Source organism: Tympanuchus pallidicinctus, unplaced genomic scaffold (assembly GCF_026119805.1).
Source record: "Tympanuchus pallidicinctus isolate F22 unplaced genomic scaffold, pur_lepc_1.0 scaffold17, whole genome shotgun sequence".
NCBI classification, from domain to species: domain Eukaryota; kingdom Metazoa; phylum Chordata; class Aves; order Galliformes; family Phasianidae; genus Tympanuchus; species Tympanuchus pallidicinctus.
Window position 1 is genome coordinate 8,686,323 of NW_026294690.1, and position 225,752 is coordinate 8,912,074.

Genomic DNA, 225,752 nt, shown 5'->3' on the forward strand with positions numbered 1-225,752 from the left:
CACTGTGTGACGTCAGCAGGTTTTCAGGGCCAGGAAGAACAATGATCTTCATTTAGTGTTATCTGCTCTGTCACACGGACCATTGTGACTCTGGCATTCCTTGGCAGCATTTGGGTGGCTAATTACCTTCCCTCTTAATTAAGTGGGTAATTGTGCCTTACTGAGGGGTGGAGGCAGCAGGAAAAAGAGGTTGGGTGTGGAGCCCTTGTCCATGAACCCTCTGATTTGTATTTGTCAGTACTTGGCATGGTTTAGTGGGCATAGTGCTGACGGGTTGCTGATTGGACTTGATGATCTTAGTGGTCTTTTCTAACCTTAATGATTCTATGATAATGGATTCAAAGTCAGCTCTGAGATGCTGGCAAAGAGGAGCCCATCACTCAGGGATGAGCCAGCTGCACTCACCCCATGGCAGCCCCAGCTCCTGCTGAGCAGCACAGAGCTCATCCCCACGCGATGACGGCAGTACTGGATAATGACAACGATAACCATAACAATAATAATCCTTCCCAGCTATCAGCAGAGAAGCTCCACGTGCTCCACAGCCAGGCAGGAGCTAAGCCTCGTGGCTCCCTGCAGTGTGATGCCAACCCGCCTGAGAGGAGGGAACTGGCTGGGAGGGCTTCACAGGCTTCTTCATTAACCTTGGCCCAGATAGTTGGCTTCACTAATCCCTGCATAGCTTGTCCAGATCAGGGCAGCATTTGCCTCATCTCTGAGATGAGAAAATCATCAGGAATATTTTTTCCAATGCCCTCCCCAGTGCCATGGCCCTATTGGGACTGAGGAGAGGACAGCAGCACTTGGTCTGTGCCAGGCAGAGCTGTCACATTCCTCACTTGCTATGCTTGCAAGCCTGCCCTGCTCCAGATCAGCCCGCAACTTCTTTTATTTTGAGGTCAGCAGCAGCTGCTGGCAGCCTGGCCTCACTCCCTGTTTACTTTTTAAGCAGCTCAATGCAAATACAAAATTATCTGCTTCCTCAGATTGCTTTAACCATTTCATTGCTCCTGCTGGGGAAATGAGGACAAATAAACGTGGGGCTGGTGGTCTGCATGCAGCAGATGAAGCTTTTGTTCTTCTGCTTAATCCCAGTTTTGGTTAGCAAGCCCAGATAATCACTTGTCTCACATACAGTCTGCAGAGTAATTCTGCCACCATTTCACCCCTGGAGAGTAGAGGGGAAAGGGAGAGGGGATCTGTGCAGCTCTGTGGTGATAGCTGCACCTTCTGCCCCAGGGATGTGGGGGCTCTGGTGGGTGTTTCCCTCAGTGGGGACAGCAGCCAGGAGCTGTGGGCAGCCAGCAAGACGTCATACTTGTGCTGGGAGCACACACTGTTCCCTCTCTGAAAATGACTCGGGAGGAAGGAATTTAACACAGAATTTCCTCTTTATGCTGCTCCGGCCCTTGTTCTGGACATAATCTCCCAGAAGAGAGATTTTGGGATGCAGGAGGCTGGGGGTATGTGCTGGATGCTGCTGGGGCCATGCAGGGATCCCCTTTTCCCTGCTTTCTGATGAAGAGCTTTCTGCAGCAGGCTGAACACTTGGGCAGTGGGGAGGAGGGCAGTGAGCTTCCCTGGGAAGCGCAATGATGGTGACAGTGCCAGGCAGACCGAGGGCTCACTGCCCTGTGCACAACAAGCCTCCTCTCTCTGTGCAGCCGCGTGGCTGGACGGCACGTGAACTGCTCTCACCCAAAAGCATGAGCTTCTGCCAGCTGGAAATCATGAGCTCTTCACAGGAGCAGATCTGTTATGTGCACCATGGCTGCAATGTTAGGCGTTTGCAACAGCAGAAGGGGTGATAGGAATAGGCGGCAGCAGCTTTCGGTGCCACCCGCTTGTCACAGGGGCTGGAGGCCTTTGCAAATTTCCCCTAAAGAAGTGGGTCAGCATTCAATCTCTCTTTGGAAAGAGGAGAAAGACACAGGATTAATTGTTTGGTATCACACGGCCAGGCAATGGCAGCGCTGCTGGGAAGCATCCCCAGGGCTGGGGCAGTGGGGCTTTTATGGTGTGTCCCTCCAAGCCAGCTCATGTCTGCAGCCCAGCCACCTCCCTGCCACTGTCACTGCAGGAAAACAGTTTGCTGCAGCTGCTGCCTGGCTGTTCACAGCCAACGCCTGTTTCAAAGCTGTGCAATAGTTGGTGATGTAACTCAACACTAAAAATAGCCCAGGAAGAGTCCCTGGAGCAGCAGGAGGAACTGCAGGGAAGGGCTGTATCAGCAGCGTGACGTTCCTTCCCAACTGACGCCGCCTCGCTCTGTCCCCTTGGCATTGCCAGCTCTGCCTGCTCACTGATGGCTGCATTCGTGTTGGGTTGATAGGTGGCTCCTGGCAGGAGGTGTGGGATGAGGGAGCAAGGGAAAGGAGCAGGAGGAAACCTGCATCCAGGCTCCTCCATGGGAGATCATTGGTAAGAGTGGCAATTGATGTATTGTTTCAAAATCTTGCAAGCATTACATGAGCTGTATGGGGATGAGAAGTTCTCTGCAACTAGTTCTTCACCAGTGTGACTCAGGGGGACATCTGATCTCTCACCTTGGCAAAATGCCTCATGTGGGGTCTGTTGGGACCATCCCTTATTCCACAGAGATGCAAAGGGTCCAGAATCTGAGTGAAACCCAGCTGCACAGAGTGGTCACAAAAGTGAGGATGGAAATCAGAAGGTGATGGTGGTGGGAGGCTCAGAGCAGCTGACGAAAGAACTGGCTTGTTTTTGATTGATATTTATATCTGAAGTGGCTTTTCCCTGCCCTAAATAGCCTGCATGGCTGAGCTCTGAGCAGCAGTGCAGACATCCGCACAGCGCTGTGCAGAGCGGGGATTTATTCACTGAGAAACATCTGAGGGAGGCTCAGAAAAAAAGCAGAATTGGAAAGCAAAGCTGCAGGAGGGTGTGCAGTGAGGGATACAGCTGCATGAACAGAGAAGTGAGAGGAGGAAACCAAAATGGCTGGTGCTTTCCTGCTCCCATGTGCTGGGGATGCAAGCCCAAATGCAGGACTGCCTTGCCATGCAGGAAAATGCAGAAAACTGGTACCATAAATAATCCTCTGGCCTGCCCTAACCTTTGGGTTATCTCCATATTGTTCTATTCATGTGTTTTTTGGTGAAGAATGTTTTTATCTTGCAATAGCACAGAGGAATTCTGCTGTGCCAGCAGCTCACAAGGGAAGGGAGAGTCATGCTAGAGGTCTGCCGGCACAGCAGACACAACTGATAAAGACAGGGAAAGAAGGGGACAGAGCAGTAGCTGGAGTTTTGTTATCAGGAGCACAAGTTGAATCTATTGTGGTAGCAGTCTGGCAAGAGTCCCTGATCTCCACAGGGGAAAGAGGCAGAGAATACTTTGCCCGCACTGCTGGCTTGGAGGCAGCCTTTGCTGCTGCCTCTTTGCCTGCAACACAGCCAACAAACCAAACCCATAAACCATAAGCTACAGATGTTTTTGTTTGTGGTTCCTGGGTCAGATCAAATCAGTTAATAGAAACTTAGAGAGAAGAAAACATATCCCGTTAATCACAGCCTTCTGCAGGGAAGCACTGTTCCAACACCTGTGATCTCTCTTGTCCTGGCAGCTCTTGAGAAATCCCAGAGCTGAGCTCCCACCCTGGCCAACAGAGCCTGGCTGTGTTATGCCGTGTTTATCCCCATCCCTCAGCCTTCAGCTTGAAACTGCTTGTGGCTGACAGAAGGTGCCTGGCCAGAGCTCTGGCATCTTCTCTGCTGCCTCGCACAGAAAGCCCTCCCATCGCTCTTCACCTTCCAGCTTCCTTCTCACATTATTATTATTTTTGGCCCCATCAGGATTGAGTGTAGAGCCTGGAATCTATTTCCGTGCAAGGCATCTTTAAAGCATGACATTTCCCATCTTCCTTATTAAATTAGGCGCTGGCCTCTTCAGTGGCCTGCCTTGTGTACTGAATCAGACACAACATCTCATGAGATGTTTTGCAAGTAAATAGTAATGAGAACCATGTGCATTCATTTGAACTAATGTAGGCACCACAAAAATGGCACAGACCGCACTGTGCAGACAGACCACAGGCTGTGTCTGGCTGCTCATGAGGACTACATGGTGAGAAGAAAGCTTGTGTTGGAACTGGGCTGATTTGGTAAGAAGTGACTGCATTATTATTTTTTTTTTTGCTTACATCTTTTGATTCAGGGTCTCAGTTTTCATATAAATGAAATTTTGCATCCCTCATCATGACAAGAACAATATTGAACTTTACAGCATTCCTCTGCTCCCTGTAACAGGAACAGCTCCTAGGCAGGGACAAAAAAACAATGTACACGCACTTAATGATCAAGTGTGCTTCTGCCAGGTCATGGACTTGACACAACTCAGCAAAGAGGAGTTTTCTCTGCTGCTTCCTATGTTGTATGAGTTCTGTTCATAAAAGCAAGTGCTTGTTCCTTAAAACTGTCAGCCTGGCACTTTTCAACAGCTCGTTTAAAAGTGTATGTACATGTATACATTCACACAGAGCACACAAGGGAGAGAAAGGTGCCTGGGGAAGCAGGATGTTTAGTGCCTGCTTTTAGAGTGCCCACCTGAGCAGGTGCTGAGGGGCTGTGGTGCCAAATCTCCTTCTACTCAGCAAGAGGAGTGCTGCTATTGCAACTCCCAGGGTCTGCAGAGCTCAGCATCTCGGGCTGCACTGCTCAGGGGTGATGCTCTCAGGTTGTGCTATGGGTCACCTGGCAGACAGGGGAGCAGTGCTATAGCCATGCCTGCAGGCCCATGGCAGGGAGGTGACCGCTAGCCACATGTAGTCAAGGGCAGCAGGACAGAGGTGGGGCAGTGAGAGCTGAGCAGCAGTACGCCACTGCCAAGCCACGCTCCATGTCAACATCTTCTTGTTACAGGCATGACCCGGCTCAGGAAAACTGATCGCAGAGATGCAGGAGATGTCAGAATGACTTGTAGCCTGGAATCGCTCCCTGTCTAATTAAGAGGGACAGGAAGAAGAGCAAGGCCCAAGGAAACTTAACGCTGCTGTAATCCCATGGGAACACCCCAGCACTGGCAGCAGCAGTGCCATGCACAGCACCAGGAGCCACAGCCTGGGGTGTCACAGCAACCGCAGATTAAAACCGGCAGCACGAGCTGATAATCTGCCACAGCTGCCATTGCCTTGGTAAACTACACAGGTGTTTGCTCACGGCTAGCTTCAATCCAAAGAGACCTGGACTTCAAAAGTGCCTTGCAGCAATGCCCCACACCAAGGGTCCTTCAGCTGCACGCACTGCAAAGAACAGCTGTGCTGCACGGCTGCTGCTGCTGGCGCTCTGACCTTTGTTTAAATGCAGCGCGGAGCAATTTGTGTCTGAGAGGACTCGCTCTGTCTCATTAACGTAATTCAAGCGGCGTCGCTGAGTTCACTGTCAGCGCCTGCTGCGCGCTAATTTAAACCACAACAGTCGTTATCTGGCCCGAGGCCGCGGGACCGCGCACTACGCACAGACCAGGCTGTTGCGGCAGCACCACAAGCCTCAGGCCTCAGGCCCCGAGGAGCCACCGCTCGTTAGTGAGGGCCCAGGAGTGGGGTGGACCGGCCGGCGGAGGAGGCCGCGATGAGCTCGGGGGACCGAGGCCTCTCCGTCCCGCAGCGCCCCAAACCCCGGCTCCCCTAGCAACAGTGCCGCCGGCGGCCGTCCAATCAGCGCGCGGCAGGGCAGGCCGTGCCAATAGCGTGAGGCGGGCGCGATGGGGGGGCGGGGCTTGGGGCCGAGGTGGGGGAGGGCCGGCCGCGCTCCGCGCCGCCATTTTCACGTCTGACAAACAAAAGAGGCGCAGCCGCCGCCGGCGCCGACCAGACCTCAGGTAACGGCCAGGGCTCGGGCGGTCCGCCAGGGTGTGCGGGGCTCCGAGGGGCCCGCTGCCGGGAGTGAAGGAGGTGGGGAGGGGGGCGGTCTCCGTCGGGGCCTTGCGGTGATGGGGGGGGAACTCTGGAACGCGGGGGGTGGGGACCGGGGCTCTGCGGAAGCTCGGGGCCGCGGGAGGGGCGGGCGGCTCGGCCGTGCCCGTCTGTGCCGAGCGAGAGGTGGCGGCGTTCCGCGGGCCGGGCGGCGCTGCGGGCGGCACGGGAGGATGCGTTGCGTAACGCTGTGCCGCCACTGCCCCCGGTGTGGGGAATCGGAAGTGCGCGGGGCGGGTGGCGCGGCTGTAGCGCGGCCGCGGCGCAGGAAGGTTCGTTCGGCGTAGCAGCGTTATCGCTGTTGGTGGTAACGGCCCGGTGGGACTCGCGCCCCGATGTGTCCTTGGCCTCGTTTCCACTGTGTGAAGTACACGTGCATAGCGCGGATATCGCTCCTGCCACGAGCTGGGATTTAATTGCCCTTTGCTTCTGGTCTGTCAGCTTTTATTTCTTGATGCGGGGGTTCTGGATGTCCCCGTGTGGTTTTGTGCTGCGTGCATCTCTGGGCGCTTCGGGATTAGGTCTTGGAATAAGGGCTTAGCATCTAGTTGTGTGGTTTTGAACTGCCTTGAAACATTGGTATCTTTGCTCATCCTGTCTCGTGGCTTCATATACAAAAGCACACACACACGTACTTCAGAATTGAATCATTAGGTAACATTTATTTGTTGTTTACTATGCTGCTGTTATAATTTGTAAGTGGGAAACAGCAACAATTTAACTGCCAGAATCCAGAAAGCGTTGTTTCTTCTTCATAAACATCTGAAGTGATCAGAGGTGTCTGCTGGTAAGGGTGGTGGGAAGGATTTTGGGAGGAGGGCTCACAAGATGCTTGGCGAGGATTACAGCCATCCAAATGGACTTGTTTCTAATAAAAGTAAGACCTTACACTTGGCCAAGTATTTTTCCATAAATTGAGATTCATTACCTTAATTGAAAAGCTCTCTTCCTAGCTCTTCCCTTCATAGCTTTCTGGAATAATAAATTGTCTGCAGTACTCTGCTAATACAAATGAAGCAGTTTTATGTTGCTATTTATTCTTGAGGCAAAGTAGATCAGAATCAGGGTGGGCATGTGGTACAGCAATTTGGGATGGAGCTGGACAGCTGGGTAGTGATGAGATGTGAGTGCTGGGCTTTGTGCTCTCAAACATTCCTGCCCTACCAGTTGCTTGCAGAGAATACTTTGCATTTGTCAGGCATGCTGCTTTGAAAAAGCAGGGTGAGGAAAGATGTTAAAGAAAGAAGCACTTAGCTGCCCTCCGTGGTTGGGCTTTCTGCCATGTCGGTACTGTGGTAGTGCCTCATCATTGTTCTCTGATAGCAGGGGAGGAGGCAGGGGGTTTTAAGGATGTTCTTGTTTTCTGAAGAGGTTGGGGGAAAGTAGGGAAGCCTTGTTGTAACGGTGCCCTGCTGTGGTCACAGGTCATAGCGTCATAGAATGGCCTGGGTTGAAAAGGACCACAGTGATCATCTAATTCCAGCCCCCTGCTATGTGCAGGTCACCAACCAGCAGACCAGGCTGCCCAGAGCCACATCCAGCCTGGCCTTGAATGCCTCCAGGGATGGGGCATCCACAGCCTCCTTGGGCAACCTGTTCCAGTGCCTCACCACCCTCTGTGTGAAAAACTTCCTCCTAATATCTAACCTAAACCTCCTCCATCTTAGCTTAAAACCATTCCCCGTTGTCCTCTCAGATGTCTGCCTTCTGGCTTTGGGAATAGGTTACTCTCAAGCTGGCGGTGAAAAACCTACTGGTGACTGTCCACAAGGAAGTCCCACCCAAAATGATAAGCTAAACATTAGTTGCTCTTAATCATTAAATCTTTATTGTCTGAATAAACTCAATTAGATAAGGTTTCGATTTGGAATAAACTCTCAGTGGTTTTGGTGTGAGGCGTGTGCCTCTCGGAGCAGAGCAGTGTCCCTGTGGGGACAGTGGGGGTTGGGAGTGAGCAGTGGTTTGATGTGGCTTTCAGTGCTAGGCTGAGGTGCAGCTTCTGTTCTGAAGACATTCATTGGTTTCCTTACCATTTCTGCACCAGTGCTCGAGTACAGAACTTGTTTGGCAGGTAGAATATGAGATGCTCTCTCCTCAATGAGATGCTGCAGCAAAAGGTTGAAAGGATGGAAACTGAGTTGCAGATAAACAAAAAATCAGCTTGATTGCACTTTCTGCTCTAGGTATACCTATAAATGTGGAGATAAGAACTAAGTATGGTAGAGTGTATTCTGTTATGCTGATATCTCTGTATTTGTAACAGTTCTGGAGTACCTAGTGAGCGGGGGTAGTGCCATGGTGTGGAGGAAGTCAGGTTTTTGACACCAGTGTGCGCAAAAACTCGCTGTCTCTTCCAGTTCATCCACTTATCAGCTGTTGGTTTGCTGATGCGCAGCTTGTCCCTGTTGGCAGGAGGCAGCACTTGGTGTCTAGGCAACGCCGGCCCGGCTCAGCATCTCTGTGGCTTGCTTGAAGAGATGAAAATTTTCCATTGCAGGGAGAGGATTTTTCCTCTATCACTGGTTCTTGAACCTGGCTTTCAGTCTTGCCCAAGGTTAATGCATCCAGAATAGGGATGGCTTTCAGATACGAAGAGCTACGTTGTGTAGTTTTAAGGTATAATTGTAGGTAACCGTTTCTGTGTCTCTTCTTAGAAATATCTCATGATGATGTTATTTTGGGCCCTTCATAATAACTATTTTTGTTATGATGTCATTCTTTTCTTCAATTTTGAAGAAAAAAAAAAAAGTTAAGAAAAAAAAGGTGACCCAGTGTAATGAGCTGTGAGTAGCCACACATTTCTGCTGCAGAGTCTGACATACTGTAGATATAAGGGAGGTAAAACTGTTCAAATGCAGATTTGTTGGTGGTGATGTCCAGTAAAGTGTTTATGAACTTTGAATCATCAATGATGGTTTTGGGCACTTCTTGATTTGCATGGCAGTACAGAATCAGAATCACAGAACGGCCAGGGTTGGAAGGGACCTCAAGGATCATGAATCTCCAACCCCCTGCCACATGCAGGGCCACCAACCTCCACGTTTAATGCTAAACCAGGCTGCCCAGGGCTCCATCCAACCTGGCTTTGAACACCTCCAAGGATGGGGCATCTACAACCTCTCTGGGCAGCCTGTTCCAGTACCTCACCACTCTCTGGGTAAAGAATTTCCCCCCCGATATCTGACCTAAATCTCGCCTCCCTCAACTTAAAACCATTTCCCCTCATCCTAGATGTATCAACCCTTTCAAAGAGTTGATTCCCCTCCCCTCTGTGGGCTCCCTTTAGGTATTGAACCTTGAGGTTCTGAGCGTGCCTCTGCTGGGTTGTGTTGGACTAACAATAACCTTTATAATAGGTACAGAAGGTACTCTTCTGTTGTACTGGTTGTCAGATACTTACTACTGAAGATAGCTGGAACCACGCAGTGTCCAGTTTTGCATTGCTGTACTGGGGAAAAAAAAAGTTTGCTTTTACAGCTCTTTTGATCTCTGAGAATCTTGCTCAATGAGGACGAACTCATTGCGTCTGCGAGTGGTTGGGAAGCAGTGGGTGCACAAGTCGTGGCTGGTTTGGAGCTGGGTAAGTGCTGTCCAGCCAGTTAATAGGGCAGACAGGAAGGCCAATTACTGATTTCACACAGCAGCCTATCAGTGGAACTGTATGTCTTGGTCACTATATCCTGTTCCAGCTGTGCTGAAGTTCAAAGAAATGGAAGGAACTAACAGAATTGGGCTGACTAGCTGGAACTGGCTGGTGATGCTCCAGTTGATATCTAGAGCTCGGGGAGCTCTGTACCAGGACAAAATACTCATTTTCACAGGCACTGTTGAATCTGTTAAGAATGAGCACTGGGAACTGCTGGGTTTATTTTCTTGAGGCACAGATGGCTTTGACGACAGTGCCCAAATAGCAGCGCGGTGCTGTGGTGCAGAAGGCTTCAGTAGTGCCTGAAACCTTACAGGAGTTGTAGGCACTGCCTAATTTTGTGCTTACTGATGCTGACAGTTTCCTTCTAGCAATTACTCTTCATTTATTTTTGCCAAAGAACAGCACTTGTACTTTGGATATATGATTAAGAACATGACGGCCAATTATTTATCATTCTTTGGCTGAGGTTAGCTGGCACACCTTGTTACAAAGAGGAACTGCTGACTTGATGGGCATCATCTTGATGTCTGTGGGGTATTGGCTCTTTCACAAGGTTGGTTCAGTGGAAGTAAAGGCATGGGGTTGAAGTGGATGGATGTGATGTGTTCATACTGGAGTTTTCAGAGTTGATGGAAGTGAGCAGCCTCTCAAGGATGAGGTGTAGGTGGAATAAAGGTGCAGTAGCTACACTGAACCGAGTGGTAATGGGAGGGAGTGTCTTGCACTTGTTCTATTGAGACAAAAAGCAAATTTTGAACAGTTATTTCTTGTCTGGGTGAATAATGACTTAACATCACTGTACACAGTTTGATTTCAAAGAATGTAGTCTTCCATGACCTTCCATAAGCTTGATTTCTCCCTGACGTGTTTTGTTTTCTGACAGTGTTGTTCTTCAGAAACACACAATTGGAATATGAGCACAGCATGAATGATGGTGCTGTACCGCAGAGTTTTGAGGAGAAAAGAGGCTTTTGGCAGTCATCCTGTCCAAGTCCTTCTTTGGCTAGTGGATACACTTGTGGCAGCCTTGCTCCCTTGTGTCAGGGAGTTGCTGGCTGGTACCAAATGTTGCTGTAACTTGGTTCCAGGGTATCTTTAAGAAGCGTGGAGGGGACAGGAGGTGCATGTAAAAATCACACAGTAATATATGATTCCTCAAGGATGGAAGTTCAGGCTGTGTGGTTTGGTTAGAGATGTGTTTGTGGGTGGTTCAGTGCATTCTGAAACGAACGCAGTTGGAAGGATATGGTGAATGACTCTCAGGAACCTTCACTGATGGGCAGCAAAAGCTCAGGGACTGATCCGAGGTTGAGTCTCAAACCCAGTATTTGAGGAAGCACAGAATGAAATGTGGCTGTCACGTCTTACTGCTGTCTGTCTTGTTTTGCTGTGAGACTGCTTTCAGCTGGAAGGAACTAGGCTTCATTTGACGTATGCTGATGGTATGAGTGAATATACATGTAAACAGGAGACGTGCGCTATGTGGCTGTGGATTGTTGGCATCATTCTTCTGCTGGTTCACTTACAGAAGGTCTTTGGTGCTCCTCCGGGACCTTTTTCTCAGGGAGTTAAGAGTAGATCTTAGGATTTGGGCAGTTTAACAGGCTTGTCCATGTAAGCATCAGGGATTGGGATTTCTGAAGGGAATGCAGACAGAAAAAACTTCCTGCGATACAGCAAATGCAACCCTTGTGAAAGACTTGACAGGTTCCCTTCTGAGCAGCTTCACATACAGAGCAGCTTAGTCACAGCTCCAAGGGCTGCTCAGAAAGGTGCCCAGTTCTTTATTGAGGGGTTAGGAGTGCCAGGCTGCTAAATTTGTGGCAGTGAGAAAGGTGTACGCATGGGTTTATTTCAGCCTTGATGCTTGAATTTCTGGGTGGCTTTTTGTGTCTCGAATAGCACTTCTGCTTGTGTAATCCACGTAATTTAGCTTTTGCTGTCTTATTTTCAGAAGATTAAAGGCTGAATGCTATTCTGGTTTCTCCATGACAAAGGGCAGCGTTGTCTTTTTATAGCAACCGGTGTTTTTGGCCAGCGGTGTCAGAGTGCTGTCCTAGGATGGATCAGTTTCTAAATAGGAAGTTCAAGTAGCTTAGTTCTGGCGGTTCGGGTTTCTGAGTTTCCATGGCATTTTACGTGGCACAGAGGTGAGCTCTTAAATTACACAGTCCCTGGAAATACCACATGGGTTAGAATTGCACGCTCTTTTCTGGCAGGGTATGCTTAGTAACCCCTAACTTGGCTTTATTTTTGTTTCAGGGAGATTAAATAGCTTTGAGACAGAAAGCTGGCATTTTGCTGGAGCTTTGTTTATGTAATTGTTAAACGTGCAGATTACAAAGGGCGGACAGAGAGCTGAAAGCTGTTGCTTTTTGGTATTTCTAAAGCTTGTTCAGAGCCCCTGACCTCCTTGCTGAGGTTTAAGGGCTTCCCTCCCTCAGCTCAGTGGCTTCATCAGCTAAGAAAAGGCTGTATAAGCTCTCGAATTGCCTTGGTTACTCTCTTGTGTTCCGAGACAAAGCGAGAGGGCTGTGTGTTTCTCCTAGTCATTCTGAGCTGGCTTAGGCACGGTAAGGGGCAGCAGCTGTGTGTGAGGAGCAGTGATGGAACGTGATACAGCAGATTTCTTTGACGTGTTTGTGCTGTCAGTGTGTTATCCACAGATATGTGTGCTGTGTAATTCTTAGTTTCATCTGTTTGGGCTGTGTTCAGAAGTCCTGCCGATACTTGCAAGAGCAGCTCTGCAGCTGTTCCAGACTTACAGCTGTCAATGCACGTCTCAACTTGAGCAGCAGTGTTTTTCTCATAGTAAATACTGCTGCTTATATTTGAAGGAAAACAACTCCATGGTTAAAAGGAGCTAGCAAAAATGCTGCTTTTTGTTTGTTCCTTATGCTAAGTGCCCATCTTTATGCGTGTATAGGCACTGCAGTGCCTGATGTTCTGTTTGTAGGTTGCAGGCAGCGTTAGCGTTGGGTGGAAGGGCCCAGTGCTCCTTGCAAGGGCTGCCTGCAGCAGGTGCTGCTGTGCACTGCTGGCTCCTGCAGGCTGAGCTGCGCTGCTTCTCTGCTCTCGGTGGAGTTGGGCCTGTGGGTGCAGCATGCCTGGCATGAGGAACCTGGGGTATTTCCAGGTGTTTTCAACAATCCTGACCTTTCTTTTGAAGTTTATTGCTAATTTTGAAGATTTGTAAAGCTAGCAGAGATTTACAAAGAGGCTGGAACGATTTTTTTTAGAGCTAAATACTTCAGCTATGTTTTGCTTGTCACGTGCCAGTGATGGATGAGCTCTGGCACAAAGCACAGACCTTTTTTGAAAAGCTAATGCCAGTGGATTTGCTTCGGGTTTTATTGCTGCATTTCTCCAGTAATACAACAGGAAAATGTTTACAGCTTGAAATAGGAGTTCCTGTAACTGGAGGAGGGCAAGTGCTGCTGCTTTAATTTCTAGATGAACAGATACTTTCCATCTGATAATAAATATGCATTCTTCCATCTGTTAGTGATCTGATGTCAAAAATAAGATTAGATTTCTACCTTGATAGAAGCAAAACTGCTGTCTACTTAGCTCTGCTGCTTTCCCAAAAGGGTTTTGCAAACATGTTTTGTATAACTCTGTTCCTGAATTATGCGTAATTCTGCGTTTTAGGTTCAGTCTAATTACGTGTGATTAAGGGAAGAACTTGAAAGAATTTTCTTTCTTTTGTCTGGTGAAGCCTTTCTGTTGTTCCAACCTACATGGTTGTGTTGCTGCAGTTGCCAGCGGTTTCATAAGAACAGATCAGAAGAAAAAAACTGGTATCAGTATTTCTGAGAAGCAGGTGGGACAGACCAGTAGAAGAGACCAAGCACTGTATGTTCAGCAGGAGAAGTGGCTGCAGGTGAGCTGGTGGTGCTGAGCACATCTTATGGTGCCGGACTCCTGTTGCTCTCATCCTGACCTGTGAAGCCTGGAGCCAAAGTCTTGCTGCTTGGAAAGTGAATGCACATGTTGTCTCTATGTGTAGGTATGGAGGAATTGATATTTAACTCCTGTAACTGTTCCTGCTGGGTGTTTTTACAACACCTTGTAACTGAGAGATGAGCACGAACATGTCTCTGAATGACCACTTAAAGATCATTATATTGATTGATTTGCTGCAGAAGAACACAAAAATAAGTTCATTTACATAGGAACTTACAGCTCAGCATTTTTTTCCTTACCAGTACTTATAAGTAACGAAGTAGTGTGAGTAGTCACAGACCCATGGTTTAAGTTACACCTTTCCCCCACTCCTTTAAAGCAGATTTGATAGAGCAGCCTTCTGAGATGCAGACCAAAGTGTTGCGGACACTGGGAAGATTTGTTAGCAGATGCTGCAGATCTACAGCATGCCACTGCCCTGTGTCTTTTTCTTGCATCTAGGGAAACCAGGGAGCATTTATCCAAACAGGTTTGACATCCTGATGTTGCATCCCTCTGCTTTGTAGCTTCTATTCAAGGAGTGTACCTTGCTATTTGCAATAGGTTGACAGAGCTGGTAACGGAAGACGAAGCTTGCCTGTTGTGTGCTCATGTAAGGGTTTGGAATGTGCTGGTAAAATCCCACTCAAATAGGTGCATTGCAGGTTCTTGGTGTGCTTATGCTGGTCCCGCTGTGAAGGCTGTTCTCTTTGCACATGGCAGTGACTTGCAACTGAGCCCTCAGTACGGTTCCAATGTGCACAAAGCAGGTGGTGGGGTGTCTCACAAACTTCCCTTGGTGCTTTCCATGTTGATGGCTGCATGTTTGTCTGTCCCTTCTCAGTTGGTTTTCATTTCTTCAGATTGGACCACTTTTCTCTTTGTCATTTCCACTGGGTCACTGGTTTTCTGCTTGCTCACATTTGCCCATCTGTGTGGTTTGGCTTCCTTGGAATCTGTAGGAGGGACTCATCTTTGGTTCTGTGGGGTTAGGGCATTTTGTAGCAGCTCAGCTCTGCAGGCAGCTTCCCTTTTGCATTGTGCAGTGAGCTGTGGGAAGGAGGGCAGAAAGCTTTGCTGCCTCGTTTGTGCCACCTGAGTGAGTGGGGGCTGTTGGAGGCTGCAGGTTGGCCCCGGTGTGTGCAAGTCTGAGCTCAGGGAAACCCAGCTTTAATAGGGGGTCAGAAAGGTGGTTTGGAGCCAGCAGTTTAGCTGTTGGGTGTTGGGGAAAAGGGTTATTCAGTGAGATTGTTAGGAAGGGGGGAGTTGGTGCTTAGTTGGGATCTCTCCAGGGGATGTATTCATTAATGCAGTCACATATTGGACTGAGTTAAGAATCAGTGAGGGCATAAAATACCTGCTAAAGAGTGGAGTCACCCAAGATGCATTTTAAAATGCTGAAAATGTGAGTTATTGGTGCTGTTCTTTTATAGTCACTGTCATGTGTGGATGAAAATAAGAGCATGTGGGGAAGGGCAGAGCACGCTGAGTTTGGCATAAAGATACTGGAAGATGGCTGCTGTGTGCTCTGTCCTGCCTAAAGAGCATTGGTAACAAGCTGGGCATGGAATGGGGAAAAAGCAGTGTAAACTTGTGCTCATCCTGGCTGAGATCTCTGCTGTCAGAAGCAGTCAGACGTATGTTAGAGCTTTCCTTTTGAAGGAAGTAAAACCTATCTGATGTTTGCAAGGCTGTTTTGTGCAAGCATGGTGTTTGTAAAAGGGATGGTACAGGGGTTTCTGGTGGGCCTTACAGTTGTGATTCAGGTTCTGTGAAGCTGAGTGGTGAATTTCCCGATATTAGGTGAAGTTAAAATAGCAAACACATTGTAGTAAAAATCCTGGGGTTTTAGCATTCCAGAGCAAAATCTTAAGGGTATTTTTGCTGTGACATGCTAATGAGAATACCTCTGAAGGCCACTTTGTGGCATGGAAGCAACTTGAACTCAGATATCTTTCAAACTTTGAATGGGTAAAATACAGTAATTGTTCCCAGGGCCAACTTAAGCTGCTTGATTCACTGAGATACGAATCGCTGGCGGGGCGTGCAGGCGTATCGCCTTTTGGGCACTGCTGCCCTGTTCAGACCTTACACGCATTACAGGCTGGTGCGAGTTCCCTCTGTCTCTCCAGCCTTCACATCATCCCCACTGAGCACATGGTGTTTGGCTTTTGGAGTTGTTTCTAATGTGCCTCTCCCCCCCTCCTTTAAATATTGCATAACTGCTATTTTTATAATACCAGAGCTATAAAAAAGCTTGCTTTGTTAGCCTTTGAATGGGAAGCTGTGCTGTATGATGTGCTGCCAGACCTGTGTTTTTCAGGAAGCAGCGAAGGAGTGTGAGCAGCCCTGCTGGGGGCTGTGCTTGGGAGCACTGCTGCCAAGTAACGTGCTGCACCATGGGCAGGAGTGTTGTCTGCACCGCTTGGGCCTGTGTGAAGCAAACAAGCTGAGCTGCTGCTGACAAGTTCCCTGAAGGTGCGTTGGGTAAGCAAGGTGTTGAGTGCTGGCTGTGTTGCAGGCACTTTCTGCTACACGGCCCTGTGTTGGAGCAGTGTCTGTAAGACCGAGCTCCTGGTGCAGCTTCTGCAGCAGTAGGACTGGTGCTAACCAGGAGCCAGAATCACTGCTGCCAGTCGGTGTCTCTATGTCAAGGATAATCAGGAAGGTGCTCACAGAGCTGTACTGCTGTCTTGGAAAGAGCCCCTCTTGCAGTGCCCATGTTCAGTGCCAGCACGGAGCTGTGCTCCCCCATGGCCTTGTGCATGCTGAGCTCTGCCCGCAGTGAGTGCCAGCAAACCTCTGCCTAACACTGGAGGCACCAGAAGCCTTGCTGGTGCAAGGAAAGCCCAATTGCAACTCTGGAGAGATGTGGAACTGCTGCAGTTGGGAAATGGCTGGGGTGACACTGAGAGGTCCCGACCTGCCTGTCTACAAGCTGTGTGTCGTGCTGTGGGCGTCTCTGGGGACGCAGTCAGAGCACAGTGACGGAATGTGCTGGAAGGGAAGCTTGCTAATTTGGTAATGCTGTTACGCTTCTTGAAAGCAAGGGAGAAAAAACAGCGAAGTGCTGTGTAGTGAGTAGAATATCGATCTGTTAGCTGTGGTGCAGGTAAACATTCCCGGAGCTGGAACCGAACGATCGATCCGTGTCCTGAAGTGGTGCTTTCACTCCAGTAATGCCCCCACGGCCGGGGCGTGCCGTGCGCGGTGTGCTGCAGCCCGCGGCGCTGCTTCTCGGTTAATGGAAAGCCGCCGGGTAACAAAGGAGGGCAAATAAAAATAGAGCCGTGACCTGGAACGCTTTGTGATCCCTTTGAACTAAGTGCGTTGTTGTTTGAGTAATGATCTTCAGACGAAATAAGAGGAGCCTGTTTTCGCTGCAGAAAGTTAATGATTAAAGCTCCTGTCTAAAATTAGAGCGATTTGACTAAAATTTTACATGCAGGCAGGCCGGGCTGAGCCGCGCTCCGTGACCCCGCGCCCGGCGGTGCAGGGGCGAAGGGGGCGGTGCTGGTGCGCTGCGTGCCGGGACGGCCCGCCCATCGCCGGCATCGCGCAGGCGCGGGAGGACGGGAGCTGTTGGCCCCGCCCATCGCCGGCTGCCATTGGTCGAGGCGCGGTGGGCGGGCCGAGGCGCGGCGATCTGTCTGGTCGCGTCCCGAGCGCGCCCGCAGTCCGGCGCCGGCCGAGCGGCGCGCGGGGCCGAGTGGGGTGCTCAGTTCGGTGCTCCTCTGCTTGCCTTACAGACCGCTGGGCTGGAGCTCCGCCTGCGCGCCTCCGGGACCTCCACCTCGGAACCGCCCTCACGCCGTCGCCTCCCTCTGTCTAATGCGCTACAAGGATGAGCCCAGCATTTGGAGCTATGGAAGTGGAGCACTATTCCAAGGGAGTCCTGCTCGAGCCCTTTGTCCACCAGGTCGGGGGACACTCCTGTGTCCTCCGGTTTAATGACAAGACTATCTGTAAGCCCCTTATCCAGCGGGAGCACCAGTTCTATGAGACTCTCCCAACAGAAATGCGTAAATTCACTCCGCAATATGAGGGTAAGTTACAGAACCATAGGATGGGGTCAGGCTGCTGCTTTCTGCAATACCAGCGTGCTGTGTGCTCTGCTGTCTCTGAAATCTCTTCTGCGTGGAAGAGGTTTTGGGGGTTTTCTTTTCATGTATTTTGATGTTGTCTGAGGCAGGCTGTGGAGATGCAGGGTGGAAATGCTTGCCCAGCTGGTGTTTGGGCTGCCTAACAGCATTAGAGTAGAGCAGCTCTGCTGGTGATAGCCCATGTATCTCCCTTAGGCATAGGTAAGTCACTAACAGCTTGCGGATGTTTTCAGTAATTATCTGCTGCTTTTTTGTGGATTTGTAATTAATTTTCACCACTTGTTTGATGTCTGTTTACAGGAATTTGATAAGTTGGGTGTTGTGTGTAAGCTTAATTGTGATCTCATTTATTTGGGGGTTTGTCCTTTCACTCTCATTTTGATCACAATAAATACACGTTGGTGAAGTGTCTTGTTAAATACTTGCAGCGTTGTTTTGTCATTAAGGAAACGAAAATCCATGGCGTTTAGGTAGGCAAAGATCAAATAGCCGTGATGAGGCTGAGTCAGATCTTATGTAGGAGTGGAAATTCCAGTTCTCCTAAACATTGCACTAGTTAACAGAAGTTCTTTTCTTTGTTATTCCATCGATGGCTGGTTGGTGATTAATAAATAATGACCAAAGCATTTTTTAACTGGAGTTGCTTTTTATGGCACGCTGACTTTAACAGCTGTAGGGTGACCGTTTGCACTGTTTGTGAAACTGGCAGAAGACTTCAGAGATGTTTCCCAGTAGTGCTGCCTGCGTGCTGGCAGAGACTGACACCTCTTACATGAGTTCTTTGGGACTGGAAGAAAATGTGGTCTTTGAGTGATCCTTTTCAGAATGTAATAGAATGATTGTACCGGTCTGCATGGCTCTGGGGAGTGTGGGAGGGATTTAGGGGATAAGGGGCCTCACTTGGGCCTTCTGTTATTATTTTTCCAGGATAAAGGCCATTTGCTAGCTGGTTCCACCCCCCTTTTTCCTGTTGTCCTTTCCTTTGTGGCAGCAGGAGTGTCAGAGCCTCTGCACCCCCTCCCATGGGCACTGTAGGTGTCAGAGCTGCCTGCCATCTCTCGCCGAGACCTCTCCCTCTGGCCCAAAGATGAGCTGCAAGAACTTGATTTGAGGATAAGGAGAGGGGACTGGAAAATAAAAACCTAAAAACCAATTCAGACATTGTCATGGCTTAAGCACGCCCAGAAACATGCTAACGTTAGCGTGGGGGGCTCTGTGTCAGAGCACTGTGCTGGGACTGCATGCAGCGCGGTGCTCCAGAGCCTCTGCAGAGGGAGGGTCAGAGAAAAGTGTTCTCAAGGTTCGCCGTCTCCATGTACCACAGATGTGTTCTGTACTGCATTGTGTGATTTCACAGCACTACTGCATTGCTGCTATCAATAAAATATATACCAAAAAGAAGAGAATGTGTAATTCAATGTAGTGATTTAAGAGGGATGCACTCGGACTAGTTTCACTGTCGTGTGACATCATTTTGTTTTGCTCTGCTTGCAAGTCTTTCCCCTGGGGTTCTGCTGACCAAATCCTGTTTGCACAAGTGGGTTTTGCTTTGCTGTCATGCAAAAACGTAAAGCTTTCACTGTTTGGATTTTTTTTTTTTGGTGCAGATTTTCACTGCAAGTTGTTAACATGTTTGACATCTCGTTTAGGGTCAGACCAGTCAGGTTTTTTAATAAACATTTTTATTAATTGAAATTGTCTCCTGTTATTATTTGATTCTTACTTGATTCTGAATTGGAGAGAACAGATTTTTTTTTTTTTTTAATATTCTGTCATTATGATAAATTGTCTTTTTTAAGGTATCATCTTTGTCTAGGTCTTTTGATATTTGTTAGGTTGGCAAATGAGGTTTGGCCTGTGGCAAGATAGAAACTAAGGACCAGGGTAAGAGAAAAAAACAAAAGTTGCTGTATTTTTAATGTTGTGTGCTGTTAAAAGGCTTGCTTATTGCTTCAGCAATTCACAGCTGCTTATGTCCTTTCTCTCTTCAGGCGTGGTGTCAGTGAGCTTTGAAGAGGATGAAGATGGAAACTTATGTCTAATAGCATATCCATTAAATGGGGACCACGATAACTTGGAAAACTTAGATAATTCTGACTGTGAACCCAAAAGTAAGCTGTTGCGATGGACTAACAAAAAGACAGTGTTGTTAGAAAATGAGAAGCTATCTAAGGAGTGGGTCCGACAGCACAGGAAAGAGGAAAAGATGAAAAGGTAGGTTTAAGAGGGAGAGCTGGGATGCAGAGTGTTGAAGCATAGCATTTTTTGCTGTCAAACTGGGATAAGGTCTCCAGAATTCCAGAGAACTCTCCAGATCTCTGCTTTCAGTTTCTGTTCTCATTTCTTTCATCTTTTTCCTGACCTTTTCACTGCAGTCAGGCTCAGCTGTGAAACTGCCCTGTCCTGAGCCTGTTAGCATGGTGACTGCTTTTTGCTGCGATTACCTAAGAAGGGTTTTCCAGTGCTGTACAAAAGATGTGTTACAACCAAGCCATCACATTCCAATTGTGCTGTTGTAGGAAGACAGCTTTATCTCTGTTCATCATGTTCTCCCTCCCGTTTTCTCATAATTATGCCTTCTGTGAGCTCTCTGAGCTGTGAAGTACTGAGCTAGAACACTAACCTTAGCAAGGGTAAGGATACATTAAAGTATCCCTTACATATTGGAAGTAATTCAGACAGGTAAAGAATGCATACATTGAATTACTGCATGTTTTGTGACTAATTTACCTGTATGCTAATTGTCTGAATGTACAGAAAGGGGGAAAAAAACTAGTGCTAGCTGTTAGAGAATGCAAGTAAAACAGACCTCACTGGGTTTAACTTTATAAACTAAGTGTTCATTGTTGATTCACTTCTAATCTAATCTAATGCTTTATTCTGTTTTCTAGTCATAAGCTAGAGGAAGAGTTTGAGTGGCTGAAGAAATCTGAAGTTTTGTATTATACTGTAGAGAAAAAAGGAAATATTAGTTCACAGCTTAAGCAGCATAATCCTTGGAGCATGAAATGTCACCAGCAGCAGTTACAGCGGATGAAGGAAAATGCAAAACACCGAAATCAGTACAGTATCCTTTCCTGAAGATGGAATGGGTAGGGCTCTGCTTTTTATTTCTTGAACATGACAGATAAAAGTTTAGCCAGGCTTAACTCCAACCCAGGGATCTTTGTGAAGCAGTCACTTACATGGTGACTTGGAAGGGATTGCCAGCACTTTCCAGGATGCAGGCTTTTCCAGCATGCTGTGAAGTAGTGAGGGCAGGAAATCCAAGTAACTTCTGCAGATTGGGACTTAGTTAATGGAAAGGCTTTAGAGCGTTTGGGATCTTCCACAAAACAGACTTACTAAGGTAAGCTTTTGGAGGAGGGGAGAGTTAAGTGACTCTTTTTTCCCTTGGTGAGAGCCATTACTGTGATCAGTACTGAGGATCTCAAAAACTAGTTGCTGCTTTCCCTTCTCAGCAACTTCTCAATGTTGTCTGAAATATAGGGTGGGATGGTCTGATAGAGTGGTCTGCTTTGATAGTCTCCTTACAGTGAGCCTTTCTGATAAAGACAAGCTGAATATAAACTGTCAGGATGGCAGCATGAGAAAAAAGCAGCGACTACATGAAAGCTGAGGCACGCTTCTGTGCTCTGCAGCTTCAGGCAGAGCAACGTGTCCAGAAAAGGACAGTGAAGCTGTGAGGGGCCTGGAACGCAGGTTTCATGAGGGGCAGCTGAAGGAGCTGGGGTTGTTCAGTTGAGCAGAAGGAGCTGGGGTTGTTCAGTCTGCAGAAGAGGCTCGTCTCTCTGCAGCTGCTTGAACGAAGGCTGTGGCAAGTTGGGGTCTGGCTCTGCTCCCACATAAGTTTCCATATGTTCCATAGCCATAGGACAAGAAGTGGTGGCCTTGAGTTGGAAGGCATTCCAACTTGTTCGCTGTAGGAAACCTTTATTCTCTGAAAGAGTGATGGTGGGTGAGCAGTTGGACTGGATGATCTTGGAGGTCTTTTCCAACCTAGGTGCTGTTTGTGTGGCTGGGGGAGGTCCTGCTATATGCAGGGTTGCATGCAGCCAGTAAATCCTGCCAAGATATTAATACCTGTATGCTTTGGTAAGCAAATCCCTGTGTGTGAGGAGTTCTGGTGAATGAATTACCCGAACATCTCAGTGACTAATAAACTGTTCAGAGTGAGAGAAAGTACTTTGTGGCTGCGCAGAGTTGTCACTGCTTCACTGCAGGTGACTGATAAATTACCTGGCAAGTGTGTGATATTTCAGAAGCAGACCTTGTGTTCTGAGGTATTTGTGGGCTGTACTTTGTCTGAATCTGTGGCTTGTCTGCCAGATTTTGTGACCTCAATTACATTTTTCCCACTTACTGCAAATGAACAAAGAAATCACCTGACTCATTTATCTTCTCTAGAGACCAGTATAACTAGGAGTAGGTAAGTACTTTAATACCAGGTGTTTGCAACTGAGTTTTGATAGGCTGCTGTTTAGTGGGCATAACTATGATTGGAATTATGGCACTAACATGCCTGTGGTAGCGGTTTTAAAGTCCTGTGACTGTACTGTGAGGACGGTTCCTTAACTAGCACTTCAGAATTCATTTTGCTGGAAAACCTGACATCTCGCTATGAAGTACCGTGTGTGCTGGACCTCAAAATGGGAACCCGACAGCATGGAGATGATGCTTCAGAAGAGAAGAAGGCGAACCAAATCCGTAAATGTCAGCAGAGCACATCAGCTGTTATTGGAGTCAGAGTTTGTGGCATGCAGGTGAGAGGAAAGTGAGTTGTGTGCAAGGCAACTGACGAGTACCTGCTTCATCCTTTGTGTTGTTGTCCTTGAGATGCTGTGCTTCATTTCGAGCAGTGAGGGGAATGAGGCTTTTGTGAATGACTTCCCAGTGGAAGGTAGCAGCTCCTGCATCACAGGGAAAGTGTTCTCTGAGCAAGAAAGTTCTTACGGTGCAGGCTCCTGCACCATAAGAGTAATTGAAAATTGTGTAGTAAAATTGCTGATTTGATTAACATCTCCAGATAAGCAAGATAACTGTAGGAAGCAGTTGCATTGTGAATAAAACATGAAAATTAGCCAACATTTTAACTAGCATCAGTTCTGTCTTGCAGACTATGAGAAGCTGTAGATCTTTCTGTTTAAAGTAGGCTTGTTGTGAAGTGGGTTAGAAAGTGTGGTAAGAGTAGGGGCTGAATGAGATCCGTGCATGGACTTTCACCCAAGTTTTTTGTTTACTTGTTTCTGTATTTCCTAGAGTGACAAGTGGGAAAGAGCTTGTTTGTTTCTGAGGCTTTCCCGAAGCCTCTCCTCCCATCCAGCAGATTCTGGGAATGCCAGCAGTGTTTGCTGGGACTTGTTCCACAGCACGACTCCTGGCATGATTGGTGTTCAGCGCACTGTTGAAATTCTGAGAAAAGCACGAGGCAGCTCCCACACTTTTGTTTCTGCCTTTTAACCACACTGCAGGGATTTGAGCTGGCTGGCTTGCTGGTTTGCCTTCCAGTACAGACCTGTGGTGGAAAACAAGGAGGAGCTTTAGAAGCACCTCTCGTGTTTACTTTATGGAGTTGTTTTGGCATTTTTTCTGTGCGCTGTGTTGAGTGCTTTCCCGTAGGAAGAATCTTCCTGCACGAGAACCTCCAACTTCTTGGAAATATGGAGATGTATGGTGGCACACCTTGCTTTTCTGAAACAGCGTTTGCTGTCCTGTTCTGAGCTCAGCATCCTGGGAATGAACTGGTGTGCCTGTGAGCAGAGGCAGGTGGTGTCCGAGTGGCTGCAGTACAAGTTGTATCTTGCACAGAGATCTTGGCCGCAGCTTTCCTAATCTCGCTTGAACTCCCCAGTCATACCTTCCAAGTGGAAAAGCTCAAATGTAAACTGAAAGACTTTTCCACTTCCTCTGAGCCTCGAAGTTCCGTAGCCACTGCTGGCTGTTGTTGCAAACAGTTTCTGCAAGAGCAGTGTTGAGAGCGGCGTGTCATCGTGTAAGAGCTTTCCATAGCAGCCTTCTCAGCAGTGCCAGCAACTCTAACTCCTCTTTTCTCTTGTGTGTGCTTGAATACACAGGTGTACCAGGCAGGCACTGGCCAGCTGATGTTCATGAATAAGTACCATGGGAGAAAGCTCTCAGTCCAAGGATTTAAAGAAGCACTTTACCAGTTCTTTCATAACGGCAAATACCTGCGCAGGGAACTCTTTGAATCTGTTATTAAAAAACTGACTGAACTCAAGTCTGTCCTGGAGAAGCAGGAGTCCTACCGCTTCTATTCGAGCTCCCTGCTGATCATCTACGACGGGAAGGAAAGGCAGGAAGTTGCTGTCGACTCGGACCCGGAGGACTTGGAGGACCTTTCAGAGGAGTCTTCGGATGAGTCGGCAGGAGCGTATGCCTACAAACCCACTGCTAGTACTGTTGATGTCCGTATGATAGACTTTGCCCACACCACCTGCAAGTACTATGGGGAAGATAGCGTGGTGCATGAGGGCCAAGACACGGGTTACGTTTTTGGACTTCAGAATTTAATAGATATTATTAAAGAAATAAGAGACGAAAATAGCGAATAAACAGTGTGAATGCACATCAGTAGGAAGCGCACTGTCGTGACTCTGTATTCCAAAATTATTGGCCACTTTCTGGTGGTAGGAATCCTTACAGGCTCTGCAGGGATGCTCCTGTCAGAGTCAGACTTGTTCAGAGGGCATTTACTTATATTGGTGCTGGACCTAGCACTGGCAAAACTTAGTATCCTTATTTATTTTAACTTTCTTAAACATTCCATATTTGATTACTCAGATACCTCTGTTATCCCTGTGTGTATACGTTCCAATAAAATTCTTTTTGTTCATTGTAAGTGATGCTTGTGTCATTGCTGCTGACTGAGAAGGGGGTAAAGTTTTGAGATCTTTCTGGTGGTGTTACGCAAAAGCAGCATTAGAACAGCAAAGCTTTCATTAGCTTTTGTTAGACCACGTGGAATAATGCATTGCTTCTGGGCCTCCTGTCCAGAACAGCGAGTGAGAACCATGGCAGCAGAGAGCTGGGGCCTGGCCAGCAGCTGGAGCACCTGCCTCTGGGGAGCAGGGCCTGTGTGGGTCTGGAAGAAGGTGCCTCTGAGGGAGCAGAGGGATGAAGGCTGTTGTAAGCCAACAGTCAGCCTCTAACAGCCAAACAAACTGTTTCCTGTTTTGGGATCTTGTAAACTGACTCCTGCTGTGTAACCTGTTTCTATATAAATTTTCCTAATCTAAGATGAGCCAAACCATACGTAAGAAACTCCTACAGGATTAGCTGTAATAGCAGCTGGTAGGGCAGAGCTGCAGAGCTTGCAAGTTATCTTAAGCAGCTTAAAATCTTACTTGGGACGAATAGGTGGGAAAGGAATGTCAGAATGTCAGAAGATGGGTGAATAATTGCAGTAAAGATAACCGAGCAGCCCTACTCGTTCCTCTTTGGAAAGAGGGATGTTTATTCATCGAGACACTTTTAGTTGGCTGAGTTTTCCTCTTAGGAAGCTTGTAAATCAGCATGACAGTGCAAGAGCAAAATGGTGTGGAAGTTGAGGAGCACTGTTTCTTACTCGATTTGCTCAGGATAAAACGAGGGCATGTTGAAGTGGGGGGTGCTGCTGGGGGCCCTGGCCCTGGCCTGTCTTTTGTTCAGGCTGTGGAAGTGAGAGAGTCCTTCTGATCCCCTGGGTACCAGCACAAGGGGCTGGAGCAGGAATGCAATGGGCAGGGAGGCAGCCTGCCTGCTGCTGTCGGGTTCTGTTCGAAGTCTGCAGTGGCCGTCCTGTGCTCCTTTGTGCTTTTTATAGAGGTTTTTTAACCTTTACTCTTGTTAGTTTGTGGTTGCTTTTCTTGTTTGTTCCACAGTACTAAGATGCAAACCAACAGCAGTGTCAAAGAGCTACGTTTACGTTTTGCACTCCATCTGCTGTTTTGCAGCTGCACGTGGAGATGGAGGGTTGCTGCAAGGAGGCAGCAGTGTGATGGTGCTTCATGCATCCCTGTGCCTAGCACAGCCCGCAGAGAGCCCTGCTGAACTGCCGCCGGGAACGTGAGCCGGGCGTGCTCAGGGGCTGTTTGCTGTTGGCACTGCGGGTTGCAAAATTCCTTGGGCAGCGATCAGTGAAACTTCCTGCTGTCCTCTGCGATGTGCCCTAGGTGTGAGTCAGAATACCGGGAACGAGGAGCGGGATCGCCTGCAGCAACGTGACGTTTCCTTTTCAGTTCTGCTTAAATGCGATGCCCTCTGCTAATGAGCTAATGACAGTCTCCTGGCAGGCTGCGGTCACCCGCCGCTGCTGCAGCATATAAATAAGCCTGCCTGTGCAGATTCATCTGATACACGGTTTGACTTTGTAGTCTGAAATTAGCAGGGATAAAGTCCTCTAATGGACTTCCGTTACGTACAAACTCTGGAGGGAGCTCATAAAATCCGATGAGAACAATCGCATTTGCTCTGATGCAAGCTGCCTCCAGAACAAGTCCTCTTTGTTTCTGCTGCGAGGGTTGGGAGCTGCTGGGAGCAGCGTGAGCCCTGGGTGCTCCCAGAGCCCCTTGGTGCCACAGCTGTGTCTGTGCAAGGACAACGCTCAGGTGCAGCTGCTGTGTGCTGGGCAGCAGCCCTTCCTTCTGCTCCTCCTGCCCATGGTGGGGGAGCAGGCTGGGAGAGCAGGGACAGTGCACAGTGCTGCCTTTTTTTTTCAGCTGCTTCACAGGACTGAGGTCAGGCTGTTGGAAGGCGACTCCTGTGCCCGCGTGTTGATTTAAGCCCCTGGGTGTCCTCAAGGGTTAAAGTGGGGGCAGCTGGGACAGCGCGTCCCTCCAAATGCAATGTTACCCCGCAAAGTTCAAGAGCGGGGCTGGTTTCCTTCCATGGTGCTCTGTGCAGATTCCTCGCAGCAGTTCCTCGTGTTCGCAGAAAAGCAGTTACGTGAAGTGGGGGCCCTGTGGGACTCTGGGTACAGGGTTGTAAACGGGTTGTGGAACTCCCTGGAGCAAAGCAATGCTGGGTGCGCATCCCTGCTGCTTGGGTGCTCCTTGCTGCCCCGCTCTGCTTCCCCCCACTGCTTCCTGATGCTCACACTTTTCCTTCTGGCCTCGCCAGGCTCCGTAATTCCTGACCCACACAGCAGCTCTGTGGGGCCTCGCAGGCAGCAGCACTCAGAGCAGGGCTCCTGCTGTGCTCTGCACAATATGGGGAGCGCTCCTCATGGAAATGGGTCGCTTTGAGCCCAGATCTGGGACAGGCTGCAGGGAATTCCCATGGGCTGCCTGGATGGAGAAGGAACGTGCTCCTCCAGTGGTGGGCACAGGGCCTCGAGCTGCTCTGGGGGAGCTGCAGCCCCCAGGTGTGGTTTCTAACAGAGCTGGGGTGGAGTTTATATAATCCGGCGATGACAAAGCGAGGGGACAGGGAGCAGCGCTCGGGGATGGAGCTGCCTTCCCTGAATTGTATGGAAATGAGGGTGTGCCTGCGGCCTTCCCAGCTCGTGGCATGCAGAGCCAGCGTCATGCAGAGCCCGCAGCACGCCAAGCACCCAGCCGTTGCCTGCCCCCAGCCGTGCCCCCACCAGATCCCACTTGGGCTGTGTCCCACAGCCACTTCCCCTCCTTGGGCACAGCTCTGCAGGGCTGTTGTTGTTCCTCCTCACAGAGCTGGCTGTGAGGCTCTGCCACCCGCCCTTCTGTCTCGGCCATTTCTAGGAACTGCAGCTGTTGACAGCAGCTGGATGTTCCTTCCCTGTGCTGAAGGAGGGGCCCTGGGCCTGGGCCAAGCCGTCCATAGGCACCTCGCACGCCTTGCGCTAGGCTGAGCCCGGGCTGCAGCTCAGCTCTGCACTGCTGCCTCTCCTCACTGCTGAGGGAGCTTGGAGGCCGTATGTCCCTGAATCAGGGCGCACGGTGCTGCTGGGGTATCAGGAGAGCAGAGGCACCACTGCTGCATCCCTGCACCCGGCCATGCTGTGGCCTTGCCCACTGCTCAGTTCTGGAGCCCCTGTGACTTTTCACCCAGATAGAGCTCTCTGCTGCACAATAATATTTGCACGCCTAAAAGTAGCAGGATCGATCACAGCGCTGTTTTGCAACCTGTTGACGAGCGGGCAGTGCAGGATTATATAAGTGTACACAGTGCTGGCACCGCTGCCCCTCAATCATATGAGCACTGTTGTGTAACGCTTCCTATCGCTGGCACCGCACCGAGCGGCTTCACCGGCCACCACTGTGAATGTGCCCCACACCATGCGGGCCCTGGAGTTGGTGATGGCCACCAGGAGGGCTGGGGGTGCAGGGACCTGGCAAACCCAGCAGAGAAATGAGCTTGCTGCCTTCCGACCCTGCAGCAGGGGGCTGCGGTGTTGGGTTTTGAGGGCAATGGATGCAGGTGCCGTTATCTGAGGTCTGAAGTTCGCCTTCAAATGTCACCCACGCATGACGCAGTTTCCCCACCCAGGCCAAGTTAAATTACCTGCAGCTTGCAATTAAGAGCCGTTTCCTAATGAGCAGCTGCTTGTGGTGAGTTCTGAGCACTCATTGCCCCCACACAACACAGGCACAGGGGCTCATCCTCACCCTCTGCATTGCGGTTTGGCCACCATCACCCAACTCCTGCTCCAGCTGCACTTGCCATGTGGACATTTCCTCATTCCTCCTACCTTGGGCAGAGGTAGACCTGGCCACCCCAACACGCTCCCCACAGCCCCTTGGCTTGGTGGCACAGAGTCTGTATGCTGACAGATCCATTCTGTGCCCAACACACAGGGCGCCGTGCTCTGCACGGTGATGGCAGTGCCACATGGGACACAGCCTTCCTGGACACACTCAGAAAACACATCTGACATTGTGCAGAGCAAGGAAACCTCATCCTGGGACACAAGCTAATCTGTGTGGAAACACAAACCCGTTTCTGTTCCAAGCACCGATCCCCCCCCCATTTCTTTCTGTTCCCTGCACTGGCACCAGCCCATTCCCGCCACCCCTGCCCCTGGCACAAGCACCTGCATGCCCCATGGGGAGAGGGACATACGTACTTTGCAAGCCAGAGCCTTGCCCCGTCGGCGTGGTGCTGCTTCCCTGCTGTCCTTAATACCCCCCCCCCCACCTCTGAGCAGGAGGAGCAGAGCATCGCCCCGCAGACGGACACTTGCAGGTGCCAGAAGGCAGGAGCAGAGCGCGGCACGGCGGCACCGAGAACTGCAGCTCAGCCGCGGCCATTCGCGGGGCATTGCTGCCCTCTGCTGAGCAGGAGCCCGGCGGGGAGCTCTGCACCCTGCGCTCTGCTCCCAGCACTCATCGCCCTACACACGGAATCTTGCAACACGCTTCTTTCGTTCTGCAGCCTCGCACCTAGCGCCCCGCATCCTGCACGCTGAACTCTGCAAACTGCAGCCCTGCATCCCACACCCTGTGTCCCCACATCCCTGCTACTTCTTAACTCTGCATCCCGCATTCCTGCACCCCCACACCCCTGTACGCGGCATACTCCGTTTGCACCCCTCCCTCTCTGCAGCCCCGCATCCCTGCACCCGTGAATCCTGCATCTTCTTTTCTCCGCAGCTTTCTCACATCCCTGCAGCCCCCACCGGGGCACCACTGTACCCCCGTACCTGCAGCCTCACCCTCCCCCCTCCCCCCGTGTTATACATCCCCTGCACGCGCCTGCAGCCCCGCATCTTGCAGCCTCGCACCCCTCCCTCCCCCCGCTCACGTATTTGCGCGCCCCGCAGCGCCGCACCCAGCACTTCCCCGCCACGCCGCCAGGGGGCGCTGCGAAGGGACGCGGCGATGGGCGCGGTCTAGGCGGGGGCGCGGTCTCACCGGCGGGGCACGGGGAGGAGGCGTGGCGGCGCGGTGACGCACGGGGGCGCGTTCGGCGGGGCGGCACGGGCCGGCGGCGCGGAGCGGTACCGCAGCCATGTACCGGGCCCTGTACAGCTTCCGCTCGGCCGAGCCCAACTCGCTGCCGTTCGCCGCCGGGGAGACGTTCCTGCTGCTGGAGCGCAGCAACCAGCACTGGTGGCTCGTCACGCGGGCCGGCTCCGGAGAGACGGGCTACGCGCCGGCCTCCTACCTCCAGCGGCTGCAGGTGGGCCGGGGGCGGCGGGCCCCGGGGGAGCAGCGGAGGGCGGGGAGCCGCGCGCCGGGGCGGCAGGAGTGGGTGTCGCACCGCGGTGGCTGCGGTAGCGGAGCGCTCCGGGTCTCGCGCCCGAGGTGCCGGCCGTGCGGTGATGCCGTGCAGTGCGGCTGTGCTCCGTGCGGGCGGCCGGCCGGGCGCGGGGACGCCGGGGTACGGGGACACGGGGCTGACAGCAGCCTGGCGGCTGCTCGTCCTGCCGCCGGGGCGCTGGCGTCTCTGTAAGCCCTTAAGCAGTTTACGGGCGCTATTCATTTACAGGGCGAAGGCCTTATTTAAAGCCCCGTGGTAGCGCTGCTCCGGGCTGCTGCTCCTGCGGCCCCTTCTCTGCTGCCCGTCGGGCACGATGTGATGTGTGCTCGTCACGGTGGGCAGCCGCCTTCTGCCCTGCGGCCTTCTGGAGCGGCCCTCCTGCGCTGTCCTGCTGTTGTCGTTCTGGTTTCAAAATCTTCCAGGGAAAAGCATTTTGCTTTTGAATTTATGTTTGTTATTCACGTTATGTTTTGCTGTAGCCCCAAAGCCCTCAGAGGTCGCTCGCCATCTGCTGTGGGTGACCCCAACAGTCTGTTGGTCGCCCACTGACACTGAAGTAGAGCTGCTCACGACCCTGTGATGCTCAGTTCAGCTGCGGCTTCCCCGGTGCTCGTGGAGCTCAGCAGGAAACAGACAAGCTTTTCCTGCAGCCTCTCATCTTCATTTGGTGATGAAGTTTCTGGAGCCAGAACTCTCCTAGTGGTGCAGGAGGCAGCAGGACCCAAACTGCTGTCCTGCAGCTGTGGTAGTGCCCCATCTGCGTTATTCTGATGAGCTGAAGTCAACCTGCATGGCAGTGAGGCCCTGTGTGGGAAAGCATCCTCTGGCTGAGCTGGGCTGTGGCCATTTGCTGAGCGTGAGCCTCCTGACCAACCTCAGCTTTAAAAAGGCACTGATACCAATTAGTAACAGTCCTTTGCAAGGCAAATTAATTCCGCCCCAATCGCAACAGGGAAAATGCAGCTCCTGATTAGCAAGGAGAGCGACTGGCCAACAGGAGTCACCATTGTAAAGCAAGGCATGGCTGTCAGCAGTGCGTCAGGTTCCAGGTGAGTGCCAGCAGCAGCTCTGAGCCCTTGCAGCAATGCTGGGGGGAGCACGGGGCTGCTTTCCTAGTGCCACCCACTGCTGGGAGCATCAGCTTCCTTCTGATTCGCAGGTTTGCCCTGTCTCCAGGCCCTGCTGGCTCAGGCTGTGTTCCCCATGTTGGGCAGAGGTGTTAACATTGCCTGGTGAGGAGGGGAGTGGTAGCTCTGAGCCGTTCTGGTGAGAACATGGACACAGCTGAGAGCACAGTGAGCAATTTAAGGATGCCTCAGGTTGCTCTATCTTTTTCTGCAGGAACAAACAGGCATGTGATAAAAATAAGACTGCTTCACGCAGCCTAGCAACAACTTAGAATTCTCATGCAGCATAAGCAAATGCACAGAGGCACAGCACAGGTGATCCTGGTTGGATAGGCACGGGGATGGTGTTTCATTACCTCAGCTGAAGAGAGGGGAGGGTTTTGGAAAGGAGTGAAGTGTGAGCTCCCTTTGCTTGCAGGAAACTCCTTCGTCCTGATGCATTTTGTAGTATTGACGCATGCCCTGGGCTTACGTGGCTGCTTTTCTACAAGGACAGCAAACAGGTCAGTTCAGCAGCACCTCCTGGAGCTGGTATTGATGTGATTTGGGTCAGAAGGTGAGCAGAGGGCAGTGGCACTGACCATCTCCTGCACTGCCGTGGAGCCCGAATCGCCATGTGTCATCAGTTCCAGATCTGCCACAGCTTGTAATGGGCGTGAGAGCTTAATCAGAGTGCTCGCACAGATCCTGAATAAGCACTTAGACTAAAAATAAAGTTTTATTTTGGAGAATAAGCAGCTGGTAGTGCTGTGCAGCTGAGGCTGTGTTTCTCAATACATGTAAGGAGTTGAAAAATGAGGCATTTTTTTCTGGGCTGTCGCAATAAGAGATGCTATCCTAGCAGAGCTGCTGATGCTTCAAAATGAAGTTTCATTCTTGAGATTAAATGACAGTCAGGGGAATTAACCATTTCTAATTACTGCAGCTAAAGATTGAACATCTTGGCCAGAAGTTGTGCAGTCTTTCACAGTTCTGAATGATTAAAGTAGAAATGCACTAATGGTCTTTGGTTTTTGTTTTTGCTCGGTCACGTATCTTCTGGGGGTCATGGGGATGTGTTCTTCTCACTCAAAATACTTTGATTAAAAACAGTTAAGTGCTGTTGTATCAGATCTAAAAACTTGGGACCTGAGCTCCCACACCTGAACAGCTCTGTGCCTGTTGGTCCCACTGCTTGTGGTGGCACTGCCAGGCTCTGGGGCTGCTGCCCCTGTGGCTCTCCTTTAGGCTGCTGACTTTAAGGCTGTTGTAGGGTCTGTTCAAAATGGCTGAGCCTCATAGACAGCAAATGTAGATATCCTTCCTGCCGCCCCATTTGCAGGAAAAACATCAACTCTGAAATTTAGTAGAGGCTGACTGGAGGTGACTGAACTCACTGTTTGCTCACAGGGAAAGAAAGAGTGCTGACCAGCAGGAAAACAGAGTTTGGATTGCTTTTCCGTGGGGGAAAATGTGCTGGTATTAATGACTGTGGAAAAACAACATACAGAAGGGTGAAGGCTTCTCCTTGCTGGAGAAGAGTAACATCCATGCTCAGTGCAGGCTGCGTGCCAGGAAAGGCTTTGATGGGAGCAGGCAGTATCATGGTCGTTGGCTGACCTAAGAAGATTCCCTGCAAGGTCTGGGGCATATTAATTCCTGAGGGGAAAGTCAAATCCCATATAAACGGGTATTTGTCTCTCAGTAGCTGAAACATTGAAAACAGCTGAATCTCTCTGTTAAGGTCATTAAGAGATCTCTGTGCAACAGAAACAACCTCCTCCTTTTCTTCCTTTACTTATATAGCTCAGATGTATGTAAAAATAAGCATTTTTCAGGGCACCCCAGTCACGCTCCCTCATGAAGGATTTAAACTTTGTCGTTCCCTTTTGAGATCATGCATGCATCACATGGCCTGCCAGTCCAGGCCTTGGAAGGATGATAAATTCCAGCAGGGAGAGAATTTCATGAGGAGAGAAGAGCCAGCAGCCTTCATGTGCAACTGTAGCATTAGATAGTCTGTAAGAAAATTAGACTTATCAGATGCTGATGCCCTTTGCGGTCGAAGCTACAGCCAGAATGTTATAAGCCATGGCTTCTGACAGAGCTCGGTGTGCAGGTGGGTTAGGAGATAGGCTGCGGCTACAGCTTGCTGCTCTGCTGCTGAGCCTGTGTGTGCAGATTGCTTTGTTGCATCTGTAGCTAACTTGTGCTCACATAAGAAGGGAAGGAGCTGCTTTCAAGTCCCTGCCATGTGCTGAGGATCAAACAGCTGTGCCACAAAGCCTGGTAGAAGTGATATTTAATGTGCAAGGAGCAGGTTGGTCCCTGCCCTGCAGCAGAGAGGTGCCAGCGCGTCGCCTGGTTTCACACAGAAGACTTTTCTGTGCTACAGAGCGACTGCCACTGAGGGAAGTGTGAAGGATATGGGGCCCATGGCCTCACTGGGGAGAGGAGTGTGGGGGAGCGTGGCCTCCAGGGCAGCAATCAGCCACGAGTGCATCGCGGCCTCTCCAGGCTGTGGGTTGTTGCCTTTTGCTGTACTAGACGGGGTGCTGCGTGCCGTGCCTTCCTTCTGCACAGACTGCTCAGCTGAAGCTCGTGTGCGTGCAGGCCGTCTGTGAGACGCCGGCTTCTGTGCCCGTGACCTGGAAACGCCAACGTGTGCTGGTCCTGGGCTCTGCTCAGCTGCGCACCGGGTTTAATTTGGAAAAAGAGAAAGCTGTCAGAGTGCGTGCTAGATAATTCCAGGCTGTGGGTCACGTCTTGCTAAATCACCAGTTCCACATTCAGGCAAAAGCTGTTAGTTATTTCTTGGTTTGTTTATTTTTTGCCACTGCGAGTGAGGTAGAGCTTTGCAAGGCAGAAATCTGAGGGCAGGCCCCAGCTCACAGGCTTGCCTTGTGTTAGCTAAAAGCAAAAGGATGAAGGTGTGGCAAGGTCCCCAAAATAGTGACCCTCCTTGAGGGAGGTGGGGCTCATCGGGGGCAAAGGGTCCTGAGTGCTGTTCCTGCCTGGTTTTTGCTCCTTGCTCTGCCTGTCCTGCCCTGCAGGCTCAGCCCCATGCCACAAACAGGAGATCCAAATTGCTGTCGACGGGTTTTCAAGGTTGGGAGCTCTGTGTCAGCTGGGCTCAGTGCAGTGTCTGTGTGCCACAGCGGGTGTGTTCTGGGACCAAACAGATGGCTGCCTGAAGAGATCAAGCTGAAGCTCCCCACCAAGCAGACAAATGCAAACCTCGGTGGCCGTGCAGCCTCGTGTGGTGACAGCCCCATTTTGGGTGAGCTCAGTGAGCTCTGCTCACAGATGGCCTTTTTCCATCCCTTCCTGAGAAAAAAACGTATATTAGAAGAAGAAAGAAGGGGTAGCGTGATGTGACCATCCAAGATCAAGTGTGTTGTGTCCTGTTGGTGAGTCTCACTGCAGTACCCTCCTTTTGGCCTTGTTCCTGAGGAGCATCCTGCAGGAATGGGTTGCCACTGTCCTTGGGTGGAGTTCTGGCTCACCATATGCTATCAGGGCTCGTGTGTCAGGGAAGCCAATCCTTTTTTTTTTTTTTTTTGCATGTGTAAGGAATAATTGCATTAAAACCCAGTACATGAAGTAGGAACAATGAGTAGAAAAGTTCTTCACCTACTTAATGTATAAGCTTAGGGATTTTCTTGAGCCTTGCAGAGTCAGTGTTTGTAGCTGGAGGCTCTTCCACCTGACACTGTGCCCCTGAATTGCTATTCTTTTAAGGAACAAAGTTTTGTCTGCCTTAAAATCACCTTTGTGATTTAGACTAAAAAATGCATCCCATGTAATGGTTTTTGGACTTGATTTAGAGCATGTCTTTGGATGCTTGATGACAAGAGGGGACTGCATCATTGAAATAATTGTGAAGTTATTAAAAAGGCTGTACAATATAGTTCTTTACATCAGGGATGGGAACAAGCCCCTCCAGCATCCCTTTTTGGGAAGCATGATTTTGTCTGTGGTCTTTGGCTCCTAGAAGCCTCCCCCTTGTGATATGGGACAGCATCTGAGACTTCTGTGTGCATGAACCACGTTTGGAATGGCTGTATGCTTGAGCTGCTTATTCTTGAGATCTGATTTAGAAGTTTAAGATCTCAAGGTAACATTGAGCTCTGATCACTTCAAAAGCTTTTAAACACAGTGATACAGTATTGATATCTGAGCAACACATTCTCCCAACAGAAGCACTGTTGACAATGGTTGGTCTTGTGCTGAGTTGTAGATGAACACAACCATCTACCAGCTGGGCCATGTGGTGCATAGAGTCATCTAGGTTGGAAGAGACGTTCGAGATCATCAGGTGCAACCATCAGCCTGATCTACAGGATCCCATCACTAGGCCCTGTGTGAGCGTGGAAGGGCAGCCAGCTCCACCTGGAGCATTCAGAGGGTAAAAAAAGGGAGAGACAGCCACCATGGGCTGTCCCAGCCATGCGCCCTGAGGGTGCTGTAGCCCCATGCTGGCTCTGAGACAGCTTCCAGCCCTTCTCTGCCCCATGGTGGTCTTGTGCACCGGAGGGTTCTGTGGGCCCCACTTGTTCTGCTGGGGCTGAGCTGAGCCCTGGCTGTCTCCTGTCCAGTGGGATCTGTCTCGCTTTGAATGGACATGAAAGTCTCTTTGGAATATGTTCATTTTAATTTGTCCTTGTGCTGCTGAGCAAGATGGAGACTGATGAGGGTGAATGGGGCATGCGAAAAGGTGGATGTGAGAAATCAATGCTGTAATAAGGCAAATGAGCTGGGGTGAAAGTTTTGTACGTGAGAAGCAAGCAGTCCAACAAATCTAGGTTTCTCCTCTTCACTGCCTTGGGCAGTGAGGAAAACACGATTATGGCTGTTCTGCTGCCTTTAGCACAATGTCCTAAGAGGACATTCTCTTCCCGTTCCAATTTCTTCGTGTTTTCTGAGCCTCTGTCATTTTAAGCTGCAAAAGGAGTTGGGATTATAACTTGCAGCTCAAGCAGCAGGCTGTTTTTTCCCCTCAGATAGTGTGGACACTAATGAATTGCTTTTCTTCCGTGACCCACCTCTTGCTTTGCTGTGGGTGAAGTGTCAGCAAATCTCGTTGAACTCTTTAATCTCTAAGAGGGGGAGGAAAAAAAAAAACAACTTAAAGCAACCCCCGTATCTGTTCTTGAGCTGAATTTGGTGATAACAGCAAGTTAGCCTCCTTCCACTGATAAACACAGCTCGACTTGCAATTCTCAAGATACTTTTGTAGGTCAGCGCGGAAACTGTCGCTGTGTCTTCAGTTTTGAAGCCCAGAAAAATCGTGCATTGTCCACCCCCACCATCTGCCAGTCAAAAAGCAGCTCACAAGGCCTCAGGTCTTAAGTTTGCACTTCTGGTGGGGTTTGTGGTGTTCTTTTTTGGTTTGTGCTCTGCCTTCATGGTCACGCACGCAGCAGCTCTAGTTGTGAGATGCAGCTACAGATCTCTGTAGTGTCTTCATTCTCTCTTAGCAAGAGTTAACATTGGCTTTATCATTGTCCCAGGATAGCTCAATTGTGTTGACTCCCTGAATTTGCTGTGTGTCTCAGCAGAAGCATCCACTTTACCAGGAATAAATATGCTTGCAGCAGCAGCTCTTAATAAATAAGAACATCGGCAGGCCTGGGGTTTTTTTCTATGGCCAATTAGCATGCTTTACCTCTTGACAACAACGCAGCCTGTGTTGTGTATTCCAGCCCTTCTGGTGCCTTTTCCCTTGCTGTCCTGCACCTGCACCCTCCACAGTCTTTTTATGGTTCTGGGCACCAGAAGAAGCATCATACAGAAATGATTTATTTTTTTTTTCAGTTGTCTACTTTGGAGAGACTTTGTAAGCATGCTTTCTGAATGCCATTAGCAGGAGCTCCTTTTCCCTTCGCTCCATCCCTGCTGGCGCCACAATTGAATGCCAGCGACTTTCATGGCTTCCCAGGCTTGTTTCTTCTTGACTCCATCTTTCCCCCCCTTTGAAGCAACAGCCAGCAAACATGATCACCTGCAAAGGGTGTTTCTGTGGCTGTGTTTTCGGCTTGCAACCGTGTTTTTGCTGATTCTGTCAGAGCACATATGGGCTGAGACTTGCAGTCTGGCCCAGGCATCTCCAGCACTCTTGGAAGTTAGAAATTAAGCATGACCAAAAGTGCAACAAATGTAGGGTTTTTTATCTCCATGTGCTTAGGATAACTGCATGTGAGTCACCTGGGAGCTGTACTGAGTCTCACTGAGAAGTGAGGGGCATCTGGAGTGTTGGCTTGAGGCTACTTATACATCACATGTCCTCGAATAGTTTCTTGCACTTTACTCCAGTGACTTTCCTTCCACTTTTATATATCCTATTCTTAACCCTGAGCCTTCTACAGTACAGAGACTATCTGCAATTTCCTTTTCAGTATAAGCATTAGCTCTAAAATATGTGCATGTACTTTCTTTTCTTTCCCCTGCACAGATGCAGTGACCATTACTTGATCGTGCTTCGTGCTGACTCATCTCACAAACCGTGCGCCAAAAGGATGCTGAGCAGCCAAACCTTAAAGCCAGGACGCTCTGTCTGCCAGCTATTTACCTGGGACAGACAGCGAGACATCCCCTGGAGAGCTGATAACAGGAAGAGCTCTGCTCAGCCAGCGCAGGCTGCAGCCCCGTTGCAGTTTGGTGCTGTGCCCCTGTGCTGCCCATTGACTTGGTGTATTCTGAGAGCCGCTCGTGCCTGCGCTGCCTGGTTAGCACATCTCCTGCCGGGAGCTCTGCCTCCTGCTTTAGCGGGATTTGCACAACAGAAGCCCTTTCCCCTTCTCTCCCTTCTCTTCATTTCCCATTTGCTCACGCTGTCTGCTCCAGCAGCTGCTGTCAGCGGGAGCACACGGGCTGTCTGCGGGGCCGGCTCTTTGTCAGCAGGGCTCAGCCACGTCTTTGTTTGCTCGCTGCTCGGCAGAGATGCTGCAGGTTGGTTAGGGGCATTGCTCATCCTGTTTGCTCAGCAGCCAGAGCGGTTGCCCGTTGTTCCTGATGCATTTTTATGGTGCGTGTTTAAGTGCTGCCAGGCACTCCTTCTGAGAGGAGTAAGTGAATGCCTGTCTCTTGGCTGACAACCTGGGGACTGAAGTGTTCTGATTGGGGCTGCAAAAAGGGGAAGGGAAAGCATCTGAATTTCCTAAAGCAAACCAAAAGGGCTGAGTTCTGTTATTTCTGTATGAACTGCGTGGTTCGGAAGGGGGAAGTCTTATCTGTACATCGCTGTGCCATGGAGCTGTAGAACAAAGGCCAGCTGGCTTTTTGTAAATCACTGCAGCCATCATTTAAATCTGGAAGGATTACAGCGTGCAGACGGCCGGGCGGTGACTGGGGACGGGCTGCATGTGACCTCAGAGGTGGTGCTGGTCTCTGGTGTGAGCAACAAAGAGCCAGTCTGTGCCTGCGTGCGCCAGCAGGATCGCACCCCAGTCCCAGCAGTGCCGGTGCAGCTGCGTGAAAACAGAGCTGTCACCAGAGACAAAACTTTGTCTGTCCTCTGCCGTGGTGTTGTGAGAGCATGGCATGGTGGTGCTGCCGTGTGTCCCTGGCTCAGCCTGCTCTGCGTTCATGGGCTGCTCTCATGGATGTGGGGTCTTGCACACGTGGGGCAGCTCAGCCTGTCCGCGCTGATGCAGCTGTCAACCTGCTTGTCTGGAAAATGCCTTTCGGAAAGGTGTGATTATTCTGGGCTACTGGGCAAGCTCTTCTGTGTGACTGCATTTAAACAACACGGGGTGGTAGCTGAGGAGAAATCCAGGCAGTGAGGGAGGTGCCACGTGGGACAGAAGGAAATCGGCAGGTGGCCCCGAGGAGGTCCTCTATTTGCTCATGTTATTAGCAAGGAGAGAGGAAATAATGATTTATTGATGCTTCTGTAATTCTCTTCTGCTGGGCTACGAAGGGAGAAATTTGGTTTTCTTTCTGATATTCTGGGGTCTAATTGAGATGTAAGGGCTGCCTGGAGGGCAGCTCTTCTGCAGGGCTGTGGATGCCCCGTGTCTCAGCTGTGACCGAGCTGAGGATCTGCCATCTGCACAGCTCAGTGAGCAGCAAGTTAATGCTGCGCTTTGATTCGAGCCCTTCTGCCAGGGCTGCGTTAATAGAGGGTTGGGTGGGAAAACAGGGAAGAGCGCGGCAGCAAAAAGCTGGTTGTCACAGTGCTGTTCTGTCAGTGTAAGAATGCCGTGCTGTGTAGAAAGGCAGCAGTGCCTGTGGGTGCAGTGGGACGGCAGAGCTATGGCGTGGCAAGCACTGCCAGCAGGCAGGGATGGGAGCAGGGCTCCCATGGACTGTGGGCACAGCAGTGTGAAAGGTGGATTAACATCCTTGCCAGAGAGCTGTGGTGCCCCATCCCTGGCTGCGCTTGAGGCCAGGTTGGGTGGAGCCCGGGAGGCCTGAGCTGGTGGGGAGCAGCCAGTCCACAGCATGGGCTTGGAGCTGGTGGGTTTTAAGGTCCTTTCCAACCCAAGCTGTTCTGCGGTTGTAGGAACATGGCCTTCCTTTCCAACGATGTCATACAGCTACATTCTGAGTGTTGGGTTTGGCCTTGATCTGATACCTTTGTGAATTTGGTAGGTGTATTTTAACAGACTTGCTTTTATTTTCTGAAGTTTTCCCCTGTTGCTTTCTCTTTTTTTGATCTTTCTTAGGGAAACAAAGCAACCAAAATACTTCCTGTATTTTTCATGCTCAAAGATGAGGATTGCAGAGGGCTCCCATCCTCACCTTGTGTGCATATCTTTCTCACCGTCTGCAGTTGTTGTTAATTCACATTTGGGTTAGTAATTAATTAGGGAATAAATAATACATGGCAGGTTATCAGAATGCTGCACTCTGGTGCTGGGGGGGCAGCTCTCCTGACAGGTAGGGGCTGCATTCTACTGCTCTACGGTCCCTGAGAGGCTGATTCAGGTGTACCCTTGATGAGATCGCAGGGGTCCCAGGTGTGGAAACCTCCTTCTTCCCGTGCCCCTTCACCACAGCTCTTCCCAGCTTCCTGCTGTGTGTTGGGTATGTCTTGTTTCAAGGCTGGCGTGTATCTCAGCCGAGCTGGCTGGCAGGAGGATTAAGTGTTGCTATGACAGTTTGGGTGTGGGGATTTGGAAAAGCCACCAAGTTGCAAAACAAGCAGCAGGAAGAAAGCGAGCAAAAATGCAAACATGGAGCGAAGTGACTCTGAAGGGCACCAGACTTTAGGGCTGTCACATTTGTGGCTCTGTGCCTGCAGGGTGGCGAGAGCAGCAGGAGCAGCAGGAGCTGGGTTGCACTGCCATCCGTCCTGCTGTAAGCTCCAGCAGTACATAAGTTCAAGTCACAGCTGAAGCAATGGGCTGACATGTGGGATGTTGCATTTCTCAGGTGCTGGAGCAGGATGTGGTCCTCCAATCCATCGACCGTGCCATCGAGGCTGTGCACAATGCTGCCATGAAGAACGGAGGGAAATACAACCTGGAGCAGAGGGATGTCCTGCAGTGAGTGGGACGGTGCTGGTGGGGGTGGGCGGTGTGACAGGAGGGTGGGGGCTGTGCCTGGGGATAGAGATGGCTGCCACCAATCTGAGTCCCCCTGCTGCAAAGTGCCTGCCCAGAGAGCTCTCCAGTGCTTTTGCTGACAGCTGCTGGGGCTCCGGTCCAGCACATCAAGTAAAGCGGTGCTCCGCTCCTCACACCCTTGGTGTACATAAAGGAAGAAGAAGCTGTAGGCTTAGAGGAGAAATCCAGAACCTCTCTGGCTCTTTTCTCCTCTCTGCCGGCCAGGAGTTGTAGCGGTGGTTGGCTGTGTGGCACAGGGCCCTGAAAGCGTTCTCAAATAATTGCTTGTGAGGAGAATTTTATTTTTTTCCTCCTCTGACACCTCGCCCTCTGCACTGAGGCACGCTGGTTTAATCTCAGCTGAACAGTGATTCTAAAGTGCAGGCAATTTCTGGAGCTTGCAATGCAATATGTGACTCTCCCTTGAGGAAGAGCCATTTTTCTCCCATGAAGCGATGAATAAATCATGGACTTCTTGCAAAGCTTCTTCCTTCCTCCCCTAGAAGTGCTTCCTTAGTTGTTAATGAAACTGGCATCGGCGTTCGCAGTAATATAACCCATTCCAGTACACGTCACCCCAAAGCAATATATCATGTCAGCCCCTTCCTTAAGCTGTGCTCTTCCTGATGTCACCGTTCCTTTTCAGAAAGCTGATCCATCACCGGAAGGAGACCGTGTCCCGCAAAAGCCACTCTCCCACCCCTCAGGGGATGGTGATGACTCAGTCCTCCAGCGACCACCACCTGGACGCGGCGCGGCAGCCCAACGGCGTGTGCCGGACCGGGTACGAGCGGCACCACAGCCTGCCAAACACTGAGTTCGAGGAGGAGGACGAGGGCCCCTATCAGGTAATGGCAGCTGGGCGCCTCTGCGTTCCTCCTTCAGTGGGATAATGCTGCTTGGCTTGTTCAATAAGGTGCCTTTATGGCTGAAGTCCCAGAGCAAGTGTTGTGTGGCTTGCTATGGCGCTGCATCCCTGGGTGCGGTAAGCTGATCCTGTGCTGTGTCCATGAAGCCTGGAACTGACCCTCTGTTGTTCACTCTCTTGATGACTTTTGGGACCTTTGAGGGTCCAAGGCCTTACAGTGCAGGCTCTGCTCTAGACTGAGTGTTTCCTGAGGACTTTCTCAAAGAGTTGCGAGCTCCCCAAAGAACTCTTAGTGAAACAAGGGGAATAAGGGGGGATGGTTTAAAAATGAAACGATGGGAGGTTTAGGGTGATTATTAGGAGGAAGTTTTTCACACAGAGGGTGGTGAGGCACTGGAACAGGTTGCCCAAGGAGGCTGTGGATGCCCCATCCCTGGAGGGATTCAAGGCCAGGCTGGATGTGGCTCTGGGCTCCTGGTCTGGTGGTTGGTGACCTGCGCATAGCAGGAGGTTGAAACTAAATAATCATTGTGGTCCTTTTCAACCGAAGCCATTCTATGATTCTGTGGTTCAAAACAGCACTGGTGTGAGCTGCAGAGCTTCCTCCACATACTCAGCACTGCTTTGTTTCCCTCTTCTTGAATCTGCACAGTGATATCTTTGGTTCTGAAGTGTTTATCTGCTGTGGGTGCCAATGTTTACTGCTTAAATCATGAAGAAACAAAGACCCTGCTTTGTCTGAATGCTTCTTGTCATGATAAATTGAAGGTAGGATGCAGGGAATATGATTTGTATGTAAAAAAGCAAACTGCCATAAGTATTACACAATTCCAAGGTTGCTGCGTGGCGTCGGCGAGGCTTCAGCGAAGTGGCCAAGGACAAGGACAGATGCAGCAGTTGTTCAGGGAGAGTGATGTGGCCGATTATGCCGTGTGGATACAGCTGTGTTTTAGGGCTAAAGGCTAAGCAGGGCTGAGCACAGTGATTTTTTTCTCCTATAGATGAGCACGTACGCTGTAGTTTGTCTTCATCTCCACACGATTATCTGAGGTAGGCAGTGCTTATAAGGCACTGATAGACCGTCACTGCAGCACATGAAGCTGCTTTTGCACGTAAAGAATTGCAAGTTCCCAGAGTGCAAAGGTAGCTCCAGCTTGTGTGGAATGCAGCAATCCCTACAAACTCCGTTTTTCTTAGCCTTAGTTTTCCTCTCTGGGCAGCCAAACCAGCTCCATTCTCAAGGCTTCACACTATAAGCTTAGGAAATGGAGCACCTGAAGGTCCATTCACCACGCTGATTTCCCATCTCTGTCTGGTCTGTGCTTTGGTTGCTTGCCAAAAAGGAGCAGAATGGATCCATTGGCTAACAGAGCTGTTTCTGTCTGATGGCGCCAAGGATGCAGCCAAAAAGATTCCAGCTTAGCCCTGTGCTGAAAGGGCTTGTTGAGGTTATAGCTGCTCAGCGGAGGGGTTTCCTGTATGCTTTAGAAATAGGAAATGGAGGAAACATCACTGCTTTCTTTCACTATATCTGGTTATGCAGCTGTCTGAGAGTCCTGCTGAAAATTAATTTTTCTCAGCAACTCCAGAAAAGCAGAAGTCAGGGCGTGTTTTTCACTGGGCGCATTTTATGTTTGCATATAAAATCATGAACAGAATTTGAAGTGCAAATTTCCTCTCGGTAGCTTTGTTCCCTGGAGGCTGAACTGGCTGAAATGCATGGAGATGGCACCATGCTGAGTCTCTGCTCCTTCCCCACAGCAGCACAAGATGGGAGATGCTTCCTCCGTTCTCTCCTCCTTCCCTTGGGGTTTTGATGCCTCCCCCCCTCTGCTCAAACTCACTCCGGAGCACGGGGCCAGAGAGGGGATGGTCATCTCTCACCCCCATGTCTGGTGGTGAAATGCATTTGATGCTTCACATTCCACCCACAGCCTCAGGGGCTGAACTCACAGCGCTGGAGAGCCGCCTGCGTGAAGCTATGTGGGGCTCTGCACTAACATTAGTTCTGCATCTATTAATTTAGACACGAATCTGCAATGGTTGTGTTAAACTCGTGTGGTAAATTTGGAAAGGAGAATGAAGTCCTGGAAATACTCCAGAATGTCCCAGCCCTAGCAGCCTCCAAATAATGTCGCGCTGCTGCTCTGAACTCCACGCCTGCCTGCTAAATCCACCGCTCCTGTAATTGTGGCTGTGCCATGCCAAGCAGCCCCAGCTCGGGTTGTTATCTGCTGCTTTGCCTTTAGCACAGCTGAGCGTGCCGCGTGTTGGAGCAGCCCTCCAGCCTTGCATTGTTCAGTCCCTCCTCATCTGCTTTGGTGCTCGCAGCTGTGCGCGCTCCTTTTGGACCAGTGTGGGTCATTTTTAAAGGGCAGGCACCTACTTTGTGGATTCCAGCCAGTTCTGGATGCACGTATCACGTAGCATTTCATGCAGATAAGGATGGGAGATGGATTGACAATAACAGCAGGGCTCAGCCTGGGGGTTTGCAGCAGTACCTCATTGTACTCAATGGGCTGAAGGCTCGTGGAAAGGAGTGACCTGCTGTGTGACACTAAGTACGCTTTTTCTCCTTGTTGTACTGGAGCCATTCGAAGTAGAGACTTCTCAGGACTCGGTCTCTATTTGCTGTGGGTTGGGTAGCACTGCCCTGTGTGCCTGGGCTGTGCCACACTACTCTCTGCCCAGCTCACAGGTAAACTTTTCTTCCAGGGCTGGAGAAACCTAGAAAATCAACAGCGTGGTGGTCCAAGTGCCTCTGTAGCAGATTCCAGGTGATCTCAGCCTGAGCTGTCAGAGATGTTCAGCCATCACCTCCTTCCTCTTCCCATTCAGAGCCGAATGGTTTTGTTGCAGGCAGCAACTGTAGTACCCCAAACACAGAGGCACATTGCAGGCAGCCAGCTGCTGAAACGCAGCAGTCCCATGGGACCCCAGAACCGTGTCTCCTGACCCAGCGCGTTGGGATATTGATGCATTGTGCTCCTTAGTCCTCTTATGGATTTTGCTATAGGTCATGTAGAATTGCACAGGGTCTACCCTATTTTTTCCCTCCTGCATGAGCAGGAATAGCGATGAGAGTGTGGAAAAGGCATTTACACATTGGCTTTGTCTTTCTGCTAGGGTATTCGTGGCTGATGTAATGGATCTCTCCAGAAGAGTGCCTAAATACACGCTCTGTTTGCAGCCTCTGTGGAGCTATTGAGAGTAATGTAAAGCCATAGTGAGTGTGTGGGATTGCGCTGGGAAGAAAGGAGGAGTAAATGCTTGACAGGTCTACACGACATGTGCTGCGTGCTGCTGAACGCAGCAATTAAACCAGGGCTGCTCCTCCTGTCACAGGGAGGGGATGGAGCGGGTGTGAGTCCTGCTTTGTTCTTCTAGGAAGCTGCCTATTAATAATCTGTCCTCCTGAGAAAACTTCCCAGAGCGGTGAGAGAGATGTAAGGGCAGATTTACGCACGCAAGGAAGAAGGTTTCATAACAGAATGTCTTTATTGCCTGCCTCCTTTGATTGCTGTGAAATGTCTCCTTGCAGATCCCGCCGCAGCCCCGACGTGCAGCTCCCATCACTCCCCCACCTCCAGAGAAACGCAAGAACGCACAGATGGCCGCACCCCTGAAAAGTAAGGGTGACTTTTGGGGTGAGAAACCTTTGTGGTCCTGACACTGCAAGGGCCCTGGCACAGCCATCCAGGTATGGCTGGCATCCTCCTGCCTGGAAATGCAGCGCAAGGCTTTGCTGCCTGCTGGCCCGGCTCGCTTGGCCAACACAGGAGCAATGGGGCTGCGTCCCTCCCACGGCGCCTTAGAGCTCTCTCAGAATGGCAGAGGGACTTCATCAGGGCTGTGCTAAATGCACTGCTTCACCAGGGGAAGCTCACTGGCAGTGCTCCTAGCACAGGCCCAGGTCTCCTTTTGGCTCCCAGTCCATCGTGCACTTTCTTGTACAGTGGTCAGATGAGATTTCCACCAAATCAGTTGGTTTCTATATGAAGAAGAAATAATGCCAAGGGCACAGCTGTGTGTGCCCTGCCTACAGGGCATCTGAGCAGAGCAGGACCACAGGGCCAGTGCAGGAGCTTTTCCACCTTCAGCACAAAGGGACTGGAGGGGAAACAAGCAGTCATGCTGCTGACTTACTGCCAACCTGCCCACCTGCTCTCCTGTGCTCTGATGGATACGTGGTTGATGACACATGGTCCATGTCAAGCTCACCCATGTTCCCCTGTGAAAATCAGGGAGGATCTGTTGAGCTGTGCATAGTTGATGGAAACCTGGGGCTGGCACTGGCTCTCTGAATGATACTGAGCCATTTTCACTGTGGAAGTGGAAATTCACAAAGGTCAGTTCCCTTGAACTCATTATCTTGATTTAATGAAACATGGGTGAAGAGGAAGGAAAAAGAGGGATGCTGAACCCCCATGGGAGCGAGGAGGCCTCTCTGCACAGTTTGTGCTTGCTTTGAGAAGGAGCCTTCCTCCCAGTGGCCTCCAGAAACAAAGGGCAGGGGCTGGGGGCAGCAGGGAATTGGGGCTGGCTGTAGGATGGATTGCTCAGTGGGACACACATGGCAGGTGCTCTGCGTGGCTGTCCTGCCAATCACTCACTTGGTGCTGGGGAAGGATGTGTAGCTCAAAGGCAAGGGGAGCTTCCTGGGGACAAGCAGTTGTATCAAAAACAAACAAAAAACCTACCAACAAATCCCAACCGGACCCTGCAAGGCTGCAGAAATACTTGTGCAGAGTGAAGCTGCCTTCATTGAGAGTTGAGCTCCCTGTCATGTGTGCTCCAGCATCAGCTCTTCTCTCCAACCTCTAGATGAAGACATCCCGATGTCTGCCCAAGTAAATGTCAATTTTCACAGTCAGGGAAGGGCTCAGTTACGTTTCTGCCCCTAGAAGATACTGGGCATAGTTTGGTACAAGTATGTATTAGAGCAGAAAATGCGGTGATAGGCTTGTGATAGGAGCATGTGCCAGTGGGGCTGTGGGGTTGTGAGCTAATTCTCAGGAGTGCTGAGAAGGAGGAACTACAGATGTGTGTCAGCCAAATATTTCTCTGGTGTCGGTGCTGGCTGCGGTTTAGTCAGTGCCACGGGGAGAGGTCTGGGCAGGAGGGAGATGCTGACAGCTGCCTGTGCCAGCACGCATCCTGCAGGCACCGGTATTCAAAGTGATGGCTCATATCCTGAGTGCGGGAAAAAGGCCCTTGCTGTGCCATGGGGAAAAGGCTTCTTCTGTCCCTTAGTCCTGTTTCTTCCTCCTTCCCATCCCCGGTGTAAAACACTAAGCCCTTTGAAGGATATTCATCTCAATAGAGCAGTTTTCCCCCTTCTAAAGAGGTGATTGTGTGGGAATGCTCCGGAGGGAACTCGGTACAATTTTGCTTTGAGATAAGTGAGGCAGGAAGAGGAGTTAAGCTGCTCTGGTGCATGCACAATGAGCCTTTTAATGGACTGCGCTGTAGCAATTTGTTTGTTCTTTTTCCCTTTGATGCTGTCGCTAAGGCTTTTTAATTGTTCCCTTTCAGATGCCGTTGAAATTATCCCTGGGTCAGCTTCCAGTGCCTCCTCCGTGAGCACCACGTCCCTGGACACCCTGTACACCCCTTCCTCCGCCTCAGACGCCGCTCTGCCCACGGCGGCCTCCAGCCCTGCCACCACACCTCCTCCCGTCCCCAGCCGCAGTGTGCACACCACCATCACACGGAACCTGGACACCGGCCCCGCGGCCCACTCCCGCTATACGTCTTCCCCAAAGAATGGGGCCAGCAAATCTCCTCAGGCCAAACGGGCTGCCCCAGCACCGCCATCCGAAGTGGGGGCCTCAAGGTCCCACGCTGCAGATGGGGAGAAGACTCTGCAGGGCAAGAAAGCTGCCCCGGCGGCCCCCGCAAACCTGGAAGCGTTCAGCTCTCTCTGTCTCGAAGATAAGAAGGCTGCCATGGCGGAGCCAGTGCCACCGGAACCCAGCGGGCTGGTGGCATCTGTTCCCAAGACCATAGGTGCCGAACTGATCGAGTTGGTGCGCAGGAACACGCACCTCAGCTATGAGCTGTCACGCGTGGCCATCGGTGTGGTCATCGGCCACATCCAGACCTTGGTCCCGGCAACCAGCGGCATCATGGAACAGATCCTCATCTCTGTAGTGGAGAGTAAGGTAAAGCAAGCAGGGCTCTATAGGCTGGCTGGTGCCAAGGGCTGGGGTAGCGTAGGGAGCACAACACAAGTTCTCTCCTGACGTTTGGAATGGGAAGTGCAGGAAGATGCCAAAGGGAAGGTGCTGGCTGGGTGTAAACAGCTAGCTGGGGAGATCGAGGGCTGTTGTTAATCCATAAAAGGTTGAATCGTAGAATCGTTACTGTTGGAAAGACCACTGAGCATCTAGTGCAGCCATCAACCCATCACCACCATACGCACAGTCATTAAGGCTGGAAGGAGCACTAAGATCATCTGGTGAGGAATGCAAAGAGGTATTAAAGAACTCAAGAGAGATTTTTAAAAATAAATAACTAAAAGGGCGAGGAGCTTGCGTTCAAAGAATGGGGAAAAACCTAGAGAGGATGTTGAGTGCGTAGAATGAGTTAGCACTACCTGAGCAGAAGCACAAAGGGGAAGAAGAACTGCTCCAGCTCATGGCTGAGGCGAAAAGATGGATTGGGACTCCAACAAATCAGCAGGCTTACTCTCCTTGCTGCTTTTTTCCCTGATGGCATTGACCACGGGTTGTGAAAGCTCACGGAGAGCCATTGTGGTGGTGTAAAATCAGACAGAAATCAATAGTGACTTTTTCAAGAGGTGTTTTCTATTTCAAGTGCTGCAAATAGAAGCTACAGAAAATGGAGCCTTAGCAATACGTGGCATTTAATAAAAGCACCGTGTAAAGTAAGGCATTGTATAAACTTATTTTTCTAATACTATGCTACATATACTCTGCGTAAATGCCAATGCAGACTGTACACCTGCAGGTGTTTCTTCTCTCCTGACTGTGGAGCACCCAAAGCCTCCATTGCTTGGCTTGGTCCTTCCTCAAAACAAAGAGAACTGCTTTTCCACGGGGGTGTTCTGTCATTCTACAACACACTCCTCAGCTGCTGCTTCTTTACAACCACCAAAGAGTAGAGCGTTGTTTTCATCCACGGGAGGAGGAGGATTATCGTGACCTTGTTCTAAACCTTGTACCAAATGATCACATGCTCCTCCTTCCTCTGTTACAGGCACACAAGGGGGGGAAATAAAGAAATGCTTCGTGCAGCAGTTGTTAAAATAGCAAAGTGCGTCTGGGTGGCCCTGTGCCTTGGTTGGAGAGAGAACAAATTTCAGCTCCCACTTGTTAAGCACAGCCCCAAGGTGTGCATTTCATATCGACATCTGAGATTGAGTTCCATCGCTAGTGGCACAATTATAACAAACCATTCCGAGGCATTTGAATATGAAAACTACGGCACTCAAATTTTAGATGGAATCATAATCTACTTGAATAGTGTCCTGTGAGCAATCATGAATTCTCAGTTTGTGGCCGTGACCCAACGGTTAATTGCTTCCCTCTTCAGTAACAATGCACTGTCAGTGTGCGATTCAGCACAAATTTTGAGCTCTTTTAAGCAAACGCTCCGGCTCTGACTCATTTCAGAGAGGTTCTGTTTGCTGTTATCAGGATCTTGACAAGGGTGGGATATTATTTTTATCTTTAACACCTGTTCTCAGGATACAGTAAGCATAATTCCACAGGAGTCATTTTGTCATGCTGCCGATAGCGCCTCGCCTGGCACCAGGCTCTGGTGTTCCTACTGGTGTTGGAGACCAGCTCTGCCAGTTCCAGGGGCTGCTGTGTGTCATTGCAGGTGCTTGGCTTCACGAGCATCATGTGATGGTTACAGGTTATTATTGCAGACTTTGTGTTGTTCGTTGTACCAAATGATTGCATCGTCTCAGGGGTTCCCATGCAGGATTGTTGCTGAGTTGTCTGTTCTAGATCAAGGGCATTTTGTCTTTAATTTGTAACTTTTGAAATCCCCCTGCACTCCAATCCATGCAAATATGTGGTTGTTGCCTCTTCTGCACATTTTTTCAAGGTTGTTATTTTCTTTTTTCTTTTTTCTTTCTTTTCCATAAGTGAGATATCGCCCCTGATTGAAACTTTGCTCTGGTTGTAGCAGCTATTACTCCTGTTTCAGCCTCTTGTGCTGCAGTCTTTAATTAGTTACGTCCTTCCTGCTCCCGTTCCAGTCTTAATTTGAAGTCAGATCACTGGTTTACTGAATCAATCCCAGAATCCATTAACTTGCTCTTATTCCCAGTGCGCTGCGAAGGTGGAAGTGCCGCGCCGTTTCCTTTTTATTCACGCTGCTCCTTATCTGCCAGGTGCCTGCCTAAAAGTGGGCTGTTAGGAGGGAGAGAAGGGCCTTCAGCTGGGACAGCATCACACCCTCTCTTCCACTTTGTTCTTGAGTTTGGCTGTGCTTAAAGGAGGAATGGCTTTAACAAGCCACGGGTGCTTCTCTGGGGTTTGTCTTTCCTCCAAGGGAGCTTTTGTCCCTCTGCTTGCCCGGGATAATGGCAGTCAGCAGGGTGAGCACTCTCAGAGCCGACTCATTTGGCTGTACCCCTTAGTGAGATACTGGAAGAAATGTGAGTGCAGAAGGAGGAGGAATGCATTAGTGCTTTGACGGATCCTCTGTGTGCTAATTGCTGGAGGAACAGCTCTCGTGCTGTCTGAGCCCCAGCCTTGCAGCTCCCTGCTTGGCCATCCACAGCTTCCCATGGCATCACGCAGGCAGGGTCTGCTGTTGAAGCTGAACTGCTCCTTCCTTCCTTATCTGCTCGGCAAACCTTATGTAATGAGCAGCCCCGATAAGAACACTTCTTTAATTATATAATTGAACCACTGAATCAAGGTCTTAATTAGTTCACACCCCAAATACCACAAAGCAAATTACTAGCAATCCTGGCTCTAATAAAGCAGATTAAACGTTACAGTTAATAAACTCGGAGCCGTTCCCCCCTTCTGGCCGTGGGGTTCCCAGCATGCAGAAGGTGCACAGCCCTTTGCTTGGCACAGGGTGCCTGTGCCACTGGTGCCCTGGTTGTGCTGCCCTGTGTCAGTGCTACAGTTCTGTGATCCAGAAAAGACTTGGGTATAAGTCTTATTCCCATGGCTTTGGGAGCGCTGGCATGACTGGCTTGGCTTTAGGTAGTGGCAGGCTGTAAGCAAAAAGAGGTGCAGCTTGTTTGAGTGAGGCTTCCTGGGTTCCTTAGCATTCTCAGAAGCCCGCCAGAGCTCCAGCAGGGTGGTGACAGCTTGGATTTAAAGACTTTGACTATGCACCAGTCCTGGCACCTATTTTTGAGGGCAGGAGTCCAATTTGATTCATTCACTGCACTAGCTGTGCAAGGAAAGGAGGGGGAGTAGAGGCCCAGCAAGTATGAAAGCTGAAATAATGGCTGTGTCTTTGCTGCCAGCTCTTGACTGAATGAGGTCAGCTGCACTCCTCAGTCAAAGACCACATGGAGCAACAGCCAGCTGCCAGGACCCCAGTAACCACTGTTGTGCTGTCCTGCAGGACCTGAGCTCGGGGCTGCCCTCGGGACAGATCTGTCACGACGAGCAGCGGTTGGAGGTGATCTTTGCAGACCTGGCCCGGCACAAGGATGATGCTCAGCAGCGCAGCTGGGCGCTCTACGAGGATGAGAATGTTATCTGCTGCTACCTGGAGGAGCTGCTTCGCATCCTGGTGAGCCAACTCCTCTGCTGTAGGCACGGCACAGCACTCCAGCGCTGGTGAAGCTCCTTTTATTTGGCTGCCTGTGTCCTTGTGTTGCCATCAGACTTGCTGTTTCAGAGAGTGGAGGTTTCCTGTGTATCCCTTACTGTTTGTGGAAAGTCTGTGATCCTTCTGCTCCGCCTTGCAAAGCTCTTAAGGAATTACAGAACAGTTTTTTACAGTGGCTGTTATTTCCCTGTTACAGGAGAATAGAAAACCTCACTTCTGAACAGGTATAAAACATCTCAGCATATTTGTACATATGAGAGGTACGTTGTGGCAGTGAGAAATACTGTCCCAGCATTCTCAAGCATGTACAAGTCTGTCTGTACAGGGAACACAATGGCACAGGAGCTGTCATCCGGTGCAGTGACGTGCTCTTTGCTACAGGTGCCATCACCATCTTTGTTATGTTACCTGTTTGGTACTCTTCATCAGTTCTAACATGAGCAGAACTGATTTATTTTTTATGGAGTAGATGCCATTGTCTCTTTAACTCAACACATGACCTCCCTTCTTGCTGTGAGGCCCGCAAGGCAAGAAAGGAGTGGATTGGTGCATTTCCTCCTGATTTAGTGAGGTTCTGAGTGGGAGGTACAATACTTCTCACTGTGGGAAAACTGGAGCTGTTGTATGTAAGATGCTCGCACTGAGATACTGCTCAGGTCATGGCTTTTGAGATGCTTTCAGCCTAAGACGTGCTGTATGGCAGAGCTTTGGTGCAGAAGTCTCCATGTGGCAGTTCTTGAGCTGCTTCTGTTCTGCATTCAGTTTCCTTGAGAGATGGTTAGGCTGTGGCTGCTGAAGCCAACAAGCAGCTGGCCTCCCTGGAGCCCTGTGCAGCAGCCACCTTACTGCTATCATGCAACACTGGGCTGACCTGTCTATTCCTGCTTCCAGACAGATGCAGACCCAGAAGTTTGCAAGAAAATGTGCAAGAAGAATGAATTTGAATCCATCCTGTCCCTGGTGGCATATTATCAGATGGTAAGGTGGCAGCATGAGTTGCATTTCTCTTCTTTTTGAGATTTCCCTGAAGGTGCAAAAGAGCAAGTTTATGTGATAATGTATGTTGCATGTTCCCCCTGGGTAAGGCAGTTCTGTGAATGCAATGGAGTTGTAGCATACCTCTTGTGAGTGCTGGGAAATGCCACGTTATTCATACAAGCTGTATGGAAGAGCAGAGAATGCTACAGACTCTGAAGCAGTAGCTAGCAGTGTGAGGGGTAAAGCTTGCTGCTTTTGATGGCTCCATTGAGGAACAGGATCAGCATCTATAATATATAGGGGAAGAATTTCTGAGGATGCCTAGGGTAAGCTGACAGGCTGGGACTGCTCCTCTTTTAATTGATGCACTCCTGTGCATTAGTAAATAGCTTTGCTTGGGAAAGTAGGTTGTGAATAGAAGCCTTGGGAGCGAGGAAGAAAATGAGTATTCAGAGGAAGAAGTGGAAGTTTTGTCTTCAGTGCCTATGCAGTGTTGCTTTGTTCTGCTTCTTCCTGGGCCTGGCTGTAGTAGGATGCTGTTGGGGTTGGAGGCTTTCCCCCATCCTGTCCTTCAGGGCCCAGCTACAGCACAAGAAGCCTCGCTGCATTCAGCTTTCATTTCTATGTCTGAACCCAGAGCTCAGTGCTGGGCACTGTCTGTATCTGAGGGCAGTGGGCAGCAGGCCACAACCTGCACCAGCCCAATTGTGAATGGCACCTGGAAAATGGCATCCTATGACACTGTTGGAAAGGCAGCAGAGCTGCTGGGGTTACTGTTACTCTAGGAGGGTCTGCAGCTGTCCCTGCAGCAGGAGCTTCTCCCAGCTATGTCTCTCACCTTAGAGCGAGCCCTCATGCAGCACGTCATTTGATCTACTACACTGTTGTTGCAGGAGCACAGGGTGCCGCTGAGGCTGCTGCTGCTGAAGTGCTTTGGAGCCATGTGCAACCTGGATGCTGCCATCATCTCCACGCTTGTGAACTCCGTGCTGCCGATGGAGCTGGCGCGGGACATGCAGACTCACACGCAGGGTGAGCTGGGGCTGCTGTCCTGGGGTCACTGGGGACATCTTCCCATGAGATGGATTACAGCCGTAGTGGGCTGTCGCTGCTTGACTGCTCTGTGTGCTCTGGGGACGTGGATGCCTGTTTTTACAGTTACTCAGGTTATTGCAGCTATAAATGGAGAATGCGCGGGAGGAGATGCTTCAGTCCAGTGGTGCAAGGCCCTCCAGTTCTTGAACGTGCCACTAGTGATCTGTGTCATTGCTTGGAGAGGTCTTAAAGCACGTTCTGAGCTGCTCCAGTCGGCTTCGTGATGCTGACAGGAGGCACCTACAGATCTCTGCAGCCCTTTATTGGAAGTTTTTATGTGTGTTCTATCCCAGGTCTTGGAGGTGTTTCTTGGTGACAGATGAGGTGTGTGTTGCATCAGAGGAAATTGCCTCCTCTCTGTCTGTGTATGAGGAGGGGTGGTCGTGCTGTTAATGAAATCGCAGAGCTGCCACAGCCCTGCTTTCCTTAGCTCTTTGCCTTCCGTATCCAGGCTTTGCCATCATGTTCCTCCTACTTTGTGCTCCTTTGTTAGGATGACCTGTCCCTGTTGTTAGCAGGAACGTCCTTCCTGCCTTTGGGCTTGATGTGTTCAATATCTTCTTCCCAAGCAGATATTGGAAGTGCATTGTTTTGTTATAAACACAGCTCACAGTTGCAGTAGCTGTTGAGTGACCATTTGGATGAAGTCAGAATATTAGTGTTTGTGGTCTTGCTACCTGTCCCCTGACACAGTCTGTATAATGCTGGTTTGCTGTGGGTGCTCCACACTCTTGGAGAAGTGTAATTTGGTGATGGGACTGCAGGATATTTCTGCTCAGAATGGGGACTGTCACATCCGTTGCTTGCGAGCCAAGTAAATGGCCAAGAAGACCACCATGGATGTGCATAATAGATGTCCCTGTCCCCAGCATGCTGCTGCAGCCTGTGTTGAACATCTGTGCTGTGGACAGGAGCAATGGGGCTGATCTGGTGCCTGGATAGGAATGTGGGTTGGGAGCCAAGCCTGCTCCGGAAGGCTTTGTGGTCACATTTGCTTTGCAGTGTGGGCATTTCATAGGTGGGGGATGACTGAAAAGCACTGAGGGCAGCACAATGCACGTTAGGTTAGTGTGGAAAGGGACTGAGATCATTATGCCTATGTCGGCTTAGCTTTCTCTTTGTGTTACTGCAGCATATCAATTATGTGCAGTGAGCCTGTCACACTGTTGGTGTTTTTTCCTGGGTATGCGTGAGAAGCCTCTTCTCTAGGAAGAGGCCTTTCTGCCTGAGAAGCAAATAATACTTGGTTATGGAACTATGACTGTGCATCTCTGACATTATTCCTGATTTTTGTGCAGTCAAAAATAAACTTTATTATGCATCTGTCACTAATTCATAAAGATTGTCTCCAGGTAAAGGTTTTCTGTGCTACGCTGAAACTTATTTCAGTCGTGTGCTCTGTTCTGCAAGCTGCCCTCATGCAGGCGGGGTGGGCTGACCCGGGTTCTCAGAGCTGCTTGCCATGCCCCACCTGGTCGCTGCATTGCTGTCCTGGGTGCTTTCCAGGGACTGCGTCATTCCAGACAGCACAGCTAATTCTGCCTGCAGAGCATCAAGCTTTGACACAGGGGACTTCTGCACATCTTGCTGATGTCCACATGGCACTTCTGCTGAATTGGATCATCTCCCAACAAGTGTTAGACTCTGCTTCGGGCACCCAACAGCATCCCACCTGAAATGGGTGGAAAGTGGCTCTGCTGCGTTCCCTGGATTTCCAACCTGCAGCTGTGATGTCTCTTCTTTCCTTACATTTTTCTCAAGTGAGATGCTTTTTGCCCTCTGTGAGGTAGCACTTAAGCAGTACAGTTAAAGGGTTAAGAGCTGCTCTTCTTTTTGCTTACAGGAGCCTTCCAAAGTCATGATGCAGTGCTGCCTTCCTCACAGTAAGCTTGTAGCAGGCACTTGCAAGCATTCCATCTGTGCAGTGCAGTCCTCCTGGCCTTCACAGCAGGGCTACAGAGAGGTAACCATCCTTGATCCAGACATGTCTGTCCTTCAGAGGTGGCTTAGGGCATCAGTAGTTCCCTCCTGCCATCCTGGTGCTTACTGCTTCATGTCCCACTGCCAAATGGCAAGCAGTGCCTTGCATGAAAACACGACCTTCAGCACTGGAACGACTTGAGCTTATTTTGGTACTAGGAACTGGGGAATAGCAGCTGATCCATGACATGCCATGCACTAGCTAATCCCTTCAGTGGATGGCGGGGGCCAGAGCAATTGGTGCCAGCACAAAGCCACCGGGGACCACTGCACAGCTCTGCAGGATCCCTCCTGGCTTGTTACTGAGGAACAGCCGGGGCTGAAGCTCTGTGCCTGGATGCTGGGTGCCTTTGATGAGAAGGAGCTTTACCCTGGGGCTGAGGCAGGCGTGTTGGCTGCTGGCCAGTTCTGCTGCCAGATGCTTGGGTCTTATTGCTTCTGGATGGCCACTTCTCTCTGATGCGGCTGGCCCGCGCATCTATCAGCATTAGAAGAGCTTATAATAAGGCACAGCGAGGCAGAATTAGCCAGAACAATTCCAAAGAAAACAGACGGGGATAATCCACCCTGTAATTGTGACTTTCTCCCCTGTTGCAGCTCAGTGTACGTGCAAGTCAGCTGCCAGGCTCTCTTTACTTGAGTTGCAGACAGTTGTGTCTGCTCCCTGTGCCCTGGCTTTGCCCTGCTGTGTTTGGAGGTGAAAAGCAAGGTCTTTGGTGGCCGCTGAGAAATCCCTGTCAGACAGAATAGCAGCCCTCCTACCAGCGCTCAGGGAACACGGGCTGGTGAGCAAACAGCCACATCTCTTCTGTCTTTCATGGCCACTTGAGTGACACATACCAGTCTGATGTCACTGAAGTCCCTCTGCTTCAGGAGAGCTTTCTGGATGCTATTTAATCACTTGCTGCCACTGGTGCTGCTCTGGAAGAAAAAAAAATGCCATGCTTTGGCTGCAATGACTCTGTTTTTCAGGATGATGCAAACTTGTCAAGGAATGCAGCCTTGGCTGAGCCTCATCGCAGTGGGAGTGCTTCAAACACTTGCAGAGTGTGTGCTGAATGAGTGCACCAAGTTAATCCAGATCTGCTCCTTGTTCAGCTTTCAAGATCTTTTCAGCAACTTCCCATCCAGCATCCGTAGCAGTGGAGCCTGCAGTCAGCTGCCACGAATGGACACCAGTTCACAGCAGATGGGGCAGGGACATGTGTAACCACCCTCCCCCCCATCCCATGTCTAATTAATCTCTTCCTCTATGTTTGCTACAACTGCATGTTCAGTGCTGGCTTCTGGTTCTCAGATCATTGTTGTGTGAGGAGCATTGAAACGAGAGAAAAGTTCTGTTTGTGAAACATCGTGAAGAACACAGGAGCAGGAGCTCCCCATACCTACCTTCTGCCTCACCTTGCCTCTGATAATCAGCTCCAGGCGCCTAGGATGGAGAAGTGAAGAGGTCTTGTAATGAATAGTTGGGAAAACAGCACAGCCAGATGTGGGACGTGCCTACAGTGGCTGAGTGGTGGTGCCTGGAAGCACCTCTGCCTGTCAGTTCTGGCTGTGCAGGTGCCTGTTGCTGCTGTCAGATCCTTTTTCTATTACAGCGAGCTTTGGTATCACTGACACCTTATAGCTGGGAGCTTCTTAGATAAGAATGAATTAGATTTAAGTTACTCAGTGTCCTCCCTCTCTGTTTAACAGGAGCTCTCTTTGCTGCCGCGTTGTCTAGGCTGCTCTCATACAAACTCGTGATCTTGTTAGTGTGTAGTATCTCTAGCTGGGCCCCAGATGATGTACGTTTTCACTGAAGTGTTTGCTATTTCAAAGCTCAGGCCTCTTGTGGAGCTTTGGCAAAGTCTGCATGCTCTTTGTTTATAGAGCCTCTGCTGATGGAGGTGGATTCTCAGGGTTATTGGGCTGAAATGATTCTCTAGCATTTCTTCTCTTGTGCTAAGAGTAAATCTGCAAGCTGCCAACTGCTGCAAGTCCTTTAGCCAACTCCAGGAGCATTAGGAATGATGACGGCACCAGCCTGAGTGGTCAAAATCAAATTGAGCTGGCTAGCACTTAAAAATGGATTGATTTGTGCACAGAGAAGTCTTTCTGGGTTGGAGGGGGAGCCGGAACCAGGGAAGCATCATACATGGAAGGGAGCTTTTCCTTCAGCCTCACCGCTCTGGACGAAGGCTGCATTTTGTTATCACACAGCTCATATCCTGCGACTTTTGTTTCTCTGTAAAAATCTACTGAGGTGTATCCGTTAATTAACGTTCAGGGAAGGCACCAGCTGTGGAATATTCACTTGGAGCTGCTGCCAGCACGACTGGCGTTGGACCGGCGGGCTGCGGGGTGTGTTGGTGTGTGCGGCCTGGGCAGTGGGCAGAGGCACGGCCCCAGCCGTGAGCAGGGACCTGGTGGTCTCCCCAGAGACTTTCCATCCCTCCAGGCAGAGCTGAGGTAGCAGAAGTGGAGCAGAGCTGAGGTGGTAATGAGCAGTGCAGCGCTCCGGGGGCGGCGGTGGTTGGAACAGGAGGCATTTCAGGGTGGCCAGATGGATGCTTTTTCTGGGTGCAGTAATTGCATAACTATGGGCTGCGTCCTGGGACTGTGCAGGGGAGGTTCTTCATCATTCACGTGGAGTTTGCCCACGTCCTCTTAAGTGGAAGGGAAAGAAAAAAAAAAGAGAATTCTGTTGTGATTATTTTTAAATTAATTTAGCAATGCATGGTGCAGAAGGCGTGTGCTTAAACAGGAAAACACCCTGGTAGTTCAGTAAATACGAGAACAAAGAGCAGTGCAATCAGCGTGCAATGTCTGTATTAAATATGTGGCTTAGCAGCTGAGGGTGCTGCACCAAACCCTCAGAACAATCAGTGGCAGAAGCTCTGGGTTTCTCTTGCAGATCATCAGAAGATGTGCTACTCTGCCCTGGTGCTGGCAATGATATTCTCCATGGGGGAGCCCCTTCCATACCATCATTATGGTAAGAGCAGCCTGTGCGTGTGTCAGAGCTGGTCATGGGGCACCTGGGGATGGAGCTTTTGTGGGACAGCTTGGGGCACGCTCAATGGCAGCAAGGTGAGATTAGGGTCTCCTTTTCACCACTGGAGTCTCTCTGGTGGAAACACAGAGCAGAGAGGCCCGGTTTTCATAAAGAGCAGCACAAATCTGGCTTGGAGCAGAAGCATTCTGCCACGCTGCAGAAGGAGCAGTTTGCCCAGCACTGTGGCTCAGCAGCATATTCGTCCAAATGTTTTGTTGTACTGGTGCCCTGCACTACAGCACTCACCTCTTATTTGCCGCAGACACATTCTTTCTGATGCTAACTCAGATCGCTCCATGAATGTCCACTAAATCCATCAGCTGCATGTGGCCTCTCCCTGCTCTCCCTGGTAAGAAAGTGGCACAACCCTGTGAACTTCAAGTTCTTCATGCGAGTGGAGATGATTAAGAGTATTGCAGTCAAGAGGGAAGTGCAGGCATTGCTCCAGCTCTGCCTGTCGTACCCTTTCTTTTATGTCAACCTTCAGCTAGAAAGTGCTCTCTGCACGCTTCTTCCCTGCTGTGTTGTGTTCCCAATACTTGGGAAGCTCTGGATTCAGCTTTCCTAGAAATGCAATGAAGATTTTTATAATTATCTCCTCAGCAGCTTCACCTCAACACTCCAATAACCACGTACAAGGTATAAGCTGGTGCAGTGGGGACTGAGGAGCGAGTCTTCACATCTCCTGCTTTTCTCTCCTCATGTAACCCTGGCAATTATTTCCAGCAGGTGGACTTATTTGCATGAGCTCCTGAGCTTTCCTAATAGCTAAATTGAAGAATGGGTTATTACTAATCATCTGGATGATTACCCTTTTTTTTTTTTAAATAGATGGATTAGACCAGTGGTCAAGAATACAAATCTCTGCCTACCTGAAGCCTTCATTGGTGACAGTGGTGCTGGAACAGCAGCTGGAGCGGAATTTGGCATTCTGTTTACTCAAACAATAAATTGTAAAAAAGCCAGTGGGAAATGAGCATTCAGCATTTGTGTGAACTGTGGGTAATTCTGAGGCATTTGTCTCTTGCACAAAGCCATTTGTTAACTTCCTGGTGGCTAACACTGGCACTCCAGTAGTGGCTTTAAGCCTAAAGGCACAGAGAAGTAGCTCACGTGGTCCCTCATTGCTTGGTGTACCTTCCTGGTGATGTAAGTGCTGTCTTTATCCTTCTGCAGAACATCTCAACTCTCAGTTCGTGCAATTCTTGCTGGATGTGATTGAAGATGGGCTGCCCTCAGACACCACCGACCAACTCCCTGACCTGTTCATCAACGTCCTTCTGGCCTTCAATCTCCATATTCCAGGTCGGTTTGGTGCTAGTCTGCCCTGGCAGGATACCAGAGGTCAGGACCAGTGAGGGGATGAAGAGTGGGGATGCAGAATCTCACTGGGACTTGATGGTGTTGTGATAACCTGTGCAGCTCTCTCAGCCTCCAGCAGCACACTGTTTCTACTTTTGTGTGTTCAAATACTGTACAAAACTCTAGAGGGAAAATCAGGCTGAGAGCCCATGTCCAACCAGCTGACCCTCTACAGCACAGCAGCCATGAAGTGCAGTGGATTTCTGTCTATACATGCAAGCTGGCTGGATCAAAGCAACTGCTGGGCTATAGGACACGTGTATGGCTAACTTATAGGCACAGCTAATTTGGAAGGGAGCATGCTTCAATGGGCATTTCTTGGTATCTGTCCAGAAAAAAAAGTTTTTGCTTTATGAAGGTCTTCACAAACCTTCTGCTTACCCAGCTGCACTTCTTGAACCCTACTCGATGCTCACACGTTGGTGTTGAGATTATTATCCTTAGCCTGAGCTGCACTCTCTCCTACTTTCCCTCATTGTCAATCCTCCCTCCTCTGCTGAGCTCCTTAATAGACAAAGCCTGTGATCCCCAGAGAAGGGCGTTTGCCCATTCCCTGCAGGGCTGACTGGGAGCTTCAAAGCTCGTTGTTGGAAAACTGGGAAGTAGTGCAAGGTCCTGCCACTTATTAACCCTGAGTGAGTTTGGACAATGAGTGAGTTTGCAAAATCTCCTGTTGCTCCAATTGTATTTAATTATTTACTGCTTTTCTGCTTCATGACCTTATCCGTGGCTTTGTGGAGAAAGGGGAGGATGAAACAGCAGGATGTGTCTAGTAATTTACTTATTATGAGTTGTACTTCATTAAAATTTGTGTGAAAGTTTCTAATTTCACGTGAAAGTTGATTGCACAGAGGCTGATTAAGTATAGGCTGTGCTGCTTTCATTCATTGCACTTTTGCACAGTTACCCATAGAGTTCCTGGATGCAGTAGTTGGGCAATAATGTGTGACAGGCAGCGTGTTTCTGAGGGACCATTGCACACCTGGGGTGTAGCTGAGAGCAGTGACTTGTTCTCTGATGTTAAGAACCTGTTAAATGATGCTCAGGTTGCTTATCAGTGGATTGACTTGTTATTTCTCTGCCTGCTCATTTGTCTTGCATTGCAGCTGTGCAGTCGATTCAAAAACTCTGCTAAAACATGTCGTGTTCATCGACTCATAGCGAGGCTTAGATTGGAGGCTACCTTAAAGACCTCCCAGTTCCAACCCCTGCCACAGACAGGGTTGCCAACCACAAGACCCATTGCTTCAGGCCCCATCCAGCCTGGCCTTGAGTGCCCTCAGGGTTGAAACCCTGAAAACTGTGGTAGCCCTGATGGGTTGGTTCCCTGCAGTTCCCCAGAGCGATGCTGTGAAGTGGGAGCCCTGTACTGCTTTCCTTTTTTGTTTTGTTACTGTTGTCTTCAGCAAACAAAGGGATGTGCTGAGCAGGTTTCTTCCCTAGTTCCAGAGCACAGCGTGATCATGATGACAATAAGCAAGCACTCCAATGTCAAGACTTTCACGGAGAAGCTGCTGTTGCTGCTGAACAGGGGAGGTGAGTGCAGCACTGTCACCCGCCTGGCAGGGGGTGCAGCTCCTGGGAACGGTGCTTGGTAAGAGCTGGGGGTGCTGGGGCTGCAGGCAGCTGAGAAGCTGTCAGCTCAGGCTGATGTGCTGCTTAGGGTGAAGCTTCCCATTTCAGACTGGCCAGCAGAGGGTTAGCTTTCTGCCTGCTCCGGGCAGAGTGAAATCCGCTGTACGCACAGAGCTTGTGCACAGCAGATTGTTAGAAAGCTGGAGATCACTGCAGGCAGAGCAGTGCCAGGTATTTCTGCCTGCGCTGCATGCCACCATTGTGCTTTCTAATACCTTCTGGAGCACAGGGGCTTTGCAGCTTGAGATTTGTTGATATGCTGGTAAATAAATCACCCTGTGATGCTTGCAGCTCGTCTTACTCAGGCTTCAGTTCTCTTTGGGATCGCAAATCAGTTTCCACGCTATACCAGCTTGACGGCAGCCTGCATTTCTATGTGCTTCTATGTCTGGCCCTGTCCAAAAGCCTTTGTTTAGCTTTTTTCATATTTAGATTCCCCAAAAGGATTTCCTTACTTTGAGGAGTAGCAGGACCACAACCAATGGAAGATGCTTCTCTTGTGCCCACCTCCTGCACTATCCATAGCCCCTTCTGTGGTCTGCAGGGACATGTTTTGTTAGAAAACAGGGTACAAAATGGGTAATTTAAACTTGGAGGTGTTTCTTTTATTGCTTCCAGAACAGTCCTAGCCTGGTCTCCATGGTGAAAGCTTATTTCTGATGCAGGCTCTGGTGGGCTTTTCAGAGGGGTCATTGGACCAGACTTAATAAACCAGGGAGAAAATGAGTGGTGGCTGTTGAGCAAGGAAGGGAGGCACTGAGAGGTAATGTGCTAATGAGCTTTCACCTAGGATGTTAGGTGAAACATAAACAATGATTAATGCTAATACTAATGACTTTGGTCTCAGCTTGGTGCCCTGCAGAGCTGCCATCCTGATTACACGACTTTGTGCAAAGCACTCGGGACTGCTGGCACAACAGCTAGCCATGGGCAGGGAGCAACTGGCTGAGGTGGGGGCAGGCACCTCCCCAAAACCTGTGGGGAACAATGGAGGGGTTGGCACTGAAGGAGGTGGGCAGCAGGGAGTGTGTGGCTTAATGCGATCTCTCTGCCACCCCCAGATGATCCAGTTTGTATCTTCAAGCATCAGCCTCAGCCGCCGCACTCGGTGCTGAAGTTCCTGCAGGACGTGTTTGCCAGCAAGGATACAGCCAGCATCTTCTATCACACAGACATGATGGTCCTGATAGACATCCTGGTGCGGCAGATTGCTGATCTCTCCCCTGGAGACAAGGTGCTCACACAAAGCCATGGGCACTGAGAAGGGGAGCATGGTCCCAAAGCAGTGGTGTTTCTCCTCACCTGTGGGGCTTGATGGTGCAGACAGGGGTGGAGTGCTGGGGCAGGCAGAACATTTCTGAGTGTTGAAATCTGTCTGAGGGGCTGAGGAGGAAGGGAGGATTTATCCTGCCTGGCACATGGCAGTGGGAAGGTGTTTGAAGGAAGGTCTGCCAGGCTCTGGTGGTCTGTACCCTTCTGTTCAGCAACCTTTGGGAAAAGAGCCCCTCTGTGAGTAGCAGAAGGAGGGATCTCCTGTGTTTTATTAGTGCTAGAGGCAGGGAATGTGCTTATGCTTGGGAGTGATCAAAGCATTATTGAGGTGGTGTGGGAAAAGCACAGTTCTCCATAGCTAATGATGAGTCCTCCAGAAAAGCAGTGCCTTTGGAGTTCTCTCTGGCTGGTCATGCAGCAGCAGCTGCTCCTGTGCTCATGCTATAATGGAGGCTGGCACTCTTGTTTATCTCATTTGGAGTTTTTCATTGTGCCCTGTTTTTTCTCCCCTCCCACTTGGCAGCTGAGGATGGAGTATCTGTCTCTGATGCACGCCATCATCCGCTCCACGCCGTATCTGCAGCACCAGCACCGCCTCTCTGACCTGCAGGGCATCCTGCAGCGCATCCTGGGGGAGGAGGAGGAGGAGCAGCAGTGCCAGATGGACAAACTGATCATCCTGGAGATCTATAAGGAGTTCCCAGAAATCTCCCCTGGTACCAGCTAACCGCCCCTCGGACTCGAGTTTGAACCACTTGGATCAAAGACGTCTCTTGTTGACACTTTCTCCCTGTTCCCTTCCAGTACAGCTCATACCTTATCCTCCTTTGCGCGAGGCCTAAGGTTTGGACAGTGTTCACCGGCCCTGTAGGAGTGTCAGCAGGGTGCCCTGGGGCCTGGTGCTCCAGGGAGGGCAGCGCTGGGCAGAGCAGGCTGGGTGCTGGTGCTTGGTTTGCTCCCAGTGCTTGAGCAGGAGGCACTTTTAGCCAGCAGGAAGGGCAGAGCCCAGAGGGACTCAGCAGCCAGGTGGGGTGTGTTTAGCTACGCTGGTGTCCCACCGTCCTGAAGTGAAAGGCCTTTGCCTTAGAGCATCACTTTATTTTCCATGTGCATCTCTCCCTGCAGTGACCAAGTGGAGTCTGTTGGTGCTTGGAAGAAGCTTTTGTAACATCTGTTTTGTTTCTGCTGCTCGTGCCAATGTGCTGCAGCGCTGCCCCGGGAGGCAGTGGCTCACTGCCCAGCGCCTCGCCTGCGAGCCTGACCCTCCCTGCTGGCCTGCAGCTAACGCTTGGGGCAGCACTGCGCCCGGGGTCCTGCTCTTAGTGCAGCAGCTGCTTTGTTCAACCCGCTTTCTGTAGTGACATTTAGATCTGAGTATCTTGTACACTGCAGCAGCCTAGAACTGCGACCCTTTGGTGCTGCTGTTAGGAGCCTTTGGTGTGGCTGTGGCACAAACAGTGCCCTGTGCAGCCACAGCTGCTGCTTGCTGCCTCCACAGCAGCACTGCCCCAGGCAAAGGGGCTGCATGTGGGCAGTGCTCTGTTCATAACGCCTGTGGGTTTTTTGCCTTGAGCTTCGCAGTAGCTCTGCTCGCTGCCCTCCTGTCCGTGAGGCAGCGTGCGCCTGGTGTCCAGTGGCTGTTTGTGACCATGCACGAGAGTGGGGAACCCTTATTTATATCCCCTTTAGGTTTCTAGCCAACAGGACTAACCTGTATCCCTGTTACAGATAGTCACACACTAACGTGGGTCCCTTAGGTATCCGTGTGCGCAGTCTGGTCGCTCCTGTCCCCAGCTCTTCCTCTGCAGTACCCTGTGTAGAAGCTATGGGCGTTTGGAACTGGAAGCACTGGGCACAGATGTACGGGTTTAGGAGACAACAGCTGAGCTCTGCTCACAGGCCTGGGCTCTGAGCACCGTCATGCTCAGGAATGGAAAGGTTTGGCCTGGGAATGCCTGAAGCTTAATAACCGCCCTCGTAGAGAAACCTATTTTTCCTGTGTAAAAATGTATGAATGTCAAAAGGGATGCTGTATTTTCTTAAACACTGAGTGTAACATGCAGAGGAATAAAGATGTCTTAAACTGGAGTTGTGTGAGCGCAGCTCTGTCTGGCCGCGATGAGCCCTGCAGTGTGGTTGGAGGGGGCCTTAAAGATCGTCTCGTTGCAACCCCCTGCCGTGGGCTGGTTGCCCCCCACCAGCTCAGGCTGCCCAGGGCCCCAGCTATGGCTATGAGCACCTCCAGGGATGGGGCATCGCAGCTCTGGGCAGCCTTGCCAGTGCCTCGCTGCCGTGAGCACAGAATTTCTTCGTAACATCTAACCTACATCTCCCCTCTTGTAGCTTAAAGCCATTCCCCCTCTGCTATCCAGCCCTGTCACAAGCCGGTCTCACTGCTGCTTCTACTCGTGCTCCCTTCAAGTGTTGGAAGGCTGCACTGGGGTCTCCCCGGACCCTTCTCTTCTCCCAGCTGAACAAGCCAAGCTCCCTCAGCCTGTCCCCACGTAAGAGGTGCTCCAGCGCTCCGCGCATCCCGGCACTGCTCCTCATCCTCCCCGAGCTGTCAGCTGGGTAATTAGCACAAGTCACCTGGCAAGCCGTCAGCACTTTTTAAAAGCATGGGCCCTGCTGCTGGGGCTCCGTGACGGCAGACGCTGCGGTGCGGCAGCCCGGGATGCCGAGCGCCCGCGAGGACGCGAGCCCGCCCGCCCTCGGACCGTTACACGTACGAGGCCGCGATCTTTGTTAGCCGGGCCGTAAGAAAGCCCACGCGGAGCCTCCCTGGGAAGATGGCACCGCGCGTCCGCCCCGCTCCGCCGGCCCGCAGCGGCGCCCCGTCCCCGGCCGGCGGCGGGCAGCCCCGCACCGCCGCTCCTCCCTCCCCAAGATGGCGGCGGGGCGGGGCGGCCATGTTGGGATGCGGGAGGAGCCGCCACTCCCGGCGGCGGCGGCGGCGGCGCGGCGCGGCGCGGGGCGGGGGGCGGTGCCGAGAGCAGCGCCGTGCGGCCGGGCCGGGCCGGGCGGCGGCCGCCGAGCAGCATGGCGGCGGAGGAGCGGCCGCCGAGCCGCCGCCGAGCCCGGCGGGGGCCGCCGCTTTTACCGCTGCTGCCGCTGCTGCTGCTCCCTTTGTTTCCCCCCGGGCTGGGGGCCGCCGCTCCGCCGGGCCGGGGGCCGCCGTGTCTCGGGGGCTGCCGTCCCGCCGCCGCGCCGCGCTGGGGGGCGGCCGCCCTTCCCCCGGGGCCGCCCGCGGCTCCGCGCCGCCGCTCCCCGCCGCGCTGCCCGCCCCGCGCCGCCCAGCCGAGACCGCGGAGGGGGCGTCGGGCGGCCCCCAACCGGCACCCGCTGTTCCCGCAGTACAACTACCAGGCAGAGGTGGCCGAGAACCAGCCCGCGGGCACGGCCGTGGTAGCGGTGGCGGCGCAGGATCCCGACGGGGGCGAGGCGGGGCGGCTGGTGTACTCCATGGACGCGCTGATGAACAGCCGCTCGCTGGAGCTCTTCAGCATCGACCCTCACGCCGGGCTCATTACCACCACCCAAGCCCTCGACCGCGAGAGCATGGAGCTGCACTACTTCCGAGTGACGGCCGCTGACCACGGGGCGCCCCGGCTGTCTGCCACCACCATGGTGGCCATCGCCGTGGCCGACCGCAACGACCACGACCCGGTGTTCGAGCAGGGCGAGTACCGGGAGACCATCCGAGAGAATGTGGAGGAGGGTTACCCCATCTTGCAGCTGCGTGCCACCGATGTCGACTCACCACCCAACGCCAACATCCGCTACCGCTTCGTCAATGAGAGGGCGGCCCACGCCGTCTTCGAGATCGACCCGCGCTCCGGGCTCATCACCACCAGCGGGCCGGTGGACAGGGAGAAGATGGAGAGGTACTCCTTGGTGGTGGAAGCCAACGATCAGGGCAGGGAACCGGGACCTCGCTCTGCCACCGTCAAGGTGTACATCACGGTGCTCGATGAGAACGATAACACGCCGCAGTTCAGTGAGAAGCGCTACATCGTCCAGGTGAGGGAGGACATACGGCCACACACCGAAATCTTGCGCGTCACCGCCACCGATTTGGACAAGGACAACAACGCACTCGTCCACTACAACATCATCAGCGGGAACAGCCGGGGCCAGTTCTCTATCGACAGCGTCACTGGGGAGATCCAGGTGGTTGCCCCGCTGGATTTTGAGGTGGAGCGCGAGTATGCCCTGAGGATCCGGGCGCAGGATGCGGGGCGCCCGCCGCTCTCCAACAACACCGGCATGGCCAGCATCCAGGTGGTGGACATCAACGACCATGCCCCCATCTTTGTCAGCACCCCTTTCCAAATCTCCGTCCTGGAGAACGCGCCTCTCGGCCATTCCGTCATCCACATCCAGGCTGTGGACGCAGACTATGGCGAGAATGCACGTCTGGAGTACAAGCTGACCGGGGTCTCGGCCGACACACCCTTTGTGGTGAACAGTGCCACGGGATGGATCACGGTCAGCGGGCCTTTGGACCGGGAGTTGGTAGAGCACTATTTTTTTGGGGTGGAGGCTCGTGATCACGGCTCTCCATCGTTATCTGCCTCTGCCAGCGTCACCATCACAGTCATGGATGTCAACGACAATCGCCCCGAGTTCACCCAGAAGGAGTACTTTATTCGCCTGAATGAGGATGCGGCTGTGGGGACCAGCGTCCTTAGTGTCACGGCAATCGATCGGGACGTGAACAGTGCCATCACCTACCAGATCACAGGAGGCAACACGCGGAACCGCTTTGCTATCAGCACGCAGGGCGGAGTGGGGATCATCACTCTGTCCCTGCCGCTGGACTACAAGCAGGAGCGGCGCTACGTGCTCACTGTGACGGCCTCCGACCGCACGCTGCGGGACAACTGTCATGTGCACATCAACATCACTGATGCCAACACGCACAGGCCGGTATTCCAGAGTGCGCACTACTCTGTGAGCATCAATGAGGACCGGCCCGTGGGCAGCACTGTGGTGGTGATCAGTGCCACAGACGATGACGTGGGGGAAAACGCTCGCATCACGTACTACCTAGAAGACAACGTCCCTCAGTTTCGCATCGATCCAGACTCTGGGGCCATCACTCTCCAGGCAGAGCTGGATTATGAGGACCAGGTCACTTACACGTTGGCTATCACAGCCAAAGACAACGGGATCCCCCAGAAAGCAGACACTACCTATGTTGAAATCATGGTGAATGATGTTAATGATAATGCGCCCCAGTTTGTCAGCACTCATTACCAGGGCGTGATCTCTGAGGACGCACCTCCTTTCACCAGCGTGCTCCAGATCTCTGCCACCGACCGGGATGCCCACACCAATGGGAGAGTACAGTACACCTTCCAGAACGGGGAGGATGGGGATGGAGACTTCACCATAGAACCCACCTCAGGGATCATTCGCACTGTCCGCAGGCTGGACCGGGAGAATGTCCCGGTCTATGAGTTGACTGCATATGCTGTGGACAGGGGCATCCCTGCTCAGAGAACTCCTGTCCATATCCAAGTGACCATTCAGGATGTGAACGACAATGCCCCTGTCTTTCCAGCTGAGGAGTTTGAGGTCTTGGTAAAAGAGAACAGCATTGTAGGCTCTGTTGTAGCTCAAATCACAGCCATTGACCCGGATGAGGGACCCAACGCCCAGATAATGTATCAAATTGTGGAAGGCAACATCCCTGAAATATTCCAGATGGACATCTTCTCTGGAGAGCTCACGGCTTTGATAGACCTGGATTATGAGACAAAACCAGAGTATGTGATTGTAGTGCAGGCCACCTCTGCCCCTTTGGTCAGCAGAGCCACGGTGCACATCAAACTCATTGACCAGAACGACAACAGCCCTGTTCTCAAGAACTTCCAGATCCTGTTCAATAACTATGTGTCCAATAAATCCAATACCTTTCCCTCCGGAGTCATAGGGAAGGTTCCAGCGTATGATCCAGATGTGTCTGACCGTCTCTTCTACACCTTTGAACGGGGAAATGAACTGCACTTGTTGATTGTAAATCAGTCGAGTGGGGAGCTGAGGCTGAGCCGTAAGCTGGACAACAACCGTCCACTCGTGGCTTCCATGCTGGTGACTGTGACAGGTAGGTGTGCAAACCTTTAAGTGCATGATTTGGGGTGTTATCCCCTGGGGGGCTTTGCACGATCCCTCTTTGCATGGCAGCCCATTGTGAATCTGTGTGGGCTGGGACTGGCAACAAGGTTTGGATGGGGAGTTACGTCAAATCGGGAAATGCTGAAGGGTCTGGGAATCTTGGAAAGGGTTGCATGCTGTAGGAGAGCATTTTGCAAAGGGGCTGAGATCACTGGTGGTGTGAAAGAACAAAGCATCGTTACTCAGCTGTGAGGATCTCATCTAGCTGCCAGCAAGACACCTTTGGAGATGCTGTCACCAGTGAATCAGTGATGTATGCCCTGGGGTGCTGGCCAAGCAAACAGTGCGTTCCTGGGGTGGCCAAGGTGGCCACGCTACTCCGAGCCCCAAGCGAGTTCTCCTCGCCAGGAAAGGATGCATTTCCTAGCTGCACTGGAGAGGGATGGGCTGGACTGCTGGAGGGTACCATTAAGCAAACAATTCAGGTCTGGGTTCTGGCCATGACATCTATTGATGCTTGTGGCTTCTAAATTTTGGGGTCTGTGTTCTGAAGTCAACTTCGCATTGCATATAATGACTGTAATGGACTTCGGAGAGAGGTGTTTAAAACTCCCATTGTGTTGCTGGAGTATCCAAATGCAGATGCTGGTGGTGGCTCCCTGGAGTGGTTAGGGGAAGCATAACGGTCACCTCTCGCTAGGAGGGGATGGGGCACAGATCAACCCAGGGCTTGTCTGAATGTGAGGCAGTGTCTCTGTGTGGAGGTGCCTGAGCTTTGCTGGCACTGCAAGCCTTTCTTTGCTTGTGGATGCATCATCTGAAATGGAGGCATCCATCCATCCAGTGCTTTGGATGATGCTCAAGGAGCAGCTCTGGGGAAGGGAGGGCAGGAGCCCTCTTTGAAGGGCCCAAACAGTGAATCACAAAGCACGCCTGAGAACTGTGCTTTAAATTGCAATTCTCCCCTGACTACCAGCTGACACCCTTCCCACCCCCTTTCTATCCAGCTTATTCAGCAAGAGGAAAAATTATTTCAAAAGATGGAGTGATGGCTCTAGCAGACCTGTTCAGGGCATGGCCAGCTCTAGCCATCGGTGGAATTAGTCTCTTTGGGGACTAATTGTAGCTGCAGGGCTGGTTGGCCCCCCACACACACGCATGCTGGTTGCTGGAGGTGGGGGCTGGTTTTGACCTTTTCAGCTTCTTTCCCAGTGTGTTTCTGCAAGCCCAGCCTCCTTGCACACTTAACCCCTCACAAAGGCAGGAGAAAATCACATTGCAAAGTCCTGCGCTGAGCTGCCTGGCAGCGAGAGGGCCCCTGCAATTAGTGTGTCGTCATCTTCTAGCAGGATGGGAGAATAGGAGAGGTGCACTAGCAGAGGGGAGAATGGAGGGGGAAGAGCCGTGCAGTGGGGGGGGGGAGAGGGGGGGAACACAGCGAGGCAGTGGGAAGCAGGTCTTTGTTGGCTCTGACAGAGCTGCGGAGAGCTGGCTTGTTGCTCCCTTCTTCATTGTTCAGGCTTCCAGCGACAGCCCCGTCCGCCCCCGGCGCCGTAGCCGTGCAGCTCCAGGGCTGCATTGTCTGCCCCAGCCCAGCTCGTTCCTCTTGAGGGAAGGCAACGAGCTCGTAGCTGGGTGCCGCTGCGCTTGGGGACTCACGGGGACAGGCCGGCCACCGCAAACCAGCGCCTTTCTGGGGGACCCACCGGGCTCAGCACCACGGACAGCTCCTCGCAGCCACGTGGGCGCCGTGCTGGAAATGGCTGCTGGCCCCGAGCCGCCCTCATTCCTGGGGCTGAGCGGCTCGGCGTCCTTCTCAAGTCAGGCACGAGTCCCAGGGCTGCCTCTCCCTTTTGCAACTTGTATCGCTTCTCTCCTCAGGAGCCCTGTCTCAGGAACCTCCTCCCTGTTAGGTCGCCTATAGCCGGAGGAGCTGACCGTGACTTGTGATGAGAAATGTGGGTTTCTGTTCCTGGTTAGGGAGTGGGTCTGGTGTCTTCTTGGTTATGATACTTCAGTCCCTGTCTTTATTGATGCTGGGAGAACGACATTCATAGCGCTGTCTCGGGAATTATGATTTACTTCTGAGAGAGAGTTCTGCAGAAGCCCTGCAGGGCTTTACTGAGGCTTGGCCATGCCATGCTGATGGCAACCAGACGTGGCAATGGGGTTCAACACAATGGCCTCCAGTGGCCTCCTGGCCTGTAGGATGGAGGAGTGGTCGAAAGTCTGAGTGCTCCCTGTTGGTGACAGGACACCAAAGTCCCTCGGGTGGGTGCTGCACAGGAGGCTTGGGAGCAGTGAGGAGGACAGGGGCGATGGGGTCTGGCCCTGGCTGTGCTGCTTTTGAAGCTGGTAGATGTCACTCTGGGAATTGCAGCTGTGCTGACCTGGCACTGCCCAGCACTGGGATCAGAGCCTCAGTCCTTTCTCCTTGTCCTGCAGGCATGTTTTGGGGTACCTCTTACTGCTGCATGAATATTCACCAGGCACCAGCTCTCCAGCCACAGGATTTAATCAGGAAGGCTGAGCATCCGTGATTAAAATACTTCCCATGGGGGTCAGTGCCTCCAGCCAGCTTTGAGTTTTCTTTTGGTAGCTTTTTTTTTTTCTTCTTTTTATCCCCCTTTCATTTACAGAGGGTCATTCTTCCAACCATCTGCTTCCTCTTGCATGGAGCTGACAAGGAGGTGGCCTTGGCTGAGAGGTGAACCTTATAGAAGGTGTTCCTGCTGAGAAATGCTAGTTCAAATTGTGTCTCGGAGTGGTGATGATGATGGAGAGCAGAGTTTCCAAAGAAACACTGGGTTTGGGGCTTGGTGAATGTAGAGTGGGAGCTGGAGTCATGGTTGATCACCCTGCGCTGCTGATGTGTGGGGCTGATGGTGTTGGAATGATGTGAAAAAACCCAGGGAGATGGGTTGCTGTCTTTTGCCAGGTTAGTGGGGTTCCTGGTGGGCCTCAGTAGATGTTTCTGGGGCCACAAAGGCGGGCGCATTGTGCTGCCTTGGAGGTGGTTCACGTGGTGTGAGGCCCTGAGGGGTGGGGAGATGGTTTCCAAGGAAAATATAGATGAAAGAGAATTAAACAAACCGGAGGTGGGCCTGGAGAAGAAGGGATGTGGAGCAGATGCTGAGACAGGGGAAGCAGGGAGACCAGCACAAAAGCCTTGGAGGCCCTGGAGGAGAGAGGAAAGAGATGGCAGGAAGAGAGTGTGGGTAAGGGCAGCACAGAGGGGGGGCCGTGGGTGAGTAAAGCACCCCGGGTGCTGGCACTGGCTCCAGTGTTTGTCCAACCTCCTGCTGGGGCTGCCTTCTGCCTGCTGCTCAGCAGCATCCTTGTTATGAGAGCTCAGTCGGCTGCCCAGATCCAGAATGAGGAAGGAACCTGGCAGTTATCTCAGAGGAGAGCCTGGTGCAGGTAGCAACCAGATTACTCCTTGGGCTACAACTTCAAGGTTTCTTAGCCAAGAATGCAGCACACTGTATTCATACACTGAGCCAGGAGGGAGGAGTCCTGCAGCACATCTCTGTTCTGTCCCGCAGATGGCATCCACAGCGTGACAGCCCAGTGTGTTCTGCGGGTGATCATCATCACAGAGGACATGCTGGCCAACAGCATCACAGTGCGCCTGGAGAACATGTGGCAGGAGCGCTTCCTCTCCCCGCTGCTGGCCACCTTCCTGGAAGGGGTGGCCACTGTGCTTGCGACGCCCAAGGAGGATGTCTTCATCTTCAACATCCAGAATGACACGGACGTGGGTGGCACAGTGCTCAACGTCAGCTTCTCGGCCCTGGCACCGCGGGGTGGGCACTACTTCAGCTCAGAGGAGCTGCAGGAGCAGCTGTACATGAAGCGCATGGCGCTGACGGGAGCCTCCATGCTGGAGGTGCTGCCCTTTGATGATAACGTCTGCCTGCGGGAGCCCTGCCAGAACTACATGAAGTGTATCTCTGTCCTCAAGTTTGACAGCTCTGCGCCCTTCATCACCTCCCCGTCCACTCTGTTCCGCCCCATCCACCCCATTACTGGCCTGAGGTGCCGCTGCCCGCAGGGCTTCACTGGCGACTACTGCGAAACGGAGATCAATCTGTGCTATTCCAACCCCTGCCTGCACGGAGGGACCTGCACGCGCAAGGAGGGCGGCTACACCTGTGTGTGCCGCCAGCACTTCAGTGGTGAGTGCCAGCCAGGGGCTCCCCAGCTGTCCCCCTCCCATGGGCTCCAGGACCATCCAAAGCAGTTTTAAGCCGGTGCCACACTAACACGATGGGAAGCTTCAGCCTTCCCCCTGAGCTTGGACAGGGAGGCCCCGCTGTCTCACTGCGCAGGATCCATCCTGGCCCCTGGGACTCTCCCCCAGTGCCTCGCAGCCACACTAGGCCCCACCAGGCCATGGAGACCTATGCCCAGCCACTGTCAGCATGGGGTGAGAGAAGGTGGCCTGTGGCTACAAGGGAGGCAGGGGAGTGCGGCAGCAGATGGTTGCCTCAGTGCTGCTCCGCTCCTGGTGAGATAAGCGGAGTCAGTGGTAATTAACCCCTGGCATTTGAAGCGTGAACAGCCATTAGCAGAAGGGTTAATGAGCTCATTTCACTGTCACTTCATGCTGTCTCCGCATCCTCCTCCTTGTGTGTGAGCAAGCAATGGGAACCAGGCCTGGGGCGTAGGGCTGAGCAATTGGTTACTGCGCTGCTGTGAGCCTCGCCAGGGCCTTTGGGTGAGCAGAGCCAGCTGAAGAGAGGCCAGGTAAACCTGGTGGGCTGGCCCTGAGGTCAGCTGTGGGCACTGAGGAAGCGGGGAGGAGTTCCCAGCCCTCCACTGGAGGTGAGCAAGGTTCAAGGTGGTCAGTGTCCTCACCCGACTGGGTTCCTCTCTACTTGGCCCAAGTGCCAGCGCCCACCTGCAGGGCTAGGGAGCTCCTGGTGCCGTGGGTGAGGAGCACACGTCCCACACTCCCCATTCTGTCTCTCACAGGTGAGAACTGCGAGGTGGACAGCCGCTCGGGGCGCTGCCAGCCCGGCGTGTGCCGCAACGGGGGCACCTGCACCAATGGCGCCGACGGGGGCTTCCGCTGCCAGTGCCCAGCGGGCGGCTTTGAGACCCCCTTCTGCGAGCTGTCCACGCGCTCCTTCCCACCACGCTCCTTTGTCATGTTCCGGGGCCTACGCCAGCGTTTCCACCTCACCCTCTCCCTCTCGTGAGTTCTCTCTCTCCTCTGCTGGTGGCCCTCTGGACCTCCTGTCCTCTCTTCCCATCCCCATGCTGGGTGCTGCCGCATGCTCCCTGCACGCACCCAGTGTTCCCACTGATTCCCTGCCCAGGTTCAGCACGGTGGAGCCTGGGGGCCTCCTGCTGTACAATGGGCGCCTGAACGAGCGGCACGACTTCTTGGCGGTGGAGATCATCCAGGGGCAGGTCCAGCTGAAGTACTCCACAGGTAGGCTTGGCCCTACCTACTGTGGGATTTGGGCCATGGGAGTTGCAAAGAGGGGGGTTCCTGCAGCTGCTGGTCACCTTGAGTTCACCTCCTGCCTGGCCACGGGTTGATTTGGAGTTGAGGACCCTCTTGGATGGGTGTTGATTGTCCAGATCACATCGGCTCTGCATGTTCAGCTTCCTGCAGCATTTATCTCTGTCCCTGCAGGGGAGTCCAGCACAGTGGTGAGCCCGTACCTGCCTGGGGGTGTGAGCGATGGGCAGTGGCACACGCTGCAGCTCCGTTACTACAACAAGGTATCGTGCCCAACTGTGCACCAGCTCTTTGTCCCCTGAGGCCATCTGTACCCACCTCAAACGGCTTGCTGTGCTCAGTGAGTGCAGTGGTGCCAGGCTCCCTGTCCTTTTCTTGCTGTAAGGTGAGCTGTGGGGTGTTTGGATCTGGGGGGACATGTGCTGCTGACACTGTGTCTTTGCTTTCAGCCCAAGCTCAGCGCCCTGGGAGTGGTTCAGGGCCCTTCCAAGGACAAGGTGGCCATCCTGACAGTGGATGAATGCGACGCCTCTGTGGCTCTGCAGTTTGGCAGTGAGATTGGGAACTACTCGTGTGCTGCAGAAGGAGTGCAGACTAGCTCCAAGAAGTGAGTTCCTCACTGGGGTGACCTGTGGTGGGGAGAGGAGCACCTGGGATGTCTTCACTCCAGGTGTCACCTCTGGATGTCAACTTCCCAACCTGGCCAGCTAGAGTTCACAGGGCTTCTCTCCTCACAGGTCCTTGGACCTCACAGGTCCCTTGCTCCTCGGAGGAGTCCCTAACCTGCCAGAAAACTTCCCTGTCTCCCACCGGGACTTTGTAGGATGCATGAGAGATCTGTACATCGACAACAAACGCATCGACCTGGCCTCCTACATTGCCAACAACGGAACCACTGCAGGTACCCGTGCCTCTGCCCGCCCTGGGAGCAGCACCAGATCTCCCTGCACCAGCAGCAGTGCCTGCCCTGTGGGCTGGAGGGAGGTGACAGGTGGGTTGAAGCTGATGTGGGTGATTTGGGTACCTTCAGGCTGCCACGCCAAGCACAGCTTCTGTGACTCCAGCCCCTGTAAGAACGGCGGCACCTGCTCGGTCAGCTGGGGGACCTATTCCTGCCTCTGTCCTGTGGGCTTCGGGGGCAAGGACTGCCGCCATGGTGAGTGAGCTGCTGGGCGTGCACAGGGGGATGCACGCAGCACAGCAGGGTGGGGTACAGGTGAGATGAGCTGGCTCTGTCATCACTGCATCTGCTGCTCTAGAATCACCAGTGCCTGGAAAATGGAGTTGCACGAGGAAAGGCCTCAGGGCAGATGGGTGGTCCCCATCCCTTCTCCTCATCTCCGCTTTCCTTTCCAGCCATGCACCATGCCCACTATTTCCAGGGCAACAGTGTCCTGAGCTGGGACTTCAAGGCAGACATGAAGATCTCAGTGCCATGGTACTTGGGGCTGGCGTTTCGGACCCGCCAGATGGACGGCGTGCTTCTGCAGGCCCATGCTGGCCAGTACACCACCCTGCTGTGCCAGGTAGGGCCACGCAGAGGACTGGGTTTCCCTCCCTGTGCTCAGAGCTCTCGGGGAGGATTGGTTGGAGGCAGCCAAAGTGGATCAGGATCTTGCTCAGTGCTGCCATTGCTGTTCTCTCTCTGCAGCTGTCTGGAGGCCTGCTCTCCTTCATGGTGAGCCGGGGCTCAGGGCGCAGCACCAGCCTTGTGCTGGACCAGCTGCAGCTGAGCGACGGGCGATGGCACGACCTCCAGCTGGAGCTGCGGGATGTCCGCAGCGGGCGGGACTCGCGCTACGTCATCACCATCATGCTGGATTTTGGGCTCTACCAGGTGAATGCTGCATGAGACCCTGGCTCTGGGATAGGAACTGTGGGGGAAGCTTTGCCTACACCCTCAGGTGTGATGGCAGTTGCACCATGTTACCCCTCTGTACATTCTGCAGGACACAGTGGTTGTTGGAAATGAACTGCATGGCCTGAAGGTGAAACACCTGCACGTGGGTGGAGTCCTCAGCTCTGGCGAGGTGCAGAATGGGCTGCGGGGCTGCATACAGGTGAGTCCACTGCTTTGAGCCTTCCTTGTCCAGGGATCTGTTGTGGTGACTGATGGGAAATGTGGGCTAGTAGCTGTTGCCAGTGTCTGTCCTGCTGGAGATGTGCTCCCTCTGAGCATTTGGGAGTTGGAGGTGCTGCGGGGGCAGCCTTTAGTCAGTGTGGCAGGGACGATGGGAAGGGTGCCTGCCTTGGGGTTTGTAGGGGCTGGGCAGACTGAAGTGTTCTGTGTTTTTCCTGGCTCTTCAACATTTTTCCTGTGTTTCAGGGGGTGCGACTGGGTGACAGCATCACTGGGACCGTGCTGCCCAAGCCCAGCCATGCCCTGCGGGTGGAGGCTGGCTGCAGTGTGCCCAGCCCTTGCGACTCCAGCCCCTGCCCAGCCAACAGCATCTGCAAGGATGAGTGGCAGAGCTACTCCTGTGTCTGCCAGCCAGGTAGGGCATGCAGCACTCTGCCACCCCATTGCTCTTCTCACTTAGAGTGAGAAGACTTCTCTGCCCTGTGACTCCCACAGCCTGCCCTTCCCTTGGGCTAGCTGTGTGCCTAGAAATCCCTGCCAGACATGTATTAGCTTTGGTGGAGGGCAGAATCCCTCCTGAGATCCACTGCGGGGTGCTCTGGCCCCTCCTGAGAAAAGGTGCTTTCTTCATGTTCTGCTCTCTGTCAACACCTTAGGGTACTATGGGGGAGAATGTGTGGATGCATGTCACCTCAACCCCTGCAAGAACAAGTCGGTGTGTCGCCGCAGGCCGGGCTCACCTCTGGGCTACGTGTGTGAGTGCGGAGGGAACTTTTTCGGGCAGTACTGTGAGCACAGGTGAGATGTGTGGCACACGGCAGGGCCTCCAGTGCCTGGCTCTGTGCTGTTCTCCCATCCCAGCTGTGTGACACCTTGCTGCTACCCTGCTCCTTGAAGCTGCTGGGCAGGCGGGCTGTGGCAGAAGGCCCAGGAAATTGGGTTGGTGTAACACTGGAGGTGTTTCTCTCCTAGGATGGACCAGCAGTGTCCGAAGGGCTGGTGGGGGAACCCCTCCTGTGGACCATGCAACTGCGATGTGAGCAAGGGCTTTGACCCTGACTGCAATAAAACCAACGGGCAGTGCCACTGCAAGGTGAGGGGCCGTGACTCACCTGCATCCCCGGAGCCCTCTTTGTCCTTCTTCTTGTCCGCTCCTCAGGGCTGGCAGCTGCTGAGGTGCTGCTTTCTGTGCCTGTTCCATGCTCACCTCCTGTCTGCAGCCCTTCTGGCCCAGCAAGTTGACAGTAGGGACAGTAGGATGCTTGCAAACAAGGATCTCTGTGATGAGTCCCTGATGAGCACCCAGAGAGGAGAGCAAGACCCTTTTCAGCTCCCACTCACATGGCTCCCAGGCTCCTGCTCTCCCCATGGGCTGTCTGATGGCCGTCCCCATCTCCCTGCAGGACTTCCACTACCGCCCCAAAGGCAGCGACACCTGCCTGCCTTGTGACTGCTACCCAGTGGGCTCCTCCTCACGCTCCTGTGACAAGGAGACCGGCAGGTGCCACTGCAGGCCTGGAGTCATCGGCCGCCAGTGCAACAGCTGTGACAGCCCCTTTGCTGAGGTGACACCCAGTGGCTGCAAGGGTGAGTGGGGAGGTGGCATGGCACCGGCACCGTGGGGCTTGGTGTGAGCTGCCCACTGTGACTGGTCCTTGGGGTGTTTGTCTCTGCAGTGCTCTATGATGGATGTCCCAAAAGCCTGAAAGCAGGCGTGTGGTGGCCTCAGACCAAGTTTGGCTTCTCGGCTGTGGTGCTGTGTCCCAAAGGCTCCTTGGGTGAGTGAGGGGTGCCATGAGGTTGGGAGAATCTCACTGCTGTGCAGGAGCTGTTGCAGCCCCAGCAAGGTCACCCCAAGCTGTCTCAGTCCCATCTAGCTGGTCTGGAGGGCTGGGAGATAGAAAATGGAGAAGGAAGCACCAAGCTGAGGGCAAGCAGAGGGGGCTGGTGCAGGACTGGGAGCCCCTGTAGGGTTGGTGCTGTCACCCAGCCTCCATCCCCAGGTCTCTCTGTCACCTCTCAGTTTCAGCCAGGCTGGGGTCAGGCCTGACACTACAGCTGGGCACACGTAGCACCTGGTGCTGCACAGCTGGGCCCCTTCTGAGCGCTGTGCGGGGAGCAGGGCATGGCGTGCCACTCGGTGAGTTCCTTGGGTGGAAGTCACAGCCCCGCTTGGAGAAGGCCGTCCTGGTTGATGGCAGAGGTGTGAGCAGGGTGTGTGGGACTGCAGGGCAGCGCGAGCCCCAGGGGACAATACAAACCCTGTCCTTCTCCAGCCGTTCGCCCTGGGAAGAGGCAGGTTCGGCTCCTAACTGTTGTCGCTTCTCTCCCTGGTTCTCTCGCCATCCGTGCTCAGGTTTGAGGGGTGCAGGTAAGGTTGTTCCCACCTCCTTCCTTCCCTGCTGTAAGGGCTGCACCACATGGTTTTCCTTCCCTGCTCCCTGCCTGGCACCCTGCACACCCCTGCACTTTTCCCGCTGCTTCTGGAACCACCGAGTATCTCCTCAATGCTTTGCCTGGCCTCACCGCTCCTACGCACCGCTTCCCTGCTCCCAGCACACTAACAGCACTGAGCTGGCTGTAGCTGCATGCAGTCCCTGCTACCCACTGTCCTGCAGCATGGGCTCTGGGTGGCACGGAAGGCTACTGTGCTCTGCCCCGTGGCTGGGACATGTGCTGGCTGTCCTGGTGGGCATCTGCTTGCTTAGGCTGGGAGGGGAAGGAGCTCTGTGGGCTGGAAGGAGGGAGATGCTTGGTGTGAGAGAGCAAGGACAGAGCTGATGCACAAAGCTCAGCACAAGGTCCTGCTGTCTGGCTGGCAGGCCAAGTGCAGGCATCCCAGGGTCAGATCCTGCCCAGATCTACAGCTGAGCCAGGCTACAGATACCGGCACGGTCCTGTTCTGTGCTGGAAGAAAGGCCAGCAGCACAGGTGTTGCTTTGTTCTCTTTGCTCCTACCTGCAGTGGCATTGGTCTCTGTGCTGATGCTGCTGGGGAGAGGGTATTTGAGATGGACAGCTGGGAACTGAGGATAGTGATGGGCACTGGGCCTTGGGATCTTCTGCAGGCTCCCTCACCCCTCCCTGGGCGTGCTGCTGCCTTCTTCACACCATGGGCTTGGGTGAGCTCCCCTGCCCTAGCGCTTTCCTCAGGAGGGTCTTGGGTACTGGGATCACCCCACTTCGTGTGTCTAATAGCATGCATGGTGATGATCCTGGTGTGAGTGGTACTTAACAGCCGGTCCCTTGTCATTTCTGGTATCTCTGCTGCTGTCCAACAGTGCTGGGGCACCAACCAGGGATTGGTACCCAGTGCTGGCTGCTGTACCCTCTAGGAGTGCACCACCATCTCCAGGGCAAGTTCACCTGCTGTTGCACTCCTGGAGCAGCTTTCCCACACATAGAAGGGCCTCAGCAGATGTTGCAGTCTGCCAGTCAGGGAGAGCCTGGAGTTGCCTGGGCTTCTGTAGACTGGGATCATATGTGCCCTAAGGACACAGGCACAGCTCACCAGGGATTTCTCCAGCCAGAGCCTTACCAGGTCACTCCCCCTTGCATTGCTGTGTAATGGTGTCTGGTGCTATGCAGGCTGTGTGCTCAGAGCCCAACTCATGGCAGCAGCTCACAGAGGAGGTGCAGACCAAGGGTGGAACAGCTGCAGTTCTGCACAGCAGGAAGATGGCTCTGGGGTGCACCAGGCTCTTCCTGTTGCTTACCACTGCTGCTCTTTGGGGTTAACTGGTGCAGAGTTCTGCTGGGGGTTGCAGCTGGGGAGCTACATGTCCTGCACCCTCCGATTTGCTCTTCCTCCTGGTTTCAGGTTCAGCTGTCAGACACTGTGATGAGGAGAAGGGCTGGCTGGAGCCAGATCTCTTCAACTGTACTTCACCTGCCTTCAAGGAACTCTCCATGCTGGTAATCCCCCCCTTACTTCTGCAGCCCTGATGAGGCAGGAGCTGTAGGAACCAGAGCTCACAGCTAGGAGCTCAGCTCTCCATGGCTCTTAGCGTAGGAAAGGGCCTTGCAGTGGGACTTGCAGCACCCCATACCCCAAACTCTTGGAACTGTAATGCCCTCCAGGGAGGAACCTGCTGATGAGTTAATCCTCTCCTTTCTTCTCACTGGCAGCTGGAGGGCTTGGAGAGGAATGAGACTGAGCTCAACACGATTGAAGCCAAGAAGTTGGCCCACCGCCTCCGGGCGGTGACAGACCACATGGACCACTATTTTGGCAATGATGTGCACATCACCTACCGCCTGCTGTCCCGCCTGATGGCCTTTGAAAGCCGGCAGCATGGCTTTGGCCTGACAGCCACGCAGGATGCCCACTTCAATGAGGTGAGAGCTTCCCTTAAATTAGAGTGCCTTCTGATGCTGCTCTGCTCTGTCAGCCACCTGGGTCTGTGTAGGGACTGAGGATATCACAAGACTGCTTTAGGAGCTCTGGGCTCCTCAGTACTGCATAGGCATTGACCCATAGAGGTGAGACTGCTGGAGGCCACCTTCATGGCCAAGGCTGGAGCACGAGAGGGATGAGGAAAGGCAGAGAGCACCAGGTTTGCTCAGTGTGGGGGAGGGAAAGCGAAAGAGGGGTCTTAATCCCTAATGGAGGGGTGCAGAGAAGACGTCTTTGCATGACACTTGCTGATGGGTGGGTGTCCATCGTAAGGGAAACTACCATGTTTGTGCAGCAAACTTGGTAGAGGGCACAGTGCCAGCAGCCCGTGAGCGGTCAGGCTGTGTCCCAAGGGCTCACCGCATGCTCTGCTGTCTCTCCCATGCAGAACCTGTTGCGTGCAGGCAGCTCTGTGCTGGCGCCTGAGAACCGGGAGCACTGGGCCATGCTGCCGCACAGCGAGCACGGCAGTGCCAGCCTGATGGAGCAGCTGCGGGACTACTCGGGCACGCTGGCCAGCAACATGAAACTCACCTACCTCAACCCTGTTGGTGTCATCACCCCCAACATCAGTGAGTAGGAGCCAGCTGGTGGTGGGGCCTGGCTGGGGTTGTGCAGAGCACGCCTCCATCACCCTGTACTGGGGGGCTGAACCCCTACAACAGGGCAGGGATCTGGACTGGGAAGGAGCGCTGTGGATGTGTGAATCTCACATCACGCCCAAACATAGAACTTTCCCTGTGGCTCCTGCAGTCCCTTTGCCTGCATCACCCACCTGGAGTGTGTGCTCTCCAGATGGCTGCCTTAGAGATGCCTCTCACTCCCTCACTCTTCTGCAGTGCTGAGCATCGACCGCATGGAGAACCACTCACACATCCGTCGGCGCTACCCTCGCTACCACAGCAGCCTCTTCCGTGGCCAGCCTGCCTGGGACCCCCACACCCACGTTGTGCTGCCACTGTCAGTGCTGAGCCCCCCAAAAGCTGAAGGTGAGCGTCGTTTGGGGAATGCCGCGTGCTGGCCTTGCCTGTTCTTACCATCCCCTTCTGTGCCTCAGCTGTCCCCACATCAGTGCCCACGGTGCCTGGGGGTGAAGGAAACTACACTGTGGAGAGCTCCTCCCCAAGGCAGGCACTGCCAGAGCCTGAGCCTGCTCTCACCGTCATCATCCTCATCATGTACCGCACGCTGGGGGGGCTGCTACCTGCACGCTACCAGGTGGATCGTCGCAGTGTCAGGTACGTCCTCCTCTTCACCCTCCGTGAGCAGTGGTAGAAAGAGGCTGGCTGGACTGGCAGCCACAGAGTCTGTTCAGTAGCCACAGTTTGGTTCGCAGCCTGTCCCTGCCATGGAATTACTATGCTCCATGTTTCCTGACCCCTTAGTGTGGGTTCAGTAGAACTGTTCCTTCCGAGATGTCAGCACAGGGCCTTGGGATGCCCCAGGGAGGGCTGCAGCCCCCAGGTATGGTGATGGTAGAGCTCTGTTGCTCCTTGCAGGCTCCCCAAGAATCCTGTGATGAATTCCCCCATTGTGAGTGTGTCTGTGTTCAGCAATCACACCTTCCTGCGGGGGCCCCTGGACACCCCACTCGTGCTGGAATTTCGCCTGCTGGAGACGGCCAACAGGAGCAAACCTCTCTGTGTCCAGTGGAACCACTCCAGCCCGTGAGTTGAACATGGCTGGGCACAGTTCTGTGCCACAAGCTGCTTGCTCTGAGCTGCTTTCCATGGGCAGCTCCTAGTTCCCAGAGCCTCCTGGGCTCTGAATGGAGAGCATTGAGGTACAGGGGCTTCCACCCTCTTGCAGGGGATTAATTCCTTCTGGGAGGGCACAGTGGAGTCCCAGCAGTGCTCTGACTCTGGTATTTCAGCTGTGAGAGTGCTGGTAGAAAAGCCTCGCCAGTGGGCTGTTTGCAATTCCCTTCACATATACCACAATGTCTTCTCCCCTGAATATTATCTGCTTTTTGGTGGCCACAGGACAAACCCATTGGGCTTCTGGACAGCCAGGGACTGTGATCTTGTGTACCGAAACACCACGCACGTCCACTGCCAGTGTTCCCAGTTTGGCACCTTTGGGGTTCTGATGGACAGCTCGCATCGAGAGGTAAACTGAGCCTGCAGGGCTGTGGGCAGCAGTGGGGGTTTGTTAGCCACCAAGATATGCAGCAACAGGCTGTGTGGGGCACAAACAGAGTTTGAGAGCTTCCTGAGTCTCCCTGTAACACTGCCTTTGGCCTTTGTTTCTCTGCTGCTGCAGCAACTAGAAGGTGACCTGGAGACGTTGGCAATTGTCACCTACTCCTTGGTGTCTCTCTCCCTTGTGGCCCTGCTGCTGACCTTCTCCTTCCTGACCTGCCTCAAAGGCCTCAAGTCCAACACACGTGGCATTCACTCCAACATATCAGTCACTCTCTTCTTCTCTGAGCTGCTCTTCCTCTTGGGCATCAACCACACTGAAAATCAGGTCTGTGGGCTGCACACTATGGGGCTGGGAGGGAGGTGTGGCTGGTGCAGTTAGTGGTGGGGCTGTCTCTGAATGGTTTTTGTTTCCCCAGTTTCTTTGCACAGTGATTGCCATCCTCCTCCACTGCTTCTTCCTTTCCACCTTCGCCTGGCTCTTCGTCCAGGGCCTCCACATCTATCGCATGCAGACCGAAGCTCGCAATGTCAACTTTGGGGCCATGCGTTTCTACTATGCCATCGGCTGGGGAGTGCCTGCCATCATCACCGGTAGGAGCTGCTTGTCCCGTGGCCATGCCAAAAGCACCAGTTCTCAGCAGCCTCCTGAGCCCCTGGTGTCACCTTGGTGGGGTGTGAGGCCACAGCCAGCCATTTGGGTTGTTTGTGTGGTCCTAAAAGAGGGTGTGCAGGTGGGGAGGGGAGGGGGGCTGTGCTGTGCAGCTGAAAACATGTATCACAGGCTGTTGTCTTGACTTCTGAGGACAACTGATCCCTCATTGTGTTTCTGAATGGCTCCCTCAGTAGGCATGGAGCACCTGCTAGGTCTGGAGCTGTCCTCTCCCTTCTTTCCCTAGGGCTGGCTGTTGGCCTGGATCCTGAGGGCTATGGGAACCCTGACTTCTGCTGGATTTCCGTTCATGATAAGCTGGTCTGGAGTTTTGCAGGCCCCATTACTGTCGTCATTGTGGTAAAACCCTGTCCTGTTTCACCCAAAGCCCTCTCCTGCCTCCCTTCTCTGCACCACAGACACTTGCCCCTTCCCTGGCTGCCCACTGCCTGCTCCCTTCTCTGTACTCCCTCTGTTAGAGCCCCTTTCTGTCCCTCCTGGCACCAGCCAAACCTGGGGGAGGCCAGAGCTCGGGTGTGAAGGGGCAAGGAGGGGAGCTTCACATGGGCCTGGTGGACCTGGAATCTGCTCATGCTCTGCCCTGGGGGTATCAGGTCAGAGCCAGCCTTTGGCACGGCTTCTAATCAGTGCCAACGCTTTCAGATGAATGGGGTGATGTTCCTGCTTGTGGCCAAGATGTCCTGTTCCCCAGGCCAAAAGGAGACCAAGAAGAAATCGGTTCTGTGAGTATTAGTGGCCAAATTCCCAGCAGAGCTCCTGCAGCTCTTAGTTTTCAGCATTTTCAGTGATCATTCCTCCCTCTTCCACCATTGTGGAGTGCCGCTCAGTGCATCTTTCAGTCTTGCAGCCACTCTCTTCTCCCACCTGGTGGCTGTGTTAACTGTTCCTAAAATTCCCTATCTCCGTGCTGCCCTGCCAGCCTGTCCCTCTCCCCTGCTTGCCCTGACAGCCATCCCTCACATCTACTCACACTGGCTCTCAGCACCTGCTGCTTCTTCTCCTCAATGCTCCTTCTGAAACCATTCCCCACTCACCCTCCTCTGGGAGCTTGGCTCAGCTGCTCTCTGTGGCTCCAAACGATCCGTGTCATTTGGGCCCTGCGTTTGCCATGTGTGCTTCAGAAGGGAAGGGCCTGCAGTCAGGAGTGAGCAGCACTGCTGTGCTGAGCGGTGCCTGCAGTGGGGCAGAATGGAGGGCTGGGCAGGAGGAGACCTTCCCCTCTGAATCTCTGTCTGCAAGCACTAAACTGTAGATTAACAACATGCGCTAACCTCTGTGTGTGTGTGTGCCTGTCTGTCTCTCTCTCCCTCCAGCATGACGTTACGGAGCTCCTTTGTTCTGCTTCTAGTTATTAGCGCTACCTGGCTCTTTGGCCTCTTGGCTGTCAACAACAGTGTCCTGGCTTTCCACTACCTCTACACTGTCCTCTGCAGCCTCCAGGTAATTGCCCAGCCTCCACCAGGGCAGGCTCACAGGGCAAAAGTAATTTCTGTGCCCCCATAATCAGCCTGAGAATTGTGGGGGGGCTTTGCAGAGACCGTGAGCACCTTCAACAGGGGTGCAAGGGATGTGCAGCACCCAGGTACTGACCTGCTGGCTGCTCCAGGCCCTGTGTACTGCTGCTGGGGAGGAGGTTGGCACCTGGCTTCCCCAAGGCTCCTTGCTGAGGATACCTACGTGGGGCTGATGGTGCTGCAGGGGACCCTGACAGCCACTCCTCAAGCACTGCCTGCCTCACAGACACCTTGGCCCTTCCTTCCTCTCCCGTGACCACTGGCCCGGGGGCTTGTGTTTATAGCCCTCAACTGCCAACCCCTCCTGTCCCTGCTGCAGAGTGCCAACCTCCTGTGAGGGGCTCTCCCTGCAGCCGTCGTGCTCATGGCTTTTCTCCCTGCAGGGCCTGGCTGTGCTGGTCCTCTTCTGTGTGCTGAATGAGGAGGTGCAAGAAGCCTGGAAGCTGGCCTGCCTTGGCAAGAAGGGGCAGAGTGAGGAGACTGCTCGGAGCACGCAGGTAGGTGGGCACCTGGAGAGCTGGGGACTAGCTGCTTGTTGGGAGATGAAGGGATGTCCCTTCTTTACTGAGGGGTGGGACAGGAAGGTCGTTTTCTGTGCTGCACCTCGTTAAAAGTCCATGCCTCTCTCTCTGCTTCACCAGGGCCCCAATACCTACAACAACACGGCGCTGTTTGAGGAGAGCGGGCTCATCCGTATCACCCTGGGGGCTTCCACCATCTCATCGGTGAGCAGCGTGCGCTCTGCCCGCACCCACTCCAGCCAGCGGGGATACCTCAGGTAGGCACGGCGCAGGATGCCAGGAGCACCCAGGCAGAGCCGAGGGCTCGTGCTGGTGTCACTGCTTGGACCCTGTGTCTTTCAGAGACAACATGACAGCACGTCAGGGCTCAGCTCTGGATCACAGCCTGCTGGGTCACGCTGGCCCCACAGACATTGATGTGGCTATGTTCCACCGTGATGCTGGGGGAGGTAAGCACCTGGGTTAGGGTCTAACCCGAGGTATCCCAAATTAGCTCTGGCTTAAATTATTCCCTGTGTAGGCTGTGACTGCGTGGTTATGTCCTCCCACTGGTGTTTGGCTGTGACTCCCAACTAGGCTGCTAATAAGAATCAGCAGCTTTGTCACTTAGCACAGCCTCCTCCTGGACAGATAGGAAAGGGCATAACTAGTTTCCAGAGAGCTAAAAACGAAGGAGGCAAGAATTGTCCTTCCAATTTGCACTGATGATAAGTCTCACCCACTCTCTTTCCAAATGTCACCCCAACACACACCGTGTCCATACAGACCAGGACTCGGACTCAGACAGTGACCTGTCTCTGGATGAGGAACGCAGCCTCTCCATCCCGTCATCAGAAAGTGAGGAGAATGTGCGCCTGCGGGGCCGCTTCCCGCGCCAGTTCAAGCGTGCAGCACACAGTGAGCGCCTCCTCACCAACCCCACAAACACTGCTCCCAAAGGCAAGTTCCTTTCCCCCCCTAGACTTTGGCAGGGGTCTGCTGTACCTTGGGGTGGCATGGGGGAAGGGCTGTGCCTTGCCACGGCTTCATTACCCCTCACAGAAGAATTCTCTCCTTCTCTGGCGGTGTGTCCTTCTCCAGATGTGGATGGCAACGACCTCATGTCGTACTGGCCGGCTTTGGGCGAGTGTGAAGTTCACCCCTGCTCCCTACAGAAGTGGGGCTCTGAGCGGAAACTGGGGTTTGACATCAACAAGGATGCGGCCAACAACAATCAGCCAGACCTGGCCTTGACCAGTGGAGATGAGAACTCCCTCACCCAGACACAACGGCAGAGAAAAGGTAACAGCCTGAGGGCAGCCTGGCCTGTCCCTGGTGGATGTGGCCCCAAAGGCTCAGCATTGCATCTGTTTTTTCATGTCCTTGGGGAGGTTTATCTCCCATAGCTCTCATGCTTTTTTCACTGCTCTGCAAAGACGTGACTTCTCTTTCTGTCTGATTAGGGATTTTGAAGAACCGCCTCCAGTACCCTCCAGCTCTGCAGGGCTTGCCGTCTGTCGGCAGGATGACCAATGAGCTGTCCTGGTACAAGACCTCCACGCTGGGTCACAGGGCTGTCCCCGCTGCCTCCTATGGCAGGATCTACTCTGGGGCTGGCAGCCTGTCGCAGCCAGCCAGTCGGTACTCATCTCGGGAACAGCTTGACATGCTGATGAGGAGACAGATGTCCCGGGAGCAGCTGAGCAGGAACAACTCAGGAGAGTGTTTGGAAACGGTGCCCAGCCGGCACGCGTCCAGGGAGGAGCTGGACACTATCCCCAGCAGGCACGGGTCTACTGAACACCTAGAAAATCTCCCCAGCAGACATGGGTCAAGGGAAAACTTGGATCTACTTGCTCCTAGGGCCAGTCAAAGAGATCATGGGAACACACTGCCCCGGAGGCAGGGCTCCAGAGACCACCTTGAAACTTTACCCTGCAGATTTGGGTCAAGAGATCAGCTAGACTGTGGGCTGGTAAGAGAAGTCTCAAAAGAGTGGCTAAATACATTGCCAAGTAGGCAAGGGTCCAGAGACCGCATAGACAGATTGCCAAGTCGAGATACTTCTCGAGAACAATTGGATTTGCTTTCTAGAAGACAACCTTCAAGGGACCAACTAGCATCATCTAGACAAACTTCAAGAGAGCAGCTGGACTTTCTCTCCAGAAAATCAAATTCCAGAGAGCCTCTGGGTACAGTGCCTAGCAGGCAGCCCTCACAGGAGAATCTGGGGAGTCTCTCTAGGAGACAGCTCTCTAGGGAAAGCCTGGAACCGCTCTCTAGGAGGCAGCCTTCTAGAGAGAACCTGGAGGCCATCCCCAGCAGACATCCTTCCACTGAACAGTTAGATATCCTATCTTCCATCCTTGCTTCTTTTAACACCTCTGTCCTGTCCTCGGTGCAATCTTCCAGCACGCCTTCAGGCCCCCAGATCACTGCCAACCCTTCTGCCATGCAGACCTTGACGCCCTCTGGAATGTGCCCCTCAACGCCTCACTCCAGCACCTCTCACAGCATTTCAGAGTTGTCGCCAGACTCAGAGTAAGTGTATCCTTCCTCAGCCATGTCTTGGGCACTGTCTGTCTGCCTGGCTTCTTCCCTCAGGGGTTCAGCTTGGAGGGGAGGGCCACGTATCTCACTGTCACTGCTGCTATCCATCCCTGTTCCGTTCCCTCTTTCCTCTTCCCTGAAGTCAGGGATTTGGACACAGTAGCATGGGTTTCTGTTCCCATATGGTGAGGCAGCAGGGAGTGCAGCTGGAGCCCAGGGGAGTGCTGTGTCTTAATGCTGCTTTTCTTTTCTCCGAGAAGAATAATGAGAAACGAAGGCCATTCCTGAGGGGCTGAAGACATCCAGAAGAGAGATAGAAGAGGCAGGGCCATTTGCCTAGCCAGACACTACCAGCCAAGGTTTGGCATCCCCAGGGGCAGGGGCAGGGGCAGAACTGATGGCGGTCAGAGGCCCAAAAACCAGCTCTGCCTTCCCTGCCCTCCGGGCTGAGGGGCTGGCACCCAACCACCCACCTCCGGAGCCTCCAGGCTCTCTGCCGCTCTGCTCCCTTTGCCTGCCTGATGTGAGAGGTATAGCAGGAGCCTGCTCAGGGGAGAGTTGTGTTGAGACCCCTGGGGCTGAACTCTTCCTTTGCAACCCATTTCTACATGGGATGCGCACGTGTGTATGGGTGTATGTGTGTGTGTGTGTGTGTGTGCATGCATGGAGCAGGGGCAGGGGGACAGAAATGGAGCCCAGGACATGAGGGTGGAGGAGGGTTTTTCTACCTTTTTGTATCTTTGTAATCAGAGAGAAGAGAAATTTCTATGGTTATTTTTGCGGGTGGTCTGTTTCCAGGACCTGGGGCGTCTGTCTGCTAGCAGCCCTTCTCTGGCTTCCGTCGGGTGCTAGGGACTAGAGGACTGTAGGGACAGTGCTAAGCAGACCTCATGGCTTTGCCAGCTTCACTCAGTCCCCTCCCTGAAGCAGGCAGTGAGTGCCCTCTGTTCCTTGCCCCACATTTCCCCAGGTGTCTCAGCAGGGTCCTCCTGCTGTTCTGCATCCCTCAGTGCCCTACAGCTGTGCTGGCCCTGCAGCCCAGCCTCCCTCAGCCCTCTCTGGTGTGGGGCTGCCCCTGTCCATGATCTGGGGCAAGAACAAGGGTTTCAGGCACAAAGCTGGGTGGCCCTGGCACTGCTTGGGCAGCTCAAAAGTAGGCTGGGCTGTTTTGGTGCCAGGCAGCCAATGAACATCTGTAGGAATTCTCTGGTCTTTTGGACAGGCATCGCCTGCAGAAGCTGTTTCTAGCTGGTTCCTTGCAGACTCTGTGCATGCAGGCCCTGCTGGCAGAGAACCCCTGCACCGGGCAGCCTGGATGGAGACAGAGACAAATGGCATTTTGCCCTTTGGAAATTCTGGAAAGGCTGCTCTGCATGCTTCTTTGTTAAGCCAGGGCCCCCACCATCCCCACCAGCTGGCTCTCCTCTGTGCCTACACTCGGAGCGGGGCCCCTGGCTTGGGGGGCTGACACACTCCCCTTGGCCCACCCAGAGAGGCCATGCCCCTGCTCAGCTGTCCCCGGGTGCCACCAGGGCCGTGGTGCTCACTGCCTTACTGCCACCCCACTGCCATGCCTCGCAGCCTGGGATGTTTACACGGGAGGATTTGTGCTGCTGTCCTCCAGGGCTCTTCCCGGGCAGGCCAAGGTCTCGGGTCGGGGAAGGCCTTGGGCCTGCTCCTGGCACGGAGCTTAGCAGCTCCACAGGCCCGTCTCCCCGCTGACATGTTTACACACCCTATGGGACCGCTCGTTTACATGTTTCTCTCCAGCTTGGGCAAGGGGACCGCAGCCCGCTAGTGCCAAATGGAGAGCAAGAGACAAGTGCCAAAAAGTAATTAAGACATGGTGGAGCTGATGGCATCGGGGCGGCTGTGCCTGTAGTACAGGGCCAGGCAGGGAGCAGGGCAGCCTGCATGGCTGTGGCTCAACCCCAGTGTGATGCTGTTACCTGGGCTCTGGGAGCACCCTCCTTGGGTTTGGATTTGTTCCTTTGGGGATTTGGTTTTGGTTGTTGTTTTGGGTCTTTTTGTTCTGTCTCCATATCCCAATCCTCTGGGCAGGGAGATGCCCATGCTCCCTCCCTGGCTGTGTAAAAGTGTATCATGGAAGCGCCAGATTTGGAAATAAAAGTCTATAAAATGGCACCCGGCTCTGTTTTCTCTCCTTGCACCCATGGGAACTTACCGCCATCCCTTGGGCTGGAAGAGGTCTCCAGTCCTGGGTGAGGGGCTTCCCGGAGTGGAGTCAGCTGCTGCAGTGCCCTTGGCTCTGGGCTGTAGGGGAATGGCAGTGGCCAGCACTCGTGTCCAGCAGCCTGGTGAGGCCACAGGGAAGTAGAGCAGGCACCAAGCATGATCATGTTTCTTCCGTTCCTCCCTTGCTTACTGACGGAGGGAAAAGAGCATGTGAGCAAAGGGCAGTATTGACCCACAGCACTCAGAGCAAGGGTTGCTGTCAACCAGTATTCTCCCTCCCCTGCTCTCTTTATTGGGGGCTGAGCCTGATGGAGGCTGGGGCCGAGCCTGAGCCCCAGGCGCTGCCACTGTTCCCATTCCATGGGTGGTGCACGCTGGCAGCCCCTAGGTCCTGCCGTGCTAATGGGCCTGGGGACCTGGCTGGCAAGGGAGGGCTGCTGGGAACACTTGGGAGGCAGGGCTATGGTCAGGTGGCCCAGTGGCCGTGGGCTGGGTGTGCCAGTGTCAGACAGGGGCCAGCAACTGGAGTGATAAGGAGGCAGTAAATGGTATCTGGTGCTATCAGTTGCTATTAGATGAGGCCTGTGACAGCCTCCTATTTAGTGCCAGGTGAGCAAATAATCAGTGTGAGCAAGTGAGCAGGCACCGAGAGATGTCGGGATGCTGCAGAGACCAAAGGGTGTGTATTTGGTGCTGTTGTTGCTGAAAGCTGGATGAGCAGTCTGCGTGCAATGGCCATGGTGATGGGTCATGCCGAATGTGTGATTGCCATGGGCAGATTCCTTGCCTGTGGAATGGGATGGGAACAGGCTGCTTTGACCCTGGAGATTGTGGTCCTGTCCCACCACGAAGAGCCACTGGGACTCCCCAACTCCTGCTGTGCCCTGCCCGCTGACTTCACACTACATGGGGTCGGGGCCAGTTAGCCCAGTCCATGGCTGGCTGTGTTTCTACTGTGCATCTGGGCCAGGCATAGTTTGGAAGCACTCCAGAAATAACGGCAATAGAAGGAACGCAGGAAGGTGTGAAAGAGTTCGATGGTACCCGACGGGGAACTTTGGAACAAGATAATGGCCAGGTCTGTGCATGCTGGGGAAAAGTGGGGCAGTCCACAGGGCACAGCACACCCATTTCCAGCAGGTAAGCAGGGGCTGCAGTGCAACGAAAGTACCCCAGGTGACCTGGTCAGTGGCTGCAGGCATTGCTGTGCCAGGCCATAGATCTTGCTCTGGGACGTGGTGAGGCTACAGGGGTGCCCCTAGGAGTCCCAGTGATAAGGTGCTGGCTTCCCAGGAATCTTGGCAGGGTGGGAGGGAGGGCAGATGGGAGGGAGCGGTGTCTCAAAGATCACGGGCAGGTATTAATAGGAGGGAGCAGAGAGTGCACCCAACTGGCGGCACCAACCGGTGCGGGTGCAGCAGGTAAGGGGGCTGGGGGAGATGCAGGGGCTTAAGCTTCTTGGGGCATCCCATGAGCAACTCACATATCTGGCTGCAATTGGGCAAGCAACATAGAAATGGAGGCACCTTGGCACAAGCAGGGCAGGGCTCCTGGGCTGTAGAGACATCTCTGTCCAGCTGTGTAGATGAACCCATCCCTACCCCATACCTCTGTGCCCCTGGCTCAGTCCTTGCTCTGCAGTGCAGGGGGCTGGGGCACTGGTGAGCCAGTGACACTCACGAAGGGTTGAAATTCCTGCTCCCCTCATGTGTAAAGGGACAAAGTCTGCAGGAAAGTCTACGGGGCTGGCCGGGGCTTTGCTCTGCAGCAGTGCTGGCCTGCTGCCCTGCATGTGCTGTGGTACGTATAGGGTGCTGGACTGGGCTGGATGGAGCAGAAAGGTGGTCAGCACCAAGGCTGTTCTACAGAGGTGGATGGACTGGACTCAGTGCAATCCAGTGCCGCGTTCAAGGCACCTCTTGTTGTGACCTTGGCACCCTCCCTGCCGCTTGCCCGGATCCCTGGGTGCGACTGAGCCATCTCTCATCTGCCAGCAGTGCAGCAGAGCCAGGGGCCATGGCGGCAGAGATGGTGCTGAGCCGCCGGCCCGGGCAGCCCCGCGGTGAAGTTCTGAGTGAGGCTGACCTGGAGGAGCTGGCACAGAGGAAGCCTCCCAGCAAGACTTCAACACGCGACTGTCTCCCGAAGGCAAGGTAGGGCTGGGGGAATAGAGCTGGGTGATCCCTGCAGGGCTGCATCTCTGGGTTCCTCTGCTGCCCAGCAGTGCTGGTGCCCCTACGTTCAGCCCTGGCTCCCACTCCTTCCCCTGCAGATGCTCAGCCTCCACCGCCAAGTCCCTGCTCTTCCGCTTCTTACCTGTCCTGCGCTGGCTGCCCCGCTACCCTGTGAAGGACTGGCTGCTTGGGGACATTGCCTCAGGCTTCAGTGTGGGCATCATGCACCTGCCCCAGGGTGAGTGGTGTCCCCATGCCGTGCCCTGTGTGAGGTTCTCAAGGGGTGAGCGCCAGGATTCATCCATCCATAACGTTTCTCCCTGCTCTGTTGTGCCCAGGGCTTGCCTATGCACTGCTTGCTGGGCTGCCACCTGTCACCGGCCTCTACTCCTCCTTCTACCCCGTCTTCCTCTACTTCTTCTTCGGGACATCCAGACACAACTCCGTGGGTGAGCCAAGGGACTGTGTGCGGCCATGGGAACGGAGGGGAGGGAGAGAGAATGAGAGGGATGAGATTTTATTTATGGCACAACGTTTGCCATGCCAATGAGCAAGAGGGTGGAGGGGCCTTTCTTCTGCCTTCACTTTACCTCACCAAGAAGGCAGTTGGCCAAAACAGCCAAAGCACCATGGGCACACTGAACAAGTGGTCATGTGCCTACTTTCTCAGAGAGGCCCCAACTGGTTGCCAAGCTCTGAACTTGGACTCCTTTCCTGCACATCCCCAGGTCCCTTCGCTGTCATATCCGTCATGATTGGCAGCGTGACAGACTCCTTGGTGCCCAGTGAGGACTTTATGGAGTTTGACAATGTCACCAATGTTACAGTAGTCAATGAGGCACAGCGGGATGCTGCCAGGGTAGAGCTGGTAGCCACCATCACAGTCCTGTCAGGAATCTTCCAGGTAAGGACAAGCATGGACTTGTGGCTGTGGTGTCCCCATGCCCACAAGCTGTGAGACCTCCTACTGTCACCTTTCCTTCCAGGTGGCCCTGGGCCTCCTGCAGTTTGGCTTTGTGGTGACCTACCTCTCAGACCCACTAGTGCGTGGCTACACTACTGCTGCCTCTGTGCACGTCCTCATCTCCCAGCTCAAGAATGTCTTTGGTGTCTCCCTAGGAGAGCACTCAGGGCCACTCTCATTGTTTGTGGTGAGTGAGGGGCTCATTGACACTCTGGAATCCCCAGATGTGGTAAAGCATCACCTACAGGATACGTAGAGTCTCCCCAAAAGAGCTAACAGCAAGCTATCTATCTGCTTTCTCTCATTCCCTCCTGCATCCTCCAGACCTTCATTGAGATCTGCAAGAAGCTGCCAGAGACCAATGTGGGCACCTTGGTTACAGCCATCATTGCCATGGTGGCCATCTTCATTGTGAAGGAGCTCAACCACAAGTTCTCTGCCAAGCTCCCCATGCCCATCCCCATCGAGCTCATCACGGTACTCAGAGCTGTCCCAGCTCTCCAAGGGGACACAGCCATGGCCTGGGGCAGGTGACATCACCCATAGATGTCTCTGTGCCCTGCAGGGTGATGGGGGGTGGGACAGGGTGCCTCTGCAAAGGTGACTCCAGGGCACACATCCCCTTGTCCTCCTGCATGAGTGTGCTTCTGCAGAGAGGCCCTGCCTCACCCAGTTACCCCCACAGATCATCATCTCCACTGGCATATCCTATGGTGTCAACCTGAACTCCAAGTATGGCATCTCTGTGGTGGGTGACATCCCCAGTGGGTGAGTGGGGCTGGATGGCAAGGGCAGCTGTGCTGGGGCACCACACTGCCCACAAGGTCCCCTCCTGAGCCCCATCTTCCTGCCTTGGACATAGGTTGAAGCCGCCTGTGGTCCCTAACGTCAGCTACTTTGGGCAGGTGGTGGGCAATGCCTTCGCCATCGCTGTGGTGGGTTATGCTATCTGCATCTCCCTGGGTAAGATTTTTGCCCTGAAGCATGGCTACAAAGTGGACAGCAACCAGGTGATGATCTGACACATATGCAGCCCCTTCCTTTGTAGTGTTTCACAGCTCTCAGCCCAAGGGTGCATGGTGCTTCTCTGTCCTTGCAGGAGCTGATTGCTCTGGGCCTCTCCAACTTCCTGGGGGGCTTCTTCCAGTGTTTCGCCATCAGCTGTTCTATGTCACGGAGCCTGGTGCAGGAGAGCACAGGGGGAAACAGCCAGGTGGGTGCGGGTGATTCTGCCTGCCTTTGCTCTCTAAAATTCCTCCCAACATCCCCACACTGAGGTGTCAACATAGGGAGGCATGAACCAGGGCAAGGAGAACATCCAGGTTCACCCTGGCCTCCATCTCTCCCCTCAGGTGGCTGGTGTCATCTCATCCCTGGTGATCCTGGTAACCATCCTGAAAATCGGAGAGCTCTTCCATGACCTGCCCAAGGTGCAGCCAGTCCCACAGCCTCTACATCACTTCCCAGTCCTGCACATCCAGTATCACGGCAGCGTGGGGGGGGGGGAAGTGACTGGAGGTAGCCTTGGATGTGGGGCACAGCCAAGTGCCCCCCAGATGTGCCCTTGGCACCTTCATGGATGCAGGCTTCTCTCGTAGGCCATCTTGTCTGCCATCATCATCATCAATCTCAAAGGCATGTTCAAGCAGTTCACAGACCTCCGCACACTCTGGAAGTCCAACCGTGTGGACCTGGTAGGGCACTGATTGGCCCTGAGAGAGTTCCTCAACCCTCCCCGGGGCTTATGATGCCATGGGATTAGGCCATGGCACAACTGATTGTGCCCTCTCTAGATGGTCTGGGTAGTGACGTTCATAGCCACCCTCTTGCTGAACCTGGACATTGGCCTGGGAGCCTCAGTGGCCTTTGCATTGCTCACTGTCATCTTCCGGACACAGCTGTGAGTACCCTCAGGCTGGGCTGGGCAGAAGGGAGATGTGGTTCCTTGGACATTTGTACTAACTCCCAAGGCTAGCACTAGGATGTCCCTGGTGCGGGGCTGTTGAGGAGTTAAGTGCTGGGGACCTGGTACAGTTTCCCAAGGGCAGAGGAAGCCCACAGGAACAGCCTGTTGCTCTGCTCCCCACAGCCCCCACTATTCCATCCTGGGGCGTGTCACCGATACCGATGTCTACAAGGATGTGGCTGAATATAAGAAGGTAAAAGCATTAAGGTGCTGGCATGGTGAGGGAAGAAGCACCCCCTAGAGGTGGGAGCAATTAGGAGCACCCCCAGGGCATTTTAAGGGAGGGCAAGAAGGGGCTCATCTCTGTCCACAGGATAGCAAACCCACTCCATCCATCCCCAGGCACAGGAGGTCCCTGGAATAAAGATCTTCCGCTCCTCCTCCACCATCTATTTTGCCAACGTGGAGATGTACTCCGATGCACTGAAGAAGAAGGTAGGAAAATCTGCCCTGAGCACAGCAGGCAGGGTACAACACCCAGGTCCCTGTGGCCAGGGGAGATGTGGTCCTGGACATCAAGGCTGGCTTAGCAGCAGCATGGCATCCCTCACATACTTCCACGGCATTACTGAGCCCCCTAGGCTCTGCCCCTCTTCCTGACACCGTGGCCACGGGGCTGTATGGGTTTGCAGAGCGGCATCGATGTGGATCGCCTAATCGAGAAGAAGAAGAAGGCACTCAAGAAACTGAAGAAACAGCAAAAGAAAGCAGAGAAGGCAAAGAGAAAAAAGGTGCTTCCCAACACCCCCCTCTCGTACTGTCCCACACCACTTCCCTGCCTGGCCCTAGCCTTCTGCCCATGCTAGGCAGCCCAGGGAGCTTTCAGTTTGGCCCACGGCCACCAAACAGGGAGAGGCACTGGCACGCATCTGGGTTATCAGCATCACCTTTAACGTCAGTGGAAGAGGTTGCAGTCATTAATGATTAGATGGGGGAGCTGGTGAGTCATTCACAGTCTGTGGCAAGTTAATCATCAAAATGAAGAGTGAGAGCAAAGGCTAACTGGGGAGAGGAGTCTAATGAGGCCAGTTCCAGTTATTGGGGTGAGCCCACAAGGTGACCAGGAAAGAACCTAGAAGTGGGACTTGAGTGTGAGCAAAGTGCCTGCTTCTGGCACATCCACCACCATAACACAACTAGAGCTCCTCCAAACCCCAAAGCGCAATAGGGCAGGACAAATCCAGGGTCCTGGGGGGACGCTGCCCTGCAGAGTGCCCCCAGCACCCACGTGGCGAAGGGGTCTTCCCACAGGACACAGAGGCTGAGTGCAATGGGCCAGGCGTTGCGGTGATTGAGCTGAGTGGGGAGGAGGGCAGCACACCTGCTGAACCCACCCTGCGCTCCCTGGGACTGCCCCAGCCTGACTTCCATGCTGTCATCCTGGACTTCAGCCCCGTCAACTTTGTGGACACAGTCTCCATCAAAATCCTGAAGAACGTAAGGAATCAGGGGTGGTGCAGGTGAAGGACAGCCAGATGGCAGCTGCTCATCCCTTTTCTCTGACATGATTTTTACCATTTGCAGATCTTCAGGGATTTCCATGAAATAGAAGTGGATGTCTTTGTTGCCAGCTGCCCAGGTGAGGAGAAACCACAGGGCTATCAGCCTCTGCAGGGAACAGCCACCCCTGTGGGACACAGCTGCTGGCCACGGGGCTGCTGTGCCCTCTATGGTATCCCCTACCCCAGGTTTCCCCCAGAGGAGAGTAGCTGCAGAGCCACACCATGGGGGTGCCAGGTTGTCCCCACTGGCTGCACATTGCTCTGGGGTCCCAGTGTGAGCTCTGCGATACCGGCTGTCCAGTCATGTCCTGAGCATCCTTTGGAGCACAGGGGGCTGGGAAGCTCATTTGGTGCCAGGTGCCAGAGGTTCACTGCTTCTCCCTCTGTGCAGCGTCTGTTCTTGCCCAGCTGGAGCGAGGCAACTTCTTCAGCTCGACCATCACCAAGCACTGCTTCTTCCCCTCGGTGAACGACGCCGTGCTCCACATCGACGGGCGGATGCGCCCAGCCCCAGTAAGCGTCCAGGCCCGCCTTCCCCACTGCCACCGCTCTGCGGGACGGCAGAGCCGACTTTCTTCTCTGCCCCCTTAGGCGAACCTCAGCACCAAAATGTAGCCCTGCAGAAGAGACAACGGAGGAGCAGGGCCATGCTGCCGGGAGGGCTTCGCCGCCTCCCTGCCCGGGGCCTGGAGCCTCTGTGGGACAGCGTGGGGCGCTTGGAGCCGGCCTGCTCCGTGCTTGGGGCTGTCAGCACGGCTCCACCACAGCACGGGTTCCTCAATAAAGGCGTCCTCAGCCCGCTAGGCCTCATCTGTGCAAACGGCGCTGCTGGGCCAGCCGTGACCCGCCGCTCCCTGCGGGCGGCCCCAGGCTCACCGCAACCACCATGTCTCCCTTTCCGTCGTCTAGACCTACACCGGGCGCGGGCACAAGCCGGGAGTCCCGTCCCTGTGCCGGTGATCGCGTACCGGTGATCGCGTACCGGTGATCGCGTACCGGTGATCGCGTACCGGTGATCGCGTACCGGTGATCGCGTACCGGTGATCGCGTACCGGTGACCGGGCCCTGCCCCAAACCCTTTCTGTCATCGCGCCCTCCCACCACAAGGCGGCGCAGCACCGAGGACCAGCTCTCTGTCCCCGCACGCATGCGCATTTCCGCCTGCGAGATACTCTGAGCATTTTGCGCATGCGCCTCCCCGCCCCTCAGCTCCTTCCTTCCGCCTCCTGTTTGGCGCAGGCGCACTACAGCCCGCTCGGTCGCTGTAGGGACAAGATGGCGGCGTCCTCCGTGTGCCGGGCGGCCGGGCGGGTTTTACTGCGGGGCCCACACCCCTGCGTGAGTCGCTGTGGGGACATTGGGGCAGCGATGGGGCGGCTGTGGGCTGGGAAGGATGGATTGGGGGGTGGGCGGGCAGGCGAGCAGGCAGCTCGGCTGCGCTGTGCGGCGGAATGGCGGAATCCAGTCCGTGTCTCGGCCCGGAAGGTCATGGGGACGGTGGGCAGCGAGGGGCGGATGGGAGCTGCGAATGCGAGAAGGCCGCTCTCACCGGCCTGGCCCGACAGTGTGCCCAGCTGTCTGCGTGCTGGAGGCCTGTGAGGCAGAGGAGAGGTGCTGGTTGGTGCTGAGAGCTTTCATTTCAGGCGGCCCTGCTGCCTCTGACAAGGAAGCGCGGTACCGCCACCTACGCGCAGACACTCCAGAACATCCCTGAGACAAACATCACCACGCTGGACAACGGGCTGCGGGTGGCCTCGGAGGAGTCCAGCCAGCCAACGTGCACGGTGAGCCTCAGGCAGATTGAGGACTCGACGTAGTCAGCTTTGCCCAGACTGTCACCGATTTCCCATAGTGACAAACCTGGCTTTGAACTGAAGTTTGGTGAAGACTTCAGTCAAGCTGTAGTAGTAGAAGGCCTAGCCTGGCTTTGTACAAGTCTGGCCGAGCTTTTGTACTGTACTGGTTTCCTGAGCTCTGTAGTTTTTGATGTAGTCCCACATGTAAGCTGTAACTGACCAAAAGTAGTTTTATCTTTGGCAAACCTGTCAAAGGTTTTTGTGAAACTGCTATGTTAAATGCTTGAATATGTACTGGAAATAGTTCACAGAATCACGAAGGTTGGAAAAGATGTTCAAGATCATTCAGTCTAACCATCCATGTATCACCAATAGTACTCACTAAACCATGTCCCTCAACATGAAACACAAAATCCAAACGTCCTCAACACAAAATCCAGTTGCTTGTTACTATTGTGGAGCTACTGTTGAAGCAGACTTCTTTTCCTTGCTGTTACACTTATGGCATGAGTCTTGAACATACTGCCTGCTTGTTTGTTTTCTAATACGTGTGTTTGATATCTTTGCTGTTAGGTGGGTGTGTGGATTGGGGCAGGGAGCCGCTATGAGAATGAGAAGAACAGTGGGGCTGGGTATTTCGTGGAACATCTGGCATTTAAGGTAAGACTGGGTCTGGCATAAGACAATGGAGACAGTGTTGCAGAAGTTCACTGACACGTTAGTTCTTGCTTTGGAGGCTGTAGGTATTAAAAGAGGTGTAGGTGTGAATCAAAGTTAGTTCATCTGAATGTTAGAGGCTTTGCGTATAGCATAACAATAAACTTTAAAAAGCATCCAGTCTGAATGGTGTTCTTTGTTTGAATGTGGGGCAACTTGCATATGTGAACAAAGGCTGTCATTTATTAGTTGGTATTTTTCCTCTTAAAGGAGGAAAGTGATAGGTTGGACTGATTCTCAGATGCTGTGATTCCTTACTATAACACACTCATAAAACTGTGATGAAACACGTTTTCTCAAGGTAGCAGGCAGAGCTGAATGCAGCATTTCCTTATAACCGTTTGTTTATCTTTGGATTTGTTGGTGGGTCAATGAAATTGGAGACTGCATCTCATGCTTTGCTCTAACTGTATCTGCTAACAGGTCTAGGACAAAAAGCATCTAAGCCTGGGGCTTGTTGATATAAGTCCAGCCCATGTCACTGCAGACAACTGTAGTATCTGTTTTGCTCCCTAAGGATGAGCTCTATTTCAGAAGCCATGTTCTGCTCCTATTCTGGTATCTTCTGAATATTGCTAGTTAAATGGCTAGAAACCTGCTTCCTGTTTTTAGTGGTGACTTGCCCTTGTTTACTTACACTGATGTGATTTTCAGCCACCGTTGTACTTTAGCTTAGATCTTCTCCTTCCCTTTGGGTTTCATTTGGCATTTCAAAATACACTTCAGCCATTTTTTAGCTACAGTAAATAAGCCAAGTGCCAAATATTTTGCTTTCTGTACTAGCTCTTGTTTTTGTAAATCAAGTGACAGGTTTTATTGTATCAGGTTTTTACTGTTCTTTTTACTGCTTTATTTCAGCTACATGGGAAAGCTATTCACTATCTCTGTTATTTCTGCATACTTCTAGGGCACAAAGAAGCGTCCTTGTGCTGCCTTTGAGAAGGAAGTGGAGAGTATGGGAGCTCACTTTAATGGGTACACCTCACGTGAGCAGACTGCCTATTACATAAAAGCCTTGTCCAAGGACATGCCGAAAGGTAGGATGGCCAGTGTGAAGAAAAGCAGGTGCTGCTCCCCCACCAGTATAATTTCTAGCAGTTGACCAGGGAATGAGGCTGTTGCTGAGCAGTGAGTTGAAGATGGTATTTGGCAATTGGAGGGAGCACTGCCAAGAAATGGTGCTTTAAGGCTGCAAGCTCACTTGTGCCTAAAAGCAGCTTTGCAAACCTCTTTTTTTTAGGTTGTGCTGTATTGCTGGAAGGCAGGGGCTAGGGTTCAGTAGTGTGTAGCTGCTTTATGGAGCTAAGAAGATGAGGTCAGCAACAGCTACTGTGTCAGAAGTGCTCAGTGCCACTCTTGTGGATGTCGCGTATGCTCTGTGCTACCTGCGGTGTGCAGGCTCCTGTTTGGGTCAGTTTTGTCCAGAGGAGGTGGTTTGAGTCAGAGCTGTTGTTATGACTCAGTCCTACTTTTGATGTGGACTATGCTATAGGTATTGCAGGCTCTCCACAGGAATTCAGCTCGTTTCTGCAACGGTACCTTGTTTCTGGCATGCATCACCTTCTGTGTTTGTTACCTTCTGCCAGCTTTCTGCTGGCAATGGTGAGCTATCACCGATGCTTGGCAAGCTGATTTAGAGATTTCTTCATGCTAAAACTGTGTTATCTGTCCTTCTCCGATGCTGTGGGAAAGGATATGTTGTGTTGTGCCACCATCCCAGCACAGTTTATTTCCCCTCTTGCTGTATCCTTGCTGCTTTGTCTGTCTTTTCTCCTTTCAGCAGTGCTGGGTAGCAGTCAGGCAGCAAGACTGCTAATGTAGCAAATATGTTGCAGTTGTTGAGCTTCTGGCTGACGTTGTGCAGAACTGTGCACTGGAGGAATCTCAGATCGAGAAGGAGCGTGGTGTCATCCTTCAGGAGCTCGAAGAAATGGACAATGACTTGACAAACGTCACCTTTGATTACCTTCATGCCACTGCTTTCCAAGGCACTGCACTGGCCCACACCGTCGAGGGGACCACAGAGAACATCAAGTGAGCTGCAGACTGGTTGCACTATGTAGCTTGTGGGTTCAGTCCTTGGGGTGTGTAACTCCTGCAAGGAAATCAGTCGGAATGTATGCAGGGAATAAGTGAGGCTGTATGTGGAGGTGATATGTGCCCATAGGGTTCTCGTGTCTTGACTGTGTTTTCCATCTTGATGCTGGTACATGTGTAACGCTGCACGTGTTCTTCTCTAGAATCAGTCTTCGTGCAAGATCTGATGCTGGTAGGGCTTGGCTGAACCTTTGCCCATACTTGTTGGCTTACACCTTTAAGGCATTAAGAGCTAGTGGTGCTCATTAAAGCGGTGGCCTCAAGCATACACACCTGTTAGAGCCTTGGTTTCCCTGTACCAAGGGTTGATACTGTAGTCTGCATGTGAACACTGTCTTTAACTCTTCCTCTTGAACACCTGTTTCCATTGTCTGTGTTCCAGAATTAGAGTGCAGGCAAAAAAGGCAGTACAGTTGTACTTCAGGGAGTATTATTACCCTATAACTAACTGAATCAGCAGCATCACTTTTTTCCTCTACACAGTGAATTCAGTCTCTTATCCCTTCAATTCTGAGAAGCTGATCTATTAGGTATTTCTTTGTGCTTTCTAGGCATCTGACTCGAGCAGACCTAGCTTCATATATTGATACTCACTTCAAGGCACCTCGTATGGTCCTGGCAGCTGCTGGAGGTAAGCCCTAGAGACTCTGGTGGTCACCCCCCTTGGCATGCATCTCTAATGTGAAATAACATGATTTTATTAAATGGAGCTCTATGAACTTCTATTGCTAGGTATTTCTCACAAGGAACTGGTAGATGCAGCTAGGCAGCACTTCAGTGGGTTGTCTTCTACGTACAAAGAAGATACTGTGCCTATTCTGCCACGCTGTCGTTTCACAGGGAGTGAGGTAAAGTTGTTTTTGTTCCAGTCAAAACAAGGAGCTGTTGCCAAACTGTTGAATGGATACAAGACTAGCTGTAGTCGCTCCTGTTCATGCATCTCAGAAGCTGATAGCACAGCGTGTTGGTAGTGTTCCCATGTTCTGTTCTTTAGGCTTATTGCCACAATATGTTGGGTTTTAGATAGAAACAAAGTCCAGTAAGAATGTGAGGCTGTTGCTCACAACATCTAATGGAAATACTTCATCAGAGCGAGTGATTTGTCCTCAGTTGAGCCTGAGGCAATTTTGTTTCGCTGGGGTAACATTAAGTTCTCTGGTTTGTCAACTTGGGATTGCAGCAGACTGCAGACAAAGTCACCATGCTCAGTCAGCTCTTCTCTGTTCCTTGGTGACTTCCTAGATCCGTGCCAGAGACGATGCTCTGCCCGTTGCCCATGTTGCTCTTGCTGTGGAGGGGCCAGGATGGGCTGATCCCGACAACGTTGTCCTGCATGTGGCAAATGCTATCATGGGACGCTACGACCGCACGTTTGGAGGTGGCAAGGTAGGAGACCTGGGAATGTGACAGGGAGAGCCTGGAGCCTTTTCTGTAGAATGTTGTGGAGCCACCAGATGAAAGGGATTTATGGGAGGCTGTTCTGTTTAGTTTCCAGCTTTGGTCAGAGATGTGGAAAATGGAAGTTTAATGGAGGCTAACCCAGAACAGTTTTTAAGATGTGATGCTAGGAAATGAGTTGAGCCTTTTCTGCTGTTTGGAAGAAATTCAAGTGATGAATTCTCAGCAGCTTTTCCTGCCTTCTTAACCTGACTGCTCAGTCAGGAGGGCGATGGTGGAAACAGAACAGAGTAATCCATAGTCTTATGATGCAGGCCTGCCTTGCAGATGTAAAGCAGTTGGAGCATACATAAAGCCCCAGTACTACATCCTTTCTTGTCTATAATTTGTCTTGACTGCTAACCCCTGCTACTGGGAAACCTTGTACTTGCCATTTTCTCCACTCCTATAGTGGTATATGTACCAGTTCCTCATCTGCTGCTGGGAAGAGAAAAGATTTTGCTGTATAGACTTCTAGGCCATTGTGTGTGGCTTTTCCAACTGTGACTCTCATCTGTTGCCCACATGAAGAGCCTAAATTAAGCTCTCCTTTGAAAAGCGTTACACTCTGTCTTGTCTGCGGTCCTTGTGAAAACAGCTCAGGGGGAAGGAATTTGAGCTCTGAGGAGGCTGTCTGGTTGAAATGGCTGATGGTATCTCCTTCCTTACAGCACCAGTCCAGCAGACTAGCTGCGCTTGCTGTGGAGCATAAACTCTGCCACAGTTTCCAGACGTTCAACACTTCCTACTCTGATACTGGCCTCTTTGGTTTTCATTTTGTTGCTGATCCTCTGTCTGTAGATGATATGATGTTTTGTGCTCAGGGCGAGTGGTAAGTACAAGTTTGGCAAAAGATCTGACCTTGTGGGAGAGTAAGCTGGTGGAGGTCATGTCTGGCCTCCAGAGTGCCGCATCTCTGCATGAATGCCTCAGTAACTTGCATTCTGGTTGTGTGATCCTGTCAGTGGTTTCTGTAATTGTGTCAGGATTGCTTTTGAGGATTTTAATCCCTTTGGGTTCTTCAGGTCTTTGGCGCATAGCTTCCCCACATTAGCACTGAGGCTTTGGCTCTTTCTGTACAAGTAAGACCTTTCCTTAAAGACAGGGCTCTCCAGGGTACGAAAGTACAAAAGACATGTGCCTGCTGTCTCGTTAGGTTTGGGCAAAGCGGGCAGAGTTCGTGTCTTCCGAACGGTTGTGTTGTGACTGACACATGCCCTGCTGCTGGAGCCATGCCAGCATTTGTGGCCTTCTGTTGGTCCTACTCTGTATACATACGTGCCATTAATGGTTCAAGGTTGCATCTGAGCTTCAGAGCCATGCTGTGCTGTGAATGGAGCAGATGGAGTTAGCCCTTGCCCCAGAGACGTTGCGGTTGGCAGGGGAGGAAGGGATTTAGCAGCTGGAGTCCAAACAGACTCTATATAACTGTCTTATTCTTTCAGCATCAGTTTCCATAGCAGCTTGGCATGTGTGGGAATAGCTGACACGCCTGCCTTCTCTTGTGATAGCATACCACAGACCGCTTGCTGCTGTGCCTGATAGGCAAGCTAGAGTCGACACCAGAGCTGCTTAGACCTTTGTGAGTGCAACTCAGCATGGAAACTGTTGGCTGATATTCCCTGCCTATCAGCTTCAGCTCTTTCACTTGCCTCCTGCTGTTTGTTGCTCTCTATTTCTTAGCTACGCTGTGGTGGTCAGGACTGAATCTCAGGCCTGCGAGACAAGTGATGCTAATAGCATATTTCTGCAGACTTGGGAAAGGGAAGAATGCTTTCTGCCTGAACGGACAAACGCCTCTAAGAGCTTTGGTGGTCCTGTGTCTGTTGCAGGATGCGTCTGTGCACTAGCACCACAGAGTCAGAAGTGAAGAGAGCCAAGAACTACCTGCGGAGTGCCATGGTGGCTCAGCTGGATGGTATGTTCTGGCTTATAAAATAAAAGCTGTTCAGAGATTTTGGATCTCTAGTGGGAGTGGGAGCTCTGCTAGATATATTACAGTACTATTGGCAGGTGCTGGGCAAAACTCCCTTTCTCCTTCTCCTTCTATGGTTTCAGAGCAGCTGATTACAGTCTGTTGTGCTACAGGCTTACTCTGACTCTGTCAGAGTCTGTAAACTTGTTGTTGTTTTCCTGCTGCAAGTGAATAATACATATGTACTGTTTGGTGAACTTGGAATTTAGATGTTCAAGCAGGTCTGCCTTGGCAGTAGTGCTTTGGAGATCAGGAGGAGTGTTTGCATTGCTTAATTCCTGCTGAAGCTGCTGAGTGTGATTACTGTGACTTCATTAGAACCTGGTTAATGGCTAGAGTTGTCTGCCTTGGCTGATGATCAGGCTGTGAAATTTGGGAAACCGTTCAACTTTGCTGACAGTATCTTCAACACCTAGGTACTACTCCAGTGTGTGAAACAATTGGAAGCCATCTCTTAAATTACGGACGCCGTATCTCTCTGGAGGAATGGGATTCCAGGATTTCTGTAGGTACCTGTTTGTTTTCTTTGGGAGTCCTGAGCACACTTGGCACTGCCATTTTTCTGGCCTTAGTTTGTCTCAGTAATGCAAGGCTTACTTCTCCCTTAGGTATGCAGCCTGGAGCCCAGGCACTCAGGTCACTAGTAGGAGTACAGTAGAGTACTGGCAAAGACTTGATGTATCCTGTGACCTTGAGTCTAAATCCACTCCATCCCAGCTTTGTTAAACAACCCAACTTGAAATTCCTTTAATAGTTGTCCTGGAGGTGGCCACCATCTAATTTGTATAGTTGTGTAGCTGTTGTATCCCCTTGGAACCTTCAGATTTTGGACTGCCATGTCTTCAGTACCCTCAGAGGAGTGCACTGTGTAGAACATTAGCTGTCTTTGCAGACCAGGGCTGGACAGTTGGTGTGGATGGCCCCTGTGGATCCAACAGCACGTTTTTAATTATCTTGATATGTAATAACAATAGTAACTTCAAGCTTTGAGAAATCTAAGTCTGCCAGAAGGGTAATTAATTGCTTGTTTATTACTCATTAGGCTGTTGATGCAAAAATGGTGAGGGATGTATGCAGTAAATACATCTATGACAAATGCCCGGCGCTTGCAGCAGTCGGTGAGTGACCAGTCAGTTCTTCCGGGGTAGCTCAATAAATGGAGTGGTCAAGAGCTGAGCAGAAGCAAAGTGCAAGCACTTTGTATTCGTCTGTTTTGGCCTCTTAAGTGCTTTGGCTCTGTTATTACCCTCCTGCCTCCTGAATGTTAGGTGTGCCAAAGCACGTTTGCCAGGAGATCAAACCTGGAGGTGATGGAGACGCAGTGACAGTGAGCTGCTGGCCGTCCTCCCACCTCTGCTGGATGTGGAGCTGTGACTAAGAATGGGAGTCCCATAGCTGGGTGTGGGTCCAGTGGCATCTGCCAGGTGTCCTTACCCTGGGGTCATGGTGGTTTATGTAAGTGAAGTGAAGGGGCCCAGTCCTGTTGTGCTGCTCTGGCATGTCTGTCTGGCCAAGGATAAATTCCTCTCAGAAAACCTGCCTGAGCAGCTCAGCTCTGCTGCCTCCTCCTTCCTGCATCGTGAATTCCCCTCCTCCTTGCAGTTGCTTACTCTGGGCCTGCAAAGTAGAGCAGTGCAGAAGGGAGAGGATTTTCAAGCAGGAAGTTGGAAAGAATTAGCCAGGATTTCCATTATTTGGTTGCTCCCTGTATTTTGTATTTGTATGTGAAGCTGTACTGGGTGTTGTGGAAGAACATGAGCAAAGAACCTGTTCTGAGGGGAAGAAAAATAAAAAGCGATGGCTTCTCTGTCAGGAGATGGCATTTGCCAGTTTTCCTGATTCAGGTTTGAGCTGCAGTTTTACCAGCTTACCTGGTTTTGCATGTAGCTGTTCTGGATTATGAGCACGGTATACTCTGCCACCATCTGCTTTACAGCTATGGGAAACCACACAGTGATTTTAATTACAGCTCCAGTGACTAACTCTTGTTCTGTTCACTCAGGTCCCATTGAACAGCTGTTGGATTACAACCGTATCCGCAGCAGCATGTACTGGATCCGTCTGTAGGATGTGTCCCTGCTGGATGGAGCAGTGAAGCTCTGTACTGTGACAGGGCTCCCAGAATTGTCTGGCTCTGAACGTCTTGTGGGACAAGGGGGAGTCCTATCCAAATGGCTGTCTTGGTGTTAAATGTACAATAAAAAAAAGATAAATATATCTTCTGTGAAGTTGGTTCTGCTAGGTGCTGACTGTGTCTTGCTGGGCTGCAGGTGCTGGCGTTGTTGATCTGACCAACCTGGCAAGGTATGGGAGCAGTAAGTCTTGGTTTGTCAGAGCTCGTGCTAGAAACTTGTCTGTCTGCAGCTCCTCACTCTCTGTCCTGCCGTGCCAGCAGTCTTGTCTTTAGGCTGGCTGCAGGATCTCTTCCCTGGTATGAAACTGCTGAGGAAGCTCTGGCTGTGCTGTGGAGTGGCAGCGTGGTCAAATAGGGGTTATAGCATTCCTGCTTTGTAGAAATGAGAATGAAGGTCCCTTGCCCAAGAAGGCTTCTGTGCTGTCGTTACTGCTTGTCAAGGAGGTCAGAATGTGTCTTCAGAAAGGCTGCCTCTTCCTGGCCCTGAGGTGTGATGGTAATATTTCTGTCCTTGCTATTTGTTGCCCATTTGTTGGGTTGGCTGCCTCCCTGGGAAAAGCTGTGTAATGTCTCTCTCCTTGATTAGTTTCATGCAAAGCTGATCAGCTGAGTCCCTACCACCTGCTTTAATTGGTGAAGGTGATCAACCTGGCCTTGCCTGATGCTGCCTCAGTGCAGCTGAGCAGAATCAGGAGTTCTGAGGAGCTGGAACTGTTGCTAGACAGTCATTTTTCAAGAGCCCTTACTGGGATGTGGTGCCTGTCATCTGTAGGAATTTGGTTGCTGTAAGCCAGCTCAGTGAGCACTTACCTACATGTTCCTCATACAGATGAGCCACCATCCATCCAGACAGTCCCACCCATCTGTACTGAAGTATAGAATGACCTGTCCTGCACCTGGAAGATATCTCAAAGTCTGACTAGCTAGAAGAGTTACCTGGATGCTCCTGTATTTTGCCCTCAGGAAGTTGGAACGCAGAACTGAAAGCAGAAAGGATGAAACCAAGCAGAGGGTTTGAAGGGCAGCTTCCCACCAGGTGGCACTAGCTTACACTGGGAAGCTGCAAGGTTCTCTCGTTTTTGTCTCTGGAATTGGTCTCCCGGGGATTCTCGTTTAATTTCTAGGTGCTGCCCTGACAAGTGGGATTTAAAAATAGTGTAAAAGTTTCTAAGAGTTAGTCATTACACTTGAGACTAATCCAGTGTACTAAATCATTTGTGCTGAATCTGGATTCTTGAGGAGAGAGTCAGTGTGTCTGAACTCATTGCGTATAGTAGGCAAGTTTGAAACTGTTAAATGTTCTCTGCAATTTGGGTTTAACTACCATCGCAAGCTCTGGCTCGTTGGAAGTGCACTGAGGGCTGCAAAACCAAACAAGCTCACTTACGCCTTGTGGAACCACTAAATTGCTCTGCCTTGGGTTTGTGATTGCAATTAGCCTGTAATCCTCCTGTCTTCCATTGCTTGATATATTTTTTTTTTCCCCCTTGGTGATCTTTCTTTCCTTGTGTTTCTCACCAACTGCAAAGCGCTCTGGCAGAAGTACATTGTTGCTTCAGCATTTCCTACACCTTTTCTTTGTTGGAGGGTTCTTGGAAAGGCTTTTCCTTGCGTAAATCTGCAGCCCCTCCTGCACTACTTTGTCCTGAGGAACAGATTCAACCCCCTTTGCAACTGTTGCTTCATAGACTTTGTTTCTGTGTAGAAGAGGCAGGTGGTGCAGAGCAGCGTGCAGCTGCAGCTCTGCAAGGCTGCCTGAGCTATGCAGTGCTGGAAGGGTGGTGGTGGTTTTTTTTCCCCACGTGCTTTTATCCATGCGAAATGTATCTGATCTAGAGTGGGATCTGTGCTCTGGTGGGCAGCGTTGTGTGCAGAGCCTTAGTGATGAGGGGCTTGGGAAGCACAACCTGGAACTCGGGCAGACTCATCAGATACTTGGCAGCTGAGTCCCTCTGTGCTGGAGGACGTGAAGCCCTGATCCAGTTGGCAGGTCGCCACTGTTTGAGCCACAGGCATGTGTTTCTGTTCCACCATTAGAGCAGCCTTAGTCCAAGAGAATCCAACCTGGAAAATATCTGGCACGACAGAAGCATCTGCTCGAAGTTCTTTTCCTGAACCTTGAAAAAGCGAGGTGTTTTCCTGGACCTCTCTCCTCCCCTTCCTGTGGTTCCCACTGTCTGGTGAAGGACAGCAGCAGTGCCAAAGGAGGAGTTGGAACCATCCCTAGAACAGGACAATTCGCTGAAACTGGAGATGGCCTGGGTGACCCAATAAATCTGTTTCCTGGCTGCCTGGACAATGCAGGATTGTTTGTCAGGGCTCTTTGACCGGTCTAGTTCTCAATGGCTGAAGTGTTTTATTTTGCTACTTCACTTGAAAGGTTAGTTGGGATCCCATTAGAACGTGCTGATAAACTTCATTTGATGTAGGAGTTGGCCTTGGCTACCTCCTCTTTTGCGCAGTTAAATGTCTCATCCTCCACATAGTTCCCTCTTTGAAGCTTACACCTTCCACTACCTCCAGGCAATCATCTTCCCTCTGACACCTTGAGAGGAGGGGTTGGGAAGGAGGATGCTTTGTGCACGTATACCCAAGGCTCTGTGAAGCCATCTGCACAATACCTCAATGATTTTTTTTTTCCACCATGCTGCAGCCTTGCACTGGGCTACGTAGCAAGGAAAGCTCTCAGTAGCCCCTGCATGTGGGGCAGGGGCAGCTGTGCAGGGTGGGTCTGCCTGTGCAGCAGGCAGCCCCTTTGATATGTGAGCTGCTTGTTGGGGATGTGGGCGCTTGCCAAGAGACATGGACTGCAGCAGCCAATTGTCGGTAGTTGCCTCACCTGAACTAATTACCCCCACCCCCCGGAAAGTACAGTTGATACTAATCATAGGTGCTGAGCCAAGCCTGTCCTCAGGGAACCAGGGAGGTTTGGAGCCGTGCCTTTGCTCGGTGCCAGTGAGCTGCTGGGAGGAGAGAGCCCTCAGCCCTCCGGGCCAGTTCTCCACCAGCTCTCCTGCTGAGGCTCACAAGAAGGAAGACTGAATGTTCCTTATGATGCAGCATCGCCACAGCAAAGGTGGGGGTTGCTGGGGTGAGGTGGTGCCAGCGTGTGGCAGACCTCCACCTCACTGTGCCTTCTGTGCCACGTGCAGACATGGCACATCAGGAGAGCAGCGCTGCCTGCGTGCACATCCTGAAATCCCCTATGGGAAAGGCTCATCTAAAGCTGTGGTGCATTCTTTGCTCGGGAAAGAAGCGGACAAAGGGCCCATCCAGGCCTGACTGCCAGCTCCAGCCATCCCTGGCGGTGTGAGATTGAGTGGGGCACGGTGCAGGACTTGTCAGCATTGTCTCTGCTCTTTCTTCAGCAGCCTGGGTGGAAGGGGATGAGCCTGAGCTGGATATCCTCATTAAAGCTACCTTACCCCCACACGCCACTCAATGAGGATCAGTGGTTCTCACTTTTCATCTCTCCAGCTCCATTCCATCATGTGTTTTCTGGATGCCCTGTATCGCCTGCTGGAGCTGCTTGCTGAACTTCCTGCGCACTGGAATGATTTAAGGCTCTGTATGAGAATCATGCAGCAAAGGACAGCAGATGGATTGAATGCTATGTGACCTGATTGGGGCAAGGCTAATTATGTAATTAAGATATTGAAACAGGAGCTTGAATACTCGAGTGCTATACCAGGAAGTTCCAGCATCAGGATGCTGAGCCTTCAGCTTGCTGTGCACCCAACTGTCTGTGGGGAGCTGGCACTCGGAACGGTCCTCAGGCACAGTGTTTGTAACAAACTGCATTAGTGCTGTGTGTGATTTCCTGCATGTGTGCACCTTGGGTGAAGGGTGAGCACTTGGATAAAGCTGCAAAGGAAATGTGCTGCCTATCCCTTGTGTGTTACGTTTAGGTTAGGGGTTGACACTTTTTGGAATGGAGGACGGAAGGGGTGGTTCATTATTTTAATGCTTTACCAAGGGTGCTACCATTGTGTTGCTTCAAGATTTAGGATTTAGGATTTGATACACATTCAGCTTTAGACAACTGGCGTTCTGACCTCAGCATCCAACTCAGCAGTGCGCCGATTCACAGCAGGTGCTGCCCTGGCTCCTTGGGTACAAAGTGATGCCAGCGCACCCAGCTCTGCGTGCCCTGCACCCAGGCTCCACGTGGCAGCTCTGCACTCCCATTCCTTCCCCCCCGCTGCGAGGCTGAAGGCCTCCTGTAGCCCAAACCACATGTGGCCGTGGCTGTCCCGCTTCCCCACTTTGTTTATAGTTGTTCCAGATGTGCTGCACTTGGCCGCAGCCCCAGCGACGTGGGGGCACAGCCATCTCCTGCTGCCTTGCACGCAGCTGTGACTCACAGGTGAGTGTGGCACCACTGTGAGAGCCCCCATTTGTTCCTATATCTGTCCCCGTGGGTGCAGAACTCCTGCCCTCTGCCTTCCCAGTGCTGTTCCTTGCCTGTGGGGCTTAGGGTCCTCGCGTGCGCCGTGTGGCCGCCGGCCCCGTGCCAAGGTGGTGACGCAGCCCTCCTGCTCACGGAGATATGAAGTCATCCCGGATGGGTCCACGCAGGGGATGAGTTCCCATGGTGACAGACAGCGATGCACCCTGGCGGGGCAGGGCGGATGTTTGGTCCTTTTTATTCTTTTCTTCTGGAGATGGGCGCCCAGCCAAAGAGCTGAAGGAGCAATGGCACAGCCTCTCAGGGGAGAGCGCCGAGGACAAGTCTGGTCTCGTGTGCTGCGCAAATCCTTCTGCAACACAGATCCCTGTGTCCACAACAGGGCTGCTCCCATCCCTCTGCAGCCTCTATTCCTCAGCCATGGGATGTCCCAGCAGAGCGCTGCCCAGAATTTTATCCTTCCCATACACCATGCATGCTGCAGGCAGCTTTAAACAAAGGTGCTGCTGGGAACCCGGTGTTGCTAACTGGTGTAAGAAGTATGGATGCACAGTGTCATCCTGCAGGTAAACCAGCAGGTGCCATTATTCATGTGCCTTGACCCGAGGTGTGCATAGGGATGTCTTCTCACACACCCCTGTGCAGCACTGTGTGATGGGGACTCTGTGAGCGCTGCCAGAACTCCCCTGGAGCCACAGGCCCCTTCTAGAGGGGTGTGGGTGTGGGTTGTGAAACACTCTAATAGAGGCAGGGAGGAAGCATTGAGCAATCACCCCAACCTCCTGCCACTGAGATTTGCAGCCCAGGCTGGAAATAAGGGAGATTGGTACAGGGCTATACAAAGGGGGGGGGGGGGTGCAGGGGTATAGGGCTGTGACAGCTGAGCTGAGCATCCTCTCTTACATATCTGCAGAGCTGGGCCCAAGCAGTGGTCACCTCTGCTGTTGTCTGAAGGAAGAACAAACCCTCAGAGCCCTATAAAGCTGTGCACCAGATCACCCCGGTGTGTGCCTGCGGAGCCCACGGGCAGGGCAGGGCAGGGAGCTCAGTGATCGCAGCTGTACCGACGTGCCCCCAGGGCGGGTGCTTTGCTCCTGCAAAGCAGCAGCAGATAGAGACTTGTGCCACGATCCATGGGGTGAGCACAGGGAAAGGCAGCACCAACCCCATGTAGAATGCAGGGGTAGCTTTGCTGCTCCCCATCCCTTGTGCTTCCGTCCATCCCCATGAGCAAGCTGGGTTCCCTCTGCACAGCCGTATCCTGCTGTGGGTGGGGGCAGCGGGGCTGGGAGCAGAGGGACACAGCCCGTGCTCAGGACCGTGGAGCTGAATTTCTGCAGGATGAACCGGGCTGTGTGGGCAGTCCCCTGCAGCTGGGGCACTGCAGCCCCTCCCTACTGTCCCCCTCTGCTGTCCCAGAGCCTGACTGAGGCTTCTCGATTCTGTCATGCTGGGATGGCCATGAACCAGCAGCGAGAGCATCCCTCTGAGCAGAGAAGGGCTTTCATCTTGAGGTTTTGCCCTGCTGCGCCGTGGCTTCGTGACATGGGGTGCCATGAGGTGCCTCCCCCAGCACACAGAAGCCATGCCAAGCTTTGCCGGGACAGCCGGCAGCGGCTGCTGATGGGAGACATTCCTGGAGCTTGTCCCAACCGGCCCCGCTGCGGGCGGCCCCCCCAGTCCCTCCTCCCCGCGTAGCACCAGCCCCCAGCTGTCCCAGCCCCATGCGCTCAGCGCAGTGGCAGAGCTGAACCCTCACCAGCTCACGATGGAGTGGAAGCCGCCCCCTCCCTCTCTGCCTGTCCTTGCTGGAGATGCCAGGCAGGGATCTCTGCAGCCTGCGCATCCCTACAGCCTTGCTGTGGGGAAGGAGCGAGAGCCGCCACACCGCATGCATGCGCACATACACAGGCTTTGCTGCCAGACTGCAAAGGAATCCCATCCTGAATCCCACCCAGGCTTCGCTGCTCCCCGCTCATAGCACAGCGGAGCTGATGGCAGCGCTCTGGAGCAAAGCAGTGCAGATCTGCAGCCCAAAGCCCCGCTCCAGCTGTGCCGCGTGACTCACTGCTCGGCATGATGCGGGGTTGGAAATGCACCCCAGGCTGCAGAAAGCAGCTTTTCCCTCCCTTCCCATTAAGCCGGCGGTGAGGGCGTCTGCCAGGCACGCGCAAGGCAGGGAGAGGCTCAGCCCTGGTGCTTTGCGTGTGCCTGTGCTCGGCAGAGAGAGGGGCTGCAGGGCGAGGGGCTGGGGCTAAGAGAAGAGTTAGAGTTAGGGTTAGGATCAGGTTTGCACGCTTTGATCAATGCCATCAGGAGGACCACATGCTCCCTTGGGGCCAGTCCAGCCAGGAGATGGGGAACCCCAGCCTTAGACTGCAGGAACCAGCACTGGCTGCAGGCCCTGGAGGGTTGGGAAAGGACAGACAGCAGCTCTGAGGATGTTCCAGTGGGATTGGGGACACTGTCGTTGCAGGGCACGGGCCTGGGGCTGCAGGGACAAAGGGTGGATGGAAGAGTAGAAGGAGTGTTTAGGAATTAAAGCTGGGGGTTGAGGGAATGCCTGCAGTGGGTTCTCTGGTGGGAATAGGGCTGCTGCTCCCCCCACAGTGTGACTCACACACACCTGGTGCTTCCCCTCCGCAGGCGCAGATTCCTTCCCCAGTCGAGGTATGCGGGGGAGCCTGGAAGCACCAGCAGTCCCTCATGCTGCAGAGGAGGGCTTGCAGCTTTTAGGGTTCTCTGCATACCCTGCATAGGGATGCTACTGCAGGGCTCTCCCCTTGGCCACTGCCCCTTGCCAGGTTTGGCTATGCTGCCGGGCTCAGGGCGGTTGCAGAGCATCACTGTGTGCCCAGTTCTGCCCGTGCACCAGTGACCCTGAGCTGCTCCGCCAGCGCCAGGCCCGGGGCCAGCGGCAGAACCCTTGGCAGACCCCTCCACTCTCTGATTAATGAAGCCCCTGTCTAATTGGGACAGGCCATCTTGTCTTCATTAAGCAAACTGTGGTAGGAGGAGGGCTTATGGATGGCCCTGACCTGGGGTCAGGCCCACGGTTGTGGGGCAGTTGGAAGACACCTGTGGCCATGGTGACCTCTGAAGCAGATTTAGGGGCCTCACTAGGGTTGGCTGCAGAGAGGATGGGGGTGATCTGCTCATGTTGCCTGTAAGAGAAGAGGGGCACCTCCACTCCTTCCCTGCTCAGAACAGTTTGCTCCTGGGAAAGCTGCCTGCAGCTGCCCCGAGCATCCCTGCTTGGTGGCAGGTATCCCTGCCGGGACCCCTAGATGTGAGGTGACCCCTCACCATCTCCCTGGTGCCCACGGAAAGATGCCCCTGGAACCATGCTGGCACTCAGAGGGGAGACTCCAGGCTGTTGTCCTCACATGAGGCCACAAGGGTACAGATACACAGGGCGCTGGGAAACAGGGAGGTGGCATGGGACATACTGGTGCCCATCAGCATGGGTCAACCCAATGGGAACAAGCAGGCTGGAGGATGGAGCACCCTGATGACCACACACAGCCCTGCCATAGATGGGAGGCACCCGGGTGTCCCCCAGCTTACCGCCTTACTGAGCATCACAGAATCACAGAACCACAGAATCACAGAATCACCCGGGTTGGAAGGGACCTCAAGGATCATGTAGTTCCAACACCCCTGCCTAGCAGGGCCACCAAACGTACGCATCCTCTCCTGCAGTCACCCCAGCTGCAGTTCTCTGTCTTTCGGACAGTTCTCAGTCACTGCTTCCTCCACACTTGGCACCAAGAGGTGATGCCCAGGACAAGAGGGATCCCACAGCCTCTGCCCCCTGCCGCATGGGGGCACAGGAACCACCCTGGCACCAGCTGGGATGGAGACGCTGGAAGGAAAAGGCTCTATGGCTCAAGGGGACCCTTTTGGCTCGGCACTGAGGCCTCTTTTGGAACTCGCAGAGAAAACCCCCCAGGGGTCTGACGCGGTCCCTGTCCCGATCCCGGCGTAGAGGGCTCTTCTCTCTCCTTCACGGACATTTTGGGGTGAAAAGCGGGAAAAAACGCATCTTCCTGCCCTGATCCCGCCCTCCCATGGGAGCGGGTGGGAAAAGCCCTTTGGGGTGGGGAATGGGGGGGGAGGCGGGACAGGGCGGGAGCCGCGGCACTACCCCCCCGGCGGCGGCACCGCCGAGCTCCGGGCCGCCCTGATTAAAGGGGCGGGAGCGCCGGGGGCCGCCTGGGCACGGCACGGCTCGGCACGGCTCGGCACGGCTCGGCTCGGGGCGGCCCCACGCGGGACGAGGTGGGTGGCGAAGCCGCGCGCTCCGGGAGCGGCCCCCCCGTGCTCTCAGCCCGGGTGGGAGACAGCGGAGGGAGGCGGGGGGGTTCCCACTCCGCCGCGCACGGGCATCCGTGGGTCACCGCCTTCGCTTTGGACTCGGCCGGGCCGTGCTGGGGCTGGCACACGGGGCGGGCGGGGTGCTGTGCCCGGGCACGGGGCCGGATCCTCCCCGCAGCTCCGCGCCCGAGTGCGGGAAGCGGCGCCGGGCGGGTGTGCTCGTGGGAAGCTGCTGCCCTTCCCGTCCCCACGGGATTGTGCCCTTCCTGGAGCCCTCACTCGTGCCACCCCTCTGCATGTAGGGCAGGAGCGCTGGGGTGAGCGTGGGACGGGCAGGAGGAGGCAGCAGTACGGTGGGGGGGCACGGCTGGCATGCAGGCTGGCAGCCTCCTGTACTGCCCTTCTGTCCTGAGCATTGGGCATCAGTGGGGTCACAGCTGGGCTGGGTGCGATGGGGAGGGACGGAGTGGTATTGGGTGCTGGGCACGTGGCTCTCTGTGCTGGGACTTTCCACCTAGCTCTGCTTTCTCAGACCCAGTGCAGTACTCTGGACACAGCAGGGAACCCAAATGCACGAGTACCACTGCGGTGCAGCCCAGCCATGCCCACATCCTGCAGTGGGCAGCTCTGCGGGTTATCCGTCTTTACTTTTTTGTTTTGGTGTTACGGCGTTTCACTCCTTTTAATTGCTTCTACCCAGTGCATCCATCACCACCGTGCCCAGAGGCGTGGGGTTGGCACAGGGTGGTGGCTGCAGCATCCTCTCCTGCTGTCCTGCAGGGCCCCACAATGAGTGGGAGGCTCTTACTCCTCTCCCTGCTCCTGGCCCCCCAGGCTGCTGCTGCACAGAAGAGGAGCCAAGGTGGGTGCTGAGTGCTGGGTACCATTATAGGGCCTACAGCAGGGTGAGAGGGGCTCTGCTGCTCCTTCCCACTGCAGCACCCCAAACTTGAGCTTGAGCACGGGGAGCCCTATGGGAGCCGCCACCAATGTGACGTGAGCTCAAGGAGAAGGGACAGGTCTGGGGGTCCTGTGCCACAGGGCACCGGGGGCTCTTGTGGGTGCCAACCAATGCTGTCCCATAGCGGTGTGCGAGAACGTGCTGGAGGCCGACATCGTCTTCCTGGTGGACGGCTCGTCCAGCATTGGCCGGAACAACTTCCGTGCCATCCGCACCTTCGTGGAGGACCTGGTGTCACCCTTTGTGCATGTGGTGGGCCAGAAGGCGGTGCGCTTCGCCGTGGTGCAGTACAGCGACGATCCACGGTGAGCCCGGGGATGGGCATGCGGGGCTATGGGACCGTGGGGCTGGAAAATTACGTGTCCCCATGTGTCCCGATGTCCCCAGGGTGGAGTTTGGCTTCTCCCAGCACACCAATGGTACAGGCATCCAGAGGGCCATCCAGCAGCTGAGCTACAAGGGCGGCAACACACGGACCGGCGCTGGGCTGCGCTACGTCTCTGACAACTTCTTTGGTCCCACACAGCTCCGGCCTGGGGTCCCAAAGGTATGGGCTGGGGAGTGGCATTTGGGACATCCCAGAGGGATGCAGTGGGTCCATGGGGCTGAGGCTCATGGCTCTGCAGATCTGCATCCTCATCACGGATGGCAAGTCCCAGGATGATGCTGAGCAGCCGGCGCTGAGGCTGAAGAGCTTGGGCATCAAGGTCTTTGCTGTAGGTGAGCAGATCTGTGGTGTGCACATTGGTATCCACACCCCTGAGTAATGGGCTTCCCCTGGGGCTGGGCACTGCCATCACCCACCATTCCTGTCCCCTTCAGGGATCAAGAATGCCGACCGCCAGGAGCTGATCCGCGTGGCCTCACTGCCTACTGATTCCTTCTTCTTCTATGTGGGTGACTTCAAGCTGCTGGGGACACTGGTGCCACTGATGACACGCAGGGTGTGCACAAGCTCAGGGGGCACGCTACGCACCCTTGGTAGGAGACCTTTAAAAGAGGGCGTGGGAGCTGCCTTAATGCCTTCTCTTCACACACCCCAGAGCTGACAGCTCCACGTCCCCCCACAGATGGATCAGGCCACTCTGGTCCCTCCAACCTGGAGGTCCTGGAGCACGGCTCCGATGTGCTGCGCATCCGCTGGAGCCCGGCCAGCGGCCCCGTCACCGGCTATAGGGTGCAGCGTGTCCCACTGACGGGGCTGGGGCAGCCGCTGGCAGCTGAGCGGCAGGAGGTGAGCGCTGCCCTGCGCCCACTTGCAGTGCCTGGTGCCCGCCGGCATCGGGATGACACTGCTCCCACCCAGGTGAGCGTGGGTCCGCGGGAGACAAGCACCGTGCTGCGGGGGCTGCGCGCAGGGACGGAGTACCTGGTGACTGTCATCGCTCAGTATGCCAACAGCGTCAGCGAGTCGGTGTCTGTGCGGGCGCGCACTCGTGAGTACCCGTGGGGGGTGCGGGTAGGTGCTGGCAGCACGTAGCTCACACTTGTCCCCGTGCTGTCCCCAGAGAGCCGTGGCGGCGTGCAGCATTTCCACGTGGCTGAGGCTGGGCCGACCTTCCTGAGGCTGTCCTGGCAGCCCGGCCCTGAGCCGCCCCAGGGCTACATCCTCAGCTACGCCGTGCCAGGTGAGGGGACATGCCGTGCCCCACAGGCACCTCTTTGGGGTAGCTGCGTGTGCTACAGCACCTGGCGGCCCCTCCCTGTCCCTGGGCGCTGCCCTGGCCCCCGTCCCAGCCTCACCCCGCGCTCCCCACCCCTGGCACCGCTTGGCATCCCCGGGGCAGGGAGCTGCGCACACCCCTTCCCTGCCACACACCTGCCCTCGCCCCTCTGGGTCCCCCCCAGGAATGCCCCAGAGTGAAGAGAGGAGCCTGGGGGCTGGCGCGCTGTCGGCCACGCTCAGCAACCTGCGTCCCAACACCGAGTATGTGGTGACGCTGCGGGCACGCTATGCACAGCAGCCTGCAGCCACCGCCAGCCTCACCGCGCGGACACGTAAGCACCACGCAGCTGTCCCCATGCAGGGGCATCACCTGTGGGGGGACAAGGAGATGGGATGGCACAACCTATGGGTCCCTTTTGCAGAGGCAGGCACAGAGCAGACGCTGCGGACCAACATCCTGAGCCCCACGTCCATTCAGGTGCTCTGGACTGCCATCCGTGAGGCCCGTGGTTACCGCCTGGAGTGGAAAAGAGCCACAGGTGGGCTCACAGCACCTGGTCCCTGACGTGGCATGGGGCCAGCAGCAACTCCTTTTGACATTGCCATTCCCACAGGGCTGGAGACCCCCAGGACAGTGTCGCTGCCCAGCAGTGCCAGCACCTACCAGCTGACAGGGCTGCAGCCAGGCACTGAGTACCGCATCACTCTGTACACGCTGTATGAAGGTGGGGAGGTGGCCACCCCCGTCACCACCTTCCAGACAGGTGAGCCCAGATCAAGACATGATGCATGGCATCACTGCAACAGAGCCATGGGACCTCCGGCTCGCTGGTCCTAGCTTTGGAGAAAGTTACAGCAGTGCCCCCCTGCAGGTGTGGAGGTACCAGTGGGCGCAGTGTCAGATCTCCGTCTCATCGAGGATTTGGGCAGGAGGGTGCGGCTGGGCTGGACCGGCGTCCCCGGTGCCACCGAGTACAAAGTGACAGTGCGCAACACCCAGGGTGAGCCAGCGGGATGGGGCCACGGTGCCATCGCTTGGCATCCCCCGTGGCACTGAGGGCCCTGTGGCACCCTGCTCCCTGCAGATGGCACCGAGAGGACGAGGCGCATCCCAGGCACGCAGACAGCGCTGGAGCTGGGTGACCTGCGGGAAGGTGTCACCTACCTGGTGCGTGTCTCAGCCCTCGTGGGCAGCAGGGAGGGCAGTGCTGCTGCACTCAGCATCCACGTCAGTAAGTGCGCATGGTTAGCCCCAGCCCTGGCTTGTGATGGCCACTCGGGGTGTCCCCATGCTGACGTCCTGGTGCCATTGGGCGTGCAGAGTTCCCAGCTGTGGGCAGTGTCTCGGAGCTGCGGGTGACAGAGGCCGGCCCCAACCAGCTGCGGGTCACGTGGAGGGGGCTGTCGGGTGCCGGGGGGTACCGGCTGACGTGGAGGGCCGGCGATGGTGAGTGCAGGACTTGGAGGTGATGTGGTGGTGCCATGGGAGCTCTTCCCATCTCAACTGTCTCTCCCAGGTCAGGAGCAGTCCCGCTTCCTCCCTGCCAACCCCACTGTCTACACCATTGAGGGGCTGCGAGCCGGCACTGTTTATGCCATCGGTGTCACAGCCATCATTGATGGCCGCGAGGGTCCCCCTGTCACCACCATGGGGAGGACAGGTGAGGTGTGACCTTGCCTGCTGCTGCCAGCTGGTGCCAGGTGCCCTGACTGCAGGTGATGGTGGTTCTCCCTGTGTCACAGCAGCTGAGCAGGTGGGGACAGTATCCCGGCTGGAGGTGCAGTCATCCAGGAGCAATGTTGCCCGTGTCACATGGGTCGGTGTGCCAGGAGCCACAGCGTACCGTGTGGTGTGGAGCCGTCGGGACGGTAGCATGGGATGGGGACAAGGGTGGGGACAGCAATGATGGAGGTACCAGGGCTGATGTGTGGCCCTCGGCAGGGGGCTCGGAGAAGAGCCAGCATGTTCCCGGCCACATCAGCTCCTTTGACATCCCTGACCTGGAAGGAGGTGTCTCCTACACTGTGAAGGTCACAGCGCTCATAGGCAACCATGAGGGCAACCCTGTGTCCATCATCGTTACCACCCGTGAGCATGGGGCTAGGGGACAGCACACGGGGGGAGTGGGCACCTCTCCTCTAATCCCTGCCCATATCCCCCACAGCGGAGGCGGCCCCGGTGCCCCCTGTTAGCAACTTGCAGGTGATGGAGGCTTCGGAGCATCGCCTGCGCCTCACATGGGCGCCGGTGTCCGGCAGCAGCGGGTACCGCCTGGTCTGGCGCCCAGCTGAGGGTGAGTGTGCCCAAGCCCTATGTTCCAGTGGCAGCCCTCGGCCCCTCACCTCTCTGTCCCCACCAGGTGGTCCCCAGCGCAGCCAGCAGCTTCCAGCCACCGCCAGCTCCTATGACCTGGGAGGGCTGGAGCCGGGCCGGCGCTACCACATCAGCATCACCAGCATGGTGGGCAGCCGGGAGAGCGCACCGGTTGCCGTCACCACTGCCACCGGTAAGGAATGTGTGGTGTTGTGGGGAGGTTGGGATGGAGGAGAGTGATGAGTGTGGGAGTGGGCTGGGGGCTGCCCCGTGGGCTGGAGCACCCTATTTCCCTTCAGCAGCGTCTCCAAGCCATGCCACCAGCCTGCGAGTGACAGAGGTGCAGAGAGACTCTGTGACGCTCTCCTGGACCCCTGTCCCTGGTGCTTCTGAATACGTCCTGTCCTGGACCCCCCCTGCAGGTGAGGCAGACACATGTCCGTGGGCGGAGGGCAGCTATCCCCAGGGATTTCACTGTCCCTGTCCCCCTGACTATGGGTACAGCGGGCGGCGAGGCACGGCGCGTGGTGCCGGGCACTGCCAGCTCCCTACAGATCCCTGGGCTGCGCCTGGGCCAGCGCTACACCTTCACCATCCGCCCGCTTCTGGGGAGCACACCTGGTGCTGAGAGCTCCGTCAGTGAGCGGCCAGGTATGCAGGTTGGGATGGGTGTCGGAAGGGCTGGGGTGCTCATGTTTCTGCTCCACCTTGCCCCTTCCCTCAGTCTGCAGGGACGCCCGAGGGGACATCGTGTTCCTGGTGCATGGCACACGTGACAGCTCTTCTGGTGCTGACGCTGTCCGCACGCTCCTCTCTAACACTGTCACCTCCATGGGCCGCCTGGGCCCCGATGGCACCCAGGTATGAGGCTTACGTGGTGTCAGGGGGCATGTGAGGAGGATGACAGTGTCAACCTCTGTCCCTTGCCCTCGCAGGTGGGTCTGGCCACGTACAGTTACCGCAGCCTGCCCTGGCTGCTTCTCAACCGCTCCAGCGAGCTGCCCGCCGTGCTGGAGCAAATCCGCACCATGCGCTACGAGGAGCCCAGCGGCAATGCCATTGGTGAGGGGATGTGCTAGGGCTGGGCCAGTGGCCAGTGGGACCTTGCTGACCCCCCATCCTTTTATCCTCCCTCCAGGGGCAGCCATCACCTTTGCTAGGACCTATCTGCTGAGCCCTGGTGCAGGACGGCGGCCCAGTGTGCCAGCGGTGCTGGTGGTGGTGGCCGACGGCCCCTCCGGGGACGATGCCATCACTGCTGCCAGGGATGCCAAGGCAGCGGGTGAGGTTGGATAGGGTCCCTGTGGGATGGGGTCCTCATGGGACGAGGTCCCCTTGGGTGCTCCAGCCAGGTACTGAAGGTGCTGTTGGTGCAGGGGTCCGAGTGCTGGCTGTGGGCTTGGAGGGGGCAGACCAGGAGCAGCTCCGGCGCATGGTCAGTGGTGAGGACCCACGCTTCGTCTTCCGCAACCGTGGTGCCCTGTCAGAGCTGGAGGGAGAGCTCACCGATGACCTCTGTACCATCATCTCCACCAGGGTGAGAGACTGGGGGATGCCCAGGGCTGGGGAGCAGACCCCATGGAGCCAAAGTCTTCCTCTCTCACAATTACATGTCTTCCTCTTGTCTCACCAGCCAGAGCCAGAGCCAAAGCCCTGCACTGTGCAGTGCCCCAGGGTGAGTGAGTATTCCTGTGGCATGGGGTCTCAGTGTGAGTTCCCCACCTTACCCACGGAGTGGGGCTGAGCTGGGGGCAGCTGTTGCAGGGGTGTGCAGCCTCTCAGCTCTTCTCTCTGTCCCCTTGCAGGGAGAGAAGGGAGACCCTGGCGTGGCAGTAAGTGTTTGAGACCCCCTACAGCTGCGGGTTATGGCAGGGCTGCCATACTTGCAGCAGTTCTCAGTGAATGCTGATGGCTGGCTTTGTCTCTGCAGGGGCCACAGGGGCGTGTGGGGCAGCCGGGCCCCCCTGGAGAACCGGTAAAGTCCTGATGGGTAGTGTGGGGGGAAATGGGGAGCATTGCTGCAGTCCCTGTGTCCCTTTGTCCTCCTGCTGAGTGGGTGTCGGGAAGGGATCCATACAGCCTTTACCACAGTGGTGGATGGAGGAAACATCCTTTGGCTCCTGCCTGCCACCAAGTCTGTGCTCTTTGCTGTCTCAGGGCCGCCATGGACTGCCTGGCCCTCCAGGACCTGTGGGACCACGAGGGCCACCAGGAGAGAGCGTTGAGCAGCTGGGCAAGAAGGGGGATAGGGTGAGTGCCCCCTGTATCTGCACATCTTGGAGTCCCAGGCACAGGGACCTCCCGGCCACGGCGGAAGAGGGGGGACCTGGGAGGAGTATGGCCCTGACGTGATGCTCCTCTCTCCTGCAGGGCTTCCCTGGAGCTGATGGGCGGCCAGGGCTTCCTGGCCCCCCCGGGAACCCTGGGACCCCTGGCCAGCCGGTGAGTGTGCATGTACCCATGGTTGGCTGGTGCTGATCAAACCTCGACCAATGGGCTCTATACATCCATCAGCCTACTCTGCCTGCTCCCTAAGCTCTCTTCCTATCCATTCCCTGTGCTAGGGTGGTCTCCCTTGTTGGTGGGATCATTGCTGTCTCCATCCCATCCCATCCTATCCCATCCCATCCCAACCCATGCTATCCCATCTCATCCATGTCATGCCATCCCTGCTTCCCTGGCTGGCAGGGACAATGCTTTCACCTTTTGTTCTTCTGTTTTCTAGGGCAACCAGGGCATTCCTGGCCCCCGAGGGGATCCTGTGAGTATGACCCCCCTCCTCCCAAGCCCCATGCCTCCAAGGGCCCCCTTCTCACTGTTATTCATTTCCAGGGGCCACGAGGAACAGCGGGGCATCCTGGCCCGAAGGGGGAAAAAGGCGAGCCGGTAGGTGCTGAGCAGAGGGCTACAGGTGGACATCTTATTCCTACTGCCTGCTAAGCTTGGCACTGGGGAGAGTCATGGTAAGGAACATGGTGGCACTGATTTTCTTTTTGTTTTTTTTTTTAAATTACTTTTCCCCTCATTCAGGGAGAGCCCAGAGTGATCGTGGATGGAGGACAGGGGTTGCCAGGACGGAAAGGGGAGCCAGGCACACCGGTATAGACGGGGCTGTGCATGCTGGGGGTGTCCACCAGTACTCTCTGCCCATGCAGCATCCCATACTCATAGAGCATCTCTTTCTTCCAGGGTAGCACCGGCCCCCCTGGCAACCCTGGCCCACGAGGTCCCTTTGGTGACCCAGGTCCTCCGGGTCCCCTTGGGCCAATGGGGCTACCAGGACCTCCAGGAGACTCTGTGAAGGTACGTTTCAGCTGGTGCTGTGTGGGGATGGAGGGACAGCTGGCACCTTGAAGCTGCTTCCCATGCAGAGCTCCTGGTCCTGCATGGCTGTATTCATTGTCTATGACTCCCACATCATCCATCCTTATAATGAGCATGGCACATGCCATGACCCTACTGCTGATGTGCTCTGCCCGTCATTGCCCCCATCATTTGAGGGGGGAGAGGGTGGAGGCATGAACAGAGCCCAGCCCCACCCTTACCTGCTCTCTTTACCTTGCAGGGGGAGAAGGGTGATCGAGGGGAGAGGGTAAGTGACCGTGTTTGCCTGGTACCTCTGCCTCCTGGGGCACTAGAAAGGGCTGAGTTATGGGGCTGCCATGCAGAAGCTCAGCCCTCTTTCCACAGGGTCCCCCTGGACTGATCGATGGGGCAGTGCCTCGAGGGGAGCCGGGCCCCCCGGTGAGTGCTGGGCTCAGGGTGGGAGAGCAGGGCTGTGAGTCCCCCCAGAGGCTGAGCTGTGCCCTTGCCAATCTCTTCCAGGGTCCACCTGGGGAGCCCGGCCCACGGGGACTTGCTGGTACTCCCGGCCCCAAGGGTGAGAAGGTAAGAGGGAGGCAGGACCCCCCTTGTTCTGTGATGGGGACAGATAGCCCCAATTCATGGACATACTGCTGGCTTCTTCACTTCACAGGGTGACGGTGAGGAGGGATTCCCAGGGCCACCTGGACGTCCAGGGGACCCTGGAGACCGGGTGAGTGTCGTGGACAAGGCAGGGTGGGCAGAGCATTAACCCTGCTTGGGAGGTGACGTCTCTCTGCCTTCCTCTCCAGGGTCCACGGGGACCTCCAGGAGAACAAGGCAGGAAGGTGAGTGGTGAGAGGATGCTCTCATGATGCACCCCAATCCCCCAACTCCTCTGTGGAGAGAAAAGGGATGTGGGTGCTGTGCACCCCCTGTACCAGCCACTAACACCATCTATCTTCCTCCTGCACCAGGGAGAGCGTGGGGCACCAGGCGAGCTGGGGGAGACAGGCCAGAAGGTGAGATGGTAGTGGTGTGTGGTTGGGCATTTTGATGGCTTCTGGTGGTCCTGGGGTCCAACGTGGCATTGTGCCCGTGGGAGGCTGTTGGGGGTCTTGAGTAGGACCATGGGCTCACCATGGAGTCCTGGGGGTGGGAGGATGGCTGCCTGAGATTCTGCTCTGCTTCCCTCTGCAGGGAGACCGCGGTGCGCCTGGCCCTGAGGGTGAAAAGGTAGGTGGACACCCATGGCCATGGTCATGCCCTTCCTAGGAGCACCTTCCTCTTCCTCTTCCTCTCCTCCTCCAGGGTGAGACAGGAGCTCCAGGACGGCCAGGGCCATCAGGCAGAGAGGTGAGCATGGGCACCCAGAGCACTGTGGGGTGGCTGTGACACAGACATACATCCCCAGGCACTGCCAACCTCTGAGTATCCTCTCTCTGCACCAGGGAGTACCGGGACCAGCTGGGCCACGGGGCGAGAAGGTGAGGGAGAAGCAGAGCCTGGGGCTGGGGTTGTGGGGAGGGAATGGCACTGACCCCATGTGTCCACAGGGTGATGTGGGAGCACCTGGTGAACCTGGCCAGCCGGTAAGTGCTGCCGCCTGGCATCCCACCCCATTCCTGGCGTGAGGAGTAGTGGCTGCACCCAGCACTGTCCCTCCTGCTTTGTCCCCAGGCTCCCAGCGTGGCCAGTGTCAGAGGAGAGAAGGTAGCCTTGTCCCTGACCTTTGGTGTTGTCCCCATGGCACAGCTGGGATGGGGCCATAGCACAGTGGTGCTGGATGCTGGCACCGCGGGGATGCCCATGATGATCCTCAGTTGCAACATGATGAAGGGGAAGTCTGGGGGGACTAATGGTGTCATTTCATCTGCTCCAGGGTGACAGAGGATTTCCAGGACCAGAGGGGCCTCCTGGCCCCAAGGGTGATGTAGGGGAGAGGGGTGCCCGTGTGAGTACCTTGAGCTGGGCAGGTGCTGGGGCATGCAGCCCATCTGGGCTCTTCTTGCTGTGCATTTTTGCTGGTCCCGCTGTTCCAAGCTGCTTTCCTTTGTCTTTAGGGTGTCCCTGGCCTGAGCATCCCAGGACCAACTGGCCCCAAAGGCGAGCAGGGCGAGCGGGTGAGTGCACATAAATGCATGGAGCTGGGCTCTGATCTCATGCCCAAGTACCCATTAACAGCACTGTCCTTCTGCACCTCCCAGGGCATCACTGGCCTCACTGGCAGGAGCGGTCCCAAGGTAATGGCATTGCAGGAGGCTTCACTCCTTTGTGCATCTGTCCATCCATCATGTGTTACTGAGCCCTAGTTCCCCTGGTCTTCCTCTTTCCCCCTCAGGGTGACGCAGGGGAGCCGGGTGAGAAGGGTGAGCCAGGCAGAGTGGGTGCACCAGGACAACCAGGGCAGCGTGGCAAGGAGGTAGCGTGGGGCCAGGAACAGTAGGAGATGCTATGGGGATGCTGAGGCCCCAAGGAATGGGGAGCAGCACAGAGGGACACTGGTGACTTGTTCTCTTGTCCCCTCACCTGTGCTTTAGGGTGAGCGTGGAGAGAAGGGTGATGAAGGCACCCCGGTAAGTGGGAAACTCATGGACCACTGCCTCCCTGTTGCTCCCTAGCCCACTCACCCCATCTATCCCTCAGGGTGAAGCAGGGGTGCCTGGCAAACCTGGAGACAGGGGTCCACGGGTAAGTACTGGGCTGGTGAGAGCCCTGGGCCAGGGGAGACCTTGGTGGCCTTGAGTGGCCCCGGGGTAACATACATCTCCCCATACCCCCAACCAGGGGCTGCCTGGGTACCGTGGCCCCCCTGGAGAGAAGGGCGACCTCGGAGACCCAGGTCCTGAAGGCAGAAACGTGAGTGCCACCACATGAGTGCCCATGGGTACCCCCTGACCCGATGGGTAACCCCATCTCCTGGGTACCCCATCCCCCTTCTCACTCATCCCTCTCCACAGGGCATTCCTGGAGCACCTGGCACCAAGGGTGACCGCGGGGAGCCGGTGAGTGACACCCACCCAGGTGCCAGATCTGCACCCCCTCCCCAATACACACCAGAGCTCATTAATAAATTTGCTCTCTTTTCTTTCAGGGCCCTCCTGGACCCCCAGGACGAGCTGTAAGCTGTACCCTCCCCCTTTCCTGCCAGCAGGTCTGTGCCCGCTCTGATGTCCCCTCTCTGCTCCACAGGTGGATGTGGGGCTTGGAGGAGTAGGAGAGAAGGGTGAGAAGGTAACAGCCAAGAGGTGATGATGTGATGCTTTGCTGTGGGACTGCAGCATTGCACTGCTTCTGACCACTGTGTCATCCCTGCCAGGGGGATGCTGGGGACCCGGGCGAGGATGGAGCAAAGGGGGCCAAGGGTGAGAGTGGCCCCCCCGGACTGCCGGGGTTGAGTGTAAGTGTGGGGTGAGTGATGACCTGGAGAGCCACGGTGGGCCCTGGGGTTGTGCCCACCATTGTCATGTATCACTTGCAGGGCATTGAAGGCCCCCGCGGCCCCCCCGGCGCACGGGTGAGTGCCCCTTTTCCCCTTCCCGTGCTCAGCCCCACTTGGGGATGGAACAGTGCTTACTCCGTCCTCTTCCCATAGGGTGACCCTGGGGACCGAGGCTTGCCTGGAGAGAAGGTGAGGGGGATGGGGGCTGCCCACCACCCCCTGTCCCTCTGTGCAGCACAGTCCTCATGCAGTGCTCTGTTCCAGGGGGAGCGTGGCCCACCAGGGCTGGATGGCCGCAACGGACTGGAGGGGAAACCTGGCCCCCCGGGACCCACCGGGCTGAGGGTGAGCGTGGTCTGGGGTGGCACTGGAAATGGGAACAGGGGATGAGGGTGGTGGTGGGGCAGAGGCATCCCACTGCACGTCCGCTGGAGGTGCTCATGGGATGCTCACGTCCTCTTCATCTATAGGGGGACCCAGGGAAGCAGGGGGACCCTGGCCGAGATGTAAGTATCTCCTGGGAGTGTGGGTGTGCATTCTTCTCCTGCTGGGGACATGACGCTTCTGTTTCGTGCCCCTTGGTCACTGTCCCCCATCCCATGCCATGCCACCATGCCGGGCTGTGCTCTTACCTCCCATAGCAGAGGCTGTGTCCTGTTGCTGCCCTGTGCCTCCCCTTTTCTCCTGTCCCTGCAGGGGCTGCCTGGGCTGCGGGGGGAGCAGGGACCGCCTGGCACAATAGGACCGTTGGGACCACCTGGTATCCCTGTGAGTAACAGCCCCGTGTGCCATGGGGACACGTTCTGCTGCAGGGACACGTTCTGCACTGTGCCTCTGCACTTGGTCCCAGCTCTCCTAGGGGACATCAGTAGGAGCTGGGACCCCATGACTGCCCATGCTGGGGGTTCCTCTTACTGCCTCTCCTTCCTCCCAGGGAAAACCCGGTGATGATGGCAAACCTGGCCTAAATGGCAAGAATGTGAGTAGAGCATGGGGTTTGGCTTTGGGGTGCTCATGAGAACCTTGAGGGATGGCAGCCCCAAACTGGCACAGAGCCGAGGGAGGCGTGTGGCACAGCACCCCATCCCGTGCCCTTGGGACTGCCCCTGTCCTGCCCACTGCTTGTGCTGTGGGTGCCAATTCATAACCTCCATCCCAAGGGAGAAGATGGGACACCAGGAGAAGATGGGAGAAAGGTGAGGAGCAGTGCCCTATATGATCCCCATTGGTGTCACTTCTGGACTGAGTCTTTTTTTTTCCTCCTCCTGGTTAGGGAGACAAAGGTGATGCCGGAGCCCCTGGCAGAGATGTGAGTAGCCCTGTGCTGTGGGTTGTCCCTACTGGGGACAAGCTGGGACAGCACCCAGTCACTGGGGGTGACGCAACTCTCTTTGCAGGGCCACAACGGTGCTAAGGGCGAGCAGGGGGACAGAGGCATGCCTGGCCTCCCTGGCCCCCCTGGTGTCCCTGGTGTCCCAGGGCAGGTTGGCCCCCCAGGCCAGGTTTGTTATCCTCAAGCTCTAGCTGCCCCATGGTTTACTTGAGGCCCCATGTCCATGGGTGCCATTGTGTCCCATCTGTACTTCCAGGGCTCGCCCGGCCTTCGTGGGATCACTGGACCAAAGGTAGGTGTCCTCTAGCGCTCTGTGACAAAAGTCTGGGGGGTATCCGTGCTAGAGGGGGTGAGTCCTTCAGGGACCCTGTGGCTGGGCAGCCTGGCCCTTCTACCCCTGACTGCTTTGCTGTATTTCAGGGGGACCCAGGGGAGCCAGGACCACGAGGGGAGCCAGTGAGTATCCAGCACTGAGCACTGTGGGAGAACCACAGCCTCCCCCAGGCAGCGCCCTGTGGCGTTCGCTTTAAAACCTATTAGTGTAGCAGCAGTGCTGCTCAGCTCACCCATGGCACATCCCATTCCCTCTTGCTCTGCAAACTTAGGGGCGGCCTGGTGTCAGTGGAGACCCTGGGACTGCAGTGGTGAGTTCCCCACTGGGGTGGGACATCAGCCTTGGAGGTCCCCAGAGCCCCAGTGGTAGAAGCAGCACAATAGGCTTCCTTTCTCATGTCCTTTTATTGTAGAACATTGAACGTAGCCTGGAAGCCCTCGGCATCAAGGTATGGGGTGGGCATGGGTATGGGGCCAGCTGGTGGTGAGAGACCAGAGGGGCGTGGGATGGGGCACTGGGACTGGAGTGCATGACTGCTGATCACTGCCTCTTTCCTCCCTTCCAGATCTCATCTCTGAAGGAGCTGACGGGTGCCTATGATGGCAGCTCAGACTCCTTTCTGCCCGTGTCTGAACGGCTGCGGGGGCAGAAGGGCAGCCGGGGGGAGCCAGGGGAGAGGGGTCCCCCAGGCCGGGAGGTGAGCACTGTGGTGCTCCAGGGGGTCACTTCTTGGCTCAGACTCATTGCCACCTTCCCCCTGCCCACCTGGCTCTGAGACCTGAGCCCTGCTGAATCCCTCCAGCCCTAGGATGCTCTATGGGGGCTCGCAGCTCCCTGCATTTTGAGGTGCCCACCCCACAGTCTGGTATGCTTTTTTGCAGGGTTCTTTAGGCTTCCCTGGTGAGCGAGGACCCAAAGGTGACAAAGGGGACCAAGGTGCCCCTGGTCCTCAGGGCCCCGCAGGCCGGGCTGTGGGCGAGCGGGGCCCAGAGGGGCCACCGGGGCAGCCAGGGGAGCCAGGCAAGCCAGGCATTCCAGGGGTGCCAGGCCGGGCTGGCGAGCTGGGGGAGGCCGGGCGACCTGGTGAGAAGGTGAGTGTGGGGGTGTAGGCAGGGGGACATGGCTTCCGGGCTTGGGGACAGCTTCATGAGCCCCCCACCTCTTTTTTGCAGGGTGACCGGGGTGAGAAGGGCGACCGGGGTGAGCAGGTGAGCTGTAATGCGAATGCAGTCCCCTCTGTCCCTCTGCTTTTCGTAAGACTTGGATATGCCCCATGGACTGAACATTCTGGGGATTCTCCATCTGTTTTCCTTCTCACCAGGGCAGAGATGGCTTGCCAGGCCTCCCAGGGCCCCCAGGGCCCAAGGTAGGTGATAAATGCTGCTGGGGACTGTCCCCAGGAGGTGCCAGTAGATGCCTCCAGGGATGAATTTTCATGTCTGGTCCCCTGGCACAGGGGCTCAGGAGGGGTTGTGCCACTGGGGGACCTGCCTGGAGTCCCCTGGATGCCAGCCCTGACCACGCTGTGCCTGCAGGCAGACGCAATGGAGGGCAGCCTGATGGGCTTCCCAGGCGAGCGAGGTCCCCCTGGACTTAAGGGAGTGAAGGTGCGTGTCCAGGAGAAAGGAGCAGGGCAGCGATGGAGCCAGAATCTGAGTTCTTTGAGGAGGGATGATGTGATAATTGCCAGCTGTGATGGGCTGGGAGAGTGGGCATCCCCAACTGCAGCATGTGGGTCTGATGGTATCTCCTTCCTCCTTCCTGCAGGGTGAGCCTGGTGCCGAGGGCGAGCGAGGACCCAAAGGAGATAAGGTCTGAGTGTAGTAAGTCTCCTGTGGCTCCTCTGCTTCTCTGTTCCTCACTCCCTTTCTGGGCTCAGCATCGGTCTCTGCTCTCCTCTCTTCATGTGCTGCCAACAGGGTGACCCCACAGAACGAAGCCCTGGGCAGGGGCACAACTGGGGACATCCCTCTCTGGGTGCAAGTGGGATGTGAGGGCATGTGGGGGACAGGGACATCCGTGCCTGTAGCACAGGTCCTACAACTCTGTACTTCTCCCCACATCAGGGTGAAGGTGGATCACGGGGCGAGCGAGGAGAGCCTGGCGAGAAGGGCAGGGATGGCTCTCCAGTGAGTATGGCACCAAACCTCCATTCTCATTCCCCCCTCCATCGTCCTTGTCATCTCCATCCCTGTCACATCCTGCATCACCCCTGTGGTTTCCACCTCCGTCTCTATCATGTTCTCCATCACCCCCATGGACTCATCTCCATTCCCGTTACATTCTCCACTCCCATGGACTCCATCTCCATCCTCATCACAATCTCCATCAACCACCCCCACTGTCTCCATCTCAGTCACTGTCCCTATCATCCCCATCTCCATTCTCATCACCACTATTGTCTTCACCATCTCCATCTCTTGCTCCAGGGCCTCCCAGGAGAGAGGGGTCTGGCTGGCCCCGAGGGGAAGCCGGTGAGTGTGGCTGCAGGACGCTGAGGTCTGGGAGGTGTGGGCAGATCCCATGGTCGCACAGCAGTCACCACCAACCCAAAGGGAGCATTCACATGTTGTTTGCATCCTTCCCTCCTACACAGGGCCCGCAGGGCTTTAGAGGGCCCCCTGGCCCCTCAGTAAGTACCCTTGGGTGGGTACTGCATGGTGACACTGCATTCATCCCCCAGGGAGCTTTATGGGCAGGCGGGGCTGCTTGGAGGTGGTGTGGTCCCGCTCCCCTGCTGGCTATAATGTGCTTCTTTGCAGGGCTTGCCAGGTTTCCCCGGTGTGCTGGGCCGCCCGGTAGGTGTCTGTCCCCAGCATGTCACTGTCCCCCTGGCTCCTGCTCGGTGTGTGCTAGGCATGGCGCATCCTGCTGGGAGCTGGCCAGGCTCGTCCCTGCATGGCATGGGTGCTTCCCAGAGCCCCTGTGCACCAGGGACATCCTGACCACATCTCTCCCTCCCTCTCAGGGCAATCAGGGAGAGCCAGGGCCACCAGGACCTCCGGTAAGGAGACCCCTGTGTCACGTGCAGGGCACAGCAAAGGGGACTTGGGGCAGATGTCCCACAATGAGTGGGGTTGATAGCCCTGGGATGGCACTGTCCTGGTACCTCTTCCCACCCCATAGAGCTGTGCCACCAGTGGGCATTGTCCTGAATGTAATGTCCTCCGCAGGGTGCTGCTGGCCCACCAGGGAGCCAGGGTCCATCTGGGATGAAGGTATGCCATTGCCATTGTCATCATCACCTTCATCATCTCCATGTTTGGTCTGGTGCAGGAAAGAGATGCCACGCCAGCATTGTGGGCTGCAGGGAGAACTTGGAGTCTGGCCCCTTCTAGAGGCACTCAGTGCTCAGGGGACATAGGGATAAAGCTGTGATGACTGTGGCAGGGAAAGGGATCAGCAAGACTGACATGGGTTCTGTCCCCACAGGGTGATCCAGGGGAACCTGGTGCCGGCATCCGGGTGAGCCTCCCCAAACCCAACCCCTTCCTGGGGACAGCTGAGCTCCCGCTGTCCCAGAAAGACATGCCAGCGTGGCATCTCCTCTCTGACTCCACTGTTCTCCTTGCAGGGATTGCCTGGTCCGCAGGGCAGCATGGGGCTGCCTGGCCCTCCAGGACCACCTGGTCTGGTGGTAGGTACCCCCAACCCAGTCCACAGGAACAGCCCTTCCCATTGCCTCAGCTGTGGGTTGATTTCTGGTCATTTGTCCATCACAGGGCCCTCCGGGTGCTCCTGGGCTGCCAGGACAAGTGGTGAGCATGTGCCCTACTGAGCTGGCCTCAGCCTTGGGGCATGCCAACCCCATAGCTGCCTGGCTGTGGGATGTGCGTAGCCTCAGCTCCGCTCTCACACTCTGCAGGGGGAGAGTGGCAAGCCAGGTGTGCCTGGGCGAGATGGTGTGCCAGGGAAGGACGGCCAACCAGGGATGCCTGGGAAGTTGGTATGACAGCCAGTGCCATTGCGCTGGGGCTGGGGGCTCAGCACCAGCTGCAGTTCTGGTGCTCAGGGCTGTGTGCTTTGTGCCAGGGTGTGCCAGGACCGTCAGGCCCTACTGGCCCCAAAGGGGAGCCAGGGGATGCGGGAGCGCCGGGGCAGGTGAGTGCTTCCTTGCAGCTTCCCCTGCTCACCAGGGCTAGCAGATGACCACAGCCCTGCTGACTGCTGCCTCTCTCCCCTCTGCCCCAGGGCATTGCTGGCCCTCCTGGTGCCAAGGGCGAGAAGGTAAGGAATGGGGTGTGCATGTGAGGGAGACCCTCCCCATAGCCGGCAAAGGTCTGTGCCTGACCCTGTGTTGCTGCAGGGTGAGCCGGCGCTGCTGGAGGGCGTGCTGCTGGGTGAACCTGTGAGTTGGTGCCTATAACCCCATCCCTGTGTCTCCCTGGGCTGAGCCAGGCCCCGGCAATTCTCTCCCATCCCCAACACTGCTCTTTCTCCCTAGGGTTCCAAAGGTGCCCGAGGTTTGCCTGGCCCCAAGGGTGAGAAGGTGAGGAGGTGTCGTGAGAGTATCAGGCTCTCTTGGGTTGCAGCCATCCCTACTCCCCCCACCTGTCACCCACCCCTGCTCTTTGCTTCTGTCCTCCTGCCAGGGGGAGCCTGGAGGAGCTGGGGAGCCTGGAGACCCCGGCGAAGATGTGAGTAGAGGATGTGAAGGGGAGCTGATGGGTTCACATCCTTACCCTGTACCCTGAATAGCTCTGTATCTTTGCAGGGAGCCAAGGGATCATCTGGAGTCAAGGGGGAAAAGGTGAGAATCCCCATCCCAAGTGCTCTGCCACCCCTGTGCTCCCAGGGGTGACTGTCCCCAAACTCTCTGACACCACACAGGGCACTCCAGGTGTCGGTGTGCGGGGACCACCAGGACAGGATGGACCTCCAGGTTTGAAGGTAAGCCCTGCCTTATCCCTGGTTCTATGTCCGCTCCCTGTCTGCCTCTGAGGAGGCTGTTTCCCTGGCCATGTCTCCTTCCTCCTTGCTGCAGGGTGACATCGGTTTGCCAGGACCTCCTGGACCACCGGGATTAGTGGGCATCGCTGGGGCACCGGGACAGCCAGGCCTGAGAGGGGACAGCGGGCAGCCTGGCCCACCAGGAGCCCCTGGAGAACGGGTAATGGCAGTGGGCTCAGGCAGCACCAGTGAGGGCTCAGCAGCTCCGTTCCCTGCCTTGAGCCCTGACACCGCTGTGTCCCCCCCAGGGTGCAATTGGCTTCCCTGGGAGGGATGGTGCCGCAGGGCCACCTGGACCCCAAGGGCCCCCAGGGCCAGCGGTGAGTATGGGGCTGCAGCATCCCAGGGTGGGTGCAGGATCCCTCCCTGGTCCCTTGCTGGCTCAGTGGGGGCTGATGGGGTCACCAGCCAGAGCACCTGGCACAGCTCTGTTTACTCACCCCTCTCCTTTCCTTTAGGGCATACAAGGGGCCTCAGGGCTGAAGGGTGACAAGGTAGGACTGGGGACAGTGCTATGGCACAGAGGTGCGGGGCTACTCCTCTTGGGGGGTGCTACTGCTCCCTCTTGGCTGATGCTGAGCCCACTCTGGGTGATGGCACCTGGCAGCCTGCTCTGTGCACTTGGGGCAGTGCATGGGGCATGGCATGGTGGGGAGACACAGCTGGGGCCACAGGACCTGCTTCTTGCTGAAGTGAGCTGCACAGGGGAACAAACTCTTGTGTTTCCCCCACAGGGTGACCCAGGGGCTGGGCTGCCAGGAGCCAGAGGTGAACGTGGAGACCCAGGACCACGGGTAGCTAGCACCATAAAATCCCCCTGCCCATACCACCATGGCACTCCCATGTCCCCACCATGAGGGGTGCCTCCCTGACCCACTCCTCACACCTCCCCTCCTGCTTGCAGGGTGAAGATGGGCGCCCAGGGCTGGCAGGCGACCGTGGGCCAATGGTACGTACCAATCAGCTCACCATTCCCCCAGGTAGGCTCCCCCAAACCAGCATTCTCCTCTTTCCCAACAGGGCTTGCCTGGGAACCGAGGGGAGCGTGGGGACAAGGTAAGGGACCTCTTTTGGGGCTGGGGAGCCAGAGAAGGGAGCGCTCCTACTCTTGAGACATCTCACTGTGCCCTCCTTGCAGGGAGACGTCGGGGCCGTGGGGCCCAAAGGAGACAAGGTGAGACTCCCAGGGCTGGGGCAGGGGGTGGCAGTGCTGTCCCCCCCCCCCCAGCTCACACCCACCTCTCTCCTGCATGCAGGGCGATACCGTTGTGGTGGAGGGGCCTGCTGGGGCGAGAGGCAGCAAGGGGGAGCCGGTAAGAGCTGGAGGTCTGCTGAGGGACCCTGCCTCAGGAAGCATGTCCACCCCATAGACCCTTATGTCCCTGCCCAGGCAGCTCTTTCCTCCCCACCCCAACGACCCCTGATCCCATCCTTCTGTTTTCCCCTTTGCAGGGAGACCGTGGCCTAAAGGGCTCCGAAGGGGACAAAGGGGACAAGGGGGAGCAGGGAATGCCCGGCGAGAAGGTATGAGGCAGGGGGGCAGGGCTGGGAAGTGGTTGGCAATGGCTAGAGGGACCTAAGAGCATGACGGCATTCTTGTGCCCCATGTGCATCCGGGCCTCTGGCACAGTGCTGGGCGTCCTGTCAGTGTGTGGCCCTGCATTTGCCAGAGCTCTTCCTCCTGCCCAGTGCTGATTTGGGGCTGTGCTTGCAGGGTGCAAGGGGTGAACCAGGTGAGAAGGGCTCTGCAGGCTTTCCTGGGGCACGCGGCCCTGGCGGGCAGAAGGTAAGTAGCTGGGCACCCTGCACCACAGTGGGGTCCTCTCGCTGCCCACTAGCCCTCACCCACATCTTTGCCTTTGCCTTTACCAGGGAGAAGTTGGCGTGCCGGGGGAGCCTGGTGAGCCGGTGAGGAGCTGTGTCTCAGTACCAATGCCACCCCACTGCAGGGCACAAGTAGTCCTCATCATGCTGTGTGCTTCTTGCAGGGTTTGCCTGGTCGGGATGGCATTGCTGGAGCACGAGGAGAGAAGGGGGACATGGGGCCACTGGGCTTGCGTGGTCCCAAGGTGGGTGAGCCCCTGTGCTCCGTGGCCAGGACACATGCTGGCTTTGCGGGGCTCTGACTCCCTTTGTCCCTGCAGGGTGAGCGGGGCATGAAAGGCGCCTGTGGCCTCGATGGGGACAAGGGTGAGAAGGTGAGGGGATGACCATCCTGTAGCCAGGACCTCAGCCCTGCAATAGGTTCACAGGGTCCCCCCTCGTGCCTGAGGGAGGTGCGGGGCTGAGGACTGACACCTGCTTTGCTCCTGCAGGGAGAGCCAGGGCTGCCGGGGCGCTCGGGGCTGCCAGGAAGGAAGGGTGAGCCGGTAAGCACCGTGCCAGCACCGTGCTGCGAGGGGGATGTGCATCCAGGGGCTCATAGATGTCTGTTTCATCCCCTAGGGAGAACTGGGGTTGTCTGGAGCACCCGGCATCCCTGGGAAGGAGGGGCTCATGGGACCCAAGGTAGGGCAGTGGGAGGATGTGCTGAGACCTCAGGAATGGCCCCTCAGGGCTACTCCTCCTGAACTCTTGCTGCCTGCACCTTCCTCTACACAGGGTGACCGTGGCTTCGATGGGCAGCAGGGAGCCAAAGGAGACCAGGGGGAGAAAGGAGATCGGGTGAGCTGTGCGATGGGACTGCATAAGTCACACTGCATTGCTCGTACTGGGATCAAGCCTTGTCCAAAGGGCACTAAAGCTCCCAAAGGTGCCTACTCTGGGCTGTACGTATGTGGATGTCCCCATACTGACCATCTGCTCCATCATAGGGTGCACCAGGCATGATCGGTACCCCTGGTCCCCGGGGCAGTGATGGTGCTCCCGGCCCCCCTGGCCCCCCAGGCAGCGTTGGGCCACGAGGTCCTGAGGGCATGCAGGGCCAGAAGGTGAGTCTTTGTCCCCCAAGAGGCCAAGGATTGGTGGCATCAGGAGCTGTGTCCCAGCTCCATACCTCCCCCACCAACTCAGTGGCTTTGGGGACCTCCCTGTGTCCCCCTGCTCAAGGGAGGGTTAGGAGCAGTGGTTTGGGACCCCTATCCTGAGGCTGGGCTGGAGCCAGATGGGATGTGCCCATGTTCTTTACAGGGGGAAAGAGGCCCCCCTGGGCAGGCAGTGATGGGGGCCCGCGGTGTGCCTGGTATCCCTGGTGAGCGAGGAGAGCAGGTGGGTGAGCCCAGCCCTGCCCAGAGCAGACCCAGTGATACAGCTCTCAGCCCCACTCTGTTTGTCCCTAGGGCAGTCCTGGTGCTGAGGGACTCCGTGGGGAGAAGGGGGATCCGGGCATGACGGTAAGGGGCTGTCAGCACGGGGCCAGCAGGTGGGAAGGGGCACTGCATCCATCCCACTGCTGCTTATGGAACATACCCAACTCCAGACTCGGCTCTGAACCTGGGGAAAGCTTTTTCCTGTCTCTAATTGTGCATTCTTTGCTCCACCACTGGGCAGGAGGAAGAGATCCGCGCCTTCGTCAGGCAGGAGATGAGCCAGCACTGTGGTGAGCACCTCACAGCCGCCCTGGGTTTGGGGATGCCCCACAGAGCCCCTTGCTCACCTCCACTCCATCTCTCCTGCAGCATGTGGAGGGCAGCTCCCGCGGCGCTTGGATTCCCGTGAGCACTCAGGTTGTGTTTCTGTTCCTCTCCCCATGCCCTTGCCTGTCTCTCAGCACTCAGTGGGGCTGTAGGGTCATAAAATATCCCGAGTTGGAAGGGACCCAAAAGGATCATTGAGTCCAACTCCTGCTGGGATGTGGAGCGCAGCAGTGGGTGGGATGGGGTGCAGGGTTCCAGCACAACTGGATGCTTTTTCTCCAAGGAGGATGGGGGACTCGGCCCAGGAGCATCCTTCAGTCTGCCCATGGAGGAGGGAGAAGTGTCCGCCAAGAGAAGGAGCACAGCCAAACAGGTGATGGAGAGTGTGGAGCTGCATCCAGGTGCATCGGAACACAGCCTTCTTGAGCCTGGCAGTGCCACCTCCCTGACAGGAGTTGCACTGTGCTCCCAGGGCACTTCTGAGCCTGCAGAGAATGGGGCATCCCCAGGACCCCTCCCCTGGGCAGTTCTGGGCTACTCTGCACCTGAACAGGGGTTTCCCATGTCTGCTGTTCTTCCCTCCCAGATCACTCCCCCCATTACCCACCCACTGAGCCATTCCCAGATCTCAGTGCTCATGTTGTCCCCGTGCTTAAAGTGTCGCATGCAGAAGAGGAGGAGGGTGAGTGCTGTCCCTGTGCATTTAGTTCCTTTTATTCCCTATATGTACATTGCAAGCCCTGTGCTGACAGGTACCCAAGGATGCCCAAAGGCCACGGGATAGCCCAGTGCTGCACTCACTGCCAGTGTTGTCTGCAGGGCAGGACAGGCGTGTTGTCGTTGACACCAATGACCTGGAGTACGACAGCATGTATGGTGAGCAGGAGGACTACGACACAGCTCTGGATGCAGGCAGCTTGGAGCAGCTCGCAGAGGATGGTGAGCTCCCTGTGCCCCACAGGGCACCAGGCATAGCACAGGTGACCCCATGGTGCAGGGGCTGCCTTGTTCTGCTGGGAACCCAGTGCACCACGCCTGTGCCCTTGGGTGGGCACTCTAGCAGCACATGGCTTGTTCAGGCATTGGGTTCCCCATGCTCCTGGATGAGAGATGCTGGTCCGTGTTGCGCCCTCACCATTGCGCTTTGTCCCTGCAGCCGAGCCCTGCCACCAGCCCATGGAGGAGGGGGGCTGCCAGCGGTACACACTGCGCTGGTACTACAACCAAAGAGCCGCCGAGTGCCGGCCCTTCGTCTACAGCGGCTGCCAGGGCAATCTCAACCGCTTCGGCAGCCAGGAGGAGTGTGAGCTCCACTGCAGGCAGCGCGTGGGGACAGGTGGGCACAGCACGGCTATCAGCTCTGGCAGCATCGCACCTGGTGCCGTGCTTGGTGCCACCTCGCCTCCCCCACAGGTGCTGGCAGCGGGGAAGGACGGCGGCCGGAGGCGTAGCGTGGTGATCCCTGCAGGAACATGGTGCTATTTCTGACGTCTCTTCTTGTTGCTCATGGGTTTTTCCCTTTACATTGGTTCTATTCGCCCGTTGAAGGTGAAATTTCTATCAAATGGGAACACAGCCTCCCCATACGCCTTTTATCTGGTTTCCAAACCAGAGCTCTCTTTGGATGTTGGTTTGATTTTTAACTTATTTGCTGTCAGTGGGACAGCTCTTGGCCCCATGTTCCTTTTTTGGCTGCCCAGAGCTGGGAGTGGGCACAGTTTGAGCCCTTCCCCAAACCCAACACTTCAAATCCCCAAGGCTGTGGGCTGCCCTCATCACCCTCGTGGGCTCCCAGCATGCAACCACACAACCTGCTCCATTTGAATGAATTTCACCTTCACCCCACCTGGGCCCCGGTTCCCCTTTTGGGTGCGATGGTTTGGCAGAGAACTGCAGGAGGGAGGGAGGCTTTCTCCATGTACTGCCCTCCGGCTCGCACCTCTGCCTGGAAACTGGGACACACCAGGGAGACCCTGAGGATGGTGCTATGTTAGAGGCGATTCCTGCTCATCAGGAAGGTGACTGACGCTGGCTCCTGCGCAGCCTAGACGCACTGCTGCTCTGTGTATATCTGTATACAGCAAATGTATATGTGTACCAATGCAGGGGTGGGACACGGTATTAAAGATGTGCTCATGGAAGAATGCTGTGCCTCTTTGTGTGTCACAGGGTCTGGGGCAACAAAGCCAACCTGACCCCCTTGTCTCTGGCCCTATGTCTGCTGGCAACCCGTGTCTTCCTGCCCTCAGTGCCCGCTGGCTGCCCTCATGCCCTGGTGCCCCCTGTCCCCATGTCCTGTCCCTGTGCCTTGATGACGCACACGTGCCCACGACCCACAGGCACGTGGGGCTGCGGTGCAGTGTGAATCAGTGCCTCGGTCTAATTTTGGCCATTCTGCCATCTGGGGGGGTGAGTTCCTGTCCTGTCTCCAGAAGGAAGAACAGAGCCCCATTTATTTCCTCTCTCCACCACCCCACAGGCACAGTCACTCCAGCCCGCAACAGAGCCTGTGGGCATGCTCGGTTCTATGAAGCAGCAGTTGGTTGGATGTCCAATGTGAGATAATTATGCCGGGTTCCCGAAATCCCCTCCAAATTCAGCTCCATGAGCTATGAGGGGACAAACGCCCACCCGCATCCCGGGGTGATTTCATCTGTGATGAGTTATTATCTGTGATGTGTTAATAGTGGCTCTGCTGCACGCCACCCGGGGGGGGCGGGAGGTGGAGCTGGGGCAGGATAAGAGCCAGGGCTCAGCTCTGAGCAGGGCAAACCCCATCTGCCACCCCTACACCGTGAGAGCAGCGGGGGACGAGGACTGCAGGAAATGGTGAGGCTGCACCTCTGAGTGGTGCTTTGGGGGGATTTACCCAGGACATGGGTCACAGGGGTTGGATGCTTTCTGCCATCACTCACCACCCAGTTTCCAGCTCATCCAGCTGCCTCTGGCTGCGCACTCCGATGCTTTCCAAAGGATTTCACCCAGGAGGTGGAGTAGAGAATGAGGATGCTGGCTGCATTCCACTGCTTCCCTCTGGATTTTGCAGCCAGCCCCTAGAGCAGCGCAGGATCCCGCAGAGGAGGATGCTGAGGATGCCATGCACGTGGCCACGTCATGCTCTTGTCACCCTTCTGCTTATTTTGGGCAAATTGTCCCATCTGAGAGGGTAGCTTTTGGCCCACAGAGCTGAGGGGTGGCATTACCGGGGGGCAGCTTGGAGGCAGTGGTGGTTTGAGTCCCAGTCCCACGTCACACGTTCCTGATCAAAGGGCAGCTGTGGGGCGGGGAGCGGCTGCGGGAGGAGACACTGTGTTGTCCCCAAGCTGCCATCACCACCCCATCTCTATACTGCCACCACCCCCACAGGGTGTGAATGGGACAGGGGACACCAGGTGGGGGGTGATGCTAAGTGCTGTGCTCTGTTCCTGCAGGCTGTGCTGCTGCCCTTCCTGCTGCTGCCATGGGGCATGGTGCAGGGGCTGAGCCTCCAGAACAGCCCTGCTGTGCCCGGTGCACCCTGGCATGAAGGTGGCTGGGACAAGGAGGGCAGCAGCGGAGTAATGCTGGGGCTCCCTGGGGAGAAACAAGGCCACGGCTCTGGGGATGGCTCTCAGCTGGATGGAACCACGCAGCTGCTACTGGAGGAGTCAGTGAGAGAAGTGTGGCCCTGGCTGCCAAACCCTGACACCAACAGAGCTGCTGCGGTAAAAAAGAGCAGCACAGCAAGAAAGGTGTCCCTGTCCCTTGATGTCCCCACACACATCCTGAGGATCCTGCTGGACTTGGCCCGGGAGAAGGAGCTGCAAGCCAAGGCAGCTGCCAATGCTGAGCTGATGGCACGCATCGGGCGCAGGAAGTGAGCACAACACGCACCATGGCCAAAGGACTTTGGGTGGCCACGGAGGCTGCTGGCAGTCGCTCCCTGCACCCAGCCATGCAGGTGCAGGATTTAGCCCCGGACAGTCTGATCCTTGGCATGTGCTGCATAGATGGTGTGCACACAGCAGCTGCTGTTCTAACCTGACGTCAGCACTGTGGGAGCAAAGCCCCAGCTGAGACAGCCCTGGTGACACCGTGCCTGGTGCAGCGGAGTCTGTGCGGGCACGTCCTTGTCCCCAGTGCACCTCTGCTGATGTGCCCCAGAATTGCCCATCCATGCCTTCCGACCCCCAGTTTTCCATGTACCCTCTGATGAGATGCTCTGTACACCATAAAGTTCACCCAGACCTATGAGCACTTTACAGGTGCAGTGTGTGGTGCCACTCAGCGCCGCCCCAAGGTTGCCACGCACCCCAAGATAAGGGCCGAGCGGGCAGCGTGCGGCCGCCCTGTACAAAGGGCAGGGCCAGGGCCGGGGCTGCTGCTGGGGCGGCTGGAGCCGGGTTGGATGGGGCCATGCTCTTTGAGGAGATCCTGGTGCAGGGTGAGCAAGAACGGTGTTGGGGTGGAAGTGTCGGGGTGACCCCACTGTGGGAGTGGTAATCTGGGGTGGGAAATGGAGCAAGGGGTGCCGGCCAGCTGCTGCCGTGCTGGGATGAGCAGGGGGGTGAGGGGTCACAGCCCTGCCACGGGGACACGGAGGGGACAGCCGGGTGTCACTGGGATATCGATATGGGTTCGGTCCCATCCCCACTGCTGTGTCCTCCCTACTGGTGTCCCCGGTGTCCCTGCTGCTGCCAGGTGCCACGTTGTACCCTGCTGCCGCTGGTCCCGGGGTGTCCCTCCGCAGTTCCTCCCAGCACTCTCCAAGTGCCACCAGCTCCTCCGTACCCCCGGTCACGTTGTGTCCTCCTTGGTCCCTGAGTCCCGGTCTCCCATGCCGGTGACCCCTACCCGCTGACCCCCGAGCCCCAAGCCGATCCCCGCCAACCCCGCCGTACCCTTGAACGCCCTGCCCACAACACGCGCCCCTCGCCCACTGCCCACCCCCGCTACGCCCACCCCGCAGCCCCCCCAGCCCCGCCCCATTCCCTTCGCCAATCAGATCTCGCCTTTCTTCCCCTCCAACTGTCAATCACTTCCGTCTCCATGGGCACCGCTCAGCGCCCCGCCCCGTAGCCCCGTAGCCCCGCTCCTCGCGGCGGCGCCGGCAGTGACGTCACGGCGGGTCGTCCCGTGCTTGCGCAGTGCGGCGGCGGCAGTGACAGGCTGGCAGGAAGGGGCGGGCGGCGGCAGCGGGGCGGACGGGCTGTGCTCGGCTCGGCTGACGGACGGGCCTTTCACAGCCGCCGGCGGCGCTATGCTGAAGAAATTCGACAAGAAGGACGAGGAGTCGGGTGAGGGGCGGAGGGCGGCCAGGGGAGGGCGCGGGGGGAGCCGCGAGGAGTCGTGGGGGGGGGGGCCCGGCCGGGGCTGTGCCGCTGTCGTGCCGCTGCTGTGCCTGCCCCGCTCGCGGCCGCAGCGCTCCTTTCCTCCGTCGCTGCGCGCGGCCGTCGCAGCGCGTTCTCCTCGCCGCAGCTGTCCGCTCGGGCCCCACTGGTTTCGCGTGGAAGACCCCCGGCGCCGCCCCCGCCTCCCTAGGCCGTGAACGTGTCCCGGCCCCGCTGTCGGGATGGGCTCTGCCTGCTGGGATCCCGCAGCTCTGCTCCTCGCGTTGCCCCGTGTGCAGCCCGCAATGAGCTGTGGGCTGTCAGCGGTGCAGCCGGGGTCCGTTCCTCGGGGCTGCTGTGAGATCCGTGCGGATTGGTCTGATCTGTGGATCGGTGCAAATTGGTGCTGGCCGCCTGGTGCTGGGAGCTTTCCGGGGACGCTGCTTGCACTGCGCCTGGTTCCCCTTTTGTGATCGGAGGAGCGGTGAGGTGTGCTGTGTGATGCATTTCCAGATGCTCAGCGCTGCAAGAGGTGTGGAGGTGGTGCTGTCATTGATGGCCAACTTAGGGCTTGTAGGCTGCTTTAGAAAGGCTTTCTTTCAACCATTTTGTTCAAAAGCATTAGTAACTAAAACTAAACTAAAAGAGGGGAGGTGTAGACCATATCTACTAGCTAGAGATATCAGGGATAGGTTACACTGAGAGGGCAGTGAGGTGCTGGCACAGCTGCCTGGAGAGCTGTGGGTGCACCATCCCTGGAGGTGCTCAAGGCCAGGCTGGATGTGGCCCTGGGCAGCTGAGCTGGTGCCTCACTGAGTGGCTGACAGCCTTGTCTGAGTCAGGGGGTTGGAACTAAATGGTCTGTGATGCTCCTTCCAACCCAAGCCACACTGCGATTTTGGGATTGTAGACGTACTGTGCTACTAGTAGGGCTTCTTTAACCATTTTCTTCAATCACACTCAGATGCTTAGACCAGAAGCACTTTGCTTTTTCCCCGTGTTTTCTTCTCTTCCCAGATGCCATCAAAGCATCTGTGCTTTGCTCAGCCCCCTGCTGGATTTGCAAACAGCCTTTGTCAGCGCAGCGCACTGACCCTGAAATGAGTCAGGATGCAGGTGGCTTTGCCTTTTATTGCAAAGGCTTTGGGCAGCAGTGTGCAATGCTTCTGGGGCAGGGCAGGTTGTGCTGGACCAATTCTAGAGCTCAGGCTTGTTAAGTTGCACTGGAAAAGGCTGTTTGTCCCAGAGCCAGGCTGAACATTGGTACTAATTACAGCCTGCTTATCAATAACTGACGCTTTTGAGATGCTGTGGCTCAGAGATGCTTAGAAGGAGACAAGCTAATAGAGAGAATGCAGAACAATGATGCTTTTCTCTCAGATTATTTCATCCTTAATTAGTGAGTTGTTCATTGTTTAATATAATTTATTCTATTAAGAGGAACAATGAATGTTATTCTGTGTCCAGACTCTCTCATTTGCTGTCTTGTTCTCTTAATTGGTGATTGAGCCAAAAAATATTTACTGGTGGGTTCCTGATTGGTTTATAATGAAGGGGTAAAGCACTCCTGACTCTCCAGCCTGGCAAGCACTCTTTGTGTCTGTGACTCCAAGCTTTTGTTCCTCGAACTGTCATACTGATGCTCTAACTGTCAGCAACATCTTAGTCCTGGGACTGGAAGTGGTGCCCTGGGGCTCCTTACTTTACAGCTGATCAGACTCATGGCAAGTTACTTCTTGGTGGGTGATAAATCAAAGGATGTCCTGTCTGCTCTGCCTTCCCTAACTACTGGGGAATCGTCCAATTAATAATGCTTAATAAGAGGAGCACTAAGATTGTAAGGTGTTCACAAAAAAGCTACCCAATAAATGCTGGGCTTACCTTTAAATTGTAGGTGTGTTTTGAGAGTTGCTTTCCCATGGCAGAATCCCTGGACTTCCTTTGTCTTTGTTTTGCAGGTGGGGGTTCCAACCCATTCCAGCACCTGGAGAAGAGCGCAGTCCTACAAGAGGTATATCCTTAGAAGCTGTCCTTTGTGCTGCCCTTTCTGGGTTGGGGTGTCCCCAGCTCCTGAGTAGATCAGTGAGGAATGTTAGTGGGGAAGCAGGGCTTTGTTGTGGTCCTACTGGCACCTGAAGTACGGCAGTGCCCGCACCAGTTCTTGTTTTATTGCTGGAGGGAAGAAGGGAGAGGGCTGAAATGATCTCTGTAACGAAATAGACTCTAAATGGTGAGTAGTAATATAGAATGTGACTGTCTGGAAAAGCTCACCTTAGAACAGGAAAGTTGGGAAATCAGCTTTGAACACCCTGAGCTCGTAGATTTCAAAGCCAGAGAGCAGGCTGTGTGTGGTTATTGAATAGACTCTGATTTTACTCTGAAATAAAACCCTTTTTGTTTGACATCAGACAAACTTCTCAGTCCCCAGACCCTGTTATTTCAGCGTTATCTGTTCGTTTGCCATATGATGGATGGTGTTGGTTCCTGTTAGCCTTGCAGGCTGTCAGAAGGGTGGTATTTTAGCTAGCACACGATCCAAACTTCTGTGGGTGAAAGTATGAGGAGGATTTAACCCTTAAACTTTCATTGTGCTTGCATTTGCAGTCTCAGGATGAGACTGTAGAACCATCTGCTTAAAAGGGGGCCTTGCTAAGCAGGAATTGGAGGGAATCTGATCCAAAGTCATTAAGTGCATTTTGCCATACCTCACCAACAGTTTGTTGTTTCTATCAGGCTAGTGAGGGCAGTGTTTGTTAGGGGGTGTTGATATTAGCATCCTTGGCTGTGATTTGTTTTCAGGCACGTGTGTTTAATGAGACTCCCATAAACCCACGAAAATGTGCTCACATCCTCACCAAGATTCTGTACCTCATAAACCAGGTAAGGGAGAAAAAATCAGCTGATACGTTCTTTAGATTCTTAGTTTTCTCTAGTTAAGCTTTATCTTCTGAATAGTTTTATTGACTACATCCAATAAAAACATTTTAATTAGAACAGTTTTTGTGCTACTAAGCTTCTTCTTGCCTTCTTAGTGTCTAAAAACATTCTGTGGGGTAGAGAGGGTAGGAGCAGCTAAATATGAAGAGATTGATGTCTGTGATTTATTATTACTTGGAAGCTGTAAGCCTGCAGCTCTTTGATGCCAGAGACAGTTGTTACTCCAGGCCCTTGGGTCTCTGAAGCTGCGTGCAATAAGGTTCAGCTTTGTAAGGGTATTTACCCATCTCATGGGGTTTCCCTGCTCTAGGGTCTCTCTGCACCATTATATGCAGTGGCTGTAGCTGGCTGACTAGCTGTGGTGCTTATAGGAAGCATGGCATAAGCTTTTCTTACACAAGTCATGGAGTTGTTCCAACCTGTTCTGCACCCCTAAAGAATCTGTCTTGTCACAAGTTTTTGGGTTTTTTTTGTAACCTGATAAATCATGCTGTCATCTACATTGACAGGTAAGCAACATTCAGCCACGGCTGGGGGCTTTCTTAGGCAGGACTTTACTCTGTTCAAGTACACTGAAGGAGATCTGCCCTGCTGTCAATCACACAAGCCTGTTCTCCTTATATGTGAGACTGAGCCTTGCACCTGCAGCAGGACAGATCTGGTTGTGTTAACTGTGATTTCCTTTCTTCTTTTCAAACTTCTAGGGGGAGCACCTTGGTGTCATGGAAGCTACCGAATCCTTCTTTGCCATGACAAAGCTGTTTCAGTCCAATGATGTAAGTCTGTTTATTGTTTTCTGCTGTATTTATCCAGTGAGACGAGTTGTCAGCAGTGTCTTTTTCAGCCTCAAGGTGTCATTTTATGCAATCAGCCTGCCTGGAGCTACTGATCTAAGTGGGAAGAGTAGGATGAAAGTTTAGAAACAGATCAGCTTCACTACCTTGCTCTTGTAGCAGCTAAACTAAAGCAGTCTTTGTTCCTGAAACGTAGATTCTTCCTCTAAACTGCTATCTAACTCTTTAGGTGTTGCACCCACACAAGTTTGAGCACATACATTGGTCAATAAAGTTGTGGAAGCAGGAAAAATGGAGATCCCTTCATACCTGGGGCCCTCTCTGCTGATGTCTGTCTGTCTTCTTTTCTTGTTAGCCAACTCTTCGCAGGATGTGCTACCTGACTATCAAAGAGATGTCTTCTATTGCAGAAGATGTCATCATTGTTACTAGCAGGTCAGTCAGTTTGGTTTTGCTATTACTACATTCATGCATTCTCCAATAATACTTTTCCAGCCTCTTGGAGATAACTCTCGTCTCTGAGCACTGTGAAGACAAGGTTTATCAAACCTTGGTTTGATAAGACAAGGTTTATCAAGTTTTATCAAACTTCTTGGTGAAGAAGAAATGTCCTCCTTTGAAAGAGGCTATTCAAATACAGATATTGAACTCTTAGTGATGCCTTTGAAGTGTGCTATGTGCCCATAGCCCATGCTGCTGTGTTTTTGAATTGTCATTTTTGGTTACATGATGCGGCAGTGCTGACGTATTTTCCTCTATTGCAAGCGGATCTCCTCCTGCCTTCCCACTCCGGTGGGACTTGCTTAAGACCTGCACTTGCCTGCTTGCCATTCAGCTATGCTCTTGTCTGCCTGCTGCTCTGGGGGCTCTCTGCACGCACCAAGGAGCTGCTGGCTCAAGAGTGCAGTATTGAGGGCTTCCTATTTCCAACCAGCTTAACCAAAGACATGACTGGGAAGGATGACAATTACCGAGGCCCTGCTGTGAGAGCACTCTGTCAAATCACTGATGTAAGTGCAGCTTTTCCTTTGGGGCAGCCCTACACTGTTTACCCCAACCTGTTGCATCTCCTCTATCACACTCCTCGCGGGTTTTCCATATCAGCTGTTGTCTCCTTCTCCCTGCAGAGCACCATGCTACAGGCCATCGAGCGCTACATGAAACAGGCTATTGTTGACAAAGTGCCAAGTGTGTCAAGCTCTGCTCTGGTGTCCTCCTTGGTAGGTGTGCCTGCGGGGTGGGCCTGAGGAGCAGTGCAGCTGAGGAGCACTTGTCTGTGGTGGGACTGCACATCTTGGTAGTGTCGTATTGCAGCTGTCCTTTGATAGAGGATACATGAGAAAGAAGAGAGGAGGAGGGGAAAAAGAACACTATTTTTCAGTGTAATACAATTGGATCGCAGATTGTTTCAAAGTAATTTGATTCTGGAGACTTATTGCACCATTAGAAAGCAGCGCATCCTTCCTCCGTCTCTGAAGTGCTTGGAACTGTCTGGGTGAAGGCATCGTCAGGACCAAGATGTGCTAGTGCAGAGGAAGGAACCTTGTCCAGGGGCTGCCTGTGCTGCATGTAGTAAAAACAGCACAGTGGTCACGAGAGCCTTTAATCTCTTCAGTTTATTAAGTTATTTGTGGCTGAATGCATCTTTGGGAGAATAAATTACCAGCTTAGGGGTGCAGATGCTTCTGATGCTTGTTTCTCATGGGGATCCTATTAAAAACCAACCTTACAGATTTAGCAGTATTAGGGTTTAAAGTGGGATGTGAGTCAGTATCCAGTGGTGTGATATTTGTCAGGCACTGTGGCAGAGATGCTGGTGGTGCCACGCTCACAATAGCGTATATGAGTGCTAAAAGTAGCCTGAGGAACTTTAGGCTGTTGAATCCTTGTTGGAGATTGTAGACAAGTGAAGGGATTTAGGTGTAATACGCAGCACAGTCAAACTTTAACCATGGTGTGAACACTGCAGCATTATTTCTTGTCAAACTGTTTCCTTTGTCCTCTGCTTGCTAATATTGATAAATGAGCCAGGAGATTTCCAGCGGGGTAGAGCATTGCTTTTGCTATTCCCACCTTTGTGAAGGGAGGACTCTGTGGGAGGTGTTCAGCCTCTTGAGGCCTCAGTCAACAAGGCCAGATCTCTGCATCCCTGTCCTCAGCTCTGTTACAAGTTGCTGCCTCCAGCGCCCTCATGAGGAGAACTTGTTTCTTCTTCATACGGGAGGTGATTCTCAGAACTTCCTCCATCCTTCTCTCATGGGTTCTCTGTGGTTTTGTCTCTACCAGCACCTGCTGAAGACCAGTTTTGATGTGGTAAAACGCTGGGTGAACGAGGCTCAGGAAGCAGCTTCCAGTGACAATATCATGGTACAGGTAGGAAGCCCAGTGGCAACATGGGGAATTACAAGCAGCTGCTGGGAGCAGAGCAGACTGTTGGTGTTCAACTGGACACACCGGGCCACAGAGGGGATAGAAGTATCAAGAGCTCAGTGTGGTTTTGTTTCCTGGAACAGTATCATGCTCTGGGCTTGCTCTACCATGTGCGGAAGAATGATCGCCTGGCAGTCAACAAGATGCTCAGCAAGTTCACCCGCCATGGCCTCAAGTCACCATTTGCTTACTGCATGATGATCCGAGTAGCCAGCAAGCTGCTGGAAGAGGAGGCAGGCAGGTGAGGAGGCTCCTTTCCCTGTGGGAAGAATTTGCTCAGGTCCTGCTTCCGTCTCCTCTTGCGGGATTGCTTGTTGTCTGATGAGAGCAGTTATTTCTGCTCTTTGAAGAGTAGTGTGCAACTTCTAACCCTTCATTGCTAGTTAAAAGGTAGCAGAGAAAATAACAGGATGCTTTCATGTTATGGAATTGCTTCTGCAAGTCTTGTCTGTGTAGGTGCTTGCACGTGAAACACTTTGTTGTTTTTCTTTCTAGTTTTGTGTAGCTGTTCTTTATCAAGATGCTGTTTCATTTTCTCTGTCTTCTATTTGGCTAGCATTTGTCTTCCAGGAGGATGAGATTTGTGATATGTATGGTGGGCATTGTGTGAGAGCTAAGGGAGATTCCAGTTATTGTCAATATTACAGTTATTATCCAGAGATTGTCAGCTCAGAATAGAGCCAAGCATGTTGGAAGTACAGTGTAATGACCTCTGCAGAATCTGAGGACAGTGGTTTTATGGCTGCTGTTACCTTTGTGCAGGCAATGGACTTGTCCTGTTCTGCTGCTGGACTCTTCATTTCTGCTAGCATCTCTGTTTTCATTTCTTTTTGGGATTTTTTTGTCCCTTAGCCGCGATAGCCCCCTGTTTGACTTCATTGAGAGCTGCCTAAGAAACAAACATGAGATGGTGGTCTACGAAGCTGCTTCTGCCATTGTTAACCTTCCCAACTGCACTGCCAAAGAGCTGGCACCAGCTGTCTCAGGTAATTGTGATGCTCATGGCAGTGGCGAGGGAGTTCTAGGCCTACGTGATTGTGCCTGCTGTTTACCCTAAGAAATGAGGACCTTGTACAGTTTTGGGGCTTTTGTTGGTGCTGTTCTGTAGAGAGGACAGTGGGTGAGAGCTGGCTGTCAGCAGAGGTGTGGCAAAGGGAACAACAGGGAGGAGAGGAAAGAACCTACTAAATCCAGTTGCTTCTTAAGCATGCTTTTAGCTGTCTTATGCTTGTATGTCACATGTCTCTTCATTGAATCTCATGCTATAGGTAGGAAGTGCTTTTCAATAATAGACTGCCTAACATCTGCTTTTGTTGGTTTTCCTGCCTTGCAGTTTTGCAGCTGTTTTGCAGCTCCCCGAAAGCAGCACTGAGATACGCAGCTGTCCGTACCCTCAACAAGGTAGGAACTGGTTTCCAGGGTGCTATAATTGCATCTGCCAGGGCACGAGAAACTGACTCAAGAAAAGAAAGGGGCCAGGCTGGGTGGTGATTTTCTGTGAATGACATCCACCTTGGGTTACAGCCTGGCATTTCTTTGCTTACAAGAGGAATAGGAAGAACATTTTACAGGAGAAAAATTCAATCTTTTTCATAGCTTTGTGTTACTGTTCTTGCGTGTTATTACTTTTCCCTTCTGAGCTTTCTGTGGTGAAGGGGCTTCTTGTATTACAGGGATAGAACCTGGTGCTTCTTTTTGACTGCTCCATGACAGTCTTTGCTCTAGCTTTTCCCTTGACTTTGTCAACTCTAAAAAGGAAAAAAAAAAAAAAAAAAAAAAAAGAAAAGTGGTGATATCTATGCTTCCACTTGGAAAAGCTGTTGGTTAGGCTAGCTGAATTTTTGGTGGGAGTTAGTTTTCTTTGCAGAATCTGAACTGAAATTTATTGAAGAGAGTAAGGGAGGAAAAACTAAAGATCATTTATTATTACTGGCTTCTTCTCTTCTAGCAGTAGGTGTGATTCTGCAGGAGGAAAGGGCTTGTTTCTTACACCTCGACTGAATAGCTTGCTTAGGATGAGCCTCGTGTCCAATCTGTAGCATTTATTTTAAAATGAAGGGGGTGAGAGCTTTTAGAGCAGTCTATTGAGAAGGATCAGTTAGCAATAACCACAGTGGCTTTTCCACTTTTTGTCGTCTTCTGTAGGTGGCCATGAAGCACCCATCTGCTGTGACGGCCTGTAACTTGGACCTAGAGAACCTTGTGACAGACTCCAACCGCAGCATAGCCACCCTGGCCATCACCACACTGCTGAAAACTGGCAGTGAGAGCAGCATCGACCGGCTCATGAAACAGATCTCCTCCTTCATGTCAGAAATCTCAGATGAATTCAAAGTAAGGAGGTGGGAAAATGGGGGAATCACAGATTCCTTAAGGAACCCCTTAGCCTTTGTCCATGTCTGTGTGTGTACTCTCAACACCTGGGTTAAGCTCTTTCCAGCAGCTAGGCTGCATCATTTTTGCAAGAGAGAATCTGATGCTATCAACTTCAGTCAGGCCTTAGTCATACAGCACTCATCCCCAGAGTCAAATGCCCTCTTCTAGGGAGAAGCCTTTTGATTAGTAAGTCTCTCTTTTTTGAATCCAGCAAGCATGGCCTTCTGCTTGGGGCTGACCAGCACATTAAAATCTATCTCCTCCTCTAATTTCTAGGTTAGTATCCTCCTGGAACTCTGTTGAATAAATAAAGGCAAAATCATAGCTTCCACACCGGGGACCAGCACCAAATCGACGCAGTTCAACTATTTATATTCCTTCCCAATGAGACTGTCCTCCTTTTGACTTGTCCCTTTTTCCTCCAGGTTGTAGTGGTGCAAGCCATCAATGCACTGTGTCAGAAGTACCCTCGCAAACACGCTGTCCTCATGAACTTTCTCTTCACTATGCTGCGAGAAGAGGTGAGTTTGCAAAGCAACTGGCTGTTGTTCTTTGTTGTGTTGTCAGAGATTTAGGGACTGTGAGTGCATAATAGCACAAGTACAATTAGGAGAGGTCAGACAGAAGCTTTACTGGGAGCATATTGGTAATTTTAGTTCCATGGTGCATAGGAATTGCAGGACTGCACAGTAGCTCCTGTGAGAATCTGAGTTCTGCTGATAATGCCATGTAATGAGAAGCCTTTTCCTGCCATAAAAGCTTGCAGTCTGACAGAAATGACCGCTGGCATATTTTCAGCATGGTTTTCACTCTTTGATTTTTCTGGGGGCTTACTCTCAGGGCAAACGCAGGCGACAGCAGATCTGTTGGCAGACCATAGATGTTTCACATTTGGACCAGCTTTGTATTTGGACAGCAAGTTTCAAGAAGTTTTGTCCTGTACAAAAAGATTAAGTAGCAACGTACTGATTACTTGGGATCACTTTTGTTCTGTTCTCTGTGCTGTTGCAGTGACAGGTTCGTGAGTACCTGTAACCATTCTCTGCATTCAGTCTGACAGTTTGCAGGAAGGCAGCTTTATGGAGCAGAGGCTTGCTGAGGCTTATTTCTAAATGAGTTAACATGCCTGCCACACAGCTGGCACCGCTGCTTGCTCTGACATCACCTGCCAATTATAACCTCTTGTTTGGGAACAAACCGAAGGCTCTCATTTTACTCCTGTGAAAAATGGACCGTGCTAAATTCCCAGATTTTCTGTGGGTGGATGGCATCGTTACGAATGTGGTTTTGTAGTTCAAGCCATTTTGTTTAACAGGTGTCCTCAAGCCCAGGTAGCTACAGAAAGATCCCCCCCAACGCACAGAACTATGCATGTAATTGGCAGAGGATAATGTGCACAATTTAATCCTGTGGTTCTTATTGAGGACACAAGTAAATAATGCCTGAAGATAACTGAGTGCTAATGGCATGTCAGGTTATGGGGTGTGCCTGGGGAGGTATTGATTGCCTGTCTTCCCACACTAATAGGGCCATTTGCTGCACCCTGCTGTGGCAGATATGATCCTTAATATACTTCTTGTGTGATTCATCCTCAGATGTCTGGTGCTAAAGAGAAGGCTGATTTTTATTTTATTTTTTTTTTCTCCTCCCACATGGCTGTTTTTTATGCACTAATTCTAACAGCAGAGGATTTTAAATGAGCTGTAAGCCCTTCTGGCTGATGGATTCTGTTTCTCTCTCTAGGATTTGTTGTTTTTTTTCTTGACTACAGCTATTCTGAAGGATGTGGCGAGAGAGGTTGAGTATTAACTGGTCCTCTGAGATTAAAGAGGGTCAAAAGAGGTGGGCAGCATTACTGCCCTTCACCTTTCAAGCACAGATTTAAAGCATTGTGAGTGAGTGACCTTTTCAAAGGAAATTCTTTCCTGCCTGACTAATTCAGAATGTCTGACGTGCTTTGAGCTTTCCAGCTGAGTTCCCTTTTCTCCCTAGGGTGGCTTTGAATACAAGCGAGCCATTGTGGACTGCATCATCAGCATCATTGAGGAAAACTCAGAGAGCAAAGAAACTGGCCTGTCTCACCTCTGTGAATTCATTGAGGACTGCGAGTTCACTGTGCTGGCTACACGTATCCTCCACCTCTTGGGCCAAGAAGGGCCTAAAACCAATAACCCCTCCAAATACATTCGCTTCATCTACAACAGGGTTGTCCTGGAGCATGAAGAAGTCCGGGCAGGTAAGATACAGACCTGGAAAGCTGTCCTTTGATACATTGTCAAGGACACATAGTGCACAAACGCCTCTTTTTTGTGGATTGTGATTTGCTATCACAATCTGCAGCTGAGAAACAGGAGATGATACAAAGACCCCATGGAAACAGACAGAGGAGGTCTTCAGGGACTTTGCTAATACATCTGCTTCTCTCTAATTAGAGTAATGCTGTCTGTTAGGTGTAGAGTCTCTGATGTGCCATTTGAAAGCAGCTGGGGGATGGAGGAAAGTTCAAGTGGTTTCTTTGTATCCCAATTCTTTTTTTATCACTTGTGTTACAGGTGCTGTGAGTGCCCTGGCCAAGTTTGGAGCCCAGAATGAGGAGATGTTACCCAGTATCTTGGTGTTACTGAAAAGGTGAGCATCACTCAACCTTTCAGGGACAGACAGGCTATTTGAAGACCCTGGGCAGAGTGAGGATTCTAGTAGTTATAATTAAGCTTAATTATTACATAATAAATTATAACGTTAGAATGTAATATTGTATAATTTATTATATATGATTAACCTGGATCGATTCACATGGCCTTGTGCTGATGCAAGTTTTCTGCTTTCTTCTCAGATGTGTGATGGATGATGACAACGAAGTGAGAGACAGAGCCACGTTCTACCTGAATGTTCTGGAGCAAAAACAGAAAGCCCTCAATGCTGGCTACATCCTGAATGGTAAAACAGAAAGTCCTCAAAACAGGACTGCAGCTCTCCTGGTTTAATACATGACAAAGAGATGGCGTTATCTGCGGTCTCAGGGGCTCCTTCCTTCTGTCCCCAGGTCTGACAGTGTCCATCCCTGGTCTGGAGAGGGCTCTGCATCAGTACACCCTGGAGCCCTCTGAAAAACCCTTTGATTTGAGATCTGTTCCTTTGGCAACAGCTCCTGTCATAGAGCAAAGAGCAGGTGAGAATCAGTCTGCTGTGCGCTGATCTGAATTGCTGACAGATCTCTAGCAGATCCAGCCCTTAATCTGTATTGGCCTTGCTTGGAATTGCTGAGAATCCATCCTCTTCAAATTTTATGGGATTATATCTTCTGTAAAGACAAAGGCCAGCAAATTTTGTTACTCCCACTTCAGTGTTTCAGTTAGTCCAACTGCTAATAGTAGTAATTGTTTGAATTGCAGTAGCTTCAATGAGGATTACAAAAGGTATTTAGGAAACTAAAAATGGGTGTCTGCTCTATAGCAAGACGAGAAATGAGCTCTCCTTTACTTAGTCAATGATCAGTTTTCTAATTTAGTTACTATTCCTGGTTGTATCTGGTTGTTTTCATTCTTTGCTTTTTTTTTTCCCTTGCAGAAAATGCCCCTGTTGCTGTAGCCAAACAGCCAGAGAAAGTGGCAGCAACACGGCAAGAAATATTCCAAGGTAAAATGATGCAAGGCCTCTCCTATACCTGCATGTGAGAACTGTGTAGCCTCTTCTAGCTGAGCCTGCCTATCCACTCCAGTTTTTCTCCACCTCCTCTCAAAGAGTGGCATGGGGCATCCGAACCAGTTGTTTGCTCTTGGGGATGCTTGCAGCAGATAGCAGGTGTGGACAAAAGGAAAGTGAGACTGCCTTTAATTTTAGAAGTTCCTGGAGAATGCTGTGGCTGCTCTGTGGATGACTACTTGCTGCAGCAGCTTCCAGCTGTTTAACCGAAGGCTTTGAAAAAGTTACCACTTTTTCTGTGGCTGGGGAAAGCAATTGTTTCTACATCCTCTGTTTCAGAGCAACTGGGAGCCATCCCAGAGTTCCGAGGACTGGGCCCACTCTTCAGGTCTTCCCCAGAGCCTGTTGCCCTAACAGAGCTGGAAACAGAGTATGTGGTTCGTTGCACCAAGCACACATTTGTCAGCCACATGGTGTTCCAGGTGAGTATCTATGGCGTGTGGTGCCAAAAGAGGATTGGAAAATAAGCTCCTGACCAGTAAAAACTTCTCCGGGAAGAAATAGCTCAAGAATATCTGTGTTCAAAACTCATCAGTTTAGTGGGTCCTTTGTTTCTCACCCAGGGCAGCAGAGCCTCAGGAAAAAAAAAGATAAATTAGCGTGCATGTGGTTTTGTCTGAACAATGCATATGTGTGCAATCAAAGTGACAATAAGGTAGGCACTAGGTGGGGCTGTTCTCATGGAGAGCTGGCAAGGGGAACGGTGTTGTTTCCTCAGGATCCCCAGGCACATGCTTGGAACATGGAAGAGTGGAGCCTGCCCTCTCTGGGAGGCTGAAAAAGTTACCTGACAGGATAGGGGAGGATTCTTAATCACCTACATTTTGTTTTAGCCATTTTATTATAGGTGCTTATTTTGGTGAGTCTTGGCCTTAACTGGATCACCCTCCTGCTGCATGGGAGTTGTTCAGTCAATGTGCCAGCCTCTTTACCTGGCCCTCAGGGAGTTCAAGCAAGTCTTGTGCTATCTTATGAGCAGCAATGTTTTGTTTGTAGCCAGTTTCTTTCTCAAAAGCTCAGAACTGCTCACACAGTCCTCTGAGGAGTTAATCTTTGTTTCTGTTGTTTGCTTGCCAGAAACAACTGTATGAAGTTGACTGATTTGTTACTGCTGCCAGTTCAAAGTGTAAACACCAAGTTTAGATCTGCTGAAATCATTGTGTCATTTCCTTTAAAAAAATATGTATATATATAATTTTTTTATATATATATATGTTATAAAAAATAGGAAAATAAATTAGCGGAGCACTGGAGTCCCCTGAAAGTTTTTAGCTTCTCCCCAAAGCATTTGGATGCCAGTTCCTCTGAGACTAAATGGAAGCGTGAACCCTGTGATAGCCAGGCTCCCTGCTGAGGCAGAGGCACTTTGCAAGTTAACAGCATGCTCCCACTATGTGTGAAGTGAATCTGCTATTACATGTATAGCTGAGAGCTTCAAGCTGTCTTTGTTCTCTCTTTCCCTGCTTAGTTTGACTGTACCAACACCCTGAATGATCAGATCCTGGAGAACGTTACTGTGCAGATGGAGCCAACAGAGGGGTATGAGGTCATTGGCTACATACCTGCCAAAAGCCTGGTGTACAACCAGCCAGGCACCTGCTACACTCTGGTGGCGCTGTCTGAAGAGGATCCAACAGCAGGTAAACAGTTTGTGCTCTGTTTTCCCTGATATTCCCCCAAATTAAGCATGCCGTATTGCTCACGCCCACATGCATTCTACCTTGCAGATATTTATGGAATATGTGTGGGTGCATCCCTGAGTGATGCCAAGCATGACTTCTCCTCGCTGCTTGAGGGCTGTCAGGCCTTTCTTCTCCTCCTGGTTCCCTTGTGCTAAAGCATCGTTGGGTCGGGCTGGGGGAACTGGCAGATGAGCATTCAGATCTCTGCTGAGATGTCTTTGTTGCACCCTGGCTTGTCCTTTAGCCTGCTCTTCTTTGTGTTAGCACATGGGGAGGCAAATAGTGGTCTGCCTGGCTGTGACGTGCTGTGAGTGCACAGAGTTCTTAAGGAGTAGTTCAGACAAATGGCCAGAATTCCAACAATGCTTATTTGAGCAGGACGTTCCCTCGTTTGTCACTGTCTAGAATATAAACCAGGCTCAACCTGTGCTCTGACCACCCTGGTTTGTCCTGAGGCTGCTCACCTGTGTGTTGCTGTCCTTCATGCAGCAGTGCCTATCTTCAGAGATGAGTCACAGCTTCCTCTCCCAGCTGAGTGATATTAATCATCTGCTGTGCTGCAGTGCGAGGTGGTTTCTTTTCCAAGGTGCATGAACTGATCCCTAGATAAGGGTCTCACCTCCTTCACAAGAGGTTGATGGGACACGCTTAGTTTGTATTCCCAGCACAAATTGATATTCATGAGTAACGGGACTTGATGTGAAGATTATGGTGCAGCCATCGGGAGTCTGCATTTATCACTGTTTGCTGGCCTTAGTGTTACAAATAAGTACTTTGTCCTTGAGAGAGAGACGCTGTCAGCATGCTTTCTAGGTCATGTGCTAAGCCTGTGCTGCTGACTGGGAGGGGGAGAACCAACCTGCCCCAAGTTTCCTATCCCTGTTCCTCCTGCCAAGGAGTGGATCTGGTGGTAATGAATTGCCTTTGCCTCCCCTGCCTGCAGTGGCCTGCACGTTCAGCTGCATGATGAAATTCACTGTCAAGGACTGTGATCCAAACACGGGTGAGACAGACGACGAGGGTTACGAGGATGAATATGTGGTAAGGAGCTGGGCATGTGCCACATCACAGAAACTGCAATTGTCTGGAGGGATGCTGTGATCTGTACCCAGTAACTTGCCATGCAAGCAGTTATGTGCCCCCTGACACTGCTGCAGGCAGAATGACAAGAAGAGAGGCGTCTTGCTACGTCTGTGGTGTCTGTCCCAAAATGTAAGATGTGGGTTTGGAGAGGTTATTTGTCTTACTTGGAGCATCTTCCTGCTGCTCTCCAGGAAGACCCCTGGAAGTGCAGGGTGCTTGCATTTTGAGAGGCAGTGGTGTGTCCTCTGGGCTTGGTTGGCTGTTCTCTGGGCTCCAGCAGTGGCATGGGCAGTTCTGTGGAGGCAGAAGGCTGTTGGCCATCTCTTTTTCCTGCCAGCACTGCTCTCTATGGTTAATTACCAGTGGCCTGTCTGATACAGGAAGGCTGCCATCCTTGCTCTTCTTCTGGTATTACCTCCTTAGCACTGAGACTGATGAAAGCACTGGTGCTGTGAAATCCTGTCTTCTGGCTGTTTTACCACACAGGAAGAAGCTAAACTCATGCTTGGCCAGAAACTGGAACTGCCTCACAGAGGGTGGTGTTTTCTCTCCAGAAATGAAGGGTTGCTGTGACATGAATTCAGCTTGCCCTGTTAGCTTCAGAAGCTGTTTTCTGTGTTGCCTGTCACTGTTGTGAATCTGATTAGGGGAACTGCTGTGCAGTGAGTCAGTGAGGACATGGCGTCCTCCCAGAAGGAGTGGGGAGGGATTTTTCCAAAGGAATGTGTAAGGCTGACCCCTCTGCCTGCTTCCCACCAGGCACCAGAGCATCAGAGTGATATTTAAACAAACCCTTCCATCTGTTTCAATGAGATTCAAGGGGAGGTTCTTTCCTGCAGTGATTGTTGAAGTGAATGCAGGCTGGTGTCAGGACAGTTCTGGCACTGACTGCTCTTACATACGTGCTCCAGAGGGATCAACCCAGTTGTTCCTGGCACAGATGTAGTCACAGCAGCAGTTCAGCTATCCTGGCATGCAGCCTTATGTGACAGCAAGCATCTGACAGTGTCTCACGGTACTCTACCAGCCTACAAAACGAGAGGCCAGAAAGGCAAAATACAAACTTACGTGCGTTCCAGGGAAGCAGATGGTACACCAGTGTGGGCACCAGCAGCTTTTTTGTTTTGTTTTGTCCACTGCCCTGGCTGTTTGCCCAGTGCTCCGATCCTTGTTAGGCCAGGGGCTGTGCTCAGGTTGGGAACCTCCTCTGTGAGCCCTGGAAGTGGCATAGCTTAGCTTCCCAGGACAAGCAGCTGCTCAACTAATTGTTCTTTGCTTGAGCAAACTAGAAGGGACAGAACTTGCTCTGACATATTCCTGAGTAGAAGTGAAGGCTTGTCTCCTGGGTCCATCTGATCTCAGGGAATCCAGTCTAAAGCTCACTCTGAAGAGAGCAAGGTAAGTAACGACCATGTTTCACTTGGACTTCTTCTTATTACTAGCTTGAAGATCTTGAGGTAACGGTGGCTGATCACATCCAGCGAGTTCTGAAGCCCAACTTCGGAGCTGCCTGGGATGAAGTGGGTGATGAGTATGAAAAGGAAGAAACCTTTACTTTATCTGCTATTAAAACCCTTGAAGGTAAGGGGATGTCTGAACCCAGTAGGGCTCTTAACGTTTCTCTCCATCGAGCAAAGACAGGAGGTGCAATGTGGCTGGTGTTAGATCTCTCTTGGAAAAGCAGACAGGATAAAAACCCTTCACAAGTAATTTCACTGCAGCTGTTACATGAAGACCTTTGGTGAATGTGAAAACAAGTTTGTTGAGACCTGAACTAAGAGATGAGTATTCTGGACCCTATGGAGACCAGGCTGGATTGTGGGAAGCAGGAGAACATCTCGCTTTGCTTTCATGCTCTCCCCTCCCAAACAGACCACAGCTCAGCTGTGAGCTTCCATTTTCCTTCTGTGAAAGGAGTTGTTCTGACCTTGGAGACTCAGCAGGTGCAAACAGAAGAAGTGAGGTTGGTGGGCAGGCTCACGGAGCAAAGCCACCTTGCCTTTCACCATGTGTTAAAGATCCAGCTTATTGCTGTAAAAATGTGGTCCTTTTGACCTAGCTACAGGACAAGGGCACCTGTTTATGCCTGTTCTTCCTTGCACAGCACCTTGGGTTTGAAGTACCTTCCCTAAGGCTTTTCCAAATTCCTCCTTGACCTCTCTCTCCTGCAAGGTGTATTCTTCCTTCTGCATTTGTCCCAGAGAAGCAAGCTTGCTGACAGGGCTGTGCAGCTCACGTGCAGCCAGCTGCACTCTCCTGCCGCCTGACTCATTCACTCTCCAGTTCTCGTGGAGCTGGCACCTTGGCTGCACCAAATAACAGAACTGCAGCGTGGTGCAGGCTTTTTTCTCTTTTTCTGCTTGTGTGTGTTGCTTCTGCCTCTCCGATGGCTTTTTAAAGCACGGCAGCCACCGGTGTTATGCCCCCCTCAGGACAAGGGACATGACCTGTGACATGCGAGGAGGGCTTTCATCACTCTGTGTGTCCTTGTCAAGGCGCCTGTGATGCAGAGCCTGTTCTCCTTTTTCTTAACAGAGGCAGTTAGTAATATTGTGAAGTTCCTGGGGATGCAGCCCTGCGAGCGATCGGATAAAGTGCCGGATAACAGGAACTCTCACACGCTGTACCTGGCAGGTGAGCTGTGCCATCGGGTCTCTGCTGAAACAGTGGCTCTGCAAGGTTGAAAATCTGAGCTTGTGCTGTGCTCACTGAGCCCTGCGTGGGATTTGGATGTAGGGCAACTGGTAGTGGAATGGGGGGTGGGGGGGGCTTTGGTGGGGAGAAGCTGGGATGAGCTGAGACTCAGCTGGATGGCACTTGCTGCCTTGGTTATCTGCAGCATTCTGTTCTGGAAGGACGTTGAAGGGAGAAGCGTGGTACTCTGCCCAGCCAGTGGCTGTGTGCTGAAGGGTGGTGGGAATTAATGGAGTGCTCGGATCTCTTCTCAGCTGGAATTTATTTTAAACTGAATTTTCACGAGGTCTTTGTATTGCGGGTGTCCCAGGTAGGTCGTGGTGAAGGAGAGAGGCCACGCGGGGTCCCTTCTAACCCGCTGCCTCCTTCCTCCTGCTGCCTTCCAGGTGTGTTCCGGGGCGGCCACGACCTGCTGCTGCGGGCTCGCCTGCTGCTGACCGACACGGTGACGATGCAGGTCACGGCCCGCAGCACGGAGGAGCTCCCGGTGGATGTGATCATGGCCTCTGTGGGCTGAGCGCCGCTCGCTCTTCGGGCGCTGCTTCCTCTGCCACTGGGATCATAAGGGATCACGTTCTCTGCAGCAGCTTCTTCACTACAACGGGGACCTGGATTTGGGGTTCTGTGTAAAATAACGCTGTTTTTAAGCTCCGATTTTACGAAACGCTTTGCCCTGGGGGGCGGTTTCGAGCCCGGCTGTTCCCCCAGCCCCCAGCTCAGCACTTTCCCATCGTTCCTAGCTGACAATAAAGCCTCTCGTTGCTCCTCCTCCCTCGATCGCGGCGGGCTGCCGCTGCCTCCGGGCGTGTACTTCACCCCGCCCCTCCCGGCACCTCCTCCGCGGGGCGGAGCGGAGCGAGGTCCTCCGGTGGCGGCGGCGGGCGGCGATGTGCGGGCGGACGGCCTGCTCTCTGGGGGCCGCCCGGCTGCGGCGGGCCTGCGCCTATCGCGACCGGCGGGGCCGGCGGCAGCAGCCCGAATGGCTGCGGGAGGAGCGCTACCGGCCCTCCTACAACAAGGGCCCGCAGTCCTGCGGCCCCGTGCTGCTGTCCCGCAAGCACGTCCAGCAGGTAAACGGAGGAGCGTCGGCCGGAGCGCGGCCCCCCGGGGGCGGTGGGGGGCTGCACCCGATTGGGGTGCTGGGGCGCAGAGTGGGGTTTGGGGTGGGTTGTTGGGTGGTGCTGGCCGCTTGTTTTGCTTCTCAGCGTCCGTATTACTGAAGTGGCCCTTCTCGTTAATATTGCCGTGGCCCTAAGGAGGGCGGCGAGTCGGGCTGTGCTCCCACTTAGTGCTGTGTCTCTGTGGCAGTCGGTAACTTCTGTCGGTTCTTCTCCCGGCATTCTGAAGCTGTACTGTGGGCTCTGCTCTGCTTTGCGGGTGCCCACAGCGCTTCGGTGGGGGAGAGCAGGGAACAAAATCTCGAGCCCGGAGCAGCACAGTGCTGGGATTACCGTTAGTTTGAGCCCCAACAGCCCGAAGCAGGGAGCACTGAGCTGAGACGCCTGACCGTGGCCTCTCCCCAGGCAGCTGTGGTGCATCGCCCATATGGGGACAAGGGGTGGCTCAGGGGACTCAGGCTGAGCTCTGGGATGGCACAAGGGTCGTGAGCATGGCGTGAGTCTCTTGGCCACCTTCACCCAGCAGTTGGAACGGAATGCCCCCCGATGCTGGTCCTGGTGTGGGTGGGAGGGGCGCTCTGGGGTACATGCATGTTTCTGTATACATCCTCATCCAGCGCTGATGTCTGGGTGCAGCCACGCTCCAGGGCTACAGCTGTGCTGCTCTAGGCGGGCAGAACGTGGCACTGCGCAGGAGGAAGTGAAAGCCGCCGTGCCGTTTCCATTGCCTGAGCTGAGGCATTATGCAAAGAGTGAAAGTGAACCAGAAATCACGTTATTAAAATGAAGGTGAAGTTTGTGCCCCCTGGGATGCTCTCTTCAATCTCAGCGCCAGCTGCTTGTTAACCAGAGGAGGGATGGAGCCCATGTCACCATTCTTGTCCTGCCACAGAAACTGTGCTTGTTGCTGCTGATAAACACAACGCAGCCACATTTGTAGGGTGGGTATCACTGGAGGTTGCTCCTCTGCCTTGCTTGCAGGATGCTGACTCCTCCGAGCGGGTGCTCATGGACATGCGTTGGGGCTTGGTGCCCTCCTGGTTCAGAGAGGACGACCCCTCCAAAATGCAGTTTAAGACCTCCAACTGCCGCAGTGACACTATGCTGAGCAAGTCCTCCTACAAGGTGAGCCCCGCTGTGTGTGTCTGACTGCAGGGCTCGGCAGAACCACAACTGTGGTGTGCACCTGGCAGTGCTGGGTACTGCCACTGCCCTGGGGCAGTCCTGACCGCATCCTGCAGCTCACATCCTGCTTTGTCTCCCCTCCCCAGGGCCCTCTCCTCAAGGGCAAACGCTGTGTGCTGCTGGCAGATGGCTTCTATGAGTGGCAGCAGTGTGGCGGGGGCAAGCAGCCCTACTTCATCTACTTCCCCCAGAGCAAGAAACACCCGGTACTGCAACACTGCTAGTGCTTGAGCACTGAGCTCCACTCACACAGAGACACCCGGGCAAGGCAGGGAACAGCAGAGCTGGGATGTGCAGAGAAGAATTTTCTTCCGAAGGCACTTTGCTGCTGGTCCCCCAAATCACGGCAGTGCACGGCCGTACCCAAACCATGACATTCCCAGCTGTCACGCCTGCTACTCCTCATGCACTGCGTATTTGCATGAGCTGCTGAGGTGTTTCTCAGGGGACTCAGCTGTGGGTTTCTCTGCCTCCTTCTGTCTGGCTGAGCTGGTGAAGGGCTGGGCAGTGGGGTGGTGGGTTGAGCTGCCCAGGCACGTTGCCTTGGGGTGGAGCGGGCATGACACTGGGTGTCCTGCAGGCTGAGGAGGAGGAGGACAGCGATGAGGAGTGGCGGGGCTGGCGCCTGCTCACTATGGCCGGGATTTTTGACTGCTGGGAGCCACCAGCAGGAGGAGAGCCACTGTACACCTACACCATCATCACCGTGGATGCCTCCAAGGACGTGAGCTTCATCCACCACAGGTGCGTGCTTGCTTTTGCTGCACTGCTGCACTGCACCGACACGGGGCTCAGCATGATTGCCGTGTCTCCTCTGTGCCCAGGATGCCGGCCATCCTGGATGGGGACGAGGCCATCGAGAAGTGGTTGGACTTTGCTGAGGTGCCCACCCAGGAGGCAGTGAAGCTCATCCGGCCCACAGAGAACATTGCATTCCACCCCGTGTCCACCTTCGTCAATAGCATCCGCAATGACACACCTGAGTGCCTGGTGCCCATCGAGCTGGGAGCCCCTAAGGTGAGCACTTGGTTGTGGTGCACGCATCCCATGCGGCTCTCACTGTGCACATCACTTCTTCCTGCTCTGTTCTGTGTCCCCAGGAGGTCAAAGCTACTGCAAGCAGCAAGGTGATGCTGGGTTGGCTGAAGAGCTCCCAGGAGGGCTCTCCGCAGAAGAAAGAAGATACTTTGCCCAGGTGGAAGAGCCAGTTCATCCACAGCCCTTCGCCCAAGAAGAGCAGTGCAGGTGTCCTGCGGCAGTGGCTGGGGCAGGAGGGGGGGCCAGCTGCCAAGAAGCACAAGGCATAGGGCAGCCAGACCCTGCTTGTCTGCAAAGCTCCCTGAGCACAATGCAGAGCGCCCGTTGGAGGGCTTTGCAGACACTAATGGGATTCTTCCTACCTCTCAGGTGTTGTTCTGATGTCCTGGGTTGTTGTCTCTGTCTGTTGTTAAAGGTTACTGTTTGTCTCCTCTTGTTTTCTTCTTTTTTCTTTCTTTTTTTTTTTTTTCTTTTTCTGTTATTAAACTCTTACCTCTTTTTCACTTACTCCCATATGCGTTCTGCACAAATTAACACTCCCACCCTCTAAAAACAGCTGCAGCCCGGAGAGGCACCCAGTATGCACTGAGCATCCCTGGGCCAGGGAGGAAATGAGGCTGGGGAAGGATGTGGGCTGTGCTTTTTCTATATTGTCTCTGGGATAAGATTGAAGCCCCAAGCATTGCCCCCTACCTTGGGTTTCCCTGCAGGGAGAGGGGGGGGAGAACCGTGGTGGTCACGTTGTCATACAGTCATTCTGTTAATGGGATTTGAAGACTTTGAGAGGATTTTCTTGATCTGTGGATGGGTGCACTCAGCCTTGCTCAGAGAGGTCGCGTGTTAAAGCCCAGATAACCAAAGTGCCATGACAGAACCGTGCAGAGCTGCTGCTTTTGAGGTCAGGGATTTTGTCAGGGGTTTTGTAAGCAGAGCCAGATGTTGCCAGCCCAAAGCCTTCCACCGCGGAGCCTGTGCCTTAAAACAGTCCTTAAATTGTCTTGGAAACAGTAAAAGGGAATTAATGGGCACAACCCCAGTTGGGAGTCCTATTTTGGGACTGCTTTCGACGGTCCATCCCTGGGTTACGATCGCAGGCCGTGAGCGAGGGGCGTTGTCATCACCGGCGGGACAGCACCCCTTGCTGGCCCCGAGGGAGGGCAACGCCGGAGGGATCCCCCAGGGCGGGCCGGGGCTGGGCTGAGGGTCTGGGCTCAGCCGGGCTCTGCTCGACCCCGCAGGGCCGCGGACACGCGCGGAGCCAACGGCCGCGCCCCGCCGGGTGCTGCCCGCAGCGGAGCCGGGGAGCCGCGAGTCCTATGCAAATCAGGGATCGGCGCGGCAGCCAATGGGCAGCGAGCCGGCCGCGGCGGCAGCCAATGGAAAGGCCCGGGTAGGGATATCCGCGGCGCGGCGGCGGTAGCGCTGGCAGTGCGGCGGCGGGCGGCGCGCAGGGCGGAGCGGCGGCGGCGGAGCGGTAAGGAGCGGCAGCTGCGGCCGGAGGGGTCCGGCCCGGCCCGCGGCGCGCTGCCACGGCGTTTGTTTTCCCGCAGGCGCCGGGACCGTCTGTGCGCGGCGCTCCTGGGCGGCGGCGAGCGGCCGCTGCCTGCCGGCCATGTCGGGCCGCGGAAAGTCCGGCGGTAAGGCGCGGGCCAAGGCCAAGTCGCGCTCGTCGCGGGCCGGGCTGCAGTTCCCCGTGGGCCGCGTGCACCGGCTGCTGCGCAAGGGCAACTACGCGGAGCGGGTGGGCGCCGGGGCGCCGGTGTACCTGGCGGCCGTGCTGGAGTATCTGTCGGCCGAAATCCTGGAGCTGGCGGGCAACGCGGCCCGCGACAACAAGAAGACGCGCATCATCCCGCGGCACCTGCAGCTCGCCATCCGCAACGACGAGGAGCTCAACAAGCTGCTGGGCGGCGTGACTATCGCCCAGGGCGGCGTCCTGCCCAACATCCAGGCCGTGCTGCTGCCCAAGAAGACGCAGAGCTCCAAGAAGTGAGCGCTGCCCCTCTCCCGGCCCCTTCCTCGCCGCTGCCCCCCGCACCTGGTTCCCCTCCTGCTCCTGCGCCCGGGTTGTGGGGTGAGCCCCGGCTGTGCCCCTCCAGCTCTCCACTGGCCCCCGGCCTGGGCTGTAGTAGGGTGCTGGGGGAGCGCGGGCGAGGCCGGGCCCCTCTTGTGTCCCCACCCCGCCCCGACTCTCTGGAAGAAGCGTTTTTGCAGGAGATGGCGGGGGTGCGGCTGGCGGGGGCCGGGGCGGTGCGGTTGGGTCGCTGCGTGGAGCTGCCGAGGACTGTTGTGGCTGCGTGGGGATGGACACGGGCACCTCCGGCTGCCTCCACCGGCCCTGGGGCCCTGCAGGCCCCCCCGCGGCTGTCCTTGCTGCCCTGGCGTGGGGCTGAGGCTTGCTGCTGCTGCACACCCTGAGCGGTGCCATCCCCGCTGCACTGCGGCAGGGGGGGCTGGCAAATGCGAAAAGCAGAAGTTTCTCCGTCAGCAAGGAGCGACTGTTAGTTTTAGTTCTGTCCGTGGTTAAAGCTCGTGCGTTCCTACTGTTAAGAAGCTCCGGTCCTATTTATTTGGAGGTATTTTATTTTGGGTAGTCCCTTCCCCCACAGAGGCAGCTCCCAGCTCAGGGGGCTTTGGGGCACTCCGGTGTCAAATCCCCGCAGAGCAGTGCAAGGTCAGGCGCCGGGAGCTGCCATGTTCTGCTGCGGCTCCGTGCTGCTGGCGGAGCGGCCCCGTCTGTGGGAGCCCCCCGTGTCCCTCGGCTCCATCACACCCCGATGGCACTTCCAAAAATGACATGCTGTGTCTTTCTGTTTGTTCAACACCGTTTCTGGTTCTGAGAAATAAAGTGATGATGCTGTCTGTTATGTGTAACGTTCTGTGGATGAATGTTTCTTTATAAAACAGCAACAACAGTACAGTTTGTGCGGAAGCCTGTTCCTAGCTCGAGCTGCATGTACTGAATGGCCGTGGATAATGTAGGCTCACAGGGCTGTCCCGTGACACCAGGAATGGCTGATGTGCTGACAGTGTTCTCACTGCCTAGTGCAGCCTGCTGCCATGGAGGCCCATCGTCACGTGCATGCGGCGCTGTCTGGGCAGTTGGACTGCAGACCTTCACGACCTCTTGTTTTTCTCTTGTTTTTCTGAGTAAAATGAGCAGCTTCTATTTATGTGCTGTAAGTAGCATGTGTTCAGCCTATTGCCTCTGCTGTTACCCTAGTGGGTGAAGTACCTTAGCCTGGCGCTGGCACTGTCCTCACCTAGAGCAGATGAAGCTGGATGCGTGCTGCTTCAAGGGAGGGGTTTTGTGCTCTGCTGGAGGACGTGGAAGCGGCACTTTTGGTGCGCTCACGTGGTGCAGATGTCCCCCGGTTACGCTGTGCTACCCTGATCTCGGGATGGGGGGAGATGGGGTGGGAGCAGCTGGCTGTGTGCCCTGCTGCAGCACGGCTCCCTGCTGCACGGGGACCGTGGGCTTTCTCCCCATGTGTGCTGCCGTGGGGGGTGGGTAACGTGTCTGCACCCACGTCTTGTTTTCTCCCTCCTTTCCTTCAGGACCAGCGTTCTGTACAACTGAGTGCTTTGTATTAGAAAATGCAGAACTTGTCATACTGAAAAGAATGGTGCAAACCCAATATTTGATTAAACTGGTTCCCTGTTGAATACTGTTGAATGTGCTGTCTTGTCACCACACCAAGTCTGCTCTAGCTGGTAGTGGGCTGCAGGAGCAGGCTGTGAGGAAGCTGGCTGTCCGGGCTTGCTTTTCCCTGAGCAGAAAGGACCAGATCTAGCCTAGCACCTGTGCATGCACTTATCTCCTACATAGCATTTTCCACTCACCCTGGGGGCAGTTAAAACCCTTCCCCAGCTCTTCTTTCTGCTGCAGGGATGCCGTATTGCCTGCTCACTCTGTCAGTGGTGCCTGGGAGCGTGTGGGGCCCCTGGGCTGGGAGCAGCAGAGCAGAATGAAGCTGCAGCTGGAGCCTTCCCCCAGTCTCTGCTGGAGATCCTCAAGGCACTGAATGAGCTTCTGGAGGTCTGATGGGAACAGCTGACACAGATGGGGGCGGGTGGAGGCCTGTGTGTAATGGGGGATGTTTACTCTGACACCCTTTTCCTTTCTTGAGTGTTCGAGGGTTACTGCTGTGATGGCACAGCAAGCCAGAGCTGCTGCATACCCTCATGCTTGGCTGGGGGAGAAGGGCTGTAGGAAGCTTCCCCCACAGTCAGGGCTAGGGTTTGGCCGGGTCTGAGGTGTGCATTCCAAGTTGTGGGTCAGGACTGGAGCTGCTGGACTCAGCAAAGGAACAGCTGTCCTTTCTTTGGCCTTTAAGTGCTGCCCAGTGAGTGCTGCACAGCAGGTCCCCCGGGGCAGGGCAGGCACAGGGGTGTGTTGGGCTGGCTGAGTGCTGCATAGCAGGCCTGGGGCTGAGCAGCTCAGTAGCAACTGTGGTCATCCCCCGACTGCCGGTGGCTGAGGTGATGGGGAGATGCTGCAGCTGTAACTGCACCCCTGGCAGCTGGGTGAGAGCTGGGCACTGCCAGCCACATGAATGACAGCCTGGGAAAGCCTGGCTGCTGGCAGACAGAAAGGAAATCGCGTCTGTCCAGCCTAGCATTACTGAAGGGCTCAGCCTGTGGTGTCTCCTTATCTTCACATCTGAACAGCAGTGTGACCACTGGGAGCACCTGGATTCCATACAATCTTCATCAAGCGGCTGGGACAGACCTCCAGAGCTGCAGCTCCGGGTACTGCTGGATGCCTCACGGCACCAGAGCAGCTGAACTCAGAAAAGGTGCTGGGCTCAACTACGTGGAGCTTCTGAGGTCGTGCAAGCCTCAAAGCCTGCACATCAGCCTCTGCTTCTCTGTGAGGAGAGCTGGGGACTGCAGGGCTCTCTCCTCCACTGCCTCCCCTTGGGCACACTGCAGCCCGAGGGGGAGATGGGTGCAGGAACATGGAAATTGAGCTTCTCTGTGCTGCAAAAGCTCTCTGCCTTCATACCGCAGAGCTGGACCTTGCTGCAGTCCTCTTGGGGTGAGGTTGGTGCTGCCTGCCCTTGGGAGTCCTGGCTTTGCCCCCAGAGGCAGGCCCTACGGGCTGGCAGCATCTGTGGGATTGCACAGAGATGCCGTGGCTCCAGCAGTCTTGAGCTGGGCAGCAGGACGCTGCCAGCCCCTCTGCCCCAGGGCTCTGGCTGGGCCAGCAAGGTGTGCTGGGGCACAGAGCATCGCCTCTGTCTGCCCTTTGCTGTCTGGGCTTGGGCTCCACTCCCCTTTGCCTCTGCACCGCACTACTCAGGAATGTCAGCAGTGCTTTATCTATTTCTATCCGTCTGCCCAGCAGTGTGCTTGAAGGGTCACTGCTGTAGGCAGCAGAGCAGGAGGAAGCAGGGACACCCTGCTGCTGGCACACAGCCTGCTCCAGGGAACTGCAAGAACCTTTGAGTGTGGCTCTCCTCCTGCCGGAGGCCAACCAGCTCGGTGATGGCATTCCCTCTGCTCCTCCAAAACCTGCAGTGTCATCTATTGACTGAGGAGACAACTGCAGCTCTGCGCCGAGTGCAGCAGCTCTCCCAGCATCTGAGACGGCTGGCAGATAGCCAGCCTCGGTGTGACTGTGCCTGCCTGACCCAGCAGCTGCGTCCTGAATGCAGATCTGGAGAGCCTCCCAGAATTCACACATCTCTGTTCACCCTGCTGCCGGCCATCAGATACTGGGCACCCTGGGGATACCGGCTTCATACCCATGCAGCAGCTCCTTGAGGTGCAGCGTGACCCCACTGCCCCTCCTTGCTGCCCCGGCCCCGCCATGTTCATGGTGCAGGAGCTGGGAGGTGTCTCACAGGGCTGAGTTCCCGAGGACCCAGTGGAACAACATGGCCCAGATCCCCGGCAGAGCTTTATGCAACCTCCCTGCTGCGAGCTATAAATAGGCACAGCCGATGGAGGGGCGGCTCACTCTGCACCGATGCCAACGGAGCCATCGGTGCCTGCACGCAGCTGCAGCTCCTGGGGGAGATGCTCCCGTGCGGTGCCAGGCAGTGAGGGGGGGGGTGATGGAGCCCCGGAAGGCCTCGAGCTGCGCTAGGGGTGATGCTGCACCGCTGAGCCCCCCCCTCGCTGCTCCAGGCGCTTTGCCAATGACAGCTGCGGGCCGGGCCTCTCTTCCCGCCAGGGGAAATCCCCGATGCCTTTCGTGCGGTGCCGCAGCCCCCGGAGCCTGCAGGGAGCACATCACCACCGCTCCGAGTTTTTTATCAATTTATTTGAAACGACGTCAAATTGGAAAAAAAAAAAAAAAAAAAAAAAAAAAAAAAAAAAAAAAGTCTCCCACCCTCAAAAAAAAAACGAAACCCAACCCCAAAAACGTTTAGAAAAAAAGAAAAAAAAAAACGAACCAAAATTAAAGGCCATTAAGACGCGACCTGACCGCCAGGCCGGGAACCCCCACCGCCGGGGGCCGCTCGGACGCGCGGGCCCTTTAAGCGCGCCAGACGCCGCGGGAGCCAATTGGCGCCTAACGGGCGGTTGCCATGGCGCCGGGGGCCGGGAGCCAATAGGGGGCGCCGTGGCTTTTCGAATGGCCGCGAGCAGGAGCGGCGCGCCAGGCGGGCGGGGCGAGGAGGGGGGCGGTGAGCGCCGGCCCACGTGGCGCGGGGGCAGCGGGGGCGCCGAGCGGCTGCTATAGAAACCGGGCGGGAAAAAGCCCCGCGAGGCGGCGGGGAGAGGGGCCGGGGGTGATCCGAAAGCGCCTGCGAGCGGGGAGGGGCGCGGCCGAAAACAAAAGGGAGCGATCGGAAAGAGGCGGGCGGGAGGAGCGGGGAGGAAAAACGAGGCGAGACGGAGGGGGATGGGGCGCACGGAGCGGCCCCCCGGAGTCCGTCCGCAGAGCAGCCTGCCCCGCGCCCCCCAGTCCGGGCGGGGAGCGCCCCCCGCGCCGCGCCCCCCCTCATGCCTTCCGGCCCTTGAGCGCCTTGGGCTTCGCGGACTTCTTCACCTTCTTGCCCCCGGGGGACGCGGCTCCCTTCTTAGCGGCCTTCTTGGCTTTGTCCTTCCTGGCCGCCGCGCCGCCCGTTCCCTTCTTGTGCGATTTCTTCTCGGCCTTCTGGCTCTTGCCCGCGGGTTTCTCCGCCCGCCGGGACGCGGCGGCCGTCGCCTTCCTGGAGGCTCTATGCGCGCCGCCGCCCGCTGCCCCGTCCCCACCGCCCTCCAGCTTCTTTTTGTTAAGCTTGAAGGAGCCGTTGGCTCCGGTGCCCTTGACCTGCAGCAGCGTGTCGTTCTGCACCAGCGCCTTAATGGAGTACTTCAGGTAGGTGCGCCCATTCTGCTGATCGAACCACGCCACCTTCTTGGCCTCGTTGTAGATCTTGGCCAGCGAGGAGCCGTTGCGCTCGCCCAGCTTGCGGATGGTCTCCACCACCAGCTGGCTGTACTTGCCCGGCTGGTTCTTCTTCTTGTTGTTCTTTCTTTTCTTCGATGGCGATAACGAAGAACCGCCGGCTTTCGCCTTCTTAGAGGCCGCTTTCTTCTCGGCGGAGATCGGTGCCTCCTCCGCCTCGGTCAGGGGCAGATCGCCTTCTTCCAGTTCCACCGACATGGTGCCGGGGGCCGCGGGACGGAGGCGGGAAGCGGGCGGGCACAAGCGGCCGCGGCGTGGCGGGGCCCAGGCCCTACGCGCTGCTCTCCGACTCCGATCCGCTCCGCGCCGCCGCCGCGCACTGGCGGGGCGGGCGCCTTCGCCTCCCTTATATGGGCGCTGGGCGGACCGCGTTGAGAACAACAACAGCCTGGTCCGCCGCCAGCTCCCACTTGTGCTTCTTGGGGCCCTTCCGTGGGGCTCCTGCGCCTCCGCTGGCGCCCCCCGCCCCGCTCCACCCGCGCCGCGCCCCCCGCCCCGCCGCCTCCCCACACGCCACCGCCTCCGCGGCCCCCTCCCGCCGCCCTCCGCAGCGATTTGGGGAGCGCGCCCGGCACGGCGATGGGTATGAGGAGGGGGGCACTAGATGCGACGGAGGCTGGAACGTTGCGGCGGCCACCCCGCGCCGCCCCTCCGCCGCCGTCTGCGGCCGGAGAGGGGCCGCCGCGAGCGGAGAGCGTTGCGGGGCGGCGGGGGGCGGTGGCGGAGGCGCTGGGCCCTGGTTCCCGCGGGGAACTAACACAGGGAACGCCCTCCCGCGGCCACCGGCTGCAGCGCGGAGCCGCCTAGCCGACGCCGGGGGTCCCCGCCCAGGCGGAGGGGGCCGCCCCCCCGCCGCCCCCCACCGCGCTGCCGCCCGGACGGGGCCCCCAGAGGGGTGGGTATCAGCGCGAAGGACAGGGGGGCGGGGGGCAGCAGCGGTGCTACGAGGGGTCCGCCTCGTAATACACCCCCCCGGCAAATTCCAGCTGCGAACCGAAGCTCGGGGTGGCGAGGGGGGGAAGGGACGCGAATCGACCGCAGGGCCGGGCCTGAGGGCGGGGGGCCTCTGCTTCAACTCCTGGGGAAGCGCGGGGGTGGGGGGGGGCGTGTGCCCCCAACGCAGCCGAGCCAGGAGCTATGGCGGCGCGGGGAGAACACGCTTCCCCCCGGGAGTCCACACGACGCTGTGCCGCACCCCCACGCCCATACACGTGTGCGCGCCCCGCATTCACACATGCGCGCACACGCGCGCATAAGCCCGCAGTCAGCCCCTGCCCGCACCGCCTCGGCGTCACCTCCCCTTCTCCCGGCACTGCTCCGCCATTTCCCTGCCCTCGCCCCCCGCCGCCAGCCCGCGCTCCCCGGACCTTCCCTCCCCCTGGCCACGCACGATCCCCGCGCGAGGCCTCCCCATGGGAGTGTCCCCACCCCGCAGAGCCCCCCCGAGGGAGCACAGCGCTGGGATGGACGCACAGCCCCTTGGAAGGGGGGGGAGGGGGGCTTTCGCGGCCCTGCAGCCCCCGGGGCACTGCTGCGCTGAGTTGGGGCCGGATTCAGCCCTCAGTGGAGCCGGGTGTAGTGGGCAGATTGCCGCGGGTGAGAAGGAGCACACAGATACAAAGAGGACCTGGGGGCATCCGTGTGTGAGCTCTGTGAGCTCCTGAGAGATGGTAGAGAACAGGAATACAGATTTATCAGGATAGGATTTAAATACAGTGTAGCTGCACAGAGTCTGGTGGAAGACCGCCTGTCCTTCTCCCCCCTTCCTCCCCCCTCCCTCCCCGCTTTCTCCATGCTCTTCTTATGCACATAAACACAGCACAAATACATACATGTACCCAGAGTAGTCATACAGGCGTGTATCTGTGCTGTAGGCATCCATCCATCCATCCATCCATCCATCCATCCATCCATCCATCCATCCATCCACACACAATATATTTTCCTGTGAGTATGCATGTGTTGTGTATAGTGCTTATACATCTAATATACTGCTTATAGGCGTAACTGACTCTGCATGTGTCCATATTTTCTATCCACCTCACTCCTGCACCACCCACCCATGTGTGCATACATATCTGATGTGTGCAAATAGAGCCCATAAAGGTGTTTGCATCCATCTAGCTCTGTACATAATCAGACACTTCTAATTAAACTGAAGCATGCTGACACAGGGGCTGTGTAGACAGCAGAACACACACAGGCACCTGCGGGCTTCTTTGTGCTCTAGTATGCCCTGCTCTGTGGCTCTCCACGTACACATAACCCCGTGCACATACACATATATGTATGCATATTTACTCACACAATATATACATTATAGTTTGTGTAGATGTGTTGATATATGTCAGAACACACACAGACTTCAGATAAATGCATTTCCATGTACCCCAGGCAGGCAGAAGCATGTCTGTGTGCCCTCATTTCCACAGGTGCAGCCAGGCTGTGTTCACAGCTGGGTGTTGTGGTTGAGGCCATTGAGGGCTGCAGGTGCATGGGGACAGGGCTGATGCTTCAGCAGAGAAATGGCTTCCCCTCAACACAACGTGCGCTGCAGGGACTATCAGCCCAGCCAGCATCAGCCTGCGCAGGCATGAGGTGATGCTTTCAATGGCAACCAGCACAAGGCTCGAGTTCCTCAGAAAGATGCAGTCCCACCAGGACACAGCTATTGCAGGGCAGTTGTTTGAAATGGATGTGGACAGCAACAGCCAGTCAAGCAAGAGAAAAGCGTGCAAGGATAAAGCCACAAAGTAGGATACAGAACACAAAGGCTGTTAGAAGTCCCTTGAAATAACTGGCCTCGTTTCTCACTGCTTTGCTTTCCGTGTTGCTGGGGACACAGCAGTGAGCGAGGCAGCACTGAGTGCCAGCAGAGGTGGCAGCAGAGCAGAGGTCATGCCCAGAACCTAGGAACTGCACACCTCAGGGTGAGCAGACCAGATCAGGCAGAGAACCTTTGCTCAACCCAAGGAGCATGAGCAGAGATAGCTGCCCTACTCAGGTCTGTGGGGTCACCCAACTAAATAACGCCTGCCCAGCCCCCTCTTAAGGGAACAACCTTACAGTACAGAGGCTGCACCATTGAGGAGGCACCGGTTCAATGAAAAGGTGACAGAGGAGGAGGAAGAAAGCATGTTAGTGAAGGAAAAAAGAGAGTCAGAAACAGAAGTAAACAAGGAAGTTTGTTCTTGTTTAGTTTATTGGCATCATGTTTGTCTCTTTACATAAGAGCTCAGCCTACGTACTAGAATGTAGACCTCTGGAAAACAGGTAGAAGGGCTCCATTTAAGCAAGCTACAAACGCAAGAACAAATACCAGGAAGAAAGGAAGAGAGAGAACAGGGACTAGAGTGCCAAGTTTCCCCATACCAAAAAATCCAGATTAGCAGTCAGTAAGAAGAAAAGGAAGATCCATAGTCCAGGTCGTTCATTCAGACACAGCTACCATAACCCGGGTGGGAGAGGAGCTCCTTCCACAGCGCAGAGAGCCACTGCAGCACCCCAGCTCCGGCTCCTTCTCATACTCAATCCAGGACATTAGGAGTTAAGCAGGAGGAGAGGTGAACAGTGAGGTCATTTCATAGCTGTATTTAATTTTAAACCCAATAATCCAGTGTGCATGTCAATGCTGTTATGCAAATCTCAGAATTTAGATACAAGGTAGCCAGACAGATTTTCCAGAAGATGAAGCCTCTCGGCCTCAGAACAAGACGACTTACATAGTTCATCTCTACTGTACAGAATACTGCCTCTATCTGGACTCTGTGTCGCTAGCACACCACAGCTCACAAGTGTCCTCCTCACTTTCTACACAATCTGTGTTTCAGTACTTGAACATGTAATTCAGGAATTTTACACTAATTTATACATTTTTAATTGGTTGCATATATTAACATGTACTATAAGATTTCTCCTAAAGAAGCATTACATAATACATGGATACTGTAAAAAGATCTGATTAGTTAAAAGTAACAAGCATTAACAGAGATACATACAAAACTCAACCTAGTTAGACTGAGTGCTGAGCTTGCAATGAACTATGGGTAATCAGCCTTTCCAGTTGCAGCCTTCACAGGGGAAAACACAAGACAGTTAAAAATGTATGTAACTTGTTACACAGATTACCTGTAAACAGTTTCTCTCCATTGGACACCTGGAATTAGATTCAGTTCCAAACATACATACGAATTTCCATTTTAAACTAAGAGAAAGGCCTGTTACCATGAAGTGTGATGTGGATGGTGCGGGGATGTGAGCTCTGAAGTGCTGGGCTCTCAGATGCTCATGGGAGATGGGTGGATTTTGGCAGCTGGAGATGGAATTATTTTTTTTTTTTAATTTTCTTTTTAAACACAGAAGAGGGGCTGTGTGTTTGAAGGCCTAAGTGTGATATTTGTTTGTGAAGGACTGTGCTCAACCCCTCCCTCTTCCCTCAGCAGCTGCAGCTCTCCGCAGAAGCCTTCACTCGGTCGTTCTTGTCTAGTTTGATGGGTTCGGGGAATTCGTTGTAAAGCTCCACTTCGGTTTCCTAGCAGGAGGGAAGGAAGAGTTAATGCCACAGCTGTCCACAGCGCTCTCAGCACGCTGAGGGCCGGGGAAAGCCGGTGGAGAGCCCAAGCCTTCCCAGCCGCCTGCACTGGCTGAGCCCGGCACGCAGGGCCAGCACCAGCAGAGGGCACCGCCAGCGCCTTCATACCTGTTTAAGTGCATTTCGTGCGATCGTCTGGAAAGCTTGTTCCACGTTGATGGCCTCCTTGGCACTGGTTTCAAAGTAGGGGATGTTGTTTTTACTGTAGCACCAGGCTTGCGCCCGTTTTGTGGTGACCTGGGTGGACAGAGAGCAGCATCACCACCTCCAGCTAGACAGAAAGAGGACTTGGAAACAAGTCAAGGCCAGAGACCCCTCACAGCCAACTTGAGCTAAGGCAGCACAGTTCTAACCTCACTAGAACTATAGCCTCGATACAGAGCTGTCCCTAGCAGTCCCAGCTCTAATAGCAAAGGTAAGGCTGAGTACTTTTTTCCCACAGCCTTATTTGAAGCTCTATCATAGGCAGGGCCAACTTCTGCTGGAGCACCTGATAAAACCGCCTGCCGTGAAGCTCTCAGCAAGGATGGCGCCCAGAGGAGACCAGACCACAGAGGACAACTTGCTCAGGTACCTGCAGGACAAGGACTTGCTGCTCCCAGAGCAGTTATTCAGCAGTACTGAAGGAGAAGGAGCTCTTTCTCCTTAAGCCTACCAGGGAGCTGCTGCAAGAGCTCTACCATAAGGCAGGAGCACATCATACACAGACACCTGACCTCTCCAGGTAGACAACAGCCTGGAGAAACTCTCCCACCATTGGCTATCACGTGGGGAGCCACACACACACCTTCCACTCCAGCAATTCCCTAAAAGGAGCAAGCAAGTCACAGTACTCACTTGTCTGTTTTCTAGGTCGATCTTGTTTCCCAGGACAACAAAGGGAAAGTTCTCAGGATCTCTTGGACTGGCCTGAATGAGAAACTCGTCCCTCCAGCTGTCAAGGGTTTTGAACGTGTTAGGGGCTGTGACATCAAACACCAGCACACAGCAGTCTGCTCCCCTGTAGAAGGCAACTCCCAGAGACTGGAATCGCTCTTGGCCTGCTGTATCCCATATCTGTAACAAAAGACAGGGCAAATAAGCCAGCTCTGATCTAAGACAGACACTCCACAACTAGAGTATTTATTTCAAAGACTCTCCACTAGATGTCCATAAGCCCCAGCTAACAAGACAGAAGGAACATCAGAAGGTTCGGGATTTTTTCGTAGAAACCAGGTTTCACAGACCAGAAACATCCTTCTGAAGATGGAGTTCACCACTGCTGTGCCCAACCTGAGCCAGCTTTGGATCATTGTTCTAAACAAGCAAGACCAGCCATTAGGATCGGGTGGCAGCCTGCCTGCAGCACTTGGGTACACTGGGACAGCTCAAACTCCTCTCTACTGGCTACAGGAGGGTTTCCACTGACTTGCTGTCAGCCTCACATGGAGATGAAAGCATGAGATAACAGACACATAAGCAGACTGGCAGGTTATGTGGCACTATACCCACAGGAGTAAGGGCAGCACAAGTAGGATGATCTGATTAATGAGTCCTTTTCCAGCCCTTTTCAATTCCTGAGCACTACAGAAGAGCATCTTTCCACCAAGACAAAGTACACTGACAGCACCAAAAGCTGTTTGTTTTGAAATGAGGGTTGGCAAATCTGCCACTAGCTGAGCCCAGACAAACTGATCTCTGCTTTCCCTCATTCAGCCCACATCCAGCTTTTCTGAGAGAAGCTCAGCAGCTGCTGTGGCCAAGAGCAATTTCACACCAATGGGATTCACACCCAGTACACTGGCCCCTGCACTGCTCTGAGCTGCAGTGAACAGATGCTTCCACACAAGCATAGTGCAGACACCCTCCCAGCAGGAGTCACTGCTTACCTGCATTGTCACTAGCCTGTCATCCACCATGACCTCTTTTGTCAGGAAGTCTGCACCTATCGTAGCCTTGTACTGGTTACTAAATTTCTTGTTCACATACTGGTTCATGAGTGATGTCTTCCCCACCCTGTACAGAAAGAAAAAGAGACTAAGTAGGTTGCTTTTGCAACTGTGTTTGAATTGACCACTCTAAACAAAATGTCTCCCTGCCATTTACTTTCTACCATAACCTCCTCTCCAAGAGGGGGAAAAAAAAAAAATAGAAAAAAGAGAAAACACCCACTTCCATAAGAAGGGACTTTCACAGCAATAGGTGCTGAGCAATAGGTGAGTAAAAGCTTTAGCTACATAAGGATATGAAGGCTTAAAGTCTTGAGAAACTATCTTTCCCCATCAGTAACCTGATATTCAGTCAGGAGTATGCATCACTGAATGATCATAAGGGCAGCCTTGTAAGATTAAGTGCCCCAGCAAAACAACAACACCAGTCACCTTTAGCCTCTTCAGCTGGAGGAAGAAGGCTATGGCAGCACAGCAGCTGCATGCACACCTGCCAGGGGCTCGGAGGCAGAGAACCTCCTCAGAGAAACAGCTCAGAGGGTTCACATATACGCTCTGCAGGGCTCAGAAGCACTCCCTGATCAACAGCTTGCTGGGCACATGGTATAAATAAGTGCAACTCATGGGAGTCAGGTTACAGCCTGCACAGCAAGTCCCCAACCTGCAACAGTGGCTCCTTGCCCAAGAGAGCAGAGCAGTAAAGCCTTCCTTCAAGGGGAAGGCTCCAGTCAGAAACTAAGCAGGTGGCTCAATGTAAGCTTTATCTCTGAGAGAGGCAGAGCTTTAGGAAGTCACAAAAATGCCTATTACTTTGGGGTTTTTCTTACGTTTTTAATTGAAATGCTTATTTCACCTTCAAGCTTAACATCCTTGCAGAGAGGCTTTCCAGTTTGGTCAACCCATTTCGTTTCCCTGTTAAATGTTACAGAAAGTCTTCAAGATATTAAACTGTGGAGACCCATCAGGACAGAGTGCTGGGACATTATCCTCAGGCTGTAAGGTAATATCACTATCCAGGGCTAGAGAAGTCTCTCCTCCCAGCACTGCTGACTTCCTGCTGTGCATCCAGAGTTCCACTGATCAGAGCACTGCTCCAGCCAGGTACAGATTGGCACCTTAATGGCTCCCCCACTTACCCAGAGTCTCCAAGGATGATGACTTTCAGTAACACTTTCTTCCTAGAAGTCATCTTTTAAACTAGAAAGGAAGAGAAACAATTCCATGAGACTTCATCAGCACGTTATTTCTTAAGGCAGAAAGCAGTAAGCTTGGAGTCTGAGAAGCCAGACTGCTAGCAAGGAAACAGCAGTTGGAAGAGCCTGAGGCCAGACTTCCAGTGCAGCCTTGAACTGAAGCAGTAACCAAGCATATGCCCACTGCACTGGCAAGGCCAAGCATGACCAATAGTGACAACTTGATAACAGCAAGTAGAAATACACATTTGTCCTTGGATCCAGTTTCCAGGTTGTTCTCTGGACATTGCCTCACCGGATGGAGTGGAGCAAGCTCCCAAAACAAAGCTAGTTCTTATATGTGCTGTGAGATGTAGGCAGTGATGCACCTAGAACCACACTCGAGCTTCGTACTGTTCAGCAGTTCCCTAGAAAATGAAGCCTAGCTTCTTCTACCTTCCAGATCTGTGAAAGGTAGAAGCAATAGCTGCACTCTGTGAAGACACTGAGTCCCTGGAGATGCAGTGGATGAAGCAGTCACAGTCACACAGGACAGCTGAAATTGCCATGCCAGCTACTGCCAGGCTACGGGGTCTTTATGAGGAGATGTGAAGCAAGCTACTGCCACCTCAGCTTCCTGGAAGGTGGAGTAAGACTACAGTAACAAGCCTTGTAACATTGTCTGTTGCTGCCAGACCATGAGTTGCATCCTGCCACTCTTCCTAGGTGCGTGGCCATAAGCGTGCCACTAATAGTTCATTTAATTAGCAAGAGTGAGAGTTGGGCTCCAGAGATCTACACTGTTACGTGCTCCCAGATCTCCTCCAGGTCTGTGAAAAAGCTGCAACTATATCAGCTGGAACAAACAGGCCCAAATACACCTCAGCATAGAGAGAGCAAGTACGAAGCCCTGCTGCTAGCAATGGAGAAAGGCCCCACATCAACACTCCCTACCGTGAGGCCCCACTCCCCACATCTAGGAAATAAACAGGACAAAAATCTTTGTTGCTCAGGCTTCATCAGATCACAGACCCCAGTCTGGTACTGACCTGGTCTATGTGGGCTTCCTGGCTTTCCCCAAGCAGCTCTTCCAGGCCCTCTGCAGCTGAACAAGCCAGAAGATGGTTATACATGTGCTACTTTGAATTCAGAAAACCTCTGACACAGGTTTCATGTGCTAATCCCTTAAATAGGGACTTGACTACCCTAGAACTCTCATTCTGCCACACCAACATGCATTCATTCTACTACATAACTCCTACTCTTCAAGAGCTATTCCTGACTTTCACAGCTAAGGAGGCCTTCACTCTGACAACAGCATGAATACGGGCCTCTTCTGAGCAGCTTGGTCCTACGCGTTGCTGGGATAGGCAACAGCCCAGGCTGCAAGATCACTGCTACCCACTTCATCCTGCTGCTACAGGAGGGAGCATCGTCTGAGCCGCAGAAGCCTCTTACCAGATGTGGTATCTGACTGCAAAAAGCCTTTATCATCAAGCTTTGAGCAGAGGAAGAAGGGCAGTCTTTTAGACCATCCCACCAGGGAGTGTTGCATAAGCTGAAGGAGCCATCCTGCTGCTGGTGGAGGAAGCAGTGCACTTTGGACTGCACCCACCTCATGTATGTAGTGACACATTGATGTGAAACACTGCTCGGATAGTAACAGCCAAAGGCTGCTGAGTAAACAGCCACATCCCATCCAGAGGGTTCATGCTGTCCTTAGATGGCTGTCAGTAGATGCCGGAGAGCCTGCACGGGGCAGTTACTCTTGTTATTAGCATCCCTCCTTTCTGGCTGCCTTGGAGCTGAATGTCACCAATCGACCCCAACATTCAGTCCACCTTCTGCTCATGCTAAGATCCACACTTCAGCTCATCCCGTTAACAGCAGCAGGCAGAACAGTCCATGTAAACTCTTCCAAGCAGACTGCACCTCCTTTGCTTTCAGAGCATGTAGCAAAAGCAACCTTAGTGCTAGCCAAGCCAGGGAATTCTGCAGAACAGTTTGCCCATACAGAGTAAGAAAAGTAAGCAGGGCCTTGGAACAGCTGAGAGACAGTTACATATAGTGAACTGCCATCAAAAACATCTGCACAGGTTCAGGTCTAGTGTAATTGTCACCTGTTTTCCTCAGGATCACGGGTAAACAACTCACCCTGAAGTGACTGTCAGAACACAGCACATACTGCTTCTATTTTCCTCCCAGTGTTTTTAGTATCATTTGCCATCAGCTGCTACAAGCTCACTGCCTCCTGGTATTCAAAGCAGCTTTAGACAAGCTGGCATTAGTTCTCATGCTCAGGGAGGGATTTACAGCGCCCCGAGTTACAACACTAGCAGACTGGATCCTTAGTGCCCAAATTCAACATGGCCTGAAGTCCCGCAGTGAGGCAAGGGAATGCTGCTCTGTCAGGTCTCATCACCTGGGAAGCAGCTCACTGAGCTGCCACAGGAAGCATGAATCAAAGCCAGCCCTGCCTTCTTCTCATAGCTTACTGGCTACCCCATCAGTGTGGAGGGCCATTACTACTTCCCTAATGCTAGTCAGGTGAGGCACTCAGCTTCCCCCCAGGTGATGCACAGATATGAGGCACAGCACAGCAGGAGCTGCCTCAGCTCAGTGCTTGCTTTGGGCCACAAAGCAGGGAGGAGCTCCAGCTCCGCAGTCCCTCAGCAGAGGCCACTGCTCAGAGCTTCTCACCCCTGTTCTACCACTCCTGATGGATGCTGCTTCCAAGCCCAGCCAGCAGTTGGATCAAGCCCCCTTAAGAACCATCTCCTTACACATAGAATGAAACCCCAGAGGTGCTTTCTGCCATTCTCAGAGAAGGCTGTCATTGGAGAGCAGAGCTGATAAAACACATCTTTCAAAACCTGCAGATGTCCTGGAGCCTTCCCACAGAAGGCAGGCCTTCTAGTTTAAGATCAGGTTGATCTCTATAGCACTACTTTGCCATTTCCCTGATCCTTATCACATTCTGCATGGCTGAGCAGGTATCCAGCAGCAGCTCCAGCTTTAAAGCTGCCATTTGTGCTAAACAGAGGTGTGACTTGTCCTACAGAGATCTTAAAGATTCAGATGGATTGAAGAAGCCCTGATATCCTAACTGGAGTCTCTAACAAAAGAAGCCAAAGGCTCAAACTACTCCAGGATCACAACTACATACATGTCCTAAGCTATTTAGATCTCATTTCTGATGAGCACTGCTAGTACAAAACTACAGGAGAACAAGAATATAGCTTCTGCTGACAGACAGTGCAGGTTTATGTATCCATTAGGCAGTTAGTTCACATGAGAAATTTCTCTGGTTACACCTGCGAGAAGCAGGACATCACTGGGCCAAGCTGAGATGTAGGTTCCACAGGGTTCTCCCAGACTTCCAGTATGACAAGCTCAGGTTGAGCATCACCACAGTTTTGAGCTCATCAAATCGGTGGTATCCAAGGCTGAGACCATTTTGTAACACGCATGCAACTTCTCTGCTTTGTGGTATCTGGTGTGATTATTCTAGAGCAGCATCCTGCAAGAGTCACAGAAGCCCTTAAGATGGCAGTGTGTGAGCTCACACAGGGCTCCCATCCAGTCCCAGGAGCATTTCTGAACAAACACTTCCTCTTTCAGAGAAGTCCTGAAGAGAAATGTTAACATTTGCCTCAAGATATAGTTTTGTTTTACACTGTGCCAAGTCTCCCATAGAGAAGTCACCTGGATGACTGATGATAACACAGCCTACCAGCACATCCATCTAGCCTTGTTTAGGGGCTGTCAAAGCTCCATCAGTTGGGAGGCCAGTCAGCACTTTCCTCTCTCCTGGCTTTACAGCTGCCAAAGGAATGATGCAGCTCCTCAGAGGGGAGAGAGAAGTCTGTCCACTCAATTTTTAGTGCCTATCCCTGTAAGAAAGCAAGCCATTACCAGTGTTGGCTCCCATGAGGTTCAGCCTAGAACGGCACATTCACTGTCAGTAATATTACCACCTGCGTAACACTGGCCCACAAGAGCAGGAAGGAAGAACCCTCACAACACACCTGCACGTGTTGCTGACTTAGCTGGCCAAACAGAAGAATCAGGAACAGTCTGATGAAGCTCTGTAGCACAATTGCCTAGATGCAAGAGTAAAGAGTCTGTGCCAAATCTAATTAGACTTCCCTTGTCGCTTCAAAGCACATTACAATTGTCCTTTCATTGGCTATATTAAGACAGCTGTTTTAGCTCAAGTAGAAATGGATGGTTAAGGATTCCTTAGAGATGCTCATGCGTCAGGTGACAGTGCAGGCACTTCAATATTAATTAGGTTGGTGCAAGCAGAGAACAGCAGGAGCTCACACTGGCAGCCCACTAGATCTCTTATATTAGTTACACTCAGACAGAAGTAGGCCTTGTGATAGAAATACCCTGTTAAGTCACTCAGGAACAGTTTGGGTATAGAAGTAGCCAGGCTTGGGCAAGGACACTCAGCTTTATGGAAGATAGCAGCATGTTGGTTTTAAACCTGCCAATAAGCCACCCGAGCAGTCTACCATTGCTCCTTCACTATTAAACAGTTCAAATCACAATCTTAACCAGCAAAGCAGCCCAAGCCAATGCTAGGTGAACAGGGCCATTTGATAAGGAGCCCTCTGCTCCTGCATCTAGCAGCCTGCCATCTGTGCCTTCCACTAGGAGGTAGCACAAAGCTGAAACAAGACTATTGCAGCCCACTTCTCTTCCCCAGTCCTTTGGCAGGGACATTTAACACTGCTCAGACAAGGTGCAAACAGGAGGTGAGCAAGCACCAAGCAGACAAACTCACCGCGATTCTTCAGAATTCTCTGTTTTCCTCCCTGTCCTGCAGACAGGGCAATAGTGAGCAGGCGTTCCATGGGAAGATACCCCATTAAGAGATAGGCTCACCACAGTCTGAGCAGAGGAACAGCCACCTGAGTACTAGGAAAACCTTCTGTAAAGAAAACTTTACCCTGGAATTGATCAAAATTGTTCTGAAAAGCAGCTATGTACATTTCCGACACAGAAACGCTACCTCTGTTCCCTCTTCTCATGTGGGGGAGGTTGCAGAGCATTAAGCCTCCATAGCCAAGAGTTATTTTTATTCCACTTCTCAATGGTTCTGCATTTCTTCAAGGAGATTGAAGCTGGAAAAATGATTCAGAACCAGCTCACACAGAAACCATTTCTTCCCAGAACCAGAAAGTTTCCAGGGATGTTTGGCACTACAGGAGGTGACATCTGCTTGGACCTTCAGCCACTGAAGTGAGGGGCTCACTGGATGTTTATCCTGCTCTTACATGAGAAAACAGGAAACTGGCATATATCATCCACCTCATGCTCACACTGAGCCCTGCTGTGACTTTTTAAGCAAAGACAATGAAAGGCATCACGTCCTGGTAAGGCAGAGAGTCTGTGATCGCAGTTAGTTGACCAGGATCACAGCTCTGCTGTACAGAGCTCAGGAGGTCCAGAAACTCTGTCTTGACATCTCAGCAATCTCCACTTGCAGCAGGGCCTCAAGTAAGAGCTGAACACATCCTATAAACACAGTTCTGTAACAGCTCAGTTCCATCTACCTGGTCATGCAGAACATGAATAAGGTGTCTGCTAATGTAAAGCTACAGGTGTCAGCATGAGCAATTCAACATGACTGCTGATCTGAGACAAGTGGAGATGAGCTTCTAACATTTAATGCATTCTCCAGAGTGACATGAGCCCATGAGCAGAGCCACAACCCTGTGCTTTCAGCTGGAAAAAGGCTGAGAGCTGCTACAGGACAGTCAGCAGAGACTGTTACTTTTGTATGAACGTGGATTAAGAGATGCTAAATTGTCTTCAAGCAAGGAACCAGAAGTAGATTTTAAGTTCTGTGAGAGCACCTAAGCTGGTGTGTTTTCCTCACCAAGTTTGAGCTCTCTACGAGTGGAGCAAGTGCCTAGCAGCCTCACACTGAGGACAGCTACAAAAGCACATTTAGTTCTGGTAGCAAGTTGAGCCTTGCAATGACAGGAGCCATACAGGCAGGCAACCTCTCCTCCCATGACAGCTCTACCAATAGCTCAGCCTCTCCAGCTGGCTGAGAGCTTCCCATCTAGGAAAGTCTCACATCTAGCAAAGACATGTGCTGGCTTTGTGCCTAAGCAGCAAGTTAGATACATCCTGTCACTCAGGTAGAGAGTTTGCAAGAACTGCTCTTTATAAGGTTTGCCTTTCTGGATGACAGGCTCCTATGGAACAAGAAATGTGGGCTACCACAGTCCACATGGTCAGAAGTGCTTCCAGGCTTCACCAATCCACCACAGCAAAGCAGTCGGCTAAAGCAAAGTCCACAAAGGCAGCTGGCAAGCTATTCCTGTGACAGTTACACAGAAGAGTACATTCTACTGATACAGCAGCTCATAACTGGTTTCCACCTCCTTCTTCCCCACACATTTGTGTTCCTGCTGCAACCAACATATTCCTTCCTGCTGGTACCCAGCCAAGAGCTCACAGCTCATTGTTCCCTGCTCAGGAGCAGCAGCAGCTGGGCTGCCTGCTGCATCAAGAGCCAGCTTCTGTCCAGTTGGTACCTTTCCCAGCCCTGGGAAGCAGCAATTGCTACTCTTTATGGAACTGAGTCTCAACTACAGGTTACTTTTTGATACAGCGTATTACACAAGACATCACAAGTTGTCAAGCACAGGTACACTGTGCAGAGTCTGCCAACCCTACCAAGGAATCAGAAGGCAAAAGCTTCCCCTTTTTGAAGAAAGCCCAGGGCTTTTTTCACTGACACAACTCAGATCAAAACCGAATATTAAAACATGTTTCAGGATCCCAAAGGAATCAGCTTCTCGACGAGGGCTGGCTGCAGCAAACTCCCACCCTGTTCTGAGGGTGGAGCTGCAGCCTCCAGCACAGCTGCTCCAAAAGCAAGCTGAAGCAGCCAGCCACAGCTCAGTAATGCAACATGGAGCTTAGTGCACCCGTCTGCTTCAGCACAAGCAAGTGGTAAGAGGTGGTGCTAGCAGCCAGCTGAGCTGGTCCAAGAGCTCACTGCTAGATGGGTGCGATGCCAGACCTGTGCACACTCCTCCAGCTGCACACAAGAGCTCTGATAATTCCACAGAAGAGGACATCCCAAATGCCAGCTAAGTCAGAGCCAGGACAGAGGGAAGGTAGGAGCAATGCTGCCAGTGCCTGGTAGGAGTGATGTGTACAGAGGGATCACAGGACTCGCACATGAGAAGGGCTCAGCTCTCCCTGAGGTTCCAGCTCAGCTGGGGCTCCCTTAGCACAGCAAGCACAGATTTGGAGAGCACAACATTCCTGAGAGGCACTGATGCACATGATTAGTCGAGCTCAAAGCCCAAGCTTTCAAAGCCAAGTTCTCCAGGCCAAACCTCACTGATTCACAGCCCTGTTACACCTCCCGGCACTTCTCCAGATCAGAGTTGCTTTGGGCCTGCACAGTCCTGGAGTATTAGCTGAGGGAACTGAACAAGTTTGTTACTCTGGAGCTGCCACCAAGTTGTGACTGCTCAGTAGGAGTCTAAACAAGGCAGGACCTGCCTCCACCTCCACAGCTCAGGAGCAGAGCTTAGAAGCTGTCCCTTGTGGTTTAGGGAGCACTGCAGCCACCTTCTCTGGAGGAGGCATTGTGTTGATCTGATTACATGGTTGGAAAGTGGGAGCTAAGCAAGCCCCAGTTCATTTGCTTACAGTACAAAGGTAGATGTGTCTCTGCATGTTTAGTCAGACCACTTGCATGTTTAAGAGCAGTAGGAGAGGTCTGGAGGTCAGATCTCAACATCTCCACAAACATTACTTTACCTGGGCTGCTGCTCATTATAAGATTACAGCAGCATAAGCAAGCTCTCCCAGGTGAGAAATGCCCTGAGCCAGGGGAAGGGATGTGCAGCATCCATCTCCAGCAATAAGGGCAGATATGCTGGGCAGCCATCCTGGATAGCTCGCTTGAGAACAAACATCATCATCTCCACAGCCAGCAGCAGGTATTTTGAGATTGCAACTGTACAGGAAGGCCTCAAAATAGGCAATGTGCTAAAGCACATAGCACCAAGTCCAGGACACTGAGAAAACCAAGGTGCTGAAGCAGCAGTTTTCACACTGTACAAAAACAGCCCTGTGAGAAAGCCATACAAAGAGCTTCTCTCAGAGCTGGATGTTCCCAGTCATGAGGTTTCTTAGTCCACCTCACCCAAACTTCCTCCAGAAGGCAAAGGCCTCTCACACTACAGGGTATCTTCCTCCCAGGAATGAGAAGACACATAAGAGCCTCAGCAGACTGATAGCAAGAGCCTGAAGATTTCACTTACCCTCCTTTTGTAGGCTCAAGTTACATTGCCATTCAGGTATGAATATTGATGTGCCCATACCTCCTAGGAGGAAGCAGCACTCCGAGTCCCTGAAGATTTCAGGTAGTTCCCAGCTAGCTCCAATCCTCCCTGGGGATAAGGCTGTTACAAGAGCAGGCATGCTTGCTTTAACACCCCTCCCCCTTTATTAAAGCAAGCTCAACTTCCCCTCTTCTGCCCTGGGGGAGACAATCTCAGGATGTGGGAGGAGAGCTGAGCACATCCACTGGCTGCTGGGAGACACTAGGCAGCAAGCCATGCGTCTTGACTAAGGGCCTTGCCTGCACAAAGCATCTGAGCTGTACCAGCATAGCTTCCATGTTGCCATGCCTCTACCAGAACATCCTTGATGGAGACCTGCCAAAGCAAGCAACACGAACCTTATACAACTGAAACATGGTATGGTGCCCATACAGCCTGCATCACACTGCCGTGGCTGCCAGCTTGTTGGCACACAGCCACCTCATCCGTGGAACCAAACAAGTTTCAGGAACCTCTCTATGAATACTGAAAGCCCAGCACAGTTCCCACGTTAGTGAGACAGAGGCAGCTGGGTTATAATCCAGAAGATAACCAGTAAATAAGCCTGACCAGTTCAAAATACTGCAGGTTTGTCAGGCCACTAAGATACAGTGAAGTTGCTAAGTCTCCACCATCTCCAACTATATATTTCAAGTACTGGGATTAATTTCTTGTTTTGTTTCCAGCTTGCTAAGATTTTACACATTCCTATCATGCTTTCAGTTTTAGAAACACAGACAGGAGGTGTTAGATAACCTTTGGAGGGGTAAGCAAAACACAGATCTTAGACCTTGCCACTGGTACTCAAGCCTTATTTTATCTACTCCTGGCTGCTATAGTTTTCCCAGTTCCTAGAGGCTGGGCAGGAAACAAGTAACTGAGAAGGCTTCAACAAAGGTTCAGGCACTCAAGTCACAAACAATGGCATGAGAAATGGCTGCAAGACGATGCACCTCAGCTGTTCTGCTTTAGCACCAGGATCCTAGTAAGTGGGACAGGGCAAATACTGATGGGAGATCCAATCCCATACATGCAAATGTGAAGAACTACAAAACCAGCATTAACAGCAACATCCTTCCTCTTATTTCAGGAAGTCTTATTCTTGAGAATAAGTCTGCTCAAAGACAGGTGACTTCTTCCAGAGATACACTGCAATCTAAGAACTACACCTAGGTCTGTGAGCAGAAGTCCTGATCCTACTCATACTCAATACCTCTTACTATGCCACCGCAGTTTGCTGAGCAGGAAGGACAAGTATTACAGTCCCAGGATGGGAGGGAAACACCATGACAGCTGAGTCAACATCTAACAAGGAATTCCTACAGTGGAGATTGTTTCAAACTCATACTTTGCCCCTTACTCCCCCTTGCACAGCTCCTGCAACATTTACCAGCTCAGTTATTCTCTTATTCTCTGCAAAGGACTAGAACAGTTTCACTGAAGTGACTTGCATATTATTCATAAGACAGCACTGGTAAGCTACATCTTCTTGCCAGAGGGAAGATCAGGGCTAGGGATGCCTTTGTTGCAGCTGTCTCACCACTCACGCTCAAGCCAATATTACCACAGTGCCAGATTGCAGTTCAGATACATTAGCAGTATCCAGGAGTCAAGTTGAGGAGAAACCTACAGAGCCAAGTGACTCAGCCCACTTGGAAGAGATGAACACCAAGCAGGCTACCATTCAAGCTGCTTTCCAGCAAGGAGAGACCCAGTGTTTGGTAAGGACTCATTAGATAAGACTGGCAGTCCCACCAATCAAAGTCCAGTACTCCACAGCCAGGAAGCCTCCAAAGGCAAGCTCCAGCTATCTGCCTTCACTTTCACCCACTGCTTAACTAGTCCAGCTAGTCTGCCAGGTGATCAAAGCTGCAACATGCAGTGAGCTAGTACAGGCTCCAGGAGTTTTCCTTGAGTAGCTACATAAAGATCTATCCATTTATTTTAGGAATTTCTGCTTAAAACTCAAGCAAGCACAGTTAGATTATGAAACATCAGCTTCAGGTGATAGTTCTGGATGGGCAGGAGGGCAAATCACTCACTACCTCAAGTGCTTTCAAACTGCACAAATAGGATCCTTGGCACAAGTTTACACTGCAATCCATCTCAAGTGCAGTGCACCTTTCCTGAAGCCGCTCTGCCCTGTGAGAACAGTCGTGCCCTCAGAACAGGCTTCCCAGCGAGAGACGTCAAGGCTATTTGAGATCAGCTGTAAATCAACACACTTCTGTGGCCCAGACAAGCTTGTTCCCCTCCGTCACTGACCGAGCATGAGTTAGCAACAGCAGTGTTGACACAGCTTTCTCATGCATGGAGTGCTGGCTCTGGCACCAGGAAGGAGAAGCAGTCTCACAGGAGCAGCAGTAACAGCAACAATGACATCATCACAGCAGATCTCCAGCAAGCAGTAAATGCAGCAGCATGCAGAGTTCAAGCACGCTCTGTTTGTGGGGATGCAGCAGGAGAAGCAAGCATACTGAAAGCTAGCAGCAGCCATGTGATAGGAGCCTCCCTTAACTGCCTACTATTTCTGAACAGCACAACTGGAGCCACTGACCTTGGGCACTCATTTAGAACTTTTATTCAAATCGCATTTAAAGGGAAGTAACCTTTTAATAAGGCAGCTAACTGTAAAACAGCAAATGCTATGTTAGCTACTGTCATTCAATTTGTTACCATGCTCAATCCCGTTTTTGAGAAGCAGAGCCCATGTTTGGACCATTACTGCAGATAGCAACCTTTTACCCTCACAATTTAGTGCCACATCTTCTCTGTGTCTGAAGGCAGACTGCTACACAGCAACTGCAGGAGATCATTTTGAAAGGCTGCAGGGGGAAGTCAACCCAACTCCAACAGGCAATTAAACTGCAATTATCAAAACAATGCTGTGCAAAGAAGTGCTTCAGTATCTGAAGGATGCTGGATTGCTGTCAGACCAGCATACAAGGCATAAACATACTAGCACTCAGCCAAGTTCAGCACCAAGTTCATTTTCATCTGCACCCCCTTCTGCCAAAAGGACCTCAGTACCAGCAAGCCTAGCAAGTGCTTCAGAGCAGCACAGGTCACAGACATAGGAAAGCCCAGGAGGCAGAGAACACTGGTAAGCACCAAACTCTCTCTTTGCACACTCAGTTTACTTCTGTTATTAAAGAAATTGGTATGCTACAACAGGAGGGACAGCAACATCTGTGAGCCCAGACACTCCTAAGCTCATTCAGAAATGCAAACACCCTGTGTCTTATTCCACAGCCTTCATTCCTAAGCCCAGGCTCACCAAGCACCCATCTCGGGATGAAACATTTGAAAGAACATCCTAATCCAGCACAAGCAGTTTTGTTTACAGTCAAATGTTAAGTTCCACATAAGCTAGTCTCATTTTTGCAGAGAAGTCAGACTAAAATCTCATACATGTCAGAAACAAAACTATATATAGTTCTGCACAGATGGTTTGATCTTAATTGTCATGTTTCCTCAAGGACAAGTTTTGCCAGAGATTTGCTCTGACAGGTAATTCGCATGACCTTCCAAGCCAGCGGCCTTAAAGCAGTAGCTTTAAGAAGGTGCTTCAGAAATTCAATCTGGTAAATCTCTTTCCCCAAACATTGGTTTTGGGTAGAAAACAAAGGATGTTGTTTTCCTCAGATAAAACTCAGGAGAGATTCAGTAGCAGAGTTTGTATGCTTTCCGTTTACAATTCAGGATTCACCTGCTTCACAACACATCTGTGCTGCTCTGGACGGTGGCTGATGCACTGAATTTGGCAGAAGGGAAAGGATGACTGTAGCACAGTCACTGCAATAGTTATTTAAGCTTTTACCTTGGCACCTTTCCATTTTAAGGTGTAAGTCTCAGTGTGCCATGCTGAACTATTAATAGAGTATTTGAGGACACTGGCCACTGCACAATACCATGAGCAAAAAGAAAGTTTAATTTAATGAATTTCAGACCTTACCAGTTATACTTCATGCTGCAGGTGAAGAAAGCAAGAAACTACTAGTAGTTCTGTCAGAGTTTTCCCTGTTGAGGGGTAAGATTAACCCTCATCTCACAGGAATATTAACAGTACAGAAAAGGGCAGCACTCGGAAGTGGCATTATTAGAGCTACTTTGGGTTCTAAAGGCATGGTGAGCCTGCTCATTAGTTCATGGAGAGCAAGTCGTGTTCAGTCAGCTGTTGGAAGTCACAAGGAGGGGGGGAAAAAGAGACAAGTATACTTGTTCTTCCTGAAGAAGCACAGCAACGGAGTTCTGATTATTAAACAAGGAATATTCAAACAACTCCACCCAAGACAACCTCAAATCTATCTTTTAAGTGCAGAGTACATTCACTTTGCCAGCCCAGCCCAGCTGGAGGCACAGCAAGGCTGCAGCCTCTATCACACATCACTAGTACCACCACTGATCACACACAGAACAGCCACAAGGGAGCCTCGAAATCACAGCCAAGCACTGCATACTGCTGGTTGTGTACTGCTCCCAAAAGGAACTCCCCACTTCCCCAGCACTAACCCACACCAAAAGGCACAGTGCTAAGCACAGGTCAGAGCTGGCCAGCCAGGTGCTGGAAGCTTTAACATTTCCAATTCGTAGTTATAAAACAAAGAACAGCTTGCTTACAGTTGGGAGGACTTCGTTCTATCATGTGTTCTCAGTTTACTCATAAAAAAAAACCAATACACATCCCAACAACTCTGCTTATCAGCAAGTATTCTTAGCTTGCAAGAAAACAGTGTTGAGAATTCCAGCTTTTAACTTAAAGAACTCAGAGCTATTGGGAAGACTTACTCATTCTGATGCAGTTACCTCTCTCCCTTCAGATTACAGCAGCCTATTCTATTAATAACTGCCTTACTACTGCAAGAATTCCACTATTTACAAGAAGCAAAGCACACTTCTTTTTAAATACAATCATTAAGTATTTCTATCTTTATTAGCCTCAATATACCTGGGCATTAATAATGCATCCATCATTTCATTTACTTTATTACGCTCAGAACAAAAAGCACTTCCAACATCCACTCTCATACTGCTCAGAACTGAGTCAGGCTTTGCACATGCCGAGAGCTCCTTTCGCAATAACTGCCAGCTCTCCCAGCCTCCTGTTTGGCAGCATAAATCGCTCCCTAGGCAGCCTGCTTGTCTCAAAGCAGCACCCAGGCGCCCCCATCCCTTCCCCCCACCACTTCAAGCACAGCCACCACCCACCCCCCAGCATTATGGGCAGCCCCGGCCCCCAGCCCTACCCTACCGGCAAGGAGCAGCGCAGCACGCCACACACAACGCACTCTGCTTCGCGAGGGACCACCGCGGGCACCTCACAGCGAGGACACACACACAGGCCTGGAGAAAACGCACAGCCCAAGGAAGGCCTTCGTGCCGCCGTGCCCGAGGCGCCGGGCGGAGAAGCCCTTTCCCAGAGAGCCCTCGGCTCCATTGTTTCGGGAGAAGCACCGGGCCCAGCCCCGGGGAGGCGGCAGCTCGGCTCCACCGCCCCGGATCACCCTCAGGGCGGGCCGCTGCCACTCCGGCACCGGGCCGAGCTCAGGTGAAGCACAAAGGCGGCGCCCCCCTAACCCAGCCAGCCCCAGAAGCGCCTCCGGCCGCAGGGAGGGGCCCGAGCGGTACCCCCCGCCCAGCAGCGGCAGCTGGGCCGGAGCCGGCACCCCCAACCCAGCCCCGAGCACAGGCGCCGCGCCGCGCGCGCGCCCCCCCCGCCGCTCACCGTGGTGCGTGTGCCGCAGCGCCCGCCCGAACCTCGCTGTCCCTCCCCCGCTCGTCTCGGTCGGCTTTATCGGGCCCAACCACCTCCCCGCTTTCACTTCCGCCTCCCCCCCGACAACTTCCGGTCACGGGGCCCGCCCGGTGTCGCTGACGTCATCACGGCGCCGGGAGCTGGCGGGAGGGGGAGGGAAGGGCCGTGCGCGCGTCACGTGATCGCGGGCTACCCGCCGCCATCTTATGTTAGTGGGGCGGGGGCGAGGCCGGCGTGCGAGAGGAGACCGCGCGCTGCAGTAAGGCGACTCGAATGTATTCGTTAGCAGTGTTAAACGTTGGAATGGGCTGCCCGGGGAGGCAGTGCAGGTATTTAAGAGGTGCGTGGACATGACACCAAGGGCACTGCTTAGTGATGGTTGGATGTGATAATCTGGAGTATCTGTTCCAGTTGAAACGATCTGATGATTGTGCAGGTCTGCGGTTCACAGCTGAGCCCCAGGACGGCAGCTTTGGGCACAGCAGCAGCTGGTGGGGCGCAGCACTCCTGGCCCTGCCAGTTTCCTTTAAGGGAAGGCACACGCTGGGCTGTTAGCAGCAGGCGTGAGAGCTGTGCTACAGAGCGTTCCCCTGCTCTCATGCCTAAAACTTGCATTTTTTTTTTGTTTTTACACACTACAAAAAGCAGTCAAGGCCCGTGGGTGAGATTTCCTCCTTCCCTCTCTATGGCAGAGCGATCCTGGCGCCATCTATTAAGTGCTTTTGTTACACAGAGGATAGCCTTGCACTGAGTTCCTGTGTTACTGGCTTTCTTGGCACAATCAGCAGCTGTGTCATGCAATAGCCATCCGTGATGAGTTTCTGGTCCACTGTGGAAATGCTGCATTTGCTCAGGCTGACGAGGCAAAGTCCTGCTGCCTTGAAGAACACGTGAATGCTGTCATTCAGGAGAATGAATGTCTGCAGGGAGCACCTTGTGATGTAGCCCGGGTGCTTGTAATTTGGCACAGATGACAGTTAGGTTGGCTGTGGTTGAAAGCAAAGAGACAGTGGTAAGAAAGAGGTAAATGGAAGTGCTGAGTGGTGGCTTCTGCGTTTTACCTGGCTGTACAGACAGCACACACACTTCCCCACCAGAATAAACATGGGGCTCAGGAGACACCAGAGCATTATGCAGTGAACAGCACAACTAAATGCTGTAGCCTGTGAAGAAAATAGTGTTTCACATCTGACCACTCAATTGATAATATAAAAACTCAATGGAACCTTATAAAAATTGATTGGTTTAAAGCACAAAGCCAATTGTTCCCAATCACTAACATTGCTTACAAGAAAGAAGTTTGCTGCCTTTGAGGAACTTTCACAGAGATTAGCAGATCCATCATATTATAGTAAACAAACATTTACCACTGCAGAAACCTCAACATATTTCAGGCACTTATCCCATGAACCAGGAAGTAAGAAACGTCTCCAGCTTTGATTTGTTCCCTTTGTGACATCTAATCTCTGTCCCATCCAATTAGGGATAATAAAACACCATCTCTTTGCGTGTCCTTGGACTGAAAGGGATCCTCCCCTTCCTCTTGCCAGTCCATGAAATGGCAGTGAGAGAAATAGCCTGAATACAAAAGCACTCATTATGTGCTGATTTCAGAGGGGCCTGCAGAGAGATCCAGGGGGGTAACCTGCACCTCGGCTTAGCTGATGTTTCTCATAGTTTCTAATGCACTCACACACTTCCCATGGACATACGGCCACCTCACCTTGGACCATCTGTGATGTTAAAGCTTGGGGGCAGCCTGCTCATTCTTCTAGTACTTACCCAGCATATTTTGGCTCACCTGAGTCCTGCAGTCCCTCCTCCTCATTGCTGGTCACAGCCCTGGGATCCTTTGTTGCCTTTGTTACCCAAAGTCTGGAAAAATAAAGCTCCAGCTGACCGTCCTGTCATCCATGTGTGAAGCTTCCTCTCAGGAGCTTTGCAATGTTTTTCTATTGCCATCTTTTGCTTTCCAGGCCAGCTTCCTCAAATTATCATTATAATGCTAGGACTTGCTAAAATAAAATTTAAAAAAGGAACTAAGCTGCAGCAAACACACAATATCTCCTTTTTGTACTCCAAGCCAAACCAGATTCACCCTGCTTCTTCTGGCATTTTGTTCACTAGAAATCTGCTCTTACATGACCACATAAGCATTTCCACTGGCAAAAGCACAGCTGTAGTCTTTCGCCTGCCCTCTTCTCTAATCCCTGCCTGCAGTACAAATACTGCTCTGGTAATCTACTGATGCTTTCTCCTTTGCAGTCCTTAGCTGATTTCTAAATCTTACAGCAGCAACACATGAAAGTAAAATTCCAGCTCTTGACAAGACTAGATCACCAGATACCAACCACAGGAAGCGACTGCAATCATGTTATCTTATGCCAGATCTCTCTAATCCATGCTTCTCGAGGTGCAGGGAATGCTAGGTACAGCACAAGGGATTACTGGCATCTCTGCTCACTGATGAAATGCAGCTGCTGGAGGCTGAACATCATAAAAACAAAGCATTGATAAAGGGTCTAAATGCATCTGTTGAGGCCTGAGACTCACAGGGACATTCTCTTAGATCTGAGTGCCTATGCTGGCTGTGGCATGGCAAGCGGAGAGAAGCATTTGCCTCTGTAAAATGTAAAGTGCCAAAGTAAAACAGCCACCACACAGCTTTGTCACCACCACAGCGACCTGGAGCCTGGACTGGTGGGAGCCAAAACCAACAGAAAACTCAAGTGTCACAGGACAAAGGCAAGTTTTTGTAGTTCAGACTTCAGGCTAGGGAGCAGAAAGGTGCCTACATTCCATTCATGTCAAGAGGCCGTCCCACAAATAGTGACGGTCACTTGAGAACCTGTGGGTCTCTGAGTTGGCCTCCCTGGTACAGAGATTCTCCAACAGCAGCAGCTTCCCACTTCTTACGCAGTGCTAAATACTGGGTAATTAATTTTTACAGCTGCACTGGCAGTCTGCCGGGTAATTTTACATGATTGGTCTCAGTACTCAAATGGAAAAGATGATCCAGGGGTGAAGTAACTTCCCTGAGGCTGAAGTGAGTCAGTAACCTTGTCAGATCTAGGTCCCTCTAAATAGGGACGTTTGTAAATAATGTTTTAAACCCTAGAAATTCTATAAAAATAGAGAGCAGTGCACACAGCCAGCACGGAATGGCACAGACCTTTCAGGAATCAAGCTTTTGTTACAGCAGCTTGTTCTGTTCTTACCAGGTTCTGAAGCCATGAGAGCGAAGGTCTGGTGTGTCTGAGATCTCCCAGCTCATGACATAAGTGGATTTGCAGCCACAGGGCCAGGCCAGACAGGCCTGTAACAGCCTGCAGGACCATAGGTTGTATCCTGCCACTCTCCCTTGCACTGACCAGCCGCGTGAGCCCCGCAGCCAGGCGGTTTTGTGGCAAAGGTGGCTGTGTCATGCTGTTGTTGTACCCAGAACGTGTCACACAACAGAACCCTGATGCCATGTGAGCGCTGCAAGTGGGATATTTTATGGTACAGGTGACTTGCAGGCAGCTTCTTTAGCAGTCAGTCCATGCCAAAAAAGTGTCCCATAGGCATTTCGAAGAGGGGAAGCTCTCCTTGAGTTGGAACCAAACCACCTCCATACGCTTTCTGCAGGTCCGTCCTGGATGTGAAGGGCCAGACGTGGTCTGCAGAGGCCCTGGGGGCTCTTTGGGCAGAAGGGCTTGGCCACATACCATAGCACAACACCTTTCTCACAATCCAGCCCCCTCCCTGCAAGCACAGGGTGCTGCATACTGGCCTCAGGTCCATCTGCTTCAGTTCTTTCAAATCACAGATTTTCGCAATCCCCTCTTATCTGCTCTAAAAGGAGAAGTAAGTTCTGTATCAATAGCAACCGTATAATTTTGTGTGCATGTTTTTGAAGAGTGTTGCAAAGATACTCAGCCTTGAAGGATAAGGGTGTGTGGGCAGTGAGGTTTACTTTGCTCTATCTTGGACCACACTTTTCAATGCTTGGTGCCCCAGCAGCTGCAATTTCGATCCCAGGGAGTTATGACTCATTGTTTGCAAATCCTTGAGCCACCAAATTGAAGGTATGTCCAGCAAAACACTATCATCTAAAACTGAAATGGTTGTGGCTGGATGTTAAAGCTTCAATAGTTACTCCAGTGCTCAGAACTGGTTTCATGTCCCTGCTTGAATTTCTGGCAAACAGAAAACACACTCCACAAAAAAAATAAAAAAAGAGCTTCCAAGATAAATACACATCAAGTGCTCTCCTTTCTTGAGAAAAGCTGAGAAGTTCCGTGCAAAGATAGGAGCTCAATTATTGCACCAACAGAGCAAGCAACATGGGACTATGCCTCAGCACGCCCTGCTGACACCAAACACAGGATCACGGCCCTGGGACTGCACTAGATATGAGGTGACTCCTAGCACCCACGTTTGCAGGGCCTTAAAGGATCAGAAAGGAAAACGCAGTGCCACTGACGACGGGGGTCAGACCGAACCACACAGCCGGACTGATGCGCGCAGCTCCGTGCGCCAGCGGCGTAGCGCGCGCTATTCACCAAGGGGCGGGGCTGCGCTACCGCACCGCCCCCGCCGCGCTCCTCGGCTTGAGGGACGCTTGGACGCCCCCTGGCGGCGGGATGCGGACACAATGGGCTGGCGGGGGCGAGCGGTGCTAAGCTGGGGCAGAGTGAGGGGCATGGGCGCGGAGCGGCACGGCAGGGAAGGCTGGGGGACGTGAGCCGTAGAGCTTGGCAGGATAGCAGCCTCCCTGCGCTGCTGGCGCTGCGGAAAGGTAGAATTTAACATTTCAAGCCAAGATTTGCACTCTGTTCCCCTTATGCCTTCTCTGGCTTTGCAGGATCCAATCTGCCAAAGGCATTTTCAAGCAGGGGTGTGATGCAAAGGGCCGGATCACACGTTAAGAGCGGTTTGAATGTTGTGTGTTATCAGGCCCTGCCAGCACTCGGAGGTGCGTTAGTGGCAGCTGTGATCACACCCTGATTTTCTCATATAATCAAACTTGCTCAGTTCCTGTCTCCAAAGTATGGTCTGATCCTGCAACAAAACCCAAACCCAGCCGAACTGAAGCCATCTCTTCAAATGGGCAACATCCCCTTCTATGCTCAAGCATTTCACCTGCTTGTGTAGATTTCTTCTACAAGCAGACCACCAGTGCTCATCTGTAGCCATTTCAGTTACATTTCTAGTAAGCATTAAACATCTAAGCAAAAAATTTCTACTTTTTGTACAGATAAAGCACCCTTTAGCATTGTCTCTGTGGAAGCAGGACACATTTTCAGGGCTTATGAACACAGGGCAGCAGTGAGCCCCAAAGAGCCCCCTCCAGACCCACCTCTCCTGAGCCCGAACCAGAAATCACAGCACGTTTTCCTTGGCAAAAGCTGTGCGTGAGTTGTGCTGATTAGCTGAAAAATGAGGTTGTAAAAATAACAAAATTGGATTTATTTTTTTTTTTTCTTTTTTCCCCATCTGTTTCTCAAGGGCCTTAGCAAGGCTAAGCAAACTCAGCTGTCAGTCTTACCTATAGCCTCAGGGCTGGGACTGCAAAACCTCAATGGTCTGGGGCTAATGGAGAGAGAGGAATGCTTCTGCATCCCTCTGGCACACTGCTCTTGCCCCTCAGGCCCAGCAGATGCTGGGCTGGCACCAGCTCCATCCCCTCCCAGTGCTCAGTGTCCCTGAGGGTGACACACTTTCCCTGCACCACATCCTTTGCAGATGGCAGAGGAGCTGAGCTACCTAGCTGGGGCATGGGGACCGGCTAAGACAAGGGATGCTGGCCCTGCAGCCTGGAACAATTAGTGTGCAGCATCTGGCCAGGGTCCCGCAGCACTTCTCATGTTTAAACCCAGCCTCTCCCTTCCTGCTTGAGCAGATGTAACCAGCAAACCTAGCCAGAGTTTCTCTTGTGCCTTCTGAGAGCCTTAACTCAGCACAAGTAGCTGTAGCCTGGCACCATGTTACACCACATCCACGCTGGGTGCAGGACAGCAGTGAGAGGGGCCTGCAAGCAAAACCTGTTCTGCAAGCAAGAATCCTAAAAGCAGTGGCTTTTGAGCCTAAGGATAAATTTAGACAATGTGGTAGAGCTGGGAGCAGATGCTACACAGACTCAGCATGACTCAATTATCACAGTTAGAATGGATCTGAGCATGGGGTGAGCGTATCACAGCCTGACTCAGAGCTCTCTGGGGTCTGGGATGGGTCAGGTTTAGAAATGCCGTGTTTGCCAGCTAGCTCAGAGTCAGCATCTGGGCCAAATCCAACTTTTGGCCCTGGATATAACAACTGAAACCCAATTATCTTCAGACACAATGGAATGTGTATTATTTCTTTCCCTCCATTTGCCAGGAGAAATCTCCCTGAGGGAGAGAGGGGAAATAAAGGCAGTCTGGAGTTCATTTACTCCCTGTGGCACAGAGGCTGGGGTTGGAGGAAGGGCAGGGACAGCTGCTCCTGGAGAGGACACTTCCACACAAAACCCACACGGACACTCAGAGGGAGCTCTAAAATGCAGCAGTGCTGTGCAACGCCTGGATCAGAGCCAGCAGGCTGCTTCAGAGGTGATGCTGTTCAGAACGTAACACACCACGAAATGTCCCACTTCGTTTCACCGCTGCCAAGGGGCCGTGTGACTCCAGCTCCAAACTCATGTAGGAAATCCGCTTCCGATCCGACCCTTGGCAACCTCAGCCCAATTCAGAGCATTATCTATGCAGCTCGCGTCAACATATTAAACCAAGGCCAGGCCTGAAGCACATTATGAAAACACTCACGGCCCGTTGTCCCGCGGGGCTCGCACCCACAGCGGTCACGGCAGACAACATCGCCCTCCGCTTTTCTCTGCAACACGGACAGCACAAAGCACCACGCCTCCGGCCCCGTTTTTTTACTCAGGCACTCGCACGGCCACCTTCCCCGCCGGGGGCCTCACGCGCTGCCGGGCGCCGCCATCGCGCGTCTCCTATGCCGTTGGGCGCCGCCATCTTGTGCCCTCCCCGTACAGCGCGGGCGCCGCCATCTTGTGCCCTCCCCGTGCACGCGTCGGCCATGGCGGGGCTGCGTTGCCGCCTGCTCCTCTGCCTGGCGGCCGTATGGGCCGCCGCCGCCGCCGACCTGCAGCTGGAGGAGGCGCGGCGCACCGTGGACCTGAGCACGCACCTGGCCAAGGTGTCGGCCGAGCTCAGCCTGGCCAACGCACCGGGCGGCCCCGCCGCCTCCTCCTTCCTGCTGGCGCTGGAGCCGGGCCTGGAGCCGCGCCTGGCCTACCTGGGCGTGCAGGTGAGTGCGGGAAGCGGCGGGGAGCTCCGCGAGCCGGGACAGCCGCAGCACGGCCCGGGGCTGCAGGGCCACGTCGGCACAGCGCCGCGCCCCGGGCCGCACCGCCGGGACACGTCGGCAGCGGGAGGACCTGCCGCGATCGGGAGGAACAAAGCGGGCCGAGGTGCTGAGTCCGGGCAACGGGAGGGCGGCGGGTGCTTCTTGTCAGCTTCTGCGGGAACGGCCCTTTAAAAGCCACGTCTGGGGTCCGACCCGGCTGCCTTCGGTGATTGAAAGGGCAGCGCGTTGATCGGTGTGCTCTGAAACAGGTGAAGGGCGAGGAAGAGGAGGAGAACATCTTGGAAGTGAAAGAGACGAAAGTGAAGGGAAAAAGGTGAGTGTCACCCTCAGAGGACTGTACCTGCAGTTACACATCTGGGCTGCGGCGCTGTCCGCGGGGTGAGATGGAAGTGCTCCACAGCTCCGTGCGCAAGGAGAGCCCTGTGCTCGTTGCTGAGATGTGCTCCGTGCTGACTGCAGGGCTAAGGAACACGAGCAGCCAGGCCCAGGTCCTGCTCCCCGCGGGCCCCGTAAGAATCACAGAATCATTAACATTGGAAAAGACTTCTAAGATCATCCATTCAAACTGTCAGCCCATCACCACCATGCCTGCTCAACCACGCCCCTAAGTAACATCCCGTTCCTTCATTAAAGAGCAGCAGGTGGGAAGAATTATAGCTGCAGTAATGCCTTTTGGGGTCTCAGATGACTGGCAGCAATTACGACAAATTAGAAATGCTCTTTGGTCGTGTCCCCAAGCACTGTTCTTAGTCTGAGATGTGAAAAGTAATACAGTGTGTGGGGTACTGCAATCCCTGCTGCAGGGACAGAGAACACCGTCTTGTGCCCAGGGCTCTGCTCTGCCAACTTCGGGATGCTGTGCATGGGTTGTAAGACAGGACCAGCACATTATTTCTAAGCTGTGCTGAGAAATAAAGGACCTTTTAAAAAGTGGGTCAGCAGTGCAGTGCTGATGAATGGTAAGGGAATGGTAGCTGTGCAGTTACACTGGTCAGGTGGATCAGGGTTCCTGATAGCAGGAAGCCTCATGTTGTTCTGCATGTGGGACACCAGCCGTGGCATGAAATCCACATGCTGCTCACATCACCTCAGTCCGCCTGGTACATACTTAGCAGTTTGGTGAAGCCTCAATGCGTTGTGTAGCACCCCGTTCCAAGACTGTGATCATTTTCTAACAGTACCTTGGTTTCAGCTCCTGTGGGCAAAAGCTGAAAATAAAGATTTGGTGGAACATGTTCAGAAGACAAATTATAGACATCTCAAGCACATTTTCACATGCTGTTTCTGATTCATATCGTTCTTGTCATCTGGAGAATGAGAAAATGCCACTGAAGCATGCATTATAAATGCAGAACTCGAGACAGGAGCGTAACACCATTCCAGTACCAAAACGATACCCAGATATCTGGGAAAGAGGCTATAATTGTGCCCGAACACAGTTCACCCTGTGTTTTGCCTCGTCCTGCCCTCTTGGTACAGAATAAGCTCACCCTCTTGAATGAGGCCTCTGAGGAGCAAATGTAACATTGTCCCCAGTCGCACACCATATATCCAATACAGAATCTTAGGTGTTTCCGTGCACAGGGGATCTCGCAGAGGGTTGGATCTGTTTGTTGTTTTGGGGAGATCTCACTGCCTCTTCTTCTTTGCAGTGGGAAGTTTTTCACTGTGAAGCTGCCATCTCCTTTGGCACCTGGGGCCAAGGTCCGTGTCTCTGTTGAAATGGTTTTCACGCATGTCCTGCAGCCCTACCCCACTCACATTACCCAGAGCGAGAAGCAATTTGTGGTCTTTGAAGGAAATCACTATTTCTACTCGCCATACTCCACCAAGACCCAAACAACTCGTGTCAAACTGGCCTCAAGGAATGTGGAGAGTTACACCAAGCTGGGGAACCCTTCCCGCACAGAAGACATGATTGAGTATGGTCCCTTCAAGGACATCCCTCCATATAGCCAGGTAAATGCCTGCATAGAGAAATTGTGACCATGGCACCTGGTATGTAGGTTGGGCTGGGGTGGCTCAAGCAGGAGAAATACCTTCTACCTGTGTAGAGTTTGTTGAGGAAGTTTCTCTTGGGGACATAGAGACCCGTAATTGGGAGGGGAGGTTGCTCCTCACTTTGGGTTAGTCACTTGCTTTCTCTTCCTGCTAGGACACTCTGAAGGTGCACTATGAAAACAACAGTCCATTCCTGACCATCACCAGTATGACCCGAGTCATTGAGGTGTCCCACTGGGGAAATATTGCAGTTGAAGAGACAGTTGATTTAAAGCACACGGGAGCAGTGCTGAAAGGGCCCTTCTCCAGATATGACTACCAGAGACAACCAGACAGCGGAATCTCTTCTGTCAAATCTTTCAAGGTCGGCATTTTGCATCACCTGTTCATACCGTGGCTTCTTCCTCGTATCCCTAGATTTAAACATATAAATAAATACCCAGTTCTGAGTAATAAGGGATTATTAAAGCTCTCATCTGTTTTCAGAGAAGGATCATTCCAAAAAGTCAAAAGTGGCTTTTGGAAATGGAAATTGGAGGTTATATGCCTTATTACATCTGGTGGCCAAAGAAGCTGCATATGCCAGGCATGTAGTGTCTCTCTGTGCTCTTAACCCTCCAGTCTCAAGAACTGTCTTACACCCCTTAATCAAATGCATTAACAGTTCCAGTTTCCTATTTCTACTATACAAGGGCCTTTCATCCTTTCCCCACCCTCCTGTTTTCAGAGTTGCCTTTTCTATCATAGCATGTTGAGCAATAATTGGAAACTCACCCATCCATTCCTTAATCATAAAACACTTAACAAAAGGTAAAGCTGTGGCTCTGCTAGCCAGATATGAGAAAGTATTTTATGTCTTCATCTGAACCAAAGCCTTCCTCACTGCTTGAGGCCTCCAGAATTGATTGATGTAATTCTGCTAGGTGATGCAGCCAAACAGAAATCTCATTTTGCTGTGCATAAACCAGCAAGCTCAGTGAGCTAGGAGCAGTGAGCTGGAGTGAAAAGAGAATTGCTGTTCTGGTAGGTGTGATGAAATCCCTTGCTGTCTGGAATATTTGAACCTGGGCTGGAGAAAGCCCTGGTTTTCCACATTCACTTATAGGCCAGGTAAATTGGGTACTGGCAGTCACTGCAGTGACTGATCACTTGGAATACCACGGTTTTGCCTCTTGGTGCTGAATGGCATTTTGTTGTCTCGTGGGAGCACTGTTTTCTGATGCTTTACAGCTGTTGCTGGTTTTGTCAGAACTGACTGTTGCTTCTCTTCACACAGACCATTCTCCCAGCTGCTGCTCAGGATGTCTATTACAGAGATGAAATCGGAAACATCTCCACCAGCCACTTGCTGGTCCTGGATGACTCTGTTGAGATGGAGATCCGTCCCCGTTTCCCACTTTTTGGAGGATGGAAAACCCATTACATCATTGGTTATAACCTGCCAAGCTACGAATACCTCTACAATCTTGGTGGGTGGTTTGGGCAAAGGGAATAAGAAATCTTTTCCTCTGCATTTAAAGGTGGTTGCTGTACAGTGATAAATTCAGAGCCATAGTATGCTGTACCTTAGCAATTGTTGCTAGGAGTTATTTCTAGAATATGCAAATCCATCCCTCTTTTCTGTGCTTCCTACAGGTTTTTGGAGACATCTGTTTAAAACATATTTAAGTGAGCTAGTGCCCCCTGCTGTGTGATGCATCTGTCTGAGTTCTGGTTTTGCTTCTAATAGGAGCTGAGCTTCAGGCTTGCTCCTTGTTCTCTGAAACATAACCACTCCATGGTCTGTACTCTCCTAGGTGATCAGTATGCCCTGAAAATGAGGTTTGTGGACCACGTGTTTGACGAGCAAGTTACAGATTCTCTGACTGTCAAGATCATACTGCCAGAAGGTGCCAAGTAAGTGCCATTACTCCTGGTTTGTTGCCATAGAAGATGCTGTATTGGTAGCAGATACTTTGGCTGCTTTGATGGCCTGAAGACAGTGAAACAGCACAGTGATTAGACATGTAGAGATCTTGGAAGACAGCTTTGCTTCCTTCTAGAGTGATGTTTAAATTGCATAATTGGCCTTGTGCTGGAGTCCACAGTTGACCAGCCAAGTCCCAGCATAGCCTCAGACAGGACTGTCTGGCTTTATCCACAGGAATATCCACGTGGACAGCCCTTATGAAATCAATCGTGCTTCAGATGAGCTTCACTACACGTACCTGGACACTTTTGGACGCCCAGTTATTGTAGCACACAAGAGCAACCTGGTGGAGCAGCACATCCAAGACATAGTGGTGAGCACGGCCGCCCTGCGAGGTTTGCCTGACCAGTGGGGCCTTCTCTGTATTTATCATGATGGTCAAAACATTCCTGTTTGGTTTCAGAAATGAACGCCTCCTTAACTGCAGAGCTAGTTCTGCTGCTGCCTGAGGTGTTCTGTCCTGTGCCAACGTGGGTCACTGCTCAGCATTTCAAACTTCTCTCGTAGGTTCATTACACCTTCAATAAAATACTGATGCTGCAGGAACCCCTGTTGGTGGTTGGAGCCTTTTACATCTTGTTCTTCACTGTGATCATCTATGTGAGGCTGGATTTCTCCATCACTAAGGTGCTGTATGAAGAATCCTTTGCAAATGTTAATGGCTTACTCAGGCAACGGTCAGAGATTTTTCATGCCAGTAATTCTCTCCAACTGTTCCCACTTGACATTTAAGTGGATCCCTGTTTTGGTATTCCTGCAGGGTTTGGTGTACTATGGCTAATGTGAATTTTGCCCCCTGGATAAAAAAAAAAAGATGTCCCTGATAAACAAGAACATCTGCAAACCTTTCTGCAATTTTTTTGCCTTTTTTTTTCTCTTAAGCTCTTTGTTGGGCTGTGCTGAATTTCTGAAAGGTGCTTGCCCTAGTCAGTACTTGAACCATTTCCTAGCTGCTGTCAGTTGACCTAATTGCAAAGAGTGCCGTTGCTGTAACAGTCTTGTGGCACATAGCAGGCATGGCTTAATGCAGATCAAAGATAGGACTGCTTTGATCTTTTCTTCTGTCTTCTTCCAGGATCCAGCTGCTGAAGCTAGGATGAAAGTTGCCTGCATCACAGAGCAAGTGCTTACTCTGGTAAACAAGAGACTTGGGCTGTACCGTCATTTTGATGAAGCAGTGAATAAATACAAACAGTCGCGGGACATCTCCACCCTGAACAGTGGCAAGAAGTCTTTGGAGACAGAACATAAGGCCCTGACAAGTGAAATAGCTGCTCTGCAGTCTAAACTGAAGACAGAAGGCTCTGACTTATGTGATAAAGTAAGAAATGTTAATTTTCTGAAGCTCTCCTGCTTTTGGCTCAGTCAGATATTTGAGCTGACTTGTAATGTGGTGTTTAGTTTCTGCAGCTTATATCTTTCCCTCTCCCCTGCAAAAGCTGGCTTGATCCCTGCCAGAGGGGGTGAAGATACATTTTGGTTTTTTTCTTTTTTCCACTTGCAGTAATCTTGGTTATGCAGCCACATTGTTAAACAGCTGCTTGTGCTGTTTCTTAAGCAGCCCCTAAAACCTGCTGCATGGTAGTGGTTTTGTAACAGTCTTAATGCTCACTTTGCTCATTATGGTGACAATTGGCAAAAATGGAAACCACCAACATCAGTTACGACTCTACTGCTGACACCAGCCAAGCTAACATCATCTCCCTAATCTCATGTTTTCTTCCATGTATAAATTTGATAGATTTTCCATAGCATGATGCTCCTCAAGGGGTATTTTGCTGTACCATGTTGAAAGCTGGAGATTCATGATCCCTGAGGTCCCTTCCAACCCTGGCCATTCTGTGAAAGCTGCAGTACAGAGAGCACACCTCACTGCATCTGCTGTATTTCAGAACTTACCTGGAACAGCCACCTAACCCCAAGCAGGGGATGTTTTAATCACTGAGATCCCTTCAACCAACAGACACTTTTCTTAATCTGTTATTACCCGAAGGGGTAGCTATGTCATTATAGAGCTGCTTCTTGCACATCATTGACATTAACTGCAGGGGCACATCTTCCAGCTGTCATTGTGGTGATATAGCTTAAAGCCTTTAAAACCCATCATTAAGCACTCTTTAACAGTCATTGCATCTGTCTCCTGCCAGTATGGCTCCTGGGTCCTTAGTGCCCTTTTATATCTGCACTGCTTAATTATCCATTCATGAGACGTTCCTCATAATGTGTTGGCAGGAAGAGGCAACATGCAGGGATTGGAGACATTTCTGTTTAGCACTGACTTCATCTTTTGCTGTGCCTCAATCATCTCTTCTATCCCAACTTTACTACAGGGATGTAGGATTTTTTTTGTTTTTGTCTTCTCTAATGTTCCTTTTGTCTTTTATCCTGTAAGGTAAGTGAGATTCAGAAGCTGGATGGCCAAGTCAAGGAACTCGTTTTGAAGTCCTCGGTGGAAGCTGAGCGGCTTGTAGCTGGCAAGCTCAAGAAGGATACATACATTGAGAATGAGAAGATGCATTCCAACAAGCGTCAGGATCTGGTCACCAAAATTGACAACATCCTTGATGCGCTGTAGCTCTCCAGTATAGCAGTCGGGTGAAGGGGAGAGGTGTGAAAGAAGATGAGAAGCCTAGGAGTGGATACACTTTGAGCCAAAACTCCTTCCCAGAAAAATTAAGGAAAAAAGTTGATGTGAAAAATATCTGCAAGTATGTTTTATTTTTAGATTGTTCTGTCGAGCCTGTCTGCTCAGCAACATCTGCTGTGCAGGGGACCACAGTATCATACTGTTTGGCTGGTAACAGGGTTTCTTTCCTAGAAGTGAGACTCAGCCTGGTGACAGAAGTCTCCTGCTTTCAGTTTTCCCTGTATAGATGTGCCCTGATGAAGCTGACACAGCCAGCCAGTCTGAGCACAGACATGCTCACAGCAAATCAAAATGTGTCTCCAGAAAGAATAAAAGAACCCTTTGTTCTACTTTGAGATAAAACTGCCACTGCCTTGCCTTTCCATGGTGGGACAGAGAGGGGGTGGATGAGGTGCTGGGTGTCTCCGTCCCTGCCTACAGTCCAGGAACACACAGCTCTGCCACCCTGCACAGCCCTGACTGAGGCAGGAGAGCCAAGCCCTCCTTTCCTAAAGATATGCATGCACTTAAACCCTCCCAGGGAACAAAAACACAACACACCACTACTCTGCAGCTGAGCACACCCCAGCCCTTCCAGACCACTGGTACTGCCTGTCACTTCCCTGACAGTCCACTCACCATGATGGAGTGCAGTCCTCTGCTAAACAAACACAACTTTTTACTCTCCCAGAGCTTTCTTTCTTACCTGCTAGAAGGGCACACGTTTTTGGCAGGCCTCAGAAACATCAGTAAACTCCAGTTTCAGCTCTTGCTGTTGCCCAGGGCTCTGGGCTGGTGGCTGAGGAAGCAAACAGCTTTCAAGGTGCCAATTAGTGCATACTTATTTCCCTTTTTAAAAAACATTGGGTGAGGAAAGGGAGAAAGAGAGTTTCACCACACCTGTGATAATTGCACCTGGCCCCACATCCTGCCCAGGGGCTTTTCCATGCCCTAGAATCCGAGGCAAGCAGAACTGGAGCACAAGGAGCGAGCTCAGCTCAGGGCTTCTCGGTCTGCCTGACAAGCAGCTAAATGCCCAGTAGATGATCATTAATCCATAATGCCAAAATATACAGGGCATGGGGAAATACCAGCAGCTTCTAAAGCCAGACAGGACTGCCTGCTGCATCTGAGGTGTTGTAATCAGGTCCAGGCAATGGAGAAGAACGATCAAACTGCTGATCTGAGAGGTATTGTTATATTTCCCCTTTGAAGGGAAAGGCAGTACCACTCTTCCTGCCCTGATCCCTCCCAGTAGCCTTGTCCCTAGTGAGCACAGCAGTGTCTGTCACACCCATCACATCAGAAGTCTGTGGGGGCACACAGTGTGTCACTGCTTCTGTCCCTCCCTCTCCCAGGAGCGCTGCTTGATCACTGCCATGGCTCAGCCCTCGTGCCTGCTGGGTAGCTTCAGATCCTGCATGTTAAAGGAAGCTTTGATTGCAGAGATGGCTGCTATAAATAGGGATAAATGCAGACAGCCCCAGAAAAAAGAGGCCTCTGGTCCCTGAGGAGAACTGCCCCAGTTCCAGTGTCTGAGGATAAAGTGGCCACTAGAACAAGCAATGCTTTGCTGTTCTACATCCTCGGGAAGCCACTGCCCCTGGTGCTGTGCAAACCCAGCACTGCTCCTTGAGCCAGCTCTTGCACGTGGAAAGGGCAACCCCAGGCAGGTGGTGCAGGGTTAGGTTGTGTGTGTAGCCCCTAAGCTGCTAGGGAGCCACAGCAGGGAGGCACCCTGAGCCCTAAAGCATGCAACCTCACAAAATAGGACAGCTGAGTTTCCACAACCTGTGACCATAGCCTACAGCAACACATACATTGTAAACATCACCCACAATCATTCAGCAGCAGAGCGACCTAGAAATCAGAGCAATTTCTGGATTCCTGCAAACTTACTCCTGACAATACACTAGAAAAGGAGAAAGAAAAAATAAACCAGCACCTACTGGGAGCTCAGAGCCTGGAGAAGAGCTGGAGCAGCAGCACCTGATGGTAGCAAATAGGTCAACTAGGGCTGCAGCTGTTTGTCAAGTTTAAAAGGAGAGGCCTCTGGCCTGAGAGGTGGGGTCAAAACTAACCTAAATTGTTTTGCAAAAGCCCCACTGCAGGTGGGTTTCTGGCTAGCTGATCCTCCCCCTGGTGGCTGATGTTTCTCAGGTGTTGCTGAAGAAGCAGTCCTCATCAGGAGAAGGATCAAGGAGCTCAATCTCTCTGCTGTGTGGCTCAGATTGTGCTTGCTTTTCTCCTGCACCCACTGTGTCCTTCACTGCTGCCAACTCAGCCACAGCCATTGTCCACTCGGCCACCAGGATCCACCTGAACTGTTGTTTTCCAAGGGTATCCCTTATTTCATCCAGGCTTGGCTGCTTATCAAATGCACAGAGCTGGAGCCAAAAAGGTTCCCAAAGCATCTCAGTCAGCACTGTGCAGGGAGGAAGGCATTGCCAGGGAAGAATCCAGGGAACTTAGGCTTGAGGATTCCTGGGTTTCTTTCCTTCAGCTGTGCTCGAGACATCTTACATGAGGTATGGGGGGTCCCACGTGGAGCCTCTGGCTGATGGAGAAGACCTCTATTGTCCTGCTGCAGCGGAGCTGGGCTTTTTCTATGCCGCTCTGCACAGAAGCTTTTTTGGGCTAGGAATTTCACTTGTGATCTTGTTCAAAGCAAATTGCCTGGGGAAGCTGTGGGGAATTGGGAGACATGTGACAGGGGAATTGCAGAGCAGCAGAGGGAAAAGGAAAGCTTGGATGAAGGAGCATGTAGACCCTGCAGCAGATTAGCATCTCATGGGTAATTAAAGCTGAACTCCGCTGGGACTCTGATTAGTTTTGGTCCTATGCAGAATGTGGAACCAAAAGGTTGGAAGGGCTGCTATTTGCCTCCACAGGAAAGGGAACAACACTGAGAGAGAAGGAAAAAAGAGTATGTTGAAGAAGGAAAAGGAAACCACACAAACACACAAGATTTGCCGGTGAAAGCGAGAGGCCATGATTTCAGGTCACTGGCTCAGCACAGCCGCTGCCTGGCAGGGTGGCACTGGGCTGCCCATGCTGCATGCTGGGCCCTGCTGTCCCCTGGGCCCTGCTATCCCCGCCCTGCCCTTCACACTGCTGCAGGACAGCTGGTGCTGCTGCACTGCTGCATCCCAGAGGATATCTTTTCCCTATTTGTCTCTGCTCTCCCAGTCTGCCCCAGCCAGCCGTCAGTGTGCCCAGTACAGAGGATGCTCAACACCATCCACTGCAGAGCAATGACCAGGAGAGCACTGTGAGTGCTCTGGGCCACAGTGGCCTGCCTGGCTGCTGCTGCTGCTACACGAGGACAGGCAGTGCATGCTGCTCCTGCTCCCTTGCCATCGTGCTGTGGGCCACGTCCCAGTGCAGGACAGTGTTGCGATGGATACCAACGTCCTGATGGATGATGACGTGCTGTTGGAGGATGACCACCTAAAACGGTGTCTCAGTGGAAGGTGACATCCTGGCAGAGGCAGCACCCAGAGGCCACATCCAGACTGAACAGCAGCACCAGGAGGAAAGGCAGAAGGCCGGTGATGCAGCTGGGACCCGCAGCAACACCGCCATGGCACCACGCTGCCATCGCCACCACTAGAGGCCGACAGCGCCCAGGCGGGCCATGCTGCCATGGCAACCACCCCATCCCACCATCACCTCACCCCACAGCTTGGTGGTGCCATTGCTGCACGGCCCCCAAGGCAGCAGGCATCTTCCTTTCTTCTATTTTTTTTTTTTTTTTTCAATTTTATTTTTTCTTTCCCCTCCCGCTCCTCCTTATCCAATTTGTCTTCGAGGCTGACATGAGAGAAAACCCCAAATGACAGCGCCTGCCCGGCACAGTTTTACCACAGTATCCTGAAAAAGGCATCTGGCGAGCTGATAGTGCAGGGGGGCTCCGGGCGGGAGCCCCGGCCGGAAGCGCGGGCCCGGCGGCGGTTGCGGGGCCGATGCTTCAGCAAGGGCAGCAAACAGGAAACTTCCCCAGCATGGGGAGCTCCACAGGGTCTGCCCGGCTCTCCGGGCCTGGCCCGGTGGCCCTCACCTCACCTGGGCCACCACAAGCCCCTCACGGCTCTTAGCCCACTGAACCAGCCACGTGAGCACCTGGTGCCAGACCCTGAGCTGTGCTTGGAGGCGCTGCCTCCTCCTAGGGGCTGTGGCTGTGCATGTGGAGGCTGCAGGGCTCAGCGGGATGGCGTGGGCCTCGCCTGCCATGGTGGCACAAACCTATCTTTGATGGCTACAACTTGGGGACTTCCCCAGCAAATGTTCCTTATGTGGCCCCGCGTGGTGCCCAGCCCCGTCTCCCAGCGTACCCAATGGCACTGCTGTACCAGAAGGCTCTAGGGGACATGGGGACATCCTCCTCGTGGGAACGTGAGGGCTGTGTTGGTTAGTAGCCCGTGCAGCAGGGCCGCGGGTGCAGAGCATCTCCCGGCCAGCAGGGATGTGGTTGCGCTGTGCGTGCAGCCACCGGCTGCAGAGAGCTGAAAGCAGAGACCTCAGGGGGGCTCTCAGTGTGCTGTGGGACATTGAAAGGAGGGGATCCCCTGCTGGCACCTCTCAGAGCACACAGGAAGGCAGCAGAGGAGTGACGAGCACATGGTGAAAGCAGTGCTGTGTGTCATATCAATCCTTCCTCACTGAGGGAGGCAGACATCAGTCTGGGCATCGGACTCCAGGCACTTCTCGCCCTCTGGTTCTGAACCTGGAGGGGTCCAAGTCCTGCTGGGCTGAGTCATGGCCAGAGAATGTGGCACCCCAAATGTTCTTTCAGGGTGAAAGTCTCCTGCTCACTGCTCACAGAGCAGCCTCACAGTGGTTTGGAGCAGGGAGAGGGAAGGGAATGCACAGCATCTTCCTGGTAAAGTCAATATGCTTTTATTGTGATCTTCCGCACCTTTGGGAAATCCTACAGGCTGGGGAGGATGTACTGAAAAAACAAATCCAGATGGCATACGTTAGCAGGAGGCAAGAAGGACAAGCTATGAGCTCAGGTAGGAGGACCAAGTACTATCACTGAGAGCTGAGTTATGTTGATGCTAAAGGGTATAAGAGAATCAGTGAGCATCCTAATAGAGCTCACAGTGCTGGGGCTGCTGCTTGGCATGTATGAAACATGGCATCTAAAAAAAGGAACTGGCAGGACAGAGCTGCAGAGAGACTCAGCATTGTCCCGATAAAGTGGAGCAGAGCTGAGAAAAGGGAGACACTAATTACTTGCTACCACACATGAATAAATCTCCCCTCTCTGAGTGAGGATATGGATCTCCAGCAGGCAGCTGGATGCAAAATCCTCTTTGTTTTATCCCTGCCAACAGCCTGGAGCATCATGGCAAAGGGAACAGCACTGCCTCAGGGGGAGCAAGGACAGAGCACAGCTCTCTCCTTGGGAGCACACAGAGAGGAGGAGGATGTCCTGTGGGCAGTGACTCTGAGTTGCCCGCTCTCCTTCTCTCACTGGGTCCTGCACCCACAGCGTACCCTGCTTTCACCGGCACAGGCTGGCCAGTGCCCAGAGCCAGCTCTGCCCGCTGGACGTTTTGGCCTTGACCCTGGGACCTCCCTGTGCTAAAGGAACAGAGCAGGCAAGCACCTCCATCAGCCCCCGGAGGATTTGCCGTTCCCTGCTCACAAGCTCTGTTGCTGCTACTGCTGCCCTGCAGGCACGGCAGCTTGCGGCTGGCCCTGGGTGCTGCACATAAACCAAACCCTGCAACAATCCCACCCTGAGCTCCCGCGGGGCAATCACGCAGCTCCCGCACAGCCCCAGGGATCTTCCTGCCCCGCAGTGAGGCTGCCAGCCACCAGGTGTCCCTGCAAGCCCACGCTTGGGTTGCTTCATTCGGAAGGGATGGGGATCGGGCAGGGCAGAGGTGACTCTCGCCCTGCAGAAAGGAGGGCTGGAGAGAAGCAGCGCTCGGCTCACTGGCACCGATGGGGAGCAAATCCACGGAGCAAATCCCCCACCTACCCTCAAGGGCTGGGGACCGCGGGGACCTTGGGGAAGCGGGCAAACCTGGCCTGGGCAGAGTCCCCCAGAGATGTGCAGTGATGTGATGCTTCAGGCAGCAAGCACTGCCCATGGTATTACTCAGGCCTGTCTGGAAGGCATGTCTCCCACCTGCAGAGGTGGGGCATCGATGGGACATGGGCTGGCTGCACACCTTTTGTCCCCTTCTCTCTCCACGAAGGCTGCAGGGGGTGATGCAGACCTACAGATGCAGCAATACTGGGAAAAGCAGCATCAGCCCCCCACATGCTCCAGTATCTGTTTGAGCACTGTCTGCCTTAGTTTCCGCCCCTCTGACAATCAGACATTAATCTCCCTCTCCTCGCTGTCCTGGTTCATTTTTATCACAGTTCCGTTAGTGCCAGGCTGAGCTTTCCGGGCGCTGGCGGGGCCCTGGGGTGCTCCTTGTGCCAAACCCCACCATCCTCACAGCCAGCAGCCACCCGGCTGAGCTCCTCACCACATCAGGATACAGAGCCCTGCAACCAATTCCGGACAGGCTTATTTCAGCCTTCTGGTCAACCGCAAGCATGGGGGGTTTCACAAACACGGTGTGCCAGCCAGGGTGCACTGGGGCCTGGCCCTAAGGCCCAACCGATGTTCTGGATGCTCCGTGGGACCACAGCAGCAGCGAGATGCCCCCCAGGCTCCCCAGAACCAGAGGTGCTGCTGCTGGATGCCTGAGGTGTGCTGTATCTCTCCAACTCCCAACCTGGCTTGCAGCACTGCAGCTCTTGCAGTAGGCTAGGCAGTGAGTTTCTACCTTCCCCTAGCAGCTTGTGTGTACCCACAGCTCAGCATAGCACTGCTACACTGGGCACAGCCATGCACAGGCCAGCTCCAGGCCCATGGGTTACCCACAGTGGAAGAGCTGAGTGATGACATGCGCTCGTGTTCCCCATGGCTTCATTCTCTATCACAGTTCACAAGTTATCACAGGGGAACAGAGGCTGTTGTTGCGTGCCGCAGGGCAAAGCTGTGGTTTCAGCTAGGACCTGGGCAATCACTGCAGCTCACTGGCATGGCTGCAGTGAACACCCCTGACTCTCTCTCTCTTACCACCCCACACAGCTTGAATGCATCTCTTTATTCAGTTATATTTGGCTCTTAGTAATACAGGTTTCAGCAAAACTCAGAAGCAGGAGCACTGCTGCTGTAGGGACTGAAGGGACATAAAAGGGCTTCTCCTCCCTCCTTCCCCTTTTCCTCTTTACAGAAACAACCTCAAACCAGTTTCAGACACCCACAGCACAACCTATGTGCAGGAACCAGCTGCAGAGGGGGAGGCGCATCCTCATACAGAAGTGCTGTCTTTAGCACAGGCATCATTCTCCTGTGCCAAGAGACTGAGCCCAGGTGCCAAACTCTGGGAAATCCCATGTAAGGCACACAGGACTCGAAGCATCACCCTGCACTCTGAAGAAGCAACTGTCCTCCAGCCTCATCAGTATGCCTGGGTCCACCACCATTTAGGACATGTATTTGGGCAGGAGGTGCCACCTAGCAGCTGGCTGCTCAAGTCCGCGTGTGACCTCACTCTGTACAGCTGCACCAGAGGAGCTGATGCCAGTCCCAGAATGCAGGAGAACTCTGGGGTGCAGAACCACACAGCAAGGCAGGATCTTTGTCACCTCTTTCCAGGCTCTTCAGGTTTTACCTGCTAATTACAAATTATCACTTCCGTGCATATATTACCTGTTTACCTGCACACCCCTATTTTCCCAGACATTGCACCATCCCTCCCCACCATGCCCTACCTCCCCTCTCCCCATGCCCTAAAAGGGCAGGTGCCTCTGAGCCCACCCTGCAGCCCAGCAGTGTTGGGATACATGGGGAAGTGTTCCCTGGCAGAGTGGAACACAAAGCAGCAGCACCTGCAGTGAGTGCATCCCATGTGTGTCAGGAGGCAGAGGCTGCTGAGAGATGTGCCTCTCACCTGTCATCAGTGCATCTTCTTCTCTTTAAGGTCCTATTGTGCCCCTTGCAGAATACTGGGAAGCTTTGCCAGACTAATCCTACCCGGTATCCACCCCATCTGGACTGGGGAAAACAATGCAAGCCCTTAATTTTCTAATCCTGGGAGCTTCCAGGCTTCGCTTTGATAGCAGCTCTGCCTCAGCCCATCTGCAAGGCAGGGCTGGAACCTCTGTCCTCATGTCCTGACAGTTCCAGGAGGCATCTCTCACCGCTGTATGCCTGTGGACAGGCTGGCACAGCCAGCTGGAGAGAGCCCATCTCCTCCCCCCACCCCAGCAAAACAAGGAGCTACACTTTACATCCCTACAGCTCCAAAGGCTGTGACTTGGAGGCTTACAAGTGTTGCTCAGACTCTGACAGGAGCTGGTTGATGCTCAGTGTTCTCCCTCCCACCCAGTGACCTGCACAGCCCCTGGAGACATGTGGAACAGGGACCAAGCTGCTACATGGCCCAGCATCATCCCACAGTGCAGGTGGGGGCTCGCAGGGTTGGGATCTGCAAGGGCCCGGTTGCTGGGGAGCGGCAGGATGGAACACAAACAGGAAAGCTGGCAGGGACCCAGCCCTTCCCAGCTGGGACAGGAAAGGGACGCTCCGTCCCTGCTCAGGGCACGAACAGCAGCGGTGTATGAGCACTGAGCATAACCCACTGCAGGCTGCCCATCCCAAGAGGGATCATCTCCTCTGGGACCACCCCATCCCTTCGTGCCCCACCTGAAGCTCCCCGAATCTCTTTGTTACCTCCCAGCCCCGGGGTCCCGGCGGGTATCCAGCACGAACGCAGCCCACGGGACGCGGGTGGGGCTGATCTCAGAGCCCCAGAGCCGCCTCCTCCCCTGGGCACTGCTAGCATCCCGGCCTGGATGCAGTTCCGCTCATGGACGCGGCTCGCAGCCGGACTTCTGTGCCGCGGGAGGGCACCATCGGCCAAGCTTCGCCCGTTGAAGTTCAACGATGGCACCAATTTCTCCTACAGTGGCAGAAAACAGATTGGCCAAGGTGCATTCCAGCAAGCACCACCTGGATGCCTGGTTTGAATGCTGGAGAGATGGGAGAGAGAACTACCCGTGTTCCTCCATCCTCTTCGCACAGCATCATCCCCAGGCGCAGTGATCACCTTCCCCCCCGCCAGGGGCACCGTCTCCCAGCTGTCAGCACCCGGCCTCCCCACAGGTGTGAGGACAGGACGGCCCTTTGTGTGCCAGCCTCCCGGCCACCCGTTCCCCAGGGCAGGTTTTCAGCGGAGCTGGCACGGCTCCCCAGCTTTTCAGCACCTCCCATCTCACTGCCACAAAGGGCAGCCCTGTCCCTGAGAGCCCAGCACATCTCCTCTGTAAAGGATGGGGAGGAATGGGGAGTGGGTCACCTCTCCGGAGAGCAGGAGTGGGGCATGTAGCCAAGAAAGGAGGGGTTTGGGAATGCAGAGCTTGGTCACCCTCTGCAGAGAGTGCCATATCCTTCTCTTTGCAGTTCTTCCTACAATAGCAAATAAAAAGTAAAAAGAATCTTCTCACAGCCCCTGACCTGGCATGTGTCAAAGCCTGCGTGCTTGTACTGCGGCCTTGGGATTGACACCTGGCTGGCAAGATGGGCAGTGAGCCCTTCAATCCCTGCACAGCATCAGCCAGTGACCGCATGGTCCTGGCTGCCTGCCCATCTCCAGTCGGGAAATCCTGCTTGCTGTGCCCAGGCTGCAGGTGCTCCCAGCCTTGGCAGATCCCTCACTAGTGCCCACAGTTCCAGCACAAGTGGCCGTGTGCCTTCCCAGATGGGGTGATGGGCATGTGCACTGCTGCTGCTCTGGCTAGTGGCCTTGGATGCTTGGTAAACAGGCTTTTCCCTCCCCTCCTGAGCCTGCAGCACTTAGAGGGACCTTTAAATCACATTCAGCCCTTTCGTTTTCCCTGTGCTGTTTCCTTGTCCTGTGCTGCACATCACTGCACAGCCCTACCCTGGCACCGATCACGGTCAGAGCACTGCTCAGGCATGGGGAACAATGCTACACCACAGCAGCCAGGAGGCAGCAGGACGAAGTGCACAGGGTTAAAGCTTTCTCCATTCCCCCGCTGAGTCTCCCCTCTCCAAAAACAAACCGTGTGGTTCCCTGCACACAGCTCCCTGCTGTGCTCACCACTTTCCAAAGCCCGTGCCAGCACATCCCTCCGTGCCTTCCCTCCTCTGCAGGGATCACGCTGAGTGCTGGCCCTTCCTGCCCTCTGTCTCTCAGATCATTAACTAACTCCACTCTCGCTCTCTCTCTCTCTTTTTTTTTTTTCTTCTTCCCTTTTGAACATATCAGCCTAATGGAATCAAAGAGGCATTTCAGTGACTCAGGCGTTTCCCATTGCCCTATTCCAGCATCCTCTACTCTTAACGCTGAGAGCTTTTCACGTCCTATTTGGAACTGATAGGAAGCCCTTTCATTGTTTCACTACATGGATATTAACACTGATGAAGGAAATGCTCCATCTGATAACAGAACCGTTGAAAAGAGCACCATTTCCAAATGAGCAGACTCTGAGACAGTGCACGACTGCTGCTGACATTGCTTTGCACGCTCTCTCGGGCATGGCAGGCACCACCTCCCCGTGAACCACATCCATGCCAGCCGGAATACTGCCTTCCAACCTCCTCAGAATGGCCTCTTCCTTGTCATGGACATGTGATGTTGCACAGGTTTATTCTGGAGGTCACCTCTGTGTCTTTCAGGCTGCAAGGGAGAGCTGCCATTGCTCTGAGACGCTGACTTGGGTAGCCCAACGGCCAACAGCAACATCAACCTTGTTGGTAGGACAAGAGTTAAAGGCCTTAAGTTGTACCTACAGGGATGGTTCAGGTTGGATGTTAGGAAAAACTTCTCTGAAAGAGGGGTAATGCATTGGAGCGGGCTGCCCAAGGAACTGGTGGAGTCACCATTCCTGGAGATGTTCACTAAAAGGGTAGATGTCACATTGAGTGACATGGCCTAGAGTGATCAGAGAAATGAGTTGACAGTGTTGGACTAGATTATCTTAGTGATCTTTCCAACCTTCATTATTCTATGACCATGGCTGGAGGGAATGGGTTCTGCTCAAGAAGCTGTGGAAGAAAATCATCCCACCTAGGAAGATGTTGAGCAGATTTTAAGGCATTCTCTGAAGCCTTCAATGAATTAAAAATGAGAAATTCAAGCTTCTAAGTGGAGCTCAGAAAAGACAGTAAGACCCACAAGGTCAGCTATGAAGAGCCAAGAGCACTGAGCATCATGCACAGCCACCAATATCTGATGGTGGCAGCTTTGTCCTACCAATGGGCTCTGTGAGCAGCACCGACATGATTTCTCTTCAGGCCATACCCAAGTCAGGAGCAACCCACAGAAATATCTCTTTCTCAAGCCTTTTGATCATCTGGGGACTTTCTGCTCTCCCTGACACCTCTCCAAAGCTGGCTGGCACTCCAGAAAGTCATTTCCTCCTGCTGTTGCCGCCCTAATCAATTAGCCACCTATAAATAGCCTTTCTGATTTCATGGTGTCATCTGGAGTGCATCATCACCACCAGCTTCCCCCTCTTCTTCCCTTTCCAGTGCACAGGGTGGGATCACCACATGTCCGCCCTGCCTCTGTGATGTTTCCCACTGCCCGCTGACTTTCTGCTCTGCCAGCTCCCTCCTGCCCTGTGCCACTGGACCAGTTCAGGTCTCAGCAGTTTGATGCTTTGGCTCAGCACAGAAAGGTTCCAGTCACAAGCTCAGTTCAGATCAGTGGTTATCCCTGCACGGTCCCTCCATTTGGAGGTTATCCCATCCCTCCCCCGCTGACCCTGGGGATGGTCCAGCTTCCAGAAACAAAGCCCAACATTGGTCTTGTTTGCAAGCAAACCTTCTGGTTCACTAGAATGAGTGAAAAACACCTTAGGAAGTTTTGGATGTCACCAGCCCAGGGTGGGCAGCATAATGAACTGTAGAATCATAAGGGCTGGGAAAGAGCACTGAGATCATCAGGTCCAACCTCAATCCATGCCAACCATGCCAATAACCACCAGCTTGGCAGCACTCACCTGAGGTGATCTCTTCCCACACTGGTGGCATTCCCTGTGCACCAACAGCAGGGCTTCATGTGGCTGCTGCTGCAGGACTGACACTGTTAAATTTTTCTTCCCTTGTCCAAGGAAAAACACATTACACACTAACAACCAAAATGTTCATGGAAAGAAACATGGGAGGAATGGGGAATTGTTGCTGGCTGGCAGGAGTCCCTGCTTTCACTATCGCTTCTTCCCCAGCAGATGTGCAAAGCACAAACCAAAGGAGCCCATCATGGTTTTGTGGGAATTCACATTTTTTAAATGTGCTTCTGCAGAAAAGGTGAAATTCAAAATCATCCATCAAGTTTTTGGGTTGTTTTTTTTTTTTTTTTTAATCTTTTTTAGGAGAACCTCTTTGCTGTGCCGTCAGAGGGAGCAGAAGCTGAGCAGTTAACAATCTCTTCCCTGGCGTCTCGCCTCTGCAGCGCAGCCCCTGGCACCACCAGAGGAAGTCACCAGCAGAGTGTTCCCGTAAGCTGCCCCTTTGATCAGCTGTGATTTCTGTGGATCAAATGGCTCTGAGGACATAACAGCGAGCCCCAGGGCACGCAGTGACGGGCAGGGAAGCAGTGCCTCACAGGCTGGCCAAGCCCTTTATGTCACAGTCGGGAAGCAGCAACCACCAGACCCCAGGTGGGCACCTCCAAATCCCACAGCAGCTGGAGGTTTGGTTCTTCCAGAGCTCCTGTGACAAGGTTGTATGTCAAAAATCTTGCCCTGCTGTGCTTGTGGGGTTTTCCATGTATAAAAGGCCAGGAGATGAGCGCTTAGTTCCGTGGGAGGGACCCTAGTGGCATCACCATCTGGATGGCCCTTGGAAAAGGTACAACCCATTAACACCTACCATCCCATTGCGGCCTTCTGCCTTGAGGGCACACTGCTCTGGAAACAGCCACCCTACCTAGCCAGCTTCGTACTGCTCCGTGCCACAAAACACAGCTCCTACACGGAGTCTCTGCTGGCTATAATAAGAGCCAGCAAGTTTCTTAAATTTCTAATTAACGACAGGATTCCATAAATCCCCAGCTGCTGGAGTCAGGTGTTTCACTGTTCAGTTGTGGTTTACATTTTTTTAATAGAAGCACAGATTTCATAGACCTTGGGATTACAGATAAATATCTTTCTGTCTCCCTAAAAGCAGCAGGCAGGTGAAAATAACGCCCCAAATTATTCATCTTCATCAAATTTCTCAACTTTGGTCATTCGCATCAGCTACAAGCTTGGAGCAGGCACAGATCGAACTCCCGTGGACCAGGCAGGGAAATGGGATGCTCACCTTGGATAAACCCCTACACAGGCAGAAAGCATCTGGATCAGAGGATGAGACCTCTCTGCACAGTGGGAGGGTCAGGGCAGCAGGCAGGGATGCTGCATGCCCCAGGGATGCTCAGGCAGGGATTTGTGGGCTCTTCATGGACCAGCTCTAAGTGTAATTCCACACAGCTGGAGGGAAACCCCAGCTGCAGTCCTGAAAAATAACAAATAATAAAAGTGGCTGCGAGCAGCAGCGGGGCTGGCAGGAAACATTCCCAGTAGCAGCTGCTTCCTGAGCGCGACATTTATTTGATCCCCTGGCACCATCTGGGCCATGCCCCACTCTTTGTTTTCATTAAGAGTTTAGAAAAACAATTCAGCTTTGACTAATTGCTCTTTAAGCTCCCAGGCTCACCCTTTCTCCTCCCCCCACATTTCCTCTCCCCCCACCCCATGCGTTCCATCCCCACTGCCCAGCCCCAGGCTCTCCCCTTGACCCACACCATGCGGTCTGCCTTGCCCCCATCTCCCCAGGTACCTGTTGTCCCCAAGAACCAGGTGAGATGTCTTCACATGCTGACTCCTGTGAGCATCTTCCCTCCCCATATAAGCATAGGGTACCATGATGCGCCCAGGAATCCCAATTTTCCTATGATGCACTGGGATGTAGCAGTCTGAGTGCTGTATATTCTCAGCCAAGCAGATGGGACTGGATCCTGCATGTGGGCACCTCCCAAATCCTGACAGTGCCCTGCCCAGACCTCTCGCTGTCTTCTTTCCATCCCTAATGTGAGTGTGCTGCCCTGGGGGAAGCAGCCCTAAGACCCTGACTGTTTTGTCTGACACATAGTTTCCACTCTGGAATAATCAGCGAGAAAAGTGTCAAGCCTTGATGTGAAATCCTTGCCTCTCCAGGAGAGGGTTGTTATTGCATAGGACTTTCTTGTTCCCCCTCACCTGATGGCTTTAGCAGAATCCACAGTAAGGACAAGGAACTGGAGGAATTCCGGCCCTCTAATTACACTTGCTGGGAGGAATTTGCTTTTGCAATATCCCTGCTGAGTTAACCTAACAGGCATGGCGACGAGGCTTTCTTTATTTAATTAGCAGCTCCACCGTGAAGTTCTCTCCACGGCACGCACACACGGGCTGCCCCCTCCTCGAGCTCTGCAGCGATGTTTGTCCCTCTCCCTTCACCCTTTGCCCTCTGCAATCCTCTGCCAAAGCTCAAAGCACTTTTACACCTTCCTACTCCCACTTTCCGGTCCTCAAAAGTTTGCTTGGGTTGGGGCAGAGGCTCCATTTCCTCGCTCCTTCCTAACAAGCGTTTCCTGCTCCTTGCTGCCTGCCATTCTTTGGAGCTCACGAAGCGCTGGATTTCCTTCCCTGGGAACCCCGCTGGCTCTGCTGTGCTCGGAGCTCTGGATAACTCATCCCCACGTCAGCACCCCATGGTGTGCATGTAGCCCCATCAACAAGGCGACGGCAGCGGGGATGGCGGCCGCATGGGAAACCGCAGTCACCAGCTGTGATCCCGCTTCCTATGGGGTGGGTTTCTGTGCAGTCTGGGGTCGCTGCTGGACAAGGCAGGGACATTGGCATCACTAGCATGTGTTGGCTGTGAGCTGCTTTGGAGCCTGCAACAATACTCAAAGGGCACAGAGAAGCTCGTGAGTAGAGGTGGTCTCTAGAGAGGCCAGGTTGCTTTCAGGTGTTGTGAGCAGCAGCAATCTTGTAATCAGCAGCAGAGCACTGAGGCCAGAATGTGAACCTTGGATGGGCTTTTCCATGCAAGCCAACCAGGTAAACAATAGAAAATCATAGAATCATTAAGGTTGGAAAAAAACAGTAAGATATTCCAGTCCAAAAAATGACCCACCGCTGTGCCCAATAAACCACATCCCGCAGTGCCACATCTCCACAGTTCTGGAACACCTCCAAGGACAGGGACTCCACCACCTCCCCGGGCAGCCTGTGCCAATGCCTAACAGCTCTTTCAGAGAATAAATGTTTTATAATATCTGACTTGAGCCTCCCCGGGGGCGACTTAAGGCCACCACCTCTCTTTTGCTTGGGAGTTCTATTGCTGTTACTTGGGAGAAGAGGCCAACCCCCATCTCAACGCCATCTCCTTTCAGACAGTTGTAGAGAGCAATGAGGGCTCCCCTGATCCTCCTCCAGAATGAACAATCTCAGTTCTCTCAGCTGCTTGCCATAGACTTTTGCTCCAGATCCTTCACATCTCTATTGCCCTCCTCTAGACATGCTCCAGGGCCTTGATATCTTATAGTGAAAGCCTCCAAACTGAACGATCGCTAATACAATAAAAATAAGCAAAGAAACAGAAACAATAATTTGAGCAAACTTGGACATCTGTAACTTGTAGAAGATTGAGCTCACCCAATGGGCTATTGGAGGAGAACACTATTGGAGGAGAACAAATCTGAAAACCTCTCAGTGATGCATTTCAGAGTCATTGCAATTGCAGAGTGCATTGCCCAGGTTCAGCTAAATGACATGTTGATAAATTAAGCAGTCTGTGGCCACAAGCAAATGGGATTTGCAGATATCTAGAAGGAAAACAAACAGAAACTACAGTGAGAACCAGCTGAGGTCTTACCAGCATTAAAGCAGAGGGATCTTAAAGGAAATAACCCAAAGATGGGCACAGAAGAGGAGAAGATCCCCATGGTGTATCCTGAGGCAAGCATAGAAGGGGGTTGTCCTGTTAGCCATGACCCCACTGATGTAGGTAAGTGGAGGAGGGGAGACAACTTGTACAGGCAGGTCCGTTGCCAGCTGTTGCTGTCATGCTGGTTAGGTTTCTCCAGGATCCAAACTGAGGAAGAGGAGAGCAGAGATGCGCATGGAGATGGGATCTGAGAACAGGAGGTTGTGTGGCATGGGGGAGGTGTACCTCATCTCCCAGAGCATATCCAACTCCCTGCTATGCTGCAACCACCAAGGGATCTGCAACTAGAGTCTAAGCACCTAAGGCTGAACCAGAGCCCCAGGGCATCCCTTTGCTCCCATTCCCAAGCAGAACAGCAGGGCTGCATCCAGCCAGGTACTGCTCAGGGCGTTGGAGCTCCAGGCAGGCTGCAGGAAGCGTGACTCGGCTTTCCAGCACGCAGGAATGCAGGACAGCACAGCAGCAGCTTCCTGCCTCCTGCTGCACACTTCCTGCCCCAGCACAGGGCTTACTGGAAACCCTAGCACTGCCCAGTGCAGCCACCAGCACTTTTCAGGTGTCACTGGCTGGTGTGAGCCTCTGCCTTGCTGTCCTCCTTCCTACTGGCTCACGCTGTTGCTGATGGATTGGGACTGTTCTCTTTCTGTAAGAGTATAAAAGTCAGGGAGGAGAGCAGAGAGGGAGAAGGTGAACAGAGGATTTGTCCTTGCAGGGTTTGGACTCCCCAGGCAGCAGTGGCTGTGTGGTGGGCTCTTCTTCCAACACCGCTGCAGGCTCGGGGCAGTGTGGCTGGCAAGCTGCATGAAGGAAAAGGATCTGGAGGTGTTAGGTAACAGATGGGTGAACATGAGCCAGCAGTGTGCTCAGAAGGACAAGAAGACCAATGGCATCCTGGCTTGTATCAGCAGCAGTGCGGCCAGCAGGAGGTGGTTGCCTTTCTGTACTCAGCTGAGGCTGTGCCTTGCACACTGGGCTCAGCTTTGGGACCCTTGAGGCCCTTGATCTTGTCCAGAGTAGAGCAAAGGAGCTGTGAAGGGTCTGGAACACAAGACTTACAGAGAGCAGCTGAGGGAACTGGGATGGTCAGTATGGAGAAGAGGAGGCTCAAGGGAAACCTCATCACTCTGTAGAACTGCCTGAAAGGAGGTGGTGGCAAGGTGGGGGTTGGTCTCTTCTCCCAGGTAACAGCAATAGGACGACAGGTGATGGTCTTAAATTTCCCCGTGGAGGTTCAAGTCAGATATTAGGAAACATTTCTTCTTTGAAAAAGTGGTCAGGCGTTGGAACAGGCTGCTGGGGAGTGAGTGGAGTCCCTGGAGTCGTTCCAGAACTGTGGAGATGTGGTTTATCGGGCATGGTGGTGGATTGATAGTTGGACTAAATAATCTTAAAGGTCTTTTCCAATCATTATGAATCCATGAAATCTCACCACTTCCAGCTTCTCACGCACCCCCTTGACTCTCATCTTGTCTCCAGTTCCTCAAAGATGTTTTGCCATTGGGTTCCCTGTTGGCAACTCAATGCCAACACAGACGCTGTCCACACAGGGCAGCCCTGTGCCTCCTCACTCCTTCCACACCACTCAGAGGACAAGGACTCATCTCTCTTCTCTTTTGAGGTCCCCTGGTTGGCAGACAGCAACCCCACTCCCAGTCCCCACCACAGACATCACCTGGCCAGATTATTATGCAGACATCCAGCTCCACCACAGCACAGAGGGGATGCAGTCTCCAGGCAGCCACAAATCAGTGTCACTTGCAGCATGTCCCAGCTGGTCAAGTAGGATCCTGCCCTGCACTGGCAGCCACCTAATCTCCCCAGAGACAGTCCTTCAAGGCTGCTCCAGTTCCGACACAGATCAAAATCTGACCAAAATGTTTTCAACAGTAAGCTGGGTGTGATTACAAAGCAACCGTCCCCTACTGTCCAGCTGGGAAAGCTCAGCTGGGAGATTTCTTTCAGAAATAAATGGATTTTTAATTTCTCTCTATTTTCCTCCTCCCTCCCCCCCCCCTTTTTTTTTTCTGTGTATGCCAATGAAAAATGTTGGTGGGGCAGCCCTAAACCTGGCTGTCTTCGATGGACCAGAAACATGGCAGAGCCCTGCTGTTCTCCTGCCACCAGGAGATCCTGATGGCCTCAGTGATCCTTATGATTCCCTTCCAATTCAAGATATTTTATCATTTACGGAGCTCCAGCCACAGAGGTGTGCAGGACATGGCTGGGATGGAGCACCAGTTATCCCCTGCCAGCAGACCTCAGTTACAGCATCATCCCAGCACAACTCTGCACGATTTACCAGTCCAGCTCTGCATTGACACAAGTCCCCCATTAATTAAAGAAACAACAGCAACAGGAAGAAAAAAAAAACCAACTATCACAGATAAAGTATTTGGCACAGGGGTTGAGGAGACAGCATTTTTGGCTTCAGGACTTAAATACCTTCTCTCTTTAGAGCTGCCAACCTGCAGCACAAATGTGTCAGAGCATGAAAACCATTCTGTCAAATTCAGCAGACTCATTAGCCATAGGCATTAAGGGTGAAAATTGACCAAAACATCCTGGAAAAAAAAACCGTATCGTGAAAAAAAAAATTTTTTTGGATGATGGCACATATAACAGCAAGACCCAAAGGGAGCAGAGCCAGCCCAGCGCTGGGTCTGCCCCAACAGCCCCATCCCTGCCATGGAGTTTGGCTTAACCCCAGGGCTGAGCCCAGTGCTCGTCAAGGTCTGAGGGAATAAAGGGT

The 225,752-nt window shown here is 53.3% G+C and overlaps 13 protein-coding genes and 1 long non-coding RNA gene across 27 annotated transcripts; 11 read left to right on the plus strand and 3 right to left on the minus strand.

The window, feature by feature from the left end:
* The first annotated feature begins 5,720 nt into the window (after positions 1-5,720).
* Positions 5,721-24,488, plus strand: IP6K2 (inositol hexakisphosphate kinase 2). Of its 2 annotated transcripts, XM_052679223.1 has the most exons (6): positions 5,721-5,838; positions 17,276-17,572; positions 19,621-19,843; positions 20,521-20,696; positions 22,217-22,392; positions 23,704-24,488. In XM_052679223.1, exons 2-6 carry the CDS (start codon positions 17,371-17,373, stop codon positions 24,199-24,201), a joined length of 1,275 nt encoding a protein of 424 aa, XP_052535183.1. In that variant the 5' UTR covers positions 5,721-5,838; positions 17,276-17,370; the 3' UTR covers positions 24,202-24,488. The 2 variants fall into 2 exon arrangements, with proteins under 2 accessions (XP_052535183.1, XP_052535182.1); XM_052679222.1 differs by lacking the exon at positions 5,721-5,838 and having other exon boundaries at positions 17,193-17,572.
* Positions 24,489-29,493: 5,005 nt separating this feature from the next.
* Positions 29,494-64,555, plus strand: NCKIPSD (NCK interacting protein with SH3 domain). Of its 2 annotated transcripts, none has more exons than XM_052678443.1 (13): positions 29,494-29,725; positions 40,291-40,403; positions 41,110-41,311; positions 44,873-44,960; positions 46,867-47,495; positions 50,899-51,069; positions 52,000-52,086; positions 52,980-53,118; positions 58,058-58,138; positions 59,375-59,503; positions 61,004-61,096; positions 62,257-62,429; positions 62,991-64,555. In XM_052678443.1, exons 1-13 carry the CDS (start codon positions 29,555-29,557, stop codon positions 63,192-63,194), a joined length of 2,280 nt encoding a protein of 759 aa, XP_052534403.1. In that variant the 5' UTR covers positions 29,494-29,554; the 3' UTR covers positions 63,195-64,555. The 2 variants fall into 2 exon arrangements, with proteins under 2 accessions (XP_052534403.1, XP_052534404.1); XM_052678444.1 differs by lacking the exon at positions 29,494-29,725 and adding an exon at positions 30,738-30,855.
* A 951-nt stretch (positions 64,556-65,506) lies between these two features.
* Positions 65,507-90,054, plus strand: CELSR3 (cadherin EGF LAG seven-pass G-type receptor 3). Of its 4 annotated transcripts, XM_052678436.1 has the most exons (36): positions 65,507-68,576; positions 72,133-72,765; positions 73,565-73,787; positions 73,912-74,027; positions 74,235-74,323; positions 74,510-74,667; positions 74,798-74,961; positions 75,091-75,216; positions 75,417-75,586; positions 75,712-75,897; positions 76,010-76,120; positions 76,387-76,555; positions 76,797-76,938; positions 77,113-77,233; positions 77,544-77,727; positions 77,817-77,918; positions 78,497-78,511; positions 79,960-80,054; positions 80,268-80,477; positions 80,924-81,107; positions 81,375-81,524; positions 81,593-81,773; positions 82,035-82,202; positions 82,518-82,644; positions 82,798-83,004; positions 83,096-83,270; positions 83,576-83,688; positions 83,992-84,071; positions 84,663-84,789; positions 85,247-85,360; positions 85,505-85,641; positions 85,727-85,833; positions 86,150-86,323; positions 86,465-86,665; positions 86,827-87,904; positions 88,174-90,054. In XM_052678436.1, exons 1-36 carry the CDS (start codon positions 65,507-65,509, stop codon positions 88,199-88,201), a joined length of 9,435 nt encoding a protein of 3,144 aa, XP_052534396.1. In that variant the 3' UTR covers positions 88,202-90,054. The 4 variants fall into 4 exon arrangements, 2 of the variants coding, with proteins under 2 accessions (XP_052534396.1, XP_052534397.1); XM_052678437.1 differs by lacking the exon at positions 78,497-78,511; XR_008205599.1 differs by lacking the exons at positions 84,663-84,789; positions 85,727-85,833; positions 86,150-86,323; ... (1 more) ...; positions 86,827-87,904; positions 88,174-90,054 and having other exon boundaries at positions 85,505-85,609.
* Positions 90,055-91,502: 1,448 nt separating this feature from the next.
* Positions 91,503-97,518, plus strand: SLC26A6 (solute carrier family 26 member 6). Of its 5 annotated transcripts, none has more exons than XM_052678442.1 (20): positions 91,503-91,530; positions 92,107-92,262; positions 92,382-92,521; positions 92,622-92,732; positions 93,012-93,187; positions 93,270-93,434; positions 93,572-93,724; positions 93,933-94,015; positions 94,110-94,257; positions 94,347-94,460; positions 94,600-94,677; positions 94,846-94,941; positions 95,041-95,147; positions 95,337-95,406; positions 95,556-95,648; positions 95,846-95,944; positions 96,465-96,650; positions 96,738-96,792; positions 97,107-97,228; positions 97,307-97,518. In XM_052678442.1, exons 2-20 carry the CDS (start codon positions 92,126-92,128, stop codon positions 97,328-97,330), a joined length of 2,157 nt encoding a protein of 718 aa, XP_052534402.1. In that variant the 5' UTR covers positions 91,503-91,530; positions 92,107-92,125; the 3' UTR covers positions 97,331-97,518. The 5 variants fall into 5 exon arrangements, with proteins under 5 accessions (XP_052534402.1, XP_052534401.1, XP_052534399.1 ...); XM_052678441.1 differs by having other exon boundaries at positions 91,504-91,530; positions 92,104-92,262; XM_052678439.1 differs by lacking the exon at positions 91,503-91,530 and adding an exon at positions 91,795-91,909.
* Positions 97,519-97,916: 398 nt separating this feature from the next.
* LOC128078499 (cytochrome b-c1 complex subunit 1, mitochondrial) lies at positions 97,917-106,954 on the plus strand. The gene is made up of 13 exons (XM_052678760.1): positions 97,917-98,053; positions 98,359-98,499; positions 99,085-99,171; positions 100,136-100,265; positions 101,064-101,262; positions 101,877-101,956; positions 102,058-102,173; positions 102,568-102,711; positions 103,434-103,594; positions 104,595-104,680; positions 105,154-105,242; positions 105,780-105,855; positions 106,740-106,954. Exons 1-13 carry the CDS (start codon positions 97,991-97,993, stop codon positions 106,802-106,804), a joined length of 1,437 nt encoding a protein of 478 aa, XP_052534720.1. The 5' UTR covers positions 97,917-97,990; the 3' UTR covers positions 106,805-106,954.
* Positions 106,955-115,487: 8,533 nt separating this feature from the next.
* On the plus strand, positions 115,488-139,618 carry COL7A1 (collagen type VII alpha 1 chain). Of its 3 annotated transcripts, none has more exons than XM_052679200.1 (118): positions 115,488-115,560; positions 116,377-116,458; positions 116,682-116,862; positions 116,945-117,104; positions 117,184-117,277; positions 117,380-117,538; positions 117,628-117,791; positions 117,864-117,993; positions 118,066-118,185; positions 118,406-118,555; positions 118,646-118,762; positions 118,838-118,987; positions 119,096-119,224; positions 119,309-119,455; positions 119,545-119,670; positions 119,741-119,884; positions 119,967-120,092; positions 120,166-120,312; positions 120,389-120,517; positions 120,584-120,730; positions 120,837-120,959; positions 121,042-121,188; positions 121,262-121,398; positions 121,473-121,599; positions 121,676-121,819; positions 121,914-122,074; positions 122,171-122,212; positions 122,343-122,369; positions 122,468-122,512; positions 122,695-122,787; positions 122,908-122,979; positions 123,263-123,298; positions 123,370-123,423; positions 123,568-123,636; positions 123,727-123,840; positions 124,103-124,129; positions 124,228-124,281; positions 124,363-124,425; positions 124,514-124,573; positions 124,653-124,688; positions 124,818-124,862; positions 125,041-125,076; positions 125,152-125,196; positions 125,292-125,327; positions 125,397-125,432; positions 125,521-125,553; positions 125,723-125,794; positions 125,904-125,963; positions 126,048-126,083; positions 126,182-126,262; positions 126,381-126,416; positions 126,487-126,531; positions 126,628-126,699; positions 126,801-126,845; positions 126,935-126,961; positions 127,033-127,074; positions 127,160-127,240; positions 127,322-127,357; positions 127,436-127,471; positions 127,547-127,627; positions 127,753-127,788; positions 127,979-128,050; positions 128,217-128,261; positions 128,443-128,478; positions 128,556-128,591; positions 128,680-128,784; positions 128,872-128,907; positions 129,036-129,071; positions 129,221-129,259; positions 129,362-129,397; positions 129,515-129,646; positions 129,831-130,040; positions 130,122-130,157; positions 130,271-130,315; positions 130,485-130,556; positions 130,717-130,761; positions 131,016-131,078; positions 131,379-131,423; positions 131,712-131,747; positions 131,918-131,953; positions 132,123-132,167; positions 132,382-132,414; positions 132,524-132,586; positions 132,672-132,707; positions 132,815-132,895; positions 132,982-133,050; positions 133,141-133,176; positions 133,256-133,297; positions 133,394-133,438; positions 133,542-133,586; positions 133,664-133,699; positions 133,780-133,839; positions 133,934-134,059; positions 134,148-134,219; positions 134,358-134,393; positions 134,634-134,693; positions 134,804-134,848; positions 134,920-134,955; positions 135,038-135,073; positions 135,156-135,212; positions 135,352-135,423; positions 135,614-135,685; positions 135,772-135,807; positions 135,888-135,968; positions 136,044-136,097; positions 136,215-136,268; positions 136,345-136,407; positions 136,501-136,563; positions 136,713-136,829; positions 137,029-137,106; positions 137,178-137,231; positions 137,389-137,437; positions 137,517-137,564; positions 137,758-137,847; positions 138,061-138,156; positions 138,294-138,413; positions 138,631-138,810; positions 138,888-139,618. In XM_052679200.1, exons 2-118 carry the CDS (start codon positions 116,386-116,388, stop codon positions 138,923-138,925), a joined length of 8,826 nt encoding a protein of 2,941 aa, XP_052535160.1. In that variant the 5' UTR covers positions 115,488-115,560; positions 116,377-116,385; the 3' UTR covers positions 138,926-139,618. The 3 variants fall into 3 exon arrangements, with proteins under 3 accessions (XP_052535160.1, XP_052535161.1, XP_052535159.1); XM_052679201.1 differs by having other exon boundaries at positions 120,840-120,959; XM_052679199.1 differs by having other exon boundaries at positions 119,970-120,092; positions 133,648-133,699; positions 133,790-133,839.
* Positions 139,619-140,911: 1,293 nt separating this feature from the next.
* On the plus strand, positions 140,912-141,691 carry UCN2 (urocortin 2). Its single transcript, XM_052679216.1, has one exon. It carries the CDS (start codon positions 140,942-140,944, stop codon positions 141,332-141,334), a length of 393 nt encoding a protein of 130 aa, XP_052535176.1. The 5' UTR covers positions 140,912-140,941; the 3' UTR covers positions 141,335-141,691.
* A 102-nt stretch (positions 141,692-141,793) lies between these two features.
* COPG1 (COPI coat complex subunit gamma 1) lies at positions 141,794-161,256 on the plus strand. 2 transcript variants are annotated; one of them, XM_052679202.1, is made up of 25 exons: positions 141,839-141,897; positions 142,700-142,750; positions 144,742-144,794; positions 145,583-145,663; positions 146,425-146,496; positions 146,870-146,949; positions 147,449-147,524; positions 147,642-147,734; positions 148,801-148,887; positions 149,028-149,185; positions 149,797-149,930; positions 150,278-150,345; positions 151,090-151,278; positions 151,746-151,841; positions 153,313-153,556; positions 153,873-153,948; positions 154,154-154,257; positions 154,364-154,489; positions 154,888-154,956; positions 155,302-155,444; positions 156,491-156,662; positions 157,648-157,745; positions 159,230-159,368; positions 160,323-160,421; positions 160,868-161,256. In XM_052679202.1, exons 1-25 carry the CDS (start codon positions 141,870-141,872, stop codon positions 160,996-160,998), a joined length of 2,667 nt encoding a protein of 888 aa, XP_052535162.1. In that variant the 5' UTR covers positions 141,839-141,869; the 3' UTR covers positions 160,999-161,256. The 2 variants fall into 2 exon arrangements, with proteins under 2 accessions (XP_052535163.1, XP_052535162.1); XM_052679203.1 differs by lacking the exon at positions 142,700-142,750 and having other exon boundaries at positions 141,794-141,897.
* A 76-nt stretch (positions 161,257-161,332) lies between these two features.
* On the plus strand, positions 161,333-164,329 carry HMCES (5-hydroxymethylcytosine binding, ES cell specific). Its single transcript, XM_052679210.1, has 6 exons — positions 161,333-161,551; positions 162,581-162,724; positions 162,871-162,990; positions 163,365-163,528; positions 163,609-163,801; positions 163,885-164,329. Exons 1-6 carry the CDS (start codon positions 161,369-161,371, stop codon positions 164,089-164,091), a joined length of 1,011 nt encoding a protein of 336 aa, XP_052535170.1. The 5' UTR covers positions 161,333-161,368; the 3' UTR covers positions 164,092-164,329.
* Positions 164,330-165,249: 920 nt separating this feature from the next.
* On the plus strand, positions 165,250-166,696 carry LOC128078713 (histone H2A type 2-B). Its single transcript, XM_052679215.1, has 2 exons — positions 165,250-165,296; positions 165,373-166,696. The coding sequence occupies exon 2, from the start codon at positions 165,435-165,437 to the stop codon at positions 165,813-165,815; it is 381 nt and encodes a 126-aa protein (XP_052535175.1). The 5' UTR covers positions 165,250-165,296; positions 165,373-165,434; the 3' UTR covers positions 165,816-166,696.
* A 3,443-nt stretch (positions 166,697-170,139) lies between these two features.
* On the minus strand, positions 170,140-171,563 carry LOC128078711 (histone H1.10). Its single transcript, XM_052679211.1, has one exon. The coding sequence runs from the start codon at positions 171,423-171,425 to the stop codon at positions 170,778-170,780; it is 648 nt and encodes a 215-aa protein (XP_052535171.1). The 5' UTR covers positions 171,426-171,563; the 3' UTR covers positions 170,140-170,777.
* Positions 171,564-174,803: 3,240 nt separating this feature from the next.
* On the minus strand, positions 174,804-193,142 carry RAB7A (RAB7A, member RAS oncogene family). Of its 2 annotated transcripts, none has more exons than XM_052679213.1 (6): positions 193,010-193,142; positions 178,883-178,943; positions 177,687-177,813; positions 176,656-176,874; positions 175,927-176,055; positions 174,804-175,758 (listed from the first exon to the last, which is right to left on the minus strand). In XM_052679213.1, exons 2-6 carry the CDS (start codon positions 178,933-178,935, stop codon positions 175,663-175,665), a joined length of 624 nt encoding a protein of 207 aa, XP_052535173.1. In that variant the 5' UTR covers positions 178,936-178,943; positions 193,010-193,142; the 3' UTR covers positions 174,804-175,662. The 2 variants fall into 2 exon arrangements, with proteins under 2 accessions (XP_052535173.1, XP_052535174.1); XM_052679214.1 differs by lacking the exon at positions 193,010-193,142 and adding an exon at positions 179,968-179,989.
* A 446-nt stretch (positions 193,143-193,588) lies between these two features.
* Positions 193,589-197,683, minus strand: LOC128078716 (uncharacterized). Its single transcript, XR_008205758.1, has 2 exons — positions 194,841-197,683; positions 193,589-194,025 (listed from the first exon to the last, which is right to left on the minus strand). It is a non-coding gene; the product is annotated as an uncharacterized LOC128078716 (long non-coding RNA).
* Positions 197,684-199,999: 2,316 nt separating this feature from the next.
* On the plus strand, positions 200,000-207,348 carry RPN1 (ribophorin I). Its single transcript, XM_052679205.1, has 10 exons — positions 200,000-200,329; positions 200,638-200,702; positions 202,042-202,348; positions 202,545-202,754; positions 203,667-203,859; positions 204,187-204,286; positions 204,534-204,672; positions 204,867-204,986; positions 205,435-205,680; positions 206,752-207,348. Exons 1-10 carry the CDS (start codon positions 200,015-200,017, stop codon positions 206,932-206,934), a joined length of 1,878 nt encoding a protein of 625 aa, XP_052535165.1. The 5' UTR covers positions 200,000-200,014; the 3' UTR covers positions 206,935-207,348.
* The last annotated feature ends 18,404 nt before the right edge of the window (positions 207,349-225,752 follow it).

Excerpts from the sequence above, each read along its gene's own strand:
- SLC26A6 (XM_052678438.1), top strand. The coding sequence starts at position 91,900 with ATGTGCTGTGGTACGTATAGGGTGCTGGACTGGGCTGGATGGAGCAGA. Across the intron at positions 94,258-94,346 it reads ACAAAGTGGACAGCAACCAG|GAGCTGATTGCTCTGGGCCT; the intron begins GTGATGATCTGA and ends CTGTCCTTGCAG. Across the intron at positions 95,649-95,845 it reads CCGATGCACTGAAGAAGAAG|AGCGGCATCGATGTGGATCG; the intron begins GTAGGAAAATCT and ends ATGGGTTTGCAG.
- LOC128078713 (XM_052679215.1), top strand. The coding sequence starts at position 165,435 with ATGTCGGGCCGCGGAAAGTCCGGCGGTAAGGCGCGGGCCAAGGCCAAG.
- COL7A1 (XM_052679199.1), top strand. The coding sequence starts at position 116,386 with ATGAGTGGGAGGCTCTTACTCCTCTCCCTGCTCCTGGCCCCCCAGGCT. Across the intron at positions 118,556-118,645 it reads CAGCCTCACCGCGCGGACAC|AGGCAGGCACAGAGCAGACG; the intron begins GTAAGCACCACG and ends TCCCTTTTGCAG. Across the intron at positions 135,424-135,613 it reads AGGGAATGCCCGGCGAGAAG|GGTGCAAGGGGTGAACCAGG; the intron begins GTATGAGGCAGG and ends CTGTGCTTGCAG.
- NCKIPSD (XM_052678443.1), top strand. The coding sequence starts at position 29,555 with ATGTACCGGGCCCTGTACAGCTTCCGCTCGGCCGAGCCCAACTCGCTG. Across the intron at positions 29,726-40,290 it reads CCTACCTCCAGCGGCTGCAG|GTGCTGGAGCAGGATGTGGT; the intron begins GTGGGCCGGGGG and ends TGCATTTCTCAG. Across the intron at positions 51,070-51,999 it reads AGGAGCTGCTTCGCATCCTG|ACAGATGCAGACCCAGAAGT; the intron begins GTGAGCCAACTC and ends TCCTGCTTCCAG.
- CELSR3 (XM_052678436.1), top strand. The coding sequence starts at position 65,507 with ATGGCGGCGGAGGAGCGGCCGCCGAGCCGCCGCCGAGCCCGGCGGGGG. Across the intron at positions 68,577-72,132 it reads CATGCTGGTGACTGTGACAG|ATGGCATCCACAGCGTGACA; the intron begins GTAGGTGTGCAA and ends TCTGTCCCGCAG. Across the intron at positions 80,478-80,923 it reads AGGATGCCCACTTCAATGAG|AACCTGTTGCGTGCAGGCAG; the intron begins GTGAGAGCTTCC and ends TCTCCCATGCAG.
- RPN1 (XM_052679205.1), top strand. The coding sequence starts at position 200,015 with ATGCCGTTGGGCGCCGCCATCTTGTGCCCTCCCCGTACAGCGCGGGCG. Across the intron at positions 200,330-200,637 it reads TGGCCTACCTGGGCGTGCAG|GTGAAGGGCGAGGAAGAGGA; the intron begins GTGAGTGCGGGA and ends GCTCTGAAACAG. Across the intron at positions 204,987-205,434 it reads TGGATTTCTCCATCACTAAG|GATCCAGCTGCTGAAGCTAG; the intron begins GTGCTGTATGAA and ends GTCTTCTTCCAG.
- IP6K2 (XM_052679223.1), top strand. The coding sequence starts at position 17,371 with ATGAGCCCAGCATTTGGAGCTATGGAAGTGGAGCACTATTCCAAGGGA. Across the intron at positions 17,573-19,620 it reads ATTCACTCCGCAATATGAGG|GCGTGGTGTCAGTGAGCTTT; the intron begins GTAAGTTACAGA and ends TTCTCTCTTCAG. Across the intron at positions 19,844-20,520 it reads AAAGAGGAAAAGATGAAAAG|TCATAAGCTAGAGGAAGAGT; the intron begins GTAGGTTTAAGA and ends TCTGTTTTCTAG.
- LOC128078711 (XM_052679211.1), bottom strand. The coding sequence starts at position 171,425 with ATGTCGGTGGAACTGGAAGAAGGCGATCTGCCCCTGACCGAGGCGGAG.
- LOC128078499 (XM_052678760.1), top strand. The coding sequence starts at position 97,991 with ATGGCGGCGTCCTCCGTGTGCCGGGCGGCCGGGCGGGTTTTACTGCGG. Across the intron at positions 100,266-101,063 it reads GTCCAAGGACATGCCGAAAG|TTGTTGAGCTTCTGGCTGAC; the intron begins GTAGGATGGCCA and ends AATATGTTGCAG. Across the intron at positions 103,595-104,594 it reads TTTTGTGCTCAGGGCGAGTG|GATGCGTCTGTGCACTAGCA; the intron begins GTAAGTACAAGT and ends TGTCTGTTGCAG.
- UCN2 (XM_052679216.1), top strand. The coding sequence starts at position 140,942 with ATGGTGCAGGGGCTGAGCCTCCAGAACAGCCCTGCTGTGCCCGGTGCA.
- COPG1 (XM_052679202.1), top strand. The coding sequence starts at position 141,870 with ATGCTCTTTGAGGAGATCCTGGTGCAGG. Across the intron at positions 146,497-146,869 it reads AGCTGTTTCAGTCCAATGAT|CCAACTCTTCGCAGGATGTG; the intron begins GTAAGTCTGTTT and ends TTTTCTTGTTAG. Across the intron at positions 156,663-157,647 it reads TGAAGAGGATCCAACAGCAG|TGGCCTGCACGTTCAGCTGC; the intron begins GTAAACAGTTTG and ends CCCTGCCTGCAG.
- HMCES (XM_052679210.1), top strand. The coding sequence starts at position 161,369 with ATGTGCGGGCGGACGGCCTGCTCTCTGGGGGCCGCCCGGCTGCGGCGG. Across the intron at positions 162,725-162,870 it reads TGAGCAAGTCCTCCTACAAG|GGCCCTCTCCTCAAGGGCAA; the intron begins GTGAGCCCCGCT and ends TCCCCTCCCCAG. Across the intron at positions 163,802-163,884 it reads TCGAGCTGGGAGCCCCTAAG|GAGGTCAAAGCTACTGCAAG; the intron begins GTGAGCACTTGG and ends CTGTGTCCCCAG.
- RAB7A (XM_052679213.1), bottom strand. The coding sequence starts at position 178,935 with ATGACTTCTAGGAAGAAAGTGTTACTGAAAGTCATCATCCTTGGAGAC. Across the intron at positions 176,056-176,655 it reads TCGACCTAGAAAACAGACAA|GTCACCACAAAACGGGCGCA; the intron begins GTGAGTACTGTG and ends CTGTCCACCCAG. Across the intron at positions 175,759-175,926 it reads CACGAAATGCACTTAAACAG|GAAACCGAAGTGGAGCTTTA; the intron begins GTATGAAGGCGC and ends CCCTCCTGCTAG.